At 51.0% G+C, this 283156-nt stretch overlaps 3 protein-coding genes across 5 annotated transcripts; 1 reads left to right on the top strand and 2 right to left on the bottom strand.

Moving 5' to 3' along the window:
- Positions 1–45167: 45167 nt before the first annotated feature.
- ETS1 (ETS proto-oncogene 1, transcription factor) lies at positions 45168–190196 on the bottom strand. Its single transcript, XM_079326699.1, has 9 exons — positions 190191–190196; positions 86105–86323; positions 64162–64281; positions 63452–63652; positions 60230–60307; positions 58972–59217; positions 55059–55319; positions 46461–46579; positions 45168–45388 (listed from the first exon to the last, which is right to left on the bottom strand). Exons 2-9 carry the CDS (start codon positions 86172–86174, stop codon positions 45173–45175), a joined length of 1311 nt encoding a protein of 436 aa, XP_079182825.1. The 5' UTR covers positions 86175–86323; positions 190191–190196; the 3' UTR covers positions 45168–45172.
- On the top strand, positions 157401–242973 carry FLI1 (Fli-1 proto-oncogene, ETS transcription factor). 3 transcript variants are annotated; one of them, XM_079326688.1, is made up of 10 exons: positions 157401–157721; positions 159547–159628; positions 204201–204409; positions 215700–215854; positions 219186–219389; positions 224729–224794; positions 237148–237213; positions 238334–238396; positions 239555–239602; positions 240545–242973. In XM_079326688.1, exons 2-10 carry the CDS (start codon positions 159590–159592, stop codon positions 241072–241074), a joined length of 1380 nt encoding a protein of 459 aa, XP_079182814.1. In that variant the 5' UTR covers positions 157401–157721; positions 159547–159589; the 3' UTR covers positions 241075–242973. The 3 variants fall into 3 exon arrangements, with proteins under 3 accessions (XP_079182814.1, XP_079182816.1, XP_079182815.1); XM_079326690.1 differs by lacking the exon at positions 237148–237213 and having other exon boundaries at positions 157411–157721; XM_079326689.1 differs by lacking the exons at positions 157401–157721; positions 159547–159628 and adding an exon at positions 170463–171063.
- A 9365-nt stretch (positions 242974–252338) lies between these two features.
- On the bottom strand, positions 252339–255338 carry KCNJ1 (potassium inwardly rectifying channel subfamily J member 1). The gene has a single exon (XM_079326840.1). It carries the CDS (start codon positions 255321–255323, stop codon positions 254208–254210), a length of 1116 nt encoding a protein of 371 aa, XP_079182966.1. The 5' UTR covers positions 255324–255338; the 3' UTR covers positions 252339–254207.
- Positions 255339–283156: the final 27818 nt, after the last annotated feature.

A 283156-nucleotide genomic window follows, 5' to 3' on the forward strand; every position in this document is an offset into this window, starting at 1 on the left:
GACTTTGCCAGGAATGCCAGGTCTCCATCTCTCTGATTCCTACAGAACCCACCTCCCATCCCATAAAGCAAGGCAAAATTCCCTCTTTTTCCATCTGAGCTCAGAAAAAGCAAAGCAAATAGGGTGGATGTGGCATTGCAATGGGTGATCCCTGCCCACAGCACTGATTTTGTGGGCATTCGTTGAAAAAGCTGGTATTTTTGGGTTATTTTTGGGGGGTGAGGGAGTGGCAGCACAAGGCCAAATCTGACTTGCAGTGAAAATGCAGGGAGAAAATACTTTATCCAGAGGGTTTTTTTTGCCAATATTCTCCCTGCAGAGTGTCCTGGGCAGAAAAAAAATCCAACCCCAAAGCCCTTTTCTTTTGCCTTTGTGAGACTGGGACTCTGCACTCCCAAATTCCTGCTGTTCCCTTTCCAGCCCCAGCCTTGGAGAAGAATAACCCCATTGAATGGGCCAAGTTAATCAGGTGAGCTCCTGACACACCTCATTTATCTTCCCTGAGCCCAGGAGACCCAAAAAATGGGATTAAGAGCAGCGATAAACAAAAGATCCCAGACGGCCAAGAGATTTGTGGATTTTCCCCTGATCTGAACTCTGGGCCCAACATTTGGTTTTTATTTGGGAATAATAGGAAGTGACAGAATTGGGCTTTTTCTGCCTCACTTTGTGAGGGATAAAAATATCCTGGAGGAGGTGGGAGGAAGGTCAGGGATGGGCAGTGGGATCCACTAATCTATTCTTGGGAATTAATTTAGAGTTTTCTCCACCTTGTTATTGCAGAGGGATGGCAGATACCCCCTCCCCTCCCCTGCTGCTTCCCTGGGTCTCCCTGTCCAGAGGGGAGCAGGAGCTCATTCCTGGGTTATGGAGAGTGCAGGGCTTGGGATGAAAACACTCCCAAAACATTCCCAGCCTCCAGGGCCACCTCCATCCATCACCCTGCATCCAGCCCCAAACATCCATCACCCCCAGGAGCCCTCTCTGCATCCCTCTGATGCCTTGCAGACCCACAGCAAATCCCCTTCTTCCCTGCAATCCCTCAGCCAGCCCTGCTCTCTCTCAGATCCAACAGAAATCCCATTTTCTGGGTAAAAATCTTTCCTTACATTCCCCTATCCCAGCTCTGTGTTCACCAGGGAATTTTGGAGCTGCTGCTTCCACTGGTCTCCATGTCTGTAGGATGTGCCAGCACATGGAAATGCATCCCTAGACATTTTTGGGGACAAATGGAAGTCCTTTCCTAGGATTTATAGGACACAGAGACATGAGGGAGTCCAAAGGCCTGGAAATTAAAATTTTCCAGCAGTTTTCTCCTTTCACAGTTGTCCTTTCTGCCCTGCATGAATTATGTTCCTTCATTTGGAATTTCCTGAGAAGAGCACAGGAATCCATCACCAGGGTCTGAAAAATCATCAGTGATCTCTTCAGTTCTGAATTTTTAGGGCAAACTGTGGTTTTTCTGAAAGATTTCAAAAGTTTCATTAATAATAGAAATGCAAAAAGAGTCTTTTACCTTCTTCTAAGAGCTTTGTCCCTTATTCCTGGGGCTCCTACATCAGGATCATTGGCAAACTCTGGTTCTAAGGGATGCATATTTACAGGAAGATGGTTGGGTTATTTTAATTTAATAGAAAACAATCCTGGAATGAAAAAATCCAGTACAGAATGGTGGAAATAGTCCTTTTTTTTCTCTTTAAAATGCCCTAAAAGCAAAGAGGGTTGGGCTGTGCAGGTGTTTAAGAGGGAATGCTCTGATCTGGACATAAAATTCTGGGGAAAACTCAGCCACTCCATGATTTTAAGGAGTTTTCCAAGTGGGAATTAAATTTTTTACAGAATTTGTCTGCAGGTTGGTGGAGGTGGACAAGAACAAAAGAGGCACTTCCCAAAAATCAGTGTTCCACACTGCATTGGAATTTAACTTCTTGGGTCAGCTGGAAACATCTTCCTGGCATCCTGTGAGCCAGGAGAGCCAGAGTTTCCCTCTCTTCATCTTTTGGGGTTTGAGTTTCCCACTTTCAGCATCCCAAAGGAGGAACAGGAGGGGCCCTGAGCCCAATCCCAAAGGAGGAACATGAGGAGGGGCCCTGATCCCAATCCCAAAGGAGGAACAGGAGGAGGGGCCCTGATCCCAATCCCAAAGGAGGAACAGGAGGGGCCCTGAGCCCAATCCCAAAGGAGGAACAGGAGGGGCCCTGAGCCCAATCCCAAAGGAGGAACAGGAGGGGCCCTGAGCCCAATCCCAAAGGAGGAACAGGGGGGGCCCTGAGCCCAGTCCCAAAGGAGGAACAGGAGGAGGGGCCCTGATCCCAATCCCAAAGGAGGAACAGGAGGGGCCCTGAGCCCAATCCCAAAGGAGGAACAGGAGGGGCCCTGATCCCAATCCCAAAGGAGGAACAGGAGGAGGGGCCCTGATCCCAATCCCAAAGGAGGAACAGGAGGGGCCCTGAGCCCAATCCCAAAGGAGGAAGCAGCTCTGTCCCTATTGCCACTGATGGTGCCAGGAGAGGGAGTGAGGGAGGAGCAGGGTGGGATCCTGGGGGTACCCAAACCCCTGGGGATGGGGCATCACTGCAGGTGTTTCAGCCCCCCTGCACATTTGGGGTGTGGAAGGGCTGGATTTGGGAAGCATCTCTTAGCTGGGATTCAAATCTAAGCAAATCCCTTCTGGCTTCATTCCAGTGAATGCTGGAAGTTGGGATGAGCTATAAAACCAAGGGAATTTTCTCCATGTTCCCACCCATGGCAGGTCCCCTGAGCTGTTCCTGTATCTCCCACTCCTCACATTTCTCCCAAAAGCCCCAAATCCCATTACTACAAATCAACTTATTTTGTTTTAATTGAAGAGGTTTCCAGACCTCATTCCATCCCAAAAACTTCACCTTGGGCACCTCAGGGGCTCAGAAAATCCCTGCCTATCCCCAGAGGATGCATGAAGAGAGTCAGGAACTTGGAGGTCCTCTCCAAACTGGAGCAGGGAAAGGTGGGGTAGGATGAGCTGTGCCCATGGAAAGGCTTCAGTTTTAAACTGGAGCAGGAAAAGTAGAAAAAGTGCAGAAAAACCATCCAGGGCATTGTGCTTTCCATGGCTCAGCACCTCCTGTGCAATATTTAAGAGGAGGGAATGATGTCAGGGAGATGATGGGATCCACACATGGAGTTTCCTGGGAAAACTGAGGCCTGGCAGGGTTTGGCTGGACTGGGAATCTGCAATGGGTGTAAATGGGATGGGATCCTTTGCTCCAGCTTTCCACCCTGGCAGGTGAGGGAATGCTTCCTGAGCTATGGCATGTCCCAGGATTTGCTGCAGCCATAACCAGCTGGATCTGTGGCATGGGGACATATTCCAGCCCTTTCCATCCCTCTCCTCTGGCATCCCCAGGATTTGCTTTCTCCACCTGGAGTGCTCAGGCCTGCAGCAGGGATGCAAACCCAGCACTGGGCTGGGCTCTCCATGTGCAGCACTCCCACAGTTTGGTAGTTTCTTCTCATTTTATCCCTCCTTTATACTGCAATCCATAGGGAGGGAAGAGCAAGGCATTTAGAGATTAAAACTCACCCAAACCAAGCCAAGGAAACCCTCTGGGAATCTCCTTTTTCTCACTGATGTTTGATGTGGCTCAGCACAGAGCAGCCAGCCCCTCATTACCCTCCCATCCCTGGTGTCCAGGAGCTCCATCTCTTTTCAAATCCAATAAAAAGGAGGTTGGAAGGAAAACTGTGGAAGAATCTCTCTTTTCCTCAGTGTCCACCCTGGGAAGCAGCTGTGCTGTGTGGGAGCCCTGTCCTGCTGTCCTGCTGTGTTATTGTGAGTGTCACGTTACAAATCCCCTTCCCATGCCCAGATCCCTAAGGGGAAATAAACGGGGCAAGGTCAGGACCCTGCCAATAAACAGGAGCCCAGCCCCAGCAGGGCCCCCAGCAGTGGCTGCAGAGGGGCTGGAGGGATGTGCCTGGCTGGTCCTGCAGATCCCAGCTCTGAGAGACTCCTTCTCCATCTGTGTTGGGCTGATGTGGCCAGAAATGTGGATTCTGTCCCCATCTGTTAAACTAGGTGGGGCAGTGATTCCTTATCTCCTGGCACACATTATCTGCTCACGGGCATCTTTAAACCAGCTGGGGCAATCATCTTTATCTTTCCCATGACCCACCCTTCATCCAGGAGGTATCACCAGTTAATGGGCCATTGTTAAAAACTGGGTGTGGCAGCAATTCTTATCTCTGTGGGAGATATCTCCTGTTAATGGTCCATTGTTAAAAAGCAGCTGGGGCAATCATCTTTATCTTTCCCACAGCCCATCCTCCCTCCAGGAGATGTCTCCTGTTCATGGCCATTGAGTCCCAGTGCATGACTGATAAAATTCCATCATCCCACTGGGAGATGCTCCAGCCAGGGCAGGAGCCAAGCCTTTCCTACCCAAATAAAAACTGACATTTTGCACACCAAGGTACCTTCTTTCCACTGGATTCCAGAGGAAAGCCAGACCTTTCCACATCATCCCTGGACCTGCAGAGGAAACTGCACCTTCTCCAGGAGCACTGCTCCAGCTGAACCACATCTGCCACTGCAGGAGGATGCAGCACCATGGAATGGGACTGCTGCCACCACCCTGAGTGACTGACGGGTCTCAGCTTGGATTCTGACTCTGGCAGGGTTTGGGATTGTTCTTTGTAATACTGCATTTCTATTTTAATTTTCCTAGTAAAGAACTGTTATTCCTAATTCCCTTATCTTTGCCTGAGAGCCTCATAATTTCAAAATTATAATAATTTGGAGGGAGGGGGTTTCCGTTCTCCATTTCAAAGAGAAGCTCCTGCCTTTATTGGCAGATATCTGTCCTCCAAACCAGGACACAGAGACAAAGGGGAATTGCTGGATTTCCCCCAGAAATTATGGCAAACATCCTTCATTTTCCAGTGAATATTCCTTGGTGAGTGTTTGTAGGTACAGACCATGCTCAGGGGGAGAAAATTTCTTCGATCAGAATGAAACATGGATGCAAACTCAAGGCTGGAGCTGTGGATCCATTGCTGGCAGGGTGGATTTGAAAGGGTTTTTGGCATCTGCTGAGGCAAAGGGAATTTTGAGAACATCCCAATGGGAGCCAGGGATCTTGAGCAACAGCAGGAAAAGAGTTAACATGGTTATTCCCACAGGAGAAGATCCCATCACTTCCCTTTGGAGTAACTGGAGGGAATTATCAGGAGCAGCGTTGCCTTCAGGCTCCTCTTCTCCCCACCTTCCCCTTGATGCCCTCCAGAGGATTTTCTCCCTAATTGAGGATGTTCCCTATGGATTTGTGAATTTGTTTTGCTGTGCAGGGTGGGAAAAGGCCAGATAAGCAAAAATCCCCCCCAGAGGGCACCAAAACTCAAGCTCTCCTATTTCCATGTCTCTTTGCCACATTCCCTCCAGCATCTTCTGCTCTTCCATGGTTTGGAACGAGGGCCCTGGATAAATATTTGTAGAAAAGCGGAGAATAAAAAAAAGGAATTTGTTCACCATAAGAACAGAAATAAAATAACAAAACACAGATATTAGAAAGACAACAGGGTTCAAAGCATTGGGATTTCCATGGGATGAGGGGGATGAGGCTGGAGGATCCCTGTAAGTGTCCCAGGCCAGGCTGGGTGGGGCTCAGAGCAACCTGGGACTGGGAGATTTTGCCCTGCCATTGGCAGGAGCAGGATGAGCTTTGAGGTCCCTTTCCAGCCCTGAGCAGCCTGGGATGCCAGAATTCCAGGATTCCAGGTGATCTCAGAGCTTCACCCTCACTCAGCTGCAGCTCCCATCACAGATCCCACCAGGGGAGGGGGCAGGGATAGAGGGGAGGGGTCAGTGCCCAGGCCCAGCAGATTTTGGGTGGTGCCCCTGAAACCCCCAGGAGCTGCTGGCACTGAAACAGGGACCTGCCACTCCTGGGCCCTGCCACCCCAAAGCACCTGGAGGGGGTTGGAACAGGGGAAAATGAGAGAAAAAATGAGAAAGAGAGGAAAAAGAGGGAAAGGAAGGGCTCAGCAGCACAAAGCAGGTCAAGGAACATCTGGAGCTGGTTGTAGGTCCAGATTGGTGCAAACTTCTAACAGACAAAGTCTGGCTAAACCCAGACTTGCATCACTGCAAACTGAACCTTTGCTGCATCTCCAGGAGTCAATAATGACCCACATTTTGTGTTATATTCATATCATATCTCATATCTTCAGGAGCCAATAAAGGACACAAGTTTCAAATCATATTTATATCACATTTTGCATCTTCAGGAGTCAATAAAAGACCCAAATTTTATGTCATATTTTCTATCTTCAAGAGTCAATAAAGGACCCATATATATCTATCATATTCATATAATATTTTATGTCTTCAGGAGTCAATAAAGGGCCCACATTTCATATTTGTATCATATTTAGCATCTTCAGGAGTCAGTAAGGCCCCCCACTTTGAATCATGTTTTGTATCTTCAGGAGCCAAAAAACGACCAAGATTTTGTTTCACATTTATATCATATTTCACATCTTCAGGAGCCAACAAAGGCCCCACATTTTGGGCCATATTTGGCTTTATTTTCAGAGAAAGGAGGCTCTGGTTAGATGCACCCAGACACGTGAGCAGTCCCAAACCTGCCTGCCTGTTGCACCTCTCCAAAGCAAACTCTGCAGATGCAGAGAGAGATTTCTGTGCTGAGCTCTGAGTGTTGCCAGGGGCTCCCAAACCCCGAGCAAACAGCCCAATTTGGGGTGCATGTCACAAGAGCTCCCCTCTCACCTTTGCCAGCTCAGCAACAGCTCCTGCTTTATGGGGGTTTTCTGAGTTTTTTGGGGTTTGGTTTGCAGCTGCTTTGCCCAGGAGCTGAGTGAAACTCTAGAGATCAAGATAAAGGTTGCATGGCAACTGAGCACCCTGTGATGGGTGAAATATGACACAAATATGGTCTGAAATGTGGGGCCTTCATTGGCTCCTGAGGATACAAAATACCATCTGAAATATGGGTCATTATTGACTCCTGATGATATGAGATTATGGTATGACTATAACACAAAATATGAGTCCTTTATTGACTACTGAAGATGCAAAATATGATATAAATATGATTTGAAACTTGTGTCCTTTATTGGCTCCTGAAGATATGAGATATGATATGAATATAACACAAAATGTGGGTCATTATCGACTCCTGGAGATGCAGCAAAGGTTCAGTTTGCAGTGATGCAAGTCTGGATTTAGCCAGACTTTGTCTGTTAGAAGTTTGCTCCAATCTGGACCTACAACCAGCTCCAGATGTTCCTTGACCTGCTTTGTGCTGCTGAGCCCTGCCTTTCTCTCTTTTTCCTCTCTTTCTCATTTTTTCTCTCATTTTCCCCTGTTCCAATCCCCTCCAGGTGCTTTGGGGTGGCAGGGCCCAGGAGTGGCAGGTCCCTGTTTCAGTGCCAGCAGCTCCTGGTGGTTTCAGGGGCACCACCCAAAATCTGCTGGGCCTGGGCACTGACCCCTCCCCTGGTGGGATCTGTGATGGGAGCTGCAGCTGAGTGAGGGTGAAGCTCTGAGATCACCTGGAATCCTGGAATTCTGGCATCCCAGGCTGCTCAGGGCTGGAAAGGGACCTCAAAGCTCATCCTGCTCCTGCCAATGGCAGGGCAAAATCTCCCAGTCCCAGGTTGCTCTGAGCCCCACCCAGCCTGGCCTGGGACACTTGCAGGGATCCCCCAGCCTCACCCCCCTCATCCCATGGAAATCCCAATGCTTTGAACCCTGTTGTCTTTCTAATATCTGTGTTTTGTTATTTTATTTCGGTCCTTATGGTGAACAAATGCTGAGCCCTTCCTTTCCCTTCTCCTCTCTTTTCTCTCATTCCAGGAGCTGGGACACAGGAGTTGGAACCAGCAGAGCACAGGGGGAGGGTTGGACTGGGCTCCTGCTCCTCTTGGAAGGGGAGAATCCTGGGCTGATGCTTCAGCTCCAGCTCCTGAGGGTGGAGAAACCCCCTGGCATGATGCATCTGATTTATGAGTGAGTTAGGATTTATTTAAACTGATTCATGAGCTCACATCCTTCCTCCAGATTTGCTCCTTGATGAATCCTCATGGTTGGACTTGAAGGTCTTTGAGGCATTTTCCAACCTGAAGGATTCTGTGATTCCATGATCTGCCCATAAAATCTCTCAGATTGCTGCAAATCCACTGGAAGGGGCTGAGGTTGGAGATGAAAACTCCAAAACTTCTGGCTCAGAGGCTCAAAAAATTTTTATTTTGGAGGATTTTAATATCATTGTGGATCAAAGCATGAAGTGCATAATTTCTTCAGAGAAGGGTGGCAAAGAAAATCTCTGCTTGAAAAAATAGTAAAACTGCAGCACAGCACAAGACTTGAAAAATCTTGGCCAGCTGAAATATTCCACATTTATTGGAGGATTTTTGGAGCACATTTCTTGGTGGAATAAACCAGAGACTGGTGATAAAGCAGTAAGAAAATAATCCTGTGTCCAGGAGAACTTGGACTGCTGGAGTCAGGGGAGAGAATTGTGCTGGAAAGGGCAAGTTCAGCTCCAAAAATCAAACCCTTGTTTGGACAGATTCCCCTTTTTGGAGGCAATGGAGATTTTCCCATGGAAAGCTGTGCTTTGCTCATTAAGAGGAGAAGCTGCTCTGCCTGTTCAAATATCCTGATAAATGCTGGATAAATAAATCCTAAAGGATCTGTTTAATAAATGATATTTTTAGGCATGCTCAGCAGGTCCCTCAGTGAAATTCAGAGGCTGCCTGGGAGCAGCAGGAATTTCAGAGGAAAATAAATTCTCCCCTTTCCCTCCCAATCCAGGTGCTTCTTTAGGATCCTCCAGGATCAGAAAAACTGAAATTTTCCAACTTTCTTTTAATGGAAAAGCTGGGAAGGAAGCATCATTCCCAGTGACAATTTGCATTTTGTAAAATCCCAATTTTCCACAGATCCATTAATTTTTATGGTGATCAGCCAAGTCCTTTCCCTCCATGAGGAAATGTTTTAATGCTCTTGGAAGGAGATTTTTGGGCCCAATTCCACTGAAATACCAACAAAGAAGCAAAGAGCCCCCACCTTTCTCCCCTGATTTCCAAGCTGAATGCAATGGGTGGGTTTGATCCCCATTTTCTCTCTCACTCCAAATTTCCTCCTCCCCACTTCATAAAAGGATTTTCTCCCCAAGAAATGCTGTTCCTGCTTTGCTGATGGGGTCAAGACCTTTCTCTTTTTTTCTTTCTTTTTTTTTTTTTTTTTCTTTTTCATCCATTTTATTGCTCCTGAGGAGGGAGGTTTTCCATCTGGGAGCTGTGTAATGCAATCCAAAAATAACAGCACTGCTGCTCCCTCCCTGTGCCCCCAGAGCCCTGGGAAGGGACCACCAGCATCCCTCTGCACTGATGGAGAGATGGGAAAACCTTCCCAAATCCCAATTTATAGAAATATAATCTGCATATTATCTATAGTATTCATTATATGGCTTGTGTATATTAAATACTTGTAACTATTTGATATATTAATATATGAAATGGAGAAAATACATCACCATTATATATATTGTGTATATGAAATTATTATAAATATGTATTATATTATTATGTATTGATGAATATTAATATAATATATAATATATAACATAGAATATGCATTATATATAATATATTAGATATAATATATAAAATAATATATATCATATATATCATATATAATATATTGCATATATTATATAAGATAATAGTATTATATATTATATATTATAATATACAATATAATAATGTAATATATAATATATAATACATAATATATAAATATATATCAATATATATAATGTATACAATACGCATCCATCATATGTATTATATATATTAAATACTTGTCAATAATACATAACATAATTTATAAATATTATCAAATAATATTAAATAATTGTCAATTTTCCTTAATGGGGAGATCTTTATATATGTAAATATCTACTAATATATAAAATTGATACAATACATATCCATTACATATAGTATATATGAAATACTTGTAAATATTTAATATATTAATATACATTAATAAATATTAATATAATCTATAATCTATAATCTAATCTATAATATATAATAATATATAATAATATATAATATATATGATATATTTTATAAATATATATAATGTATACAGTACACATCCATGATATGTATTATATATATGAAATACTCGTAAATAATACATAATACATAATATAATTCATACATATTATCAAATAATATTAAATAATTGTTCAATTTCTTCAACTGGGAGATCTTTATATATGCAAATATCTACTGAATAAATAAATATTTTAAATAAATAAACAATAAATAATAAACAAGTAATCTTATCACTCCATTTCTGAGGGTCATATCCTTAAAGAAAATCCTGGATAATTTAAAAAATGGAGCAGGTGAGACTGGGAGCATCTTTCCCCCCTCCCCCCCAGAGATCCTGACAAACTCTGGATTTGGTTTCTTTTCCCAAGAAATTTCTTCTCCAGAGGAGATGCTGGGCCAGAGGCACAACTGAGCTGGGCAGCATTTCCTTGGGAAAATGGGGGAAAAAGGAAAAAAAAAAAATCTTTATTTTCTGTCAGCCTTTGCTCCACTGCCCAGCTGTGTCCAGGTCAGGACAGATGGGGAGAATTCACCTGGAAAATGGAAAAATCCATAATTTTTCTCAATTTTTACTGTACTTCTGAGTTTCTTGTGGTGCCTCATACCCCAGCAGGAATCCCAGGCTCCCTGCAGGAGCAGGATCCCACCTGGGACCCTCTCAAATTCCCAGGTTGGGGGAGGAGACCCAGGACAGCAGCTCCACCCTCACGCTCAGCCCTGAATTCTGACTCAGCCATCCCAAAAAGTTTTATCCCTCCTGCAGTTCCTGCTTCCCCAGATCCACCTACCCCACCTGCACCTTCTCCTCCAGAAAAGGGAAAAACCATAAAAATCCAGATGTGCTTTGCTGCACCCCCAGCTCTGCCATCCTGGGAACTGCCCTGGGGATGGAGACCCATCACCCCACCTCCTGCAGGGCCACAGGGTCCTGCAAAAACAGGATTCCAACATGAAATCTGTAAAGGTGGTACCTGCAACACTTAATTAGTGGCTTGTCTTCATTTTCCTCTGCCTTCACTCAGAGCCAGGATTAAAAACACCAAGGAGATGAATTTTCTCATGTTGGGGTTTGGTTGTTTATTAAATTTTATCTAAAGTACAGAGAGTTCTGCAACACTTCTTGCTACCAGCTAAAAGTGAGCAAAATGGAGGTGAATTCAGCTAGTTACAAGGTCTCTTAAAGCTAAACATTCCAATAAGAAATTGACACCTGTATTATTCATACTTTTGATCCAATAACCAAACTCCTGCGACCCTCAGAGCAGCACTGACTGTCCAGCCAGAAACTGCTGCCTGAAATCATGAAGAAAGAAGAAAACAGAAAAGAGACAACACCCAAAATCCTCCATCTTGTCCTATACCTATTGCTGTATTCCAAAAATCCCAAATTCCAAACCCTTCACCATGTGAAATTATACACTCCTATTTAACTCCACACTTGTGATTTTAACTCCATCACTCAAATTTGGAATCCTTCTCCAAGGCCTCAGCTCCAAAGCAGTGCTCTCCAGGGGGTCAGTGCCAGAAAGCACAGAAAGATCAGAAATCCCAGGGATCCAACAGAAATCCTGAGCTGGGACATCTTCAGTTGTATCAGGTTGTTCAGAACCCACTCTGGATGATTCCAGGGAAGGATGCTCAGCACAGCCCAGGACATTCCAAAGGGCAGGCTGGGGCTCAGCAGGGGGATGCTGAGCTGAGCATTCCCTGTGCACAGCCCTTTGGATCACAGCACTGGTGTGCACCCCTTGGAAAAACACATTCTGAACCCAAACCTTCCCACACCCTCAACCCTGCAGCTTGAAAACCTCCCAGAGCAACCCAAGGGAAACTTCTCCAGCCTGGGATCAGCCCCAGAGCCCTGCCCCAGGATTAGGGGGTGCCTTGAGTCCTTCCCAGTGCACACAGAGAGGGGAAACAGGGAAGCTTGGAATCAGGATAACAGAATCCCAGAATTCCAGGATGGTTTGGCTTGGAAGGGACCTCAAAGCTCATCCCACCCCACCCCTCCCCTGGGCAGGGACACCTCCCACTGTCCCAGGGTGATCCAAACCCCAACCAGCCTGGCCTTGGGCACTGCCAGGGATCCAGGGGCAGCCACAGCTGTGCCAGGGCTGCCCACCCTCCCAGGGAACAATTCCTGCCCAATATCCATCCATCCATCCATCCATCCATCCATCCATCCATCCATCCATCCATCCATCCATCCATCCATCCATCCATCCCTGTCCTCTGGCAGTGGGAGCCATTCCCTGTGTCCTGTCCCTCTAGACCCAGGGAAGCTGCTGAGCACACTGACCCTGCTCGTGCCATGTGCTCATCCCCAGCCCCTCCACACCACAGAGGGTGGGAAAAGGATGGGAGAGGGGTTTGGGGCTGGGAATTCTGTATTATTGGATCCTAAAGACCTGGGATTTCTGAGCTTTCTGTGCTTTCTGGCACTGACCCCCCCGGAGAACACTGCTTGTGACCTGAGGCCTTGGAGAAGGATTCCAAATTTGAGTGATGGAGTTAAAACCACAGGTGTGGAGTTAAATAGAAGCGTGTGATTTCACATGGTGAAGGGTTTGGAATTGGAAGTTTTCAGAATATAGCAATAGCTATGGGACAAGGTGGAGGATTTGGGGTGTTGTCTCTTTTCTGTTTTCTTCTTTCTTCATGATTTCAGGCAGCAGTTTCTGGCTGGACAGTCAGTGCTGCTCTGAGGGTCACAGGAGTTTGGTTATTGGATCAAAAGTATAAATAGTATAGGTGTTAATTCTCTGTTGGACTGTTTAGCTTTAAGAGACCTTGTAACTAGCTGAATTCACCTCCATTTTGCTCACTTTTAGCTGGTAGCAAGAAGTGTTACAGAACTCTCTGTACTTTAGATACGATTTAATAAACAACCAAGCCCAAACATGAGAAAATTCATCTCCTTTGTGTTTTTAATCCTGATTCTGAGTGAAGACAGAAGAAACTTCAAAGAAACCGATGATTAAGTGGTGCAAACACCACCCTGGTACACCCTATGGCACAAAGGACTTTTTGAGAAGCCACTCTGAGGATGGACTCTAGATCTCCATCAGAATTTTTCCCCTGGATATCCAAAAAAATGTCCCTGCATCCCCTTCTCCCACCCCTGCCCAAGGCTGTGGAGATGGCAGAAGGGAACAGGCACCTCAAATCCTTACTCAGCCCACACTGAAAATGCGGTTTCTGTTCTGCAACCCCTAGAAATAGCTATTTTTGGGGAAATAAATGTCATCCTTAACAAAACTGGGTGTTTCCCATGAAAAACTGGGATAGGATATGATGGCCAGAATGGCAGAAGGAGAATGATTTATTATCTATTTATATCTCAATTTTATATGGATATTTAATCTCTAACTTATATATTATATATTTAATTTTTAATATCTATATCTTTAACTCCCAAATCCCCAAGGAAGGTGGTTTCCAAGTCACCTTTCCCCATTCTCCCCTTTGTTAAACCAGTTGCAACTTCCAGGCAGGAAATAAAACTCAAATATTTTGTCCCTTGCAGTCAAACTCAACCTTTATTTATTTTAGAAACATGGCTTGGAAAGAAACTTATAAACCCTTCATCCCTCTGAGCTTCTAAAGCTCCTGGGAACATCATTTTCCTTTGAAGTGGAAAGTGGGAAAAGTAAAGGTTGGGAAAAGAGGCTGGTGCTGCATAGCTCAGTTTCCCCTCCTGCTCTTCCTTCAGAGTTTCCAGAGGGTTTCTTTTCAATTTTAAAATGAGTTTCACTCCCTGGTTTTGGTTCAAAAAGTGCAGGAGAAAGATCCCAACCCGTTGGATTCATGGGTCCTGCCATAGGTGTGCTTTAGGAAAATAAAAGAAAAAGAGATATTTGTCCTTTTTCTCCTTATCTGAGGGAAGAGAGCAGGCAAAGTGTTAAAACCGGGATTTTTGGTGTTATTTCAGGAAGCAGAGCTGATCCTTAGCACCACTAGAGGGCCCAGGAAGTGCTTGAAGTGATGCTGGGGCTTTCCTTGTGCTCATCTCAATATCCAGTGCCCTAAAAATTGCTTGTGAATCACTTAATCTCTTCCAAAAATTTATAATTAAAAAAAAAAAAAAAAAAAAAGTAAAAATGAAGTCCCTGCAGTTATTTTGGAGGATTTTGATATAGAGGCTCCTCCAAGACTCCTGCAATAGCAAATCTCACACACTTTTTGCAGCTGCCAATACAATTCTTTTATTTACAATCCATTTTTTTGGTCACATTTGTACCTGATTGAAGTTATTTGGGATCAATACAACTTGCATGGATGTCATTCTGGAATTCAGCTCACAGTGACCCTCCTGCCATGGGTAATTCCTGGGGGCTGCAGGACCCTCCTGGCAGCTGGGGCTGAACAGTGATAAGCAGCTCTCCTGGGATTTTTGGAACCATGAAATGAGGAAGGGAACAGCTTTTCCTGCTGTTTATTCTCTTGGATATTTGGGTTTCAGCTTAGCTAAGAGGGAGAGGAAGCCCCCAGGAGCGGTCTGGGGGTGCTCCAGGCTCGGGAACAGGGATATTTCCGAGCAGGGATGTCAGGAGATGCTATCCCAGCCATTCTCTGCCATTCCCGAGGGATGGCCGTGCCTCCGCAGCCTCTGCCCCTCCCGACCATCCCTGAGCGCTCCCGGGGACGCACCGAGAGCCCCGGCGGCTCCTGGGGCACCACTAAGGATTCCAGATGGAAAACGGGGTATTTATGGGAGCAGCGATGGGCAGGGCAAATCCAGAGAGCAGAGCAAAAACCAAGCCTGCTTCTGACCCGAATCTGGGGACTCCCAGGGCCGAATTCATGGAGATCTCGGTGATGGTCCCAGCAATGCTCCAACCTCGTCACAGCCGGTGTTAAAGAGCCCTTCCAGCAGGAGTGAGGCCCAGGGGACGCTGGAGTGACTCTCTGGGGTGGGAAATCCACGCACCCGCAGGAATTCCTATTCCCAGAGTGTTAAATCTCTGCACACGCAGGAATTCCCGTTCCCAGAGTGGCTCTCCGGTCTGGGAAATTCGTGTACACACAGGAATTCCCATTCCCAGAGTGCCTCTCTGGGATGAAAAATCCACATACACATGGAAATTCCCATTCCCAGAGTGTTAAATCTGTGCACCCGCAGCAATTCCCTTTCCCAGAGTGGGAAATCTGTGCACACACAGGAATTCCCGTTCCCAGAGCTCCTCTCGGGGATGGAAAATCCACATACAACCAGGAATTCCCATTCCCAGAGCTCCTCTCCAGAGTGGGAATTCCATGCACCCGCAGGAATTCCCATTCCCAGAGTGGGAAATCTGTGCACGCACAGGAATTCCTGTTCCCAGAGTAGGGAATCTGTGCACCCGCAGGAATTCCCATTCCCAGAGTGGGAAATCCACATATACACGGGAATTCCCGGTCCCAGAGTGTTAAATCTGTGCACCCGCAGCAGTTCCCATTCCCAGAGTGGGGAATCTGTGCACCCGCAGCAATTCCCATTCCCAGAGTGGGGAATCTGTGCACACACAGCAATTCCCGTCTCTGAGTGTTAAATCTGTACACACACAGGAATTCCCGTTCCCAGAGTGTTAAATCGGTACACACACAGGAATTCCCATTCCCAGAGTGTTAAATCTGTGCACCCGCAGCAATTCCCATTCCCAGAGTGTTAAATCTGTGCACACACAGGAATTCCCATTCCCAGAGTGTTAAATCGGTACACACACAGGAATTCCCATTCCCAGAGTGTTAAATCTGTGCACCCGCAGCAATTCCCATTCCCAGAGTGTTAAATCTGTGCACACACAGGAATTCCCATTCCCAGAGTGTTAAATCTGCGCACCCGCAGCAATTCCCGTCCCAGAGCTCCTCTCCGGGTGGGAGTCCCGCACACCCGCAGCAATTCCAGCGCCGTCGGAGGCAGATCCCGCGGAGCAGCTTCCCGAGCATCCCGGGCCGCAGGAAGGGCCGGGTCCCCCCAGAGCCGTCCCGGCTCTCCCGGGCAGTCAGGATGTTTCCTGGAATTCTTGCCGGCCCTGACCCGGCTTTGGTTATCGCGGTGCTGCTGCTGGGCTATCGCTGACCTTCCCCCAGCCCGGGCCGCAGCATCCCCCGTTCTGGGGTTTATCTCTCCGTGATTTCGCTTCCTTTGGCGTCTCTGGATCAGTGCACGTGGCTCTGTGGGCTGGAGGAGGCAGCAGGGGAGCATCACAGCCTCCCACGGGTCGGGAAGGACGGGCACAGATAATCCCTTGGGATGCTGGAGCAGGGTGGGAATCCTGCTGCCTCCACTCAGCTGGGGAAGAGCAAATTCCATTGTCCACATCATCCATGAGCAGCTCCCAAACTCCTCTATTTAAACTTGCATTGATGTAAGGTCCTAGAGAACTCTGGGATGGTTTGGGTTGGAAGGGATCTCAAAGTTCATCCTGTTCCAACCCCTGCCATGGCAGGGACACCTTCCCCTCTCCCAGGTTGCTCCATGCCCTGTCCAGCCTTGCCTTGGACACTCCTGGGATGGGGATCCTGGATAAATTTCGGGTGTCCTTGTGAAGTGCTGGGAGGCTCAGGGTGGAGCAGAGGTGTGACCCTTCCTCCCCAGCCTGTCGGGATATTCAGAGTTAAACCTCAGAGGGAATTTAAACTCAGCCAGGCACTGGGTCCCTCGAGGCCCTTCCACAACAAGCAGCATCCATGGATGGATTCACCTCTTTTTGGGGAAATCTGGCAATGGGGAACTGCAATTGCCAAACCCATACCCCAGCTCCCACTCAATTACTCAACCCTGCAGAAAGCCCAACATGTAAAGGGCCCTTCCAACCCAAACCATTGCAGGATTCCACGACTTTCTGGGGGTTCACCGTGTGGTCTGGCCACACCATCATTCCCCTGCAGGGATCCAGAGCTGAGCTGCGTCACACCCTGCGGGGTGGCCTTGGCCCTGCGCTCGTCCTCTGCAGCCTTTTCCATCCCATTGTTCGTGCAGCCCGGCCCTGACCCCGGGTATTTGTGGTATTTATAATCCCCTTTCCGGGCCGGCATTGTGTGCCGGGCTCTGGATGAGCCGCCCCGCTGCCGCTTCCTCGCTTTCCTGTTTACAGCGCTCGGGCGGAGCCAGCGCGGCCCCTCCCCGGGACCCCGCGGCTCTGCCGCTCCTTGGGCAGCGCCCGGGGTGGATCCAGCGCTGCCAGAACGTCCGGGAATAGTTGGGTTAACCCAGCATGAGCTCTAGGACACCCCATTGCCATTGCCACCGAGGCACGCACCAGCTTCACACCCTGCAGGGTTTCTCCTGGGTCTGCTCAGGCAATAAAATCGGGGCTATCTCAAGTTCTTCTACCTCACTGAAACACTTTGTGACCCCAAAACAATGTCCAGGCTCAGATTTGGGCCCCAGTTTGGTGTTTTTTTGACTCCTAGAACAGGCAGCACTCTAGCTCAGCAGGCCATGGCCATGCCTGGACACAGGTAGGTCCTGGATGTTTTATATTTGAAAAAGTGGGAAAATTCTTCATTCTGGGCTGATCCCTGTTCATTCCAGCAGCAGAGACCTTTTTCCCAGATAGATTGTATTGTTGGGGGAGGTAAGTCAGCGCTGGCAAGGGGCAGAGCTGAGGCTGCCAAGAGCTCCTGGTGACCTCTGTGACAGAGCTGGGCCACAACAGGATGAGCCTTGGGCTCCTGTCTGCTGCAGGGCTTCAGTTCAGGCTGACAAAAAAAATCTCAGTGTTTAATGGGAAAAGTGTGACAAGAAAATCAGACCTGATCCCGGTTCCAGTCACTCTTGCTCAAATGGGTGGGCAAGTGTGAGGGATCCCCAGTTCTCACTGTGGTGCTGTCCTGGCACAGGGACAGCCAAGGAAGAGGGAAAAGTGTTTTTCTTGTGCCAGAAAAAGGAGAAATTGTGAAAAGCAGGCAAACCAATACTTGGCTTTGCTCTGATCAGGGTGGGCAGAAGGGTGGCCAGTCCCCACCCTTGTCCACTCTGCAGTGCACAGGGGGTGATTTATCCCCATTTCCCCATTTTTTGGCTGACCAGAGCCATCACTGACCCCACAGTTCGCCGAGGTCAGGCCGTAGCCCCACCCTGGGCAGCCCCTGAGCCCGGAGCAGTCCCTGCCCCGATGGAACAAAGCAGACACAGCCCTGCCAGCGTTAATCTCCGCTCGCCCCAGGCGGGTGGGGCCAGGAAACCCCCACTCGGGCCATTCATTAATGCAAAGTGCAGAATTCATTATCCCTGGGCTGCCCCAGCCCCCAGCCCCGCTCCAGGTGGGGATCCATCCCTGGAGGAACTCAGGCGTGTTTTCCCCTCGGACCGAACAATGGCCGTGACTCACCGAGCTGCGGGTTCGTGTGGGCTTTTCCTGCTCCCAGCCCATCCAGGGAGAATTCCCCCCAAAATCCCACCTGCAGCCCTGGCAGATGTGCAGAGCCCATGGCTGTCACTCCACATTTATCCTTTATCTGCCCCTGACAGGCCAGGCAAACAGAATTCCAGATGTTTCCTACCCTGGAGCCCAGCCCAAGGTTTGGGGGTTTTCAGTGTTGTTTTGGGTTGTTCAGTGTTTGCTTGGCTTGCCTGGCACTGGGACATCTGGAGAAAGCAGCTGCCTGCAAACACTGATTTTTTTCCCCCAAAAAATAGGAAAAAAAAATTAAAATTTCCATGCAGGTTCTGTTAGCCAATATTTAATACAAAAATAAAATCCCTTGTGCTGTCTAATTTGTTAGGTCATTTATGATTTATGGGGAGGGAGATGGATAATAGGAATAATCCCACGTAAAGGAGGCAGTGGGATCACACCAGCCTCATGTAGGGAACTGAATTCCCTTTGCTGGGAATGGCACCAGGATGGAAACCCAGCTGAAGGCTGGTGCATGCACTCCACAGGTTTCCCTGATCCCAGGGAGGGACAGGATCAAACAGCTCCTGGGATGGTTTTGGATGTGTTGGCTTTGGCAGAATGAGAACTCCTAAGAAAAACAAATATATTTAAAAAAACAGATTTTAGTTTTCACTTTTTAGTTGTATTTTAACTCTGAAGCAAAATATTTTCCATGGAAAGCCCCTGTCTGGCTGTCCCTGTCTGTGAAATGGAGCTGATGAAGCTGATCCAAACATCCCACCCACAGCCTGTGCCAGTGTGGGCTGGAATTCTTCCCTCCTCTGCCAGACCTGCTGCAGGCACTGCAAACTGAGCTTTGCCAGCACAAAGCCCACCCTGCCTCAGCCCCAGCCCCCTCAACACTTCTGCAAAGCAGCAGCTGGGCAAGGGACTCATGGAAGTGTTTTTGGGGGGAACTGGTGCATCAGGGAACGTGGGGTGGTGGGATGGGGGAGATTCCAGCAGGAAAATGGGGATTTTCTCAGGGCAAAAAGCAGGATGGTGCTGGTAACCTGCCTCAGGTGGAGGTGAAGCTGGAGACCCTTGCACATGGCAGGAAGTGCTGGAAGAGCTGAGGTTCCACCATGGGGTTATGGCAAGTATTTTCTCTGCATTAATTCCCACTTTGGACTCCCCTGGGTGAGCCCCTGCAAAAGTCCCCAGCACTGCTGATAGTCCTGGTGCTATGGATGAGCTCTCTGGAGACAGAGATTCCTTCCTTCATTTGGAGAAAAATAAAATTTCAGTTTTTCAACCTTGACATGAAGTCTGCAGTCACAGATCCATGGAATTGTGGCTGGTCTGGGTTGGAAGGGATCTCAAAGACCACCCAGTTCCACCCCCTGCAGTGGGCAGGGAACCTGCCACTGCCCCAGGCTGCTCCAAACCCTGTCCAGCCTGGCCTGGGACACTGCCAGGGATGGGGCCTGGCTCCATCCCTAATCAATGAAGGGAAGAAGAGGCAGAACAGTGTCTCACACTGATGGTGTAATTAAAAAACCCCACAGTTACTCCATGTCCAGAGGAAACGTCCCACAGCATCACTGCTCTGTGGCCATCAAGCCCTGTTTGATGGAACATCTTGGAAAACAATACTTGAAGGGATTAGAAAGGGAAAGTTCTTTATTTCACTGCCTGCTGAGGGGGTAGCTACAGGCACTGGAATTTCCCTTTCACTATATGCAGGTCCTTAGAAAGAAACACATGAGCTGAGGGTCCCTGTCCCTTGTGGCCATGGGCAATGGTCAGTTCCTGTATCTTGTGGCCATCACTGAGGGTGGGATCCACCTGACCTGGTGCAGGTCACTGTGGTACCATTGAGTGACACAGGGACATGGCTCCAAGATCATGGAATTGCTGGAGGAGCTCCAAAGTGCTCTGCAGCCTCTCTTGGATTGTGGGGGAGCTGGTCCTGTGTCCACATCCTCCCTGCACTGAGCAGGGATCGGGCTGCAAACTGGGACACAGGTCTGTGCAGTGTCCAGGGCTGTGCAGTGTCCAGGGCTGTGCAGTGTCCCAGCTCCATCCCTGCAGTGTCCCAGGTCTGTGCAGTGTCCCATGTCCATCCCTTCAGTGTCCCATGTCCATCCCTGCAGTGTCCCAGGGCTGTGCAGTGTCCAGGTCTGTGCAGTGTCCCAGGTCTGTGCAGTGTCCCAGCTCGATCCCTGCAGTGTCCCAGGTCTGTGCAGTGTCCCAGCTCGATCCCTGCAGTGTCCCAGCTCGATCCCTGCAGTGTCCCAGGTCCATCCCTGCAGTGTCCCAGCTCTATCCCTGCAGTGTCCCAGCTCTATCCCTGCAATGTCCCAGGGCTGTGCAGTGTCCCATGTCCATCCCTGCAGTGTCCCAGCTCCATCCCTGCAGTGTCCCAGCTCTGTCCCTGCAGTGTCCCCACCACACAGAGCCTCCCCTGCCCTGCCCTGGCCCTGCTGCCAGCCAGGAAACCTGAGCTGCCTTTGGAAGCTCAGCAGCTTTTCCCTGCCCTGGTTGGGCAGGACATGAAACAAGACAGGCCTGAGCCCCAAATCATCCCAAAAGGCAGGCTGGGTTATTTTCCAGTGTTTCCTCATGTTTTCTTTAGTGGATATAAAATTCCCCAGGATTTTTCCCTGGTGTTGTTAACTTCTTTCCATCCATGCACTAAACAGAAAAAGGTGAAGGACCAAAATCAACCAGGAGTCATCAGCAGGGAGGGGATGGGAGCTGCCAGTGTTGATACACCATAAATAATAACCAGAAGGGCTTTGGAAAAGGAAAAAAAATAATATCCAGAGAAATTCCAGAGTAAATCAGGAGAGAGCTGGGATAAAGCCTGGTGGGTTCCCCATCCTCTGGGCAGCTCTCTGTGCTCAGCCCAGACATAAAGAACAGGATAATTTGGGAAGTGCAGGATTAATTTCCTCCCCAGGACCCTTTGGATTGTCTCACCAGTGCATTACATCCTCTAAAGCTTCTAAATCAATTAACTCAGGCCTGCTTAGCTAATTAGAGCTGCTTACACTTCCAGCTAATAAAATACTTGTCATTTCTAAGGCACGTGGGAGTTTTTCTTCAGCTTAACCCAATCACCCTGACAATTCCTGCAACTGAAGACATTCCCAGAAGCATTTTTTTGCCAGAGGTAGGAAAAATCTGATTAAGTAAGATGACAAAAACTTGCATTCCTGTAGTTTTCCCTGATGGAGTGTGGATGGATGGAAATGATGATCCAGCTTTACTCCCATTGGTAATCCAGCAGTGGGGATGGAATTTGGAAGAAATTTTGGGATTAAGGGTGCAGAAATCTGTGGGACACTTGGGTTAAAAGGGTTTCATCATTTTGGCTTCATCCTTAAGCCAAAGCTTGCTGATCTGGGGAGGATTCAAGCTCACCTGCCTGGTTTTTGGTGTTTATTCATCTCCACATGTTTAATTGAACAAAGGAAAAAGAAACTCTTTGAATGTGCTGCTGCATCCAAACATTTTTTCCCCTTTCTCTCTTCCCTTATTTTTTAATGGACTTAATAAAGATGGAAATGTATCAGCCAAGTCCAGCCCATGTGGCTTTAATAACTCAATTTAATTAACATCTCCCAAACTGTCTTATTAAAACTAAATTAAATCCTGATTTGAGAGGTTTAATAGATCACCCAGACCTTGTGCAGAGACAACTGCAGCTGTGGGAGTGCCAGCAAAAGGAGCTGAGCTTTTCCCTGCTCACCTTTGTGAGGCCAGAGCTGCTCCATCCCCCATCCCCAGGCTGCAGTCCAGGTCTCCTGCCAGGATAAATCAGTGTTCATTCACTGGGGCTGGAGCAGCCAGGGCCTGGAAACAGGCAGGAGCTCCCTGAGTGCTGGGTTTATCCTGGAAGACAAGAAAAACTGCCAGCACAGAAAATTATAGAGAATACACAACCTTTTTTTATCTATTTACTCAAACCACATTTTTGTAAGATTCTTTTTTGACTTATTAAAAAAAAAAGAAGATGCTCAGGTAAAATAAGAATTATCCTAAAAATTCCCTGTTTGCCATATGTGCTTTGAGGGGAAGGAGTTTGCCTTTGGGGTTAGGTGGAAATTTATCATTTTTGGAAGGGACACAGGGAAGAGCAAGAAAACACCAATTTATTTTGGAAATTTTTGCTCCCACCAAGGAAAGTACTGCTCCATCACCACCTTTTGTGGAGCAGCTGGTGCCTTCTCCTGGTGCCTTGTCCCCATCCTTCTGTGCCCTTTTCTCTCTATTTCCCTTTCCCCCTTTGCTTCATCCTCTCCTCTCCTCTCCTCTCCTCTCCTCTCCTCTCCTCTCCTCTCCTCTCCTCTCCTCTCCTCTCCTCTCCTCTCCTCTCCTCGCCTCTCCTCTCCTCTCCTCACTCCTCTCCTCTCCTCCTCCTCTCCTCTCCTCAGCCTCTCCTCTCCTTCCTCCTCTCCTCTCCTCCCTCTCCTCTCCTCTCCCTTCCTCTCCTCTCCTCTCCTCCCTCTCCTCTCCTCTCCGCTCGCTCTCCTCTCCTCTCCTCTCCTCTCCTCCTCCTCTCCTCTCCTCTCCCACCACAAAACCTCCAGGAGCTGTTTCTGCTCCTGCTTTTCCCAGAACCAGAGGGCTGATGAGGGCAGCATCTGCTTTCCATCACCCAGCCAGGCCAGGCTTAGCTGTGCTCCAGCCTAATCCCTGTCGGGGCATTAAACCCAGCCCAGGTTAAGCCCTGTCCCACATCTCACATCTCTGCAGTTGCAGGAGCTCCTCGGGGTGAGGCTGAGCAGCCCAGGGAGAGAGAGAGAGCTGCCAGCATGCCTCAGACCAGGCAAAAAAAAAAAAAAAAGCATTTAGACCCGGATTTAAACCACACTGATTAGTTAAAAAGCCGTTGTTTCATCTTTTGTAGTAAAACGGCGACTTTAAACCAGCAGCTGGTCATTTTGCAATTCTGTTGACGAGGATTTTCCATCCCTGCTGACGCTGGTGGAGTTCTATCACCTGGAAATCTTCTCCCAGCGTGAGTGGAGCCGCGTTGTTTACTGAAGAGTTTTAATCCTCCATTTACAGCCCCTCTGCTGAGGATCTGCGCTGAAATCAGGAAAGGAATCTGCAAAAAAAAAAAAAAACAAAAAAAACAAAAAAACCCCCAAAAAACCAAACAAAACCCCCCCCTTGCTAGCGGGAGGGAAGGAGATTTGAATCATCGAGTGCTGGAAAACTTCTCTCATCTATTTATTCCTGGGCCTGACATCTCCGAGGAAAAAAAAAAAAAAAAAAAAAAAAAAATTCCCCAACCACTTTCCAAACTCCAAGAGGGGTCTGGAAAGGTTAATCCTGGCACGATTTTGCCATCAGCCGCCCTGGGAGCTGTTTCCCCATGGAAAATGTGATTTGGGCTGGGCTGGGGTGTCCCGGGTGCTGCAGGGCAGGAGGAGGATTAGCCCGAGCTGTGTTTGCTCCTCACTCCCCTTAATGGTGGGAGATAAGGATGGTGTGATAATTGCTGGAAAGAGAAATATTCCTGGGTACAGACCAGCCTTGGGGACAACTCCCTTTTCCCTAAAAACCATTGGGGGAAAATGCTCCGTTCCCTAAAAAATATTGGGAGAAATCCCACTTTCCCAAAAAGCATCAAATTCTTGCCCTAAAAAGCACTGGGGGAAATGGGATGGGAAGGTGGGGGGAGGAGGGAAATTTCCCCTTTCCTTAAAAAGCACTGGGGGAAAATTCCTCTTTCCCTAAAAAGCATCGAGGAAAAATTCTTGCCCTAAAAAGCAATGTGGGCAAAATTCCCCTTGCCCTAAAGAGCACTGGGGGAAAATGCCCCGTTCCCTATAAAATACTGGGGGGAAATTTCCCTTGCCCTAAAAATCATTGGGGGAAGGGGGGCGAGGGGTGGGGGGAAAATTCCTCTTGCCCTAAAAAGCACTGGGGGAAAATGCCCCATTCCCTAAAAAGAACTGGGGGAAAACTTTCCCTTGCCTTAAAATTATTGGGAGGAAATTCCCTTCTCCCTAAAAAGTACTGAGGGAAAATTTCCTTTTCCCTAAAAAGCATCGGGAAAAAATTCTTGCCCTAAAAAGTATTGGGGGCAAAATTCCCCTTGCTCTAAAAAGTACTGGGGGGGAATTTCCCTTTCCCTAAAAAACATTAAACAGTTGTCAGAAAACCATCAGTGAGTTTTTTCTGTCACAACACCTTCCAGGGGCTGCCAGGATGTTCCCCACAGAGGATTTTTGGGAGTTTTGTCCCCACCCAAGGGTTGTGGTTTGTGTGGTGGTGATTTCACCAAAAGGTGGAATTTCTGCTGGATTTGTCCTGATGACCCTGAGTGTTTTGGGGAGAATCAGGTGGTGTTTCAAACCCAAAGCTCGAGTTAGAAATGTCACTGAAAACCTGAGCTCTGTGGGATTTTAAGTTTTTATTTTCTTTCTATAAAGGGTCCTTAGAGGCTTTTACTTCTTTGTGTGAATAATCTGCTTTTCCCTCTCCTGGGAATTCACATCAACAGCTCCTTGGAAAAGCCACGTGTTGCCTTCCAGCCTCCCAAGGAATCTGGATGCTGTAATTAAGGACACAGAAATTCAGGTAAAAGAGGAATGGACAAAACCATAGAAATTATTTTCCTCAGTTTTTCAAAACCCTTTCCCCCTCTCTGCTACCTCTGCCTTCTCCACCTCTTCCCTTTCCTCTCCTGGAGCAGCTGGTTGTGAGTGGGGTTCAACTTCCTATTGTCAAATTAAACTTTTCTTTTACAACTAAAAAACTTTCAGTTAAAAAAAAAAAAAAAAAAGAAAACACCGGGAAAACGTCTCAGTAAAAATGATAACTTTTGTTTCAAGTGAGAATTAATGCTAAACCCCAAAGTTATGGATGGACTTTTGACCCACTTCTGTGCAATGATGATGTGGAATCAACTTCCTCAGGTTTTTGTTTTTTTTTTTTTTTACATATTTTCCTTCATTTTTAATTGCCAGAGATGCTTTCCTCCAAGCCAGAGACCCTTTTAGCAGTGTGAGCAGCACAGAGCTGGGGTTCCCTCCTGGGGGCTCCTGGAGCTTCTCCCTCTCCCCACAGCAGTTTTCCCAGGGCAAACATCAAAGCCAGGGTACTCCTGGTGCTCCAAAGGGGGCTCAGTTTGAGATTTCAGGCAGCAAAATCATCCCAGTGAATGCCCAGTGTGAAGCAGAGAGGTTTCTGTGTCCCTTTGGAGATGGGAGCAGGGATGGGACACGTGGAGAGGGGAGAGGAGGAGGGACCCAGAGCTGCTTTTGATCACTCCCCCATGTGCCCAGCACCTGAGAAAGGCTATTTATAAACCTGCAGGAAGAGCAGGGAGCCCATAAATCTTCTGGGCTTCCTTTTCTCTGCAGAGCAGGAGGAAAATTAAAAGCATGTGTTGGATTTCCCAAGGATGCTCCATCCTCTTGCAGGGACCTGTGTGTGCTGACCTGGGATACTCAATAATGCAGGAGTGAAATCCACACACTGGACAAGAGGGAAGGGATATTTTCAATATTTTGGGTTGGTTTCATGTAACAACCCCACAGCTCCCAGGTCATGAACTTGCTGATGCTCAATCTCCATCCCCACAGCTCCTTTGAGGACCAGATCCTCTCATCTCTGCCAAAGCCATTTTCTCGGGAAGAGGAAAGCTGATCCCTTTTAATAGGAAGCCAAACCCTCCATTTTCCCAGAGAAGAGTCACAGAATTCCCTACAGGCTCCTGGAAGCTGCGCTGGAGATTCTCTGCTGGTTTCTAAGGGGCTGAGCTGGTGCTGCAGCCCAGCATCTCCACACCCGGCAGAAATTTGGCTGCTGGACTCCAAATTCCTGGAGGAAAGGTGGATGCCATCAGCCTCAGGAAGGCACTGATGGGCAAAGCTGGTTTTTTTTGGGTCACAGGTCAGGAGCTCATCCCGACACCAAAGTCCCCGAGGGGATTGGGGCAGCAAGAGGGGACGGGAGGGTCCCTGCCCCTGATCTGGGGTGAAAGGGGAGCAGCGCTGACCCAGCTGGGAAACAGCAGCTGCCGGTGTGGCTGCGGCCAGGAAATGACCCGGGCACGGCGCATTGTCACCGAGAGTGACTGCGAGAGCAAAAACACCGGCAGCGACCCAAAGCGGCTCCTCCCTGCCCGCCAGAAACGGGAATTGCTCTGCTGTTCGCATGGCCGTGGAAAAAACTCACTTTGGGGCATTTTGGGGTTCATTTGGGGGATTTTTTTGGGAAATATTTGGGGTTTTTAGGGGCATTTTGGGTTATTTTGGGGTTGTGGTCACTCAGGTCACTCAAGGTCACTCAGGGCTGTCCCCACTTTTGTTGGTGTTTTTTCCCATCCTTCCATCCTTTCCACTGATGCTGCTTCAGCTCTGAGCCCTGGATCTAAAATGAAGAATATGGGAATCCCTTTTGCCAAAAAAAAAACCAAACCAAAATAAAAAAAACAAAACAACAACAACAACAAAACAAAAAACAAACAAAAAAAAAACCACCCCCCCCCCCCAAAAAAAAAAAAAGAAAGAAAGAAAAAAAAGCCAAAAAAATCCGAGACATTATTCTTGATATAATTTTTAAGGTGGGGAAACTGAGGCACAGAGCAGGGGTGGATTTTGCCTTCCCCTTCATATCCTGGGAATGAGACAAGGAATTTCAGGTTTTCACACAGCTCTGAGCAAAATCAAAGCTGCTGCCCATGGGATGCTCTCCACATGGAGCAAAACTGCCCCACTCACTTTGCATCCACTGAAGGAAAAATAAATCAAACAAGCCAAGTCAAAAACTCCCTCCTAAAAGCTCCAGTTCTCACATTCAGCAGTGACCCTGTGGTGCCATCCTTGGAAAAACTTGGGATTTTTTTACCCATATAGGATAATTGGGGCAAAAAAAAAGGCAAAAGCTGTGAGGAGAGAAAGGTGCCAGAGAAAGAATTCAAGGTAGTGAGAGGGAGGTGCTTGGTGCATATCTGGGATCAAACCTTTTTTTTGTCATGTTCTTGGGAAAGAGAGGGTGATGAGGAAGGTAAAAAGGAGGGGCAATGCTCTTGCCTTTATTCCCAGGAGCATCACTGGAACACAGGCACTGTGTGCCTCAGTTTCCCTGTTTATCTTTGTGATGTGCTAAAACTCACTGCCCAGATGAGCTTAACAAAAATTCCAATGTTTAAAGTGACATTTCCATGTGCCACTCCCATGTGTGATGTCCCAGCAGCAGGAATGTTTAATAAAAAATTAAAATTCTCCCACTGCACATAGAAAACTGCTCCAGGAGGAGGGAACAGAGTTTTGGAGCTGGTTGGAGTTCAGCATCCCCCAGGGATCAGCCCCAGGCTGCAGCAGGGGCTGGGATTGTCATCACATTATTAAACAGTTTTATAAAACATCCAAGTTTTCTTCTGGTGGGAAAAGGCTGCAGGAGGGAGGATGGGGGAGTTGGGGTCGATTTTTTTTCCCTGATTGCAGTTTTCTTTGTCTGGATGTCAAGCCCTGATGCTCCTAAACATTCCAGTGACTACAAATTATTCTGGACACTGATTTGAAAAAAATCCTTTCACTCTTTGGCATCATCCAATGAAATTCTGGAGGGATTTCTTTCCCCATCATCTTCCGACCAATTCCTAGAGAGTGGGGAGAGGAGATAATGAAGTTAATCATCATTAAGTGTTTTGAGAATCCTCCTCTCCTAAGTTTTCCTATGATCCCTGCACTTGCAGCAATCTTTACCTGAGCTCATCCCACCTGACACAGCTGGAGGAGTGGGAAAAATCCAAATGTGAGCTGCCCAGGGATGGAGAAGGGTCAGAAACAAGGATTTAAACCCAATCCTGTCATTCTGGTGACACTTCTGACCAAAGGGTTGGGATGAGATGTTTATTGTCAATCAGCTTAAAAAAATCACAGAATCATGGAATTATTTTGGTTGGAAAAGAACCTGTAAGTCATGAAATCCAACCATGAATCCCAGTGGGAGTCACTGAGGTCTTGTAGGATGGTGTGGCTCTGATCCACCCTCCTTTGATCCAGGGCATGAAACTGCTCAGCTGGATCAGAAGAGGCTTTTCATGGAATTCCAGAATGGTTTGGGTTGGAAGGGACCTTAAAGCTTCTCCAGTCCCACCCCCTGCCATGGGCAGGGACACCTTCCCCTGTCCCAGGTTGCTCCAAGCCCTGTCCCACCTGCCCCTTTCTCTTCCCCCTGCTCCCACCATCCCAGCTGAATTTCAGTGGGAAATGGAATCCAGGGATGTGGGAAAGGTGGAAAAGGGAGAGGAGGAAGAGGAGGGACTTTCAAACCCAGCAGCTCACTGAGGGTTTTGCTGTTGCTGGTTTTATGTTTACCTAATTTTGAAATTCCATTTAATTTAAGAAATAAAAAAGTCAAAGCCCTGTCTGGAATTCCTTTTGCTGCCCACTCCCAGCCTGTGAATTTCCCAACACCTCTGCAGGGGCTGCCTGGACTCAGTGGGCCCAGAGTCAGCTCTGGTTTCCATTACAGTGATTAATGCCAGGGACTCAGATCCCAGGCCTTCCATGTGCTCAGGGATTTGGGGAATTTTGGTACCAGCTCTGGTGAACCCCTTCATCCCTGCAGGGCAGCTAGGGTCACCTTTCCACAGGAGTTTGGAAGTTGCTCTCCAGGAGGATGGGAGCAGGGCAGGGCACCCCCAGAGCTGCTGGGGTCCCCTTGCTTTCCCTGATCCCTGCTGGGGATTTCTCCATGCTCAAATCCCTGTTTTCCCTTTTCTCTGTTGGGAATTTCTCCATGCTCAAATCCCTGCTTTCCCTGCTCTCTGCTGGGGATTTCTCCATGATCGGATCCTGGGATCTTCTGTGGCAAAGCCACTGCTGGGATATGGGGAGGGCTGAGGCGAGAGGTTTGTGATGAGAGAGGCAAAGCAAAGCAGATCAGAGCATTTCCCTCCTTCCCTGTGTGCCTGTGAAACATCCAGGAAGGCTCCACCAGGAGCAGCCTCTTCCTCATCCCCAGCAATTCCCAGTTTACTCCAACCTCTTCCTGGGAAAAGCCTCACTAAATACAACTCTACTCTATTCCTTATCATTTTATTTGCTTTCCTTCCTTCCCAAAGACCACAGCTGGCTAAACTCTCCACCAGCCTTGCTAAAGGCACCTCAGAGCCACCCCCACAGTTATCCTGCTTGTATTCAGTTTTCCCAATGCTGGATTTGTTGGACCAACCCTAGGAGGAAATGCCCAGGCTCCCCAAACTCCTCCAACAGATGTTCCAATAACAGCACATTAAAAGGAAGTTTCCTCTTCTAGGTAACTCCAGCTGTCAGAGATCCAGGGATGGAATTTATCCTTTGCTCTTGTCCCTGGAAATCCTTTCCCAGGCTGCAGGCCAAGGCAGCTGCTGCAGAGGGGCTGAGGGATGCTCAGGGGGTTCATTCCTGCTGCCCTCACCCCAGCCAGCCCAGACCTGTGGGGAAAAGCCCCAAATGCCTGAAAATCCCATGGGACTGCCCTGTTTGCAGCTCCTGGAAACTCCAGGGAAACAAGAGGGCCATGGAAGAGCATGGATTATTTGGGATGTGTGGATGGCCTTGCCCTGCTCCAGAAGATCTGGTGAGTTTGTTGGGTCTCCCCTCTCTACCCAGAGACATGGATCCATCCATCTCATCTCTCTCCAAAGCCTTGCATGGACAACAAATTACTTGGGATACATTGGTAGCAATGCCCTGCACCACAAAACCTTGTCAGGATGGTGGGGTCACGTGTCTCTTGCCAGAGAGATCCATCCATCCATCCATCCATCCATCCATCCATCCATCCATCCATCCATCCATCCATCATCCATCCATCATCCATCATCCATCCATTCATCCATCCATCCATCCATCATCCATCATCCATCCATCATCATCCATCCATCCATCCATCCATCCATCCATCCATCCATCCATCCATCCATCATCCATCCATCATCCATCATCCATCATCCATCCATACATCCATCATCCATCCATCCATCCATCCATCCAACATCCATCCATCATCCATCCATCATCCATCCATCATCCATCCATACATCCAACATCCATCCATCCATCCATCATTCATCCATCCATCCATCCATCCATCCATCATCTATCCATCATCCATCCATCCATCATCCATCCATCCATCATCCATCATCCATCCATCCATCATCCATCCATCATCCATCCATCATCCATCCATCCATCATCCATCATCCATCATCCATCCATACATCCAACATCCATCATCCATCCATCCATTCATCCATCCATCCATCATCCATCCATCATCCATCCATCCATCATCCATCCATCCATCATCCATCCATCATCCATCCATGCATCCAACATCCATCATCCATCATCCATCCATCCATCCGTCATCCATCCATCATCCATCCATCCATCCGTCATCCATCCATCATTCATCCATCCATCCATCCATCCATCCATCCATCCATCCATCCATCATCCATCATCCATCCATACATCCAACATCCATCATCCATCATCCATCCATCCATCATCCATCCATACATCATCCATCCATCCGTCATCCATCCATCATCCATCCATCCATCATCCATCCACCCATCATCCATCCATCCATCAATCCATCATCCATCCATCCATCCATCCATCCATCCATCCATCCATCCATCATCCATCATCCATCCATCATTCATCCATCCATCATCCATCCATCTATCCATCCATCCATCCATCCATCCATCCATTCATCCATCCATCCATCCATCCATCCATCCATCCATCCATCATCCATCCATCATCCATCCATCCATCCATCCATCCATCCATCCATCCATCCATCCATCATTCATCCATCCATCCATCCATCCGTCATCCATCCATCCATCATCCATCCATACATCCAACATCCATCATCCATCCATCATCCATCCATCATCCATCCATCATCCATCCATCCATCCATCCATCATCCATCCATCATCCATCCATCCATCATCCATCCATCCATCCATCCATCCATCCATCCATCCATCCATCCATCCATCATCCATCCATCATCCATCCATCCATCCATCATCCATCCATCATCCATCCATCCATCCATCCATCCATCCATCCATCCATCCATCCATCCATCCATCATCCATCCATCCATCATCCATCGTGTGCTCTCAAAGGGCGGGATGTGGATCCTCCCAACTTTCAATCATCTGCTCTGTGCTGGTGTCCCTCTTGTGTCACCTCATTTTGGACATGAACAAGTCAAGATTTGGAGTAAAATCCTTCAGATTCTTCTTGTGCCCAGATCCCTGAGCTAATCCAGCCCTTATCTCCAAGGGATCATCTCCATCTCCAACAGGGAAATGATGCCCCATGATCTGTGCAAACCCTGAGCGAGCACAAACCAGCCCCCAAGTGATTCCTCTCAGCTTTTCTTGTGTGGTTAAACAAGTTTGAATCACCATCCAAACTGTTTATTAAAGCAATTCCACTAAAATGTGCCACTTCTGGAAGCAGCCTGTGCTCCAACTCCCCCTTTCCCACAATCCCAAAGCTCTCAGAGGGGAATTTCTAAATCTACACACAGACCTGGATTTGTTCTGTTTCTGTTTATCATTTCCATAAGTCATCCCAGTGGGAATTGCACATTCCTTGTTGCTAATTTTATCAGAAAGGATTGCCCAGATCCCTGGGCTGATAGCAGGAATGCTCCTATGGAATGAACATTGTGTTTTCCTGCCAGGGTAGTGCGTACACAGAGTGGCTCTTCCTGAGAGGAACTGTAAAGGGTTTTTTGGTTGAGTTGTTTCATTTGTTTGGAGTTTTTCCCTCCTTGCTGGTGGCTGAGCAAGCAGCTGGCACAGCCCCACTGCTGATGATTCACCCTGAGCAGGCAGAGGTGGATCCAGCTCTTCCCGGCCTGTCTGGCTGCGAGGGGAATTTTGGGTTCAGGCTGGGAGGTTTTGGGGATGGCACCAGCTTTGGGTTGGACTGGGCTGGTGCAGCACAAGGTGGTTGGGAAGGGGAAGATGCAAAACCCCATTTTGCTGCTGTTACAAGGTGGCAATCCTGGGTTTAGGGAGGGATCATGGAATTGGAATGGTTTGGGTTGGAACAGACCTTAAAGCTCAGCTGATTCCAGTGGGGCACATTCCACTGACCCAGATGCTCCAAACCCTGTCCAGCCTGGCCTTGGGCACTGCCAGGGATCCAGGGGCAGCCACCCTGCCCCAGATATCCAATCCAATCCAATCCAATCCAATCCAATCCAATCCAATCCAATCCAATCCAGCCCTGCCCTTTGGCAGTGGGAGCCATTCCCAGTGTCCTGTCCCTCCATCCCTTATCCCCAGTCCCTCTCCAGCTCTCCTGGAGCCCCTTCATGCCCTGCAAGGGGCTCTGAGCTCTCTCTGGATCCCTCCCTTCTCCATGTGAGCACCCCCAGCTCTCCAGCCTGGCTCCAGAGCAGAGGGGCTCCAGCCCTGCAGCATCTCCATGGTTTGTCTGAACTCACTGCAGCAGCTCCACTTTGGAGCTGTTGGATTTCTGAGCTGGACACAGCACTCAGGATGGATTTGCCATTGGCACTGAGGTACATTTCCAGCTGAAAATGAGGTTCAGCTGCAGAAACTCTCCCAAAACTTGTGTGACAATCCCAGGTTTGTTGTCAGCACCTCAGCCTTGGCATCCAGACTGGACCCCTGAAGCAGCTGCTGTGTCCTGCTGCAAGGAAGGATTTCCTTGAGCTATTTGGTGGGTGAGGAGTGAAAATGAGCCCCAGGCTCCATATAAGCCACAGCATTCCTGAGCTTAACAAACCTCAATTAACACCTTCCTCATTGCCCCTTTCTATTTGTTCACTGATCAGTTTTTGCCTCCCAACTCTTCATGGCCAAATTTCCCCTTCCCCATGGAGGAAGGAGCCTGTGAGTTGTTGAAATCCTTTCTGACACACAGGGAGAGAAATGGAACTCCCAGAGCCTCATTCCAATAATTTTCCTCGCTCTCTCCTGAACTGCTGCCAATTTTGCAGCTCCTCCACTCAGGCTGTAAATATTGGTGCTGTTGGAGCCCAAAAGTTGTCACAGCTCCAGGATGCTCCTGCTGCTCCAGGTTCACACTCCCTGCTTTTTCACCCCTAAATCTGACTGATATTGGCAGAGCCATGACACCAGGAACTCTTTTTTGGTTATCATCCCTGTTCTGCTGGGGGGATAAGGATGCATAGACATTAAACCCCTGGGAGCGTCCAAGGCCAGGTTGGAGGGGTTGGAGCACCCTGGGATAGTGGAAGGTGTCCCTGCCCATGGCAGGGGGTGGAATGGGATGAGCTTTAAGGTCCCTTCCAACCTAAACTCTCAAGGATTCCATGACAGATCTTCCCAAAACCTGGCAAATCCCAGGGCATCACCAAACAGAACCTCACAGATCTCATCCAACCCTTTGGAAGGGCACCCATGGGTGCTGGGGGTCCCAGGGGGCTTTGGGAATGTTCTGGCATCCCACAGAAACCCACAGATCCCACATGGACACCATGGGATCCAAACCCTCTGGCACATCCCAGACCAAAATTTGGCACAGCCTTTAAATAGGTCAGCAGTGACAGAGATTTCCAAATCCAGCTGGGAAGGAGCTGCAGGCTTTGGATTCACATGAATCAATTGCTTCACACCAGCAAAGGGGTTTTCCCCTGCACCACCCAAGGGTGGTGGCAAAATCCCTCCATCTGATCCCTTTTCCTGAGCTGATCCCACCCAGCCAGAAATTCCTTGGGTCCTCAAATCCTCCTGCAGCTCTGTGAGTGCCACTGACTCATTTTATTCATTTATTTGGCATTTCATTCCCCTTTCCCCTCTTTCCCTCCCTGGCAGCAAGCCCCTGCCTTCTATTTTTATCATCAGGAATTGGCTCTGCCATGAAAGTGGGACCTCACAGGAGCAACCCCAGGATCCCAAAAAGGGGAGAGGGAAAAATAAACAGTGATCTCACCCTATGCCAGCAGCTGAGCTGGGGCTGGATTTCATGGAGGAGGGAAAAGTCAAAGCAGGGCTGTGCCAGCTTCGTGCTGAGAGTGAGATTTCCCCCACTTGCTATTTTTGGGGGGAATTTTGTGAAGAAAACCCAGCATGGTGATGCAGATCCTGGTGATTTATGGGGAGTTCTTCTCCAATGAAGACTTTCCACTTGGCCAGACTGGGCAGTGCTGAGGAGAAGGGTTTGGAGGGGTGTGGGGAGAGGAGCTGGCAGGGAATTGGGAGCAGATGCTGCAAAACACCTTCAGTCCAGGCCCACAGGGGTCACCTTGCCCAAAAGAGCAGGACAAACCCAGCTGGATGAGGCTCTCAGAGCTTTTCCACATCACTGAGGTCCAAAATGACCCGGGTGAACTTTTAATCCTCTGTGTTCCCAGGAAAGCATTTGGGATGTGTTTGGAACACAGAACTTGCAAGGGCTCACAGGAGGGAAATGCCCTGAGCTGTTTGGGCAGGGCATCCCACAGGATCCTGGTCCCCACAGGGATGGGCTCAGCTCCCTGGTTTTGGGAGTGCTGTCACCAGGGAAACCCCAAATAACATCCCCCAGTGTGCTCCATCCCATTCCCTAGGAAATATCTGGGATAGAGGTGGAGTAAGGTGGCAGCAATGTGGGAATGGGTTTGTTCTGCCATGCTGGGTTGATCCTGGCTGAAGAGTCAGGGGACTGGAAAAATGAAACAATCACAGTGGTAGTGGGCTGGAAGGAGCAGCCATCCCATCCCATCCCATCCCATCCCATCCCATCCCATCCCATCCCATCCCATCCCATCCCATCCCATCCCATCACCAAACAAGGACCCCAATGTTTGTGTGTTTAAGGAGGAAGGTTTGGGATCTGGGAAACTGAAGCAAAGATGGTGAAAGAGGCCAAACTTCCCAAGAGCTCCCCAGGTCACAGATCCCAAAGCTCCACTGGGGGATCCCTGCCAGCCCCTCCTGCTGCCAGATCCCCCTGCTTGGCTTTTTGGCTCATTCAGCAAAGGATTCTCCCCCAGGAGCACAGCCCCCAGCACAAGCACAGCAATGCCAGCACCAGCTGGGAATTTTGCAGGAGCAACTGGGACAGGGAGGGAAGAAACACAAAACCCCAAAGGAAAAATCTCAGTGTGGGGAATTTTAGTTTTATTTTTTTCTTGGAGAGGATGATTCCCTGATCCAAAAGAAACCCCTTGTCAGGAGGGCTGGAGCTCAGCAGGCTCTGCTCTCCCCTCCAGCCTCCCCAGGCTGCTCCTGCTCCCCCCAGACCTGGCTTTGGGCTCAGAGCTGGGGGCTCCAGCTGGGAAATGTCATTAATGGGAACTGAAAATCCACAGCACTGCTCCTGCCATGCCTTTCCCACTGAGCTGGAGCAGGAGATTTTGGGATGGAGGGTGCCAAGGATGAGCCTGGGAGGATGATGGAGAGTTTGGGATGGAGGGTGGAGGAGAAGGGAATGTGGGACGGTAGTTATGGAATGAGCTTGAAGGAGGAGGGAGAGGCTCTGCTGGGTCCATGAAGGGCAAGCCAAGCTCAGGGAATAGGAAATTAGGACATTTACCCCATGGAAAGAGAGCCTTGTCTTAAGGAAAAAATAAGCTCAGTTCAGCATGACCAAGCTGGGAGTGACTCCTTCCCAAAATGATGCTGAAGGCAGGATGCAGCATCTGGGGAGCATCCCCAGCTCAGGGATAATACAGAATTTTGGGGAGTATTCTCACCCAGGGATGCAGCATCTCAGCAAGAAACCCTTCCCCAGGGATATAGAATTGTGGGGAGCATCCTCTCCCAAGGATGCAGCATCTCAGGGAATAAGTATCCTTACTCCAGAGATGAAGATTTTGGGGAGCATCCTTCTTTGACAGATCCCTACCCCAGAGATGCAGAATTCTGGGGAGTATCCTCACCCAGGGATGCATCAATTGTGGGAGTATCCTGACACCAGGGATGAAGACCATTGGGGAGCATCCCCACCCCAGGGATGCAGAATTTTAGGAAACATCCTTCTTTGATGGATGAGGAATTCTGGAGAACAATCCCAGCCAGGGATTCTTGGGGAGCATCCTCTTGCCAGAGGTGCTGCACTTTGGGCACCATCCTTACAGCAGGGATGCAGCATTTCAGGAAGCAGAATTTTGGGGAACATCCCAGGGGCTCTTGGGAACTATTCTGTTGCCAAGGATGCCACACTTTGGGGAGCATCCCTACCCAAGGATGCAGAATTTTGGGGACCATCCCTACCCAGGGATGTCACATCCACCCCAGGGATGCAGAATTTTGGGAAGCATCCCAAGGACTCTTGGGAACCATCCTCTTGCCAAGGATGCCACACTTTGGGGAGCATTCCTATCTAGGGATGCAGAATTTTGGGGAGCATCCCAAGGACTCTTGGGAACCATCCTCTTGCCAGGGATGCAGGATTTTGGGGAGCATCCCTACCCAGAGATGCAGAATTTTGGGGATTATCCCTACCCAGAGATGCAGGATTTTGGGGAGCATCCCTACCCAAGGATGCAGAATTTTGGGGATTATCCCTACCCAGAGATGCAGGATTTTGGGGAGCATCCCTACCCAGAGATGCAGGATTTTGGGGATTATCCCTACCCAGAGATGCAGGATTTTGGGGAGCATCCCTACCCAGAGATGCAGAATTTTGGGGATTATCCCTACCCAGAGATGCAGGATTTTGGGGAGCATCCCTACCCAGGCATGCAGAATTTGGAGCAGCACCCGGCCTCAGACTCTTGCTCCCCACGAGGCCCTGAGCCCTGCCCGGGGCGGTTTGGCCCCGTGTCGCGACAATCCCGAATTCCTGCCCTCCGGAGCAGCCTGGCACAAAGGCTCATTGTGGGAGCGCCTTTCAAGCGCGGCCAGGGAACGGCAGCAAGCGGGGAAAGGCCGCTGGAAGGGACGGAAAGTTGCTGTTGGCCGAGCTTCAGAGGCCGGGGCTCGGCGGGAGGGAGCCGGGGGAGGAAAGCAAACAGCGGAAAGTGCTGACTCCGACAGGCAACCCCGGCATCCCACGGCAGCGACCGCCAGGGGCAACGCCACCAAAAATGTCCCCGTGCCTGCCAGCAGCCCCGAATGTCCCCTCGCTCCGTGTGACGGGCTTGCTGTGCCCGCGAGGTGCTGAAGGCTGTGAAGCAAAAACCTCTTTGAATTCTTCCAAGTGCAAGAATTGAATCAAAACATTTAAATGAATTAAAGTATATTAAGCCAAGGATGCATAAAATAAAAGGGTGAGTTTAAATGTTAGATAAGTGGGGAAATAAATAAGTTTAAATAAATAAGAATGTATTTTAAGTGCATTTCTTAAGTATTAATATAGAAAACAAGTCTTAAAAAATAAATTCTAGTAAGAGCTGAAAAACTCCAGTCCTAGATACCAATATAAAAAAAAAAAACAAGTCTCCATGAAAGCTCCAAAAGCATAGTTTAAAATAAAATAAAAATGTAGTAAAAATATTCAGGTAGAACAAGATATGCATAAATTATACGTAAACTTTCCTACTGGAAAACTAAAATTCTAATAAGTTAAGAAGAAATGCTTCGGACTCGTGGTTTTAACTTATTAAGTAATTTGTGTATAAGAATCTATGCACTGGGAAGAGACACTCTCTCTCCTTTTTCTCTCCCCTCACCATCAGCATCACCCAGAAGACAACAGGAGGAGCAGCTCCTACTTCTAATTGGGATTTCACTTCCATTTAAAACTCTACACCAAAAACTTTTAGCATGGACTTTCACACTTAAGACTCTTTGCCTTTCATGACTAATGTACCTTTATAATAAACAACTTTAGAGCAACTAGTAACTGCTCAACTCTTAAAAAAACAACCTAACGACCCAACAGAGAACCATCAGTGGGATGTCTGGAAGGGTGTGCACATCCCACATGGAATCACAGAATTGTTTGGCTTGGATGGGATCTTCAAGATCATCCAGAAAACATCACCCAGGAAGGAGCCAGGCTGATCCCCTGCTGCTCAGCACCCATTCTCCTCCTCCCACCTCTGCCTCTCATCCCTCTGCTGCCCCACTTTAAATTCATCCTTCTCTTCCACCACCTCCTTCCACCTCCCTGGGATATCCAGAGAGTCCTTCCCTCACTTCAGCCTTCAGTAATTCCTGTTCCTGTTTCAATCCCAATGTCCCTCAAACACCAGTTTCAATGTCTCATTTCAAGACACCGACTGAAAATGTCCCTTTTCCTCGCTGGTCTCTACTTGGAGCAGCAGCTCACAGAGTTTCCAGCTGTTTTTGAGCACAGAAATCCCCTCCAGGATCCTCTGCTGTGCTGCTGGGTCTGTGCATCCCTGGATAATCACAAGCTGGAGTCCAGGAAACATTTCTACCCACTGTGGCTCTGTTCAATCCCACACCCGAGCAGCACACCGGGAAAATCCTCCTCCAGGTGCCGTTCCACACACAGGAAGGGTTTTCTTGCTGGGGAGGACATCACCCCCAGCAAACCCCTTTCTCTCAGCCCAATTCTATCACAAAACTAATTTATTCCATGATTTTACAAAACGGTTGGACTCCATGGTTTTGGAGAAGCCTGAATTCTAACCTGAATAATTACATTCTATGATTCCGAATTCCCCTGGGTGTTTTTATTAACAGCTTGGTTGCAAGATGCTGCAAAGGGCGTGGATTTTGGGGGAGCCGAGCTGTGCCTGGGATGATTTTTTCCATGGGAGAAACTCCCCAAATTCCACTTCCCCGTCCCCAAATCTCCCAGCAGCCGGTGAGTGGCACGGAGACTCTCGGGAAAATGAGGAGTGGGGACAGGGCAGGGACATCAAGGGGGGCACAAGGAGCAAATGAGCCTCCCTCCCCTCGTGCTTCCTCATTGGGTTCATGGGGTTAATAATTAACGCGGGGCCATTAATGGGCGTCACTCTCCGGGGCTGCCCCGGCCCGTGGGTGTTTTTAGTGGCTGCAGTTCCTGGGGAATGCGGGATTCGGGGATCTGCGGAGTTCTACGAGGAGGGAAAATCCCCCAGAGCCGGAGCACCTTCCCCCCTTTGGGGTTCGGCAGAGTCTCCGCAGCCGCTGCCCTTGGAAGCGGCACTGGGAAAGGAGCAGAAAGGAGCCGAAAGGAGCCGCTTTTTATGTTTATTTTCCCGGCACAGCCGAGCACGAGCCCCGGCGGCTCCCGCTGCGATGGAAAGGGATCAAGGGAAAGGCGAGCCCCGCTGCCGCCCGCAGCTCCGCGGCTCCGGGCAGGATGGAGCGCCCCGGGAGGGTCCAGCGCTGTCCCCTCCGACATCAGCGACCTCCCGAGCCTCGGGAATGCAGCCCCGAGCCGGGAGCACGCCCCGGCTGCCGTGAGGACCACCAGGATTCTCCACCCTCATCCCTCAGCATCCCGGGATGCTGTTCCCTGCTACAAGTTGTTACAAAAAGAGAGAATTCCTGCTCCTGGATCCGCCTGTCGCATTCCCCGTGACTCGTCCACTCTTCCTGCTATCCGACAAACCCGAGATCCACATTCCTGAGCGATGGGTCTGATCCCGTAGTTTCGTGCTGACTCAGTCAGTCCAGCGTCACTGGGGTCCCTCGGGAATTTCCCATCACGCACACTCCTATGGATCAGCATCAGCTCCTGTCCGTGAACGTCTCCCAGATGCTGGATTCATTAATCACCACTTCCAGAGGCTGAGCCTCCAGTCGAGCCCCACGAAATTTGGGCACAGCACCGTTTTCTTCACCAGAGCCAGCATAAAATTCCCTGGAGAAAACATCCACACTCCTTGCAGGCTTGGGAGTTGGAATCATTACAAGTCCCTCCAACCCAGGATATTCCATAATGGATTCAAATTTTGGTTTTTGGTTTTGATTTTTTTTGTTTGTTTGTTTTTGGTTTTTTTTTTTGGTTTTTTTTTTCCCAGGATTTGAAGCAAAATGGTGAAGGATTTGGAGAGTGTGGAGGTGGATTTCTCCTCCACATGGGTCACAGCCTGAGGTCTCCAGGAGGAAAGCGAATTCCCAGCACATCTTCCTGCTGGCCACACCCATTCCTTGAGATCCCGCTGAGGAAAATGCCACTCTGAGTTCATTTGGGTGCTGAACCACACATATCCTACACTCCCAGTGAGGACTTGGGATGAAAGAGGGTTTGGAAAGGCTGGAATGTGGATCCACGATCCCAAAGTGAGAGGGAGCTGGGGGAGCATCACCCCACCATGAGCATCACCCCACCCCTTCCTTCCCATACAACCCCAATTTCAACAGTGGGGAAAATAGAGAAATTACTGGGATCTCTATGGTTTTGCATTGTTTTCCCCCTTTCTGTCCCAAATCTAAGGAGGAAAGGCAAGGAATAATCACACAGACACCAAGGCTTAGGAATTATTCTTCTTTTAATTTCACATGGTTTAAAATACGATATGAAATAAGGCTACAGTATATAAAAAACTCTCCAGCAAAATGATGTGCCAGCATCAGCAATTAAAACAAAACCAATCCCCTCCTTGTCTAGGAATTCAGTGGAGGAGGGATTTTATTTTTTTTTTTGAATCCTTTAAAAAAAACCAAACAGAACCAGACACAACACACGGACACACACACACATCGCTACATCTCTAAGCTACCTCAGCTCAGGTTTTTTTTAAAAAAAGCACCTGCTTTTTCCTTGTTGTTTTTTTTTTTATTATTTTTTTTTAAATCTCACTTTTAAACTTTTTTTCTCACTTTTAAAAAATATAAATTATATGAAAATACACGTTGGAAAATAGTCGAACAGCACAATATAACAATCTCTCTTTATTTTTACTTCTAAGTTTGTCAGCTTAAAAAAAAGTGTAAAACCAAAATAAAACAAAAAAAGGTTTCCTTTTTTTTTGTTTTTTTTTTTTTGTTTGTTTGTTTGTTTGTTTGTTTTTTTTACTGAGGCAGTTAATTCCTGGAGATATTCCATTATAACATATATGTATACATAGATTTATCCTTTATTTAAACCTCTTTGGAATGTAGACAACAGCTCCTGGGTGTTACATAGACCCTACCAGGGAGCAGAGCAGACCAAGGCATCCCAGTTTTCCAAAGCTCACAAGAAACCAGCAACTGAATCCTAAAACCTCAGAGAAAACCCCTCCAAAAAATCAGAATTCACAAGGTGGAGATGCTTTCTGCAGAACCTGGATTTACTGGTGCTTTCTGGAACTGTTTTTTGGAGGAGGTGTTGGTTTGAGAAGACAGGAGAAAGTGAAATTTTACATTATTCTGTATTTTTTTCCCCCCTGTTTGGTTTTTTCTCCCCCTGATCCCAGGATGGTGGGAGTGTGGGAATAACCTGGATTTCCACTTGGACACACCCCAGTGTCCAAGGATTATGGTGATCCCACACATGGAGATGGAGAGGGACTGGCAGCAGGAAAGTTCTTGTGGTTTTTGTCATTATTGGTGTGGGTTCTATCATTATTGGGGTGGTTTTTACTCATTATTGGTTTTTTTCCCTTTATTTTTGAGCTCCCAGATATCACCTGTCAAGGCCTCCAAAGCTGATTGCAAGCAGGCTCTGCCAGAGAGGCCAAGGGCACACCAACCCACATAGAAACAGCAGAAAATGAGCAGGACACAGAAAATATCCCAAAAACTCAGCCAAAGCACCTGAGACATTCCAAACCAAGACAAAATGACCCCGTTCCCAACAGGATCTGTGAGGGGAAATTCACTCCTGTGCAGGAAGCAGCACAGGAGGGACTCCCAGCCCTGGCAGAGCTCCATCATCCCCCTCAAATCCATCCTTCTGGGCCAGCAGGTGGGGATTAAATACATTTTTGTGGACTTGAAGGAGCTCAGAGGGTTTGGGTTGAGCTCATCTGGCTCAGCACAGCCCTCATCAAAGGCCAGCAGTGAAAAGCAGAAGGAAAAAGGAACCAAAGCAAAAGAAACGAAGAGAAATCTGCACATTTCCAGTGTATAAACAGCACCCACCTCTGGGATGGCCTCTGGAATGGGAATAAAAGCAAAGGAAAATAGGAAATGATGGAGCTGATTGTCTGGGACTGTTCACAGGCTGGGAGCTGGGAGGGCTAAGGGCTGGGAGAAATGATGGAGAAACTCCAGCCAGAGGCTTCTTCCAAAAATCCAGAGCTGCTTCCCATGGCTCACCCTTCCTAACCTTGAACCACCACCCCAAAAATCACTGGGAACACCCAGGCTGGGCTGGGAAACCTGGGATAAGTACAGTGCATGAGGGATTTAGCCTGGCAGGGAAATGGGGTTGCAGCCAAACCTGCAATTGCTCCTATTGCAGGGAAATTTCATCCCATTCTTTTTCTTTTTCAGCTGGAGCATCTGAGCAAAGCAGGGGGATGTCCTGGGACACAGCCCTTTGCCAGGGATGTCTGTGAGTCCCTTCCTAAGGGTGGAAGGGGATTTAAGACACCCATGATGGGCAAGCTCAGGGCACTTTGCAGCAACCCTGAACATCCAAAAAATCCCCTCTGACTGCTGGGAATCCAACCCTTCCTGTTGGGGTGCTCTTAGCAGCTCCTCCCTGTGCACTCTGTGCCCTCACACTGCTCCTGGCTCCAGCTGCCCAGCCTTGGCTCAGGCTGCACCTGTCCCACAGCCTCACCTGTGGGGGTCTCATCCATCACATCCCAAATTTCCTTTCCTCCCTCCAGCTTGGCCAGGTTTCCTCCATCCCCCTGCTGCCTGCCTGAGGAGATGAGCTCAAGTTCCACTCCTCAGTGGGCAGTGTCCCTCTCCTCCTTTGGGGTTCCCTTCACCTTCCCTCCCCTCCTCCCTCCTTTCCATCCATCCCATCCTTTCCTTCGGACAACCCACAGCATCTGAGTGTAACCACCTCCCTTCCTGACCCCTCTGCTTCCACCCCTTGGCAGGAGCTCCCCCCTGGCCTTCCCATTTCCTCTCCAACCACCTTTTACAGGGACACAGCAGTTCTGGGGATGACTTTCCCTAAAATTACCAGTTTTAGGATACAGAGGTGCTGGGTGCCCTCAGCTCCAGAGGGAAAGGAGAGCCCAGCACCTCTGGGCATCACCTTCCAGCTCTGCCTGAATATTCTGGTTATCTGACACAGATTCCTGTCCTGTCCATTGGGATCAGGCAGGAATCACTCTGCAGCACCTCTGGAAATGCTCTGACCCCCAGACTCCCAGAGCTGTCCCACAGTGCCTCTGGAATGAACTCTGTGCCCCAAAGACACACAGACAAAGCACTTACAGAGAAGGGATTTTGGTAAAGTACAAAATGCTGCCTTTAAATGCAAACACCCAGGGAGGTGAAAGATTCCCTTTCAGCAGGGATGTGGCTTTGGGATGGTATCAGGATCTGGGAACAACCTCTGAGCCTCCAGCTGCCACCAGCACACCCGAGGGTGGTAGGACCTTGTCTCAGCCTGCCCAGAGCACCTGGGCAGCAGCAGGAGTGACCCCTCCAGAAAACCAGCTGCAGGAAAGGTGTGGAGGCCAGAGGGAGCAGCTCCCTGGGACTGATGCCACAGCCAGTCCTGGTGACAGCAGAGTGCCACTCACACCCTGACAGCATCGCTGGGAGCAGCCCAGGAGCCATAAGGAGCCATTTGCAGGGACAATTTCCTGTCTGCTGTGCCCACGTACTGCCATAAAGACAGAGCTGCTTGAATCTGGAAGGAAAAAAAGTTTCCCTTTGAGTTTTGAACTTTTCCCTGATTTTCCCCCTCAATTAACTTGCGTATTTTCCATTTACCACATTGAAAATGGGGGAATTTCTCTCCTTTCCCCCTCCCAAAAAAAAAAAAATTCTGTAAGCACCGAAGTATTCCTTGAACAAAATAAGTGATTTAGGAAATTAAAAAAGACATTTTCCATGGAAATTTTGAGAGGCAGTCAGATATTTAAAAAAAAACACAACCAGAGATTTCAACCAGCATTATCAGCACAGCATGTGGGGCTGGAAACATGAGTGGCACCCCCAGGCAGCATCAACAGGAGCCACTTTGGGGTTCATTTTCTTTCCCAACCCAGTCCCAGAACTCCAATTCTCCAGTGGGGTCTACATAAATTTAGTCCTGTTTTTCTGTTTTTCCTCCCTGGGATAAAAGTCTCTGCTGGCAGAACAGAAACAAACACACAACAATATTGCAATACTGAGACCATCTTAGAGCTTAAGACTATTTAGAAAAAAAAAAAAAAAAAAAAAAAAAGACAAATACTGGCACAAAATTTAATAAAATAAAACTTAAAAAAAAAAAAAAAAAAGTCTTGATCCCTCCTAGGAAAAATTCTATCTCTTGTGAAAAAGAAGACAATGGACAGAAAGGTGATGGAATAAGAACAACAGTTCTTGATTTTTTCCTATATTGCCCCTCCCCAAAGCAAGAATATTCACCCATTTTGGTTTTCCAAAAGAAGAAAGCTTAAATTCCTCAAATCATCTGGAATGTTATCATTCCTGACCTGTCAGTTTATGTGTGAGCAACCAAAGGGATCCATTCACTTGCATATTTTTCCTAAACAGCCAAACGCGAGGAGGGAGTTGTTGATTTTTCTGAAGCGAGCTACATTTTCCTACCTTTAAAACTCAGAATTTTCCCCCCCTTATCTTGGAGCTTTCAAAAAAATCAACAAAAAGCCCCATCCTCCCCCGACAACCTCAACACCTTGAGCGACCGTTAAAAACAAAAAAAACCAAAAAACGAGCAGAACAGCGAAAATGGCGAAAACCAGAAACGACCAAACAAGTCCACGGCGAGGAGGGCGTGCCCCTGTCACTCGTCGGCGTCGGGTTTGACGTCGAGCATGGCGTGCAGCTCCTCGGGGCTGTAGCCCAGCAGGCTCTGCAGGTCGCACACGAAGCGATAGACGTAGCGCTTCCCCGCCGTCTTGTGGATGATGTTCTTGTCGTAGTAATAGCGCAGCCCGCGGCTCAGCTTCTCGTAGTTCATCTTGGGTTTGTTTTTTCTCTTGCCCCAGCGCCGGGCTACCTGCAGGGAGAGGGGGGAAAGTCAGCCTGGATGGGTTGGGGTATCGGTGTGGATGAGGATTTTCCTTGTTGTTAGGAATTGATGGTTGGGAAAACCTCGGTGAAACAGCAGAATGTTCCATGAGGATTTATCTGGCTAATTTCACCTAACTCAGACACATTCTCATATCCCAAGGTTCCTCCTCCACCTCCTACCAGTTCTAAACCAGATGGTACCAACAGGCAATGGCCCAGTGCCAGTCACTCGTGGAATTATTTATGTTGGAAAAGCCCTCTAAGATCATGGAGTCCAACTGTCCCCCAGCACTGACTCATGTTCCCAAGTGCCACATCCACCATGGCAGAAGGTTCCACAAGGATTTATCTGGATAATTTCATGTAACTCAGACACATTCTCATATCCCAAGGTTCCTCCTCTACCTTCTGCCAGTTCTAAACCAGATGATCCCTACATGCAATGGTCCAGTGCCAGTCACTTCTGCACTTCAGCAGGCTCCAGTCACTCGTGGAATTATTTAGGTTGGAAAAGCCCTCTAAGATCATGGAGTCCAACTGTCCCCCAGCACTGACCCATGTCCCCAGGTGCCACATCCACAAAACTTTTAAATCCCTCCAGGGTGGGGACTCCATGGCAGCTGTGCCAGAGCTGGGCAGCCCTTTCCAAGAAGAAATGTACCCTAATATCCAACCTGAACCCTCCTAGTGCAACTTGAGGACACTTCCTCTTGTCCTGTCACTGGTCCTTAGCAGAAGAGACCAATCCCCACCTTCCAGTCAGAGAAGGGGACAAAGATCCCATCTGCTCCCCAAACTAGGGCACAGATGCCTCTCACATGCACCCAGCCTATCCCAAGAGTTTTGCCACTGCTCCTCTCCCTAAGGTGTTTCAGCTACTTCCCACCAACTTTGGGCCCAAACCCTTGCTTCCAAAGGGTGACTGCATCCCAATTTTCAACAAACTTTCAGTTGGACTATGATCCCTAGGCTCCCCACAACATATCCAAGACCAGAAAAAGTGGCTGCCTAAAGGGAGGAGGAATTTGGGTTGTGCACTTAATTCCAGGGCACTTTACCTCATCTGGGTCTGAAAGTTTGAATTCCCAGCCATCACCCGTCCAGCTGATGAAGGGTTGACAGGACTTGTCAGTGAGCAGTTCCAGCAGGAATTGCCACAGTTGGATGGGTCCACTGCCTAGGAAGACAAGGAAACACAGGATATTAATGCCAGGAGAAGCACAGCTCATTCTATCACAGAGGAGGGAAAATTCCCATGTAAAAGGTGCTCACTGTATACAATAAAACCTTTTGCTGTCAAAAAGAGCCACCAACAGCCACAGGGCAGGAACTGAGCTGGGAGTTAAACCCTCCAGGTAACTGAGCTTCCTATTTGCAGGAAGAGCTGAATATTCATGCCCTGGAATGCTTCATGTGGAGTTACATAAATAGGATTATTTTTCTGGCACACAAACAGGAGGAGTCAATGCCTTGGCACAGGAGCAGCACCAATCCCTCGGTGCCAAAGAGCCGCCGGCCACGGCTGAACTCCGGCAGACTGCGCTCCCGACCTTGACTCTTTGCTCCTGCTGCTGATCCAGATAAAGGGACCCAGTAGGAGAATTCCTTGGCCTCCTTCCAGGGCGTGTTGCTGCAGGAATGGGCTCTGCTGGCTCGTGGGGAGGGCGGGGGCACTCAGAGCTCCCCAGCCCAGGATCTCCTCATCGCCACCTTGGCACAGCTGCAGTAAATCCATCAGGAACCTCCCTGTGGCTGCTGCTCCCCTGACTCAGATGGGGGGATGTGGAGCATCCCCTGCCATGGTTCCACCTGTCCTCTACACCCGGTCTCCATCTCCCCTCCAATCTCTCACTTTGGCCATCACCAATTTGTCTCAGTGCACCCAATGGAGTTTTGCTGGAGTCATGGAGAAGTTTTGAAATATTTCTCTCTTCCTTGGGTTTATGTCCCAATCCAAGGTAGAAGAGAAGCCCTGGAGCTAAAGCCTCTTTGATGAGCAACTTCCAAATATTGCACTTAGCTGTGGGCAAGGTGTTTTGGGAGAGACTCTGCCATGATTTAAACCCAGCTTGAAACAGATCACCAATAATGACAATAATTATAACGAGACAGCCAGAGGAGAGAGGAAATTATTTATCCCACAGGGAATTGCACAGGCTGGATTAGCTGGGGTAATCCCAGTGCTGACAGCACTGAGCAAAGCTCCAAGAATGGAAAAAATGAGTTATGGGCTCAGAAAAAGGGATGGAGCCCAGCCTGTTTCCAGGAATGACAATGGATGCAGTCCGAGCTGTGGCTTTGGGATAATCCATGGAGGGAAGGGAGTGCTGCTCCCCTTCTCCACAAAGTTTAAAATTACTCAAAAGCTGCTGGGGAGGAGGAAATGAGAGAGCTGGCTCCAGGAATGGCTGTGTCCCATCCAGCCCTTCCCAAATGGTTTCCCTCCCGTTATCCCTGTGGAATTGCTCCAGGGTTTGTCGGCGCCAAGCCCGAGGGTTATCACAGCCACAGGCAGGGCAAGGCAGGTAGCTCCCAGCTCCTTCTGCTGGAAATGGGAAAGAACTCAGCAGGGAAAGGCTCCAGCCTGTCACTGCTCTGCAGCTTGCCAAGATGTTGACTCCACAACTGCTCTCCAGTAGGGATGGAGCTGGGTTATCCACGCCAAACTGAGGGAGGAAATTCACATGACGCCTTCGCCTCTTGTTGAAAAGGAAGAGTGAAAAGCCTGGCCTGAAGTGCCACCACATCTCCAGGTTCAGGCCTATTTATAGCAATGAGCTCTAAATGCAGAGAAAACACTGGGGGAAAGGTTTAGTGGCTGCCTGAGGTCTTCCACAGGTTATGAATGCATCCCAGGAGGATGCATTCTCTTGGCCCATCGGCTCCCCACACACAGCCAGGGAGCACCCAACACCCAAACCAAGTTAACCCAGACACAGCCCAAGGAGTCCAAGGCCAGGTCCATCCCCTCCCATTGATTTCTCTCCTGCCTAACTGAAGAATAAGGATTTTTAGTTGATTCCTTCCCCAAAATAAGAGGGATGGAAATTCATCACCTGCGTGCTGGGTTCTTGAGCAAGGAACCCTCAAAATACCCCTGGGCCATCCTGGCCCTGCAGGATCTTGGAGATTCCAGCCCCACTAACCCTGAGCCAATGGCCAGTGCCAGTCCTGTTTGGTTGCCAGCTGGCAGGGACAGGTGTTGGGAAACCCAGCAACTCTTGTCCTCTCTCCAGCAAGCAAGGTAGGGCTCCTGCCAGTGCCCCCAGTGCTGCTCTGCTGGGCATTTTGGGATTTCCAAGGAACTGGTGTCATCTTTGGAACAGGGATTCCCAAGGTCTATTCCAGGCTGCCTGCAGGACACGCGTAAAACCCCAAATTCCTCTCTCTGGACAGGCAATTATGTGAGGAATGTGTTTATGCAGGGCTGCAGGCATGTCCCAGCTCTGTAAACACCCCCTCCCTGCCCCAGGGGGAGGCAGCCGAGCCTGGCAGATGTGGCACTGCTCTGAGATGGCAGAGAGGTGGCAGAGCCAAAGCCCAGCACATGCCCAGGCCTGTGCCCAAACCAGGCTGGCAGGGAGGAGAACAGAGCAGGGAGCAGTGCTGGAGGTCAGGGCATCATCTGCTGCAGCTGTAACGAGTGCTGGGAGGGGGATCTTCACAAAGGAGCCACTCTGCAGCCAGCAAGGAGCAGGGAATAGCTTCCCATAGGATTCCAAGGTGGCTCGTGCAGCAGTGCCACTCCCCTCAGTGTCACAGGGCGAGCAGGAAGCTCCCAGGCTTGTCCCTGCACCCCAAACCTCCCCATCCACTGGGAGCAGTGCCCATTTTCCATCCCTTCTGCTCCAACCCTTCCGCTCATCCCAGCCAGGGCTGGAAATCCCCATCAGGATGCCAGGCTGGGATCACTGCATGGCACAAGCACAGCCAGGCTGTCCCAGTGCCAGCGGGTGCACCCCACCACGGGATCTGCTGCCTTGGTTATCCCAAAATAGCCAGCTGTTCCCACAGCCTGGGCTGGGATGCAGCTCCAAGCGTGAGGTGGAGGGGCACAAGGCAGCTTTTATGGCACTGCTCCCTCCACACACATCCAGGGGTTTCCCAGAGCAGCCCCAGGCCTGGCTGGGGACTGGGGGCAGCTCCACAAAAGACAAGGGGAGAACTCAGAGGGGTGGGGGGGTCCTCCCGCCCTGCCACGACCTCCTGCACCCACGGGGCTGCTAAAAATAGGGCCCACAATAGGGGCCCTGTCTGGCCTTGGTGTCACTGAACAGGGTCCTTCAGCAGGGACTGTCACACCACAGGAATGCTGCGGCGTCAGGGGGAAAATATTCCTCTGCAGTGGGGATTGTGGGAACTGGGAACTGCTGCCCGAGCAGCACCAAGCCCTGATGGTGTCCCCAGAGTCAAGGCTTTGGTGCCACCTCCCTGGGTCAGGACAGGTCCCCCAGCTCCTTCCCAACCCCTGGATGGGGCCATGCCAGCAGCCTGGTGAGAGTGGCACTGCACAGGGAGGCACAGTCCCGGCCCCATCACCTCTCTGGGGATGGTTTTGCACACCCACCCCTCCCAACGGCCTCTGTTTTGTTTCACTTGCTTCAAACAAGTCAAGAAGACAGAAAAACCCCACCTACCCAGCCCCAGCGGGGCACCTTCGCCTGGCACTCTGCGGTTTGTGGTTCCAACCCCACAAAACATTCAGCCCTGGCAACGTCTCCAAAACAGCTCCTGCCTCACTCCCCTGCCACCCTGCCCACCCTGCCCACCCCTTCCATGGCACCATGGTCCCCAAAGCCCCCAGAGGGCTGGCAGTGCTGGTCCCCATCCCTCCCTGTCAGAGCAGTTCCCACAGCTCCTCCCCAGCTCCTGCCCAGGCTGGTGCAGGTATCAGACACTGCTGAGAGGAGGAGCTTGGATGGAGGCATCTCCAAAAAAAAGCAGGAAAGGAGCCAGGGAGCCCCTTCTAAGAGAACAGCATGGCCATGAGTACAGAGCCAGGGGCCCTCCAGGCCAGAGCTGCTCCATGCTGCTGCTCTCAGGAAGGGGGTGTTGGGAGGACTGATAGAATCAGACTCAGAATCTCTTGAGTGGGAAGAGACCCACAGAGATCATCAGCTCCTGGCCGTGCACGGGACAGCCCCAGGAACCCACCCTGTGCCTGAGCTCAGGGTTGGCTCCAGAGGCACCTGCCAAAGCTCCAGGGCTCTTGTGAGCTCCACATCCCCCCAAAGGTGGTCCTGCAAGCCACGAGCTGCTGAGCCACCCCAGCTGGGTGTCTGGAGGAGACACAGGCAGAGCTGCTCCCCCACATCCCCTCCCCAGGCTGGAGGAGCCCTGGGGAGAGCTGAGCTCTGCCACGCTTGGGCAGCGGTGCGTGGGGCTGGGTTTGCTCTCGTTTGCACGTCTGGCAGGTGGGGCAGGGCCACTGAACCAGCCCAGTGCCACCCTGGGGACACCAGAAGGGCACTGAGCCCTTTGGGCCTGCCTGAGGCAAAGGGGGGCATGAGCCCAGGGGGTCACCCTGAAGCCACCTGCAAGGGCAGGTGAAGGGCACGAGGCAGAGGAGCAGGATGACAGCATCCCTGCATCCCAGCAGGGCCAGAGGAGCTGCTGTGCACAGGAAGGGCGCCTGCAACCCAAACTGCTGTGCCCTGGCTGCAGATTCCCACACAGACACTGCTCCAGCAGGGCAGGGAGGATGCTGGGGAAGGCAAGAACAGCCAGACCGCTGGAGTGTGGCAGGAAAGGGGACAGGAAGGCAGCTGCTGGCAGATTTTTGGGTGCTGATTACCACAGCACAGGGGGGATCTTGCCTGTGGAGGCTTCAGAGCAGCAGCACAGTGCCAGAGGGAGGGGCAGCAGCACCTGAGCTGTCTGAAAGAGACCCACTTTCCTCAGCACTGCCTTGACTTCTTGCAAAACAGCAGCTGTGCTTTCACTGCTGGGTCACAGATAAGCATCGCTCACAAACAGGGGCTGGGGAGGCTCCAGGCTCTGCAGCACAGCCAGCTGCACCCTGCTCAGGGCTGGGGGCACATCTGGGCCCCGTGGGGGCTGGTAGCCAGGGGCAGGGCAGGGTCTGGCTGGGCAGCTGCAGCTGGGGGAGACAGGCTCTGTGAAGGAGGCTGTTCCTGCCCTGCCTCCCAATGCCTAGCAGGATAACCAGGGTGCCATCCCAGCAGGACAACCAGGGTAACATCCCAGGAGGATAATAAGGGTGCTATCCCAGCAGGATAACCAGGGTGCCATCCCAGCAGGATAACCAGGGTGCCATCCCAGCAGCATAACCAGGGTGCCATCCCAGCAGGACAACCAGGGTGCCATCCCAGCAGGATAACCAGGGTAACATCCCAGCAGGATAATAAGGGTGCTATCCCAGCAGGATAACCAGGGTGCCATCCCAGCAGCATAACCAGGGTGCCATCCCAGCAGGATAACCAGGGTGCCATCACTCTGAGAGGGACACTCAGCTCATGGGTGATATCAGTAGGAAGGGGCATTAACGCTTTAAGTGCTGGGAGTGGCTTTAAAGGGTTCAGCAGCCATACAACCCCAGGCTTGCATCTGCAGGATCAGGCTTGGTGTGCACTCACCTCACCTCTCCCATCCCTCTCTCCTCCCCTCCCCTCTGGAACATGAGGGGTTGGCCCTGCTGTGTGCTCAGTGATGTGGAGCAGCAGCTCTGGGCCATGGCAGCACTAACACCAGGCATGGAAAGCCCCAGGGTGTCAGTCCTGCCCACCACAGAGCAAACAAAACCCAGAACTTGGCTGCCAAACCACACTGCTGCTCAAGGGAACCCAAAACCAGCTCAGTGCTGAACAGGCATGGTGAGCCAGCAAGGTCTGAGCCTCCTGTGCACAGGCTGCAAACACCCACACAGGACACAAAGATCCAGCTGAGTTTATCCAGGGCTCCTGCAGAGTGCTGGTGGCAATTGTCAGAGACTGCAGGATACAGGTGCAGCACAGCCCCAGGGGATGTGAAGGCAGAGCTGAGCTCAGGCACTGGAGGGATCTCTGCCCACTCACACCAAACACAGCTCTGCTGCTGAGCCAGGGAGCTTAAACTGGGCTCAGCTGAGCCAGCATGAGGTTAAGCAGTGAACACACATCCTGAGCCATCCCTTGCCTGGATTTCATGGATGCACTCCGTGTCATGGCTTAGTGTGGAATCTCAGAATCAGAGAATCTCCTGAGCTGGAGATCCACCAGGATCATCCAGTCCAAACCCTGTCCCTGCTGAGATACCCCAAAATCTCACCCTGAGCTTTCCTGGTGTCCAAACTCTCCTGCAGCTCTGGCAGCCTTGGGGCTGTGCCCATTCCCTGGGGAGCCTGGGCAGTGCCAGCCCCTCTGGGGGAAGAACCTTTCCCTGAAATCCAACCTAAACCTCCCCTGACAGCTGCAGCCATTCCCTCAGGTCAAATTCAAGCTGGCCAAGCTCTGAGCTCCAAACCCAGGGGTGCAGGGCAGGCTGGATAGAAACTGAAGTTCACCAACTCCTGAGCAATTACATTTCTCCTTCAAAAAAAAAAAAAAAAAAAAAGATAAGAAAATTGCATCAACCTCTCTGTGAGCAACCATGGCAACTTGTCAAAATAGGTCAAGATGTGGGAGCAGATAAGGCAGCTCTGAAAGGCTGCTCAGAGCTGGGTGAAGAGCACATCAAACGCAAAGGGAGCTTCCGCCAAAATGCACCTCCTCACCCCAAAGGCGCCTCGGGGGCAGATACCATCAGAGATGTGCTGGGGCCACCTCCCTGGGCACCCAGGGCCTGCTAACAGAGCCCCAGCAAGGCTGTCAGGTCCTTAAAGTCAGCACAGAAAGCTCTGGGGATGAGGGATGCCAGGTCCATCCTCACGAGGTGGGTGCTGGGTGCTGGTGCTGGGTGTGTCCTCAGGTTGGAAACTGAACCCCAAAGTCTTGGTGTTTTGGGCTCCTCTGCTCCTTGGGAGGTTCCACCTCCTCAGCAGAGCCACAGGCAAACAGAGCTCCATCTAAAGCATTTCCCAGTGATTCCAGATTTTCCTCTCCACATTTAAAGCTTCTCAAGTAAAGCAGTGAAAAAATAAATAAAAAGTCAGGCCTTGCCACTTATTGATCCCACCAAAGTACCTGGGCCAAGGGATTCTTTTCCCAGCTCCAAGAGGGGTTGGAAATGAGGCAAGGGAAAATGTTACACAGAGCAAAGCAATTGGAATTGTGCTCTGGCATTGCATGAACCCAAGTCTCCCCTTCCCAAAGGCACTGCTCCAAGGACAGCCTTTAGGGTGCTAATATTCCTTGGAAAAACAGGAATATTAAATATAAAACCAGGGCCCAGCTGCTGACTTCAGCTCCTTGCCTCTCTCCAGGGGTCGTTCTTTTGCACTTTTCCATGAGCTACAGCAAACGTGGAGGGAAATATCCAGCTTGGAAAAGAATGCTCCTGATTTTGCCAGCACCTCAGTGCCTCAGTTTCCCAGCTGTTCAAATACATCCCAGTTCCTGCATACCCAAAGCACTTCCAGGTGCTGTAGGGAAAGGCATTGTCAGGAGAAAATAGGAATAAAAATAGGAATAAAAAGAGCAACTAATGCCCAGTGGTCTCTTTTCTCAGGAACATGGATTTCCATGGCACAGCAGAGAATGAGCCCCAGGCCACAGTCCCTCCTCTCCCTCCCCACCACATCCCCAAGCTCCAATCCATTCAGGAATGCAGAACACACTCATATTTTTATGAACTTGGTAGAGTCTCATTCAGCAGGCAGGGTTGAGCTCTCTTTCTAACTAAAGCTGTAGCAACAAGCCACTTCCTTTTTTACACTCCTAAAATTATCTGCCCACCTTTCCTCCCTGCTGCACCTCTCCCCAGCCTCACAAGGGCTCAGTGTGAGCTGAGCCCTGCGTGGGAGGACGCTCAGGGACAGCCACACCTCAGGATCTGCACTCAGCCTGGTGATGATCCTTATCAGCACAAACTCTTTCCACCAGCTGGGGCAGGACAGATCTGAATGTGCAGAGCCAGGGCAGCTGGCAGGAGGCTGCCCCAGAGTTTTTCTCAGAGCACAGGGAAAAGCCATGGCACAGAAGGGCTGGAAAGGATTAGCTCAGCTTTAGTTGGAAGTCCCGTCCCACCAAGTTTGTCTCCTTGGAGATGCCAGATTGCTGAAGGGCTGTCATAAAGAGCCAGAGTTTCCGTGGCCTATCACCTTCTCATCTCTCCCAGGGAATGGAAAATGTTTGGGATGGCTCTGGCAGCTCTCCATCCCTGCCTCACACCAAGGTGTGGAGCACAGCGGGGTTTCCTCTGTGCCAGAGGGGAGAGGATCCATCCCCACCACACACAGCATGCTGGAGATGAGGCTGCTCCTGCCCCGGGGGAAAACCACAACCAAGAGGCCACCAGTCACCAGCACAGGGGGCTGGGGGCTCTGCAGCACCTGGAGCCAAACCAGACCAGCTCCTGCCACAGCCAAGAGAGAGAAAGGGGCAAATGGAGAACAAGGCACTGAGTGCCCTGTGCCCAGCCAGCTGCCACATCCCCACGAGGTGTGGCACGTGTGGGAAGGAGATACAGCCCTGGGCTGCCCCAAACCCCTCCCTCACACCCTGGGGAGGTGCTGCCCGAGGTGCTGGGGGCACAGAGGCTTTCCCAGGGTCCTGCCCTACCTGTGTAGCCAGCCAGGGCAGCAGCAGGGATGACAGGCTTGTCCTTGTTCATGTCGGCCCGTTCCCTCACATAGTCCTTGAAGGTGCCCTTGGGCTTGTGGCTGGGCAGGGTGGCAGGGTAGTCCTCAGAGTCGAAGCTGTCGTAGGAGGGGACGCGCTGCAGGCTCTGGAAGGAGGACTGGCTGCTCCAGGACTGCGTCAGCCGGTCGCAGCTGTCGTAGCTCTCTATGCTCTCGAAGGAGTCCTGGCCTCCCAGCTTACCTGGGGAGGCACAGCAGGTGAGATGGGCCTGGCCAGCTCAGAGTGTTTCACCTGGCCAGCTCAGGGTGTTTCACCTGGCCAGCTCAGGGTGCTCCACCTGGCCAGCACAGGGTGCTCCACCTGGCCATCACAGGGTGTTTCACCTGGCCAGCACAGGGTGCTCCACCTGGCCAGCTCAGGGTGCTTTACCTGGCCAGCTCAGGGTGTTGTACCTGGCCAGCTCAGGGTGTTTCACCTGGCCAGCTCAGGGTGTTGTACCTGGCCAGCTCAGGGTGCTGTACTTGGCCAGCTCAGGGTGCTTTACCTGGCCAGCTCAGGGTGTTGTACCTGGCCAGCTCAGGGTGCTGTACTTGGCCAGCTCAGGGTGTTTCACCTGGCCAGCTCAGGGTGTTGTACTTGGCCAGCTCAGGGTGTTTCACCTGTGCACTGTGCATGCACAGGGCAGCTGATGCTGTTCCTTTACATCCCAGCTCCAAAGTAAGCACAGCCCAGATCTCCAATACTTTTACCTTTGCCATTCAGAGCAGGGCTGAGCCTGGAAAACTTCAGGCAGAAGAGCAAGGCTGAGAGACAGGGGAAAAACCCAGATCTGGCCTCTCTACCCAAGACTGGTGCCTAGGGCTGACTGGAAATGGTCCCTCATTTCCGAAAGGCAATCTCAGAGACATAATTCACTTCAGATACTCAAGGCTGAGCTCAGGAGCCTAAACATGAGCACTCCAGGACTCTTTATTCAGAGGATGGTGAGGCTCTGGCACAGAGTGCCCAGAGAAGTGGGTGACCCAGCCCTGGGATTGTCCAAGGGCAGGTTGGATGGGGCCTGGATTAACCTGGGCCAGTGGGAGGTGTCCCTGGCCATGTCAGGGGGTGGAACCAACTTTAAGGTCCCTCCCAAGTCAGCCCTTTCTATGATTCATTGATTTCTGTGATTCTCTTGCTGCTGAAGGATATTGGAGGTCTCCAATTACATCTGCCAGCCCTACTCAAACACTGCTCAGGCACACCCAGCTCCTTTAATTCTGATGTTTCTTCCCAAACTACACAGCAGCCTTTTGCTGCAATCTGTTCCAGCCAGCCCCAAATCCCTAACCAGCTGCAGGTTTGCGGGAGGAGCAGGGCCAATGGCTGAGAGCTCCAACAGCTTTTTCCAGCTCTGGTAAGGTGAGCACAGCTGGTTTGTGTCAAAGTCACTCTCTGGAGTATTTTTAGTCGAGGCCAGAACATGAGAGGCCAGATCCTCAGCACTGCTGATTTACACCCCCCAGAGCCAGCCCGTGCAGCCTCTGTACTCAAACAGAGCTAAAAAAGGACCCAAAGAACAAACTGAAATTGCTGCCTCTGATCTCCCTACTCTGCAGATTGCTCAACATCTTTCCTGACAAGCTACAAGCGTAACAGGATCATTCAAGTTCACTAATTTCCCAAACCCAGCTAAAAACAGCTGCTGGGATTGTGCAAGAGCTCCTGGAGAAATTTCCATTGGCAGAGCTACCCACAGCCTGGGCCCAGAGAGCAAATCCCAGGGGATGTGGAACGTGGAAGGGCGCTGGCACACACCCCCAAATATTTGTTGTGTTGTAGTTTGAAAAGCACTTGCAGTGAAAAGACTCAACTACTGCAGGGCCTGCCCTGATTGCTGGCCTGGAATCGTTGGGAGCTGGGATCCATTGGCTTCATTCTGCTGGGACAGCCCTGTTTCAAACTCTTTTCTATTTTCTTTTAGTTTTTGGAGGATTTCACGTTCCAATCCTTCCCTGAGTCCTGCTAAGGGGAGCACAAGGCTGCTCTGTGTGTGTACATTAATTGGCATAACCAATGCTCTGAGCAGTCCTGAAGCACAGGCTCACTTAGAAAAGGAATTAAAATCTGACAGAGACATGATTTGTGTCAATCCATTGAAAATTCACCTAAATTCCACCTAACTGGAACAATCACGCCCTGCATTTACTCAGGAGGAGCTTAAATGGGTTTGGCAGCTCAAATTCTCAACCACCTGCCATGGCTGACAGGGCAGAGAGAAATAACTCCCATGGGACCCCAAAATTTCCTCCTAAAGGCCCCACAGAAGGTGACTGTCTGGAAAACCTTCACCCTGAGGTGATGCTGAAGGGCTTGACTTTGTGTCAGGCTAACCTTGTAAGACAGTGCAAGGTAAAGAGGGACATAAATATAAATTAACTGGGCTCTGCTTTATATTAAGACTTCCCCCCACCCCTGGGAGGGTTTGTGTCCCCCAGAGGCCCTTCCATGGCTGAAATGCAGCACTGATGTGAGCACAGTCTCTTGCAATCAGTGTTCAAGTCTTTGCTAACAGCAGCATTCAGGGCTCTCTCTTCCCTCCCCTGAAACCATTTTTAGGTTTGCCACTGAGAACAAGCTTGAGGTACAGTTGCAAAAGCCTTCCTGAACCATTGCACTGTGAGAATGATGAAATCACCTGTGTTGAAGAAAAGGTCAAGAAAAGGGAAAGGCACTGCTGAAATTTAGGCAGAAAAACAACCCCAAAAAGAGAAGTTCACTCAAAATTAAAACCCTGCTGCCCTTCTGGCTCAGGTCACCTCTCTCAGAAGGAGAGGCAATAACACCAATATCAACTTCCCTTGGCTACAGCAGAATATTTCAAACAAGCAGCCATCAAATCACTGGACATAATGGATAAAGACTTTGGATCACAGAGTGCAAGCTCTTCAGAGCCTTGAATAGCAATTTCTGATGAGAACTTGTGAAGAATTTGTGGGGCTTTGCTTGGGCCCATGAAAAAATGGGATTTCTACAAGCACCCAGCAGTTTGTCCTCCCTGATAACATGAAAGCTCAGTTCAGTTTCACTGAGGTTCGACATCAAAGCACAGCACCAGAACCATGCTGTGCCTGCAGGTGATGTGCAAACAGGCAGCAGAGGAGAGGAAAGAAAGACTGGCCTTGAGTTTTCCCTGGAGACAAGAGCAGGGAGGGCTCAAAGCTACCAGGGAACCCAACAGCTGTTGAGAGAGGGCTGTGTTAGGACTTGTCCTAGGTTAATGTAAAGATGTGTCCAAAAGTATGGAGTCTATCACCATCTGGTATACCAGGTGGGGCAGAGATCTTTAGGTCTGGAGGGGGATATCCTCTGCTAATGGGACATCTGTTAAACCAGGTGGGGCAGTGTTATTTACCTTTTCCATCCTTCCTCCAGGAGATATCTCCTGTTAATGGGCCATGGAGTCCCAGTGCATGACTGATAAAATTACATCATCCCATTGGGAGATGCTCCACTTAGGGGAAGGAGCCAAACATTTCCTACCCAGATAAAAACTGAGATTTGGAAGATCAGAGCAGCCTTTTCCCATTGGTTTGCAGATGACAAGAGCTACCAGGATCACTGCTTCAACAAGACCCCTTCATCCAGACTGCTCCCACCACCCTAACTAGCAGGGTGTCAGGCTGCATTCTGACTCTGTCAGTGCTTTTCTTTTGTACCATTGCATGTATTTTAATTTTTTCCCCTATTAAATTGCATTTCTGACTCGGAGTCTCTCACTGCTTTTGCTTTCAAACCAATACAGCACTGCCCAGCTCCCTGCTGTCCTCAGAGTCCCCAGAGCCTCTCCCATGGCAGGGGAGGTGAGAACAGCAGGAACCCAAGCCCGGCCCAGGTTTAAGCCCAGCTTTACCTCGGCTGGCACGGCCCATGCACATGTTGTCGGGCGTCACCACCTCCTGCTTGATGGAGAAGTAGTCGGCGTGCAGCGCGTCCTGCGGCGGCTCCCGCAGCAGCACCGAGGGGTAGTCGCTCTCGTACTTGAGGGACAGCAGCTCCTCCGAGCTGATGGGGTGCAGGGTCTGGTAGGACTCGGTGATGAAGCTGGGCTCGGAGAACTCGGAGGGGGGCACGCACTGGGCGTGCTCGATGCCGTAACCTGGGGGCACAACACGGCTCAAACCCTGCCCAAAGGCAGCCCCAGGAAACAGAGCAGCCCCAGCCCCACCCACAGGCACTGCTTTGGGGCAGGGGTATCCAGAAGATGCAGAGGTGGGCTCTAAAAAATGCAGCAATTTAGCAAATTAACACACCACCCAAGCATCCTTGGTGTGTACTGCACCAAACTCCTCCCAGGGGAACTGCCAGAGGGAAAAAGCTGGAAAATCCTGGGGAATGGAGTTTCGGCAAAGGGGCAACAGGGCAAAAATGTTTCATTGCTGATTGGGAAAGGTGAGTCCTTTCCACAGCCACCCCTCCCCAGTGCCAGAGCCTGGAATCCCAATCCACAGAATCATGGTTTTGGATTGGAAGGGAATTTAAAGCTTATCCAACCCCACCCCTGCCATGGGCAGGGACACCTTCCACTATCCCAGGTTGCTCCAAGCCCTGTCCAGCCTGTCCTGGGACAATTCCAGAGATGGAGAGTCCTGTGCAGAGCCTCTCCACCCTCATACCCTCACACCTCATCTAAATCTCTCCTCTTCAGATCAGTTTGGCTTTTTGCTGCTTCCTGAAATATCTCCCATATTTCCAAGGCCCTTAAAGAAAATCTCCAAAGCAATGGCAATGGGAAGTGCATGAGTGCAGGTGGAGACTCATCCCTTTCCTTGCTAGGCTCTTCCCTGGCAATCCAGAATTAAGGCTTCTCCCCCTATTCCCTACTTTTTTAACAGTTGTTTTACAATTCCCAATACTTGAGTGTGCTGAGGCTGCTTTCAAAGTCTGCTGAGCTACAGCTTCAAACAAACAGTGCTTGAAAAAATCAGATTTTTGGCACACAAGGCAGCCACCAAAAAGTACAGAAGGCTTCCAAATCAACCCTGAACCCTTGGAAAAACAACATCACCCTTTGCATGGTGCAGTGCTATTTGTGGTGTGGACAAATCTCTGCTCAAAGGTGCTTCCAGGCATGCTAATGGTGATAATTGACACTGCTAATTGAGACTTACTAATGAAGTAGTCTGAGGTGTAGCGGGACTCGGGGTAGGTGGTGTTCGCTCCGTTTGCTGGGTACGGCTTCACCTCTTCTGCAAAGACCAAAGGAAGGAAATGTCACCAGCCTGAAGGCACACAGAGCTGTGCAAGGCTTGCTGTGACACAATGGAGAGCCCTGAACTTCCCAAAATCTCCTCCCTGGGTTAAACTGGGATGTTCTGAGCAACAGAAATGAATTCAGAGCTGAAATCCCACAGAAACCTGGGTCAAGTGGGCTCTGTGGGGAATTTCTGCTGCAGGTATGGCCAAGCTTAAAACCCAACCCAAACTGTCTCAGTCAGGGCTCCAGGAGGCTCTGAGCTCCCAGCTGCATCATTTCCTTGCTTGCCTCAGGCTTTGTCACCTTTCCTTCTCCTGGGGGTTGCTGAGCACACTTTCCATGTGTGAGCTCTGGGAAAACTCCCAACACAAAGTTGTTTTCCTGGAAAAGCCCTATTTTTAGAGCAGCAGTAGGTGTGTACAAGGGAGCAGGTAACCCATCCCAAACCCAGCTCCTCTAACCCCAAATCCAGGTGAATCCCCAGCCTGTGCAGCACCTGATGCAGGCAGAACATTCCATGTTCAAAACTGCTTTGTCTCATTGTCCCCACTCCTGACACAGACTCCTCCACGTATGTACAACCAAAATGCCAAATTTCAGCTCTCCACAGGCATCACTCACTGGGCAGGAGCGTGGAGCACATCAGAGCGTGGATTCCCTGCTTCCCTTGGCTTTTTCCAAGAGCTTTGCTCCTCCTGGGCTGTGCTGAATTTGTTTCCCAAGTAAAAGCCACCTTGCCCTGACCCTCAGCAGTTTTTCCATGAACACCTGGCTCATTCCAGTGTGGCATTCTGGGCAGGGATACTGGGATGGGAGATTTTCTTTCCTTTAACCACAGCAGTGCCCCTGGACAGCTCTGGGCTGGGTTTGTTTCTGCTGAGCCCCCAGAGAAACCGAGCACAGAGCGCACGTTCGCCTGCCAGGAGCCTAAATTTGGCCCTCTCCCCTGGGGACTGCAGGCTGGAAAATAATCCCTAACAAAAGGAGGGGTTGTGCAAACACAGAGGACTAATGAGAAATGCTCTGTTCCTCTCTCCACAGTGCCTGCCAAGGGGCAGGGGGTGACCACAGAGCAGGGGAGAACCTTTGGCTGTGCTTAGAGTCAAGTGCAGGGCACTGCTGACTGCTGGTAACTGAGGAGGTTATTTTAGGGAGAATTATGGAAAAATAAGCCTGAAAATACCCAAATCCATGCAGGGAAAAGGTGGCCATAAGCTGTTTTTAAACCCTGAGCAGCCTGTGGTCCGTGAGTCACGCAGTGCTCAGGGGACAGTGTCAGCTCAGGGGACAGCAGGGTCACAGCCTGGCCCAGCACCACCCCGGGCAGCAGCACAGGTAGAGCCAGGCTTTGGGGCTAGGAGCCACTCCCAGCACCAACACCCCAGTGATGATGGTGGGGAAGATGGAGAGGCAAGCTGGAGCCCTGCTGAGCCTGGAGACACCTGGGTCTCTTCCCATGTCACATCCAGGTGTAGAGGGAGACCCCAACTGCTCCTGTGAGGGCAGAGACATGTCAGGGACAACTCTGTTCTGTCTGTACAACACCAGCACAGCCCAGCTCTGCTCAGGGAGGGAGATGAGCTCCAGGACTTAGAGGGAACCTGAAGTTCCTGGCTGGTTATTTATTGGGAGGTCTTTGCTACTCTTCCAGTACCTCACTGGAAATGTGTTCAGAGCCCAGCAGAGGAGCAGGGACCCTGCCTGTGCAAGAGTGACAAAGTCACCAGTGAAACCAAACAGGGAATGGAGATTTCTTGGCTCCCAGGGGAACACCAACAGTGTGAAGTTGCAGCAGGCACAAAGACTTTCAGCTTCTTTGAAAAACCCTTCCCTATCCCAGGCCTTTGTACCATCGATACTTCAGTGTCTGGATACCCACATGTGTCAGGGAAATTATGATTCCTGCTCTGTCATAAATTTACAGCATCAAGTCCATCTCCACGTGTGGGGAATCTGCAGGAAGAAGGTGCAAACCCAGCCCTGGCCCCTCAGGCAGTACCTGCAGCACTTCCCACTCTCTCCACTGGGCACAGCTCAAAAAATACAGAATTACAGAATCCTAGGATGGGCTGGAAAACACCTTGAAGACCATCTATTCCCAACCATGGGAAGGGACAGCAAGGAAGAAGGGCTGTGGGAAGGTGCAAGCAATGGCTCATTGCAAGGAGAAATTGGGCTGACCACAAGGTTTGGCTTTGTTTGGTTGAACTGCTCGGTGTTGATCCAAGCAATCCTTGAAAAATATGCAAAACAAAAGGGACAGAGCAGATTTAGAGCAGGAAAACAGCCTGGCCTGCCCAGAGCCTGGGAAGGGCCATGTTTACCTTCTGCAAACCACAGGTAGCAGTAAAATTAGTAATGGGCAATTAACATCCATTTGTCAATGGTTTCCTGGAAGGAATAACTGGGCTCCCCCTCCCCTTCCTGCCACCAGGGTCAGTAGGACAGCACAGGGGACATTCCAGGAAAGCAAACAGCTCTGCAGAGAAAGGAGCTGGAAAAAGAATCCAGGTGTGCTGCAACTCCTGCTTGTGGCTCAGGTAGAGGAGCTCAGCTCTTCACCTGCTTCTTAAAAACCATCCCAGTGCTCCTGTGCATCCAGACACAGAAAATCAACAGCCTAAATCAAAGTCTGTGCCCCCAGTCACTGAAATTAATGCCCTTGGATGCTGTCACACAGGGATGGCTTCTCCTCCCAGAAATGCTGGTTTGGGGACATGAAACACCCTTTTTTGGGACATGGAACAAAGCAAAGCAGCTTCCAGTCACTACTGGGAAACTCGGGTAGGATTTTGGCTGTGTTCCTGTACCCAGTTCCAGTGGAGGAAATAGTAAAATTCACAACAGGAGCTGAATAGGCTGAAGAAAAATGCTTTGGAAAATCCCACTATGGATTCCAGGCAGGCAGGGTGTCCCTGCCCACTGGGGATCCCTGCCAAGCAGCCAGCACGAACACTCTGCCTCTCTGAGGCACTGCCAGGATTTGCCTGCCCGCTGCTGTTGGGATGCCCATTTGGAATCCTGCTGAAAAGCTTTGGGAGATGTTTTCCCTGGGATTAAAGCTCAAGGTGAACAGCTCCTGGCTGATGGAAAACCCCAAAACCAGAATGCTGTGAATTGTTTACCCAGGACTCACCTTTCTGCAGGATCTCCAGATGTTCCCAAAGGATATCTCCCACAAAGTCAGGTGCCAGCTCCAGGAAGCACTCCTTGCCCAGGGCACAGAGAGCAGCTCCATTCATGCAGAACTTCTGGAAATCCACTTCCTTCAGGCTGAACTCGTTCACTGCCCACATCACCCAGTCCCGCACGTGCGTCTCCGTCCACTGCTGGGGGTCTGCAGAGGGACCCAGCACTGAGCACCACAGGCAGTTTGCCCAGGAAAGCAGCACCCCAGGGTGCTCCACTGCCCTGCACCAGCACAGCCTCATCTGAGAGACTGGCAGCCCACTGGGTGTGAGGAACACCCTGCCAGCCTGGCTCAGCCTTAATGCAGACACGTTTCACCCAAGGAACAAGCTTCGGATCTGTTTGGGATTTATAAAAATCCCTTCATTTCTCTGACCCCCTTCTCCCACCCATTTCTCCAATTTTCCTCCCTGCCACCAGCCTCCGGTAAAGGGTCCCTGCTGCTTCTCTGCTTAGTGGAGATGACTTGCCCACATTTTTTCAGCTGAAGCATCCAAGAAGCTTCAGGTGGTATTCAAAAGGCAATATCACCTGAGGAGAGCCAACAGGGGACATGGCATCCAGGGAGAATTCTGGGCAGCCAGGGAGAATTCTGGGCAGCCTGGAAGGACACAGCCTCTGTGGGTGCTGTGGTTATTCACAGAAGCCATGGCTTACCTTTGGGAATTCCCAGCCGCTGCTGCTCCTTGGCAAAGCCACTGAACGTGGCTTTCAGTGCCTGGGACATCATTTCTTTGCTGCTGGGTGTTAATAAAGGCACATCTGCACATTCCATGTCTGAAAGAAGCGTGGAGAAACACGGCCATGAGGACACAGGACTGGGAAAGATGTCAGGGAATGCTAGCCAGGTGCACAGTGTGTCCCTGTGCTTCTGGAATGTGCTGCTGGATGATGATATCATGGACTTCCCAGACATCAGCCTGCTGGGCTTCAGCATTCCAGGTGTGTCTGGAGCCTGGGAAATGGCTCAGCAGCTCCAGGCAACGAGGAAGGCAAAGAGTCCCACACCAGGGTGAGCAAGAGAGAGGGAGAAAAGCACCCCTGAATTACCACCCTGTCATCCCAGTCCAAAGAAAATCAAGGAGAAAATTAAACAATCCTCGAAAATCCTTTATCCTAGGAATTTCTTCCCTCTGGAGGTGGGGAGGTCCTGGCACAGGGTGCCCAGAGAAGCTGTTGGAATAACCTGGGATAGTGGAAGGTGCCTCTGCCCAAGGCAGGATGGGCTTTGAGGTTCCTTCCATCCCAAACCAATCCATGATTCTATGACTCCATGAAAAACCAAGCTGACATCAGGCTGAGACAGGATGGAGAAGCAGCAGAATCCCCACTTGAGGGGGGGAAGGGAAACAAAGAACTGGAAAATCCCACATTAGCCTGGAGTTACATCATGCACATCCTCAGCACAGAGCGAGGGTGAGTCATGGACAGCACCAGCATCCCATGGGACAGCAGGGCCAAGCCAGGAGCCAGGCCTGGAATAAATCCTGACAAGCACCAAACCTCTTCCTTTCTTTTTTTTTTTTTTTATCCTTTTTTCTATTTTATTTGGAAGGAACAGAATCTTTGTAGCCAAAGAGTCTCACAAATAAAAGCAACCATTTGAGGTGAAATATCTGAATACAGGTTTGGTGGCTCTTTTTCCTGTGCTTTCAGTATTCCTGAAAAACATCTTTGATGGAGAAGGAAAGTCTTGAACAGCCACCATCCCAAAAACTGCACTTGGTCAGCAGAGATGGAAATCTTCCACCTGAGGTTGGTTTAGCTCTGCAGCCTAGTGGAAATTTTCCATGAAACCTCAGTGGAAAAATGACACCATGGGCAAAGTCTTTGGTGTTCTCATGAATATCTGGATGCAGACATTGAAAATCAAAGAATTCTGTGTCTTGGGGAAACTTAACCACTGAGGTTTTCCATCACTCCAAATTCATTAAGCTCCTGATTTAATAAACCTTTACACCTGTAAAATGCTGCTGAGGGCCTGTTGCAGGCAGTGTTGGTGTATTCCTGATAAAACACAGAGTCAGGGGTGGAAGCAACACTGCAGACAGCCCAGCTGCTTCCCAGTCTGCCCCAGTCTGGAATTCCTGCCCCACTCAACTCCTCCTCAGCCAGCTCATGGGCATCATTTAAAGGCCAAACACCCCAACACTGTTTTTTTTTTTTCCAGGTGGGAATCTGGGGGTTGGGGCAGTACAGTTCTAGGGCAGTGGTGGAGTCCTGTTTTAAAAACATGTGGATGTGGCTCTTGGGGACATGGGGTGGTGGTGGCCTGGCAGTGCTGGGGAATGGTTGGACCCCACGATCTTGGAAAGCTTTCCCAACCTAAAGAATCCTGTGATTCCATGGATGAACCCCCACATGCAGCTCTGCAGCACAGAGTGAGGGTGACAGTGCTGCAAAGCATCCCCAAATCATCTGCTGGGTGCTGCCAATGCAATTCCACTGCAAAGCCAAGCAGAGCAACTTCTGTGCCCCCACTTCTGCCCTTTCTCACCCCAATTCAAAAATTCCCCCTTCCCTTTGCACATCCTCCAGCCAAGTCCCCAAGGCTCTCAAGAAATGATTTGCAGACTCTTGGCTCAGGTAGAAGAGTGGAATTCCCAACACAGAATCTCTCAGGACACAACTGCTGCCCTCAGCCCACCACACAAATCCAGGATTGCCCCCACAGTGGCAGGATCAGGACCTCCAAAAGCAAATCCCACATCCAAAGGCTACTTGACAAATTGCACTTCATTATTTCCTGGATTTGGCTGGAGAGGGCACAGAAAATGAGCAGCCACCATCACTATCTCTGTTCCCCATCTGCTGCTTGAGATAACACTGGGAGAAAGTGGCTCAGTGCCCCTTTCCCTTCATCCTCAAGTTACATCTGAATGCTCTGCACTCCCTGCTCTGTGGTCACAGGGACCACCCAGGAATCTGCTCCCTCCCCTGCCTCAGCAGCAGCTCCTGCCTTCGCTGGGGAGATGAGTCAGAGTGAGACAGAAAACGGCTCTAACCCCAATTTCAACACTGAATCACCCATGAAAACCTGTGTGGAGGTGAGCTCCTCAGCCCAGGCACCAAAAGCAGGGTGAAAAATTGTATTTTTATCACTTAAGAGCAAGGGCCCATCCCTGATCCTGCTGTTTGGTCATGCAGGATCCGTGGGGTTGGCTTTGCACAAATCAATTTTTCAGTAGCACGAGGATAAGATTTCGGTTTAGGAAGGTGAATGCTGAGCTCTGCACAAACAACCTGTCAAAACAGGGGAGACTTAAAAGTGATTCCCAGGGAGAGGTCACAGGGAAGCAAACAGTCTGTTCCCAAATAAAAAATTTTAAAAAAAACCGTGCTAGAGGACAGTTTCTATTTAAATACCCAAATCAACCCGAATGTGCATTTCAAGGCTTCTGCAAAATGTGTTGTGCTCGGCAGATTTAGGACTGAAACATCATCTGCTTTTTTCCTGTGAGGTCACAGGCACTTGTTCAAATTTCTGCTGAGGACAAAGCAGCCCCAAAGCCCTGAGCCTGCAGAAGCCTTGCTTGGGTCAGAAGTGTCCCAGAGCTGGGGAAAGCTCACCCAGGGAAAACCAAATGTGTGTGAAGCTCTGCAGACACATCTGGGGACAAGACTTGAGAAAGATGGGGTGGATGGACAGGTTTTACCCTAAATTCTGCCTCTGCTGATTTGCAGGTAATGAATTTATTTAAATAATTCAGTATTTATTTTAAAAACTGGGTGGTTTATGTGCAGGGAGCATGGTGACTTAGTGATCCCTGTGAATCCCTTCCAACCTGGAATATTTTATAGCTCCAGGAACTTTGCTGGGTGCAGGGAAATTCCTTCCTTTGGAAACAAACCCAGCCCTGGCAATGTCCTGCAGCCCTTTGCCTCCAGTCTGGGATGCCTAAAGGTCAGAGTTGAGCAGAATTTGAGAAACAAAAGCAACAAGCCCAGCTTAGCTGCCCCAGTATCAGCTTTCAGTGCCATCTGAAACCTGTTTGCAAGATTTTAATCAAACCTTGCACCAATAAAACCTCTCCTTTAGTGCTGCCCACAGAGCGCAGGGCTGCGTGCAGGGCTGGGGAAGGAGCCAGCACCAGGCCCAGCTGTTCCACCTAAACCCAGCTTGGGAGTGCAGGGCTTTAATCCCAAAAGCAAGCTCAGCAGCAGGGGCCAGACTGGGATTTCTGGCTGGTTTTTACGAGCCCATCAAAGCCCCCTGACACGGCTGCCACGTGCACTGTGCATGGATGCCATGTCCTTGTCCTGCACCAACAGAGCTGCCTTTGATTTCCCTCCTGGGAGAGCAGGCAGGCAGCTATGGTTTGATTTTTAAACAGTGCCAGGAGTTGCAGTCACCCTGGAGAATTATGGCAGCAGCATCTGCAGCATCTGTAGAGCAGAGATGCAGAATTTGCCTCGTGTGAGGACAGCTTTTATCTGGCTGCAGCTTTCCTAAGCAAAGAGGGATCTGGGGGCTCCATGGCTTCTCCAAACCAGCCCCCTTTAGCTCCCTGGCATCCCTGGGGATGGGACTTCAGAGAGACAAGAGGATAAAACACCCTGAGAGTGCCCTGGATGGGTTCTGTGCTGAGGGGGACCCCCCAGCCAGTGGAGCCTGAGAGAAAACCAGGAGCAAAGAGGACAAGATCACCAAGTTCATCTCCCAGCTGAATTCCCACTCTGCTCCCACCAGGCCCTGCATGTGTAAACTATTTCCACACATCTGATCTTTTTAAAGGACTCAGATTTACAAACTTTAGGGATTTTGACCTTCAAATGCACAGAACTCCTCTGCACGCCAAAGCCACTTGCAGCTGGTTGCAGAAGGAAAATAAATGGCAGAGAGGGAAGAAAAAAAAGGATGCTCTGAGTAGAAGGATGGGAGCAAAGTCATTTTTCAGCCCAGTTTCCACTCGGGGTCAGTGACTCCTCCAAGCTCCCCTCGGCCACTCACTTGTTTTTCCAGCAGAGCCCCAGTGTGTCCCTGTGTGGGGTCTCACCCAGTAGCTGCTGGAAATGGATGTGGGGAGGGTCAGAGTGGAGCCACCTGACCCCACAGCACCTCCTGTGCCTGCATGGATGGATGGATGGATGGATGGATGGACACCAAGGGCAGGAGCCTGAAGTCTCCTCAGCCTCCTCTTCCCAGGCCTGGAGCACACAGATGTCCTGGAGATTCCAGGCCTTTGTGTGGCTTGGCAGAGCCACAGGGACAAGAGAGAAGGGCTTTAAAATGAAACAGAGTAGGTTCAGATTTAGATTAGATTAGATTAGATTAGATTAGATTAGATTAGATGAGGAAATTCTTCCCTGAGAGGGTGGGCAGCCCTGGCACAGGTGCCCAGAGCAGCTGTGGCTGCCCCTGGATCCCTGGTAGTGCCCAAGGCCAGGCTGGATGGGGTTTGGAGCAGCTGGGACAGGGGAAGGGGTCCCTGCCCATGGCAGGGAGGGAATGGATGAGCTTTAAGGTCTCTTCCAACCCAAACCATTCCAGGATTCCATGATTAAATTAGAGGGGAAGATACATATTGGTTTCAATCAAGATCATTTGCAGGGACTATGCATCCAAGGGCTCCATTAATTTGTGCCTCAGAAACCTCCATCCTTGAGCCCTGAGGCAGCTGAGATCCCCCTGGAGCTCCTATCTCATCCCATCCCATCCCATCCCATCCCATCCCATCCCATCCCATCCCATCCCATCCCATCCCATCCCATCCCATCCCATCCCATCCCATCCCATCCCATCCCATCCCATCCCATCCCATCCCCTTGAGCTGCCCATGCTCCAGGATGTCCCCCAGTGCTGGATAGTGATGGAGATGGTGCAGGAGTTTCCAGGGGCTCTCAGGGGGGACAGGGGTTCTCTCTCCCCCCCTCTCCCCATGCTCACAGTGACTCTGTGCCCCCACACCCACCCAGCCCACCCGAGCTCACCTCCCTGAGCCCCCTCCATCCCAGATCCCAGAGCTGCAGCTGAGGGAAGCTGGAGCACACATTTCCCCACGTCCCCCAGCTGGGAGGGTTCAGCAGCAGAGAACCTTTCTCAGGATCAGAGGAGGCTGAGGAGAGGGGGGCTGGGAGCTGAGACCCTTCCCACGCTCCCGGGCACCACCAGCTCTGTGTCCCCAGCGTGTCCCCAGCGTGTCCCCAGCGTGTCCCCAGCTCGGGTTTCCAGCACCCCCAGGCACCTCCAGCCCCCAGGCAGCTCTGCCTTTCCCAGGTGCCCCCCGGGCTAACAACCCTGGCTGAGCCCCCTGTTATTTAGGCAGGATTAGGCAAAAATTTGTGTGCACTTTTGAACTGTTTTCACAAGCGTTGCCTCTCACTCCCACGCAGGAAGCAGCAGAGCAGCCGGCCTGTTCCAATTAGGGCTCCTTGGACCCAAAGGGCAGAGAGATTCCAGGGAAAGGGAAAGTGGGACAGAAAGCTGGAAACAAGGGACCAGAAGGAAATCTGCATGGGAGCAGGGATAAGCACAGCAAGAGGTGTTTGGGGATGGGATGGGAGCAGATAAAGGGAGATTTGGGTTCCCTTCCTGCAGCAGCTTGCCAGAGAACAGCTCTGCTTCCCTCTGCAAGGATGGCACAAAAGGCACAGACATTTGCTATTTGAATTCAAAATAAATATATTTAAAAAAAAGACAAAAAAAGAGAAGAAAAATAAGTCTTTTTTTCCTCCTTCAAGCAGTGAAAAATAAATACTCTGAGATGAAAGCTGGGCTTCAAGAGAAAAACAAGAGAGGAAACCGAAAGCCCACAGTGCTTAGCGCTGCAGAAAGCCCAACAAAGCTGGCTTTTTTCAGGCCCTCAGCAGTTTTCTTAGGGAGATGTGGTGTGCCATGGGGGCCAGCTCTTCCCCAAAAAACAGGCCTGAACATTGTCCTGCCTAAAGGCAGATAAAAGCATTTTGTCCCTGCTTGGGCTCTGAGCACTTGGAGCACCAGAGGGGAAGGTTCAGCTGTGGGTGAGGGTTGGGATGCTCTGCTCTCCTCTCCTGTGTCCTGTGGATACCGTGACTCAGCCTGGGAGAGATGTGTCCATGAGGAAAACTGGGCACAGAGCAGCCCCCAGGTGAGGGAGGGCTGGGTTTGGCTCTGGGAATCTGGCAGCTGTGAGGAAGCAGGCCCAGGGAAAGGATTCAGCAGTGACAGCCCACCCTGCTCAGGCTCCAGCTCCCTCTGCTCCCTCCCTCTCCCTGCTCTGTAATGTGGGTGTTGGATGGCAATCCTGGGAAAGCAGCATCCTTGTGAGTCCCAGGAGCTTGCAGGGGAGCAGCCTGGTGGGCAGCTCACTCTGTCCTTGGTTTTGTGGGAGAGAAGAGGGAATGAAGTGCTAGAGAGAGGCCAGGGCTGAAGCTGAGCTAAACCACAGCCCCTGAGTCAACGCTCACTGTGATTATGGCAAAGTTCCCCCAGCTCAGCAAGGCCAGGGCCCACAGCTCCTCTTCCTTAGGCAGCTCAGGAGCTTCCCTCAGCTGGGGATTCACCCCATCCTCCCCATTTCAGCTGCTGGAAGGAGCACAGATGGATAAAGCAAACCCTGGGGAGATTCAGCCACCTCTGAGGTTGGGGAATGTGACCATGGCTTAACAGCACTCACTGGAACCACCAAAGAAGTCAGAAATAAGATCAGTCATTAATAAAGTTCCATCACTGTGCCCAGAGAAGCTGTGGCTGCCCCAGCCCTGGAGGTGTCCAAGGCCAGGCTGGACAGGGCTTGGAGCAGCCTGGGGCAGGGTAGGTGCTTGTGGATGAGCTTTAAGGTCCCTCCCAGCCCAGCCATGCCAGGGCTCTGGGAGATGCTGCAAGGCTGGAGTGGTCCAGCTGCAGCAGCACCATCAGCTCAGCAGAGACCCTCCTACTCTGAACCAGCTCTAAATGGCCTTGCAGTCCCTTTAAATTTAACACAACCTAAAACTTCCACCAGCCTTTCCCAATGGCCTGAGGGCAGGGTCCAGGTTAATTCAAGCCCTGTGGGAGCCCCAGGCTGGAAACAGCCAGGCCAGGAGGTGCAGCCAGTGGGGAGCAGCCTCCCCCTGCCCAAATCCCTCCTGCTCAGGAGGCAAAGCTTCTCTCGCAGGGCCCTGAGCCCTTCCCTGTGTCCCAATGGAACGCCCAGGAGCGCGTCCCCTCTGCAGCGGGGATTAGCGCCTCGCTGGCGGGCGGGGATCGTTCCTCAGCAGGGCTGGGAGCACCCTCCCAGGCTGGCTCAGCCCTGTGAGCCTCCTCGCCCGGGATAATCGCGCTAATCCCTGCTAACCGAGCGCTAAGGAGCTCTAATCCCGGGCACGGGCACACGCTGTCGAGCCTGGAAAAGCCTGTACGGACTCCCGGCTGGAGGCAGGGCAGGTGAAACCAGCCCAGGCGCTGCCCCACCTCGGGAGATGCTCCTTTCGACAAACCCCGCAGAGCTCGGATTGCTCAACAGCAGTGGGGAAAGAAGGGAAAAGCCCCTGCCGAGCCCCGGCAGCGAGCAAACACGCACAGGTATTCCCGTGCTCACAGAAACCTGCAGTTCCGCACTCCCCCCGGCAATTCCGCACTCCCCCCGGCAATTCCGCACTCCCCCTGGCAGCCCCCGGCCCCAGCCGTGCTCCCGGAGGCTTCCAGGGCTGCAGGAGCCCGGCCTGAGCCCTTCCAGAGCAATCCCACTCTGGGCTCTGAGCTCGGTGCTCCGGGTCATCCCCACCCACCGTCCCGAGAGTGCACATTCCCTTCCAGCCAGCTTAAACCCAGGAATTCTGCTCTTTGCTCCTCAGGTCCCTGGCTGATGTTGCCATTTCTGGCATCTTTGATGAAGAAGGGATGGGACTGGAGGAATTGTCCCACCCCAGAACCCTGACATGGATTTTTCCTGGGTTGCAGAAACACCCGTGGGATTCTCCCAAGGTCCCAGTTCAGATGGGACATTTCTCCATCCATCCAAACAAACCCCCAGCTCTTCTGCAGATATTCATCTCCCTCTCCTTCATCATCATTCGGGAACAGAGACAGACACAAAGGGGATTCAGCTCCAACACCTCCAGCTGCTGCTGCAGCCTGGGGCTGCCAAGCCACGCACCAGAGTCTCCCAGCAAGGGAGAGCAGGGATGTAGCAAGGCCAGGTTGAGGATAATTGGCAGAACATCGTGTGGGGAAGATGCTGTCAGGATGGGAAGTGTGAAAAGGGAAGGCTGAGATCTCTTGGCAGGGCTGTCCTCTCGCAGCAGGAGAAGAGCCAAGGAACCTTCACTCAAGCTAAGCTCTTTCATCACTCACAAAGGATCCCAACCCTCCCAGCCAGCTCAAACACACCTGAAGAACAAACTGTGCCAGCACACTTTGTGAGCAGCCACACATGACCTCACAGCTTGGGATGTTTTCATGCCACAATCCATGTGCAATGACTCCATGCCCTGGATAAAACCCCATCATTTGTGCTGCCCATCAGCAGGCACGAGCCATTTCTGGGGCCATTTCTGGGGCAGATGGACTCCAGAGCTGCTGGAAATCACTGCTCCTGACAGGCGCCTCAATTATCCTTGCCTTGGGAAGGGATTAGATACGGAGATGCTCAGCCAAACACCTCCAATCTGTCTGTCCCGAGGAATTCCCCAGCCTTCCCTTGACTTCCCTGCACAGACTGATCCCTCTGTGTCCCGGCCCGGCCCCTGCCCCCGGGGCCGAGTCACGCCAGGCACGAGGGCAGCACATGGCAGGACAGGGGCAGTGCCCAGGGCTGGGATGATGTTCAACCCCCCGGATATGTCCGGCCACATCAAAGCCTGGGCTCGGCTCAGCAGCTCCCATTCATCCCGCAGGAGTGTGTGTCAGAGCCGGACCTGCTGCGGAGGCGTGTCCGTGTGTCTCCCCGAGTGGATCGTCCCCAGGATGTTCCCGAAGCCCAGAACATCCCCGTGGGATGCTGCCAGCACTAAGGCGGCGGTGCGGAAGGATCAGAGGATGACGAGGGAGGAGGGAGGGAGGCTCGGCAGCTCCGGGTCACCTCCGCTCGCTGCCCCGGGCGACGGGCGCTGGGCGAGCCCTGCGCCGCTCGGCAGCTGCAGATTCCTGCCTGTCCCACCCCTCCTCCGCAGCCTTCCCGGGCAGCCCTTCCCCGCAGGGCGATGCCAGCCAGACAGCCCGCATTGCTCAATGGCAGCTGCAAGTCGCGGCGCGTCCATCGCGGCTGGCACAGGGAGGGATGGATGGATGGATGGATGGATGGATGGATGGATGGATGGATGGATGGATGGATGCTGCCGCGTCCACAGCCAGCCCTCGTTCCCCCAGGCTCCGACAGCTTCCCTCCCTTCCACACATCTGAAGAGCTCCGGGAGCGCGGGCAGCGCTCCACGAGAGTGTGCAGAGGAGGAGGAGGAGCCCAAGAGCTTCTCGCTGGCCTCACCTGTGACCAGCTCCCCGTGTCTGTCACCACACGAGCACTCCAGGGCTGCCCTCCCTTACCAGCCCGAGCTGTCCCGGTGCCAGCTGCAGTTTCCAAAGGCAGAGAGGGAAGATTAGGATATTTAGCTTTGAAATCAAACAAATAATTGCACAGGCTTTCTGCAAACAGATCAGGGTTGGGAGGTCAGAGAGCAGCTGGTAAATCTCAGCACTGTTTGCTCTGCCTAAATAATATTAGACTGAGGATAATCAATCATTTTAATCAACAAAATTATTTACAGCTCTTTAGAGCAAACAGTCAACTCTGCTGGCAGCTGCCAAGAGATGGCAGGTAACGATCCACATGCCTCCAGTTTTCCTGTGTGGTTATGGATTGACTCCTTTGCATCCCTGGATTTGTTGCCCTGAAGATTTGCCTTTGCAAGTGCCTTGACCCTCTCTGAGTGTGCCCCTGGCCAGGGCTCACCAGCACACACTGAAACACACACAGATACAGCCAGCAGCCCCTCTGCAGCTGAAACCCACCCCAGGGCAGCTCACAGCAGTCACTGCACGCTCCAAGCACCTTCCCAAGCTGCCTCTCCCAGCACAGCAGCATCTCTCAGGCAGGGAGAGGAGGGAGAACCAGCTGGACAGGAGAGAGAAAAGGTGCTCTGCTCCTTCAGCTCTGCCACCTGAGCCAGCCCCACCTCTTCAGCTCTCCTCAGGGCTGTGGCTCTGCTGATGCCACCCACACACTGCACATCCCCCCCAGCCCAGGACAGGCTCTGCACAGCAGCAGATGATCCCAGCAGCCACAACAGGACAGGAGCCTTTTCCTGGCTGGGCTGGAAGCTGTGAAAGCCAAGGGATTGCTGAGAGGAGAACAAGGGTCAGCTGCTCACCTGGGAGCAGCAGGGAAACAGGGACAAGGCCATCCCTGGAGTCTCCTGCCAGCCCTACACCATTTCACCCCTGTCCCCTGTCCAAGCTCAGCTCCCCCAGTGATGGAGGCCAGGAAGGGGCCTGGGAAAAACCTGGGAACCAAAGCTCTGCAGCCCACGCCAGCCTCAGGAGCAACAGTGCCAAAGTAATTTCATTTCACAACTTCCCAGGAACAATTCTCCTAGTTTTATTCATTTTTAAGCAAGCAAGAAAACCAACAAAGGGGGTTTTCCAGGAGAGCCCCAAGATTAATCCTCTCCATCCCAGGCTGAGCACAGGGCTCCTGGGCTTTGCCCAGATGTCTGACACCACACAACATCCAGGTTTCCAGTATCCTCAGGCACAGGAGTGAGGGTTTTCTCAATCAACCCTAGGAATTTCTTCTCTTCCAGCTCTTACTTCTAGGAAACTTCCCACCAGGGAAGGGACCAGTGCAGGGATTGGGCCAGACCAAGCCCTGGGAAGATGAAGGTGGGAGTGAGCTGGGGAAGGCAGCCAAAGACGAGCTGGGCTGCCCCATCAGCCTCAGCCATCCCCATCCCAGAGCCAAGACTTGTCCAGGACGGGATTATGTCACCTCCTGGCCTCAGCTGGGAAGAGCTAAGGGCAGGCAGGGATAAATCTGAGAGGCTGGAGGTGCTCAGATCTGCCCAGAGGAAGCCTGGGCTTGGAAAACTCGGTGAGGGCTGGGGGAGAGAGGCTGAGACACTCCCAGGCCTCGCATCCACCCCGCGAAGCATCCGGAAGCTATTAAGGAATTACAGCCGCCCTGGCCCCGAGCCCTCCCCAGCAGAAGTGCCTGGGAGCAGATGGTGAAAGGGCTGATTGAACTCGGCTGCTCGAGCCAAGAGGTTCTTTAGCAGAGACTCAATGGAGGAGGGGGTGGAGGGGCAGCATTTGGGACTCGGGAGCCGGGAGCCCTTGCCAGGAACTCCAGGAATCCTCCATCAGCCCTAACGAGGCTGGAGGAGTTTTGGCAGTGACTTGGATGTGTGGTTTGAGGGGTGTGATATTCCCTTGGGAGCTTGGCCCTCAGTTCCTGGTGATCCAGGAGTGATTCCTCAGTTATCCAAGGCTGGTTCTTCTCCCTTTGTCTCCAAGGGCACCCTGCATTCGAGCAGCTCCCTTCCAGGGAGGTGGGATGGTCCCAGGAGCTGTGTGCTCCCAAACCTTGGTCCCAGTTGAGGAGAAGGGACAGGAGCTGTCAGCCCAACAGCCCTGCCCAGCCCCGGGACTTTCCTCTCAGAAAAATGAAGGTTTGGAAAAATCCTTAATTGCCAACTTGGAGTAATCCCACCCCTTTTCAGCGCCCTTGGGAAGGCACTGGGTATGGGACCAGACCTCCCAAAGAGCCCTCAGAGAGGGAAGGAACTCCAGTTACTCTGGATGGGAAGGACATGGGGAAAAAAGATCAGGATGAGAGAAATGTAGGATGAAAAAGAGCCAAAAGGAGGGGGGAAAAAACCCCGAAGGATAAATGTGCTTCAAAAGTCATCCTTGGTGCCAGCTCTCCCGGAGCTGATGCCAGTGCCTGGGCAAAAACACAGATGGAGGAACCAAAATTGCCTGGGGATGAAGGAAGGGCTTAAATCCTCCCTGGAAAGCAGAGGGGAAGAAAAGGAGGAATGCCCCAAAAGCCAGCACAGCCCCAAGCTCTGGGTTCCCGTTCCCTATGTCCCGGAGGGGACAGGCATCGGCTCCGAGGCCCCCGTGCCATCCCCTATCTCCGAATCCATCCCTGTTTTTCCAAGGGAGAAAGCTCCATCGAGTCCCCCGGGACCCTTGGCCGGCTGCCCGAGGTTGGGAAATCGGGAGCCTGGTCAGGCTCTGCCAGAGGGGCCGGCACGGAGCGCTCCGTGACCGTCAGGGGATCTTTGCGGAGCAATCTTTTCCGAGACAAGTCATGAGATTATTTCTTGCCTGGAATTTGCTCCCGCAGCTCCCATCGGCCCCGGACTGCTGAGTCAAGAGACCGCCGGGGCTGTGCCCTCCAGATGAGTAAATAAATTGCCATGGGGAGCGCGGGGGGCCGGGGGGGTTGGCGCCCGGCGGGGCGCGGGATGGGGCAGGGAGGGGACCCGATGACTCCCGAGCCTTGGGCTGGGGATGGATCCCGGCTTGGCAGCCGCGCACGGAGTTAGTCACCAGATTAGCAAGCAGCTAGTTACACACGCGGCTTAAAGGCACATCAGCCTCCCCTGCCCTCCCCCTCCTCCTTCTCCTCCGGGCTTTCAGCCCCCTTTTTCCTTTTTTTTATTTTTTACATTTCTTTCAGCCGAACTTTGGCTCTCAGGGAGTGCCTGGCAGCCAGACGGCCACGGAAGGCAGAAGATGCCAAAGGGGAGGAAAGGGTCCAGCCCGGGGGTGCCACAGCTCGGGGCAGCCCCTGCTGGTCCCTTCTGTCCCCATCCCTGCTGGTCCCTTCTGTCCCATCCCGCCGATCCCTCCCGTGCCATCCCCCGCGCCGCCCCGCCGGGCACTCGGGTCCCTCCATGTGGCCCCGGCCGCCCCGGGCTCGGCTGCTCGGAAGCAGGAACGGTGCGAGTCATCCCGCTCGAAGGCAAACAGGCGCAGGGCCGGGGCCTTTCATGTTCCGGCCTTTGGAGCCAAATTCAAATCTGGAGCCGCTTAAAGGGATGGAAAGAGCCGCAGCGAGGAGCGGCCGCGGCTACCGGGACAGCTCCGAATCCCAAATCCCGCTGCTGCCGCTGGAAAAGGAAACTTTGCCAGCCTCCCCAGAACCCGGCACAGCCTCCCCAGAACCCGGCACAGCCTCCCCAGGACCCGGCACAGCCTCGGACACTGAGCCCGAACTTCTGGCAGCCCTTCACACGGATTGGGAAATGCCCATGGCTGGGGGCACGGCGCTGCCGCTCCCGACCTACTGGGCTGCTCTGCTGCCTGGGGCTGATGCCAGCGATGGAGCAGAGGAGTTTTTCCTCGTTTCCAGCTGCACACCAGCAGGAATTGCGTTTACTGACCTCATGGAGCAGTCTGAGGGATGGAGCACTCGGGTAACGTGCCTCGAGCGCTTGAAAAGAGAAAGCTCTTGGCATTGCCTTTTCAAACCGCTTCTAACAATAATGGGGGAAAAAAAGGGACAAAAAGGACCCAAATTTCACGTTTCCCACTCCATCTTTTTTTAATTTTCCAGTGGAAAAAGCCAGGACTGCTCAACTTTTGCAAGTTGTTTCTTCAGAGGGTTCAGGTTTCGATAAACAATTGCTCAAAACTAAAAGGTAAGAAAACAAAAATCCCCTTTGCTGCTTCCAGAGCAGTGACCAAAATTCAGTGGCTTTGCACAAACACATGCAGGCACCTCTGAAAAAAAACTTTCATGTGGGTCAAAAAGCCACAGTTTGATTATTGTGATAAAAAGTGCTGACAACAGGGGGGAAACAACAGAAAACAACCCCCAAAGCACTGCCCAGTGTCCAGCTCCAGCTTTTGGGGTCACTGTCCCCATCCTGCTGTGCCAGACACTCAGTTCCTGAGGGGTGCTGAGGCTGCCTCTGTCACCCAGCACCCCCAGAGTGGGAATTGCAGGGGCTGGATGGCTCCAGGCCTGCCTGCTGCAGGGAGGAGCTGAGCAGTGGGACACAAATCATGGAGAATGGGAGCCCTGCAAGCAGAGGGAGACCTGGAGCACCCAGCTGAGGATGCTCCCACCTCCCTGACACGGTGGAATAGGAGGGATGTGCCTCAGCTTCCCTAAAAACAAGATCTCAGTAAGCCCATTCTCAACATCTTTTGGGGTGAAAGGCCCCAAAGCTTTAGAAAAAAGCTTTTTAAGAAAAGCTCAGTGCCTGGGCTGGCTTCTGCTGCACTCCCCACCAGCCATGTGAAGAATGCCTTGGAATCACATCAAGTATTTGAGATGAGATGGGGGGAGAGGGGGCACGGCGAGGGGAGAGGGGGAGCTTTTGCCTCAGTGTCTGGCTTCTTTCATCAATCCCACATTCCTGCTCATGCCATCACCCTCCGGGAAAGTGCCACAACCTACAGGATCCATGTGGAGCCAATTTAGAATCCCCTCCGTGTAAGAAAATGCATTTTGTTCATTAACAATCTCTGGATGCTCAGCTGGGGTGAGGAGGCAGCCTGCAGCCCCACAGCCAGCCCAGAAACACGGGATTCAGTGGGAAGAGATCCTACACACAGCTGCAGCCCAGAGGAGAGCAGTGCTCCCTGCACACCCTCCCAGGACATTTGTTCCAGTCCAAATAACCTCGGGGCTCCTGCAGCCACCACCTGAGCTGGAGGTCTCTGCCTCCTCTGGCTCTATAAGAAAGGTTTAAACATGAGGGGGAAAGCTGGGAAGCAGGGAATTGCTGGAGAAGGTATTGTTGTGTCCAAGCAACAACTGGGAGATGAATAAATGGGAATTACAGCCCCAGAGCCCAGTTCAGACCCAGACAGAGCCCTGAGACTTTGCACATCCCAATACACATCACAATGACTCCAATCCTCATTCCCAAAGCAGAGGGGATTTTCCTCTCTGGGAAAGCAAGCTGCTGTTTCTCAGTGCATTTGTGCTATTTTTCTGTCAGGTTATATTTATCCACAGGCTCCAGGAACCAGATGTGGGACTGAGGGGCTGTGCTGCACCAGTTTCCTGCTTTTCTGTGAATTCTGGGTCCACCTGCCCTGCACAGAGCTGAGCACAGCCTGGAGAGCCAGGAAACTCTGCAAGGTCAGCACAGCCAGGGGAGGGAAGAGGGGAAAATGTGTCACCTGCCTGGTCCTGCACAGAGGGCTCCCAGGAGTTGGTGCTGTTCATGGGACAGAGTTTGGCAGTTGAGTGGGGAAAAAAAAAAAAAAATCTCAACATAAAAATGCCAAGTTTCAGTTCAGAAAGAGACAGTAATGGGAGAGCAGGATTTGACACATCCAGGGCTACTCTGAGCCAGCCACCCCTCTGGAGAAGGATGCAACACCTTGGAGCAGATCTGAGTGCTGCCCTGAGCGCTCTGCCTGCACCTCAGCACCAGGCTCAGGCTCTGCAAGGCTGAGCCTTTGCACCAAATTCCAAACTGAACCCCCCTGGCAGTGCCCAAGGCCAGGCTGGATGAGGCCTGAGCCACCTGGTCCAGTGGGAGGTGTCCCTGCTGAATAATAAATTCAAGGATTTATTTCTTTTTCTCCCATCTCTGTTCACTTGGCCTCCAACCCCATGTCCATCCCTGTTCCAGGAGATACTCAGGCACATCAAGTGATGGCAGATTTCCACACTTTCCCATCATTGCTACAGAAGTAGGCACAAATGCCCAAACCTGGGCAAACTGGGCTGGAGAGGTGAGAGCAGCTCTGCAGGGCTGTGCAGGAGCCAGCCCAGCTTCCCAAGGGTCACCTTTGCAGGAGCAGATCCTGCACTCCAGGCCCATTATCTCTGGAGCCATCTCCCAGCTCTGCCATGGGCAGCACTCAAGTGCTTCCCCCCTCAAATTCCACTGCACCTGGGAAAAATGTAGGAGCTCGTAGGAGAATCAATAAATATTTATTGTTTAACCAGCAGTATTTTGACTGGAGATGTAAGCATGGCCCTGTGCCAGGGAAACAAGAGCCTTCTTGGCCAGCACTGCAAACAAATTTTTGTCTGTATCTCGTTGGAAGATTATAAACTACACAATGAAAGGAAAAAAAAAAAAAAAAGAAACACAGGCAGCGAGCAGCTTAGTCACGGAAGAGGAACAAAAGAGCTGAGATGGATAACTGTGGCATGGGGTTACAGAAAAGGGCTGCAGGCCTGATTTTTGGCTGTGAGACAGCTGTGCTGCTCACATCAGCTGCAGATTGTGCCACTGGCTCCCGCTGGGATGGGGCTGGGAGCTGCACCAGGAGGCACTGGAGCAACACTGGAATCCAACAGGAACTCCCAGGCAAAAAGCAAACTGTGCCTACAGAGGCACAGTCCTGCACCTATGGAATATCCCAACTGCCACAGGGATCCCCAGTCACAGTGGGATGAACAGGCAGGCCCTGGCCCCAGGGAATTTTAGTGCTTGAATGAAGCAGATCATCCCCTGCTCAGAGTCCTGGCACACTCCTACCCAGCACAGCTGCTCCACCAAGCAAGATTTGTCAGCCTGGAGTGTGCCAGAGCTCCATCCTTTGGATCAGGGACAGCAGTGACACTTGCTGTCCTAAACCATGTGATTTACTCACTTTGTGCCATGCAAGGACCAGCTGACATTGCAAAAAGGAGAAGACTGTCCTGCCTTATCTGGGACAGATTTGCTTGGATTTGTTCCCTTCTTCTCCAAAATCCCAGAGGATTTTGCCACGAGTGACAAGAGCCATTAGGGTGACAGCTCTGACAGTTCACATCCTTGATGTGCATTCAGTCTGGCCTTACCCACACCCACCTGAGGGTTTAACCTGTGGGACAGCTCTGCACCCTAAGCCTGACCCAACTGCCCCAGCTCCTCACAGAGCAGGGTCCATTCCAGAGGGTGCAGCAAAGCTGCAAATTCAGAGCTGACTCCCAGAGCAGCTGTGGCTGAATGTGTCCAAGGCCAGGTTGGACAGGGCTGGGAGCACCCTGGGCTGGTGGGAGGTGTCCCAGGAGGAATGATGAGATCTCATTCCAACCCAAACCATTCTGGGATTCTGTGATAATCCCGGGGCAAAACTCAGCATGCCACAGTCCTGCTGGAGTCCCAGCCACTCGCTGCCTGCCTGCCAGCAATCTGCTCTGGATTTGGGAATGCAGGAAGTCTTAGGATGTCTCAGCAGCTCGCTTTGGAGAGCTGGAGTGCAGCATTCCAGCGTGAGCCTGTGTTATCCCTGCCTTCTGCAAGGCCCATCAAAGCATGGCACGCTGTAATTACATGGCAAATTAGGGGCCACTTCATGTAACGCCACTGTAATTACACACTTGGTGCCTGCTTTGGGAAGCTCGGGATGGAAACGTGAACGGAACGGGGTTTGCTCCTATTCCCTGGAAATCTCCCTCCCTTAGCCGGGGGCTGCGCTGCGGTGGATGTGTCCCTGAAGGACAGCTCTGTCCTCTTTCACCCCCTTTCCAGAGCTCTGGTGTGAAGCTGACACTAAAAAAGCTGAAGCTGGTGGCAGCCAAGTGCAGCCAGTCCCCCCTCCTGGGAACCTCTCATTCCCGCATCCCGGCTGGATACCACAGTAATGGGCATTTTGTCAGCGCATAGAGAGGTAATTGCTCTTCTTCAGCTGAGTTCTCACCTCCTCCGCGGGCAATCAGCACCAAAAATGCGAGAGCAGCCCCAAGCCCTCCATTTCTGAGCCTCGGCCTCGCTGCTGATCATTCCAGCCCACACGGAGCATCCCCAGCTCTCACCTTGGCTGCACTTCAGAGCAAAGCATTCCAAAAGATGCGGGTGCGATTCCCTGCATCCCTGCAAACACCAACCAGTGCTTTCCTTTCCCCAGGCTCTGGCACGCCGTGTGTCCCGGGAGGGCAGGTGAGCGCTCTCCCAGCGCCGCCGAGGCACAGGGAGGGACAGAGAGCGTGCCGGAGCAGGAGGGAAATGCTGCAGATCTCTGCTGGGGTTTATCCCGCATGGAAATAAAACGTGGCCATGCAGCAGCCAGCAGCAGGGAAACTGAGTCACACGGCAGCTGACACAGCTGGAGGGCGAGGATAACGCAGATCAAACCTTTCTTTGTGGAGGAGAATAATGTCCCAAGTCCCGGGACACTTTTACCCCGATCAGCTCAGGCTGATCCAGCTGTGACCCCGTTGCACACACAGAGAGCCAGGGATAGCTGCAAACTTGTCCTCCCTAGACAAGGTAGAGGACACAATGAAGGATCCTCTCCTAAAACCCAAAGAAGAGAGGGATTTTCTCTGCCACTTGCCCGAGGCAAGGCTCTGTGGAGGAGCTCTGCGTTTGCCAGGCTCGCTTCAATGCGAACTCCCTTATTTGTCTGCGCTAAAAGTGAAAGCAAAGCCTGACCTGGCTGTGGGAAGGGGGAGAAGCACGGTTCAGGCAGGTCCTACATCCAAGAGCAGCATGGAAGCTGTGTGGGATCTTCCCTGTACCCTGCACCACCGCAGCAGGACAACCACAACCTTACAGAGGTTTGGGTTGGAAGGGAAAATCTTGGTTCAGCCCTAACTGATGTTGTCCCAAATCCTAAACAGAGGGAAAGGCGCTTGCCAGATAAAAACACACCCCTGGGATGCCACCCACGCACAGGCCAATGGAAACAACGTGTCCATGTCCCAGCTGCCCTCAGGGTAGGCATGGGAAGAGCTGAAAAGCCAAAAAGTCCGGAATTCCGGGCTGCGTGTGCACGGTGCAAATTCTTTTTCCAGGAACAAATCAACCTCTTCTCCCATAACACACCTCCAGGGAAAGGAGGCAAAATGAGGGCTGGATGCAGGATGGGGAGCTTGGCATCCCTGCTCCACCTGGGATGCCCAGGAACCACATCTGGGATTACATCCCTGCTCTGGTACCTGGGGGGCAGCAAATCCGCAGCTTCCTTGGCAAGAAACGAGCACTTGGGAGCCCCAGTTATACCCCACAGCTCCCAGCAAGGGCTGGGGAGCTGCTTCCCTCTCTACCCACAGCCAGCAAATGCAGTTTGGCAAAGCTGCAAGAAACAAAGTGATTTGTGGAGGGCAGTGTTCACCAGGCCCCAGGTGAAGTTCCCCTGGGGTTGAATTTTGCATGGTTTGGGGAAACATCCTACCAAGCCATTGGTGGATCAGCCATGTATGTACAACCACAAGTGGTGTTACCACCCTCTCCATCACATCCTCATAAAAATATCCACACACACAGAATTGTATCTTGAAGGAGAACTCATCCCCACGGGGTTCTGGTTCTGACCTGCTCATCTCACTCACACATTCCTGCTGGTAACACTGGGGGTGGAGGGGGGATTTGGCTTTGGAAGCTTTCTACAATTCCACATCCCTTCCAGGTTATTTTTAAACCCTTGGGACACACTACAAATGTCCCCGGAGTTTTGCAGGCAGAGGTGTGGGGTGGAGCAGGGTTTGGTTTGGGGGGGTGAGAGGGGATATCAGGCACCTGGCACATCAAACATCCTGCACAACTGAAATCCTCTGGCTGCAGGGACCCTCACTGCCCATGGTTAACCCCGTGGATCACATCAGGCACTTTGTAAAGGGACAAGGGGCTGGAGTCCTTCTCAGCCCATTTTGGAATTAAGGACAATAGGAACACTTGGTGGCAGATTCAGGGCTGAAGGAGCCATCAGGGAGCAGAGAGAAGTGAAGTTCCCTCCCCACAGCATGGCTGGATCCCAGGAACACAACCCAGCAGCATCCACACTCCTTCCCTCACCATCAATCCCACCAAACCAGCAAGCTGCAGCGTTCTCCCCGAGCTGGAGGGGAAATGAGGTTAAGCCATCTAATTGACAGCACTGACCTTTGTGGCTCCCAGCGAGCGCAGCCACCAGCACAGGAGCGGCTGCAGCTGAGGCCGATGGGGGGGCAGCTCCTTTCTGCCTCTTGGGTTTGTGTTTTTCAGCCTCCTTCCTGCCCAAGCTTAAACTTTGGGTCAGCACTAAGAACTGTTTGCTGACATCAGCTGCAGAAGAGCTTTCAGGGACAGAGGAAAATGAACTTAAGGCAGAGTGAAACGGAGTCCTCCCTTCAGGCACCAGGGAATTCCACTGCTCCAGGGCTCAGACACCAGGGCACAGAGAGCCTCTCACCCACACCAGGAGAGTGCAAATTCGAACAGATACTTTACTCTGGAGTGAAAAGCAAACCCCATCCCAGCCTGATGGTCCTGGTGTTTATTCCTATCCCATTTTCCTCCCATCCAAGCAAACAGGCTGCCCTCAGAGGCTGAAGGGCTGGAATGAGTCTTTACCAAAGTTTTAGGAAATAGGCACAAACAAGTCCTAAGCTCCACTGCAGCCTCTGATTTCAGCTCTGCTGATGATTTCAGCATCCCTCGAGCATTTCGAAGCCTGGTGCTCCCCAGCCCACAGCTGGGAGCCAGGCACAGCCCTGCTGCTGGGGCAGGGAGCACTGGCACCCTCTGAGCAGCACAGGGAGGGCAGCAGGAGAGATCCCGAGGGAGACACTCAGCACGGGACACTCCATAGCCCGTGGATGGCTGATGCCCAGGCGGGTGCTGCCTTTGGAGCTCTCTGCAGCCCAGCTGATGCTGCACCTATTGAAGTCTGAGCACCAACCCCTACATGGCTCCAGCACTCAGCTGTCATTTTATTTCCACATGCAGCCCCAAATCCCAATGCTTGCAGGAGCTGTGCCTCCCTTCTGGCTTTCCTAGAAACTTCCTAACCGGCAGAGAAACGTACAACTCAATCTTTGACTCGATTTTCTTCGCCACACTGGTGCTGCACAAAATCCAGCAAACTTCCAGTTTGGCGCAATGGGAATTGCAGCAGGGACAGATGAAGCAACAAAACTCGTTTTATGTAGAAAAACGGGGTGGGTTTTTGTTGTTGTTGTTTTTGGTTTGGTGGGGGTTTTTTGGTTTTTTTTTTGTTTTTTGGTTTTTTTCCTGCGGGTCCTCCAAGCTCCATCCTCCTGCTCGCCTGGGCAGGGCAGAGAGGAGTTGAGCGCCCGGGTCAGCGCGCAGCCAGAAGCCACCAGCGTGTGAAGAGCAGCCCTTATTCTGGTGAGGGCTCGGCTCGGAGCAGTAACCACAGCCAGCAGCAGCTGAACTCGCCGCTACAACACAAAAAACCCTTCTCGCCTCTCTTCAGTACCGTGTTGCTCTCTACACCCTCCCTCCACCCATTTCTCCAGCTCCAGAAGGGCGGAAAAAAAAAATCAAAGCGACGGGTTTTCCTGGATTAAACGTGCTAAATCCAGAGCAGTTACCGCTGGAATTGTGTTTCCCAACTACAACGAGTGCCTGGACCACACAAGACCTTTCCAGCGAAGGATGGGGAGAACGCACATCCCAGCTAACCATGGGAACAGGCGGAGAGTCCCGGGGAGCGCATCTCTCCTGCCTCCCCGCCGGACGGACTTCCCTACATCCCGGCAAGGATGCCAGGAGCATGAGAGAAGGCGGCTGGAAGGGCGGCGGGATGGATTTTAGGAGAAGGAGGGGGATGGAAAGTCATAAAAGCGCTCGGAAAGTCAATTCGCCTTCGGCAGCACGCAGAGCCCGGGCGGCGCCGCTGCGCTGCGACTTGGGGTGCGCTCCGTGCTCCCTTCCAACAGACACCCCCAAAAAACCCCACCCAGAGCTCTCCGAGCACCCTCCGCAGCGGTCAAGCCTCTCCCCCCGCCAACCCTGCGCAGGGAGAAGGGGACGGGATGAGCGGAGCGGGGCGCGGAGGGGACACGGCGCTCACCGGGGGACGGGAAGAGCTCGATGTCCACCTTCTCCGTCTTGATGATGGTCAGATCCACCGCCGCCTTCATGGCTGGGGCAGCGCCGCGGGGGCGTCGCGCCGGGAGCGGGGGGCGGCGGCTGAGCCCCGCCGAGCGCGGAGCGGTGCGCCCGGGGCAGCGCGGCCGGCGCTGCCTTCCTCCTCCCGCTGCTCTTCCTCCTCCTCCCGCTGCTCTTCCTCCTCCTCCTGCTTCACCACCTCCTCCTCCTCCTCCTTCCTTCCTTCCTTCCTTCCGCGCTCCGCGCTCCGCTCCCGGCTGCGCTGCGCTCCCCCGCTCCGCTCCGCTTCGCCCGCCGCCGCCCCGGCCGGGCTGAGCCGAGGGGAGGGCGCTGGGCGGCCCCGAGCGGTGACAGCGGCGGGACCCGCCCCGCCCCGCCCCGGAGGCGGCCCCGGCCCGGCGCGGCGGGGAGCGGAGCCGGCGCTGCCGGGGGAGCGGGGCTCCGGGCACGGAGCGGGGCAGCGCATCCAGGGCGCCTCCGCCGCGACCTGCTCCATCCCGCTCCGCAAACACCACGGGATAAGGGTTTGAGCGCGCTGGCTGCGGGCAGCCCTGGCTGGAGCCGCTGGTGAAACCCACGGTTCTCGAAACCAAACCAGTTGTCTTCACCCTGCCCGTCTCGACATGAACCGCCGCCTTTCACACTCCCCCACCTCAGCTCCCATCACCTCCTGACATTTCCATCACCCCTTCGCCTCCCCATCATCCCGCCTGAAGCAGCCTGATCCTCTCCCACCCACAAGCACATCCAAACTCAGGGGCACAGCCGGGCCAGAGCAGTGCACGGGGTGCCGTGGTGGGTGACAGCCAGGGGTGGTTGTTCCCAGGCCTGCTTGGTACAGGTGGGAGGTCAAAGAAAGTTGGGAACTGACTGGATAAACGCATCTTGAAGATACAAGATGAGTGTCATACTAGCATGGCATGGAGTTAACAGAAGAATATCGTTTTTCACATGAAATCTGTTTGATTGTATTTAGGTAACACAAACTTCAGACCACAAACGGCACAGGAGAAGGAGAGTATGACTCACAGATGTCAGCTTACCGGTACGGAGAAAAAAAGTCATTAGCAACCAGTTCTTGTGGTTCTGTCACTCTGAAAGTCTTTAACAGCTTCCGACCCTGGCACAGATCAGGCTGCTCTCATCAAAGATGGGCTCAAGCAAGCGCAGGAGCAGGAGCAGCTGCCCGGGGTCACAGTCACTGCCCAGCTCTTAGGATGGACCCGGGTCCCGCTTGCAAACACCCCTGAAACCTCCCAAGGCCCCAAAAGACGAACTGCAGATGCAAAGGCCACAGCTCAGATTATTTCGCTTCTGCAGCAGGGCCTTTCTCAGCCACCATGGGCGTATTTATAGCAGGAGAGTTTGTGCAACTGAAAGAAGCTGCGAGGTGCAGGGCCCAGAGGAGGAGAGCCGGCTCTGGCTGCACACACAGCTTTGCCAAGGCAGGCAGACCGAGCAGAAGGAGGTCTGAGAGCTGGCAAAGCTGGGCAGAGAGCTCCAGCCCAAAGTACATCTTCCTCACCCAGTGACAACCTGTCACATTATCAATTTTACATGCAATCTTGTTTTCAATTTACTTGCAAGCTCAGTTCTGCAGCAGTGGAGTGGGACCAGAGATTTGCTGTGATGGAAAACATCCCTCCACTGATTGTTGAGGGCTCGGGAGAACCTGAGCCGTGCTCAGGCAGAGCACAGGTCTGGAAACCTCGGCTGGTGGTTTCAAACCTACCACAGGAATGAACCTGGAAATCCGAAGGTGGAAAGGGGATGGCTGCAAGGATAAAATGTGGTCCCTCCCCGGGACAGGATCATGTGCTTGCACCTGCCCTCGGTTTGGGTTTCTTTCTTCCCCGTACGTCAGCGATTGAAGGAGGAAAGTACAGAGAGATTTAACAGAACATTTCCAGTTGAAAATCAAAAGGGGATTCAGGAGAAACAGCTGCCTTTCCGTCTGATCTCTGATCCCTCCAGAGCAGGCTTGGGAAGAGAAACCTGATGCAGCTATCAGAGCCCGCAGTGGTTCCCTGGCCGCGCTCTGGGCCGGGGTCCCGCGGCAGGCAGGCAGGGAGGGGAGGGGGCTGGCCGGGGCCGGTTTGTGCAGCTGCCTGGCGGGGCAGCAGAAAGCACCTGCGGTCCCAACCGTATGGAAATGACCCCCCCGCGCGGAGCGCTCGCCCCGCTCGCAACGCGGCTGCAGAAACCACAAGCCCCAGAGCGAAACAGCGCAGGAGGCCCGGCGGGGCACCGGGACTCGCCCGAGCAGGGCTGCGACGGGCTGCTCGGGCACGCACAAGGCTCTCCTGGGCACAGAGGCCCGGCATGGAGCTGCCATGAGATGCAGCAACACAGAGGCAGAGGGTGCCCTGAGGTGTCTCTGCTCTAGCCTTGCTCTCCTGGGCCGATGCTTTGGCTCAGCCTCTCCTGAAGTGTAACCATCTCGAGGACTGGCTGAACTCCAGGGCACCTCTACTGGAGATCCTTCTCTTCTGGACCAGGACAGAGGCTCTAATAAAGACCTTTCTCACAGCTTGTGGGGTTATATTAGGAGAGATCGACACACTCCTGGCATCCCAGCTGAGCCCTGATCCCACAAAGCCTAGGACACTGAGCCCACTGGTGCAGGATGGCTGCAGAGGAGCTCTGAGCTTTGCCTCACCATCTCGTGCATCCCCAAACCTGTGTTCTATTTTGCTGGTGCAATGCATGGCAACCCCTACACGCAGGGAAACTGGAAATGCTTCCAAAAGTAACGCTAGGGCAAAAATCCCCAAAGGGGAGGAAGAGAACAGAGTGGCTGCGGACAGAGGTTTCCTCCCAGGGCAGCTGAATCTCTCCTTCGAACTCCATCCCAGCAGCCGCCTTAATTTGTGTTCACTTCAGAGCTGCAACATGAAAGCCCTGGCTCTGAGCTCCAGCTGAGCCGCTCAATGGCTCAGTGTTCGCAGAAGGCATGGAAGGAATCCATTGATTAGTTTCTTCAGCTGGGATGTGACCATTCCGAGTCCAAGACCTGCCAAACATGACTTCGCCTCAGCAACTGGTTCCTATTTGCTGCTCACAGGCTTTAGGAAAATCTTTCCTCTTCCCCATCCAAGTCTCACCCTCGTTTTCCACTGTGTGGTTACCGAACGTTAAAATCCATTCAGGCTCGGTGCGGGGGGGAGGATGAGGGGCTGGAGAGCGGCCCTGCAGCCCAAGGATGGGCGATAACCATCTGCCCCCTCCGCAGCGCAGCCCCACTGTTTGCAACTGCTGGGAACAAAGAAAGGATGGGCAGTAATGCCCCATTGTTCCCGGGACCGCCGACTAACCTTGGGTTAACAGAACAATAATTACTATTCATTTAGCACTGAGGAAAGGTGTTAGGAGAGACGGGCCTTTGCTGTGATTTCCGAACGCAAGGACGGCTCTTCCATGACCTCTCTCCTGGCTGGGATGGCTCTTTCACTTCTCCAATGCCAAATTCACTCCTGTCCCAGCCCAGGGCAGCTGCTGGCTCTCCTTCAGATGCCGTGGAGCTGGAACAGCTTCTCCTTTCCCTCGCATTTCCCCATTCTCATTCCAGCAGGAATTAGGTGTAACTTCTGGTCTGGAGAGGGAGCTTTTCCGAGCACTGCTGCTACCAAAACATGGGGTGAAATACGAAGGCCACGTAATAACGTGGAGCATCCACCCAGCTGTAATGGCCAGGAAATGAAGAACACCATATCCAATTAAAACTGCAGGGGGATATTTATGGCAGAACGTAATTAGCCAAATTGGAGCCTTCCCCAAAACTGCCATGGGATTTTTAATGACCGCGAGCGGTCAGGGATTGGGTTTGATGTTTTGTCAAGTAAACAATACCCAGAGGGCATGAGACAAAAATCAGGAGCAAAGGGGAAAGGAAAAAGAAAAAAGAAAAAAAAACCCTGTCCTGCAATTCCAGGGAGAAACGGAGACATGAAAGGATTTATCGTAACGGGGACATTGTTGGAAGGAGCAGCAGCCACCACTCCAAGAAAGGAAAGAGCAGGGAGGTGGCCCTGGGTGTGGAGGTGGCCCTGTGCAATGAGAGGAAAGAGCAGGCAGCTGCCACGGCCGTTCCCTTGGGAGATACCTTTCCTGGAATTTAAAACGATAAGAGAAATTCTTTCAAGCGCCGTAATAACTGGGAAGTATCGGAGTATTTTGGTAGGAGGAGGCTGGATTAGCCCTGCTGATTGCAGCCTCCCGTTTTTGGCTGGAAGCAGAGCTCGTGGTGGCAGATGCTGCGTGTGCCCCGGGCGGGGCCGCTCCCAAAGCAGCGCAGGGTCGCGGGGGGATGGCCGTGCCCAGAGCGGGGCTGCTCCGTGCCCCCATGTGGCCCCCGAGGTCCCCTCGCGCCGCAGGGAAAGCAGGGCAGTGTTCCCGCTGGGATGTGCGGCCCCGGGCCGGCCCAGCCCCGAGCCATCGCTGCCACAATGCGCTCCTGTCCCCATGTCCCCGGCTCCGAGCCTCCGCGGCTCCTGCGCTCATTAAGTCCCGCCGGGGAGGGCTCACAAAAGCCGCTTTGTGGCCAGCGGGGGTCAGGGCTCAGCACACGGAGCCCGCAGCCCCGTCACACGCCGAGGGACCCCGAGCGAGCCCCACAGGCTGCTCGAGCATCTCCCAGCGCCTCCTGCTCCTGGCTCCGCAGAGGTGCTGATCCCGCACCTGAAGAGCTGCTCTGGGTTCCCCAGGTGAATTCCTCCCGACGGGAATTCCGTGTCATTCACTCGTGTCCCTGCTGGAAGCGGTGGCTGGATGGAAAATCCTCGGAAGCTGCTCTGCAGCTCCGGACATTGTCTCGCTCCCCTCAAGTCACAGCACCGAGCTCTTGGTAAACACATCCTGAAGCGTTTTGCTGTTGAACTCCCGATATTCTCAATTTCACCGAGCACGTGCAGCCAATACACATCAAACCTCACCTGCAGGACCTCTCTCACCTTTGCTCAGATCTCCTGGCTCGGATCTCTCTGGCCTCAGCTCTCTCTCCCTCAGAGCACTAACAAAGCAGCTCGTTCAGGTCTAAGCAGCACAGCTCTGCTGTGGCTGCACTCTTGGTATTCACCAGTCTCTCTTTACTGAACTGATCCCTGGTAGCCCTTAAAATTCCCTTCCCTGGGACACACGGTGGCATTATGAAGGAGAGGCAAAGGAATCATTGCTCATAAATGGTTCCCTGACAGCCAGACTATGATCACTGACGCTTATCTGCCCTTTCCATCTTTCAAAAACCCACCACCAGCAGAATACCACTCACTGCTTCACCAAACACAGAGGGGACAGGCACATTTCACTTTTTCAAGGTCCGAGAGACACAGAAGCACCTCCCAAGGGAGGTCACCAGCTCCAAGCTACGGTGTAGAACCCACAGCCTGAGAAGTGGCAGCCACCAGGAAAATCTCATGCTCACGGCCACTTGGAAGTGATCAGCCCAGGAAAATAAACCGCAGGACTGCAGTGACCCCCAGGCTAAGGCCAGGGCCAGGACAGAGGAGTTCAAGTGATGAAAGTTTAATTCCTTGTCAATATTTCCACCTTTGTGTCTCCATCCCTTTATTTTAATTACATTTTCTCCTGTCCCAAGGAGCTGAGAGTTCAGCAGTCCCAAAAGAAAAGCTCAGGGCTGGGTACTGGGACTGGGACTCTCCAGAGGGACATTTGAGGGGAGAACTCAGGGGAGAGAACTGGGATTTCCATGCCTTGTTCCTCAGGACCCTGGGAGGCACAAGCAACCCAGACCAAACAGCCAAAATCCCTCCATCCCAAACCACTGTCCTGCCAAGGTGACAGGTGCACACAGCCAGTCTAGAGAGAGAATTCGGGACTGGGCACGGCTGCCCCATGCACGGGAACTCCAGGATAAACCCACAGCCCTGGAAATGCCCTCCCAAGAGAGGCTCTGCCAGCATCACCCCCAGCATCGCTGGGATGAGCGATCCGCCTGCCAATGCGTCTCAAAGAGGGAAAACCCTCGCCCGGCGCTGGAAACCTCCTCTCCCGCAATTGTCCGCGCTTGGCAACCTGGCAGTGAATAAACGCCGGGGAAATATTCCTCCCTACACGTGTTTGGGTTTTTCGGGGTGGTTTTCTTGGCCGCCGCTCTTGGCTCCGCAACAATGCCCGGCTTGTTCGGCCCCGCGCTGCAGGGCAGGCTTGAATAGATCTGTCTAAAATTATAAGCGGGCAGCCCCTGGGCTCTGCGAGATCACAGAGCCCACGCTGGGGCTGAACAAAGCCCTCGCTATTTCCCAACAATTAGCCCGGCTAAAAGGACATCTATCTCCTGCCATCAGAGCCACCACGTGCCTCCCAGCCAGCCCATTGTGCAGCTAATTAAATAACACGCCTCTCTCCCCGGGAGCGACTCCTGATTAGCTCGCCGAGGTCCTAAATCCTCGGGGGTGTGAATGGGAACAGACAGCTGCATCCCGAGGGGCCGTGGTCACCCGGGTGCTTAAGGGACCTTAGAGCTCATCCAGAGCCACCCCTGCCATGGGTGGGATACCTCCCACCAGCCCAGGGGGCTTCAAGTCCCATCCAGCCTTGGGCGCTGCCAGGAATCACAACCACAGCTTCTTCGGGCTGGGAAGGGATTTACTCCTTCCCAGCATCCCATTAAACCCACCCACCTCCACTCTGAAGCCATTCCCTCATCCCATCCTCAGGAAGCTGCTGGACAGAGATCCTGGGGCCTGAGAGGGTTCAGCACACTCTGCTTCCCTATCCACTTCCCAACTGCCTGCAGCAAAAGCCATGAAAACATGATTTATTTACTATTTTCCATGCTTTGCTGGTGGCTGGAGCAAAAAATCAGATGCAAATATTTTTTTCTAAATATGTTCCTGGCTGATACAGACCAGTTTGTTGTAGAGGGGTTTTTTACTTTTTTTTTCTTTTTCCCACACTTCTCATTGGGTTAAAGCAGTGGAAAGAAAATAAACAAGGAAAATGTTGTGTCATTTAGCCAGAGCTAAAACTTTCTATTTTTGCACTTTTAATATGGGAAGGAATTGCAAAATGGAAAAAAAGAAAGGCCTATTAAAAGTAATTTGTTAACAAGCTCTTTTCACCCAGTTAGTTCACCTCTTCGAGGAGGTTTCTGTGGGAGGGGAAGGTCTTGGAAGAGGATGAGGCCAAAGGGAAGCTGGGAAGCCAATTTATGTTCTGTGAGATGAAATAAAATAACCTCTGAGGCTTAGAGTTAACTTCCAGTCTGAAAAAGAGTTCTGGGAAGTGAAGAGAATCCACTCAGATGATGCATCAAACACCCCGGGGCTGCCTGAAATGTCCTGAGCCACCACAGCCACCCCTGGGGCAGGTGGCCATGGACCTTCTCAACATCCAACCTGCACCAGCTCCAGCCAAAAGCCATCCAAGGGGGGTTGTGTCCCCAGCCCAGCCCAGATCCTCGGGCTGAGCTCCAGCACAACAGCCCAGAACTCCTAAATCACTCCAGATGTTCAACACCTTCCCTCACACGCTCCCAAGACCCGGAAGAAATTCAGTTTCCTTCTGTCAAGGCCCCAGTCAGCAATAGTTGCAAATATGCCTTTTTACCCCCTTTAAATCATCATTTCACACCCCTGGCTATTTCAATCATCATTTTCACACTGGGAGAGCCTGGCTGGAGGACTGGGAAGGTGGAACAGCAGATTAATGAGCTGATTTCCTGTGGACCTGCAGCTCCAGCCTGGAAGCAGCTGGACCTGCTGCTGCAGACAGAGCTCCATGCACCCAAGGAAAAGAGAAAATCCCCATTCCTCATCCCTTGTGAGGAGGAGGCAGCAGGAGGAAGGACACAGAGGAGGAGGCAGAGCTTGGTTTCATTCTAGTGGGAACTCCTGTTTTCCAAACCCACCCTGGGGAGCAGCTGCTGGTGGAGCTGGGGTAGGAAAAAGCTGGGAAGCTTTAGGAATGCATCAGGGAATTATTAATCAATGTATGTGCACACCCATAGGGTTTCATTGGAAAAGCATAGGCATCAACTTGATGCACACTGTTGTCAAAATCACATTTGATTTGCCCTGCACTCAGGAAATGCAAAGGTTTTACACCAAATAACCAAATTTTACAGGGATGTATCCACAGGGCCAGGAAAAGCAACATCAAGCCAGAAGGGTCTCCACAAGAGTGCAGCCCCAAACACAGTTTAACATAACCCAGGAGCAGCCTCCTCAGCCCTCCTGCAGCCTTCAAACCCCACAGCTCTGAGAGCTCCATTCATCCCACAGTCCCAAATAAAGGGCAGGAGCCAAGAAAAAGCTGCCTCCCCTCACCCAGCCAGTGCCCTCGATCCCAAAGCTCTGGGAATGGCTCCACAGCCTCTTGATTAATAAGGGCCCAGGGGGGAAAAACCGTTTATATAACCTCTTCTTCTCTAAACTTCCTAAGTGCTTCAGAAAGTGGCTGCCCTGGAAACCCAAACTGGAAATGAAAAATATTATCCTGCCATTTATAAACATCCCTGGTGCTAATGAAGTGAGGAGCAGCAGCAACAGCCAGTGAGGACAAGGTGCTCTTGGCAGGCATGGGAGAGCCCCAAAAACCCTGAGTGCTTTTTTTTCCAGGTGGTTGTGGAGGGGAAAGTCCTCCCACCATGATCCAGTGCCACTGGAGCAGAGGGGCCCTGGGGCAGGGATTTGGGAAGAGGGATGTTGTGGAAGTGTGGCTGTGCTAAACACAGGGGCTGGGAGCAAATGTGGAGGGAGAAGGGCGGAGTGATCACAGCCAGGCAGGAGCAGGTGGGATTTTAGAAACCTCAAAAATCATTCCCTGAGCTCAGAGTGGGGCTGGGGTGGAGCAGGAAAGCAGGGAGGGGATTCAGTGCTTGCTGTGCTCCAGACTCTGTGGGATGAGCTGCCCAGGCCAGGCTGCTCGTGCAGGTCAGCAGAGCACAGCTGTTTACACCACAGGGCTCTGAATAAACACAGAGCAGCCCAAATTTAGCTCCTGGGTTCAACCACCCCGTGCCTCACAGCCCCTCAGCCACACATCCCCACCAGAGAGCCAGGACAGCAGAACACTGCAGCCCATGGCTCCATCTGCTTTCCCTGCTGGCATTTCCCACGGAGATTTGTTTTTGCATCAGCACCAGAAAACGCTGAGGTTTGGCTGGAAATATTTGGATTTGGTTTTGACAAAATATTGATGATTTCCGCCCAACAATCTGTCACTTTTGGCAGCAACAAGGAGAAAAGTGAAAAAATAAAAAGAGAGTGGTTTTTCCTCAAGATATGGGGCCTGAGCTGACACCCAGGCTGGGAGTCAGCACAGGGGGAAGGCAAAGCAAAGCTACTGGGCTGCCTCATTATCCTGTCAGTGTGATTACTGCAGAGCAAGGAAAACTGCTCCCACTTCCATGGAGTGGCTGTTTGCCTGGATGGAAACACAGCCAGAGCTGCCAGACACAGGGGCCTTGCTCTCCTGGGGTCAGGCAGCAGCTGGATGCAAAGCAGGGCTGGACATCTCTGGAGATGTCTCAGATACTCCAGGGTTGCTCGTGGTGAGGAGCTGGTGCAGGGCAGGAGAAGATGCCAGCTTTATTTCCATCACTGCCTTTCAGAATTAGTCCTGTCTCTGGAGTCTGGAAAACTGGGTTGAAATCTCCCAAGTGCAGATTCTTCTGCAAGATGCCTGGAACTGACCAAATTAGAATTTTTCCACGAACAGGCTCCCTTGGGGCATCTCTTCCTTTTTTCCTTTTCTACCTCAATGCTGACATCAGTTTGACCAAGCAAGAGCCCCCTGGCCCCACTTGAACCTCAAATGTGGAGAATGAATCACACAGACCTAGGAGAAAGGCATTCCTGACTCTTGAAAAGAACTGCTGCTGAGTTAAGGAGAAGGAGTTTGGGCTGGATCTCCTTAGAAACCAAATCTCCCCTTTGGCAGAGCAGTTTATTGTCTCCTTTTTTCCTAAATACTAAACTTGAGGCTGTTTTTCCTTGTCCAGTCCCTTGTTACTCCTGAAAAAAGACCAACCTCCCTTGGGCTCCACCCTTCAGAGGGAATTTGTGAAGATCCTGGCTTTGCATCCCAACCTGTCCTTGCAGCATCACAAGGGAAGGAAAAAGAGAAGCCCTGTCTTTAAGAGGGGATCAGAGCTCTCCAAAGGCAGCTCCAAGAGCATGGAGAAGCTCCTTCTGTGTGCTTAAAGCTGGAAATAATCCCTTGTGTAAAGTCTATCCTCCATCCCAAGCTGTCCCCACACCTCTAAATCCATTCTGGAGACAGGCAAGTGTCCCATGGCTGCCCCCAGAGAAACCATCACCCCAACACTTGCAGGGCCTCGTTCTCCCTCCTGCTTCCACACAGGCCAGTCCCTCCCCAGGTCCAGCTGCACAGAGAGGAGACACGTCCCAGCTCTGGTCAAACAGCCAACAACTGGCCCAGAGCAGCTTTTCCAAAGCCTATTGATCCCAGAGCCCAGGGGGGAAGGTCCATCAAGGTTTCCCATGCTGGGAAACTCCAGCACGTGCTGGGGACACTGCAGGCAGCTCCAGGGCCAAGGATCACTTCAGACATCTCTTTCTGTGTGTAATCTGAAGCACTTGCACAGCCCTGCTCTCCAGGGACCTGAGCCACTCTCCTGACCTCACTGAATTAAGTATGGCAATAAAATGTGCACTGAATTAATCATCTGCATCTCCAACGTGAGAAACTGCTGTGCAGGGGCTCACAGGAAGGGCTGCAGGGATTTAGGGATCTCACTCCAAGGGAAGGCAGTGGGGTTTAGATGCCTAAAGACTTTCTGGTGATGGAGCCAAGGTCTTCCAAACCCAGCTGTAAGACTCAGTCTGGACTCCTAGATCTTATCCCTGGGATCCCTTCTCCCATAAAAACCCAGGCTGGATAGGACTTAGAGCAGTCTGGCCCAGTGGAAGGTGTCCCTGAGCAGGGAACTAGATGAGCTTTAAGGTCCCCCAGCCCAGACCATTCTGGGATTCTCTGCTCCTGGGAAGAGTCACCAGGACTGGGAGCTTGGGTGAATGAACATCCCACCCTCTGGGAACAGGAGTTTCACTGCAGGGTCCTTGCAGTCCAACAGCTGATTGCTGCAAAGCTGGGATGAAGAGGGAGAGCTGGGAATCTGGGAGAGCAGCACGAAATCAGGGAGCCCATATTTCCCCCAGAGGCTCCAGGTAAGGTGAGAAATATCACAGGCACAAAACAGGCTCTGGAAAACGAGGTGCAGAGAACTCCTTCAGAAAGCTCAGCCCTGCTCAGGAAAGGAGGAATAATTTCCATTCCCAATTGGCAGCAGGGGCTGCTCGGGCTGATTTCTATCTCATTTAGGAGGAGAGCAGAGAGATGCAGTCCCTTCCAGGGCTTCCTAAGGCTGTCCTTACTTCTCTGAGCCTGGCACTTGGTCCTGCTCCTCCCTCTCCAGAGCTGCGCTGGGGCACAGGACAGTCCCACCCTCCTGGAAGGGTCTCTGCGCTGCAAATAACAATTAAAAGAACCGAAAGATGATCCTAATTGCCCCTCCCCCACAAACGTCTGACAGCAGTTTCTCAGGCTGAAGTGATGCAAATAGCTCAGATAAGGCTTAGATAAAGTATCTGTGCTCTCAAGGGCTTATCTGAGCTGAACACCAACTCCAAAAATCCTGAAATTTGCCCCGTGGGACTGTCTCTGGAGCTTGATTTCCATCTGAAGCCCCGACCTCCAGAGGCTGCAGAAACAGCTCCTGTTCAAATGCATTCTTGAGATAGCAGGGTGGGACCCGGCAGGTCTGCAGCTCCCCTGTTGCTGCTATCTGGGATTTGCCTCCTGGTGGGAATGTCGCAAGAGCGGGGCTGATGGCTCAAGGAACCGGTGACGGCGCCTTTCACCACCCCGGCTCGCTCACCGAGAGAAAACCTTCCTGCTCTGATGGAAAGATCACTTTCCCTTGGCTAGAGATTGTTCCGTCTTTTCCTTTCAGGCCCTGCTCGGTGATTGCAGGCAGGGGAAGGTTTGTGGGGCAGCTCAGGGTGCCGGGAATTCCCTCAGGGACCGTGGCAGTGTGGGCATCGGGGTGAGATTTGGGGTTCCCGGGGGCAACAGGTCTGGGTGCAAAGTCTGCCCGGGTTCTCTGACAATCCCGGCCTGGCAGGATGCAAAGGGAGTCAGCAATCCCTGGGACAAGGTCTGATGGGACACACCCGGCTCCCACCAATGGCCCGTCTCTGATACTCACTTATAAATGTTCCTGCTTAACGATCCAGCCTTTCCAATAACACACAGAGCTGCAAAAGGTGTGAGACCTATCCCCAGCACACAGGAATGGGATGGGAAAGGAGCTGGGAAGTCCAAGGCCAGGCTTTGAGAAGGATCATTGCTCACACCTGGGGACACCAAGGGTCTCCCATCTCCTGGCCAGATCCCTTATTCGATGTGCTCTACAGACACTGGAGTAAAAAAGAGGGTTTGTGACCAAAGAATCCACAATCTAATCATTTCTACACCTCATGCAAATCTGGCAAGGATGGGAAAATGGAGCTTTCTGAAAACCTTTCAAAGCTCTGCAGAAATTGCCCAAATGCCGCTGATCCAAGCAGAGATTTCCTCTCTGCAGAGGTTTGCAGCCGGCAGGCAGAGTTCTCAGGCAAGAATAATGATGAAATTCTATAGGATGGCTCATAAACCAGAGAAAAAAATTCATTTCCTACTAAAAATTCCCAACGGCTCATTCCCAAAGGGCCACAGGACTGCTGCAGAGTGCTGGCTCCCCTTCCACCCCACGCCTCACCCTGGCCAGAAAACTGGGACTGAGGGAAAATGTGTGGGCAGGTCTGGGCTCCCAGGGCTCTGCAGCACCAGGGTGAGCCATGAGGTACCAAAACCCAGGGACTGAGGGAAAACCTTTGGGCAACACCCAGCTCACAGGGCTCCATGGAACTGGCAGACCCAGGGTTAACCATGAGCCCTAAAATCCCAGGATTGAGGGAATACCTGTGGGCAATGCCCAGCTCAAAGGGCTCCAAGGAACTGGCAGCCCCAGGGTTAACCATGACTCCCAAAATCCAAGGGATTGAGGGAAAACCAGTGGGCAGAGTCCAGCTCGGGTACTGCTAGTGCCAGAGTGAACCACAAGGCATCAAATCCCAGGGATTGAGGGAAACTCTCCCTTGGAACCAGCAGTCCCAGGGTTAACCATGAGCCCCAAAATCCCAGGATTGAGGGAAAACAATTAAGGGATTGAGGGCAGAGTCCAGTTCAAGAACTGCTAGAGCCAGAGTGAGCCACAAGGCACCAAATCCCAAGGATTGAGGGAAACTCTTCATTGGAACTGGCAGCCCCAGGGTTAAGCATGAGGAGCCAGATCAGAAAAGGAGTGGGCAGAGCTGTGCTGCCAGCCCTGGGAGCAGCAGAGGGAACCACAAATGGCAGGGATTGAGGGAAAAGGCTGCACGGCCCTGGCAGCCCCAGGGTTAACCACAGCGGCGCCCTGTGAGGCAGCGATTTCTGCTTTATTTCAGCAGGGGAAGTGTGTCCCGGCCTGATTAGCCCAATGGTTTCCTCTTTTCCCATAACCTCCAGACCCCCATGGCCTAAGTGTTTACTTTCTGAAATAAAAAATCTGCCAGTGTTTTTCTTTTTGCGGGGCATGTGTATTTTGGGAGGATTCGGGGGGAGGGAAGCGGGGGGGGTTGAATGGGACGGGAGGCTGGGGCACACCTCCTCCCCTCTCCCACCCCTCACCCCAGCTCCTTCCCAGCTGCAGCCTCAGAGCTGAGACTTCTGGCTTCGATGTGAGGGGAGAGAGAGAGAAATGCATTAATGAGAGAGCTGAGGCTCTTGCTCCAGCAGCCATAAACACAAGGAACATCTGGAGAGAGAGAGGTGCTCTGAGCTGCCAGAGGCTGAAAGGATCAGGCTGTTGGCAGGGTCCTGGATTCCCTGCTCCCCCCAGCCCCTCTGCCTGCCCTCTGTGCCCTCCTGGCATCCCATTGTCCACCCAGGAGAAAATCAGAGAATCCTGAAAGTTGGAGAAATGCTCTAAGATCATCTAGTCCAACCATTTTCCCAGCACTGCCAGGTCCACCACTCAGCTGTGTTCCCCCAGTACAGCATTTACACATTTTCTGAACACTTCAAGGGACAGGGATTCCAGCACTTCTCTGGGGAGCCAGCTCTAAATATCTCTCCTCACTTCTGCTGCCCTCCCTGCTCCTCACCAGCCCAGTAAAGCTCCCCCAAATGCTGCTGCAAGGGCTGGCCATGGGCAACCAAACCCTCTGGAGACGCTGCTGTACTGCCCAGCGTCTCCACAGGGCACAGATCCAAGGAATTTTCTTGGGAAAGCTCAAACACCAGCCCCCCTCTCCTCCCCAGTTTTGTTTTGTGTGGCCTGCCTGAAGTGTTTGGTGGCTCAGGATGGTTTTCTGCTCTGGAAAACCAAACAGGTACATGCAGCTCACTCCATCCCTGTCGAAGGGTCAGCCCTGCTCCAGGGGTACCCCAAAATGAGATTGTTCTGCAGGCAGCCTCAAGGCATCACATGAGCCCTGGACAGGCTGGGGATCAGTTCCCTTCCTCCTGGGCTCTACATCCCATTATCCCTTCCCCAAGGCACACTGCAGCTCTTGGTGCTGCTGCTCATTTCTGCAGCTCTCAAACTTGAGTTTTGCTTCTTGCTGAGCTCCCACCCCACTGTTACACCTGAGAACCCCAAACACATCTCCAGGTTCTCCCAAAACCCCTCACCAACACTCCAGCTTTCCCCCAGCCTCATCCCAGGGAGCAATGCCCTGTTCTGAGCACAATCCCTCATCCCCAGCTGCCTCCAGTCTGCAGCTCAAGTGGGAAAAGAGCTCTGAGCTCATTCTCTGCTGATGACCAAGGCACAGTGAGCTCCCTGGGGGTTTGTCTGGGAGAGGCGACACAGGGAATTTTCCAGAGTCAGGCAGGAAACAAATGGAAAAGTGAAAGCCTGGATTTTTATCATTCTATCACCTCAGTGCAAATAATCCTCTCCAAGTGCTGAGCTGCAGCAGGTCCCAGCATCACTGAGTGTCACACCTGGGTGTGTTTTCCTCACCTGGGAAACAACAGGACCCACAGGAACAAGGCACTGCAGCTCCCCTGAGAGCAAAGCAGGGGCTGCTCCTCCCTCCCAGCAGACTGGAACACACCACAGGCATCCCACAGCCCTGCAATTCATTCCCAAGGCATAGAGGGATCCCCTCTCTCCACCAACAGACTGGGAAGTGCCCTTAACTGAGAAAATTATGTGTGTTCTTCAACAGCCCAGAGTGTCCCAGCACAGCAGCTGGGACTGGCCTTTAACTGGAGCCAATGGAATGGATGGAGCCAAAAGAAAAGCAACCCCATTCCAGCCAAAAAAACAGCTCCAGAGCCAGAGAGGCTGTGTCACCTCAGTGGCCAGAGGGTGACAACAAGCCCTCAGTCAGCCCCTGGGAGCTGTGGATCAGGGAGTGCTGCAGCAGGTTGGCAAGGGGCAGGATTTTGTGATCTCATCCCATCCTGCTTCCCTTCACCTTCCTTCACATCTCCTTTGCCTGCTCCTGGTTTGTTACAGAGGGTGAGGAGAGCCTGCCTGGTTCAGGGAAGGCCTGGTGGCCCAGGGATGATCTGGAGTGGCCCAGGGTGATCCTGGCTGGCCCAGGGATGATCCTGGCTGGCCCAGGGGTGATCCTGGTCAGTCCAGGGTAGTCCTGGCCAGCCCAGGGATGATCCTGGCCAGCCCAGGTATGATCCTGGCCGGCCCAGGGGTGATCCTGGCTGGCCCAGGGATGATCCTGGCTGGCCCAGGGGTGATCCTGGCCAGCCCAGATTGATCCTGGCCAGCCCAGGGATGATCCTGGCTGGCCCAGGGAAGGGCTGGCTGGCCCAGGGGTGATGCTAGCCAGCCCAGGGATGATCCTGGCCAGCCCAGGGATGATCCTGGCCAGCCCAGGGTGATCCTGGCTGGCTCAGGGAAGGGCTGGCTGGCCCAGGGGTGATGCTAGCCAGCCCAAGGATGATCCTGGCCAGCCCAGGGATGATCCTGGTCAGCCCAGGGATGATCCTGGCTGGCCCAGGGAAGGGCTGGCTGGCCCAGGGATGATCCTGGCCAGCCCAGGGTGATCCTGGCTGGCCCAGGGAAGGGCTGGCTGTCCTGCAGCAGGGAGCAGCAGCTGTGTGTGCCCTGTGAGAAGGCGCCCATTCATCTCTGTGAGAGCGTGCGGGGGAGGCAGCACAGCACAGGGGAGGGGGAAGTGTTGGAGGAGGCTGAGAAAAGGAAGGAGGCTGCAGTTAAAAATAGGATAAAAGGCCATGAAAAAAAAAAAAAAAAAAAAAAAAGCTTCGCTCAGAAAATGCTCTGCAGCTGGAGAAGCCATCGGGCTGAGCCTGGTCAGCTTTACCTTCCCCCCCTCCTCCTCCTCCTCCTCCTCCTCCCCAAGCCCCCTTGCTCCGAGCGTGGGCCTGGAAGGAGGCCCAGAAAGTGCTCCCAGAATGTTTTCCTGGGGTTCTACACCGGGAGAAGAGGCAAAGGAGCAGGAGAGAGGGAAAAGCAGGGAGGTTTGGCCAGGGATGCGGGCGGCCCCCGGGGAGCCTGTGGCCCAGGCTGGGCTGGGAGCTGGGCTGGAAGCAGGATCACAGGGTTGGCAGGCTGGGGGCACAGGGGGAGAGATCTGTGCACCCACCCACCCATCCAGCTCTGCTTGCTGTGGGGGCAGAGCACACCAAGGTGTTTCTCCAGCTGCAAGGGCTTGGCTCTCCTGGCCAAACCAGCTCAACACCAGGCTGCAAGGACTTGATGCCCATGAAGCACCAGCTCTGCTTTCTGCTCTCCAAAAGATCCCTGGAACTGTTTAAGGCCAGCCTGGACACAGCTCAAAGCAATCTGCTCTGGTGGAAGGTGTCCCTGCCTGTGGCAGGGCATTGGAATGAGATGAACCTTAAGGTTCCTTCCAACCCAAACCATTCTGGGATTCTGAGATTCATTTCCCAGTGAAGCCAGGAGCACTCCCCCAGATGCTTCAGAAGTATCCAAAAGGCTGGGAATGCCTTCAGTCCAAGGATGCTAATTCAGCACAACAGTTGTAGAAACTTCTTCCGCTGGAGTCGGAGTCGTTCCATCCCTCACTTGCCATTAACAACAGTTTTATCTCCCCTATCAGCAAGGAAAACAAACCCACTCTGAGTGGAAGGGGCTGTTGAAGTTGCCTTGGCTCCTAAAGGCAGCACAGCCAGCACTGTGTCCATGCTGAAATTGGAATGGAATCACAGAATCCTGGAGTGGTTTGGGCTGGAAGGGACCTTTAAGATCATCTCATTCCAATCCTTGCACCACTGGCAGGATGCCACCCCTGGATCAGCTTGCTCAGAGCCTCTCAATAATTTAATAATTCCACTAGCAAATCTTTTCTCCCACTCCAGTTTTACACCTAATCTTGTATAATCCAAAAAATACTCCCAGGGAGGAATACTGGGATCCTATTTCCTTATGAATTGACCATAAGGTGCTAAGTGTGTCTTTCAGCATCCCTTCAGCAATGATTTGGGCAGGCATGGGCTGGGTGGCAGATGGAGCAGCCCAGGAGCCTTTACAGTCCTGATGCCACCTGTGCAAGGAGCAGAGCTCCTGTCCATGAGCAGCCAGCAGCTCCCCTCTGGATGGCCTTGTTCTGTCACCTCTGGGCTGGGTCTTTTCCTCCCTGTGGTGATTCCTGGGCAGTGACATTCCCAACATGTGCACCACACATTGTGGTACAAGCTGACAAATAAAACTGACTCCGGTCCATTTTCAAATGTTGGCATTTCAAGCCAGAAAAACTCCACCCCTTCTTGCTTTATCTATGAGCTAAATCCACACCAGGCTTTCCTTTATCCATATCACAGAATAATCTTATCAGCTTCAAGCACAGTGTAAATAAACTTGCCCAAGCTTCAAAGGCAAAGCATCTTCCCTAAACACAGGCAGCCCTCAAACTCTTAGAAATGCTGTGGGTTTCTATTGCAGGAGGATATATTCACACTTGCATTTTCCTTGTTGACTTGTTTCTTTCACCAACATCAAGACCATGAAAACCAAAATAGCCTCTGGTGCAGCAGAAGAATAGATGACAAATGGTTTTCATGTGCAGCCGAGACACAAAGGAGAAATGAAAGGCTGTTCCTGGCCCCGTATACAAATAAGAGTTTCCTCTTATTTAAAATTAGAAACTGCTCTAGACTGAAGAACCAGCAACATTAAAAACCAGATCAGAGAAAGAGCACCTTTCATTGCAACAGGAAGAACTGAAAAGTAATGTTTAGATATTGCAGGGCCTGTCCTGCTCATCCCAACTCACTAAAAGCTGCATCAGAACCTGTGGGAGACAGCAACAGCTTGGATTTCTTTCCCTGGCTTTACTAATACTTGAGCCTCTGCAACAAGAAAGTTCACAGAGCCACCGTGGAGTAAGGAAGATCTGAGCTGCAGATATGTTGGTCCCTGGAGAGAGCACTTTCACAGAAAACAGGAGAGGGTTGGGAAAAAAAGCCCTAAAAAATCTTTCCAGGCACAGACTTGCAAAATGTTTGAGCAAATCCAAATGCTGCCAGGGCAGATTTCATCAGAGCAGAGTTGACATCATGCTGAGAGAGGTCACTCCCAGGAGTTGAGCAAATAGCTGGGATAAGGATCCCTGGGAATGGCAGAGGGGCTTTGCTGCAGCCACAGCTCTCTGTGTCCATCTCCTGCTCACACTCAAGTGCTCACCAAAGGAGAAGGGAAAAAAAAGCCAAATGCCTGAACCTTTGCCAAGCAGAGATTTCAAAGTGTACACTTGACCAGAGCAATCACTGCTTCTGCAGAAAGTCTCTGAACATCAGGGCTGTCCCTCCCCAGGGGCCAATGAGCACCCCTGAGGAGCTCATGCCAAGGGGAAGGTTACACGGGGTTTAAGAGCTTCAGGACAGGCTTATGTGGGACTAAAGTGAAACATAAACTTCATCCTGGCCCTTGGCAAAGGTCACTGTTGTGCAACTTGAGCTCTCTCTTGGTTCTGTGCCGGGGGTACCTGAGTCTGGGCTGCCCCCCCTCACCCAGCCAGGCCAGAGAACACCTGCCCTGCCAGCTGCTCCTGCAGGAGCCCTGGAGCCCAGCAGGGGCTTGGATGCCACCTTAAAGATCATCCCGTTCCAGCCCACCTTCCACAGCACAAGGAATGGCCCTAAGTGGAAGCTCAGCACCAAAATTCATGTGCTGCTGCAAGAATCACACACTGATCTTCTAACAACTTCCAAACTACAAAGGTGTAGGAGGAGATATCAGCTAGGCCAGGTAGGGAACACATTCCCTAGGTCCTGGCAGGGAAGACATTCCCTAGGTCCTGGAAGGGAACACATTCCCTGGGTCCTGGCAGGGGATTGCTTCAGCTGATGGTCCAGATTGGCCTCTCCTCTCCAGCTCTGGTGACCACCAACCTTCCAAGGAATCATAAAATCCCTGAACTGGGTTGGAAGAAACCTTAAAGCCCATCCAGAGCCATGGACAGTGGCATCTTCCACCATCCCAGGTTGCTCCAAGTGTCCCAACCCTGGACACTTCCAGGGTGGGGCAGCCACAGCTGCTCTGGGCACTCTGTGTAAAGCACTGAGTTACAGGAGACCCACAATTACCAGCAGTGGAATGGAAATTTGGGAATCCCTGTTTCCTTGCAAGCCTCCATGGATGCCACTTTCCATGGAGCCAGGACATGGGTCCTGCAGATGCCAGGAGAAATGCAGAGGATGCATTTCCAGCAGTTTGGCAGGTCCACTCTGCCCCTGGGACCTTCCCAGAGACCCCAGGGAGCAGCAAGCTGGGCTGCTGCCCCAACATGCCAGGCAGGGGCACACAGAACTCCAAAATTCCAAAAACCAGGAAAATCACCAGCTGAAAGGGCAGAGGAGTTCTCCCACACCATGGCAGGGAAGAAGGAAGCTCACACCCCTCAGCACAACTTCATCAGGAGGAAAATAGATATGAAAACCCCCCACATTTAAGGGGTTTTTTTATTTTCTGAGCCAATCTTCACTAAGGGAAACCCCTGACAGCATGAGGGCAGGTACCAGCCTGGTGATGCTATGCCTGAGGGGGGCACTAAGGGCAAAAACAAAATAAAATTTGGAAGGCAGAACTGGGGCAGAAAGCAAATCTGGAAGGAGACCCTTGTGGGGACACAACAAACAGAACCTGGTTGGGATTTAAGGGTGTTTTTCCAGCTGAGGCTGCTCTGAGCCCTCACACAGGGAAGGTGCCACCTCTGTGTCCTACTGTGTCACCTCTGTGTCCTACTGTTCCATCCCCCTGTCCCACCCGTGCCATTCCAGTGCCATCCCCATGTCCCACCTGTGCCATCCCTGTGTCCCACCAGTGTCACCTCTGTGTCCTACTGTGCCACCTCCATGTCCCACCAGTGTCATCCCTGTGTCCTACTGTGCCATCCCTATGTCCCACCAGTGCCACCTCTGTGTCCTACTGTCCCATCTGTGTCCTACTGTGCCATCCCTGTGTCCCACCAGTGCCATCCTTGTGTCCCACCAGTGCCACCTCTGTGTCCTACTGTGCCATCTCCACGTCCCCCCCGTGCCACCCCAGTGCCATCCCTGTGTTCCCCCCATGCCATCCCCGTGTCCCCCCTGTCCCCCGTGTCCTGCCCGTACTGCAGTGCTCCAGCCCGGTGGGCACCTCCTGTCCCCCCCCATCCCCCCGTGTCCCCCCGTGTCCCCCCGTGTCCTACCGGTGCTGCAGTGCTCCAGCCCGGTGGGCACCTCCTGTCCCCCCTCATCCCCCCATGTCCCCCCCGTGTCCTACCGGTGCTGCAGTGCTCCAGCCCGGTGGGCACCTCCTGTTTCCCCCAACCCCGTCCCCCCCGTGTCCCCCCCGTGTCCCCCCGTGTCCTACCGGTGCTGCAGTGCTCCAGCCCGGTGGTCACCTCCTGTCCCCCCCCGTCCCCCCCCGTCCCCCCGTGTCCCCCCGTGTCCTACCGGTGCTGCAGTGCTCCAGCCCGGTGGTCACCTCCTGTCCCCCCCCGTCCCCCCGTGTCCCCCCTGTCCCCCTGTCCCCCGTGTCCTACCGGTGCTGCAGTGCTCCAGCCCGGTGGGCACCTCCTGGGTGGCGGGCTCGTCCCAGAGCGGGCAGCAGGGCCGGGGCTGGCAGCAGGAGGCCTGGAAGCCACAGGTCACCCAGGGCTCCTGGCAGGGACCAGGGACTCCTTGCTTCTGGAAGGAACAGGGGCAGCTGTCAGGGAGCAGGACCCCCACATCTGCAGGGGGGGCTTCCCCAGAAACAGGCCAGTGCTCAGCTGGCAGATGCCAGCTCTCACCTGCCTGAAGGGTGCTGGGACAGGGACAAAAATGGCCTTTTTCAAACTAAAATGAGGAGAAAAGTGAGGGCCAGAGTGAGGCAGAGCTTGCAGGGTTCAGCTTGAGGGTCTCCCACCAGCACACCCTCTGTGTTTGTTCACTCCCCATAAGTGGGAATGTCATTTTTAGGCTGCACAAAGCCCCAAAACCCCAAAAATGTGGGGGTGCAAAACCACAGCCCAGGCACTGTGGGGGAACTGGCATATTTATGTTCCTCCTCCTATGTGTAGGGATAATATTTGGGATTATTTTCTTTATCTTTGGATTTTTTATATTTATGTTGGTCTTATTGTTGTGTCCACAGACACATTTATACATGTGGTATGCATGCATGGGTATATGAGTTATATTTATTTATATATATAAAACACATGCAATTTATATTATATTACATTATATTATATTATAGCTAATTTTGCTATTTATAGGGATAATATTTGAGATTATTTTCTTTATATTTGGGTTATTTATATTTATATTTGTCTTATTGTTGTGTCCACAGACATATTTATACTTATATTTATATATATTTATATATATACTTATAAATTTATATTTATATGTGGTATGCATACATGGGTATATGAATTATATTTATTTATATATATAAAACACATGCAATTTATATTATATTACATTACATTATATTATATTATAGCTAATTTTGCTATTTATAGGGATAATATTTGTGATTATTTTCTCTGGGTGATTTATATTTATATTTGTCTTATTGCTGTCTCCACAGAGATATTTATACATGTGGTATGCACATATGGGTATATGAGTTATACACCTCATACCAAATGTAAAAATGCATATATAATTTATATAATATAATGTATCATCACTCAAAAATTACATAATATATTTTATGTACTGATTATTTGTGTGATATCAACATTTACACACTCACACCTATGCAATCCTAGCTTATAACTCAATATAAATTACACATTTATTTTGATTGTATGTGAAGCTAAATTTATACTTTATAAAGAAAATATATTTATTAGCCGTAGATATAGAGATATTTAGAAACAGATTGGTTTAGACTGGGGACAAAGCTTTAATAAGTGATCCCAGAATATAATTTTAATTTTATTTTATACACATGTATTTTATTCATGTTTTTTTATAGATATAGTGTGTGTATATAAATGTACACACCATATTTATTATGTGCATCTCTGTGTATATGTTATATATATATATTTATATTTATATATTTTTATATATTTATATATTATATACTTTTTTTTTATGGACACATATACATATATACCATACAATAAAGATGTTGCATTTCAGTGTTTGTCTCCCTAGAAGAAGACAATACCATGCACATACCTATAAATAAATGCAGGATGTTTGAATTTTTTATCATTGTTACCATTTCCCTGTGGGGGAATAGATTTCCTTGATGGCAAATCAATATTTAAAAGCCAAATGCTTGCTCGGAACCATTTAAAGGAAAACTATGGAGCTGCCTTGGGAATATTTCCCAGCTCAGGGTGGATTTTCTTCCCAGTTTGGGGAAAATGTTGGGTTTTAGCACAAGCACTTTGCAGCCTGAGGTGTCAGCCCAGAGCTTATCTGACCTCTAATGCTCAGCAGTTCTTTGGACAAATGGTTGGAAATGTCATTTCTCTCAATAGAGGTCTGATTTATTTAAATATGGATGTGATTTCCCTAAAAAAGGCTCAAATCCCTGCCCAGCCCACCCCAGACCACACTCCAACCTTTATTATATAAAGGCACCCATCAGCTGCAAACAGAGCAGAGCTGGCTCGGGGCAGGGAGCACCAGAGAGGTCCCAAAACTCCAGGAAAGCAGGGGAGCTGTTCCCAAATCCTGCCCAGGGATCCCAGTGATCCCAGTGATCCCAGTGATCCCAGGTGAAGGTCAGCAGGGGGAGCAGGCAGCGGGCAGTGCTTCCCCTGACACTCCTCCCGACAGGAAATCCGACCCAGGATCCCATTCCCAGGGGGTTTGCAGGCTCAGAGGAGCTCTGGGTAAACACTTGGAACTCAGGACTGCTCTGAACTGCCTAAAAGTTTGGATACTCAGGAGACAGCACTGAGCTGGGTCAGGGCTGGAGAAATTACAGCAGCCTGAGAGAAAACTGCTGGGGCAGGAAACTGGCTCCAGTTCCTAATTTTTATAGAGAGATTTGGATTGGAAGGGACCTTAAAAACTGTCTCACTACAGCCAGGGACACCTTCCACTATCCCAGGTGGGTCCAAGCCCTGTCCAACCCAGCCTTGGACACTTCCAGGGACACAGAGGCAGCCACACCTCCTTTGGGCCAGGGTCCCCCACCCTCATGGGATGAATTTCCTACTAAAATCTAATCTATGCCCACCCTCAGTCAGTGCAAGGCCACTTCCCCTTGTCCTGCCCATTCCTTACCATCATTCCAGGCCGAGCCAAAGGATAAGGAGCTGTGTTGCCCATGGTTGTGTCCATATAATAACTCATCATCTTGAAGCTGCCTGCAGGAATGGAGATGGGCATTAGATTCCATGCCATGAAAACTGACAGCACCACCTAAATCCATGCTTTCCACAGCTGTACAAAGCTTGGAGCACACTGTCACCTTAATGAGTTTGGGCTGGAAAAGTTAAGAGGAAAAATACTTGGGTTAATAGGAAATATTGTGATTACAATGCAGCACCCAGATGCTGGAGTGTAACCAAGGGAGAGCCTGACAATGGGGAATGATCACCTGCAAACTGAGGGAGCTGTTCTGAGGGAAGATGAGATCATATTTCCTTTGCTGGAGAATTGGTAGGAAATTGTTGCCAATTTTTTTTCTTTTGAGAGAGAAAAAAAAAAAAAAAAAAAAAAAGGCAGTTTGTTGAGATCAACACCTTTCCTGTGAAAGCTTTGTCAAGCCCCTGTGTCTCACAAAGAACTTTGCTGTTTTCAGGACACATGCTCTGGTTTTGCACATGAGCTCAGGTTTTCCCTCCCTGCATCGCTGCCTTGCAGTGCCATTCCTCACATGAATTCACTCTCCTGAGCATGTCCTGTCAGAGCTGCTCATTAGCTGGGATTTTTAATCACCAGCGAGCCCCTTTGTGTTATCCCATATCTGTTAGCAGAGCGTGGATGTTTCTCCCTGTCCTTGCAATGCCAATGGAAATGCAGAGCCAAGGCAGGCACTGCCTGTTTGGGGGTGGGACTCCAAGGTGCTGCGAGGAAAGGGGGAACAGTCTGGGCTGGCTCAGCAGGATGGGACCTGGAGCCAAGGGCACGGCTGCTCCCAGCCTGGTGATGCAGAGGAGCTGCTTTGACCTCCCTGAGCACATAGCTGGGGCACCTGAGCATTCCTGCAGAGCCCTGGGATGTGGCCACTGCAGCTGCAAACACCTGGCTGAGTTATCTCACAACAAAATCCCAGAAGCATCCAGTCCAACCCCTACCCTGGCACTGCACTGCCAGGCTGTCCCAAGTGCCACTTCACATATTTTGAACACTTCCAAGGAAGGTGACTGCACCAAGCCTCCAGCAGCTGTGCCTGTGCTTGGCAAACCTTTCAGTGAAGAAATTTTCCTGATATCCAGGTTGCTCCCCTGGTGCAACCTGAGGCTGTTTGCTTTACTCATATCACTTATTCCCTGGGAGCACAGACTGAGCTCCCCCTGGATGTCCCCTCCTGTCAGGGGGTTGTACAGAGCCAGAAGGGTCCCCCAAGCCTCCTTTCCTTCAGGCTGAGCTCCCTCATCAGACTCGTGCTCCACATGTTTTGTGCTGAGCTCTTCTCAGCAGAACCAGCACAACCACATCACCTGCAGCCTCCACTCCTACATCTTGAACATGGCCTGGAGGGGCTGGGGTCCTCTCCCACCCTTCCCTCTGCTCCCCCCCCCGGGGGCTTTGCTGCTGCCGAGCTCTCTGCAGCTCTTCGGGGAAGGGCAGAGCTGCTTTGGCTGTCTCACTCAGCACCTCAGCAAACAGGGACCCCCAGAGCATCTCCCCCACGCCCTGTGAGTAATGGCCCAACACAAAACACCTGCATGTGCACGGTATTAAATTATCATCATCATTTCCTGCTGGTTATTACTAACTCTGCCTCGAACACCAGCAGATCTTTTTTTTTTTTTTTTTTTTTTTTTTTTTTTTTTTTTTTTCAAACTTCTCTTTTTTTAATTCACAAGGCTGAAAACTACCCCTACGCGGTGGAAGAACAACCAGTCTGTTTCTCTTTGTGCTATATCCAAAACCACACCAAGTACAAGTGAGTGAAGCTGAGAAGCCTTAACTAATCTCAGCATCTGTGCACGCCCTGCCAGCCCGCCCTAACGAGGCGTTAAAACGCCTTGCCTTAAATCTCTCTGCAGCTGGGGCAGCTGCAGCTGGGCGAGACAAAGACGGTGTGGAGCCCATTGCTGCAGCCTGAGTGAGCACACAGCATCTGGGCTCGAAGGGAGCTTAAAGCTCATCCCGTTCCACCCTGTGCTATGGGCAGGGACACCTCCCACGAGATCAGGGTGCTTCGAGCCCTGTACAACCTGGCCTTGGACGATTCCAGGGTGGAGCATCCCTGGCGTGAAGGGCATCCCCTAATGCAGGGCAAGGTACTCAATCCCAGCCCACCACACACCTGACCCCAACCTCCAGCCCATGGAAACCAGCTCAGGTAAACACGGGCTGACCTTGCTCTAAGGCAAAGGTTGATGCTACCAAACAAAGACAGGGTGAGAGGGAGCCAGAGCGAGCTGGGGGCTGTTCCCCTGCACAGTGACAGCCACATGTCCCAGAGTACGGGGTGACAGCCCCAAAGAGCAGTCGAATAGCAGGCCCCGGGAGCAGCTCTGCTCTCTGCCTTGCGGCCCGTGCAGTGGCAGCTGGGGTTTGGGTTGGGGTTTTTCCCCTTTGATCGAGGCACCTCGCTCGCAGCAGCTCTCGAGAGCCGTTCATGCCTCGCTGGGTGTCGTTTGCATCTTTCTCAGGCTGAACCTTCCAGCAAGGCACCGCACGCTGCTGCTCGAGGCCGCGGCTGTGCACTGACAGCAGCAGCACCAAACCCGTCCTGACACCCGGGACAGGCTTGGTGCAACGGGGAATAGCGATAGGATTTAACCAGAGCTGCAAAGCTGCCCCAGCAGCTCCCTCACAGCCTGCGAGAGGTGAATTAGCATCTCTAGACAGCAGCTCCAAGACATTTAGAGCCAGTTTGCTTTCTGGTTTCTCTTCCCCTCCAAGCTGAGCTGTTTAAAAGCACAAGAGAGAGGCAGGAACACAACACAAAACTCAGCGACAATTTGCATCCCCATCTCTGTGGGTTCAAGTGAAGACCTGGTTAAACGCAAATTAAACCAGTTCCCCGACCTGATGCAGGTTTTGTGGGTGACAATGGCTGAAGTACACAGGCTGGAGGCTGTGAAAAGGACCCGGCATCATGGAACCCCCGAAGGGGCCATTCCAACCCCCAATGGGGACAGGGATGGCACCCAGAAGGTGACACGCCCTGCTGGAAAAGGCGGGTGAGCAGATCCTGTGCATGGAATAATTGTGCTCTGGAAAAGCAAGCGTGGAAGAAGAGACAGAGACAGCACAGAGGGAGCTCTGCTGTGCTTTGTCCAGGCTAATTTTAACAGAACTTCCACCACTTCCCAGAGGAAACTACTTCACAGCCCAAAGCATCTCTCACTGTCAGCAAGTTTCCCTGATGGCTGAGCGATATTTTGCTTCTCTTCAGCTTCCTCTAATAAGAGCCTAAGGAGTTCCTCTCCTGCCCTGGATGCTGACAGGGAGCTCAGCTCAGCTCGGTTCCATTCCGGGCTGGAGCTCTTCGAGCAGGTAACTTGGCTGATACTGAGGAAATCACTGCAGATTGACATCAAGATAATCCAGAGCCACAGCTTGCTGAGAGCTCCTAGTAAATAGAGGGGAATCAGAACCATTTGGTAAAATCCTTAATGACTTAACAGCTTGACTTCAGCCTTATTGTTTGCTCTTATTATTCCTGTCTTATTGTGAAAACATGTGTGGGAGAACTAGCATTTATTTTGAGACTTGATCAAGCACCAGCCAAAGCTATTACACTCTTGGGTCATTTCTAAACTAAATTAAAATTTTAATTTCATTTCAACATCCATCCCTCCTCTTTTACAAGGTTGGATTTTTTTTAATTTTAAGTCAATTACCAAGCTTGGTTTAAAAAGGGCAAAGCTGTTTGTGCTCATGATTAACACACACACAAATGCCTGCAGAAGTTGGGAAGGAGTTAAAAACAGATATTAGATTAAAGCAAACTTTGTTGGATATATGAAGACACTTTACAGTATTTTCATACAGTGTTTTAGTTTTATGGGTCTTTTAACGATAGAAAGAGGGAAGTGGAGTGATGCCACTGTGACTTCCCAGTGGCAGAGTCAAGTCCCATCTCTGTTTCCCAGTTTAATGCTCCATCCATGTCTCTGCTGCAAAGTCCTGAGGCTCAGACTGTTCCCCAATTTCTGAGCTGCAGCACCACACTCAGCTCCATCCCACACACGTCAGCCCCAGCTGGGCACCCAGGGAAGGTGGCACTGCAGGGTGGCACACCTGGGACAGCCACCAAACACTCTTCGGGTGCTTTCCTCCATCCCAACAAACTGGGAAAATTACTTTTCCATGGGGTCTGACAGGAAGCTAGGGGCAGCATCAGCAACCCCACCAAAATATTTCTGGCTTCAAGAAGGTGAATCAAGGCTTAAAAATCCTGCAGCAGCCCCTGCCACACCCCCACCCTCCCCGGGCTGCCGAGCTGCTCAGTGATAACCACTTCATTTTTGCATCGAGCAATAATTTATCATCTTTGAGGGGGTGGGGCAAAGAGCCGGTGGAAATGACATCCTTCCGCCAGGCTTTAACCCTTGGGATCCGGGCACTTTCCAGCTCCATTCCCGCGGGAAGCAGGGGTTGTTGATCTGTTGATCTTAGAAACCTCCTCCCATTCATCTCGGACAAAAGGAGCATCCCTAAGGCAGAAGCCGAGCAGTGGACAGGAGCGTGCTTTACACACTTACAAACGCGGTTTTTAATAGATTTGCCCCATTAAATCCCTCTTTTCTTATGGTTTTGTAACTTCAGAGTGTTCGCAGGCGGTTTCCTGCAGGGCGAGCGGGCGGGGCAGTCGGTGCTGTCAATGGAGTAAATAGAGCGGCGATGGCCCTTCTGCAGCCGCTGCCCGTACTGCAGGGGGTTAAAGGGCCGGGATAAGGTCACCCAAGGAAAGTGAGGGACCGAGGCCGAGGATCTGAGCCCCCGGGCCGCTGTCCTGGCGCTGATCGCCGGGGATTAGCGGCGTGAGGAGCTGGCTGGGAAGGATGGAGCCGGGGCCGCCTGTCAGCGCATCCCTGGCTGCTCCAGCGCGGGGCTCTTCCCTCCCCCGGTGCCTGCCAGATCCGAGGGAGATGCCATCGCATCTCAAAAGCCTTCCCGTCTGGCTGGACAAAGCCTGGCTGGGATGGGTGACAGGGCCGTGGGAGAGTGCCAGGGTGTTTAAAGTTGTGCCGTGTCTCACAAAGCCCCCAGTCTCTGTGCTTGGAGTAAAGTGCTTTTTCTCTCCGTTTCTCCTGCTCTCTGCTCATTCATCGATTACTCAGCTGCTAATGAAGCTGAGATAATGCCCCCATCAGCAGCACAGCCAGCTGAAAGCACGGCTCAGGCAGGAGAGAGTCCAGGTGGGATGCCAGAGCTGCTGCCATGAAATTCCCCTGCTCTGCCCCGACTCAGCCACTGGCAACTGCAGGAGGATGTGAAGGGAGGGTTAATTAGGTCAGCTGTTATTTCACGCACGAATTTTCCTCCATGAAGCAGGAGACTCACAGCACAATGCCATGGGCCAGGCCCTCAGCTGGGGCAGAGCAAAAGGGGAAAGAACAGGATCAGTGGCCCAATGCTCAGAGAGGGATCCCTGCCCCAGGGATCCTCACACCTTCCCCATCCCACAGAGCCCAGCTTTCCCCTGCACAGGGCTTGGGCAGGGCTGGGAGTGCCCCAGGATCCCTGTGGGACCTTCAGCAGGACACCTGGACCAGGCTGCCCAAACCTGCTCTGAAAATCCCACCAAACCCTGCTCTTCACGGGGCTCCAAACCAGTGGGCAAGGTGAGGTTACCTTGTGTGTCTTTGTCCCTCAGCTGTTCCCTCAGAAAGAGTTTTGTGATCTAGAGGGACCCACGGTCCCCCCTCAAAGCTCTGAGGACAAGGGACACACACATCCCAGTGCTGGGGTACAAAAAGCAACTCAGGCTGCCACACACCCCCAGCCCCTGGGCAAGGAGAAAATGCCAAAAAATCAGGCTTGCCCGAGCATTAATTACATGGCAGGCAGGGGAAAGCTGCAAACCCAGGGGAATGGGCTGCAGCAGGAAACCAGCCCGACCCCAGAGGTGTCAGCTGGCAGGGCAGGGTGGGAATCTGATGGTGACTCTGACACCGAGTGAGTGGCCACATGCAAAGCAGTGATTTACAGACCAATGGGAAGGGGGAAGGCCTTGGCTGGGATCGTCAGGGACTCACAATTCCCCCTGCCTGGGCTGGGGGGACAGGATTCTGTTCTTCCCAAGGAATGGCAGCACATCCCTGCAGCTGTCACACTACAGCTTCCCCCAAAGGCAAATGCTGGCACCTGTGGCACTCTCAGCCCTTCAGGGGATGGCATCACCATGGAAAACACCTGGGGGGGGGTGGTCACAGCAGATCTTTACAATCATCTCTGCAAAGCAGGAATCAGCCCCGGGTCTGTCTGTCCAACTCCAGGCACTCCCTCACAGCAAAACTCAACCAAATTACACCAAAACCAAATTACAATTCAAAACAGCAAATTTAATTCACTGTACTAATGTCAGTGCACAGCCTTCCATCTCTATGAGGAAAATAATAATGTTCTCCTAAATCTCCATATAGAATTTATGTACCATATATATAAATGTAAATATTTTTAAAGGGAAGCATCATCTGAGACATTTACAGTAGGGATACACAAATCAGTTACTGGGTGAAACTGGAAATGGAGAGAGGAAAAGTAAATCACCACAAACCGAATCTGATGTGTCCTGAAAACGTCCACAGGTACCTCCAACCCCCGAAAGAGTTCAAAGAGCCTCTGTCCCCTCCACTTACGGCTCGGCTGAAGGACCCGGGGAAAAGCTTTATATCCTCCACGGCTTCGCACACTCGTGTCCGCTCTCCTCCCAACTACCTGGTGCTTTCGGCGCTGGAGCCGGGGAGGATGGAAATACCATAGTGTTTGAGGCAGGGCTGCTATTCAAAGGGAGGGGGAGTGGTCAGCCCCGCACCCAGGGCGCTGCGAACGCCGCCAGCCAGGAAAGAGCCACCTCTGGCCGATGTCACGGCGCTGGGGAAACAAACAGCCGCAGCTTGGAGCTGGGGATGGGGCACAGCGCCCGCAACCCCCTGTGCCGTGGGTGTGCTTTGGGTCCCGTGCCCTGGGAATCCATCCGAGGCTGCAGCCTGCCCGCCAAGCGCTGCTGCAGCCCCCAAAGCCCTGCGAGCGGAGTTTATCCTGCCCAGGGACCGAGCGAAGGCTCGCAGAGCACGGCCGGGTGAGCTGCTGCACCCTGATCCCCGAATCCCAGCCCAGCCCCATGGAAGGAATCCCTTGTTCCTGAACGGCCCCCGGCTGTCCCTGGTCCCCTTCGTGTGCCAGGGGTCTCTGCTCTGCTCCCTGCCTTACCCCAGCCTGCAAACTCTTGGAACCAAAAATGCGCCCTGGTAGGCGCTGCTTGCTTTTGAAGCCACACAGGCTGAGGAAAACCTTCTTCCGTGAGGAGCTGGAGAGGGAATTTGCTCTGGCAGCGCTGGGAGCCGCTGGATGAGCTCAGACAGGGGTGGATGGTCCCAACCCGCAGCTCTCCAAAGCCCAGTCCCAAGGCAGGTGCTAGAAGTGTCCGGGGCCTCTCCAGCCGGGAGAAGGGCAGGAGAGCACATTCCGACTGGCCAGGACACGGCTGGCAGCGACCTCACTCCTTGAACGCCCCTGTGAATTACCTAGAGCCTCTGGAACAGCAGGGTCGGGGTTGCCTTTGCCGAACACCCCTGTTTTCCCCTTCACAGCCTGGCCAGCGAGCTCCAAAGGCCAGTGCAGCCCCAATCCCGGGCGCAGCAGTGCCCACCCCGCTGTGCCTCGCTCGCCCTCCCGGCAGCAGAGCTGCCTTTTCCTCCAGGAGAGGGCTCCAGCCTGGAAATGCTGCTCCCATCCCGCTGTCTGGGCAAAGCCCAGGCACCCAGGGCTCCGTGTGTGCTGCTCCGGGACAGTATGGGAGGCTGGGAGCAGCTGCTGGGATTTTAGGAGATCCTCAGAGCAAACTGCAGCAGAACAGCAGCAGAGAGCCCCCAGCCCCGGGGCTCAGCCCTCACTGCCTCGCTGCACTGACACCATGAAGTTCTGCTTGCACAGTATCTGCAAGAGGGGCCGATTTCCAGGGAATTGAGCAGCAGCCTGAAGAAAAAAACAAAGCAGCCTGTATATCTGAGTGCTGTCACTGCTGAAGGATCAGTGTGGGGAGAGGAATATTCCCTGGAAACTCCTTCCCCAGCACAACCCTGGGTGTTTTGGGTACTCTCAGCACAGTGGACATTTGCAAAGTACAAATCAAAATTGTGTTTGCTCCCACTTGGATAATTTCTGCCTGCACAGGGCTCCTGTGGCATCTCCTGCTCCCCAGAGAAATCAGATGTGCTGAGCAAGTGTTCACAGGATAAAGGTCCCTCCTGTCCCCCTCTTCCACTCCAGGAGGTTGCTAAAATGCACAAAGTGTCAAATAGCAAAAAAATCCTGTTATTTATGCATATAAAACCATTCCCAGGTCCTTCAGGAGCTCCCAAGTGATGAATGAATCTCTCCTTCAGCCCTGAATTCAGAAACACACAGCTCCAGGTGGCCCAAATCCGTTACCTGCTGCACTCGCCGGGCACGGCTCCCTCTTGTAGCTGCTTTAACACAGGAAATTATTTACAGGGCTCCATCTCCCCAGGAAGGTTTCCAGCCTCCTGGGCTTTGCTACAAAGGCTCTGTCACATCTGAGCTCCAAAGGAGCAGAATGTGTTCAGCAATCAATTTTTGTCTGGGCAACTCTTGCTGGGATAGCCCCGCTGGCAGCTGTGAGCAAGATGTCCTTGCTTGGATGCTCTGCTCAGGAGGGTGCTGGGATGCAGCAATCCAGACATCCACAGCTCTGTGGAGTGGCTGTGCAGCTCCACTCCCAAAGGAGGTTGGGACATGGAATCAGCGAGCCATGGGATGCTTTGGGTGGGAAGGGACTGTGAAGATCACCAGGTTCCACGTGGTTGCCTGGTTTCAGGTCACTGCTGTCACATCAGTCACCCAAATCACTTGCTTCAGCTCACAACCAGAAGTTGGGTTCAATTTTGGGCAGCTCGTGGAATTGATCATAAAGTCATTGCACTTTCCATGGCAGCTGCTTTGGGTTTGCTCCATGCTCATAAAAAACAAAGTGATCCCTTAATGTTTCCCTGCAGTGGTTATTGATGGTTTCACCAAATTGGAGATGTCTTGGGGATGTTTCACAGGTTCGGCTCTCATAGGCTGCCTAAATCTGGGGGCACTCAGGCTCCTGTTGAAAGGTGCAGCACATCAGCATTGGCAGAAACAGCCCCTTCCCCAGTAACCTGTGAAATGCTCGTCCCCATTTGGGATGGAAGCTCAGAGCAGCATCTCTGTGAGGTGGCTGCAGCTGCAGCTGGTCCCAGTTTGTCTACTGAGCTGGGCAGTGGGCGTGGATCAGCTGGGCACAATTCAGCCTAGTCCTGAGTGTCACCCACTGGCACCTACCCCAATTCCCCTCCCTTGCAAGGCCCAGGTTCCTCTCCAGGGAGAGATCCTTGTGGATCATAAACCACTCCAGGGGAGAAGCTGCATATAATGAGTTTCCAGAGCCTTTCATGGATCATTCCCATCTTACTCTGGGAAAACAGACCAACAAAATGATCCTGAGCACTAAAATCTCTGCTTTTGGTGTTACCCCAGGGTGAGGGAGTAAAATGGGGATTGCAGAGTTGGAGGAAGATTGCCAGTGTTTGCCCTGGGAGAAGGTGGCACAGTCAGATCAGGAGCTGCCTGGAAATCCATGGCAGGTTTGCCCAGGGAAACGTTCCCTCTGTGCCTCCTCAGAGCCCAGGCATGAGTCACAGCCTGTGCCCAGATGTTGAGTGGTCCCAGAGCTGGGCACATCTGGGATCCAGCTGCTGACACCCTCTGGAGCTGCCTGGCCTCAAAAGCCAATGGGGACAGCACCAGAGCTCACCCCTCTGGATTCCCCTGATGATTTCCCCCTGTATGGAGCCCAAGGATGCTGAATATCCAAGCTAAGGGAGATTTCTGCCCTCCAAAGCAGGAGGAGCTTCTTCTACCCTTGGAGCTCAGATCCCTGATGTCCATTACCTCTGAAGGTGCAGGATTTGCACTAAAACAGAAAAATTGGGGGTGCACAGGAATATCCTGAATGCTTAAACTGCCCCAAAAAGTGACTTGTATGATGCTCTTTAAAGTTGGGAGCTGCTGGACGTGGATCTCCTCCATTGACCAAGATAATTGTGATGAACTGGCTCATCTGTGGTTTATCCCACTTTTCTAAGGGAGAGGAGACCCATGTTAAACAGACTTGAAACAAAGAACATCTGAATGTGTCAGGGCTGGCTGAGAAACATTGTGGGGAAAAAATCCATTTTTATTTCTATCCACAGGGATAAAAATACATGGATGTGTATAGAGGTGAAAAATCCCAAAAGCACACCAATAACAACATTTTCTTCCCTGTGAGGGTGGGGCCCTGACAGCTGTGGCTGTTCCTGGATCCCTGGAAATGTCCAAGGTGGTGGGAGGTATCCCTGCCCATGGAGGTGGAACTGGATGGGTTTAAGGTCCATTCCTACCGAGTCCATTCTGGCATTCTGGGATTCACTCACATTTTCACTCTGCAAGAGGAAGTGAGAAGTTTCCACTCAGCTCTGCTGTTAAGCAACATCTCTGGGGAAGTTCCAACCAGAACATCTCCAGCCTGAGCCCTTGAGATGCAAACTCATGGATTTTGCATAGTTGGCACAAAACCTGATCCCTTTTCTAGAGGCCAATGGGAACATTTTCAGTGCAAATTCTTCTGTGCAAGTGCCTGCCCCACTCTCACCATTAACAAAGTCCTGAAAGCTGCAAGAACAAGGTAAATTAATTATCATTTTAGTAATATTAACTGAGAAATCAGTCCTTACTCACAAGTTCTCCCATTGCAGGAAGAATTTGGCCTCTTGATTGGAAGAAGGATCTTTGATTAGTCTGGTACACTAAGACAAAAAAACAGCGAGGATTTCATTACACATACTCTCTTCAAACTGAAAATTAAAATTTTCATCCAGAATCATTTTATTGAGGACTATAAAGCCAGATTTCAGAAGTGCTCTTTTCCCAGGCAGGCACATAAATAGAGATCAGATTTATAAAAATGCTATCAGCTATCCTGCTCAAACACATCTGGCCAGATTTCAAAACCAATTCAGCAGCCACTTAATCACTTGCTCTTTATTACTTAACTTACTATTAGCATTGGGAAAAAAAAAAAAAAAGCAAAAGATATTTTTATTTTCTTTTATCTGTTAAAATATTCCCTGCATCTTTCTGGGGTGGAATTCAAAGCCTTGATAAAAATCACATTTTATAAAAGTCAACTGCTTCTCAAGCCTATGTAAAGATGCAGGGAGTGAATTGAGATCACTTCACTGCTTCCCTTCTCAGCTTCTTGTTCAAAAAATGAGATTAGCACTGAGAATGTCACATAAAACCCATTCAGAAAATAATCAGCAGCTTATGAGGGTTGAGCTGGGATAGGAATGAATGGGAAGCTGGAATTCTTGTTACTGCTGGTGGTTCTCTGAGGACACCAGTGCACATCTCAAAGCTCTGTGTCCCCAGGGGGGTCTGTGTGGTGGCTTTGGTGTCCTGGGTTTGGAATTCCTCCTTCCTGGCAAGCTGTGACTCCAAAAATATTGGGAAGGGTTGAGTGGTGAAAAAGCTCCTGAGGATGGAGCCCCATCACTGGAGGGACTGAAGAGAGTGGATGTGGCACTTGGGGACAAGAGGTGGATCCCTGGCAGTGCTGGGGGAGCCCTTGGATGCTCACAGAGAATTTCCAACCCAAATGGTTCCATATTCCATGAGCCAGGGGGCTGGAGCAGCATCTGGAGGAGGCACTGCAAAGGCAGAGCCCAGCTCTTCACGTGGCTCACTCAGGGTGGTCCTGGAGGTTCTCCCAGGACAGGGACACCACAGGAGCAGGGGCCAGCACAGGCCTCAGCTGGACCCAGGAACCATTTCCAGAGCTCATGGTACAACCCCAGCCCAGCTCAGCTCATCCTTTGGATCCCTGGCTTGTCCTTCCACAGGTCACATCTCATCAGAAATGTGCTGGGTGGGGAGGAGGAGAAAGGACATGGATGATGTAGGAATGAAGAGATTTCTCTGCCTTGGGTTCTGTGGGGAGCTGACAAACCTGGGAAACTCTCCTTTTCCTGAGGCCTTTTCCCAGCCTCAAAGTATCCTTTGTGTTCTCCATCAGCTGACAGACACAAGCACAGCCAGGGTTCTGTGGCTGAGGGAGCTGAGCCCTCCTGGGCCCACATCCACTCAGGAATGCCAGGACACACTCAGCTAAGAAAATGCTATCCTGGCTCTCCCACAGGGCAGGGAAGGTGTGAGATGTTCCCAGTGGGATAGAAACTGGACATTTTTCAATGCTTTATTTGCATATCTAAAACAATGCAAAATGATCCATACCTTAATAAACACTTTTTGTTACAAGAACGAGCGGCAGAGAGAAAAAATTCCAGTAGCAGAAAAGTGAGGCTGAGTTTTGTGGAAATGAGTTATTAACATGTCCTTTACCTCTCTGTTTATTTTCCACACGGTTCCAGGTCAAGGAAAGTTTGTCTGTGACAAGGATTAGGCTTTGGGAACAGCTGTGTCTTTTCATATTTAATTCCTGACCTGCACCGAGAGTGTTTGGACAGATTCTCCTTTGTCTCCTCTGTCCATTGTCAGGGGAGCTCAGGCAGGATGACAGGACACAGGTGACATCCCCAGTGTGTGACATCCCCTGCATGAAGGACACCCAGAGCTCCGGAGGGAGAAAGGGGATAAATAAGGCACGTTCTGGCTGAATCCCCGCTGTCCCCGTGGCTGCTGGTGCTGCAGGGGTTATTTATGGCCGGGCTGGGAATTGCAGGGCTGGGTCCCACATGTGAAGTGAAAGTGGAAGTGTGTGGGTGGGAGGGGAAGCAGCAGCATCCCATTTATCAGCGTCCCGAGGCCCAGCAGCTTTCCCGGATCCAGGCTGCTCTTCACACCTCCCAGGCAGCGCTGCAGAAGCCCGAGGGCATGATGCTATCCCAGGATCCAGGGCACACCCACCCTGCAGAGGGAAAACCCTTCCCACTGTCCTACAGCCGGTTCTGGGTGCTTCTCCAACCTGCCCACCCTCAGGGCAGCTCCCAAAAAGCCCCAGTCTGTCCTTGCCAGAGGCAGTGTGGATCCGCGGGGTTTCAGCAGGGGAGGGGGCTGGGGATGCAGGGCTGGAGGGGGGGTCATGGCAGGGTGAGTTGGTGAACAGCAAACAATCCTAATTTATGCAAAAAGCAGTCTGGAAAAAATGACATTCCTGCTTGTCTGCATGTGTAACTTACAGAGATGCTAAAGAAAGGAGCCAAAGATGTGTCCATGAATCAGAGCTTTATCCTGCCCGTGGGTCTGGGGCAGTTTGCCTTGGTAATTGCACCAGCAGTGCCCCATTGGAATCAGACAGCTCCTTTGGGCCTGGGTTTGCTCTGCTTTTCCACCCTCTTAGACAACAAACAAGCCATTAATGTCTGGGAGCACAGCCTGGATTGCCAGTGGCAGTGCTCAGATCCCTGATGGGGGTGCCCAGTGCCCTGCTCAGTCCCAGCCCTGGTGAATCCCTCCCTGCCCACCTCCAGCTCCCATCCAGGGGACACACTCGGGGTTCACAGCTCTGCAAATGACTGTGCCTTTCCCTGATGGAAAACTTCCAACAGAGAGTGAGCACAGACTTGACTTTTGACCCCTTCTGGCTCTTCACTGGGATTAGGAAGTTTGCAGAGGATCTCTGGGCTAATTGCTGGATCTGTATCTTCATTAACAGGAATCTTCTTTGCCTTGAATAACCTCTGTTTTTTTCTGCTGGTGAGTCATAGACTCATGGGATGGTTTGGGATGGAAAGGACATTAAATCCCATCCAGTGCCACCCCCTGCTGTGGGCAGGGACACTTTCCACTACCCCAGGTGGCTCCAAGCCCCATCCAGCCTGTCCTGGGCACTTCCAGAAATGGCACATTCACAGATTCTCCAGGCTGCTTGATCCAGAGCTCCAAAGCTTTACCCATCTTTCCCTATCTGCAGGGTCCCTGCCCAAGCCCAAACCCCTGGGCACACACCCAGAGTGCCAACCTGTGGAAAGCTGCAGGTTTTCCCTGGATATTCCCAGGCACAACTGGCAGCTCCAGCTGGATGCCCTGCAGCAGGATATGGAAATTTTGGCTCAGGCTGAGAGTGGGCAAGGAGGAAAGGTGATGGAAGGACCATGGAGGCTTTTCTCAGATGGGAACTGCCCCAGCCCCCACCAGGCAGTGATAGCACAGCATGAGCTCCCTTTCAGTCCCTTGGGAGACATCCAGAGTGGTTTTCCTCCCTTTTCCCACCTGGATCTGCTGTGCCAAGTGGTGCTGTGAGCCCTGGGGGTGGTGGTGCCCATGGCAGGCAGTGGTTTCCCAGGGGGAAATGCCATCCTTGGCCTTTCCCAGCCCTGCAGGGATTTCCCACCCAGGGCCCCAGCTCGGGGTGTGGCTCCTGGGGCAGGAGGAGCATTCCCTGCTGGGGACATTGTCCCTGTCCTGGCATGCAGAGCTCAGCTGGCACCATCCTGGCCCTTGTGCAGTCAGCAGGAGCCTGCCTGGGGAAGGTTTATGGGATGAGTTCTGCTCATTGAAGCTGTTTCCAGAAATCAGCAGTGCCATTTCCAGCACACTGAGAGCAGCTCTGGCTCCTTCTGTGCCTGCAAATCTCTGTCTGAGAATTCACCAGCCCCAGCTGGGAGCTTTATCTCCTTTGGCCCCCCTGGCACTGCCATGGGCATGGATAAACCTTGCAAAAGGGATGAGGAATTACTGTTTCAATCCCATCCTCACTGAGACCCAGCTGAGGCAGGATTCACCTCCTCCCTCAACGAGCTTCATTAGCTCCAGCTTTTCATGGATGCAGCAAATGAGAGAAATAAAATAAATACTACAATCAAAGTGCTCAAACCTACGCCTTGCCTATGCCAACACAAACCCCAAATGGGAGGAAGTATTAGGCTAAATTTAGCTCCTCAAGCAAAATCCAAGAGCTTTTATTTTTTCTTTAACTTTTTTTTCTCTAGGTTCATACTGTAAAACATCTGCTGAACAGTTTCCTATAACTGTTTTTGGCTTTTAAATCAAAGAAAGAAGAAACAATGTCCCTTTTTTTTTTTTTTTTTTTTTTTTTTTTGTAGAGAGAAAAGGAGGAGGGGAATAATAGACCTTCCTCTCAAAGGAGGATGACAATGAGGATAGAAATAGAAAGGGGGGAGCTTTGAAACATCTTGAGTCCAGACAAGGAGTGGGTGGATGGCAGGTTCAGGTATCTCTGCTTGCTTTGGCCCTTTCCCATTCTGAGAGGGAGCTGGCAGAGCTGCTGACAGCCAGAGGGAAAAGCCACGGCAGGGCTGGATCTGCCTGGGTGAAAGGGGTGCAGCAGGGCTGGGGGTGCAAGGGGAGGCTGTGGAGGAGGAAAACCAAAGTTATGGAGCAGGAAAAAGAAAGTGGAGTTGTGCTTGGTTGTGTTGGCTTTCTCCCCAGTCCAGGAGAAAATTCCCTGCTCATTCCAGCATCCCATGGTCCAGCTGAGCTCCTTGGGGTGTCCCACAGCTGCAGCCACCTCCCCCCACCTGCAGCATCCCCGACACCGGTGTGGGTGGCCCTGAGCTGCCACATCTGTGCTTGGTCCCCTGCTAGTCTCAGGCCATCTCCTGCCTGGAGAAACCCCCTCTTCTCTGCTTTTCCTGCTTTTCTCTGCTTTTCTCTGCTTTTCCCTGGTTTTCTCTGCTTTTCCTTGCTCCAACAAGATCACAGAGCCCCTCTCCCAGGGGAATATGCACTCCCTGGAGGGATGTACAGCCCCTGGAGGATGTGCAGCCCCCAATGGAGATGTGCAGCCCCAGGAGAATGTGCAGGCTCCAGGGAGGGATTTGCAGTCCCAGGGAGGGATGTGCAGCCCCCAATGGAGATGTGCAGCCCCGGGAGGGATGTGCAGCCCCTGGAGGTATGTGCAGCCCCGGGAGGGATGTGCAGCCCTGGAGGATGTGCAGCCCCAGGGAGGGATGTGCAGCTCCCAGAGGGATGTACAGCCCCCAATGGAGATGTGCAGCCCCTGGAGGGATGTGCAGCCCCAGGGAGGGATGTGCAGCTCCCAGAGGGATGTACAGCCCCCAATGGAGATGTGCAGCCCCTGGAGGGATGTGCAGCCCCAGGGAGGGATGTGCAGCTCCCGGAGGGATGTGCAGCCCCCAATGGAGATGTGCAGCCCCCAGAGGGATGCGCAGCCCTGGAGGATGTGCAGCCCCAGGGGGGATGTGCAGCCCTGGAGAAATGTGCAGCCCCCAATGGAGATGTGCAGCCCCCAATGGAGATGTGCAGCCCCCAGAGGGATGTGCAGCCCCCAATGGAGATTTGCAGCCCCCAATGGAGATGTGCAGTCCCAGGAGGGATGTGCAGCCCCCAATGGAGATGTGCAGCCCCCAATGGAGATGTGCAGCCCCCAGAGGGATGCGCAGCCCTGGAGGATGTGCAGCCCCTGGAGGGATGTGCAGCCCCAGGAGGGATGTGCAGCCCCTGGAGGGATGTGCAGCCCCAGGGAGGGATGTGCAGCCCCAATGGAGATGTGCAGCCCCAGGAGGGATGTGCAGCCCCGGGAGGGATGTGCAGCCCTGGAGGATGTGCAGCCCCCAGAGGGATGTGCAGCCCCTGGAGGATGTGCAGCCCCAGGGAGGGATGTGCAGCCCCAATGGAGATGTGCAGCCCCTGGAGGGATGTGCAGCCCCAGGAGGGATGTGCAGCCCCTGGAGGGATGTGCAGCCCCTGGAGGGATGTGCAGCCCTGGAGGGATGTGCAGCCCCAGGAGGGATGTGCAGCCCCAGGGAGGGATGTGCAGCCCCAGGGAGGGATGTGCAGCCCCTGGAGGGATGTGCAGCCCCAGGGAGGGATGTGCAGCCCCAGGAGGGATGTGCAGCCCCGGGAGGATGTGCAGCCCTGGAGGGATGTGCAGCCCCAGGGAGGGATGTGCAGCCCCAGGAGGGATGTGCAGCCCCAGGGAGGAATGTGCAGCCCCCAGAGGGATGTGCAGCCCTGGAGGGATGTGCAGCCCTGGAGGGATGTGCAGTCCTGGAGGGATGAGCAGCCCCAGGAGGGATGTGCAGCCCCTGGAGGATGTGCAGCCCCAGGAGGGATGTGCAGCCCTGGAGGGATGTGCAGCCCCAGGGAGGGATGTGCAGCCCACGCTGTCACACCTCGCGGGCTCCTTGGCAGCGGGATCTGTGCTCAGAGCCCTTTCCTGCCAAGTCACAGGATGCGATGACGGCGCGGCTGGGAAAAGCTTCAAACCAGCCCAAACAATCGGAGATTGTCTGCGGAGAGCGGGCTCTAAAATTGGCTCCTTGGATCAGCACCAGGCTCAGCCCGGGGCCTTTGTGAGGAGCGCGGGGCCGGCAGCGATGACGGAGAAGGAGCTAATCTCGCTTCCCATCGGGACGGGCTCGGATTAACCCGGCCCTGCTCGTCCCCGGTGACCCCCGGGCATCCCGCGCCCCGCAGCAGGAGCCCTGCCGGCGATCCCATTTCATTTAGTGCCCTAAAAACGTTCCTTAGGAGTGTGCATCCCTATTCCTGTGGGCGCTGGGGGATGGGGGTGGGAGAATTGTGCTTTTAAAATGGATTTAGCACAGGTTGGGCTGGATCTGCTCCTTTTAAGTACAACCCAATTAGGTGGTGGCAGAGCCCCTCCTGTCCCTTGGGTTTCTCATCACATTTGTCACGAGGGGCTCTGCCACAAAGAGCAGCGCCAGGGACTGGGGCCAGGATGGCAACTCATTCCCCTCACCATTAACCTTTTTTCCCATCTTTTAACCTTGGCCCAGCATCCTCCTGATCCCAGCACCGCCACAGAGCTGCTCCCGAGGATGTGTCCAGCACGGGCAGTGTGTGCTCAATGGCTCTGGCAGAGCCCTGGGCTGCCCCAGGCTGGGCACACTCACTGCTCCCAGCCCCATTCAGCAGCATCCTTCCATCATCCCTCCATCATCCTCCACCATCCCTCCATCATCCTCCATCATCCCTCCATCATCCCTCCATCATCCCCCATTGTCCCTCCATCATCCCTCCATCATCTCTCCATCCTCCCTCAGCATCATCCCAAAAATTGAATTTTGGTGGCAATGCCTCTCTGTGACTGAACTCTTCAGTCTCCATGGAGGGGGCTTTGGTTTCCCCAGGAGATTCCTTTCAGTCCAAGCAAGCTGGAGGGAAAATAGCACTTCAGGCACTTTCCAAGCACCCAGAGCCACTTCTCACCCTCCTGCTCTGGAATCCACCTTCTCCTCCAGCCAAACCCTAAAGACTGTTCCAAGGCCCCTTTGTCAATCCTGGCTCTGCAGCAGGGGAGCTGTAGGGGACGGGGGAGAGTGCCCAGTGCCAGGGGGGCTGTGGTGGAACCCCAGCACTGGGATGGATCTGTAAAACACATTTCATCTCAGAGGGATGTCCCCGCGGTCGGAGCGGGTGTCCCGTGTCGCAGGTGACAGGCAGGTGATGCCGGGAGTGCTGCAAAGCCGGATTGCCGGGCTGGGTTTGCATTCCTGCGGGCTTCCTTTGCCAGAGCGCTGATTGCAGGCAAAGCTCTGCAGCTTGGAAACTTGGACGGCTCCGGCTGTTTTCACTCCCTCCCTCTCTCTCTCCCAGGCTCTTTCATTCATGCTTCCTCTCTCTTTTCCCCAGTGCATTTCTCACTCACGCTCTCATTCATGCTCGCTCGCTCATTCTCATTTTCCTGGCTGTATTTTTAGCTCCCTCGCCGTTCGGAGGATGTGAACATTATCCCTGAGTCATGACTTTGTGAGGAAGCAGCCAGCCAAGGCTCCCATTACAGCCCGTCAGGGCTCTTATCAGCTGCAGCACAGCCCTACTGGGGAGGGGGCTTTATCTCTGCCTCCTCTCCCCTTCCTTTCCCTCCAGCTGCTGCAGCTCCGGCCCCTCTCCGAGCCCACGACCCTCATCCCCCCCGGGCTGTGTCGTGATGCAGAGCCCGAGGAGTTAAATCAAGATTGGCAGCCAGGAGATGGGAGTGAAGCGTGGGGGGCAAAGAGCGTCATCCATCCTCCATTCTCCATCCTCCCTCCTCCATTCTCCATCCTCTGTCCTCTGTCCTTCATCCTCCATCCTCCCCTCTCCCTCCCCCATCCCTGCTCTGGGGTGCTGCCGCCGGGATCCCAGCCAGGGAAAAGGTGTCTGGCAGGGCTCTGACTCCAAGAGCTGCCGGGTTATTCCCAGCCCGAGCAAACAGCCATGAGCTAATGGCACCTGGGGCTGAGCCTGAGCCTGCTCCGCGTGTGCAAACGCAAACCCCCGAGGGTTTCACTGGCTCGCGATCGGGTGGAAGCAGCGGCTCTGTTCCCACACCGGGACGAGTGGAAATAAGAAACATCCCGCGTAGAAAGGATGGGAGCAATCATTAATTTGGGGCTGGTTCCCGAATGCCACGCTGCGTGTCCTTTGGCGGGGATAACAGGCACTCACTCGTTCCCTCGGGACAGGAGCACAGGCGGTGCCCCTGTCGCGTCCTGTCCCGCAGCCCGGGGACAGCCGATGGTTTCCAGGTGCCCCGGGGCGCTGCCGGGGCAGGGCCAGGGCACAGGGCAGATTTCGCTGTGTCTGACGCAGCCCCGAGCATCACGACAGGGCTGGGCTGCTCACGGCTGGGCGGGAGGCGCAGCTTCACCTTTCCATGACATCCAGGCTGTTTTCAGCTCACTTCCTCTGCCTTTCCTCTCTAACCTTTCTGTTATCTCCCTGATACTCTCTCCTCCCGTTTCCACCCCTCCGCTTATTTTAGCTGCCTCTTCCTGCCGGCTCGTGTGGCGCTGCCCTGCCCTGCTCCCCTCCCGTGCCCTCTCACTGTCCTGCCCTCAGCTCCAGGGCACAGTTTGACCCCATTTTCATCCCCATTCTGCCTCCCATTCTCTCCAAATGTTGCTTCACCCCTAATTCCCTGGGAGCAGAACTTTTTGCTCCCTTTTCTCTGCAGACTGCCAGGCACAGGGAGACGCTGCAGCCTTTTCTTCTGGCGTAGCTTGGCTTGTGGTTATCCCTCACCATTTCCCAAAAAAAACCCATTTCCACATCCCAGATACCTCTTCCTGCTCATGTCAGCCTCACGTCAGAGCCTCGGGCTGCCCTTTCCAAGTTTAAACAGATCCTTGTGGTCCTCTGTCCCCAGGAGATGCTCCCAGTCCTTCATCCCTGACCTGCAGTGATGCTGAGCCAGCAGCCAGGAGCCAAATCTTGCTGTGTGCTGCCCTCGAGGCCGTTTGTCCATCCCAGGAGGACAACAAATCAGATGCCACTGGAAACTGCCAGGAGAGATGAAAGGCTGGCATGGGATCAGGAACTAGCTCAAGAAATTCAAGGAAGAAAAATCCACCCAGGGCTACTAAAGAAATGAGCTTTGGGTCAGGAAATCCCAGTGCTTTGGCTCTTGGAGCTTGGAGAGGATCACAGGGATGGATCAGCCCCTTCTCTCCTGCTTTTATCTCTGGTTCCCAGTAGGACCCAAGAGTGGAACTGCTGGTTTGGCTCAGCAGAACCATTTTTCCACATCTCCTCCATGGGACAGACACAGAACTCCAGGGAAAAGGGATCTGGGCAGGGAATTTTTCCATCCTGGCTCATGGCAAGACACAAGGCAGTGGAGGGGGTGCAGGATATGTCCCTGTGAGACTCTGGGGGTACACAGGGGGCAGGAGAGGATCTGCAGGAGTTTGCTGGTCGTGTTTGTGCAAGAAACGAGCCTTTGCAGTTCTGAGTCAAAACACTCCAACAGTGGAAGCCGGGGCTTCCTGGGCTGAGCCCCGTTGCTAAATAAAAGACAAAAGAAAGAGTAATTAGGTGCCATTAATTGTTGTTAAGAGGAGTTTTGCTGGCAGCCAGCAGCCCTCTCCAGGGACACAGGCCCAGCCTCACCCAGCACGGCTGCAATAACACTCACTGTGCACTGGGGTCATTTCCAGTGCCCTGATTGACCCTTTTCTCTCAGTCCCAGTGGCCACCAACCCTCCCATCCTCCCCAGTCCCAGTGGCCACCAACCCTCCCATCCTCCCCATCTCCTCTGGCTGTGCTCACACAGAGGCCAGGGGTGCTCTGGAATGGGGCTGGCAGGAAAGGAGAGGAGAACCCAGCACCACAGCAGGGTCTGGCCCATTCCAGGCTAACCTGGAACAGAAAATCCAAGGATGGTCCCAGTTCCCAGCCCTGGGAATCTCTGCTGTTCTGTTTGTATGAGGATGCAGTGCAAGGGAACGTGGAAATGATTTTCCTGCAAGGAGAGGCTGAGAGAATGAGGGTTGTTCAGCCTGGAGAAGAAAAGGCTCCAGGGAGACCTTTCAGTCCCTTCCAGGGCCTAAAGGGGCTCCAGGAGAGCTGGAGAGGGGATTTGGACAAGAGCCTGGAGGGACAGGACACAGGAACGGCTCCCACTGCCAGAGGGCAGGGATGGGTGAGTATTGGGCAGGAATTGTTCCCTGGGAGGGGGGTGAGGACCTGGCACAGAGAAGCTGTGGCTGCCCCTGGGTCCCAAGGCCAGGCTGGACAGGGCTTGGAGCAGCCTGGGATAGTGGAAGTTGTCCCTGCACATGGCAGGGGTGGAATGAGATGGGATTTAAGGTCCCTGCCCACCCAAACCATTCCTGGATTTAATGAAAATACCTGTGGTGCATTTGGCTTTGAGGGCCATGAAGGGTCAGTCTGGAGATGTTAAAAGGCTCCTGTGCCCCTGTCATTCACCTGTGCTCTGGCTTCTGTGCATTCCCATTAGAGTTTATTAATTATGATGGCTGTTATCTCACTGTGTGATGGACACAGCCCTTGGCAGGCCTTGGGACACTGCCGAGCATCAGAGGAAATTTAATAACCAGGAGCCAACACCCAGGCCCTGCTTTCTCTCTGCCTCACTGTTGAGAACCCCACTGGTTCTCATCAGGGCTGGAGCTCAACCAGAGCTGTGTCCCCCCAGCTCCATCTGGTCCTCAAACTGAGAGAGAGGAGGTTCAGATTGGAAATCAGAAGGAAATTCTTCCCTGTGAGGGTGGGCAGGCCCTGGCACAGGGTGCCCAGAGCAGCTGTGGATGCCCCATCCCTGGGAGGGTCCAAGGCCAGGCTGGAGGGTTTGGAGCAGCCTGGGATGTTGGAAAGTAGCAACCCCAGGGCAGGGGTGGGACTGGATGAGCTTCAAGTCCCTTCCGACCTAAACCATTCCGGAATTCTGTGATCCTGCTCAGAAACATCACAAATTTGTAAGGCTCAAGCAAGGATCCAAGCACTGCCAGAGCTGCTTCCCAGGCTGGGGAAGGGGATGACAAAAGGGAATGCAGCCCTGGGGAGAGAAATAAGGGGGTTTGGGGCTGAGACTTAAACTTTCTCAAATTATTTTTATTTTTCCTTCAGTCCTTCTCGGGCACTCCCACTTGCCCCTCCCTCCACTGCCAAAGCTGCAGTGCAGGTGAGGAGAGGGCAGCCACTGCTGGGACACCCAGAGTGACCCAGAGTCCTGAAAACCACCCCGTGGGGACCCAGCCTCCATCCCAAGGAGGAAGCATCACCCTTGTAGGGACCCCAGTCCTGCTGGGGTAACCCCACATCCCCTAGGCAGCGAGCTCTGACCCTCTGTGCTGTTACTGGCAGCACTGCAGTCCGGAGTTTGCTCCCATTTTGGCATCCTTAAAGTTGGGTTTGCATCTCCCAAGCCCCAAACCTTTGTAGTTTCCCATTGAAAGCTCTTTAGTTGAGCTGAGGGCGGCAGCGCCTCCTTGAAAGCCGCAGCTCCGCGTTCGAGCGAGGCTTTGCCGCAGCAGGGAAGCACAAGGACGCCGCCCGAAGGCGATGCCCGCCCTCGCCCCCGCTCCGTGAGCTCCCGGCGCTGATCAAACAGCCCCCGCACTCCGACAAAATAAATTTATAGTGCCCAAGTCGGTCCCAGCTTTGGCAAAAGCTCCCCGCGCTGCGCTGAGGTTCGGTTCGTGCTGCGGGGATCGGGTCGGGAGCGCACGGGTGGGGTTCTGTCCTGCTCTGCTGGGTTGTTTTTATCCCCTCGCAGCATCTGGAGAAGCTCAGAGCCTTCGGGCTGTTTATCTCGCAGCACATCTGTAGGCAGGGAAGTGCGCTCACCCTCCGTCGGGAAGGAGGGGATTGACTGTGGAGCGTCGGGAGAGGTGAAGGGTCTGGCTGGGAGCACGGCAGGGCCAGGGCAGGCAGCTCCGGGAGCAGCCCAGCACACCGAGGGACCACGGAGCCCCTGAGGGGTTTCGCAGAATCACAGAATCACCTGGGTGGAAGAGACCTTCGAGATCATCGAGCCCAAACAATGCCCCAACATCTCAATTAAAACATAGCACCGAATGCCACATCCAACCTTTTTTTAAGCACATCCAAGGATGGTGACTCCACCACCTTTCCAGACAGACCATTCCAGAACTTTATCAAGTACCGGGTTGGGAGAGACCTTCAAGCCCATCTCATCGCACCCCTGCCATGGCAGGGACACCTTCCCCTGTCCCAGGCTGCTCCAAGCCCCATCCAGCCTGGCCTGGGACACTGCCAGGGATCCACTGACCTGGCCAGGTGCTTGCAGGGCATCCACACACAGCAGAATCCGTGGGGACAGTGCAGGACAAAGCCCCAGTTCTACTGCAATTCTCATCCCCAGCACAAGCCAGTGGCTCCTTTACGGGTTTGTTTGGTTTTTTTATCCTGGTTATTCAGCTGGAAGCTGGAGCACAAGCAAAGGGAGGATTTGCCCGCTGTCACCCATTGCTTGGCAGAGTCGCTGCTGAGTCCCCCGAGCTCCACAACCCCCCCGGGCTCGATGCAGGACGTGCCAGTGCTCCCCCTCAGCAAACACACACACATGGCTGACACGGACTTGAATTGCCTCAAAAGCCCATTTTCCAACTCAAAGCAAGAGCAAATAATGTCATCACCGGTGCTACAGCAAAACCCCTCCATTCCTCATCAAAATATCAGAATCTATCTTTTATTTATTTATTGATTTATTCCTTTCTTCTTTTCTTTCCTTCTCTCTTTATTTCCTTCTCTCTCTCTCTCACTTTCTTTCTTTCCTTTTTTCTCTCTTTCTTTCCTTCTCTTTCCTTCTCTCTCTCTTTCATTCTTTCCTTCTCTCTCTCTTTCTTTCCTTCTTTCTCCCTCGTTCTCTTTCCTTCTCTCTCTTTTTTTCTTTCCTTCTCTCTCTCTCTTTATTTCTTTCCTTCTCTTTCCCTCTCTCTCTCTCTGCCTCTCTCCCTCAGCCCGGGTAATGAAATAACCCATTTTACCCCCTCTCCCTTCCCCTGGCTCTCAGCATTCCGTCAGTGCCACTTCCAAGCTCCCATCCATCAGCACGAGCGCTTGGCTTACAACGTTACGGTTTTGTTTAAATTAAATGCAAACGAGGGGGAAATGTAGAGGCATTTCTCCGCTGATGGAGCTGCTTATTTGCAAGGTTCAGGTGGATCTGAACTCTTTAAGGCAGTTTTGAACTGTCGACTTCACTTTAAAGACTTCATCCTGCATGAAAAGCCTCGAGCTGCAGCAAAGCCGGGAGCGCTCCAGGTCCATCTCCTCACTTGCAGCATTTCCCAGCAGCCCCCGTTATTTTTTGCTGTGTTTTCCTTTTTTTTTTTTTTTTTTTTTTTTTTTTTTTTTTTTTTTTTTCCAGGGTTAAATGTATGCACAGACTTCACATTTTGCTTTTCTCTGAAGTGACACTCCGCTCCCCTGCGTTCGGGTTGTTTTTAAAGCCTGCAGGCAGCAGCATTCCTGGGAGCCGCCTGCCGCCGTCCGGCCGCACTGCACGGCAGGGCTGGAGCCCCCCGGCTTCCCAGGGAGAGGGATGGGGATGGGCTGGAGACCCCCAAATTCCCGGGGAGGGATGGGGCTGGAGCCCCTCGGCTTCCCGGGGAGAGGGATGGGGATGGGAATGGAGATCCCCAAATTCCCGGGGAGAGGGATGGGGATGTGCTGGAGCCCCCCAGATTCCCGGGGAGAGGGATGGGGATGGGCTGGAGGCCCCCAAATTCCCGGGGAGAGGGATGGGGATGTGCTGGAGCCCCCCAGATTCCCGGGGAGAGGGATGGGGATGGGCTGGAGCCCCCCAAATTCCCGGGGAGAGGGATGGGGATGGGGCTGGAGCACCCCCGGCTTCCCGGGGAGAGGGATGGGGATGGAGACCCCCAAATTCCCGGGGAGGGATGAGGATGGGAATGGAGCCCGCCGGCTTCCCGGGGAGAGGGATGGGGATGGGGCTGGAGATCCCCAAATTCCCGGGGAGGGATGAGGATGATGCTGGAGACCCCCAAATTCCCGGGGAGGAAGAGATGGGGATGGGGCTGGAGCCCCCCGATTTCCCGAGAAGAGGGATGGGATGGGATGGGATGGGATGGGATGGGATGGGATGGGATGGGATGGGATGGGATGGGATGGGATGGGATGGGATGGGATGGGATGGGATGGGATGGGATGGGATGGGATGGGATGGGATGGGATGGGATGGGATGGGATGGGATGGGATGGGATGGGATGGGATGGGATGGAGGGATGGGATGGGATGGGATGGGATGGGATGGGATGGGATGGGATGGGATGGGATGGGATGGGATGGGATGGGATGGATGGGATGGGGAGGGGATGGGATGGGATGGGATGGGATGGGATGGGATGGGATGGGATGGGATGGGATGGGATGGGATGGGATGGGATGGGATGGGCTGGGATGGGTGGGATGGGATGGGATGGAGCCCCCCCGATTTCCCGGGGAGAGGGATGGGGCTGGAGACCCCCGATTTCCCGAGGAGAGGGATGGGGCTGGGGCTGGAGACCCCCGGCTTACCGGGGAGGGAAGGATGCAGCCCCCCAAATTCCGGGGGAGGGATGAGGATGGGAATGGAGCCCCCCGATTTCCCGGGGAGAGGGATGGGGATGGAGCCCGCCGGCTTCCCGGGGAGAGGGATGGGGATGGGGCTGGAGATCCCCAAATTCCCGGGGAGAGAGGGATGGGAATGGGGCTGGAGACCTCCGGCTTCCCGCAGTGCGAGGGATGGGGATGGGGCTGCAGCCCCCCAAATTCCCGGGGGGGAAGAGATGGGGATGGGGCTGGAGACCCCCAAATTCCCGGGGAGGGAGGGATGGGGATGGACCCCCCGATTTCCTGGGGAGGAAGGGATGGAGATGGGGCTGGAGTCCCTCAAATTCCCGGGGAGGGGGATGGGGCTGGAGCCCCCGATTTCCCAGGAAGGGAGAGGATGAGGCTGGAGCCTCCGGAAAGAGAGGGATGGGGCAGGAGCCCCTCGGCTTCCCCGGGAAGTGAGGGATGGAGATGGAGCACCCCGACTTCCCGGGAAGGGAGGGATGAGCTGGCCCAGCCAAGGGCAGCACAAACCACTCTCCATCAGGAGATCTGGCAGGTGCAGATAGTCTCAGGGCTGAATAAATGTTCCTTTTCCCTCCAGGGAGGCAGAAGTCACAAGTGAGATGCTCTTTTCCTATTAAATCATGGCAAACATGTCTGAGGATTAAATCTCTCAAAGCCCCAAACTTTGGTCTCTGTGCTTTTCTCTTCACCTGGGCAAGATCTAGAGCACAAAGTCACTGTTAACAGATCTTGGTTGAACTTTTCATCTTCATTTTGAGCTCGGTGGATTCCCTCCCTCCTGGCTTGTTTTCCACATCCATCTCAAGTGCTGGAAAGAGCCAGAAATAAATTCTCCAAGCTCTTCTCCTTTTGGCTACTCTATTGCAGGGCTGGAGAATTTGCACCAGCTTCCTCTGCTTCTGTAATTAGCTCGAGTTTAATTATTGTGAGTTTGCTTGACATGAGAGGGTGGAGGAGAGCCACCTCCAAGTGCTGAAAAGCTGGGAAGGGCACAGATGGTGGAGAAACTTTGGGCACCACGGAGTGCCCAGCCTGGGAGCAGGAAGCTGGAACATTCCAAGGGTTTTGGGGTAGAGTGAACCAAGTGCAGAGCAGAGATCCTTTCCTGGGCAGTGACACCTCCTCAGGTAGCACAGAGGATCAGTCTGCAGGCACTGGGAGCTCTCCAGGCAGTTCAGAGAATTTCTGCACCCCAGGGCGCTGCTCTGCCAGAGGCACATGAGGAGCCTCCCACTTTGGCTGCAGATCTGAACCTGCACAGCCCTCTGAGCAGAGAACCATAGATTATCCAGGCTGCCTTCCCTCCTAACACAGGCCAGATGAGTCCATCCCCTCATTCCTGCTCTCAGCCTTCCTGCCTGGCTCCACTTCTCTTCCAAAGTGGCATCCGGTCTTGATTTAAGGACTTCAAGAGATGGAGAATCCATCACTTCCCGTGGCAGCTTGTGCCAATGGTTATTTCTAATAAAGGAGGAAGTGATTTAGAGCTGGGTTTATATGTCAGAAGCCTCTCTGGGTAAAGAATGGCTCCCAGGCTGCCTCCCCAATCAAATAAAGCACAGAGCACTCCCAGAAGAAGGATTTGCCCCCCATAGTGTGTCTGTTCTCTCCAATGTTGCAGCTGATGCCCCTTAAGTTGCTCTTTTCTCTATGAGCATCATCCTCCAAAGCCCATTGTGGCTGTGAAAACATTCCCTCAGCACATTCCTTAGAAGATGGTTATTTTTTCCCAGAAAAAAATCCCAGCACGTTTTGCCAATGCACACAAGAAATCATTCCTGGGAGCCTCCAGCCACCCTGGTCCTTCCAGCCCCCACGGGCTGCCAGACCAGCAGAAGTTCTGCAGAAAACAGTCCCAGAACTCCCCAAAACTCTATTAATCCATGGTCTCTTCCCCATCCTCCTGGGGGAGCAGGGAGGAGCCCAGTGCTCCCAGCCCTGCTGGGTTATCAGACAGACAGACACACCTGGGGCTGCCTCATCCTCTCCAGGTTTTCTGAGTTCACATCCCTCAGCTTAGAGTGGGGCAGCCAGGGCTCAGCTCACCTGGACAGGACACTCAGCAGGGTTTGGGAACACCTGCTGACCAGGGAAAGGGTTTGGGAGAGCTGCTGGCAGGTGGGACTTGGTTGGAGGTGGGACATGAGTCCCCTCCCTGGGCTCCTGCCTTGGACTCATCCCAGATTCCTGCTGGAGCTGACAGGGAGCTGGAGCCTGCACAGGCTCAGAGGACCCAGTGACACCCTGCAGTGTCCTGCCATGGACAGGAGCTGGGATCTCTCCCAGTTCCTGCCCTGGTGCCATCAGACCATACAGGAGCCTGCACAACCAGATGTTCTCATAGCCTGCTTCTCCCAGGTGATTTATATCCCTGGAATATTTGATGTTTCCTGTTAAATTAAAGGGCTCCAGGTCCCCAAGTCATTTTTCAGAGCAGTGAGGGCCACAGGAGCTCCTGGAGTGTCCTTGCCAGGAGGTGGGGGGAGAGAGGGTGATTTAATGCTCCGAGATAAGAATTTGTGCGTCCAGAAGGGCTCTGAGGAGGGGATTTGGCACCCACTAAGCCAAAATTCACCCTGAGTGAATCCACCTGAAACTGCAGCTGTGGTAACTCCCATGCTCCAATGGATTAAAGAACTCTTCCCCAGCACTGCAGCTGGGCTTGGCTGAGCCCATCTGGTAAAAGGAGCTGGAGAAGACCTGAGCCAAACCCACAGAGATTTTTCACCCCTATCTGGCACTGGCTAGAGGGGACGGAGCTGCCATCAAATCTCAGCTCCCTCAGATCTTCCGAAATCAGATGAGAGAAATCCTCAGGATGAGGGAAATGTCTCATGTGGTCTCAGCTTCTCGGCTGATTGACACAACCTCCCAGCCCAGAGACCACAGGCAGGGCAAAATGTGGCATGGAGGAAGAATGGGGATGCAAACCCATCTGGGAAGTTCGTTGTTTGATAACCACATCCTCTGAAAGGGACAGGGCTGCTGCAGAATAGGGGTTGGGAGGAGCAGGACTTCCACATCCCCTCTTCTCCCCGAACAAACGCACCCAATTCCCCTCTTTGCTTCCCGGCATTCCATCCCTGTCCATCGGGACCCGAAACAACCAGGGATTTCTCACAGCAGCAGCCTTTCAGCAGAAATGTTGTTTTCCCGAGCTGCCACAAGATGCCAGCATTCCAGAGCTCTGAGCCGGAGCCGGCGGAGGCAGCGCAGCTCCGGGAGCAGCCGGGTGGGCTGAGCCCCCTGCGCCCCCCCAGCTCCCCCGCAGTGTCACGGAACCCCTCCGCCTCCTCCTGCCAGGGGACGAGGTGGGCAAGGTGCAGGAAAGCGAGTCTTTGGGAGGCGGAGGGAGGAATCTGCATTGGAGGTGGAGGAAAAGCATTTTTTGGGAAGTGAGGAAAGCATCTCCGTGGGAGGTGAGGGAAGTGTCTATGGGAGATTCAGGAAGACATCTGCATGGGAGGGGAGGGAAAACATCTTCCCAGGAAGATGGAGGAAAATATCTTCTTGGGGGATGGAGGAAAACATCTTGGGGAGATGGAGGGAAACATCTTCCCGGGGATGGAGGAAAACATCTTCTCAGGGGATGGAGGAAAAAATACTCTTGGGGGATGGAGGAAAGCATCTTCCCGGGGATGGAGGAAAACATCTTCCCGGGGGATGGAGGAAAGCCCCTCCCAGGAGTGGCAATCTCCACTCTGTGGGCTGCAGGCTCAGCAGCTCCCTGGTGCTGCCCAGCCCGGCTCCCCCGTTAGGGGCACACCCGGGTTTATGGGTGCAGGGAAAGGCACCCTGAGCCTGGGCTGAGCTGCCTCTTCCCATGCCTAAAGAAAACCTCCTCCTCCTCCTCCTGGGCTGTGCACGTGCTTCTGGATCCTTCCTCAGCATCCACAGGCACTTGCAGGGGGAGTTGTCCCTCTCACTTCCCCAAACACAGAGAGCCGAATGAAGCAGTTCCCCATTTCCTCCCATCAGTTGTCCCTGGCAGCCCTGGGCAGCTCCCAGCTCTCTCTCAGTTCTCTTCCTGCCCCACCTGCTCCACCCTCAGCCCTGCAGCAGCTCCCAGAAGGACTTTGTGGCCCCAGTTCTCCTTCAGGAGTCATTGCCTGGGACACAAAGCTCCTGGATGTCCCTAAACCTGAAAGTGCCAATGAGAAAGGGCAGCTGAAGGGGCTTTTGCAACTTGGATGAGCTTTTTTCCTCCTGTGGAAAGACAGGGAAGAAATACAGCTCCTCCCTCACCCTGATAACCTGCTGACCCCCCTGTGTACCAGCTGCCCCCTGCAAGCCTTGGGTAATTCCCCTAATCCTCCAAACATCCCAAACCCCAGGTGGGCCCTCCCAGCCCATCCCTTCTGCAGGGGTGAGCCTGTGGGAGAGGACATCCCCCAAAACCTCTCCAATAAGATCCAGCAGTCTCAATCCCCATTCCCCCAGAGATGGGGAGATGGGAGAATCAACACCTTTGCTTCTATAAATGTATTCCTTTCCCTTTTTTTCCTCACTTCATGGATCTCCCTTCCCACCTAGAGGGATAAGGCAGATAATTGGAAAAGATGGATAATGTATTAAAACCCCAAATCCCCATTTGCTTTGAGGGCAGCCAGCTGATTTGAAGCTTTATTACCCAGACCACAGCACAGGAGGACAATTTTGCTTGGGAATTTGCCTTTGTAATCATGGAATTCCTCACCTCATTACAGCAAATCGGGATTGATGTCAGCAAAGAACTCAATTTCCACAGCCCAGAGCCCAGGCCACTTCCCAGTCTTCCAGCACTCTGCTTTCCACGCCTCCACAGAGGTGTTGGATAAATTTCCTGTTTCACTTCTGCAGCAGCAAGCCACAGTTTTATCAGGGAATATTTAGGGAGGCAGACACTGCTTCCAGACAATGCTGTCTCCATAAAAGAGAGCTGGGAAACGGGGCTGTGCAATAATTCCTTTCCTGCTCACCACAGGCTGGCACTTCAAACCCTCAGCTGGAGCTGACAGCGTGGGCTGGCCTGTGAAATACAAGGATGCTCAGAAACTGATCTCTTTTTTTCCACACACACTCACATAAAATGGGCTTCTCTCCACCAGAGTGGAAAATCAAATGTTTTACTGTATGCTCCTAATTTATTTTTGTTAGAGAGCAACTTCTCTCTTTCTTTAAGCAACCAAAAACTATTGATTTGTAGTTTCCTGATAATATTTCCATTGTGCAGCTCAGAAAATAAAGGAGAATTTCATCATCACCTTTCCTCAGGGAAAACCTCCTACTAGAGCTTTGGTAGGTTGGAAAGACAGGTCATGGTGCAGAGCAAACCTCAGCCCTAACCCCAGTGACTCTTCTGCACCACAGCCCAAAGCCAGGCTGCCTGGCACTGGGAACACTGGAGGCTGCCCAGTTTAACTGGGAGCTGCTGCAGGGTGCCCCTGAGCAGCAGCAAAGCATCAAAGCCTCTGGGTTGTGCAGCAGAAGGTGTGACAGGGACATCCCAGCTCCTTTCTGTGTCACCAGCACAGCACAGACCAGCCTGCAGAGCAAACAGGCTGTGGCCAGATGTGCACAACATCTGCTCAGACCAACAGAGCAAAAACAACAACAGAAAAGAACTGAAACAAAAGGGAAAGGAGGAGCATCCATGGATCCTGCAGGGTGCAGGGTCTGCCTGACCCAGGGGGGGTCCCAGGGAAGACTCCTGGCACAGGAACAGCTCCCAGGGAAAGCACTCACAGCCCTGTGAGCAGCTCTGAGTCAGGGGCACACTCCAGAGGGTGACTCCATGGGATCTGCATCCCTCCTGCTGCCCCAGGTCTTGGGTGGGCACTTCCATCTGCACATGACATAATGGGCTCTGGACTCAGAGCATCCCTGGGCACTGAGGAAGTGTCCCCATCCCCTCCTGCTCTGATCCCAAAGTGCAGACAGGCCCCGTGCTGCTCCAGGGAAATGTAATTTGTGAGTCAACAGGGAGCAGGGCACAGCAGGGCCCTGCTGGCTCCTGGCCCAAACCTTGCCCAGGGCCACCCTGCTTGAGTGGAAAAGCAGGAGTGTCTAGCCAAGCCCTTCTGGGATGATCCAGGATGCTCTGAGCACAGCACAGCACATGGGGTGTCCCTGAGCCTGCCTGGAAATGCTGCCTTGGCAGCCCCAAAACCAACAAATCATTCCAGAGGCATGGGGACACAGAAAGGGAAACATGCTGGGTCACACCAGGGCTGGGTGTGTCCCTGTGGGACACCCTGAGCTGGTATCCTCCCCTGTAGGGACATCCTGGGCTGGTGTCCTCCCCTGTAGGGACATCCTGGGCTGGTGTCCTCCCATGTGGGGACACCCTGAGCTGGTATCCTCCCATGTGGGGACACCCTGAGCTGGTGTCCTCCCCTGTGGGGACACCCTGAGCTGGTATCCTCCCCTGTAGGGACATCCTGGGCTGGTGTCCTCCCCTGTAGGGACATCCTGAGCTGGTATCCTCCCCTGTAGGGACATCCTGGGCTGGTGTCCTCCCCTGTAGGGACATCCTGAGCTGGTATCCTCCCCTGTAGGGACATCCTGGGCTGGTGTCCTCCCATGTGGGGACACCCTGAGCTGGTATCCTCCCCTGTAGGGACACCCTGGGCTGGTGTCCTCCCATGTGGGGACACCCTGAGCTGGTGTCCTCCCCTGTGGGGACATCCTGAGCTGGTCTCCTCTCCCAGGTGACCTCAGTCCCACTGAAATGGGGCCTGTTCTTAGCCTCACCCCCAGCCCACCTCCTGCTCTGGTTCAAAGTAATTGCTTTGAGCTCAGCCCCTGAGCTCTCCAGGTGTAAATCAATGGGAAAACTCACATCTTTTTGCCCGGCCTGACATCAGCAATCAGTGACAGGCCCCAGGATATCAAACCCCAACCCTGCCCACAGCACCCCTGGCCACCTCAGGGGCCTGATTCTGCTCCCAGTTTTCACATCAGGGCACATGGCTGGTTAAGGAAAGCCCAGCACCCACAACTGGCAGCTGGGATTGGGTCACAGACTCATGGAATCATGGAATCACCCATGCTGGAAAAGTCTTTGGGGGGTCTGGACCCTCTTGCACGATGCCCACACCCAGTGGATGTGAGCTCTGCCCCCCTGAGCCCCATGAGTGGGGCTGGGGCAGGGAAGGGATGTTTTGTCCTGCTTGGGCTGAGCTCTGCTGCAGCTGGGATTTGAAGCCAAGCCTGTGACCCTGCTCAGATCAGCAGCCCCAGGAATGGGACCCCCAGCCCAGCCCTGGCTGCAGGGAGCAGAGCCAGGGGACAGCAGGAGCCCTGCACCTCCCAGGGTTTGAGATGAAAGGGAAATACATTTGTGAATGTCTGTCTGTAAATACATTGAATGTCTGGAGCCAGGAGAAATGAATGGCCTGGCAGAGGTGGAGCTCTGCTCTGGTGACAGGCTCTGGCTCTCCAGCAGCTCTTCTGGAGACACCAGGGCCTGGTGATACGAAGGAAAACCCCTCATATGGGCAGAGTGCCCCAGGGAGCCTCCCCCAGCCCCTCTGCAGCCTGTCCTGCTCATTCCCCCACAGCAATGTGAAAAAGCCCAGCAGAAATGCAGGGGCATTCTTCAGCAAACCTGATTTCCTTGCCACCCTGCCCAGGTCAGAACTCCTCTGTGCATCACTGAATCCCTCTGGCATGAGTGGTTAGGTAAATAAATAAGGAAAACTAGAGTTAGGATGCTCAGGGAGCAGAAATTGGCTCCTTTGCACAAAGAACAGATCTTTCTGTGGGTGCTGCTGCCCTGTCTCTGCCCAGTGTGGGAAGTTCACATCCCTCTCCTTGTCTGCCAGGACTGCTCACCTCCAGCTGAGTGGGAGCTGTCATGATGTTCACCTTTCCTTGGCAGTCTGGGGATGCAGTGAATAATCTCCAACAGCTGGAAACGTTCCTGTGGAACTGCTGTGAGTGAGAGCAGGAGTCTGACTAAAGCAGGGATCAATTCCCAGCCTCATTTCCCAGTATTTTCACACATCACCAAGTGCAGAATCCTGCTCAGAGTGACTGGGAATTGCTGTCAATATGAAGAAAAATGTGATTATAGAGGAACTGACTGTGCCCCTGTGCAGGGACAGGAACTTCTCTGGAGCTGGGACCATCCTCATCCCCTCAGCAACAGATCTGAATTTAGAGTGCATAAATGGCTGGGGAAACTTGAGAAAAGCTGTGATCCCAGTTGTGCTGGGAAATTTGGATTTTTATATATTTGAGGTACATACTTTCTTTTTCCTGCAGTGCTGCTGTTTCAGTGCCCTCATTGAGGGGGCTCAGCTGGAAGCTGTGCCTGTTTTCCTGGTGCAGATGTGGAGGGAGGACATCCAGGCTCCAGAATGATCCCTTTCCAAAGGGCCAGCAGCCACAGCACGTGGCACAGGGGACACAGGCACACAGACACAGCCAGGGCAGGCAGGGGTGGCACCTGCTCCTGCCTCAGCCCCTGAGGAGGAAAAATCTGGCTGTGACCTCCACAGCAGGAAAAGCAGCAACAATTCACCCTCCTCCAGGGCTTGGGAGGTGCTGCTTGCCCAGAGAAGGGGATGGAAGCTTCCCAGGGAAGGCTCCTTTCTCAGGGGCTCAGGAGACACCCAGAGTGTGCTGGGTGTCCATAAACACCTCAGCAAACCCTCAGGGGATCTGGGCTCATCCCAGGACCAAACCTGGAATGGCTTTGGAGGGGAATGGGAAGACAGAGGTGTGGGGTGGGAGATGATGGGGGAGGAGCAATGCCTATGGTGCTGCCCTGGAGAAATCTGCTGCTGCTGGGCACAGATCTCCACCTGGGTGACATCAGGGCTGTATTCCAGAATTCCCTCCAGAATTGAGGATGCTCACCCTGCTCAGCTCCAGGCAATCCTCATCCCTCACCCCAACCCTTGCCAAGCCCTCTGACACTGAGGATTCCTAAGGAACAAAGAGCTTTGGTAAATCTTTGCATTTCTGGCAGCAGTGTCATCATCCTGATGCTTACAGCAGAAATGTCACCACTCCTGAGCTGCCAGACCCAAACCTGGATGTGTCCTGGTCCTGGGGAGTCATCCCAGTGGGAGCAGGCAAGGGAACTGCCATGGGCCAAATCCCCCAGGACAGGCAACTCCTGAGTGAGAAACAAACTTTCTGATTCATCACTGATTTTGAAGCTTTCACTCTTCCAGTTTTAAAAGCATAAAAAAAGAAAAAGTAAAAAGATGAAAACAAAAATATTTCTTTCTTACAGAATCAAGCCACCTAAATCCTGAGCTGCTGTGCTGTTTGACATAGAATTTAAGGGTTTTTTTAAATCAAATGGTTCTTAGGTTGGAAATAAAAAAGCATTTGTCAACTACCAAACCAGGACACCTCAAGTTCAAAAGCACTGGGAAGAAAATCTGAAAGTGAGAGATGTTTGTGAGGCATTTCAGAACTGAGCTGGGCTCCTGACAGTGGAACCTGGAGCAATCTCCCTGCTCATCCATCTGCTTTAACTCCCCTCCTCTCCACCTCCTAGACCCACTCCAACCACACTCCAAAGTCTGGATGTCCCAGTCATGATTAAATATCTACAGATTTTATAAAAATCAGCAGCTGGGTGGAGGGGAGAGCCAGGCAGGGCTCTGATGTGGCACCTTGTGCTTGGCTCAAGTCAAGCCCAGCCCTGGGTGGTGAGAGAGGACACAATGGAAGGGAGGGGATGAGCAGGGGAGCAGGAATATGATCCCGCAGGAAAATTTGCTGTATTCCTGTTACAGAACATCTGTAACTGAGACAGAATTCCAAAAGCCATGGCCATGCAATGCTGTTCATCCTTCTCCAGGACACTCCTGGTACCTTTCCTGCAGCATCTTCTGCTGGGAGCTGGGCTGGGCAAGGACCAGGCGAGGCTGCAGCCTCCCCCTCTTGGATCCTGAGTCCAGGCTCCCCTCCTGCTCCTGCTCCCCTCTCCAGGGCTCTGCTCTCACTGTTCTGCTCCTCTGTTCCTGTTTATTTGTCCTCGACTGTGTCTTTGTCTTAGCCAGGAACTTGGAAAGTTCTTGGAAAGCTCCTTGGAAAACTGGCTCGGGCTGCCTTTGCCATCTGGCTGCTGCTCATGGCTGAGGATTCCAGTAGCAAACCAAACCCAAACACTGGGAATGGGGCTGAGGAGAGCTGGTTTTTATGAGGATAATGGGATGGGAGGTGGGAGAGCCTGTCTGCTCCAGCTGCAGAGGAGCTCTGCCCTCATTCACCTCCAACTCCCAATGGCTTTGTACCCCCAAGGTCCCGAGGGACAGGGAAACTGAGGCACAAGCCCACTCCCTGTGGCAGAGCTGAGTGTCCCGATGCCAGGAGGTGGCTGTGGGGTGACCCGGTGCGGGCGCTGCTGTGCGGGGACAGCGCGGAGCATCGGGAGCAGCGCTGACAAACGCTGAAATGAAGCGATGTTATCGGGGCCTCTGTTCCTGCCCCCGGGGGGCACGGGGGGCTCGCTGCCTGGCCAGCTCCCATTTCCCGGGGTGGTCACGGATGGACGGGCGCCGTGAATCAAAGGGAGCAGGAAATGGGCGGGGGGGACGGGATGGGAACGGGAGCTGAGCGCACCCTGCCAGGATTGAACACCTCATCTGCCTTCCCCCTGACACTCAGGGGGCATTTCAGCCGCTCCTCAGCCCTTCAGAACCCCACCTTGGTATTTTCCAGGCCATTTTTTGATGGCTCAGCCATAAAAGGTGGAGTTTGCAGCTGCCATCGGTTCTCACTGCCCTCCTCCTTTCACTGTGAAAACATGAGCAGGTGAAGGATTTTCCTGGGGAAGGTCAGAGATGGTGTGGGGAGGTGATGGAGCAGAGAATCCCCACGGATTGAGCTGCTCTTCCTTCCTAAAATAAAATAACCCCATGTGGTGTTGCAGGCACTCCCTGCTGAGTCTCTGGGAGAGCAGGGATGCTCTGCTGCACTTTCCCAGCTCAGCACTGCCACATCCAGCAGCACCAGCCGTGGCTGCCATGGCACTGGGCACAGTTACCCCTCAGGGATTCAGGAATGGAGCCCTGCTCTCATCTCCAGGCTGCAGGACAGGCCTGTGGAGCAGCCTGAAAACTGCCTGGGACAAAGCACATCAGTGCTTCACTCCCACAGTTTGTTCCCTGGCTCCAGAGAGTCCTGTCAGTCCCACCAGGACCCCTTTGCTTGCAGAGGTTCAGCCTTTTCTTTGCACACAACTTGCTGCAGGTCGAGGGGCTGCTGCTCGTGTTCCTGTCCCAGCTCCTGGAGCTTCATCAGAGCCTCTCTGATCCCAGGAAATGAGTTTTCCAAATGAGGCAGGCCCAGCCCATCCATAAAGAAGGCATCAGTGGCCATCCCAATTCCTTCTTTGCTTTCTTAGGCCCCATAATGGATGAGGTGTGGAAGGTGTCCCTGCCCACGACAGGGGCTGGAACAACATGGGCTTTACAGTCTCTTTCAACCCAAAACCTTTTGGGATTCTGGGATTCCATTATAATATCCCCCTGCTCCTTGTTGTTCCCAAGATGTTTGTTCCCAAAGCTGTGTAAAAATGTGGCTGCTCCCTTCACCTTAGGGCTGCTGGGTCTCAAGTGTATCCTGGGAGGGGAGCAGCCCCTCAGGTTTGCCTGTGCTGGCTGCATCCCTGCTGTACCCCAGCTTCCCAGGGAACACATACATCCATCTCCACATGGATCCCCAGGAAAGCTCTAAATGCACCCAGTGGAGAGGACAGTGGGGTTTGTTCACTTCAGCACCACCAGAAAATCAATCCCTAAATTAACACAGCATTTCCCATGCAGGGCTCACCGAGTCCCTTTATCATTCCCTCAGAGCTGAGCTGCCTCGGGGCCTGAGCCATTATCTGATCCATGGAACTGAGGTATCTGGGACCTCAGAGATCAAAAGGAACCTTTGCACGGGTCAGAGAGAAGCACTCTGGGCTGTGGATGTGCTCCCTCTGACTTTCTCTCACAGGGCTTTGCCACAGTGACCAGTGCTGGAAACCTCTGCTCATGGGCTGCAGTGACAGAGCTGAGGGGACATCCCTGCCATGCCCAGGACACTGGATGAAAGGGTTCAGAGCCATGGGGCTCCCCAGTTCCCCTCCACCCTGAGCATCCTGCCAGCACAGGAGTGTTCCCACACCCATAGCCCCAGATCTCCTCCTGTGCTTCCCAAATCCTGCAATGATTCCTGAGCTCCTCCTGTGCTTCCCAAATCCTGCAATGATTCCTGAGCTCCTCCTGTGCTTCCCAAATCCTGCAGTGAGTCCTGAGCTCCTCCTGTGCTTCCCAAATCCTGCAGTGATCCCTGAGCTCCTCCTGTGCTTCCCAAATCCTGCAGAGATTCATGAGCTCCTCCTGTGCTTCCCAAATCCTGCAGTGATCCCTGAGCTCCTCCTGTGCTTCCCAAATCCTGCAGAGATTCATGAGCTCCTCCTGTGCTTCCCAAATCCTGCAGTGATCCCTGAGCTCCTCCTGTGCTTCCCAAATCCTGCAGAGATTCATGAGCTCCTCCTGTGCTTCCCAAATCCTGCAGTGAGTCCTGGGCTGCTCTGGACCCGGGAAATGGAATAAGTTTGTTCTGCTGATGAGGACAAGTGACAAGGTGCCACCTAGCACTGCAGGGACATGGAATATAGAGCACTTTCCACCCAGACAGGATGATTGCATGGATAGAGGTTTCCTACCCACCCCAGTATGAGCACTGTGTTTACCCTGGGGTTTTTGACTGGTTTAGGGATCAAGTCCCACCATGGGGCTTGGCAGAACTCCTCTTATGGGGTGTCCTTGCCAAGGTGTGAGGAGCTCCATGTCACTGCAGCCAAACTTGGACTTGGAGAGCCTGGAGGGAGATGCTCACCTCAGGCTGTGCTGCAGAGACATCCCAAACTCTTCTGGAGGGAGATGCTCATCCAGGGCTGTGCTGCAGAGACATCCCAAACTCTCCTGGAGGGAGATGCTCATCCAGGGCTGTGCTGCAGAGACATCCCAAACTCTCCTGGAGGGAGATGCTCACCTAAGGCTGTGCTGCAGAGACATCCCAAACTCTCCTGGAGGGAGATGCTCATCCAGGGCTGTGCTGCAGAGACATCCCAAACTCTCCTGGAGGGAGATGCTCACCTAAGGCTGTGCTGCAGAAACATCCCAAACTCTCCTGGAGGGAGATGCTCACCTCAGGCTGTGCTGCAGAAACACCCCCATCCTTTGGGAAGGGCCCAGAATGATGTTCGGGAGCAGGGCAGGAGCTCAGGGGCTCCAAGGGGTGCTGCACTGGGACCTTGGCTGAACTCCCCCATCAATCTCTATCAATCCTCCGTCTCGTGTGCCCCAATTTTGTCTCTGAACCAGCTCCCTTCCTCTTCCCCCTCCCCTCCCACTGCCCCCCAGCACACACAGGCACATTTCCTTTTCCTTAAGCAAACAATTTTCAGATTTAACAGTGAACTCCGGGTGCAGGCTGGAAAAAGACAATGTGGGCTGGCCCCTTATCAGCTGCTATCTGCTCCCGACAAGCTGCGAGCCCCGATTGGGGCTGCAGGAGATTTCAGTGTTTATGGGCCGCGGAGGGAGGGACAGGGGGAAATCTGCTGGGGGAGATAAGTCCAGGAAATAGGGCTGGTGATTGGAACAGAGTCAACAAAGCTGAGCGAGCAACCGGACACCTCCGGAGCGGCGAGGATGTGACTCAGCGTCACGACTCTGTCCCGACTCTGTCACGACTCTGTCACGACTGCAGCTCCCCATCCAGAGCGGATTCGCCACTAAAGAAGGGAAACACCCTGATCTCCTCACACACTGGGAGTGTTTGCCAGTGAAGAGCACAATTTTAAGCTCCTCAACCCATAGGCAGGTTCCTTGTTGGATCCCGGGGATTTTGGGGGTTTCTGTGCTTTCTGGCACTGACCCCCTGGAGAGCACTGCTTGTGACATGAGGCCTTGGGGAAGGCTTCCAAAATTGAGTGATGGAGTTAAAATCACTGAGGTGTAGTTAAATAGAAGTGTGTAATTTCACATGGTGAAGGGATTGGAATTTGAAGTTTTTAGAATATAGCAATAGCTATGGGACAAGATGGAGGATTTTGGGTGGTGTCTCTTGTCTGTCTTCTTCCTTCTTTCTTCATGATTTCAGGCAGCAGTTTCTGGCTGGACAGTCAGTGCTGCTCTGAGGGTCACAGGAGTTTGATTATTGGGTTAAAAGTATAAATAATATTGGTGTCAATTTCTTATTGGACTGTTTAGCTTTAAGAGACCTTGTAACTACCTAAACTCACCTCCATTTTGCTCACTTTTAGCTGGTAGCAAAAAGTGTTATAGAACTCTCCGTACTTTAGATAAGATTTAATAAACAACAAAGCCCAAACAGGAGAAAATTGATCTCCTTTGTGTTTTTAATCCTGACTCTGAGTGAAGGCAGAAGAAAACTAAGACAAGCCACTAATTAAGTGGTGCAATTACCACCTTTACAGCCCCTGAAATAAACCTCTTGGTTTTGCAGGGCTGGGAGGATGAGATGGCCCAGCAGCCACACCCAGCTCAGTGGGTCACACCCAAGTTTATAAAGTGCTGTGTAAATCTAGAAGCTCCTGGGCCCCAAAGGATCACCTGCTCTTTGTCCATGTGCCACCTGTGTGGCTCAGAAGCCACAGCACGAGGCAGGAGCTGCTCACATGGATATTTTTATACCCACCACGTTATTTTCATAATCACCTGTTATCCCCATGTGCACAAGGGTTTTGGTGGCAACTAGAAAAGCACGTGAGCTTTGTCTGTAAAAATATCTGGGCTAATTATACCCAAGAACAGCAGCTCACATTGTTGTGGCACCCCAAAAAGTGTGGTAAGCATGGCTGTGGAATGGAAAATGAGGTTGTGTGCTCTCCTCTGGAAAGCCAACTGGAGGAAGCTTGCATGCTCATGGTTGTTTCTAAGCAGGAAAACTTCTGCAAACTCTGTTCTTTGGGGCAGCTGCTCTGGCTTTCCCTTAAACTCTGTAATTTCTGGCAGAGCTGCTGAGAGGAAAGGCAGCCTTCTGGAGAGCAGAGTGCCACTGATGTCTCCAGCTGTAGGTCCTGGCCACCCCAGCTCTGCCTGGCTCAGGTTGTGACTGAGCCCAGTTCACAGCGTGGGGATGGGTTTCCCTGCTGTGTCACTGTTTGCACTGCAGCCCCTGGTTTGAGGCTGCTGTTCTGCAGCCCTGGCACACAGCCAGCCCCAGCTGCCAGGGCTGCTGTGCCCAGGCCATGGCAGTGCCCCTGGCCCAGGCACCTCTGAGGGCATTCACAGACTCCCAGAATGGTTTGGGCTGGAGGGGCCTGGAGCTCATCCAGTTCCACCCCCATGGATCCCAGGGCATTCCTCAGGTGCTTTCCATCTCTGGCACAGAGGAAACCAAGCCTTCCCTCCCCCTTCCTGCAGATTCCTCCTCCACCCCCACACCTTTCCCTGGGAATATTTTGAATCCAGGTTTCATCCCCTCCATACTTTTGCTGTCTGAGGCTGGTGGGAGATTCCCTGCCCATGGCACAGGTGATCTGAAGTTCCCTTCCCACCCAAACCATCCTGTGAGAGCTGCACTTCTCCCATCTCCTGTCCTGGCAGGAGGAGCAGGGAGCAGCACTCCCCTCTTGTCCCAGACAGTTTCTTTGGCCCATAAGCTGCACTCAGCCTTTCCTGCTGCCCCTGCTCTGCTGGGATGCCCTGGCAAAGCCCTGACATGGAGCCTCCTGGTGATGCTGCAAACTCTCACTCACAGCACTGGCCAGATTTCCCAAATGTGGCCGCTCTGCAGCTGGAGCAGTGATTGCCCCACAGCAGTGGGTACAGGAACCCTCCAGTGTGCTGGAGTCCCCTGGGCTGCTGGGGACCCTGTGGAGACAAGGGCTGAGGCACCAGAGCTCCCCAAGGGAAAGCCCTGTGTGGGAAGGGCTGTAAAATGCCATTTTTCTGGGTTGTTCTAAATTTCCTCTTTATTTTATGGTTCATCTGATTCAAAGAACCTTCTTAGCAGAGGAGTGGAATGGGAAACACACTTCATGTCAAACCCTTGGAATGGCATCAAGCTCCTGCTTTATTCATTTATTTTCCTTTAATTCACCTTGGAGTTGGGGCTTTTTTAATCCTTTCATTCCTCCTGCTGTTCATGTTTTTGGTGGAGCTGCCTTTCTTCTCCCTCCCTTCCCTCCTGCTCTCCTCCTGTACCATCCACAGTGGATCTCACAAGGTGAGATATTTTCAAGGAATTAATCTCTGGGAAGAAATAATGTGTGTATTTGCTTGGTTGGTTGTTTTTTCTGTGGAGATCAGAGCAGGTGGAGCCTCTTTAGAACTCCAGAAAGGTCTTCAGAGGCTGTCTGGTCTCTCCTGAGCTGGAGAGCTGAAGTCCAGGTTGACCAGGGAGGATCCAAGGGAGAAGCAGGACAAAAATTTAAAGTTTTGCTAAAAAAAAAAAAAAAAAAAAAAAAAAAAGGCGAAAGAAGTGATCCCTTAGTGAGTAAAGGCCTCAAGCTGTGGAGCTGGGCTATACAAGGAGGGGAAGCAACCTCAAGTTTTATATCCCAAAAACCATTTTTATCTCTTCTAGAAGAGGTGCTTCATGTAAAATTTACTAAAAAGGAAAACAACTGCAAACCTTGCTGGGAACTTGGGGTCGTGGCCACTTTTCTTTTCTGAAGGGGCAAAGCTCTGCTGGAGGAAGAATTTTGGGTTTTTTTATTTCTTTTCTTCTGTTTTTCTAGTCAGCATCAGCTGGCCAGGGATGTCTGTGGTGAAGGGACCTCGGGGGTGGCAGTGCTGTCACCAGGGGCTGTGGCCACCCAGGTGAGCCTGTGTAGGTGCCATGTGAGCTGTGACATCCTGGCCCTGCCTCTTCTGAAGGGGTTGAACACAAAAATCCTGGGGTAAAGAGGAGTCTCCAGGGCACATGTCCAGAGAGGGGTCCCAGGGGATGGAGGCTCCTGCTGGGGACTGCTCAGGAGGGGCAGAGCTGGTGTGGGTGAGGGTTTGTGGCATCCCTGTCCTGCCTCTGCCACAGGAATTCCTATCCCACCTCTGCCATTCAGGGATTAAATCCCTGTGCCACAGAAATTCCTGTTCCACCTCTGCCACTCAGGGATTAAATCCCTGTGCCACAGGAATTCCTATCCCACCTCTGCCACTCAGGGATTAAATCCCCGTGCCACAGAAATTCCTGTTCCACCTCTGCCACTCAGGGATTAAATCATTTTTCTGAAGGAATTCCTGTTCTACCTCTGCCACTCAGGGATTGAATCCTTTTTCTGAAGGAATTCCTGTTCCACCTCTGCCACTCAGGGATTAAATCATTTTTCTGAAGGAATTCCTGTTCTACCTCTGCCACTCAGGGATTGAATCCTTTTTCTGAAGGAATTCCTGTTCCACCTCTGCCACTCAGGGATTAAATTCCTCTACCTCAGGGATGAAATTCCCATTCCATCTTTGCCCCTATGGGATTAGATCCCTCTGCTGCAGGAATTCCTGTCCCCCTCTGCCCTGGGATTCCTGTCCCACCTCTGCCCACCCCACTGCCATGGGGTCTGAGGTTTTATCACCCCATCCCTAAATTTTCCTCCCTGCCTTTTGACCATGAAACATTCATTGTCCAGGAAATGTCACTGTCACCCTCCTATCCCACCCCACACAGCCTCAGGAGGATCTCTAGGGGCTGGTAAAAACCCAGATGAACTGAGGCTCACACCAGTTCCCAACCCAAACTGGTTTAATGGGAGTTCCACAACATCCCACAGACACTAAATCATTTCCTTGGATGTTTGTAAACAACAGGAGTGAGAACTCTGATGTTTTGTAAATGATCAGGACCAAACTTCCACTTTTGTAACTTCACAATAAACACTCCTCAAAAGAAATACTGCAAACATGTCCTGAAATCCAGACAGAGAAAAGAGAAAGGTTCTCATTCCCATTAAACTGACGGAACAAGGAAATTAAAATTCCTGGGGCATTCATGAACCTTCACCTAACATTCCTTTTCCAGGAATAATATAGCATCTAACAATGACAGCAATCTTTTTTTTTTTCCTATGCCTTCATTTTATCTCTGGAACTAAAGCTTTCCCTTGTGTTGTGATAATGATTTTATCAATAATTTATGATTATTTATTTGAATACACTGATCACATCCATCACTAATATTAGGGTGAAGTGTATTCTATTTCAAAGGTGTTTGTCCTGCTAGAGAGTGATTTAGCAAAGCTGAAATATTTGTCCCAAAATATTTATAGTGGGTTTGCTGGTTTTCAGTGGACTTCATCAAAGTGTCTTTCATGATTAAATTAATTAGTGGAAATGAAGAAGCAGATCCTTGCTGAAATGGGGCTGTCTGAGCTCTCTGAATGAAAACTTTTTGCATTGCTAATTTATAACAGAAAATACTTTTCATGTTAAAATTCTAAATTTGCCCTTCTTATCTATGGAAAATAAAAATAAATTTTAACAGGGAGGAATTTTCTCTCAGACTAATAATTTAATTTCAGGAATATGGCTAATTTTCATTCAATTTAACTGCTCCTTGCAGCTCCACCTATGCAAAAGCACATTTGTGTCAGATGCTGCTTAAAGATAGTGCAGGGCAAAGGCAGAAGTTGCAGCCACAAAGGGTTTTTATCTCATCCCCAAACTCCCCAGCAGATGCAAACCCATCTCTCCATGGCTTGTTTCACCATTTCTTCCTAAATCCAGGAATTCGGGAGAATTCAGGAGCCTGGTTCTATTCCTTGGCTCACCTTTGGGATGAGTTTGTTCCCCTTCACGCACGGAGTCCCTGCAGTGGGGGCAGGGTGTGGAAGGTGTTTGGAATCCTTCATTCCTCGGAGGTTCTGCCCTTGGGCACCGATGGATCTTCCCGGTGTTCCCTCCCAAGCACCCCAATCTGGTGTTGTGGCCAATTTCACTGAGACAGGGTGGCCACATCTCCTGGGGCTGCTCTCCTTGGCCACTGGCCCAGGTTTGGAGGTGCCATTTAGTTGTGGGCCAAGCCTGGCAGAGGAGCAGGGCCAACAAATTGTTCTTATTTCCCCATAGCTTGTGGAAACAGTGGTGGCTGGTTCAAAACCCCACATTTCCCTGCCAGGAAAGAGAAACTGAAGCACAGCAGTGTGTGTGTGTGTGTGGTTCCATGTCAAGCACTGGAGCTCCATCTGCCTTCCCAGACTTTCCCCTTATTCCTAATTAACATGTTGAGGAATTTTAAAATGTAATAAACATTATTTCTAAACAACTCGAAAGGAAAGCTTGCTTCTCTCTGGTTTGATGTAAACATTTATAGCACAGCTCCATCCTTAAACAGTTAATCTTATAGCGACCTATTAAAATAAAATGAATTGTGTTATAATTCATCCTAAAGCAACCTCGGGGTGAGTGTATCAGGTAACTCCTGCTTTTGCAGCCCTCATGACGTTTTTAATCAAATTCAGCTGTAATTGCTGGAGCATTCACATGCCTCTTTTAATACCCTGCCTCCATTTGGGACTCATATGAGTCTGTTTTCTCTTAACGTAGCTAATAAATAGAAAACATGAAAAGAGCACATTTTGCAGGGCTCGGAGCTTCTCCACCGTTCCGTTTGTTCCAGCAATTGTCTGCCCGGCTGGTGGGAAGGCGGCACTTGTCAGGTCCGGATAAAACCTTTGTGGGGTTGGAGTCGCTGGTTTTGTGTCGCTCGCACCCCGTAAAGGGGACAGGGACACGGGCGGCAGCGGAGGGAAAGATTTCATTGGCATCTTTAAAAAATCACCGCCGCTGATGGACACTGAAATGTTGCTTACGAACAACTCAGATTTGGGCAGGAAAACTTGAAATGCGGGCTTTGCCTCCGAGATGTTCGTGTAAACAAAACTCCTGCAACTTTCCCTGCCCAGCAGAGCAGGGGGTGGTGGCGTTGGGTTTTTTTTTTTCAGTCTCCGACGCTACAGCTGTTTCCAATTTGCCAGCAATTTTCTTTTGGGCTAGTAAAGCTCCCAGGATGGCTGGAAGCGGCCACATGGGTTTCTCCCCTCGGCTGTGGGGTTTGGTTACAAGGGGCAGCAAACGCAGCTCAGGATTCGGGGCAGGCGAGTGCTTTACATCCCCAATTCCTGTTAACGCCAAGTTTAAAGTTATTTCATTGCAGGTTGTGCGTGTGCTCAGGGGTTCTGGGCGGAGATCGATTTAAAAGTGCAGGAAAATAAGAGGAAAATAAGAGGACGGGGCAGAGATGCCCTCGCAGTTCCCTGCCCCGCAGGAAAATGGGAAGAGGCGTCAGTGACAGGAGAGCGGAGCCCTCGGGGTTCCTCCTGCGCGCCGTGTTCTGTGTAATTCTCACGTGGAAACGTGAGAAAAGAATGAGCGATGGCTTTGAAACGTGAGCCCGTTCGGTCCCCGGCTGGCTCGGCTGTGCAGAGAGCCGTTCCCATCCTCGCAGAATAATGAGATTAAGGCTTGGAAAGCGCCTTTTTAACCCCGCGCACGCGATTTTTAAAATGCTTTTAATGATGACAACGTCGCTTTTGATTTTAGAGGGGTTTTTTCCCTATTCCCTTTCTCTTCTGATTGTTCCCCCGATCCCTTCGCGAGTCCCTCCTGTCACTTTGCTTTTCCTTCCTCCCAAGGAAGCTTCTCCCAAAAACCCCCCGTCCCCTCACCTCGCTTAGGAAAGGGTTTCTCTCGCCACAAACAACAACAATTATAATAACAACAAAGAATCCAAAGAATTTCTATATTAAAAAGTGGCGAGGTCCCTGGTCGCTGGGTCCAGGTCTGAGTCTGTTTTCCTTGGAAATTGGGAGGAATGCTAATCGCCTCGTCTACCAGGGAGTAAATTGTGTGCGGAGCTCAAGGCACGGCTCCCAGGTTGCCCTTTCACCCCTTCACTTTATATGTTCCTCTTATTAAGGAGAAAAATGTTTCAATATGTCGGAATTTGGGGCAAAGCCGGGAAGGAGAGAAAGAGAATAGAGAATGGAAGAACATTTTCCAAATAGTTTTGGTAACCCTTCTGAGGGTTGCGTTTAAAATTGATGTTGTACTAAAATCCCTGGAAGCTTTTGCCCAGGTTAGCGCAAAATATTATCTGTGGAGGCTTCTGAGATGACAAAATGCACCAGGAACGTGACTCCGATGGGGAAAAATCCATCCCTGGATTGAAGATGTGTTTCTTTTCCCTCCTGAACGCGTTACTGTTTGATAGGCTCTCATGAAATAGCTAAAAAGGGCTGGAAGTTTCGGCTTGCAGAGAGAAATAAGGAATTTTTTATCCAAAAGAATCGTTTGGAGCCGATTCCATCCCATTTCCCAGCCGTGTGCTCCGTCATGCTTTCGGTCCTGCTGCAGGGGGAAATGGGTTAACTCTTTTCTAGGTAAGAGTCAGGAAAGAAAGTCTCAAAATAAGGAACGATGATTTTAAAACGGATATTTGAAACTTCCTTATTTAAAAACGAGGATTTAAAGTAGCACTTGAGCTCCACTCAGCGTCTCTTTTTGGCTTGACTCCTCAGCAAATTTTTTTTTAAGTTGTGAATTTTTTCCTTTTTTTTCTCTTTTTCTTTTTTTGGTGTGTTGCTTAAAGTCGCTCATAGCGCCAGGAGGGCTCATGGGGCGAGGATGTCCCATGGCCACGAATAATCTGAGGGAACAGCTGGAATATTGATAAGGGGGGAAAACGGAAATCAAATGAAAAGTAGAGGGCAGAGAAGCAAGGGAAAGGAAAGCAAAGCACGTCCTGGAGCTGCGAGCAGCACAGAAGCCCCCTGAGGAAATGCCTGCTTGATGCAGCCTGTCTGGATGGGCTGGGAATTTTAACTTCAGCGCTGCTTTGGATCCAACAAGTTGAAATCTCTTCTCCCCGCAAAACTGCAGCGGCAAGGGCAGTGCTCCACAGCTGGTGGGGAGTTTGGGTTTGGTCTCAACCTGGATCTTTACAAACTGCTCTGCCACTGGCTGAGGGGAAAGGGTCTAAAAGGTGAGTCCTTTCAATCATAGCAATAAGAATAAGAGATTCTAAAAGTAGTTTAAGAGGCCTTTTGATATCGCGGCTGACGCTGGCAGGGCGAGACGATTGATAAATAATCCACTGCAGACTCTCGAGAACTGGCTCCAAAATATGCAGATGTATTTATTTACATGCACGGGCGTAATTACAACAGGGAGGTAAAGGAGGGGAGAGGGGGGAACGCTAATCAGGGGTAAAGAGCAGAGCGGGGGAAACCAATATGAGAATCCTTGACCCCAGAAAATTTACTGGCGAGGCAAAATTACCTTGTCCCTCCACTCTGCCTGCCCCCACCCCCCGTCGCAAGTTCAGAAGCAAAAGAAACTGGAATGTGTTAGGAGGGAGGACGACAGGAAAAAAAAAAAAAAAAGAATTGTACTTATCAGAAACACATTGTCCGCTTTAGAGCCGCTTGCCCTCCCGTGCCAGCTGGACGGGCAATAAATACTTTAAAAATCAATTAAAGGGGGGTTACGTGCAGATAGCAAACTTTTATTTTCCAGTTGTTGGACTGTGTGGTTTTTTATTGTTTTGTTGGTTTTTTGGGTTTTTTTTCTTTCTGTTTTCCTTTCCCTTAACTCCACGGGTGGTTCGGTGGCTCCAGGGACGCGGGGGTGTCCCCGGACTTTGCGGGGTCTCAGCTCCAGCGGCCGGGCAGCTTCATTAACGCTGTTCTGTAATTAACCCTGGGATTAGACCCGCGCTAAAAGCGCGCTCTGGACCTCACAGTTTTTCCTCAATAGCCTGAAAAAACCCAACCCCGGCGCCCCGGAGTGCGCGGCTCCCGCCGGCTCCTTTTCCTGCGGCAATTCCCGGGGCAGGTCTGACCTTCCTTCATCCGCGAAAAGAGTGGCAGGCTGAGGATGCCCGTGATTCTTAATGATGCACCATAGCTAATTACACCTAGCTAATTGTTTTCTGGCGCGCTCCAGAAGGAGAAGAACCCGAGAGGATCGGGGAGGACAGATAAAATCGGTTTGTCGGATGTTTTGGTCTGTTTGCCCACACACCGCCACATTTTTCACCATCGTTGTTAATCTCTGCGTTTCTGTAGTGACGATTTTGGGGGTTGGAGGCAAAAAAAAAAAAAAAAAAAAAAAGCAACCCTGTTCATCAGGAGCTCGTCAAGTCTTAGGAGTACAGAAAAACAGATGGGGTGGCTTGAGTGGGAGATAAAGTCTGAGCAGGACACGAAATAGAAATGGGATTGACAACCTTGAGAGTTTTTTTTAATATTTGCAGCGATGCTTCCTTTCGGAATATTTTAAAATTTATGGTTTAATTATTGTTGGTGGGGAAGGTCCCTTCAATCAGTCGGGGCCGGCGGGTTAATGGCTCGGGATGGTTTCAATGAGCCAGGAGAGGCAAGTGCCCCTCGCTCAGCCGAGGGAAACCTTGGGGTACGAGTCAATGGGGTTAACTAGGCTCGACATGAAAACACGAGTATTTCAGCTGGCTTTTAATTGTTGGCTAAGAAATTCAGTTAATCAAATGTCAAACATTCCCCTCTGCTCTGGTCAAAAGTGTAGAATGCCCTTTTGCTGAGGAGGAGGGAGAATCCAAAGGAAAAACCAAATTGGTATTTTAAAAGGGAAATAAACCTTTGTCTGGGAGTCTCTTACTTGATTTTAGTTACTGTGCTGATGTGGTTCTCTGTCCTTTAAAAGTTACACTTTATTGCTTGGTCATCCCCCTCTAAATTTTATTACCAGTCTTACTATTTAAACTAAGCTTTATTCTTTGATTTTTCTATATGCATATATGTGACTGGGAGTATTTTTATTATTTATTTCAGGTCAAATTTAGGACCTTTAAATATATTTAATAAGCAAGTAAGGATGTTTCAGACTGTACCAGACACGTCGTCTTACGTCAAGGTAAGACATGACAGCATCTTTAAACAGGTAATGTCAAAAATTACAATCCTCACAATTTCACAGTCATTTGTATTGGTTGAAAAATCTCATTCCCTTTCTTACTGAATTTAGCAGGAAAAAAAATCCCTCGATCTTCAGTGGGAGAGGGGTCAGAGACTGAAATATCAAATTTATAATTTTGGAAATGTGAGTCAGAAGTTGCATCATCAGGGGCCAGCAATGAGGTTTAGTGGGCTTGTCTTTTATCCTTCATTGATGCTGGGTTATCCTATGGCCAGGCTGTCTTAAATTCCAACCTAAAATTCCAGTTTATTGCTCTGGAACCAACACAACCATGGGCTGACCTACCTCTCATAGTGATTCCTTGCATTTCCTTCCAATTTTCTGCTTTCCCAGCCCCCCTAATCCTGAACCAGACCTAAATTTCATTTCTCTTCTCTGCCGTGCCAGCTCCTGAATTCCATGTGCAAGATGATCTGTGGAGTTGTGTGGTTTCTGAAAGGTCCATTTCAGAGTGGATTTGGAGGGGGAAATACTGGATGAGTTAAAGGCAAACATCTCTCTCAGCTGCTGAAGCAATGGATTGTCACACCAGTGTAACACTGGGATTTCTTTCTGTGCTCCTGAAGTTTCCTTATGTGCTTGAACGTTTCCATGCAATTTAGTGGGAAAATTGACTTCAGTTGTTTTGGTTTTTAACTGATATTACCAGATCTTACACTCTGAGTATTTATTTGCACACACAAACACATAGATATAGATATATATCTCAATTTATTTATTTAAGTACAAGAATGGATCTTAAAATGTATTTTGATGGGCCACTTTTCCCTCTTCCCTTTTAAAAAGATTAAAACAAAAAACTAAAGTAGGGTTGGCACAGCCTTGTCCCTTTATACCTCAGCTGAGCTCTATATTATATTTGACATCATATGGGGTTTTTTTTCACAACAGCTCCCAAGAATGTAAATAAACCAAGCTGGGACATCTGGGTTACACGTTTGAGGCAAACCCTGCATGCTACAGCACTTAGGGAAAATCTAAACCACAAGCCTCTCCTGTTCATGAAGAAACACAGGAGGGTGTTAACTAGAGCTGGGTGGATAATTTGTAATGAATAATTTATTACAGGAATTTGGTCTCTTTTTTTTTTCTTTTTTTTTTTTTTCCCTCTCTCAATGATCTGTGCCCCTATTTGGGATTTTCGTGTACACCCACGTTATTTGGGATGATCCAGTGAATGATTCCTGTGAATGATCCCAAGGTTATAGTTCAGTTTGGGCAGCTTATTGGAACAATTAGTGGAAATGAAGGTTTGGGATGATCCCAGGCCATGTGCCATTGGGTGAGCTGCTTCAGCTGCTCCACATTTCTACAAAAAATCCAACCAGGAAGGGGCAGGATTCCCCATTGGTCTGATATTCCCCAAAATCCTGTTCCCATCTTGGTGTTTCAGGGAATATTGGTGAGTTAATTTTGCTCATTAAGATTGCATTGCTCTGGACCAGGTTCTGGAACAACAGAAATTGTGGGGAACAGCTGAAATTCAAGTTTGGGGAAGGCAAACCCTCTGAGCTCAAGCAAAGGAAGATGTTCCCCAGTGTGTGCCTGGCTGTGGCCAGGTGGAGCTGGGCTGTGGAAATGGCCTGGGATGCTCTGTCTGGGATCTCCTCTGGTGTCCTGTTCCTGCTTGGGCTGGGAGGCAGAGCCAGGGCTGCTCCTGCTGGGAGCAAGATTCATTTGGAATCCAGTGGAACAGAGACCCAGGCCTGAATCACTGAACATTCAGCAGCACTGGGGGATCCTGTCCTTGTCTGTGCTGGGGCAGCCTCCTCAGGAAGTGCAGTCCTGCAGGCAAGAGGCTGGGACAGAGCTCTGCTCCCAGGTTTTTGTGCTGTATCCAGCAGGAAGAGCTCCCCAGGTGGGACTCACAGTGTGCAGGGAGGGATGAGCAGTGGGATGCTGGACTCTCCTCTAGCACAACCCTTCCTCCTCAGCTGAGGGTATTTTGGGCAAGGATCCTGTCTCAGCTGTTTTGTCTGCAGAGCTTCTCTCACACTGGTGGTACTGGGGAAATGATTTGTTCCTGTGCTTAGAAAAACCACCAGGATTTCGATGGAGTCTGATCCAAATTCTCCTGGAGACAAAGGAAGTGTCTGCCACTGACTCTGAGTGGTTTGAGTTGGGCACTGCTATCCCAGTGGGACTGAGTGGTACCTGGTTCACTCAGAGCAGCTCCTCAAGGTGGGAATCCGGTGAAATTCAGGGAAGTTTGAGCCTTAAACACATGGGTGGGCTGTCTCTGCCCCTCTGAGTTCGCTGGCAGCTACTCAAGCATATCCAGAGGCAGCAGGGAGGTTCTGACAGTGCCTGGCTGCTCGCAGGAGAGCTGGGGTTGATGAGATTGCAGGCAGTGGGGGATGTGGGTATGGATCCACTCGCTGGTGGAGTGAGCTCAGTGCTCCTGAGCAGGACACTTCCACCCTCCACTGCTGCATTTCCCCATCTTTGGAGTGTGGGTGCAGCTGAACAAGGTCCCACTGAGACTTCCCTGCCTTCCTTCCCTTCCTGCTGCCCACACCGACCTGGGAAGGATTCCCAAGCTCGGGGGAGCACAAAGATTGAAAAGCAGAAGATTAAGATCCAAGTCCTCTCTCCTGTGTCTATTCTGCTTTTTTACTGTTGTTGTTGTTTTGTTTTGTTTTGTTTTTTTCATGTCATTCCTTCTCCAAAAAGCCTTATTTACTGTCTTATGGAAGAGAGAAGTAATTTCTTCATTATTTTTGTGGGATGTGTACACCCACCAGAAAAAGAGAGATTAGGACTGATCATTTCTCCAGATCCTCCTCAGGAGATGGACAGTGTGCATGGAGTTCAGGTTTCCTCTGTGCCTTGGACAGAAAAGGTCTCAAGTCTCTGGGCTGGAGCCCAGAGGGGGTGGCTGCAGGAATTCCCAGGGGGAACAAATTCGCCAAATATCCTGTGAACACCTTCAGGCCACGGGGTTCTTGTCATGGATTTTCAAATGCAGGCTGAGGGTGAGGTGAGGGAGCTGCAGGAGGCAGAGGTGGATTTCATTCTAAAATGCTTTGTTTTAACAAGGATTTTTCTGTGGAGTCACTCAGATTGGAGCTCAGCTTCTCGGTGCTGTAACCTCAATTTGCATCTCAGTGTAGAGGGGTTATTGAAAGCACTGACAACAGATCCCTCAGAACTCCTGCCAGAGGGAACCCAAGCTGCTCTCTCATACCCACTTCTTATCGGGACCTTAATTCAATGGAGGGCTGGGAATTCATAGAAATAAAAAATAATTTTGATCCTTCATGGCTTATTCTGCATAAATGTTGAAGGATTTCTGTTCCTCTGACTGATCTGCAGGTATTTAATGATTCACAGTATCAGAGGGGGCAAATCTCATCTGAACACATTCATCAGAGAATGAAACACAGAATATAAATGGAAAGTTAAATTTTTAAAAAAGACAGCACTGGAGTCCTGATTGGAGAGATATAGAAATAATTAAGGCCATAAGCAAAGCAACGTGATATCTGAACTCTGATTTTTAATTATTACCATTGTAATGAGCTCCTCCAGGTCCCAGCAGCCCTCACTCCCCTCCTGTCCTGCCAGTCTGTGGGTTCAGGTGTGTGTAAAGGTGGCACAAGGATGGTTTTGGTGGTTCATTATTCAATATTCATTATTCACCCGCGCTTTTCTTCTGCCTTCGGGCAACATCCAAACGCTTCATGTCCCCGTTTATCGCCTCTTCCTCGCACACTCCGAGCTCCTGCTTTCCATTCCCGTGCCCTGCCCTCCCCGAGGCAGCCCGGGTGAGCCTCTCTCCTTTTTCCTGCTCCTGGAACCCCTTTTCCTCCTCCTGGAACTTCTTTCTTGCTCCTGGAGCTCCTTTCCCGCACCCAGAGTCTCTCTTCTTCTCCTGGAGCCCCTTTTCCTTCTCCTGGACCTCCTTTTCTACTTCCTGGGGATCTTTTCCTGCTCCTGGAGCTCTTTTCCTTCTCCTGTAGCCCCTTTCCTGCTCCTGGAGCACTTCTTTTCTCCTAGAGTCCATTTTTCTGCTCCTGGAGCCCCTTTTCCCCCTTCTGGAACTCTTTTCTTGCTCCTGGAGCTCCTTTCCTGCATCCAGAGTCCTTTTTCTTCTCCTGGAGCCCCTTTTCCCACTCCTGGAGCACTTCTTTTCTTCTAGAGCCCCTTTTTTCCTTCTCCGGGAGCCACTTTTCTACTTCCTGGGAATCTTTTCCTGCTCCTGCAGCTCTTTTCCTTCTCCTGGAGCCCCTTTTCTGCTCCTGAAGCTCCTTTTCTACCTCCTGGAGCCCCTTTTCTACCTCCTGGAGCCCCTTTTTTTCCTTCTCTTGGAGCTCCTTTTCTACTTCCTGGAATCCCTTTTCCTTCTCCTGAAGCAAATTTTCTACCTGCTGGAGCCCCTTTTCCTTCTTCTGGACCTCTTTTTCTACCTCCTGGGGATCTTTTCCTTCTCCTCACCTCCCTTTTCCAGCTCCTGGAGCTCCTTTCCTGCTCCTGGAGTTTCTGCCCTGTGCAGTTTCCACTCCAGCCCCACCGGCTCCAGGGAAGCCCCTCCCGGGGAAGCCCCTTGAAAGGAGGCGAGGAGAGGGCGGTGAGGAGCGGCTGTGCTGTCCCGGCATCACCCCCTTTTCCTCTTCCCCTCTGCCGTGCCTGGAATGACCCGAGCGGTGCTGCAGAAAGCAGCCCCAGCCTCGGGAAGGGCACGGAGAGGGATTTCGCTCCGGGAGGGAACCTCTGTGCAAGCGCGGGGTTCTCGCCTTAAGCCCGGGTTTAACGCAGTCCTAAGGTTTGTGGGGCAGCACAAAGAAGGATATTCATGGAGGGAAAAGGGGCTGCGTGGCTGGGAACAATATTGAGTTTGTTCTTGCTCTCCCTCCGCCTGGAAAGTTTACAGAAGCCCTATAGAGAGAGGGGCTAAATTCTTTTTTTAAGGACAAAACAGTGAAGTTTTCTTTGGAGCGGGCACTGCCAAAGCCTGGCACGGACACGTCCCTTTCCCGCTGAACAGGAGCACAGGGCAGGTTCCCAGGAGAGAACAGCCCGGGATGTTCTCGGTGGGTCTGCAGGACATTGGGGGGTGCCTGGTGCCCCGAACACCTCGGGATGCTCTCGGTGGTTCTGCAGGGGACTGGGGGTGCCTGGCGCCCCGAACAGCCCGGGATGTTCTCGGTGGTTCCGCAGGGGACTGAGGGGTGCCTGGCGCTGCAGCGGGACCCGGGAGGGCTCAGCCCCAGGTGCTCGGGGATGCGCGAGTGGAGCGGGCAGAACCCTGCCCGTGTTCCCAGGAACAGCTGCAGAACCTGAGCCCGGCAGGAAGGGGAAAACCAAAACCTCCTTGGGATGGCTTTTCCCGACCCGGGTGCTGATGCTCCTGCTGAGTGCATCCTCCAGAGCTTTATCCGTTTCTGCTCATTCTTTTTTTCTTTTTCGCCATCCCTGGCGTGCGGAGGTTCCAGTCCCCTCTCCAGGGCTCTCCTGGGACAGGCACCTCCAGAGAGGGGGACACTGCGGTGGCTTCGGGGGCACAAGCTGCTGTAAACTCCCACGTCACTCCCCCCCCCGCGATCACTAATTAGGTTTATACCAAATCGTTTCTTTTTCTTTTCCTTTTTGACACCCATTTCTCGGGGCACAAACGCTGGATAATTGCCGGACTTCAGCAAGTCGTTGATTAACGCCTTAGGACAACTTGGTGCTTAAGGATTTAGGTCTTGTTTGCACCGACCTCTACTTGAAAGTGAAAAATCCCTCTCCGTGTCCCCGTGTCCTGCCTTTTTCCGGTGCTCAGCCCCCGGGGAAGGGCTGGCATTGTCCTTCCCCTCTTTACCTTCAAGACACGGCTTGAATTTAAGTCGAGGTGGGAGAAAAGTTGTTTTACTCCTGGAATTGCGGCACTTCGGAACTTTCTAAAATAAACCGGGTACAAGAGGCGAGCTTTTCCAGCAACCTCCGTCTTTAGGCAGCAGCAGGCAATCCCCCTCCCCAGCGCTGCGACTTTTTAATGGCTCAATTCTTTCCCAACTTACAGAAAAATGCTCCTCTCCCAGTATGCTGGATCCAGCGGATTTTATACTCCAACCCTCCCTATGCTCTCCCAGCCCCGTGTTTAGAAGGAGAGGAGGTATGGAGGGAAAGCAGAGCAAAAGGAGAAGAGAAGAAAATAAAAGAGAGAGTGAATGCTAAAGGGGAAAAAATGCTTTAAATATTTCCTGTAAATCTCCAAATATATGAAGTCTGAGGAACAAATTCAAAGCAGGCACGGCCGCCTGAAGAGAAGTTAGAGAGAAATATTCTGTTCCATTCAAGCGCATCAAGGGTCTCGCTGAAGTCTTGTTTGGCTAAGGTCAGACGAGACTGGGTTCTCCAATAAAAATAAATCTCAAATTAATTATGGCCTCAAGCGAGGGGCCAGACGTTCGGAGCTAGTGCACTGCAGTCTGTTTTTTTGGCCTTCAGTATTTTTGTTTTTTGTGCCTCAGCTTTTCAATAATTGCGGGATGGGGGAGGGAGGGAGGGCGGGGGCTGTTTTATTGGGACATGGAACTCAAATAAAAGCAGCCAGGACACCCCTGGCTCGCCCCGCTCGCCTCTCATTGCGATGCAGCTTCAAAGCTACTGCATCATCTCCACCCCACTTTTAAGACATTATGTTTTACTTAGTACCGATTAGCAGGGAATAACTTCCCGGCTTCAGGTTCCCAGATCTCCTGGACTCTTCCTGGAGGGAGGAGGGACCCGATCCTTCAGTTCTGCGCCTGCAACACTCTCCTGATTCCCTTTTATTACTGCAGCTGAAAAGCGGAGGTTTGCCCAATTAGTTGGGTCTAAAATTGGGATTCGTTTTCTGGGGGTCAAATCCCAGGGCTGCAGTTTGGGTTTTTTGCTCGTAAGAACGTGGGCTTAGAAAATAAACAAACACGTCGCGTTTTTCTTTCTGCGATGGGGTCGGTGCCAGAGAAAAGTCAGAGCCGGGCATTTTAAACCTTCATGGGAGCTGGGGGAGAGTTTCCGTCCAGTGAAGGCTGGAGCGGGATAAACTCTGGCCCTCTGCAAGTGAGGAATGGTGGGAATTGTACATAGTTTTAGAGAGAACAGAATGTATTGCAAGTTATCTAGAAAGTAATATTATCAGGTATAGAATACACACAATGCACCCAGCGCGGGTTATGTAAATACACGTGTATTGAAAGCTCGCTTTAAAAAGGGAAAGCTTTGACACATTTAGTGGGAAATGAGACACTTTCTAGCGACAAAGCCAGAGCTTGGATGTTGGGGGTTTTTTGAGCTCCCCTCCCCTATCACCGCGTTAGTTCACAGCGACATTTCCAGGCTGGGCTCAACGACAGCTCAGCTGATGCTGTTGGGATCAGGGAGGGTGAGAAAAGCCAATCCCCTCTCCCATCCTCGAAAAATCAGATTCCCAACCTGCAATGGGGCTCGGGAAGGTTTTCATGGTATTTATTCCTAGGGAATAACCGGACGGTTTTAATTATGGAGTGATGCCCGCTAATCTCTTGTGGGTAACAGAGAGAAAATCCAAAATTTTGGCGTTCTGCGAGAGACTGGCACCGAACTGAACCGAGGGTTAACTCCTTTGGGTCTGGACACAAACAGCTGCAGGCCACATCCTCCAGTGGCTCCTCATTCCTTTCGCTCGGATCGCGCCGAGCGCGGCGTTTTCACCTTCTCCGTGTGGGACCCAGCCCTAAGAACGGGGACAGGAGGTGAGGACGTGTCAAGCGCCTGAGATCAATATTGAACTAATTAAAAACTCCGCTCGACAATTCAATTCCATTCATTAGCGGCGTGAAAGAGAAAAACAATAACAATAATAATAACTGAGGATTAACTGATTTCTACCAGCCTGTCCCGATGTAAGCATTTGAAATCTTCCGTGGCTGCCAAGATCAAATGATTTTCCAGATGTCTGGTGGTGACCACATTAAACAGATCCTAATTTCTTTGCTGTACGTACATGTGCATCCAAAGGGCGAGCAACAGACCCAGAGCGGCGCTCACTGCTCAGCCCCGTGCCCGTCTTCCCCTGCCTGTCTGGGCTCCCTTCTTCTTGCTTAAATGCAGTTCAATAACAGCTGAAATTCAGATAACAGTTAAATACGCAGTTAAATAACAGTTAAAACCTCAAATAACCAAATACCCAGTCAAATACTCAAATAGGAGTTAAATGCCCAGAGTCACGGCACAACCACCTAGGATGATTCAGAGCTTGGCGCATGGAGCTTATGAATATTCCATCCTTTTCCAAAAAGTATGGTATAACATCAAAGGTGGCTTTGGGTTTGGTTTTGAGGTTTTTTGGTGGTTGTTTGTTTGTTTGTTTGTTTGGGGGTGGGGGATTAAAACAAAAAAAAACCAGAAAAAATAAAGCAAAGTTTCTATTTTTTTATTTGGGAGGAAAATAGCCGATTGTTTGGCTTGGCTTTAGAGTGCGTAACACCTTCGCTTATTCCCTTATCTTTGGATTCTCCCAAATGTTGCTTTAGACCAAACACAGGATGAAAAGCACGGAGCATCCCTACTAGACCTGGTATCACGAGTGACCCGAGCGGGCTCCGTTCGAGTCATGCTCAGACATGCAAAATAAGCCCCTGCGGGTCACGGTGCCCATCTGGCCATAAAATGCAGAGTTGGGTTCCTAAAATATCTCCCGGTGGGATAGCGGGGGGTCTGTTTGGCAACTTCCCGTCTTTGGGAGCTCCGGGGATGCGCGGCGGGAGCCGGATCTGTTTGTGCCTTCAGCCCGGAGCCGGGCAAAGGGGGTTTGAAGGTGTTGGGTTCAGGGGGTTTGAAGGTGTTGGGTTCAGTTTGAAGGTGTTGGGCTCAGGGGGTTTGAAGGTGTTGGGCTCAGTTTGAAGGTGTTGGGCTCAGGGGTTTATGAGGATGCTGGGCTCCTCTCCCATGAGCTGGGCACGTTTTCAGGTGGTTTGCCCCCGCCTGTCCCGGCTCCCCCACTGTCGGTCCCGCAGCCCCGACTCCAAGTGCCCTGTGACGTCGGTGGGTGTCAGGCTCCTTCCAGGGGATTTTTTCCCCTTCTTTCGCGGTTGAGATCCTCAACCTGTCCTCTCCCTCACCCCCACCTGCCTTGTTTGTCGGGGCTGGTGGGGAGCGTTGTCTAGAGAGGAAACCATTTGGGTTTTGAAAGGATGCGTTTCACTCTTCCCTTCAACCTCCGCCTTTGCTGGTCGCTGCAGCCTCCTGCCATGTGGGAACGCCGAGGGGGAGCCGGGACCGGAGCAATGCCGAGGGTGGGGGCAGTACAGAGGGCAGGGAAAACCAAGAGGTATGAGGAAAGCAAAGGGTTAAGCGTGATTTCTTTTAATTGAACTCCAGTTTTGTGGCCCTAGGCAAGGGGGGACCTGACCCCGCTAGCAGCATCCAGATGTGCTGCTCTCGGGGGACCCCGGCGCAGACCCCGGGAGCGCGGAGCAGACAGGAGAGGCCGGGGGTGCGGGGCTGTCCCTACGCTCCCCCCTCACCTCCCGGCTGCAGGCGGCCTCAGGAGCTGGCAAACAGCGAGCCAAAAACCTCCAGGTCTGGTCACGTTCAGCCCCGTGTCTGCATCCGAACTGAAAACTTGTAGCTGAATTGATGAGGCTAATTTCAGAGGAGGGGGAGGGAGGGGAGGGAGGGGCAAGGGGGATCTGCGGTTCTCTCCTGCCAGCCTCGGGCTTGGAGAAATAAAGTATTAATAAAGCATCTCTGCCGCAGCCGGGGAGAAACACTGGTGCCATTATTGCATTTCCCTTTTGGAAGGGGCAGGATAACTTTGGATATCATTTTGCTTCCCCTCATCCCCTTCCCCGTGGCTGAACTAAAGACGGGGGAAACAAAAAGCCTGGACACGACTGGCACTGGACAAGGTAACGCTCTCCACCGACGCGCAGGGTGTCGTCCTGCCTTGACACTTTTCTTTCTTGGCTTCCCCCTCCTCTCCCCGCTCTGCTGCGTGCCCCGGTTTGTGGAAGTGGGGCTGTTGCATGCTGTGCTCCGAGGTGGTTCTTTTGGCCAGGGCGGGGGAGGGGGCGGCAGGACAGGCGGGTATTGTCTCCTTTGCCCGGTTCCTTTGGAAGGGTTCGGCTTTTCCCGAAAAAAGGAAAACGCGCGTTTCTCCTCTGCTGCTCGCTGCGCTTTGAATGAGAGGGAGAATTGCAGTCAGGGGCTCCCAGATCTGAAGCGAGGTTTAAATGCTGCTGGCTGAGGGGTTTTGTTTGCTGTGCCCGTCAGGACACGGCACCGGAGCGGTAAATTGGGCTGTTCTGATAATTATTGTGAGGTTTTGACATTTTTATCAAGTGGGGGATGTCCCCCGCCGCTCTGAGGGGGTTTAACATCTCAGCGAGGAGCTCGCACTGTGAGAGGAGGCAGGGAAAGGACTCCCGGCACCTGAAAGAAATGACGGAAAACTATCCGTGCCAGAGCCTTCCCTTCCGAGCCTCACATCCCACCCCGAGAGACGAGCGGGAGTGAGGGGAAGGGGCGAGAGTGGCCGAGAGTCTGGGGATTAAACCCGGGTTTAATCGCTAGGCCGGCTGTCTGTCTGTCTGTCTGTCCTGCATTATTGCACTCACCGCTCGCTCCTGTCCCCCTCGGCTCACGCTCCGTGCTGGGAGGCGTGAAGGAGAGGGCTCGAAATATACTTTAAATACGTTTTAATCGCCAGCCTTTTTCTTTTCTCCCTCCGCCTGCCGTCACTGAATTGCATTTACGGTTTTCTCCCCTTAATTTTTCCCGTTGACTGGAAAACGCATTAATAAAGAAATCTGTGGGAAGAGACGGAAATTCAGTGAGTCAGGCTAAAGCTGCTCCAGCCAAAAGAAAAAAAAAAAAAAATGGCAAAACCCCACGTTAAACTAAACGTGGGATGACACAGGCTGCCTAACAGGGGCTGGGGTGCGAGGCAAGGTCTGCGCTGGCCGGGCTGTCCCAGCGACAAACAAGAGCTGTGACAGAGGTGGCTATTGTTCTGCCCCTTCTTATCTAAATGGAGCAAATATCCTGTATGTAAAATATATATATTTTCATCAAGAAGGCAGGACCAGCGTAGAGACGAAGGTTTCCTCCTCGAGTGACTTCACTTCCCAAAATTAGCAGAAAAAAAACGTTTCATCCGGTTAACTGTCTCTTTTTCGCGCTGCTGCAACAACCAAAGTTAAAAAAAGAGAGAGACCGAGAGAGAGGGAGGGAGGGAGAGAGAGAGGGGGAGAGAGGCTACGGAGGGAGCAACAAAACCGCTGGAAGGGCAGCGAGAAGAGAGAAAAGAGAGAGAAGGATAAAAAACTTCACGAGGCGTCAGTCGCAGGCTAAACCGGGTCAATGTGTGGAATATTGCTGGTCCCGGCTGGAAGTTTTTCCCGATGGACGGCACTATTAAGGTAAGGGGGCAGCAGCGAATGGGGGTCCCCTCTGGCCGGGGGGGCTCTGGGAGGGGGCGCGGGGCTGGGGGCCGGCTCCGGCCGGGCTCTCTCCTCCTCCTCCTCCTCCTCTTTCTCCTTCTCCTCCTCTTTCGCCGCCGCTGCGTCTCGGGGCTCTCCCGTCGCCTCCCCGGGGCTCGGGGGTTCGCAGTCGGCTCGTAGCCCTGGGCCAGGGCCCGAGCAGGGAGCAGTGCCAGTGCCAGGGACAGTACCAGGGCCAGTGCCAGGGCCAGTCCCGGTGCCAGTGCCAGGGCCAGGGCCAGGGCCAGGGCAAGTACCAGTCCTGCTGCCGGTGCCAGGGCCAGTGCCAGGGCCAGGACCAGGGCCAGGGCCAGTGCCAGTGCCAGTGCCAGTGCCAGTGCCAGGGCCAGTGCCAGTCCCGGTGCCAGTCCCTGTGCCAGGGCCAGGACCAGGGCCAGGGCCAGTGCCAGTGCCAGGGCCAGTGCCAGTCCCGGTGCCAGTCCCTGTGCCAGGGCCAGGGCCAGTGCCAGTGCCAGTGCCAGTGCCAGTGCCCGAGCCAGTGCCAGTGCCAGTGCCAGTGCCAGTGCCAGTGCCACGGCCAGTGCCACGGCCAGTCCCGGTGCCAGTCCCAGTGCCAGTGCCAGTCGCTGTCCCCGGCTGCCTCGGAGCTGCCCCAGCCGTGCGGGAGCCCCTGGCCCCGGTCCCTCCCCTGGTCACGGTCCCTCTCCTGGCCCCGGTTCTCTCTCCGGCTCTGCGGGCCCCCGCGCGTTCCCTCCGGCAGCTTTTTTGGGGTTTTTGGCGGGGAAAAAGCCTCGGGTTGGAGGAGAAACATCACCCTGGCTTGGGGGAAAGGGAAGCAGAGTGAGGCAAATCAACCACCAACATAACCAACCTCTGGTGGCCTTGAGCAACCAGGGACGCTGCTGGGGCTGCGAGAGCAGTTCCCCTCCCGCGCTCGGGCCGAGCGGCCGCTCCCCGAGTCCCTGCACAGACAATCCGAGCCCTGCCAGGCTCCCTGAGCTCCTCTCCAAGCGCAGGCGGCACAGGGCTGCCTTTGGGGGACCCCTGTGGGATTCCCACGGGCTCTTCTTGGGGGAGCGCTGCGGAACAGAAGCCGCTGGAACAAGAAGCCTTGAAGCGAGAGACGCTGTGGGTGTGTTTGGGTCGGAGGATTTCGAAAGATGCCTATCGCCTGGCTGGGTGGGGTGTCGAGCTCGTCTTGAAAGTGCTTCTTTTTTTCTCTCTCTCTCTTTTTAATTTTTTTTTTTTTTTTTTTTTTTTTTTTTTTTTTTTTTTTTTTTTTTTTTTTTTTGCTGACCTGAGTAGAACGAAGCTGCAAACGGGCGGGAACTGAAACTGTGTCCCTTAGATTGCAGCTTGTGGCAAGTGCACGGTTTGGAAGGGTCTCAAGAGAAGGGGGAGGGAAGGAGATGGTATAGAATAGGAATAGAAAATGGAAAGAGGAAAGAAAGAGGGAATGAAAGGGTGAATGTCAGAAAGGAAGGGAGAAAGCAGGAGTGTTGAAAGCACAATATTTGGGAGGTATGGCTGGAATAAGACAGGTTTTCCCCTCCACCTCCTTAGATCTGTAGCAAAAGTAACTTGGGCCTCATTCAGGATACATTTAATGCACCACAACCTCCTTTGATTTGTGGAGCCCTAAATATTGTACAGTGAAAGTGAAGAAATTCCCCATCTGTGCCTTTGCTGCAGTGCACACGTGGAGCTGCTGTTCTGCACAGCCAGGAGCCCCATTCCCTGAGCAGGGCTGGGCCATTCCCTGAGCAGGGCTGGGCCATTCCCGTCGCCCTGCAGCCCCGCGGAGCTGCTGCTCTCCCCTGCACGGAGCTGCTCCCCCCGGCTGCGGTTTGGGGATGAGGAACTGCGACACCCTGGGCTGTCACGTTGGAAGCTGTGGCCAAAGGAGGAACTCGGCCACATGCCAGGTCACTGCCCTGGGCCTGGGGCTGCCCTGGGGCTGCTCTGCCACTGCCCTGCTGCCCTGCTAGTGCAGCAATCCTGAGACTTGGGGCTGGGAGAAATAGCACCCAGACACAGCATCTCCCCCTGAGCCCTTCCAGGATCAGCAGGTCCCCTCTGAAAATGTCCCCTCTTTCTCTGCCATGCACTGAGATCAGTCCTGTCCTGTCCGAAGGATTGGTTGACACTTCTTGGAAATTTTCGTACAGGTAGAAAAGAGAGGGTTCCAGGGAGTGCCAGCTCCCCACACGGAGAGATTTGCTGCAGGGAAAGGTGAGACCCCCTGGCCTGGCAGGTGTGGGGTGTGGGGCAGCACAAGAGGATGTGGCTTGAGATGCTGCAGTGTTTTTGATGTGCTGAGCTCTGTATTTAACCTGTGCTGCAGGGTGGGTGTGACTCTGAGGGCACAGCAAAGCAAACCCAGGCACATCCAGAGCAAAGCAATTTAAAAGCAATTGTGCCCTCAGCTCTGCTCTCCCATGTAGGCATTGATTTATCCCAGGACTCTGCATTTGTGTTGGGAAAAATACGGTACAAAGATGCACATCAGTGATTGGAGAGCAAGAAAAGCACTGAGAAAGGTTCTTTCATCATCTACAGCAAGAACACGGGGTGGGCCCATATGAAATCTGAGTTCCGGCGTGGGGAAAGGCACTTCCCCCCAAACTCAGAAATATTCCTGTCCTTGGAGAGGACAAGATTTGGGACAGGGCTGTGCCCTCCAGATGATTTTCTTCTTGAGCAATTTAAATTTGACAGGTAATTTTTTTAAAGCCTATGCAATACCATTTTACAAACTAATTGTTTTAACTGAGCCTTTAACTGCTGACTGGCAGATGCAGGGATGTGGGTCCAGCCTACTTGCAAATCTCTCCCTTTGCCTGCAATCTCCAATATTTGCCTTGTACTCACCTCTTCATCTTTTTATCAGAAGGGGTCTTGATGACTCTCTGACTGCTGTTTTTACCTCCCTGTAGTTGTTTAACTTCACACCTGCCCAGCTGCAGGTGAAGGGATAAATCCACTGGAGCCCTGAGCTGTCCCAAGGGCTCAGAGTCAGGCTGGGGAAACAGGGCATGGTCAGAGAATAGATGTGGTTGGGATGATCCTTGTGGACATGGCTCCCTTGTGGACACTGTGTGCAAGTTTGTGTGAACTGAGCTGTCCTCAGGCTTTCAACCCAAACAGGGTTCCATGGATATGAACATAAAGCACAGGATCAGCTTGGGATTTTAAGTCATCATTCCCCACCATGCACTGACTGACATCACACGTGACAGTGCTGAGCCAATGCACATAAAAATGAACATATTTTTATTTATTCACAAAGGATCATTTATGTTAGAGAGAATCAGATCACCTGCTGAGGGAGTTGGTGGTGATTTTTGCTGCATTCCCTAAACAATCTGTGAAATACCTGCCATGAGAGGAACTGGCTGGCTTGGGAATGTTCAAAAAGCTCTGTGGAGAAAGAAGTGCAGGAAATCTTTCTGACTTATTTCCACCTTCTGTTCATATTCTGTGGACAGATGATGATGGGAGCCAGTGAAACTCCTGACTCTTGTGTTTGCACTAATTTTTAATTGTCACCAACATTTTTATTGCGCCTCCAGTCTTCCAAATCCCATCTCCTTTGGGTTAACACCCACCCCACTTTGCACTTGCATTGTGTTTGGGGGAACTTGGGCTTTATTGTCACACAATACATCAGGAAAGGGCACATCTCACCAACAGCAAGATGCTCATGCATGGCCTTCCTCACAATAACAAATGGTGTGGTTTCGAGCTGGTTTAATTGTTTCAGTTCCACTTTATGTGCGAATAATTAAAGCAAATACACTTGCCAGAGCCTGCCTGGTGGTGAAAAAGCAGATTTTGTGTGGCTGTTGCCTTCATTGCATGAAAACGAGTTTGTGCTGCTGTCGTGGCCATCAGAGAGCCCCTCTGAGGGACGTTGGGTGAGGATTGTGCATTATTCAAGCGGAGGGTGAGCGTGTCCTTGAATGAGCACTGGTGTGTTGGCGTTGCCATAGCGAAGGGTGGGGCCGGGTTTTGGAGCAATCGCTGCCGCTTGTGAGCTGGAGGCGTTTGCTCTGCTCTCAAACTTGGCCATCGGGCTCTCAGACTAAGAAAATGTTTCCTTTTTGAACAATTTTAGTGTGTGTTTGGCTCTTTTTAATCACCCAGCTTTGGCCCCTGGGGGATGGCCTTTCCTGGCTAAAGGGTGTTGACTCGTGGAGCAAGGCTTCTAATCTCCACATTGGAAAAATAATAAATAAATCACAAAGATTTGAGGGACAACAACTTTCCATGTTGCTGTCCCTCAAAAGCAATTTGGAACAAAACCATCTGGAATTTCCAGGGCATGAACAGCAATACTCCCTCCTACCCTAATCCCCATTCAAAGATATTTATATCACATAATAACTTTGTAACATCAGAAACCATTTGGAAAGGTTTTGTGATGGGGATATTTTGATGCTGCTGATATTTTGATTTTTCCCTTCAAGATCTGTGTGCAAAGGGATGTCTCTGCCTTGGCATGAACTTCCAGCCTTGGTGTCCTGCTGGGTGCTGCCAGCTCAGTGCTCAGTGCTGACTCCACTTGCAGCAAACACTGGGAAAACCTTTTCTGAGCCTGCAGTGGTTTTTTTTCCTGCTCAGAAAAGGATGATTGCTCTGAAGAAAACCTTTACCCAACAAAACAATGCAGCTGCTTGGATTTGAAGCCTTTGAGGAGGTGCTGAGACCCCGGTGTAGTTTCTCTTCACCTCCACAGGATGTGGTCACTTGAAGGAGTAGCAATGCATGTCTTGAGATTTCATGCTTTTATTTTTTTTTTTAGTTATTGACTTTAATTCTGGGCTATTCCTTCTGTGAGATGGGGGAAGGAACAGCTGCCCCTGCTCACAGCTCTTCTGCCACTGGGAGCTGTGTGGGGTGCAGAGGCTGCTCCTTGCAGGGACACCCTCAGAGCAGCACAGGGCAGGCTGCACCCGGGGTGAGCTCTCAGATGACACCCTGAGAGGTGAGATATGCCAGGGGAAGGGCACTTGGAGCAAGGTTTGCACAGTTTATTTCCCCTGGGTCTCCCCTTCCTGGACTTACAGGAGTTTTTTCCTCTTGAGTTCAGCTCCCATCTGCTCCAAAGGGTCGGGTCTGAGCACATGAATGTACAGCCTCAGCACAGAGCATCTCCCAAGCCTTTATTTCCCCACAACCCATCGGTGTTTGAGGCTCCTTTGCAGCTCCTCATCAGCTGCCCTTGGAAAACAAAAGGTTCTCCTTGTGCCTGAGTTCACCTGAGCACTTAGAGACCCCAGGTCTCCCCTCAGTGCAAACCAGCAGGAGAATTAAAAGAGCCGAGGGAGCCTTAACTTCAGGGTTTGGGGTATTTGTGGGTTTGCTGAACACCTAAAGCTGCAGAAGCCTGGCGTGTATGGATGTGCCCCTAGAAAAAACAGGTCTAACACATCGAGTTTAGTTTCTACAACTTGGTTTGAGGCCAATTTGCACCAGAAATGTGAAATTCTCTTCAGATCTCTCACCTGAATTGGACAGCAGCTCAGGTCTGTTTCCCTGCCTGTGCCTCTCCTGTGCTCTGGTGCTCACTTGAGCACAGGTGCCCCGTGCACATAAAGCTCTGGCAGCTGGAAGGAGCTGCCTGAGGGCACCTCAGTGCCACAGGGGCTGTCACACAACCCTGGGCAAGCACCAAGGACATTCTCTGAGCCAGCAAATGTTTGCAGACAAGATTGTGGCTGCACATTTATAGCTGGCTTTGAAATACAGACTAAAATATCCCCCCCAAACGTGATTTCTGCCTCCTTTGGGGATCATTTGCCTGAGATGCTGTGTCACCCCAGACACCTGGGCACTCAGGTGCCCTTATCACCCTTCAGGCTGGGTGAGCAGCAGCCTGTGTGCCAGAACAGTGCCTGATCTGCTCTGCTGAGCTCCAGGTATCAAAACCTTCAAGATGTTGATGCATTTTCTGCTTGTTTTCTTCCTTCCTCTCATTACCAGGCCGTGTAATTACTGATGTGTATCTCCCCCAGCACCACCCACCTGGAAACCTGTCTCTGGTACTGAAGTTACCACAAACGGTGCCTCCCTCCTGCCCCTCCTCCACACCTGAAGCTTTTCCTTCAGCCCAGGGCACAGCCCCAACCCAAGGGGATGTGCACCAGTGTGTGCAGGAGGTTCAGGCTCTCCTCACAAACCTCTTGCTTCTCCAAACAGCACCAAAGGCAAAATTTGGGAATGACACCCTGACAAGGGCCAGGGGAAATAGAGGAAGAATGTTCAATCACACAGGGCTTGTGCAAAATCCCACCCTTTGCTCCTCTTCAGGATATAGAAAATCACCCTTCATGTGTGTCCAGCACTTTCTCTTTTCCTGATTTTCACTAAAATCCAGTAAGAAGCACAGCACAGGGGAGGAAGTGCCATGGATAAGCTTGCTGCTTTCTTTGCATTTATCTCCTTCTTGTTCTTACAGCATAGACCAAACCAGGACTCCACCAGGGCTGTGGAGGAGTCAGAAACAATTAAAATCAATTAGAAAACTTTAAGTCCAGGCTGCCAAAGCTGCACACCCAGGAACTGAACGTTGCCATCCCTGTCAGTCATCCAGGGGCATGAAAAATAACCCAGTGGGCAGCAGATCCTCTTATTACTCATCTGCTGATTCCTCATTCAGCAAAAAAAAAAAAAAAAAAAATGCCCTCCTTAATACTGCTGGTTTTGATCTGAGGGGAAGCGATAAATCAGCAAGAATACAGTTTTTTAAGTTGGTTGATGAGTGAAAGAAAGAAACTGGAGTAAGGTATGGTGGGGTCAGGGGAAGGTGTGGTGAGTTCAGGAAACCGACTTCTGTATGATGAGAAAATACTTATTTGAATGACTTTTTATAGCAGCTCTCCTTAAAGAAAAAAAAAAAAAAAAAAAAAAAAAAAGAAAAAAAAAAAAGAAAAAAAAGATAAGGAAAAGATTAGGAGAGGTTAAAATATTCCTTTTCCAGCTAAATGCAGAATTTGGCTCTCTGGTTTCTTCTGAATATCTCTTCTTGTTGTTCCAAGTTTGATTGACTTATAACTGCATCTGAACCAACCTCACATCAGTTCCTTTTTATCAGCCAGAGTGAGACTTCCTGTGCTCCACAGTCTGGTTTCCTGATGTGTTTCCTTTTTCCTTTTAACAGAACAAAGGAAACTGTAACTCCTCTGCTGCTCCTGTTCCCGATCTCCTTGGGGCTCCACACACTCTTACCATCCAACCCTTGCCTTGTATTTTCTCTGCCTGGAGTTCCAGAGCCCTCTTCATCTCTGCCAGCTGCAGAGAGGCAAGAATGTGGTGGTATTGAAAGGAAACCACTGCCAGAGCCACCACAACCAGCAGCTTTTAGTAGCTAAAGTATATTAAAGCAGAAAGGGAAACTTCACCCAAAGGCTCAGTGTGTCACTGGAGATTTGGGATTTTTAATGTCCTGCTGAAGTAAATATCAGGTATTGAGGTCTCAGTGATTTACTCAGGCTGTTGTTGTGAACTTTGATACTTGAACCTGGGAATTTGTGTTCTAAAATGTGTGGAAATGCTCCCCAGAAAGGTCACCCCTGTCAGACACTGCCCTGGCACACACTGGAACTGGCAGCCCTGTATATTATATTTTAATCTGGATTCTTTTCACACCACCACACTGAAAGGCAATTGCCCTCTTCTTGCACTGGTTTTCCCTCAGCTGTGAGGGGCTGAGTTTCCTTCAGTCCTGCCATTCACAAAAGGAGCAGCCTATGGCTGCAAAATCCAAATTCTGCCCTGCAGTGAGGATCCTTTTCCTTGGGAAAGCCCTTTTTTCCCCCACCTTGCTGAGATGCTCCATCCCTTTATAATGCCCATATCTCAGAGCTGAGGCTTTTTCTACAGAAAAATCCCAAATTCTTGTTCACTTGACAGACAAGAACCCCTTGTTTTCCTGTTCAGACAGAGGAACACAAGCTCAGAGCAGGATTGAGTAGATGCTTATAAAAATCCTTCAAACACAACCAGAATCCCCTGGAAAAGTGTGGAGTTGATGTTAGTGCAGAGATCAGAGCAAAGCAAAGGGCCTGATTCTGGGGAATAGACATGGATTCCCACTGAAATCAGTGTAAAGAGCTCATGCTTAGATTTTATCCACTCATCCAAAGCCAGAGCTCAGCAGGATTAGAAAGGAGAAGGGAAATTTGGCTGTGCAGCTCCTTGGCCACCTGGGTGCAGAGGCAAAGGGAATTTGCCAACTCAGCCTGGCCAGGGCAGGCAGCTGCAATCCAAGGCTCATTTATTCAAACCATCAGCACTCAGGAATGACAGAATATGGAACAGGATTGGAGATTGTCAGCTTGCCTGTTCCCTGAATATGCCTGAAGGTGTGTCTGGGTGTGGAAGGGAGGCCAGAGCAAGGCACTGGTTACACCAGGCTGAGGCAGCAGAGGGTCCCTGCACCACCTCCAGGGACAGGCAGAGTTTCCAGGGAATCCTGTGCAGCCAGGACTAAGGAAGCAGTAAGAGCTGCATTATTTCATCCAGGCAAAGGATTAACATCACTGCCCCTCTACAGAACTGCCTTTCTGCAGGTTTTTGTGCACTGCTTTGAGGTGTTCTCATGCATCTTTATAGTCAAAAATATAATTTTTAATCAAATCACTGGACTACCCAGCAGAAGGCATCAGAAAATTATATCCCTGCTGTAAAATCCTGGGGAAAATCAAGGAAGTTTTACCTTTTCTTCTGTGTTCTGTTTATGGAGCAATTTCTGTAGAGTATAATTCAATTTCTATAAAAGCCCCCTTGATTTAATCCCTATTAAATTCTGAGGATTTGTCTGTGAGAGCTGTGGTGCAGCTCAGCCTTTAGGACTGACTCCTGATTAGAACCAGAAGTGGTGGCTCTATGATTAATTCCCTGTATTATGGGACTTGTCCCCAGAGGCTCCCATCAAGGAGAACCCTGGCACGTAGATGGAATAAGAGCCCAAAATCCAAGCAGGCAAAGGGAAAAAGGAAAAACAAGCAGGAGATGAAATGCAGGAAGCATCTGGTCACTCAGCAAGGCACCGGCAGAGATGCAAAGATTCTGTTCACAAGTTCCTGGCGTCACAAGTGCCCAGGGACTGGTGGGGCTTAAACACCTTCCAGGGCTTTACCACTGAAAATAGCCTGGGGCAGAAATGATTGATGCAGTACGAGCTGAAAGGGGGACAGACCCCTTCAGCATCCATCCCAGCAGCCTGAAAGCTGCTCTGAGCAGCTGCTGGGGGGGTCTCTGAGGCCACTGGGGACCCAGACCAGGCCCCTTCAGAGCAGGGACAAGTTTTCTGCCCATGACACTCCCAACCCGAAGCAGAATTCACATGACACGAGCTGTAACAGCCTTCCTTAATTAGATCTAATATGCCTATGTATATATTTCCACAGCACAAATATTTATATTTTGCTGATATTTCTAAACTGATACATCTGACTTTGTTAGAACCAACCAGGCTTTAAAATAAGCACTTGCTGGAGTGATTTGTTAGGCCAGAACTCTCAGTATCATCCTGCAAATATTACCAAAATTGTCTTTAACAGTGAAAGGAGAAGGAATGAGCCCAGGTGAGGGACAAAGAGAGTCTGATCAGGGTTTGGGGTGCTTTGAACTGCACACATTTCTCCTGAATCAGTTTTTCTACCAGACAAGAGTGAGTGCAAGTTTCATGAGTGTCACATTTTACCCCCATGATGTGAATTCCCCCAGGACACTTGGGTTGTGCTGGAAATCTGAGATGTCTCCAGAAGGAAAGGAGAGATGTGATGGCTCATGCCCAGCTCCAGCTCCTGCCCTGCCCACCCTTGTCCAGGCTCTGTCACAACCTCCCTGTGCAGGACACAGCTTTGTCCTGCAGTCTGGGCTGCAGAAAGGGGAGCAGCAGCATGGGCAGGGCCAGGATGAAAAGTGTTCTTACCCACCCAGCAAGTGGACAGAGAGGATGCAGGACAGGGCTTTGCCCTGGCACCCCTCTGTGCTGCCCTTGGCAGTGAGATTGGATCCTCTGGAGTGTGAGCTGAGTGTGCAAGGCTGTGCAAGGCATATGCAGCCCCATATGATCCTTTCTGTGGCAGGAAAAGTGTGAATCCAATTTTAACTCCACACCCAAACTCATTCCTGCCAGGGACAACATTTTCTGTCTGTCAGTGTTAAAGTTCCATCTCCCCCTTTGCTGGTTTGCACAGAGCATCCCAAAAACAGCTCCACAGCTACAGGGATGCTTCCCCTGCACAGCAGAGAGAAGGTTTGAACAAAGGGGCAGAGTTCATCCCCTTCAGAAAGGGAAAGCAATGCCCTGAAGTTCAAGCTTGCTCTGGATAAATCCTCTGGATTTGCACCACGGATCCGAGAGCAGACGTGTTCTCATCCTCACAGGACACAGGCTGCTCAGGAATGGATGGAATAAACTTGCAGTTTGCTCCCTGCTCCTCAGTTTTGGTATTCTCCTATGTCATCTCTGCTGCAGGAAGGATGTAATTATGGTTGGTTGTTAGTGTGAGGAATTATTCGTGCTGCAGCAATGCCTGGAGACCAGCGTGGTCTCTGCTGTGTGTAACAGGAGAGTCTTCCTCAAAATTCCTGAACAGTGAAGAAAAGTTAAGGCACTTAATTTGAACTCCAGAGTGGGAGCAGTTCTAGGGCTCTGTTCTGCTGTCAGACAGGACCACGTGCTGTCATTCCTTTCCCAAAATCTCCAAGGTTTCTGTAAAGGATTTTCTTTCCACCCCCACTGCTCTCAATTGAACAGGACTTCTGTAACTTCTTCCTTCTGAGGTTTGGACATTTTCTTCTCACTTGGAGCTGGCATTTGCTCATGACTGATTCATGCCTTTCTCATGCCAGCACCACTGCAGCACTTTTCCTGCCCAGGAAATGTCCCCAGTGCATTTACAGACCACTGCCATACCTCCCTCTTGCCTTGCTGGGACAAACAAAACCCTTCTGACCCTTCACACCTTTCTTCTCCTGCTTATTCCTCAGCTGCACCTGATCCCATCTGAATCTGCCTTTTCTCAGCATCACTGGAGTGGCACAAGATGTTCCCAAGGCTTGGCTGGAAGTGCCCTCCTGATGCAATCCCAGGATTGGGATGCTTTGGTTTTTATAAGTTCTGGTGAATCAGAAAAATCTGTGCTGCTAATTGGCTCCAGTCTCTGTGTGAGCAGTGCCCAGCCTGGCTCAGTCAGTTGTTGTGCCACTGGAGGATCTCAGCACTTGACTTCTCTGTCCCTCAGCTTCTCATCGTGGGACTCAGCAAATCCTCTGTTCCCTCCCTGCCTGCTCTGGTCCAGCTGCAGCAATGCTCTCCCAAGCTGGGGATGACTCTGGCTCTGCTCAGGAGCACAGAGATCTCAGGCCTGTCCTGCAGTGCCATGGCACAGGCAGAAATCAGCTCTCATCATTGTCCCTCATTAACACCCCACAACTTTCTGCCTATCCTGAGGGATGGGCAAAGCTCCCAACCTTTGGGGTCCTGCACATATTTGCAGTGTGGCTTTGGAGAATGGCAGGAATGTTTTCCCACAGACTAAAAGCCATTCCAGAGCAGGAGGCAGGGTGTGAAGCCTGCAGGTTTTCCAGGGGTTTGCAGCAGGTGCCCTGCAGGAGGAGGCAGCACAGTCCATGTGTGTGCCTGTGGAGCTGTCCCATGGATCCACATGCACAAATACCAGGTGGCTTCTTGCATAAGCCAAACTTGAAGTGTTTAAACCCAGCAGCCAGCACAGGCTCAGGACCCTGCTCTAATTCTCTCTTTCATCCATTTCTTACCCTGTTGCAGTGTGAGATTCTGTAGTTTCAAAACTAACAGCTGCAGGCTTCCAAAAATAAAAAAAGAATTCATTAATTAAGACAACCCTAAGCCACAGAAACTCTACTCTGTGAGCAGCCCTTTGCTCACCACATGCAGTTCTGTGCCAGGCTGGGGGAGCTCAGGTGGCTGGGCAAACCTTTGGAAATGTGGGATGTGGAAGGTGTGTGCAGCCCAGCAGAGAGGGGAAATGCGAATGGGACAGGTGGGGAAGCAGAGGGGGAGGTGGCTGTGCAGAGAAACCCCTCCAGGTCCTGACAGGCCATTCTAACAAGTGCCACCAAGGTCTCTCCTTAGCCAGGCCATGACCTCAGCTGCTCTCAGGTCCCAAGGGCTTCATCCTGGGTGAGCTGAGCCTCCACAAGGTGTGTGCTGCTCCCCAGCCTGTCCTACCACACAGGAACCACTCTGTGGTCTCCTCACCTCTCCATCAGTGCCCCATGTCCTCCCCAGGCTCCTCTCACCCTGCCTGGGGGTTTGGGGTACCTGCAAGAGCAGCAGTGTCTGGTTCAGGTGGGCACTGCAGGGTTTGTGCACACAGGGCTCAATGGATGGGCAATGCCCTGATAAACAAAGGGCTCTGGAGTGCCACCAGCTCAGGGATTAAAGCAGGGAGGTTGTGCTCTCACCCTGTGCAAATAGCAGGGTAAAGTGGTGGAGTTTAACAGTTCTAAAATAACTCAATCTCAGGTGATGCTAATTTCATATATCACAGAATCTCTGCATGGGGTGGCTTGGGAGGGACCTAAAGGATCTCCTTGTTCCACCCCATAGGCAGGGACACCTTCACTGTCCCAGGCTGCTCCAAGCCTGGCCTTGGACACTTCCAGGGATGGGGCAGCCACAGCTTCCCAGGGCAATCTCTGCAAAAATAGGAATTTATGATCCAGGACACTTGGCCTGGTTCATTCCTGGCTCTTCAGTGACTTTTTGTGCAGCTTCCAGAAGCCACTGAAGCCTCAGACAAGCCTGGTCATTCCCTGTTCATCCTCTGCCTGCCCATTCCTTGATCTGCTTGGAGTAGGAGCCATCCCTCAGGGTGTATTTGCCCAGCACAAGCACAGGGCAACTTGAAAGTTGCTAATCCTGGGAATTTCTCCAGGAATTGTGTCCAAGACCTGCCCTTGGATATTCACCTTCTGTTATGGCTCAGTTAAAGGGTTATGGAGATAAGGATACTTCTAGAAAATAAGCATGTTCAGAAATCTGCCATTATTTGTGACAAAGTTTTCTTAGCATATGAGATCCTAATCAGACATCTATTATTTAGTGAGAAGATAATGATGAGAGATCTCTCAGCTGGTATCTGCTCTGCTCAGCAGATAACAATCAGCTCACATGGCCCTCTTTAAAAACTCAGAACTGTGGGTAGAATCAAACCCTGCAAGTGGAGTCTCCTTGGCTTTATTCCTCCTCCTTACCCAGAAACCCAGAGCAAATCATCAGAGGTTTCTATGCCTTGATTTTCCTAATTGTAAAATAATACTGGGAAATGCTCTTCTGGAGTGACAAATCTCCACAAAGAGTTGTGTAAGCCCTGGATAAAGAGCATGCAGGTGCCTGAAATGTCAGCAGAAAATCTCTCTGAAATCCAGTTCAAAGCAGCTGGATGCAAGAGTTGCAGCTTTTGAAACTAGGAAAGAACTATTTATAGGACATAAAGTGTTCTGGTACTTGTGAAACACAGAGAAAAACAGTCTGTGCTCTGCAGCCCTCAGCCCAAAGCAGTGCCTCACAGGAGCCCTGTGGGACACATTGTGTGGGTTTGTGTGGTTCCCTTGGCCCGGGGAGGGGGAGTGCATCCCACTCTGGGGTGCCCAGGGATGGAGCTGGCTTTGCCTGCTGTCCTCTCAGGGACACCTCTGCTCCTGCCAGCCCTGCCAGCCATGGGCTGCATTAGCCATGGGCTGCATTAGCCATGGGCTGCATTAGCCATGGGCTGCTTTTCAGGGCAGAAAGGTGTGTGAGGATTCAGGGAGCCCAGAAAGCCGGGCTCTGCTGTGACCAGAACCCTGAGGAGCAGCAGAGCAGCACAGCTCCCTTTGCTGTGCCCGTGGCTCTCTCAGCACTGCCATTGTTTGGTTTGGGCTGCTGGGACAGGTGCAAATCTGCTTCCACATCACACCCAGCTCCATAGCAGGCAAATCTTCCTGAGAGGCTGCAAGAACAAGACACAGCTCTTGTCTCTCAATGCTCCATAGAACCAGGGCTCTTCTGCAGCACCTGACAGGGTCTTTCCCCCTCTACTGCACCTTTGTGTCTGCCTGGACAGTCATTTAGCAAGTGCCATTTGTGGCAAGCTGATTCTTAAAAGACAAAGGGGTGAAAAAAAAAAAAAAAACGCAGCTGAAGTGAGTTTTGGTTTTAGAGTAAGATCAGAGCCTTGGTTGGGTGCGGGGGTGGTGCAAGAGTGGAGTGCAGGTGTGAGAGGCTGTTGCTTCATCACCCAGAGAGAAAGCATGCACTGGCCAAACAAAAAGATGCAGAAGGCAAATGAAAAGGTGCTGAAGTTATATAAAAAGATGCATAAGCTAAACAGAAAGATGCAGATCCTAAATAAAAAGATGCACAAGGTAAACAGAAAGATGCAGATCCTAAATAAAAAGATGCACAAGGCAAACAGAAAGATGCAGATCCTAAATAAAAAGATGCACAAGGTAAATTAAAAGATGCCCAAGCTGTATAAAAAGATGCTCAGGGTAGTAAAAAGATGAGCCAGGCAGGCAGCCTGAAGCCTAAAGGACCTGGTGCCCTGATAAAGTCATTCACCTGCTGTTCTGGGCGTGAATTAGGGTGTTTTAGAAAAGTGTTCTAGTGACCAAAATCGTACATCATCCCTGACATGAATAAGTGTAAAAACCAACAGCAGGATGGCTTTAAGAGTCTAATTTTAGTCTGTGATCGGTGAACTGGCAAGGGAGGGTCAGGTAGAACCTGAGGAGCTCTGAGCAGGACCCAGACACACAGGGGGTACCTCCAGCCCCACTAATTTGTAGGATGGAGGCAGAAGCCCTGGGCAGAGCTTGGGCCAGCACTAGCCCTGCCTCATCCGCCCGCTCCAGGGGCTCTCTGACAGGTACGAGCTCATCCCAAAAATTCAAAATTCTTCGAAATGAAACCTGGCAAAGCCTCATAAAAGCCTTTTTGGGAGGGGAGCTCGGTGGGTTTGCCCCCCGGCAGCCGGCCGGTCTCTATTCTCCCTGTTCCCGCAGCCGATAAAGGAGCGGGGCCGGGCCGCGTTCATTAATTCGGGTGACAATAGGACACCTGGAGCAGCACCTGGCAGAGCAGGATGCAAATGAGCCCGCTCGGGCTCTAATGAAGCGCTAATAGCCGCGCTAATGCCCCGCACGGCACTGGCGGGCATTGGCTCCATTGCGGTAATTAACGCGCCCGGCCCGAGCCCCAGATCCCATTCACAACCGCTTCCTGACGCTTTGCTCTCGCTGTTTGTTTAAAAAACACACAAACCCGGGACTTATTATATTTGCAAACAATGGCCTCGTGGAGATGCTCTGATTTACTGCAGAGATAGAGGGGGGTGATGTTTGAAAGCCTAAATTAAAGCAGGATTTCCTTGTGTTTTCTCAAAGGAAAGGTTAACATTTGCTAATAACTGTCACAGGCTGCAAACGGTCTCAGTGTCATATGATGGATTTTTCTGATTGCTTTTAATCAAGGTTTTCAGATATCATGGGGTGTAAACAGAGAAATGAGCTGAGCGTTCATGAGTTGAACAAACCTCAGGAGATGTGACTCAGATAAGGAAAAACTGTTCTGACAATGAAGTAATAGCAGGGTCTCTGCTGCTCGAGTTCCACTTTTTATCATGATTGCCTTAGCGTTCCCCATTCCATATCTGTGGCTGAGATAAACTGCTCGGCAGGGATGTGCTTGCAAAGGCTGGGTGGGAGGGTGGAGGGCTCTTTACCCCACAGAGATATTCAGCTGCTGCACTATCTACTTTACCTCCCACATTTGGGGGGTTTTGCCTCTTCAGGGAAATTTAGATGATGGGAATGAATTAGAGAATGTCTTTTTACATGTTCAAAGCACAGAGAGATGGCAAAGGTGAGGCTGGGGATATGGAGATGATCTGCCTGTGAAAATTATTAGTTCTTGCTGGATGCCTCCCTCGAAAAAGGCATAAATGGGGAGGTGTTTCAATACCCTTTTTGAAAATAAAGGACACAGAAATGATTCCCCAAAGAGAATCGCAGGAAAGGAGGAGCCTGTGCTGGAGAGCTGAGCTCTGATAAAAGGCATTTTGTGCCATCAGTTTCTTTGTTCATAGGACCCCAAACGTGAGAAGAACTTCAGTGCAGTTGCAGCAGGCTCTGCATTTCTCAGTGACTCAGGACACTGACGGGTCAGAGGTTGTTTTTCTCTCTAGCCATCTCAGGGAGCATTTCCAGACCTGCAGAAACCAAGTTTTGGGCCAACCCTGGTGGCTGCCAGGGCTCCTTGTTGGCGCTGGGGAAGGGGGTGCTGGGACTCCTGGTGCTCAGCAAAGCTGGAAAAGGCAAAGGAAAGCCGAGGGGGATGAGGGAGTCTGGCAGGAGCACATGGGGTGAAGTGCATGCAAACCTCCAGCTGACACAAGCTGTGTCCTCTCCCACGAAAAGCTTCATCATAATCTGTGCAGAACATCACTTCAGGATAAACACAATCCTGCTATAAATACCCCCGGCCATTTCCTGTTGTTCTTTCTGCAGCTTGCACAGGGTTTGGGTCTGGCTGAGGGTGTGACTGGATCCACACAGTCACACACACGTCCCCTGCTCTGGGCTCCACTGAAATGGCTTTTTCTGCCTAAAATCAGGCACTCTGAGCTGAACACTCATCCCTGATGAACCAGGAATATTCTTTATGGAAGGAATTCAGGGCAAGAAAATGGTAAATTCTCCTGGTATTGAGATGAGTTGACTTAAATGTCTATATACACTTAATTACAGTCAAATTAATTACATTTCATTACTTAATTACACTTTAATATACAGTTCCCATCCCTGCAAGCGTCCCAAGCCAGGCTGGAAGGGGATTGGAGTAACCTGGGATAGTGGAAGGTGTTGCTTCCCAGGTGGTGGAACAGGATGATTTTACTATTCAGGGATCCTATGTTTATCACATCCATCCACATTTCCCTCCCAGGCTATTTCAATTTATACCCATTCTTAATTTTGTCTGTCAAAGGAAATCGAGCAGATTAAAACCTTGAACTGAGAGAACCTGAAATGCAAACTCCTCCTGGCTTGTTTTATGCCTGATATTTACTACATTTTATGTTTTAGGTGGATTTGTTATTTCAGTGAAAATGGAAGCAAAAGTAATTCTCCCATCTGTGTGTTAATCACAGAAATACCTCAAGGAGAAAGGAAATAAACTGAGGGGAGGGCCCTGGATCCTCATGTGTGAATTAAATATTTAGAGAACTGGACTGAAAGTTCCTGCAACTACAGAATTTTTAACTCAGCAATTTCATTCAAACCACTGATTTTTTTTTTTTTTTTTTTTTTTTTAAGTAGCATTGGCAATGTCCTTTTTGCTAAACAGAATGAACTGAAAGCCTGAGTTATAAATACTTGGCTTAGGTTTTCTACTCTAATAGAGCTAAAAACTTAGGGTCATACATTAAAGATAACTTGGGGGCACCCAAAGAAGATACTGTGCTGTTTGAGTCTTTAGAAATTCCTTCCCAAAGTGAAAAACAAACCCAGATTTACATTGCCCAGACTTACTAAGCTTGGATCTGTCTTAGTGGCTGGTTCTAATCAGAGTCAATCCCATCTTTATGAAACGACAGAAATTATAAATTGTTCCTTCAATTTATATGAGAAAATGGGAAGCAAAATTTTCAGGAGATCATGGACAGACTGAAACCTCCCCACTGGGGAAGGAACCAACTGATCCCTTTGCTTGTGTCCACAAAAGCAGAGAGAAATTCTCAGAAGCAGAATATTCTTCTAAAAGATCATTGTAAAGCAATTTCCCTGTGGCTGCAAAGCAGTGAGGCAGAGTGGGTGTGTGCAGTGGAGCTGTTTGGTGTGAGAGGCAAGGAAGGAAATGGGAATTGCAGGCAAGGCTGGGCAGAAAAGGGCTAATGAATGAAACAGAGACAGAATGTTCTGCCCCTGCTCTGGCTGACTGAGACTTTACCTCCATGCTGTTTTATGTGAGCTGAGCAAAGGCAGAGAGAAGGATTTGAGAAGATTTAAATGAAGGATGTGTTTGCTTGTCTGATTCAGATTTTCCCCTAGAAGATGCCCCTGAAGAAAAGCCCTTGTTCCACACCCCACTGTGGCTCAGCACCTGAGGCAGTGCCTCTTGTGCTCTCAGCTCGAATTTGCTGCAGTTTGTGCTGTGTGACCCTCAGTGAGTGGTGTCTCTGGGCATCCTGTAACTGTGTGTTTCAGAAAAGTGGCTCAGAAATGAGAAAAACTGTGAAATCTGCCCCTAAAGGTGACCTTCAGTGTGTGAGAGAGAGGCAGGCAATATTTTGACATGTTTAACTATTCCCACCAACATTTTTCCTTGATGACAGTGAAAAAATTGTTTCCCTGGTTAACCCTGAGGTCCCCTGGCATTCCCAGTTCTGTCTGGGGTGACATGGAGAAGGAGGAGGGGACAGTAAAACATCTGCAATTACATCAGTGTAAGAGATGTAAAATGATCTGGCCATGATTTCCACAGCCTCTGCTCCCCCAAACCTACATTTATCTGTGTAATTAAAAAGTGACCAATAGAGGCTTTTGCCCCACCAGCTTCTCCTGGGAGCTGACTTCTATTTCCAACCTTTTCCTCCCCACATCCCTGGGAGTGTCCAAGGCCAGGCTGGACAGGGCTTGGAGCAGCCTGGGACAGTGGGAGGTGACCCTGCCCATGGCAGAGGGTGGCCCTGGATGGGTTTTAAGGACCTCTCCCCTCAAACCCCTCTGTGACTCTAATTTTGAAGTGCTTTACCCATTTTCCCTCTTCCCCCTATTTTGTAGTAGCTCTATCAGGTGTTTTGACAGCAAGTCCCCAAACAGGCCCCAGGTCCTTTCAAAGCTTTGTTCTGTGTGAGAGACTGATTTTTTCTTACTGACAACCCTATAAACATTATCTGAAGTAAAGTTTGGATCTCTTGTTTGTCCCCATGGAAGAGAAATTCCATCCTCACCATCACCTCAGGAGGAGGCAGGGCAGCTTCCAGGGAGGCACTGCTGAATTGCTGAAATGTCCTTCCTAGAGGATGCTGATGAGGAAGGTGACTGCCAGACCTGCCATGAGGCACTGCTGCTCTTCCCTGAGATGTTCCTGTGGGACTTTCCTAACCAGGGAGAGCCTGTGCCTTCAAAAGGCTCCCACTGAGCTCCCTGAGTGTCTGGGGCTGGAAAATCAGCCCACAGAAAACTCAGGTTTATTAGAGCTGCTCAGACCAGTCTGTGTCAGGTATCTCAGGAAGATCCACTTTTCCTTTGGTCTCTCTGAGACCTTCATTGGTCTGCCAGGATAAGAATCCAATGTAGTTTGTGTCACCATGATATCAAAATCCCAAATGTTACTGATGTTGAGGTACCCATGCAGTCAAATGGTATCAGCCAGAGCCAAAAACAAAATAGATTTTCTGAAATTATTTTTAAGCATCAAATTGCTTCTTTAGGTGTTTTTATAGAGTATTACAAATATAATTAAAAATCTGCAGATTGCAACTGCTTGGATATTGGAACTTTTCCAAGATAGATCCTGTGTGAGCTGGACTCATTCTTGCATTCCCACAAAACCACAAATACATAAAGGGTTGCAGGGGAGGTTGGATCACACATCACCCCAAAGGCAAAGCTCCCACTGGCTGTGCTGGCATGGGGAGCCTTAATTTGGCCCTGCCCCCAAAGGCTGTGACAGAGCTCACTGCATTTGCACCAGGGACATGTAGAGGAGATTCCTGTGAGATACAGCCTGACCTTTTCCTACATGGTGTCTTTTCCTCAGAAAGATGCAAATGGATCCTCCTGTTCCCTGGAAAGGCTGAGCTCTGACAGGCTACCCTACTTGGTGCTTTCTCAGGTTTTCCAGGTTTTCCTTTGAGACTCCACTTTAATTGGAAACCGATTGCAATATTGTAAGGAAACTGAAAAGGTTAAAACTGCAATGGAAAGCTCAGAATATCCAAAGATACTTTGGTTTATTTAAGGTGGAGTTCTCTGGATAATTTTTAACCTTCAGTCCAACATTAGGATGGAAATTTTTCCCCCAACCTCCAGAATTTTCTCAGGATATGACAAGAATCTCCCATCACATCCTAGGCTTTTCCATCTCTTACCCCATGGCCTTGACACCCTTTTTACCCCTCACTTTACACAGAAAACTTTGGCTAGAGCTAAACAAACTACTTTGCTGCTGAGATGGTAAATGAACCCACATCTTCCAAATGTCACTGTAGTACTGAAACCACAGGACCATCTTGTGGGTGCTTCCTGGCCATTTCCTGCTTGCTTGAAAGCTGAGGAAATGAGGTATGCTGAGGTGTGAACTCTACTTGTTTGTATGGGGGAGCACTAGGAGACAGAGATACAGCCCATGACCAAGGTGCTGGGCTCAGAAAAGAGAAAAAAAACCCCATGAGCCCATTGCCAAGACATTTCTAAATTAATGTTAAACAATGCACCTGGATAAACCTGCAGGGACTGCCTAACACTCTCAGTCAGGACTAACCCTGGCCTTGGCTTGGGACTATGCCAAAGTGTGCCTCAATTGATTTTCTTTGGTTTTGAACTCCTGGATTCACTTAAATCAGGAATGGATCTTTGAGAGGTGGTTGGTTCTTGCTTTGGTTTGGTTCGGTTTGGTTTGGTTTGGTTTGGTTCAGTTCGGTTTGGTTCGGTTCAGCTCAGTTCAGTTCAGTTCAGCTCAGCTCAGCTCAGCTCAGTTCAGTTCAGTTCAGCTCAGCTCAGCTCAGTTCAGCTCAGCTCAGCTCAGTTCAGTTCAGCTCAGCTCAGCTCAGTTCAGCTCAGTTCAGTTCAGCTCAGCTCAGTTCAGCTCAGCTCAGTTCCGTTCAGCTCAGTTCAGCTCAGCTCAGTTCAGTTCAGCTCAGCTCAGCTCAGCTCAGCTCAGTTCAGTCTGGTTCAGTTCAGTTCAGTTCAGTCCGGTTCAGTTCAGTTCAGTCCGGTTCGGTTCGCCCTGCAGTGCTCCCGTTCTCCAGCAGGACAAGACCAGGACCATCCCTGGCTGTGACCCAGGTCCAGGCACAGTGACATGCCAGCCCAGGCACAGTGACATGCCAGCCCAGGGACAGTAACATGCCAGCTCAGGGACACTGACATGCCAGCCCAGGGACAGTGACGTGCCAGCCCAGGCACAGTGACATGCCAGCCCAGGGACAGTAACATGCCAGCCCAGGCACAGTGACATGCCAGCCCAGGGACAGTAACATGCCAGCCCAGGGACAGTGATGTGCCAGCCCGGAGACAGTGACATTCCAGCCCAGGGACAGTGACGTGCCAGCCCAGGCACAGTGACATGCCAGCCCAGGGACAGTGACATGCCAGCCCAGACACAGTGATGTGCCAGTGACATGCCATCCCAGGCCCTGGCCCCTCTCATGCCCGGAGCTGTGTCCCGTTCCCTGGGCTGGCACAGCCCCTTCTCCCCTCTGCCACGGGAAGCCCGAGCTGTGCCGCGGTTGGATCCTCCCAGTTTGCCCAGGCAGCAGCTCCCCCCGAGCCCTGCAGGCAGCGCTGGGTCTCTGCAGGGCGCTGCAGGCAGCAGGAGGCAGGCTGGCCTATTAGCAGGGAAAGCTGATTGATTTATGAGAGCAGAAGTCTCTTGCTCACTCCAGCACAGGTTATTCTCCAAATGCAAACTTTCTTTCACTTCTCACACACAAAGTGGCCGAGTGCTGTGTTATGAATGGGCCCCTTTGTTACCCTGGCCCGACACGACAGACTGTTTAGTTCATGTCTGTGCTTTAGCAGAGGAGGACAGGGTCTGCAAGACAGATGTGCCCTTTAATTGCAGGGAAATATTAGAAGATCGTTAAGCCATTTCTGACAGGGCTTTCCTCTGGCTCAGGGAGTGCAGAGTTGTTTCGGGAAGGCCAAGGAGCAGTCCTGTCTTGCCAGCCCCACAAACAGAACCTTGTCCTGCTCCCTCACCCCAACACTAAACAAAACCAGAGGAGGTTCAGTCAGAAGCCCCACTTTGCTGCCAAAGCTGCAGAGCTACATCTCAGAGAGAACTCTCCTTATACTACATCTGATAAAAGGCTTTTCAACACAGCTCAGGGGACATGCCCTGCTGGAGATAAGAGCAGAGCTATCAGTTCTGCTGAGAACATGGAGATGTGCCGAGGGTTCTGCTTCTTATTTGTGTTACTGAGCACGGTCTGAGTGTAAGAAAGTCTCCAGCAAAGGAAAACGTGCTGCAATCAGCTCAGAAAACACCCCAAAGTGCAGGGGGGGGAAGGCAAATCCTCTGCTCTATAGGAGAGAGAGCTTTGGGGGTGGCCTAGGGTCTTGTCTTGCTTTAGTTACACTGACAAAATGACTTGGAGCAGTGTTTGGGTGCTTTGTGTTGGTTCCATGAATCAAAATTACTGGAACAGCCTCCTCTGTGTCTGCAGGGCACCCCTGAGATGATGGCTTTGTCTTTTGGGATGATTGCTGTGACAGAATTTGACAGCTCCCTACATCAGTTATCAACTCAGTGCTCATGATTTTCATTTAAAATACAGCCAAATTAAACCAGAACAAACAAACATATTGTTTGTACACATGGGGCTCTGCTGAGGGATAACATGAATCCCTTAGGGATCTGAGCAAAGGTGCTGGGGATGGCAGAAACCTGCAGAATCACCCCAAACTGGACATTTTTAACCTCATGTCCAGTCCAGGAGAAGGATGCAGAGCTGAGTGACCTGGCCAAAGCCACAGCACTGGGTGGGCTCCAGGCTGGGATTTGCCTCCTGGCAGTGCTGGCTCCCAGCCCCTCCCAAACTCACCAGGAGCCTCTGCCTGCCCTCCCTGCAGCAGAACATCCAAAATCCCTGCCAGGAGCTCATCCATGGACCCTGCTGCACCAGACATGGGATCTCCCACTCATGGACAACTATCCCTGGGTGCAGACTTGGGCCATTCTATGATTCTGGGACTTCTTGAGGTGGCAAGGGACCTCATTTATCTGAGCCAGGCTCAAAGCCCTTCTCAGTACCACACTGATAAAGCCAACAGCCTGTCTGTTAATGATCACTGATAAGAGATTTTGGTGAGGGTTTTTTGCTCAGTCTCAGAGGAAAGTCAGTTTTGCTTTGTCTATCAATCATACCCCTGGGATAACACTTGGATGTTCTGTGGCCTCCTTCTCCAAGGACAGGGGATGACTTTAGAAAATCTGAGCTCTTTGGGAGGCAGCATCACACAGACAGGGAAACTGGGACATGGGGGCATTAATACAGCTGTGAAAGAGCCCCTTTTTAATTTTTACTCTCATATCTGCTGTGGGGTGAGCCAGGAGCCAGTATTCACTGCCTGGTTCTTGTAGATTCTTGCTCATCCAAGCCTGGTTCTTGTAGGTGTAACACCAGAGAAGGCCTTGGATGTGTTTATTTAGGGGGAATGTTTGTCCTCAGTGAGAGTTTCACTACATTTATGCAGCTCCCTGGAGCTGTTGGTGGGGTGGTCTTTGCTCTGCAATGTTTGATATCAGGAGGACAAACAGCATCTTGTCAGCTCCTTTTTGTATGGCAATGTTAACTTTGGGTTCCAGCCCAGGTGCCAGGATGGGATTCAGGCTTTTTGTCCAAGAGGTAGGAATGATGGCAATCCCTGAATCCTTCCAGGACCTTCCTCTTGCACCAAATTTAAAACATTAGTGTTCCTTTGTAAAGAAATCAAAAGCCCCTGGGAACTTCCACTGGTGTAAACTGAGTTTTCCTGTTCAAATATCTCGATCAAGATTGACAAAGAAAATATCTCAGTGTAATCCTGCTGAGCTGTTTTCATTGGAATGCCACAGGCAGCCTTGTTCACAAAATCTCTGCTTTTGCTATAGGCGTAGGCAGCAACAGTCCTGTCACTGGAGCCACAGGGGCTGGGCTCAGTGCACTAGGAAAACACAGATCCGTGCCATCCCAGCAGGGTGGCAGCCCTCAGCTCCACTGCCAGGCTCAGGAGAGCAGCTGGGCTGTGCCTCAGGAGCCAGCAGAGGCTGCAGAGCTGCACAAGGGCACCTGAGTGTGCCCAGGGGCAGGAAAAGGCAAATCTGGGCCAATCTCGATATTTAAACCTGATATTTGAGAGGGGTTTAAGGCACTGTGGCTCCCAGCACCTGTAAATGGGAGTGTGGTTTGTGTGACTTCAGGCTCTTTGGGAATCTCTCCCTCAGGACCCATCCATCCAGTCAGAGCCATTTGTCTGGCAAAGAGGCAGAGATCAGACTGCCAGTGCTGGGCCAGGAGCATCCATGTGCTCCTTGGGGAGCAAAGAGGCTCCAGTGAGTCCTGGACCATCTCCCCCCTCTCCCCTTCTCTCTGGGCTCCGTGTGATGCAGTCCCTGACCCAGCCCAAGTAACCTGGCTGGCCTCAAACCCTGAGTTTGTGCTCTGGGGTGTCTTGGGCACCCAGACCCCGAGCTCAGATTTAACCCAAACCCAGTTCTGGCCTCAAACCCTGAGTTTGTGCTCTGGGGTGTCTTGGGCACCCAGACCCCGAGCTCAGATTTAACCCAAACCCAGCTCTGGCCTCAAACCCTGAGTTTGTGCTCTGGGGTGTTTTGGGCACCCAGACCCTGAACTCAGATTTAACCCAAACCCAGCTCTGGGTGTCTTGGGCACCCAGATCCTGAGCTCAGATTTAACCCAAACCCAGCTCTGGGTATCTTGGGCACCCAGTCTCTGAGCTCAGATTTAACCCAAACCTGGCTCAGGGCTCAGGCACAAATAGACTCAAGCCTTCACTCTGGAAAATCCAAGGCACATCTGCTTTAGGATTCAGCTGCAGGACTGTGTTGGACTTGTGTTTCAGCCCCCACAGGGTGTCCAGACCTTCACTGTGCACTGTAGATGTCAGTGATGGATTATTCTCCCATTTCCTTCGAGCTGAGCCTTCCTGTGGCTGAGCATTCCCCAAGGGGTGCTGGGGTGCTCCAGGCTGCTGTCCCAGGCAGCAGGGCAGGCTGTGCTCTCTCCTGGAGATGCTGCTGGGATCCTTTCATGCTGTTGTTTTTCCTCAGTCTGGGATAAGTCATCTGGGGCTGAAGGAGTTGTTTTGTTCTCTGCGGATGGAAACAAAACAGCCCCGATGGTCGCTTCCTGATGGGCTTCCTGCGATTGTGAGGGAGTGGTGTCAGGGAACAAAACAGGATACCAGCGGGCTGTGAATGCAGCAGGGACAATGGTATCAAAGTGGAATCAAAATAATGAATGGGCACTGCTGGAGCCTTGAGTCACAACCTGAAATATTTGTGTCTCCCCAAGCTGCCACCTCCCACCTCTTGAATTCCTGGGAGAATGCTCTTTATGCAATTTCCAGTGCTTTGGCAGCAGGAACCCCAAGAGAAAAGATAAGGTTTTGTGGTTTGCACCTATTGCTTCATGTTTTTAAGGCTGTACTTTCTGTCCTTTTCCAAGGCAGCCTAAGAGTGGGCCCAGTGATGGGACAAACCTCTCATGGCAAACGCCCAGTATTTTTTGGTTTCTCCATTTGTTATTTTCCTTTTTAGGGCAAATCATTTATATTGAAAAGCTTCAATTTATCTCTGCACGTTGGAACCAAAACCAGCAGGATTGTCAGAGTCTCAGTTTCTGACATGAGTAAAAATACCTCCAGGAGCTCTGCTCGAGGGACAAGGTGAAACCACTGCAATGGCAGATGCAGCTGGGAGTGAGCTCAGCTCTCCTGACAAAGTGCTGGGTCAGCCAGCAAAGTCCTGATGGAATATCTGCCATGGGAAGAGCCCCTGGCAGCACATCAAGGCGAGGGGCCGGGCACTGGGTGCTCCAGGACACAGCTGAGGTCAGCACAGCATTTCTGCATTTCTGCTCCGGGATTCTTGGGGTTTGTCAGCAAGCCAGACTCTGAAACCATCTTGCAGTTTCCCTCCGTTTCTTCAGCAGAGAAGACCATAAAATGCTACAATAATATTTACTGAAGGGTGCATGTTCACAGTTAGGCCCATGTGTCTTTGTTTACAAACACATCTGCTCAGAGCAAGGCAATTATTTTAAAAGCATGAGGGGAAAAAGAAATGAAATGAGAAGGAAGGTGAGCTAGAGCTGGGTGGATTTGAGTGCTCAGCTCTGGGAAGCAATCACCCAACAGTGAGGAAGGGGATACAGCTTTGGATGAGAAAAGCTGTGGGCACAGAGCAGTGAAGATAGAGCATAGAAAGGTGACTGAGGGGAGTGTTAATACCTGGCAAAGGCTGATTGATTTTCTGGGAACACAACACGGTTTGGAAAAGATCTGCTGAGATCATACAGTCCTCAGCCTGAGCAGGGTCAGGCTGGTTAATCCATAGAGGTAAATCCTTTTGTGTTCTGTGTGACTGATTTCAGGCTCCTGGGAAAATCTCCAGTCAGGACTGTCCATCCCATTTTCTGGCTTTTATCAGACACCAGTTTCCCAGTTACTCAGTGAAATTACCTGCCAAGATAAAAAACCTGGCCCAAGCCATGACAAAGGTAAAGCTCCCAGCTCCTCAGCTTTAGCTCAGGACAGGTTTCACACTCTGCCCTCTTGCTGGGATGGACAAACTGTCACCTGGTTATTCCCAGTTGGCTGGAAACAAACCAAAATAGGCCCTGAAACCATTAATGTGAAGTCTAGACTGAGGGGAAAAAAAGTCATTGGTTCAGATCCTATAAAAGTGTGCCTGAAGTAAAGTGCTTTTCTGAGAAGTGGAGTACAGAAGAATGATTTATATTTTTATCCTTTTTGAGTCTGCTTTTGGGGATCTTGAGAAGAAAATAATAGAGCATTGATTTTAGCAGCCTTCCTTTAACCACTTGATACAAAATTTAATGGGAATAGTAAATATAAAAATAACTCCCAAAAGATAAAGATTTTTTTTTTCCTTGCCAGCAGTTTTGCCAAATAATTTTGTCCCAGTTTTGAGCTGTCTAATTTCAGTGTGCTTTTGGTGTTTTTCAGTGTTTTTGCTGTTTCTGCTGCTCTTACTCCTGCTTTGTTCCCCCTTAACACGAGTTACCATGTTGTGGTTTCCCCTTTATTTGAATTATGAAGGAATTATGTTGTGTTCCAAGGCTGCCAAGCTGCCCTTGCATGGAGTAGCCTGGGAGGAAAGGGAAAGGGAAAGGGTAGTCTGGGCCCTTTCTCCAGGTCACTGTCCTGCTCTGTGGCTCTGAGCAAGTCTCCAGTGCAGATTGGGGCAAAAACCTGCAGTGTGAGTTGCCCTAAAATAATGAAATGAAACCCCTCTTTTTTAGCCACAGAAATCCTCAGATCTGCAGAGACTTGGACACAGCATTAGAGGTTTCCTGCCTTCTTAACCCTGAGTGCTGCTGCAGCAGGGAAAGGGGCTTGGAGCAGCCTGGCATAGGGGAAGGTGTCCCTGCCATGGCAGGAGGTGGAATGGGATGAGCTTTGGGGTCCCTTCCAACCCAAACCATTCCATGATTCTGTGACAGCAGCCTCCATCTCATCCCATCCCTCCTGGGGCAGGGACAGCTCTGGGCAGGGATTCCAGCCTTGGGGTGTCCCAGCCCCAGCAGCAGCAGCTCAGTGGGGAGATGCTGTGAGCAGCACAATGAGGGACACTAGGCAGTGCTGCAGGTGGGTACAAGGGGCAAGAACACCTTGGAACTGACAGCTCTCATCCTGCTGAGCTCACCAGGGGGAATGGTGATCTCCAGCTGCAGCCAGGAAAAGCTTCTGAGCAGGACTTCAGTGGATTGTGAAGGGCATGGGATTGGATTGTGGCTGTTGGCAATCAAATGTTTATGAGTACAGTTTTCTATGGGGAGTTCTGGGGAGTTTCTGCCCCAATCACATCCTGTAAGGCATGTGGAATAGCAGGAGAAAACCTCTGGAAAAGTGGTCTGGAAAAGCTACAGAAGGAAATTTTGGTTTGATTAGGAGCAAGGGAAGAGTGGCTATGTGAGAGTGTGTCCCAAGGATTCCTGTCTGTGTCCCAGAGGCAGCACTGGCCAGGACTCCGTGCCCCACAGTGTGCCCAGGACAATAGAGGAGAAAGGGGCAGGGAGAGGGGAATGCTCCCTAAAGGGTGCCAGACATCGAGGGCAGGGATGAGAACACTCTCTCTTCCAATCCAGTGCCTGATCCATCCTAATGTCTGCCCCAAGATCAGCACAGACCCTGCTACTCTTTGAGTTTCTTATTTGACTCATTTTCTTGTAAGCCTGATGTTATCTCTGTGCTCTTATGAGGTGCTGGCAGCAGAAGTGCTGACTTGTAACATTGCAGGGCCAAAGCCATCTCTGCTCCAGGGTCGCTCCCCAGTGCAAACCTGGGCTTTGTGTGAGGCTGCTGGACCTTGGATTCTGGTGATTTACATCATTAGGTCTGTGTTGGCAAAATTCTCTTTACAAAAATATTTCAGGAGTGACTTTCCCACAGGAGCAGGAGTGGTGAAATTTTGGGGAGGGGGAAAAAGGAAAGCAAATAGCCACCCCTTTAGTGGTGGAATCATCTCTGCATGACTGAACAGTGGTTCAGGTACTCAGCACTGCCTTCTCTTCTAAGTCAGCCTTTGCAGAGGAGGATCAAGCTTTGATCTTTAGCAATGCCTTTTAAATAGTGTTATGGACAGAAAAGTGAATGTAGAGGGCTAAAAGATGATGTTCAGTGAAATCTCATTGCACTCACATGGAATAATCTCAGTTACTGGGGACACCTGGGGTGACTGCTCACCTCCCCAGCCCTTGTTCCTCTGGCCTTTCTCCTTTCTCAAATCTCCTGTTCAATTCATTAACTAAGTGAAACCTTTGCTGGAGTGTATGTGTCATCTCCCTTGCAAGGAGATCAGAACAACTTGGTTGAAGCACTGGTGGTTTGTCAGCCCTTCCAGAATCTCAGACTGGCTGTTCCTGCCCTCAGGGCAAAGCCAAACTGTGCCTCCCACTATGTCCCACTCACACCTTGGGACCTGGGTCAAGATGGCTCACCCAAATAAAGGCAAAGCTGATAATTGACTCTCTCACAACTGGAAACTGCTGTGTAAATAAGAGCCACACCACAGATCCCTGCCTGAGGGTGCAGGAGTGTGTGCTCCTCATTTGTGGCAGTCACTGGTGGCTGCCCTGGAGAGCCTGGGGCTGGGCTGCCCAGGAGCTGGACCTGCTGTGAGCTGCCACGGCCACATTTATGCCAGGAATGTGATTAAAACCTGGAAAAACTGAGGCCAGCCTATTCCCAGAGGCACTATAAGGTAACATATATGCCAGAGCAGCACACACAGCCCCTGTCTCAGGCTGGCCAGCCCAGGCCACAGGCTGAGCAGCAGCGAGGGGGGAGCTGCAGGCTGTGCCCTGTCTGGGCAGGCTGTGTTGGCAGCTGGGACACTTTGGAGTGTTTTCCCAAACACTGAGCAGCTCTCCATTCCAGGCAGAGAGGCTGGGTATTTTGTGGAGCTGCTGCTCTCCCCTCCTGAGCAGGCTGGCCCTTGGAAGGTGTGTTTTGTCCCTGTGTTGTGTCCTGGGCACAGGGCTGAGCTGGTGGCAGCAGGGCTGGCTCACTGCCACCCCACTTGCCTTGCATGTCACCAGCATTGCTCGTGCTGGGCTCCTGCAGCTGAGCAGATGTCACCAGCCCTATCTGTCCCCATCTGCCAGGGTGGCTCAGCTCAGGGTTGAGCCTTTGAGCTGCCACCCACTCGGGTTTAGCTCAAACCACTCCTGGCCCAGGAGCTGCCAAGAGCAGCTTTGGATTTCTTCTCCTGTTTTCAGGACTGGAACTGTTTGTGCAGCACAAGGCAGAGCTCAGTCCCAGTGCCCCAGTGAGGTTGTTGCTGTCCCAGTTAACACCAGTTGCATGCAGGCAGGTCTGAGCAGCCACTTTATCTTTCAAGGAAGATCCTTATCTGGGGAGGTTCTCTGGTTCTGTGTCACAGAGCAGTGTGTACTTACTGCTGTGCGTAAAATTATAGTGAGTGCAGCCCCAGCCATTGATCTTGGTCCAGGGTTATTCTGTGGAGTGTTGTTTGGTTGGGGGGTTTTTGGGACAGCTAGAGAGACCCCTGCTTTCAAATTTCCTTATTCCCAGAACCTTTATTCAGAAGAAAAATGGCTTTAGCAGAAAAAGCAGCCTGGAATTAAGAGTGCCTGCCTAAGTTTGAATTCAGAAGAACCCTCCAACCCCTGCATAAGTTGTGCTGAATTATCAGTAAAAATCTGAGCAACATCTCACACTGATTTTGTGAGGTAACTGTCATTATAGTAATTTTCCCAGATATTGTTTCCCTAAAAACATCCCAATTCTGTGTATGTTTTTAGAGTGTGTTTTCAGACTGGAAATCTCCAAACCCAAACGTGCAGAATCTTTATCTGATGAATTTGCAGTGGTGCTCCCTTGTCTCTGCCCAGCTGAGACTAAGCCAGTCCAGCACCCAGTGTGGGGCTCACCCAGCACCTCTGGTGGGGACCTGGCACTTTTTGTACTGGCAGGAAGCAGAAGCCTGCAGAAAATGTGTCATTTGTGTCAAATGTGTCATGTGTCATTGTGCCTGAGGTGAATCCTGACCTCAGGGAATCAGAGGAGCAGCAAATCCTGATCTCTGATAAGAAGTCTTGCTCCTTTTAGGACTGAACCATCTCTTGTTCTTGTACCTTCCTGCACAGCTGAAGTTTGCAGGCTGGAGATAATTCCAGCCCTTTGAGGGGTTTCTGACACAATTCACACCAGGGACACCTTTCACTCCCTTCCTTACCCTAAAGCTGAAAAAGGAGAGATATTTTTGAAAGGTTGTGAATCCACCAAGGAAAAGCTGCAGGAAAGGTTGAACTCCTTTCTCCACTGGGCAGTGTGGGGTAAAATCCTCCTCTTTGCCCTTTAGTGGCTGCAACCAGTGTGAGAAGTTGACCACAAATTGCAGCAGATGCTGAAACTTCAGCAACATTTAGGCAGCAGTTTGAGGGTTCCTCTGAATGCAAGCTTAAGCTCACTCCAATTCTAGGCCACTTGGGCTTGTTGGGGTTTGTTATATGATCTGAGATCAGAGATAGAAAAGTGCTGATTTTTGTAGGCCTGACTCTCTCTAAATGGGTTAACTTCAGGCTGAGGGGGATTTTCATGTTTACCCAGCAGACTCTGAATTATTGACGTTTTTTTGTGACACTGTCATGAGCCTGGTGGTATCTGATTTGTGCTTAGACTCTCGTGTCATTCCAGAAGCTGCACTTCTCTAAGCTTTCAGAATTTCTGTTTCCCTCCCTGCTTATGGAAGAATTTACAAAACAAACCTCTGAAACAACTACTGGGGGAGGGAGAGGAGTTGGGGGGATGGAGAGAGAGCAATGATCTGTTATTTTTAGGAGCTCCCTGTTCAGGCTGAGCACACCAGCTCTCAGCTCTGTGTGCTCTGCAGCCCACACACCAGTGCTGGGTGGCTTTTAAGCACTAAGTGCCCAGAGTAGGTGACTCTGTAGCTTTGTTTTGGAGCCTGCTCCATCAGCTCACATTAAAGTGGGGGCTGCTTTCAGTGCAGGAGGTTCCTCCTTCGGTTTCTGCCCTGCCACTCATAAAGGCAGCTGTGTTGTGTGTGGTTAGCTGAGCTCCCTCCAGAGCAGGCAGCCCTTGCCAGATGCACTTTGAGTCAGGCAGGGCTGTGCCAAAGCCATCAGGAGCCCAGCACTATTTGCTTGGAAAACCCGAGCACATCCACACAAGGAAATGTATAGTCAGAACTTCTTGTCAATATTTGGAGTTTCAGCAAGGGGGGAGAATTAAAAAAAAAAAAAAAAAAAAAAAAAAAGAAAAGAAAAAAAAGAAGGGATAACAATTTCCTGTTTTTAAGCATTTCTAGAAATGCACAGTTTGGTAACACACCAGCCCTTGACTTCCCACAAAATAAACAAAAAGTGTAAAGTAATGCATTTTTTCCCCCACCACGAACACCCATAACTGTGACCTGCTCTGGCTGCTTCTCCTTCAGCACCAACCTCAAAACACAAACAGGGCACAAACTCTCTGAAAGGAGACATAGAGACCTTCAGGTGCCACTCCAGAGGTGTTCCCACACACAGCAGTGGGGCTTGGAGCAGCAGTCACTCACTGGGCAGGTCACTCACTAGGATGGGCTGCTCACAGTGAGCATTTTGGGGTGACACAGCCCGTGGGGTGACACAGCCCGTGGGGTGACAGCCCCAGCAGCTCCTCCACTGCTTGCAGACCTCCAGTGAACCTGAAAGCTGCTCCCACCCAAAGCCAGCAGCCAGCCAAGCAGAACAGGGCAGGGAAGGGCAGAGCAGAGCAGGGCAGAGCAGGGCAGGCCAGGGCAGAGCAGGGCAGGGCAGGGCAGGGCAGAGCAGGGCAGGGCAGAGCAGGGCAGGGCAGGGCAGGGCAGGGCAGGGCAGGGCAGGGCAGAGCAGGGCAGGGCAGGGCAGAGCAGGGCAGGGCAGAGCAGGGCAGGGCAGGGCAGGGCAGAGCAGGGCAGGGCAGAGCAGGGCAGGGCAGGGCAGAGCAGGGCAGGGCAGGGCAGAGCAGGGCAGGGCAGAGCAGGGCAGAGAAGGGCAGAGCAGGGCAGGGCAGGGCAGGGCAGGGCAGGGCAGGGCAGGGCAGGGCAGGGCAGGGCAGGGCAGGGAAGGGAAGGGAAGGGAAGGGAAGGGAAGGGAAGGGAAGGGAAGGGAAGGGAAGGGAAGGGAAGGGAAGGGAAGGGAAGGGAAGGGAAGGGAAGGGAAGGGAAGGGAAGGGAAGGGAAGGGAAGGGAAGGGAAGGGAAGGGAAGGGAAGGGAAGGGAAGGGAAGGGAAGGGAAGGGAAGGGAAGGGCAGAGAGGTGCAGGGCAGAGGATGGCACAGCAGGGCAGGGCAGGGTAGAGCAGGGCAGAACAGTGCAGAGCAGGGGAGGGCAGGGCAGAGCAGAGGATGGCAGGGCAGGGCAGGACAGAGCAGGGCAGAACAGTGCAGGGCAGAGGATGGCAGGGCAGGGCAGAGCAGAGAAGGGAAGAGCATAGCAGAGCAGGGCAGCCCTGGTTTGCACAGGGGCTCTGCAGCCCGGGCTCTGGCTCCCCTGCCCGGTGGCCGTGGGGCAGCTGTGGGGCTCTGCAGCTGCTCCCAGCTCATGGGAAGCAGAGGGCAGCTGCTGCACAGGGCTCTGAGCTGCTGTCTCTCCCCAGGAGGCTCTGTCGGTGGTGAGCGACGACCAGTCCCTGTTCGAGCCCTCGTTCGGCGCGGCCGCGCAGCTGCCCAAGGACATGACGGCCTCCGGCAGCCCCGACTTCGGGCAGCCCCACAAGATCAACGCCCTGCCCCCCCAGCAGGAGTGGATCAACCAGCCCGTCAGGGTCAGCGTCAAGCGGGAGTATGACCACATGAACGGATCCAGGTAAGGAAGGAGCCTTTGCACACTTACAGAGTCGCAGTCGTGGAATCGCAGAGTTCCCAGGCTGGGAGGGACCCACAGGGATTGTTGAACACGACTCCTGAATCCAAGTCCCCAAACAAAGGCAAAGCACACACTTTTGTGCTCTTGTCCTGCACATCACAAACCCTCTCTGTGCAGGGCCATGTCCCACTCTCCTGCAATTCCTTCTTTTGTGACTCATTTTTAACAGCCTGAGCATCCCTCTGGTGCAGTTCTGCAGCATGTGTCCCTCCCAATCTCCATGAACACTCCATAAACTGGGCATGAGGTTTGCCAGGGCAGAGCTCATACTCTAGATGCTGCTGGAAATCCCGCATTTCACCTCTGGATGCTCTGTGGTTCCAGGTGCTCACAGAGGAGAACATGCAGCAAAAATCAGAGTTTCTGTCAGTGAGGCTCTGACAGCTGCACTGCTGGGCTGCAAGGGATTCACTGAAGGACACTTGTTATTTGTGCTCTACCAGGGTACAAGCAAACCTCTGGAAATGGAAAGCTTTTCCATGAAGAAGGGAGAAGGAGGAGACTGAGGTCCTTTATGGGAGTCTGTGAGGTGGAACAAAACCAAAGCCTCTGCCCACCACCCCTTGTGACAGAAGTGACACAGAGAATTCAGGAGTAACTGGAGGTGTGACTGGGGGAGGTGTAAGCTGCCCAGCTCACACCAAAGGGCAGCCCAGCCCCTGCCATTTGTACTTAGAGGTGAATCTTTTCACCTTGGTCAATGGGAAATTGAATGGCTTGAAAATATTTTGTTATAGCACTCAGGTAGCCCCTTTTAGAAACATTACTACAAGTTCACAGACTGGAAACAAATTTCACCTTTTTAAACATAATTTTTAAGTGTAAAAATATCATTTTTTTTTCAGTTTTAAATATAGATATGTTGTAGATACACTTTTGGTTCTTAGCAAAAGTTTTTAGAGTTCACATTATTTTTAAATGTGATTTGAATTTCAAAGTCACAACCATCTCTAGCATTTGTAGTGCTTCACACTGAAACTCTCAAGGGCTTTTCTACTTTAGGGTGAGTTTAGCAGCACATTTTCCTGGTCTCTGAGAACACAGCAGAGCACAGAGTTGGAAACAGAAAGCAGCCTTGCACTTTCAGGCCTCTACAGGGAGATGATGCTGTTAAAGACATCAAACAGCAGCATGCTGTTTTTTCCTCGTGAGTGTACAGTAGATGCTGATTTTACTGTCCGATAAAGGCCTTTGTGGCAGTTGCTTTCTTGGGGATCATTTGTAGGCTGAACTCCATCTCACCCTAATTGTACATCAGTAGCATTGCTTGACTTCATGAAAACCATGTGGGTATTTGCACTGTGTTCCCAATCTCAGAATTGGGGTGAAACATGGGAAAATGAGTTATTTCCTAAAAAAGTATAACACAGAGAGATGGATCTTGCAAGTAACCTGGGGGTTACCTTTGGCTACTGAGGATGGTTTTCTTAGGAAAAGGAGAATGGAGCCTTTGCCCAAATCAAGGATGACATTTGGACCAGCCTGGAGTAGTGGAGGTGTCCCTGCCCATGGCAGGGGATGGGATGGAATGGGATGGGATGGGATGGGATGGGATGGGATGAGCTTTAAGGTCCCTCCCAACCCAAACCATCCTGGGATTCTGTGATTGCTCACACACAGCCAGACCCACAAATACAAAGGGGTTCCTTCCTTTCCACTCCTCTGTCCCAGGGAAATCTGGCAATCTTCCCAAGTGGAGCCCTCCACATCCTCTGAGCTGCCATGAACCACACCTGCCTGTGCAGATCCTGTAAGCACAGGCTCTGTATCATTCTGAGTGTATCCATGCTTGTACACCCAAATTGTCCAAGTTGTTCCATGTGCTCTGGAATGAAACATCCTGGGCTGTCTTTCTGTGGTGATTCCGGTGTGCACATTTCCTCCTCTGCTCAGAAAAAAAGGGAAATAAATTTGCCCGGACAAGCTGATTCATGAAAAGCTGTAGGAGCCCTGGGAGCCATGGAAAAGGGCCCTGGAGTGTGCTGGTTCTGGGCACACAGGAAATCCTTCTTTACAGACTTGCTCAAAACTCTGAGGTTCTTGGACACAAAATGTGTCCCTAAAGAGAGGTGACCCCTGTCAGGAGAGAAGAAAAGGCTGCTGTGAGTGTCAGGGCCATGCACTGCCAGGGCTCCCACCCTGCCTCTGGGTAACTCCTTGGCATGGGAGCTCCAGGGCAGCTAGGACAGGAGAACATTCCCCTGACTCCTCCATCTGCTCTTCCCTTCCCTGGGCCACTGCAGCCACTCCCTGCCTGCCCATCAGCTGCCTGGCCAACCCCACACACGTGTGGGTGCCCAAACCCTGCCCTAATCCCAACCCCAATGCCTGTGCCAATCCCAATGCTAAACCAAATCCCAGCCCTAATCCCAGTTTAAATGTCAGTGCCAATCCCAATGTCAATCCCAAACCCTGCCCCCAATCTCAACCCCAATGCCAGTGCCAATCCCAATGCCAAACCCAATCCCAGCCCTAATCCCAACACCAATGCCTATGCCAATCCCTGTGCCAATTGCAATGCCAATACCAGCCCCATGCCAATTCAAATCCCAGATCCAATGCCAGTGCCAGTGCCAATACCAATTCCAACCCTAACACTAATGCCAAACCCAATGCCAATCTTAACCCCAAGGCCAATCCAAGTGCCAATGCCAATGCCAATCCTAGCCCCAATTCCAATCCCAGCCCCAATCCCATTTATCTCCAGCTGCAGGCTGAACAGCCCCCAGTGTGCCCCTGCCTCTGTTCCTGCCTCTTGTTCCTCAAGTGCCCTCTCCCCGTGTTGCAGCTGCCTCCTCTGCACGATCAGCCTTTGTTGTGCTGTCACCTGGGCTGGCACTGCTGCTGGGGGCTGGGGGGGAGGGGGGGGCCTGTGTGCTCTGCCAGGGACACAGCTCCAGCAGGGACACAGCTCCAGCAGGGACACAGCTCCAGAGGGGACACAGCTCCAGCAGGGACAGAGCTCCAGTGGGGACACAGCTCCAGAGGGGACACAGCTCCAGTGGGGACACAGCTCCAGCAGGGACACAGCCCCAGCAGGGTCACAGCTCCAGCAGGGACAGAGCTCCAGTGGGGACACAGCTCCAGCAGGGACACAGCTCCAGCAGGGTCACAGCCCCAGCAGGGACACAGCTCCAGCCGGGACACAGCTCCAGCAGGGACAGAGCTCTAGTGGGAACACAGCTCCAGCGGGGACAGAGCTCCAGCAGGGACTCAGCTCCAGCAGGGACACAGCCCCAGCAGGGTCACAGCTGAAGCAGGGGCACAGCTCCAGCAGGGACACAGCTCCAGAGAGGACACAGCTCCAGACAGGACACAGCTCCAGAGGGGACACAGCTCCAGAGGGGTCACAGCTCCAGCAGGGTGACAGCTCCAGTGGGGACACAGCTCCAGTGGGGACACAGCTTCAGCGGGGACACAGCTCCAGAGAGAACACAGCTCCAGCAGGGTCACAGCTCCAGCAGGGTGACAGCTCCAGAGGTGACACAGCTCCAGTGGGGACACAGCTCCAGCAAGGACACAGCTCCAGAGGGGACACAGCTCCAGCAGGGACAGAGCTCCAGTGACACAGCTCCAGAGGGGTCACAGCTGAAGCAGGGACACAGCTCCAGTGGGAACACAGCTCCAGCAGGGACACAGCTCCAGCAGGGACAGAGCTCCAGGAGGGGACACAGCTCCAGCAGAGTCACAGCTCTGGGGACCCAGCAGTGCTGGAGCTGGGGACAGCAGGGACAGCTCCCAGCTTTGCCCTGTCTCTCAGGGACCAGAAGCAGGGCCGAGGGTGTGCTGAGCTGCTTTGGTGCTCAGCAGGGTGGCAGAAGGGTCTTTGTAGGACCTCCCTGAAGGCTAAACAGCATGGAAAACCCACCCAGCTTTCTACTCTGTGTCAGGATCCCCTGGTTTACCCTCAAACTGGAAAGAATTTTCCAGGTACATCCTTACTGTCTGTAGGGGTTGTTCAGGCAGGGATCAAAGTTTTAGGAGAAAAGGTGGGAATTCTGCACTATTGCAAGATTCAGATGTGGAAATTTCATTAACTCCTGTACTGTTATCAGACCCTGAAGCAGGTTATGCCCTTGCCCTCAGACAGCACCTTGCTCTGAGCAAAATCCATTTAAAATTATATACCAAAAACCAAACAAAAAAAAAAAAAAAAAAAACAAAAAAAAAACCAAAACCAACAGAAAAAAAACCAGAAAAAAACCCCAACAACAAATAAACAAAAAAATCAACAAAAAATCTTTCACATTTGAAATTTTACTGAATAAAGGAGGAAGATTACTTAGAGAAATGCTGGGTAAAGTTTAAGCCAATTTTCAGCCAATGTTAGTAAAATAGTTTTCTTTATATTTTACATAAATTTCAAATGAACAAAGCAACAGGAATTCCAGATCTTGACTGTATTTACTGAGCTTCCCCAGATCTGCACTTGCAGCTAAACTCAGTGAACGATTTTTAAAAAATATTACAAAATGTGTCAGATCTTCAAATATCAAAGAAAGTTCTGTGCTGATGAGTGTGGGCAGATTCCCTGGGCAACCCCAGCTGTGGCACGGATTTGATCCAGCTGAAATAATGACGTTGGTGCTTTGGAAATGCCTTGGAGCTATTCAGCAGAGACATCCCAGAGCAGCTGTGGCTGCTCCATCCCTGCAGGTGTCTGAGCCAGGTTGGACAGGGCTTGGAGCAGCCTGGGACAGTGGCAGGTGCTGGAGGGTGGGACTGGATGGGCTTGGACACCCAAACCCTGTCCCAGTGTGAGGTTTCTCCTTTTTCCCAGATCACCTCAGAAGGACATGCAGTGGTTTAAATTCTGGTTTTTCCCAAAACAGCTGATGAGAGATTGCTGGAGATGGTTTTCAGAGGCTTCAAGGATTGTTTATTGTTTCTTATCTCAGGAACTTTTTGCCCGGCTAACAGTGGTCTGCCCATCTGGGCATCCATGGTGGAATCTGCCTGGTGAAGGCAGGGCTTATCTTATATAGCCTAAATTGCCTGCTACATGTTTATAACAATTTTCCAATACAATACAATTTTATTAAATGATCCGGCCCTGACCCCATCCAATCCAAGAGTGCCAACGTGTCACCCAACATGGATGACATGGAGAAGGAGGAAGAGGTGTCTACCCCCCAAATTCTCCATCTTGGCCACGTGTCCCTTAACAGAAACATTCCAAAAAGTCTATTTATCTACGTTCTAAAAGTCTAATTTACACTTTACTTATTTTAGTGGCTTGTTTCCATTCCCTCTGGGTTTGTAATTTCCCCAGGGGTTAGAATTCAACACCTGTGACTCAGGGGTCCGTGAGACCCTCACCAGGGGGGTTTTGATACCCCCACAAATGGATTCTGTGAGGTTTAAGGTTCTTCTCGCTCCAGAACATGAATACAGCGCTGAGATTTGTCCCGGGTGTGGCGGGGCTGTGTCGCACCGAGCCCGGGCTGCGCTGCCGTGCGAGCCCTGACGGGCGAGCACCGCCCGTGCCTGTCCGAAACACGCCAGCCCCGCACCCTCGGGCAGCTCTGACAGCCAGCGGGGATGGGGCTCCAGCGGCTCTTTGAAATGCTGTTTATTGCATCCAACGGCACGGCAAGTTAGTTATTGTGTTAAATGTTGTTTGTTGTGTGCAGAGGATGTAGCAATCCACAGGTTGGGGGTGATAAGAGCCCAGCCCACAGCTTTTCCAGCATCAGCTCTGGGTTCATCTGAAGTCAGCTCTAGTTCTGGTTACAGTGCATTATACACTTTTCATTGCAGAGCATCTTAAAACATGACAACCAATCAATACCTTTACTATTACAACTACTAACATTACCATATTCATGTTACTATTTCCCAATCACAAAAGTTAGTGTGTTACAGTTTAAGCTAGAAGCTGTTTTTCACGGTTTTTTCAGTGGAAATTTTTGAGATTTTTTTTTTTTTTTCTGCTTGCAACATTGGCATTTTTGTTTGCCTGTGAAAATCTTTTTGCTTGGTAAAAACATATTTTGTTTGAGGTGGATTTATGACTTTTCTCTGAGTCATAAAAACCCCTTCCAACTCACCTCTTAGTTATCCAGTAAGACTGGCTCAGCAAATCTTTTCTTCTATATCAAAACTTGTTTCAATTTCTATTCCTTCTTCAGATTCTACATTCAAAGATCTTTCTGCTATACATGCATATCTGTGAGCCCTTTCTTTACAATCCTTATTTTTCCCAACATACAGCATCTTTCAGGGGAGTTTCCCTCTTCCTGAGGCATTCCTGAAGTGCAGGCAGGTGTAAGTTTGGGTAGCTGACTGCTCATTCTGTAAGAGCGGACCACGAGCAGAATATCGGTGTCTGCTCTAAATTCCTCCACTCAACAACAACAAATTAAAATGGGACTCCACACCAAAAAGTAGCATCCTGTAAAAGAAAAGAGGGGTGGAAGAAAGGTAGAATGAAAGGATAGGAAATAGGGATAGAAAGGAGGAGTGATTCCCCTGAGTCAGGTTCAGAAATTCCTGAAATCCATTATTTTGCTCTTTCAAGCAGAAGCCAAAGGTGATTCCTAGACAGAGCCCAGGGACAGTGATTGTTTTATTTCCACACCTCTGGAGCCCAGGCTGGAGCTGGACAGAGGATTTACTGGCCAGTGCCAGGCGAGCTGCTTGTCCATTTTGGCCAGTGTAGGAAAAACTTTCCTTGGCATCCCCAGAGAAGAGAGCTGCTGGAACAAGGAGCCTCTGGGCAGTGGGAATGAGCTCTGCTCATGTTCCTTGGACTCTACCCCTGCCACAGGGACTGTGCTTGTGAAATCATCCTGTAGCCATTTACCTGTGTGCAGCCACAGTGCTTCCTGCCAGAGCCTGGGCAAATCCAGAATGGAGAGCCTCTGGAACATCTGGAGTCTGAGAAAAGTCAGGGATTGATCTGGCATCTGACATGCCCTCCCACAAACCTTTCAAATGGTGAGGGAGTGTTTCTCTGAATCCCAGCCATGGGTATTCCATGAATACACCATGCACAGCTCCCAGCTCCCTGCTGTCCTCTGGCACTGTTGCTGTTCCCCAGGCTGAATCCTTCCCTGTATGGCCACAGCTCCACCTCCATCCTGCTGGAATAAATCCCTCACCTGGGGCTGGGCAGGGCAGGGGCTGCAGGGCTGACTCAGACTGGCAGAACTGTCTCAGTTCCCTAGAAGAGGCTGTGTTTGGTAGGAAATGCTGGGTTCCAGAGGGCACAAAGTGAAGGATCCTCTCACTTGCTGTCACTGAAGATTCCATGGTGTTTTCTCAGGGACAGCTCAGCCTCCTGCTCAGTTCAGTTTGGGTGATGCTATTCCCAGTTATGTGTGTCCAACAGGGTTAACTCTGGATGCATCCATCCCAAAAACTTCCCCAGAGGGAAGCCAGGCAGCTCTGCAGCCACATGGGCATGACCCTGCAGGTACCTGGAGCCCATTCAGTGTCCTGCAGGATTAGTGCAGTGGCTTCTCTGCCCACAGTGCCTGGTAGAAGCACCTCAGTCCCTTAAAGTTCTCTTCAGACCTTTCTGCCAGATGTCTCTGGTACTTGGCTCTCTGGGTTTGGCTGCTGAGACACAGAGTAAGGGATGGGCAGGCTTGGAATGCCAGAGCAGAGTCTGTGTTGTGAAAGATCATCACAAAACCACGGAGGGGATCTCACAGCCCTGGGGTTATTTTGGTTACTTCAGAGTGAGGGTCATGTGGGTGTGCAGGGAGCACAGCCAGCCAAGGGCTCTACTCTGTCCCTGTGCTCATTCCAGGCCAGCAGAAACATGGAGAGGCTCTTCAGAAGGTGTTGTTACCCAAGAGTCTGCATATCACAGTCACAGAATCCCTGAGAGGTTTGGGCTGGAAGGAACCTTAGACATCATCCAAATGCAAGCCCCTGCCATGGGCAGGGACACCTTCCCCTGTCCCAGGCTGCTCCAAGCCCTGTCCTGCCTGGCCTTGGGCACTGCCAGGGATCCAGGGGCAGCCACAGCTGCTCTGGGCACCCTGTGCCAGCCCTGCCCACCCTGACAGGGAACAATTCCTGCCCAATATCCACCCAGCCTTGCACTCTGGCAGTGGGAGCCATTCCCTGTGTCCTGTCCCTCCATCCCTTGTTCCCAGTCCCTCTCCAGCCCTTTATGCCCTGGCAGGGGCTCTGAGCTCTCCCTGGAGCCTTTTCCAGGTGAACACCCACAGCTTCCCAGCCTGGCTCCAGAGCAGAGGGAGTCCAGCCCTCTGAACATCTCCATGTTCTCCTCTGGATTTGCTCCAGCAGCTCCACATCCTTCTTGTGCTGGGAGCCCCAGAGCTGGACCCAGCACTGCAGGTGGGCTCTGTGCTGGAACAGTTCCCCATGGAGCTGTATGAGAGGAATACACAGAATTATTTGATCATAAATAGTGCCTGCCCATCTGTAGGAGCATTTTCCAGGGAAATTTAACTCCAGAGCAGGATGGGAGAGACAACCCAAGTGCCCAGGCAGGCAGGAGAGGAGGTTGGAGGCTGGTCACTGGCCAGGATCAGTGACCAGTCTGAGCCCCTGGAGAACATTCTGAGCCCCTGGAGAGCAATGTGAGACCTTGGAGCACAATGTCACACCCTGGGACACTGTGTGACACCTGGAGCAGAGTGTGACAGCCTGGAGCACAGTGTGACACCCTGGAGCACAATGTGACACCTAGAGCAGAGTGTGACAGCCTGGAGCACAATGTGAGACCCTGGAGCACAATGTGAGACCCTGCAGCACAATGTCACACCCTGGGACACTGTGTGACACCTGGAGGAGAGTGTGACAGCCTGGAGCACAGTGTGACACCCTGGAGCACAATGTCACACCCTGGGACACTGTGTGACACCTGGAGGAGAGTGTGACAGCCTGGAGCACAGTGTGACACCCTGGAGCACAATGTCACACCCTGGGACACTGTGTGACACCTGGAGGAGAGTGTGACAGCCTGGAGCACAGTGTGACACCCTGGAGCACAGTGTCACACCCTGGAGCACAGTGTCATACCCTACAGCAGTGTCACACCCTGCAGTACAGTGACACCTGGATCACTGTCACACCCGGATCACTGTCACACCTGGATCATTGTCACACCCAGATCACTGTCACATCTGCATCACACTGTCACACCTGGATGATTGTCACACCTGGATGATTGTCACACCTGGATCACTGTCACATTTGGATCACTCTGCCACACCCAGATCACACAGTCACTCCCAGATCTCAGATGTCCCCTGGCTCTCCCCAGCCCGGCCGTGCCCAGCAGGACTCACTCAGCTCCTCGGTGCTGCCCAGGGCCATTTCCTGCCAGCACAGACACCTTTATCCCCTGGCAGGAGCATTCCCCATGGCAGGAGCATTCCTCATGGCAGAAGCATTCCCCATGGCAGGAGCATTCCCACCTGACAGGAGAATTCCCCATGACAGGAGCATTGCCCCATGACAGGAGCATTCCCCCATGGCAGGAGCATTCCCCATGGCAGGAGCATTCCTCATGGCAGAAGCATTCCCACCAGGAACCAGCTCTGCTCCTTCCTTGTGACATCCCTGCAGCTCCTCAGCCTCTCCCCAGCTGCCTCAGGACACTGAGCCTCCAGCAGTTGCCTCTGTGGAGGAGGATTTTGGTTCCCTGCCTGGAAAAACAGTAGGCGAAATAGTAAACCCTTAAATTCAAACATGTGTAAGTTATACATCTTATTTCCATTTTGGAGCAACATTCCCTTCGTCAGACATGAGGAAAAAATTACCATCTGCCTTGGAATATCTCAGTGGAGCATTTATCTCCCAGCCATGATAACTGAATTTCAGGCACTTCTCCCTTCCCCCCAGTTCAGGTTAAGAGACAAATTTGTTTAGTGTCCTGCTTGGAATTCCTGCCTGCTGAACTCAAGAGTGGGATTTGTGCAGTGTCACTGTTCTTACCCTGCAGGGAATGATTCCCTCCCAAACCTCTTGGCTTCTTGCAGAGGAGGAGGATGGCTCTGGGGTTAAAGCATGGCCTAAAGTGCCCTGGAAATGGCTTTGGGATTAAAGCCTGGCCTTGCCTGTGCATTAATTCCCCCCTTGGAAAGGTGAGGGCAGTGATGTGTCCTGCCCTGGAAGTCCCCTGGGATGGGATGTGCTGTGTGTGCCTGGCAGGCTCAGCCCTGGGCTCTGAAGGGACTAAAGGCAGGAGCTGCTCCTGCAGCTGCAGAACACAGTCCCTGCTCCCTCTCTGGCCTTTGGAGGCTCACAGTTCTCCCAGAGTCTTCCCATGGCCTTAGCACTGTGTCACCTGAGCTGCTGGGTGTCCCCTCTTCATCATTCCAGCACCTCAGGAGTTAAACCAGAGTCAGAGCCCTTTTCACACCCTTTGAAGTTCCTGACTCATACCTGAGGCATGCAAGATTCCCAGATTTCCTCACCAGCACTATTTAGCAGAGATTAATAATAGAATAGAACAATTAATAGAATAATTAGTAAAATAATGAATAGAATAATAGAATAATAGAATAATAGAATAATAGAATAATAGAATAATAGAATAATAGAATAATAGAATAATAGAATAATAGAATAATTGAACAATAGAATAATAGAACAGGCTATGTTGGAAGGGACCCACAAGGATCCCTGAGTCCAGCCCCTGTCCCTCAACAGGACACCCCACAATCCCACCTGAGTGTCACCCACATGCTCCTGGAGCTGTGGCAGGCTCCAAGGACAGACAAGCTTGGTCTGTTCAGCCCTGTATGAACCAGACTGTGCTGCCTTTGGCTGCTCTCTGGGACAGTCCTGTCACTTTGGGTGGCTGTTTGGTGACCCAGGGGCACTGGTGGTGACCCAGGGGCAATGATGGTGTCCCAGGACACTGATGGTGACCCAGGGCACTGATGGTGACCCAGGGGCAGTAATGGTGACCCAGGACACTGATGGTGACCCAGGGACACTCGTGGTGACCCAGAACACTGGTGGTGACCCAGGGGCAGTGCTGGTGACCCAGGGCACTGATGGTGACCCAGGACACTGATGGTGACCCAGGGACACTCGTGGTGACCCAGAACACTGGTGGTGACCCAGGGGCAGTGTTGGTGACCCAGGGCACTGATGGTGACCCAGGACACTGATGGTGACCCAGGGACACTCGTGGTGACCCAGAACACTGGTGGTGACCCAGGGGCAGTGTTGGTGACCCAGGGCACTGATGGTGACCCAGGGGCACTGGTGGTGACCCAGCTCTCCCTTTCCCTTCCAGGGAGTCCCCCGTGGACTGCAGTGTGAGCAAGTGTGGGAAGCTGGTGGGAGCAGGCACGGAGTCCACGCCCATGAGCTACAGCACGTACATGGATGAGAAGAACGGGCCTCCCCCCAACATGACCACCAACGAGAGGAGGGTCATCGTCCCTGCAGGTACCCACACCCTGGGCAGCTCTCCTTGCTCTGCCTGCAAGAGAATCTGCTTCACTTTGGTTATCTGCTCTCAGAGGAATTTTCTCTCTTACAAACCCAGAGTTTCTGGGCAGTGGGAATTCCCATGTCCCAGTGCATGATCTGAATCAGGATAGGCAGCAGATAATTGGTGCTTTTTCTTTTTCTTTCTTTTTTTAAAATTCTTTTAAACTTTCTTCTATTTTTTTTTTTCCCTGGAATGAAGTGTTGTTTTGGTGTGCTGAATCAAATCCCTCTTCTGTCATGTGTTAGAGCAGAATCTGCTTCCTGGGACATGCAGGGGATGATCAAAGAGGAAAGAAGTGGGCCCAAGTTATAACTCCCCTGGTGCTCTCAGGATCCAGCTGCACTTTCAAGTCACACTGATTGATTCAAAATGAGCTATTTAGTTTCCTTTAACTTTTTTTTTTTTTTTTTTTGGTTGTTGTTAGAAGTAGAAACCCAGAAAAATTCTATTTTGCAGGAACTGCCTTATCCTTCCAAAAACTGTCACACAGAAACATTCCTGTCCAGTTTTGTTTGTGTTTGGTATCCACATCTGCTGCCTGGAGCTGGCAGGATGCTCTGGATGCATTTGGACACTCAGGGGTGAGAGCTGCTCTGGGGGAACTCAGGGGTGAAGCCTGAACCAGGAGTGAGGAGCTGCTTCCCTGTGAAGTTTCTAAACAATATCCATGTAAACAGGGCCAGGAAGTTTCCAGCACAGGAGCCAAGGCTGGCCCAGTGCACAGCCCAGAACTCACCCAAGGGTTTCACAGGGCAGGGAGGGCTGCAGCCAGTGCTGCCAGAAGGAAATGCACTCGTGGAATTCAGCTCCTTGCTCTGAGCATGAGCAGATGACAATTCCCAAGCATTTGCCATTTAGGATGAAAAGGAAAAGCTCAGAATGAATGAGGTGAGGAGAAGCCAATAAAAGATTGATGGCAAATCTTTAAGTCCCGTTGGAGCTGATGTTTGGGAGACTGGCTGGGCTGGAGACAGCAGCACAATCCAATGACAATCCAATGTCACCCTGCCTGCAAAGGTGGAGCTGGCACCAACCCTCTGCTATTCAAGATGTTCCAGGGAGAGCATTTATCCTCTGTTAAAAAAAAACAAGGGTGAGCTAAAGTTTAGCATTGTTGAAAGAGGGGGAATTACTTCCAGTGCCCCCAGTGGAAGAGAAGGTTTGGAATCTCCTCTTTGAAGAAAGGGAAGGAAAGGAACTTTCCCCCCCTTATGACCATCCACAAATCAAACCCTTGAGATACTTGTGAAAGAGCAGATGTACCAGACTTTGGAAGACAATAATGAACATCATCACAGATCTCTGGCTGCAGAGACACAGCTCAAGTCATCCAAGAAAGGCATTTGGATATTTTAATTTAATCCAGAATGGAGATTTATAGTACATTAGGGCGAAGATAAGCAAGAATAATGTCACATTAGGCTTACAATGGTAGTAATAATGAGCTCTAAGCCATGTTTCAAGAAGGCAGATTTTCAGACACCATTCAATGTCTTTTACAGTGTTTAAAGGAAATTCACTCTGCCCTCTAGAAAACTCAAGACAAATAAGTCTTTCAATTAAAAAAAAAAAAAATTAGAATCTTTCATTGAATACTTGCATTGTAAATTTTGCAGCCTTCTGCCAGTGCTTAGAAAGCAGAATTTCAATTAACTATTGCCAACTCTTGAAGGAAATCCATCTGTCGTTCCTAGAGCAGACTTGCAAAGGTGTGGGGTTGTAAATTCCATGTTCTGAATTCAGCTTTCAGTAGCCCAGGTTTTCTGGAGATTCAGTGGGGAAATGTCTCAGTTACAATTTCAGTTCCCTCGGTGTCATTCCCTGTTTGGGGCTGTTATTCCAGGCTCAGGTGCCCAGGGGTGCCAGTGTGGGCACTGCCTGAGCTTGTGTGCCCAGGGGTGCCCTCAGCCTGGGCACACAGTGTCCAGCCTGGGCTGAGGCATTGCTTTATAGCCCCTAAAATCCTGGCAGAGGCATTTCTTGCTCTGCCCAGAGTACCCCCAGAGCCCTGGGCATGTTCCTGATCCATGTTCTCAGCTTCCCAGGATCTCAGGTGGCTGAGCTTTGTCTCAGAGCTGACCCAGCTGTTAATGACACAAAGTTTGAACTTCTTTGCAATCCTCTGCAGCTGCAGCAGGACATGAATGTGCAGCTCAGGCTTGGGAAGGGGAAAGGTGGGGAGCACAGGAAACACCTGAAAAGGCTGATATGCTCTGGAAGGACTCTGCCAAGTGGGATCAGGGCACCAGCCCTTGCTGGGGCTCTCTGATCTAATGCCCTTTCCAGAATTCCAAGGCTGATTGCTTTTTTTAACCACTGCTGCAGCCACTCATCTCCACGGGCCCTGAGCTCCAGCTGGGCTCAGAGCAGCTCCTACGTCAGCAGAGCAATAAAGATCCACAGCTGGAGTCTGCTGGCAGCCAGGGATGCCCAGACAGCACAACCCACCCTGCCCCCACAGCTGGGGGGGTTAGGGGACAGGGGAGGTACAACTGTGCTCCTGCCCTGGCTGAATAACTGACTCACACAGGCAAGCTGCTCTGTTTTAGCAATACCATTTTATTTATTTTATTTTATTTATTTTATTTTATTTATTTTATTTTATTTTATTTTATTTTATTTTATTTTATTTTATTTTATTTTGTTTTGTTTTATTTTGTTTTTGGATCCCCTTTGCTGATCATGAGTCCCCCATGCTCAGGGTTTCTTGTGCCAGTGGTGGGGTTGCCTGCACAGAGCTTGTTCCCTATGCCACAGCAGGAGCAGTAAATTCGGTGTGTCTGCCTGGGGAAACAGTGGCTCTGCATGGAGTCTGGAGGGGTGTGTGTGCCCATCCTGTGTGTGTGTGCCCATGCTGTGTGTGTGTGCCCATCCTGTGAGTGTGTGTGTGTGTGTGTGTGTGCCCATCCTGTGTGTGTGTGTGTGCCCATCCTGTGTGTCTGTGCCCATCCTGTGTGTGTGTGTGTGTGCCCATCCCTGTGTGTGTGTGTGTGCCCATCTTGTGTGTGTGTGTGTGCCCATCCTGTGTGTCTGTGTGCCCATCTTGTGTGTGTGTGTGTGTGTCCATGCTGTGTGTGTGTGCCCATCCTGTGTGTGTGCCCATCCTGTATGTGTATGTGCCCATCCTGTGTGTGTGTGTGTGTGTCCATGCTGTGTGTATGTGCCCATCCTGTGTGTGTGCCCATCCTGTGTGTCTGTGCCCATCCCGTGTGTGTCTGTGCCCATCCCTGTGTGCCCCTCCCGTGTCCCCCTCCCGTGTGCCCACGTTGTGCCCTGTCCTGCCAGATCCCACCCTCTGGACACAGGAGCACGTGCGCCAGTGGCTGGAATGGGCTATCAAGGAGTACGGCTTGATGGAGATCGACACCACCATCTTCCAGAACATGGATGGCAAGGAGCTCTGCAAGATGAACAAGGACGACTTCCTGCGCACCACCTCCCCCTACAACACGGAAATTCTGCTCTCTCACCTCAGTTACCTCAGGGAAAGTGAGTATTGCCCTCCCTGCCCCACCCAAAACTGCCTGGGATGTGCAGCTCCCAGGGCAAACCAGCAGAGAAAGGCAAGCAGGGAGAGCAAAGGGGAAACAAGGAGTAAAATGGGCTTGGAAAGTTTAGATGAACACAGATGGAGCTACTGGTGCTATCAGGGAGGTGAAGAAGTGAGCAGGGCTCTGGAGGAGATTAGATAAGTCTTGCAGATAACAACATCTGTGCCTATGTGATAAAAATATACATGTTTGCCATGGAGATTAAACCTGACTTTAACTGATTTGTCTCAGGCAGATGATTCCATAGCTGTGCCCTCCCCAAAAACAGGACCCACAGTTGGCCAGGGCTGGAGTTTCCTGTGCTCCTGCAGGCCCAGGTTTGTTAGAGAGAGTTGAAAATCCAGGAGTCATTCCCCATAGATAAATATACTGGAGCAGATGTTGTGCAAATGACCCAGGACTATGAGAAAAAGGTTCTGGAAGCTCTTTATTGCTCCTTTCTGCCCCACACTTGAATATGGGATGGATCCAGTTCCCCTCTTTGCCCAAGAGCTGTGAGCAGTCTGGAAAAGCATTATCCCAGCACCAAATTATCACCTTAGGGATGGCACACCACCTGAAGGGTGATGGGAGTCTTAGATTTCAGCTTTTCCCAGACTTCTGTGCAATCATGATCACATCCACAGCTTCCAAATGTCTCTTCTTCACCTATAAATGCAGCTAAAAGCATTTCCTTTTCCCCATAAAGGTGTGCTAAGGGTAATGGTGCTGTAATGAGCCAGAAGACTGGAGCTGGGCCCCACATGCTCTGCTGTTTTTCCAAGTGAAACAGCTTTCATAGGAGTATCATTATTTAAGCACTCAAAAATCAGGAGAAAGTGCCATAAATCAAGGTGGAAGTGCAAGGAGAGGAAGGAAAAAGTGTATTTTCTCCACTAGAAAATCCAATTGTGTTGAAAAGGCAGCTGGAGATGTCTCCCCTGGCCAGTGAGGCAAAGATACAGAATTCAGGGTTCTTCAACTTTTCTGGAAAGTTGACCTCCCTCTACCTAAAATCAGTGGGAGTTTCACAGATTCCAGTGGCACAGGAGTTAGATCACAGATGGGTGCCTCTGGAAGCCCCACCTTTATTTTTCTTGAGAAGCTGAGCCAAGGAAATGATTCACAACAAAAAAACCAAACTATTGGATTTGAACAGTTTCTGTCCCTCGTGACTGGCCAATAAAATAATTTCCCATCCACAATCATTGGCATACTTAATTCTGTTTCATCATAATTCTGTTTCATCAGCAAAGAGTTGCTGGCCCACAGGAAGGTTTGCACACTTTCCTGGGAAATGGGAAGGCAGTTCTGTGCAGCCAGCAGTGTTTTGGCCAAACCTGCTGACTGGTGCTGGGGAAATACGGCACTTTGTAACCAGAAACGTTTCTAAATTCCCACAAGATAAACGTGCAAGTGAGACACTTGGATTGTCTTATTGATAAGGCTTGAGAACTGACAGAGAGATGGGGGTGGATGGGTTCAAAGCACAGGAGCAGGCTGAATTTGGGAAGCTTGGCAGAGGAGTGGAATTCTCTAGGTGGCATCTCCAGGTTCATCCCCAGTTTGTGACCCATTGTTTGGGCTGTCCAAAGGCACTATCAGGGGAATTGCAGTGCTCATCTCATGGCAGGAGCCCAAAATCTTGGGTTCAGTGGCCACCTTTCCCATCTGCTGCTGCCCATGTGCTCAGGAACAGCTTCCTGCTTGATCCCACCAGCCTTGGATAGGGCAGTCTGCTCACACTGGTCTCCATGTCCAGCAGGCAGCACCAGGGCATGCTGCCATCCAGGACAGCACTCCCTGGGTCACACCTTGCCTTTAAATACCTGGAATTGGGAGGTTTTGCTCTCTGTAAGGTGGCACCATCCTGCTTTCTCACTGGGCCCCTTGTTTGGGATGGTGGATCTCTGGAGCAGGGGCTCACACCCCCACAGCCCAGCACTGGAGTCCTGGTGCAGCTCCAATATTTAAGTGCTGCTGCAGTCATGGTTATTAAAATATCCTGTCCTGCCAGGGCAGCACCTGCAGTCATTTCTGTGCTATTAAGCCAGTGCAAAACCTGAGAAACTTTGCTGGATTCAGGCAGATTATCACTCCTTTTCCACAGGGAATTCAGTCCCAGTGCATCCCCAGCTTCAGGAGGATGAACCTGTGTGTGCTGAGCCCCAGAGGTGTCTGCTGGAGCTGGGAAGAGCTTTCCTCCTTGCCTGCAGCCCTTCCCAGCCCCAGGACAGGCTGCTCTGGGAGTGCTGGGTGTGTCCCTGCTGGAGTGACACCTTCCAGAGGAGCTGATGGCTTTTCCACACCAGCTTCCAGAGGATGTTCACTGCTGAGCCCACAGTTCAGTGCCATGGAGACATGGGCTGTTATTTTCATGAGTTTTCCCTTTTGGAAAGGTGTTTGTCCCACAGACATTCAGCTCTACTCCTGCTTGGGGTAGGGAATAGGTGATGGCCACAAGCACAGGAAGATTTGGGGGAATTGCAGGCCTGCAGGCTGGATTGCCTCTGCCCAGGCTCTCTAAAGGTGTTTGTGCTCTTGGGATGTTAAGCTGGATATGTGATGATTCATGAATCCTCAACTTCAGAGTCTTTTTTCCAAGAAACAAAGCTGATCTGAACTTTCTGAGCTGTTTGCTCACCCAACAAGGAGACCCCCTGAAAATGAGCTTTCCCAGAAGGTTTTCAGCATTTTACACTCCTGATCAGGGTGAAAACTTGCTTAAAGCTGCTGATGAAATACATTATTTTGGCACATATGAGTCCAGACTGAAAAAATAAACCAGCAACATCTGCATGACCTCAACAAAAGCTCAGTCTCAGTTTTAGCAATGGAAGGTTCAAGGTGAGCTGTGTAATGCAGTTGAGAGTAACCCAAACTCATCCCACAGCACTTTTAATCTTTGGTTTAGGCCTGGATCAGAAGGGTGCAGTTGTTTCCTGTTGCCACAAGCCATTGAAGCTGGCAGGAATTCTGGTGTCTCTGGTCCTCAGGAGATTTCAGAGTGCAGGACTCTCTACCCTTTGGAGCCTCCCAAAACATCCCAGTGGCTTTTTTGGGGAGCTCCCTATCCACCCCCTTAAGCAATCATCTTTTTTTGCATGTTTCTTTTGGCTCCCTCTCCAAAATTGTGAAGCCATGCCTTGATTTGCTTTCTTTTTGTTCATCCCCATACACTTTGGAGCTCCAGACTGATCTTTCTACAGCACATTCTGCCTGGTGAATCCTTGGGTGGGGGAAAGGGAGTTCTAGAAGCATCCATACTGTGTTTGGGATGAAGATCAAAAGGAGCTGAGCTGCCACCTCCATCCTTTCCCTCCATGGGGACCAGGGTGTGCACAAAAGAGAAGAACCTGAAGGGTAAAGAATGAGGCTGTGGTGAGAAGGAAAAAACTGCTCAGTGTTTTTGAGCCATGTGTTAATGCCAAACAAAACCATCCTGGCAAGTGCAGCACAACCTGGGTTCCAGCAGGAGCTGTGCAGGTGGGGCCCAGGACTGGGGAAGGTGAGGGTCAAAAAGATTTTCAAATTAAACAGACCCTGAGGCTGCAGGACCAAGTTGTTCCTGCCCTTCTGAAGGATGAGCTGCCTTGTGAGAGGGAAGGGGTTATGGGGAAAAAAACTTTGCTGGTTTTCAGTCCTTCTCCATCTTTTTGCAGTGAACACAAGGGAAATGAAAGAGAGGGAAGGGTGGGGGTGCCACGGGATAACGTGTTCAAACATTAATTGTGGGAGAACAGCCCTCACTGCATTAACCCTACAGGGGAGAGCTGGTCCATCCATGGTGCCACTGACCCAGGGAGGGGGAACAGGAACAAAAATGAAAATTCATCACAGCCCGAGCTCTGCCTCCGAAGGAGAGAGGGAGGAGCAGCCTGGCTTGTGTCTGTCTGTCTGTCTGCTTCCCTCTGTCCTGATCTGGGTCTGCCTCTCTCCCTTTCCCTCCTCCATTGAAACCCTTAATAGGAAACACATTTCCCTCTCTGTGGTGTTCCCACCAGAAACCTCAGACTGCCGGGCAAAGGTGAGAACTCGGAGCAATTAAACCGGGGGAGGCGCCGGTCCTTTCCAGTGGCTGGGGCTGCATTTTTTCGCCTAAAGTAGCTATAGGTTGATCCTGCTCGCTCAGTGCTATTCATCACCCCACCCCCACCGCCCCAGCCACTCATTTGCAGCCCATTTAGTCATAGAAAACCACGTTTCAGAGTTCCCCAGCACTTCCCTGTCTGGCAGGGGGAAGCTGGGCTGGGCGTTGCGCTCAGGATGGCTTTAAATAACCTGAAAAGGAGAGAGTGGTGGACAGGAGTTTCCCCACAGATATTCGAGAAAGAAATGCCAAAGCCAGAAACCATCCGATGAAAACACGAGTTACGTGGACAGAGCTGCTTCAATTCCTCCAGCAGCCAATCTCTCCAAATATTTCAGCCAATCCCTTTGGCTGTTGGCAGCTTTCAGAGCCAGGGTGCCCTTGGGATCCCTCTGAACTCTTCACCTCCCCGTTCACCATCCATCCTTTGGAAACATCCCCTGACTTGCAGCATCTGGTACCATCCATTCTCCCCTCCCTGCGAGCAGCTTTGTTTGCCAGCACCTCCTGCCCCGTGTGCTCCCTGCCCTGTGCAGGCTCTGTCTGCCTTGGGGAAGGACAGAAACCCACTGCAGCACCCAGCACCTGCAGTGACCCAAACCCAGCAGGACTGCCTGAACTCTGCTCCCAGAGCAAAGAGATGCTCTGTGAGCTTGATGGAAAAGGGCTCTCTGAACCCAGAGCTGCTCCCAAATTCCCCAGAGCACGGGGGATGCTGGAATCCCATCAGAGCTGTGCAGCTGCTGGCCCCAAACCAAGCATGTGACACTCTAAAAATGGCCAGGTCCTGACAGTGCAATTTGTGTCTTTGCTCCTGCCTGTTCCTCAAACAGGAAATTTCTCTATCACAGCCAAAGAGAGAAAGCTTCTTCCTTATCCTGTCACGTAATCTGTGCCACAGGCATTTTTGGAGGCTGTGCTGGGATAGATTCTGTACCTGTACAACCTTTAAGATCAGTTTTCAATGGGGGACATCAAGGCACTTGGTAAAGGAGACAAATATCTTTATTTTTTGCAAGTAAGGAAACTGCAGCATGTGTGACCTGCAGCTACCAAGCTTCTAGATGAATTTCATAGAAACTGTGTGCCCAATTAGGATCAAAATTAGTTTTTTTTTCATGCCATTAACAACATTTCCTGCCTGCCCTCATGGTTCCCCATGGCAGAGTGTGCCCAGAGTGCTCTAAGTGCTTTTCTTTGCCTTGCAGGTAGCTCACTGCTGGTCTACAACACTCCATCCCACACAGATTCCTCACGTCTTGCCACCAAAGAAGGTCAGTGTTTTGCACATAAATGTCCTGGTTTTGGTTGGGTTAAAACTAGACCTTGTTAATAGTGTCTTTGGCATGAAAATATTCTGCACTCACAGCACGGTTCAAAAGGAATAATTCTCACTGTGCAGCCCCACCCAGGCTGGAAATGCCATCTCTGCTTGTCCAGCCAGCACCGTGGCACCAAATGTGTCACTGTCACACTTGTGTTCTGCTGAGCTGGTGAACTGCTGGCACATTTTCTGTTCCTGATGTGGACAGTTTGGAATCTCACAGACAGCAAGGCCTGAGACACTGTTTCTCTCTGAGTTCACAGTTGAAAGGATAAAACCTTCTCACAATAAATTTCTCTACTGTAAAGACCACTCAGGTATTCTAAACCCATCCATGGATCTGTGGCTCCTTTCAACCAGCAAGGAAAACCAAATGTATATTTTTGACACTTTCATTGTGGAATAGTTTGATTTTCTTTTTGGTTTCAAATAACCCTTTTAATTTTTTTATCTACTAGAAATTCTGACCATGTAGCTCTAGCTTTGAAACCTTGAAGTTTAAAAGTTAATAACCCCATTGAGGCTCCTTCCAGCTTTGGAGTTGTTTTTTGTGTGTTTCAGTCAGGTGTTTCAGGTTTTCCTCTGCAGCTGCAGCCCTGCTCCTTGTTCTTATTTTTATTGACAAACTGCACTCTCAGTCAGGATAAAGTTGTGAGCATTGGTGCCATGGGTGTGATCACAGAATCCCAGAATGGTTTGGGCTGGAAGGGACCTTAAGGATCATCTGGTTCCAGTCCATGGCCATGGGCAGGCATGGGATGAGGCACATCCCTTACTTACACAGGAAAGTTGAATTGATAAAGGCCAAGTAGGGTGATAAAGAGTAAAAATCTGTTCTGTGCTCTGTAACTCGGTGTGTAGGGACAGGAGCCTTTAATGGGGTTTTCCTTTCCCTTTGTGCTACTGCAGGGACATTGGGTCTGTTCCCTGTGCTCTGTTCAGCTCCTCCTTCTCCTTTGAGAAGTTTCTGGGAAGGGCTGAAACCTCCTGCCCACCCCACAAATGAACTGAGGTACAAACACCTCTCTGCTCTCCAGGAGAAGGTGGCTCCATGGACAAACCACAGGTTTGGATTAAAAAGAGCAGTGAGGAAAGGCAGAAGGTCTTTTATTGAAGCAGCTAGAGAGACAAAACCTCAGATTCCTCTGAGGGGCTGCTGATGGAGGGTCTGGCTGCCTCCTCTCTGTGCTGCCCCCAGAGCCCTCCTTCCTTCATGTGCTCCTTCACAATTTCCCCCTGCACCCAAACCTCTGCTCATTCCACCTCAGGCCAGGTAGTTGCTAAAAATAAAGTCAAGAAAAGGTTTTTTTAAAAAATTATTAGGTTTTTTTAAAATTATTATTTATTTTTAATTTTTTTTTTCCTTAAAGAGAAAATCTCTGTGTAGAACTGGACTCCTCTGAGTTTGTAAACATTTTGTGACTCAGGCTGAAAGAAATTTGAGGGGAACATGTCCCTCCCCCTGCATTTTTAGTGGCCTCAAGAGTGTCTCTGTAGTGTAGCTGACAGAGCTCTGGGTTCACTGCTGTCAGCGTGGAGCCCTCAGCTTCACATGGAACTTTCATCATGTGTCAATAAAGAACAAAGCACACCCAGGGGAGAGGCAAATAAAAATTAAGAACTACGTAGAAATGTTGAAATCCCATCTATTCCTCCCCCATTTCTTCCTATAAGGCAGAAATTCCATCATTCCTTCCACACTGGATGTTGGTGCAGCATAAACTGCCCCAGGAAAGATGGCAGGAAAAGAGACAGGAGAACACAACAGGCTGGCAGAAAAGGACCTGGGGGAGCAGAATGAAGTGGCTCATCCAATAGCACAGCACAGACTCATGATGCTCATAAAACTGGGCTTGGAATTCCTCAGTCCGGGTTTTTTTTTTTTTTTTTTTTTTTCTTTTTTTTAGGAAACAGGATTTTCCTTGTTTTTTTTTTTTTTTTTTAATGGGCTCACTTCAAGATGATATTCTCACTCTAAAAGATGATCTTCTTTTTGAAAAGGGAATTTCAGGTTAAAAATTATGATTGTTTTTTACAGTTTTTTTTTAACATCTCAAAAGATTAAACCTTTTTCTTCATGTCAATGCATCTGGAATCTACCAGTCCTGTAAATATTTCTCCTCTCTACGCCTGTGAATAAAAACAGACGAGCTTTTCTAGCCACCTTCCCTTGAGGATGCAAAAGCAGGTGATGAAATAGTACCAAACATGCCAAATACAGGAAAAAATACCAATTTCTTCATTCCTCCTGTAATTTTTCTACATAACTAGTGCAAACAACCTGCTCATGCAGAGACAGGGAGAGACAGGAGCCCATTGCATACATTTACACTCTGCTTTACAACAGGAATGGTTCTGTGATTCTCTGATTCTTCTACATTGCTGTTAACCTGTTGATCCCACAGTTCCATCCATGGCTGGAAAAAAATAACTCAGTCAAAAAAAAAAAAAAAAAAAAAAAAAAAAAAGGGTGCAGCTGCAGCACAGACAGCTGCAGATGTTCCAGATGCAGCACATGGCTCTGCTCCCTGCCCAGGATGTCCCCAGGAGCACAGGGAGCCTGGCCTGTGTCCCAGTGCTGGGTTTGGTGCCCTGGCTGCAGCTGCAGACTTGACTCCCTTTTCCCTTCTGCCCTCTCAGTCCCTGCAGTGCCAGCCCTGCACACAGGGGCAATGCAGCTCTGCTGGAGGGCAGCTCCAGTGCAGATCTCTGCAGCACAGCACATCCTGCAGGCTCCCAGCTGGGGCACAGGGCAGCTGAGTGTTGTCTATTGACAGGTAGAACCCTTGTCCTGCCCCAAGGGCTCCTCAGCTTCTCCCCTCCCAGCCTCAGCAGCACTCAGAGGATGGGGCTGAGCATCACTGGGACAAATTGTCTTCAGTTGCCTCTGAGGAGTAAATTGCTCTAATGAAAATCACCAGTATTTTTTGGCTGCAGAGCAATTTTCTGGGAAATGGAAGGAGGCTGCTGTGGTAAATGGAAAGAGCTGTGTCCCCATCCCACTGCAGAGATGATCTGGGGCATTTGCTGGGACTGTTTGGAGCAATGAGTGATCTGCTGTGGGTACTGGAGACAGGGACAGGAATCTGAGCCCACAGATCTGCCCCAGTCCAGGGGAACCTTAAACTGCCCTCCTGCAGAATGGAGTCATTTGAGCATAGGGAAATGGAAAGAATATTCACATACAAAAACATTGGGAGGCCAAAGGGCCATGTCCCAAAGGGCTCTGAGCTCTCTGGCCTCGCTCCAGCACAGTTTTAAAGTTCTAATGTGTCAGGGTCTGTGTAATTTGTGTGTTTAATGCACGAGCAAAATGCTGGGCAGGAGCTGAAGCCAGGGCAGAGCTGGGGGCTCCAATGAGGCAGAATCCTGGTGTGTGGATGTGTGAAGTTTCCTGTGTCCATGAACCTGTGGGAATGCCTGGGCTGGGATTTGTGGTGCTTTCCAATAGGTGATGATCCCAGGGAAACTCAGCATCACAGCTGAGACTTAACCAGAGGGGTTCCTGGGGCTCTTTGTCTCCAGGTCATTCAGGATTTTGGTTCAAAAGCTGCATTCCACACAAATTTGTCATCTGCATGCACCAGGCCCAGCCCAAGGCAATAGAACCCTAAAATCCCAGAATCAGTAAATTGGAAAAGCCCTCCCTGACCATGGAGTCCAACCTGTGACCAAACCCCTCCTTGTCACCCAGCCCAGAGCACTGAGTGCCACCTCCAGGGATGAGGACTCCAAACCTCCCTGGGCAGCCCCTTCCAGTGTTAAACCCTTCCCGTGAGGAAATTCCAACCTGAGCCTCCCCTGGCACAGCCCGAGGCAGTTTCCTCTTGTCCTGTAGTTGCTCCTGGGAGAAATTCCATCCCCCACCTGGCTCCTGTCAGGGAGTTGCAGAGAGGGATGACATCCTTCCAGATTTGGTTGAGAACAGTGACAAACCAACCCAAAGTCTCAGAAATCCAACCCAAAATCAAGCAGAGCACAGGAAAAAGGGTGGTGCCTTTCAAAGAGGGAAGAAATCTCTATGTGAATGCATGAACAGAGATGGAGGGGGAATTTTAAGGGTTTATTCTGTGTCTTTCCCATGTTCATGTTTGCATTGTAGAAGTCGTGTGTACAATGAGGTTGGTTGGGTACAAGGGGTGTGTTTGGTGGGGCTGTTGGCAAATTTAAGAAGACATATTAATCAGTGAACTCTGAAATCCAGTGTGATTTCCTGGGGCTTTGTACCAGTATTCATTGCAAGGCCCTAAGAGAGAGTACCCTGGTGTTGGAGCATCAATTAAAATCTTTCTCACTCCAATTCCCTGGTACTTCACAAAATGAGTTTGTGCAAGCTGCTTTTCTCACCATTAGGGCTGCAACCTCTGTTCCCTTTGCACTGGTAGGAACTCCTCAAAACTCTTCCTCCCACTTGTCAAATTGAGTGACAATTTGGGGTAACAGGTTCAGATTTTGAGGGACTGGGGAGAGAGGGGCAGAGACTGTAGGGAATGTGGTTGCATAAGCACAGTTCCCTCAGGAAAACACTCTCAAATTCCTGCATAAAACCCTTCTCCTGGAAAGGCCATTTTTCACATCTAAAAACTTGCAGTGAAAAACATTGACCACATTCAATAAACTCTCCTCTGAATGTGTCAGTGCCCCTTTTCCAGCAAAGCTTTTAAACTCTCCATCTTCACTTGTGGCAGAGGAAAAGCAGCTGCAGCTTTGTGCCCTCATCATTGTCTGTACTTGCTAAAACATTTCTCGATGATATTTGTGTGCCTGGTGATGAAATATCCCATTTTTAGCTCGGCAGCAGAAAAAGGGGAGGCTTTTTTAGGTCTCCTTTCATTTTGGCTGTGTGGCCAAGCAGGGATTTATGAGTTCAGGGGAGACAGTAGCCAGCGCGCTCAGATTTTGCTTTTTATACTTTCTTTCTTTTTTTTTTTTTTTTAATTGTTTTCCTTTGAAATTCCAGAGTTAGTGTTTTGTCTGCTTTCTCCCTGACCCTCTTCGGAGGCAGGCGTGTGTTTTTTCACCAGAAAAACTGGAAACAAAGAATCGTTGTCTTTAAGCTGTAGCAGGCAGGAAACCCAACTCACAGGGGATCACCCCGAGCCAGCGCTGTCCCAGAGTAGACTCCAGTTCTCTGAATTCAACCTGACAGCTTGTCTGGAGCACTTTCTAAGTAACCATTATCCTTCCTTTTCCCCCAGCAAAAGAGCCATTATTATTGCCTGGGGTGCAGTGCAAGGAGTGTTTTTGCACTGGGGGGAGGTCTCGTGTTTGCTGGGGTGCCAGCCCCTCCCTCCCAAAGCCTTGGAAGTGCTTGGGCTGTTTCCTAAAACAAGAGTTAATTTGTTTCCTGATGACTTAAAAGCTGTAAAGCTGCCATGGCTGTGCATGTGTGTCTTCCCTTTTCTCTCATGTGTGCGTGGCTTTTTCTCCATGAATATGAAGTTTGGGGTTTTTTTTCACTTCTGCATTTGAGTGTTTTTCAAAGAGGAGCAACCTCCAGGCCTGTCAATGGTTTAATGCCCAGAGATGGGGGCAGCACCAGGCAGTGCTGTGTGCACGTTCCTGCCGTGTTTTGGGGGGTTCTGCAGGTGTGCAGAGGATGTGCAGCTGTGCCTTGGTTGTGCCTGCAGCCCTGTGTAGCTCAGGAACATCTCTGCTGCCTGCATAGCATCTGCTTTTCCAAGCTGGCTCTGGGAGGGATTCTCAGGACACATTCCTCAGCCTCTGTGCACTGTGCATTGGGATTTCTGCTGCTGATATTAAAAAAAGCAACAACAAGGGAGAAAAAAAAAAAGTCTTCCCATTGCTTGCTCCTTTTCTTCATGAAGTTCTTTGTGAGGCTGCAGGGCGAGGCAGAGGTGGCACAGGAAGATGTGTTTGTAGCCACAGGCAGCACTGGGGCTGCTCCTGGGGCTGGGGAGCAGAGCTGGGCTCTGGGCTGCTGTTCCAGCTCCCCCCCTGCACCTGCTCTGAGCAGGGACAGGCACAGGGCAGCCCTGTCCTGAGCTCAGCCTGCCTGGGCCAGCTCAGGAAATCCCCTTGGGAAACCACAGAGTCCCAGGATGGCTTGGGTTGGGTTGGGTTGGTTGGATTGGGTTGGGTTGGTTGGGTTGGTTGGGTTGGGTTGGGTGGGTGGGTTGGTTGGGTTGGTTGGGTTGGGTTGGGTTGGGTTGGGTTGGGTTGGTTGGATTGGGTTGGGTTGGTTGGGTTGGTTGGGTTGAGTTAGGTTGGGTGGGTTGGTTGGGTTGGGTTGGGTTGGGTTGGGTTGGGTTGGTTGGATTGGGTTGGTTGGGTTGGTTGGGTTGAGTTAGGTTGGGTGGGTTGGTTGGGTTGGGTTGGCTTGGCTTGGCTTGGCTTGGCTTTGGTTGGCTTGGCTTGGCTTGGCTTGGCTTGGCTTGGCTTGGCTTGGTTGGGTTGGTTGGATTGGGTTGGTTGGGTTGGTTGGGTTGAGTTAGGTTGGGTGGGTTGGTTGGGTTGGGTTGGGTTGGCTTGGCTTGGCTTGGCTTGGCTTGGCTTGGCTTGGCTTGGCTTGGCTTGGTTGGGTGGGTTGGGTTGGGTTGGTTGGGTTGGCTTAGAAGGACCATAAAGCTCATCCAGCCTCACCCTGCCATGGGCACAGACACCTTCCAGCACCCCAGGGTGCTCCAAGCCCTGTCCAACCTTGGACACTTCCAGGGACAGGAATACCAGTTCTATTCCCACACCATCCAGATCCTGTCTGAAATGAGTGGGCTTCAGCCACAGGGCTTTAATCCATCACTGATTTAGGAATTCAATCAGAAATGTTTGGTCCCTCTGGTCTGTATTTCTATAAAGGCAGCAGTTCATAACCAGGCTCTCAGCTGCTTTCAGAAGCTCCCCAAGCTAAATCTGTTCTTCACATCCATCTCTGCTGCAGATTTCTCACTTAAATCCAACAGTCAGTCCCTTCTCACTTCGTTTGAGTTGACTTCAGGTCAAAACCTGGTGTTGTTCCAGGCCTGGATTTGGGATCTGTGAAACAGGTTAACAGCAATGTAGAAGAATCAGAGAATCACAGAAGCTCAGGTTGGAAAGGCCTCTGAGATCGAGTCCAACACTGCAGCAAGGCAGATGCAAAAGATGACTTGATAACATTTTTCAATTGTGAAACAATCAAATAGCCTGATAATGTAAAATAGAAGTAACTTTTCAATAATTCTGCAGTGAGTTGCTTCCTCTTAGTGAAGAGACTTAGAATTACTGATTTCCACCTCTGCCGCTGGGAGTGGTGGTTCCTTAGCTCAAGGAACAGCACATTGTGTCTTGAAGGGGAAGAGAAAGAGTTTGATGCTGAAGGATTGGGAAGTCTCATGTAACCATGGGAACAGTCACAGAAACACTGGCCAGGAAGGACAAAGAGCATGACATGTGGCACGTATGTTAATTAATTGTTTTAATTAGCAGAGATAGTAAGTTGAAAAAATTCCTTGCAGAAAGAGTGGTGCTGTGGGGTTCTGAAGGCTCAGTGTGCTCAGCTGGGACACACAGTTGTTCCCTGGACCTGGGTAAATGTGATGGGAAGTTGGCAGAGACATTGGGAAAGGCCACAGGAGTCCTCAGCCCCTGCTCTAGTCCCTGTCCCACCATCCCTGCCCACACCTACAGACAGGAGAGAGACCAGTGCCTTCACAGCTGACCCTGGGAGGTTTGCACTGTGTGTGACAGTCAGAAATGTCCTCTGTGTGTGTGTGTATGTGTGTGTGTGACAGTCAGAAATGTCCTCTGTGTGTGTGTGTGTGACAGTCAGAAATGTCCTCTGTGTGTGTGTGTGTGACAGTCAGAAATGTCCTCTGTGTATGGGGCAGCAGAAATGTCCTCTGTGTGTGTGTGTGTGTCAGTCAGAAATGTCCTCTGTGTGTGTGTGTGTGTGTGTGTGTGTGTGTGTGTGTGTGTGTGTGTGTGTGTCAGTCAGAAATGTCCTCTGTGTGTGGAGCACTCAGAACGTGTCCATGGAGCCAGGAAAGGACCTTATAGGCTCCACAGCTTTAATGTTTTCTGCCACCATTTAAAGCAGCCCAGGGGATGTTCTAGGAGGAGCTGGAGGAGGTTTTGGCTCCCTGGGCCCTGCAGAAAGCTGCAGTCTGGGTTTTGCTCTCCAGCTGGCTTTGAGCAGCACCCTAGGTCCTGGATGGGATCTCCAGGAGAGAAGAGAGGCAGTTTCAGGGTGGACACACAGAGCTGGGCAGGCCTGGCTGATGTGCTGGGCTTGCAGCAGCAGAGGGGTTTGGGGCTGGTTCCCATGCTGGGGCTTTTCCAAGGCACCAGGGGAGTGCCACCACTCCAGCCTCACCTGGACAGGAGAGGCCCTGGGCTCTGTGCCCTCCCCTCCCTCTCTCCCCATCAAGTGGCTGCCACAAAATAGACCCCAAGGGACCACTTGGATTAATCACAGGTCTGCAGCCCCCAGGACACCTGTGTCTGCTTTCCCCATTTAGGGAAGCTAATTTAAATTCCAGCCACCAGTCCAGGGTCCTTTATTCCTCCTGAAGCAGGAGGAGTCCTTGCAAAACCTAGCCTGTGCTTTGCATGGAGAATCCATGGGCCAAGGCTGGAGTGCAGGAGGAGCTGTGCTGGAAGGACCTGTCTCACCTGGGTTGGGAGCACAGGAGGGACTTGGCCTTAGAGATTTCAGTGAAGCAAATCAAGAGGGAGGGAAGGAAAAGGCTGCACACTTGAAGAGGGCTATGAGAGCCATGGAGTTCTCCAGGTGCCTGACCCTCCTTTCCCTCTCTCCCTATAAAGTGGTTGCTATAAAATAGATGCCAAGTGATCATATAGCCACAGCACAAGTCTGGATCCCCCAGGACACCTGGGCCTGCCTTTCCCCTGTCTCCCTTCCTGGCTCTGTCTCCATGGCTTAGGACAAGCCCCTTCCCACCCTCTAGCTGCTGAATTACTTTGGAGGTACCAGCTCCAGACATTCCTGGGCTCTCCATTCCTTCCCAGTCTTGCCTGTAGTGCCAGCATGTGTGGCATTCCAAATAAGATTCCCCTATACTGCCCATAAGGCATTTAGTCCATAAATGACCCAGCCCCACTGTATCCATCCTAGAAAAATAAAGGCCTTAAAGATGTGGATATTCCAGGCCCAAATCTCATTGTTCTCCTGGAAAGCCTCATCAGGGTTGGTAGCACAAAGTGATGCCTGACTCAGGCCTGAGTGAGAAAGCCCCTGTGGAGGGAGGAGGATGAAGGGGCTGTCAGCACCTCCCAGCAGCTCAGGAAGCACAGGCACTGTGAGCCCATTGTTCAGTGAAACCCCTCCTTGCCTCCCCTCCATCCCAAACTCTCAGATTTATAAAACACCAGGGGTTTTTTGGGTTTGTTTTTTGGGTTTTTTTGAAGCTTATCAGAGGGGGTTTTCTCCCTAATACATCATATCTCAAACACAGCCATGCTCACTGGGCTGCACTCAGGCTGAAAGGACCAACAAGGATTTGGGATGGTGGTGTGGGAATCCACCTGGGCTGCTTTCCTGGGAAGGGAGTCTGTGTGTCTGTCCATCTGCCCCCAGCAATATCTATCAGTCTGTTTAGACTAAATATGCCCCAGAGCTCCAGGGGCTGTCTGGAGAGCTGGGCACAGAGAGTGGTGAGGGAGATCTGGGCTGAGAACGTGGAGATCAGGCACAGAGAGCTGCAGCCTGCCCACACAGCCTGGTTCTGGGAAAGGCAGTGCATCTGGAAAAGGCAGCTGAAGCCTGCAGAAAGTGCATTTATGCCTGTGAATAAATACAATTCTATTTAAGCTTCTTGCCAGGCGCACTGTGAGTGTGAATGTTTGCAAAGCTGTGAGATCCTTGCTTGAAAGGTGCTGTGAAAGTGCAAAGCATTATTAATATCCTTTACCTTCCTCCTAATAGACTGAGCATTCATGCTGGGGAATTTCTGGACATAAACCAGACAGCTGCAGAATGACAGTTCTTGAAAGCATCTATGATTTATTTTCTGCTCTTTAATTCCATTTTGTATTGAACACACATTTGTCATAGGGCTCTTGTTCCACAGGGCCTTTTAAGTCTAAACCAGACATGGGGACCTGATTCTTTCTGGGATAAATTTGCCCCCATTTCACTGTAGCCATTTGCTGATTTACACCAGGCAGGAGAGAACCCCAGTCCAAGTCTTTTAATTGACTTTCCATCCCATGACAAGTTTTGGTGTAAAATCCAAATGGTTTCAATGACAGATAAGACTCTCCCTGTCTGGCTGGAGTTCTGTAGGATCTCTTCGAGCCACTGGGCGTCAGGTCCTGGGAATGATCCTGTTTTTGCAGGAACCTGAGTCTCTGGATGGCTTCCCTGGCTCTGCCTTTTCCATTTTGCTTTAAACACATTCAGCTTTTGAGTCTGGGCCTGGAAGCCAGGAGGGCTGATGTGGTTCTTTCACGTTGCAGGGATTTTTGTGAAATAAAAATAGTTTCCTGCATTTGGATTTTTTTTTTTTTTTTTTTTTTTTTTTAAGGGGAGAGAAAGAGTCAGAAATTTGCAGTAGCTGAGTGCACATGGTGCTTCTACAGCAGGGCTTGTATAGCTGGTTATCATATTTAACCCTTCTTATTATGGGAAAGTCACACTCAGGGTTGAATCTCATCCTACAACACAAGGCTGCCCCTATACATTTCTAAACTTTGCTCCATAAACCACATTTATAGAGGAAAAACTAAGGCAGAGGGACTCAGTCAGCCTGGGTCAAACCTGAAGAGGAAGAGGAGCAGGAGGAGGAAGATCATCTCTCCAAGTCATGGCCTATTTATTGACTCAAAACACACTGATGACTCTGGATCCAGCAACCCTTTGTAGCAGATAATTTCCTTGAGTAATTGATCTGGCCTCAAAAAGAATCAGAGAAAACTGAAAATTATCAGTGAGTTCTGCTACTTTCTGGGAAGAAAATTTTTCCCTGTTTTGAAAAGGATTTTTCTGTTGGAAAAAGAATTGGTACCTTTCTTTTAACAGAGTCATCATATGGCATTTCCATTAATGTTGCATTAAAGAGCTGTTTATTGATTGAACAAACCAAAATGTACATCTCGGTGGACATTGCTGAAGGTTTTGCAGAATTTGGGATTTTCAAAGCCTTTCCCCAAACATGGCTCTGATAGTTCTGGTTGTAATAATTCAGAGGGATATCCCAGGGGAGGAATGGAAGTCAGAGCCTGGCTGCAGGCAGGACATGGGAAAAGGCAGGGACTGCCCCAGTCCCTGCTCTCCTGATTTTGGTCACTGGCAGAGCTCTGTCTCAGTGGGATAAATTTGGATTACATGGTGATTTCTCAGCCAGGAAAATGCCCCCCTGTGAACAGCAATTTGCTGAGAGCAGGGAGAGCTGCTGGACCCGGGCTGGGGGACAGGTCCCAGCAGCACCAAGGCAGAGCCAGTGCTGCTCCTTGTCCCCGGGGGCAGGGACCAGGAATGGGGCAGGTGGGGATGGGGCTGTCACCTCCCTCTTCCCAAACTGTCCCATCCCACTCTTTGTCCCAGCTGAAACCACAGTGGTTTGTTTTCCAGTCTGATCTATTTGCAGTGAGGTTTGTGGTTTCTGCAAAAAGGGAGAAAAGCAAACAAGTAAAATAAAAATAAAAACAGGCAGATTACATGATCTCTGTTTTCCCCCACTCCCCTCTGCTCCCTCCTCCTCTGGCTCCCCCACCCTACCCTCTCCCTTCCCTCTGTGTTTTCCTTTCCATGCCAGTAACTGCAGGGCTGTAATTTCAAAGCCTCAGCGGCTTTCCCAGCACTGGAGGAATGTGCCAGTGCCTGGGATGGATCCTCAGGGAGCTGCACAGCCCCACAGGCAGGAGGTGCTGGCCAGAGGAGCACTTGGGATGTCCCTGGAAGATGTTTTTCCCCCTTTTCCTCTCCATGAAGCCCCCTGCTTATTGTGACCTCAAACCCTCAGCCTCCCCAAGTTTAAAATCCTCATTTAATTCCTGTGAAATAATGACAGGGTTCATCTCCTCCTCCTCCTCTGCCTGTGGTTCTCTGAATCTTGGGCTAAGAGAAAGAGGTCTCCTTTTGGCTGGGATGGGTCACACTGAATTCCACTGAGTGCAATGATAGCTCTTCATGGTCAGAATGTGTCAGGCTTGAGAATTGCCCAGAGAGCCCTACTGCTGCATTTACACCCCTATTTACAGTTCTGTGAGGGTCTAGGGGAGCACTGGAGATGTGGGACAGGAAAAAAAATGGAGCCATGTCCCAGAAAGCCAGATTCTTACAAGTTTTTTTTTTTTTTAGAAGTTCATTTCAACCCCTGTGTGCCTGTTGTCTTTTGTCATTAGATCCCTCCTATGATGCAGTCAGGAGAGCAGGATGGGGCAGTAATGGGAATTCTGGCCTCTCCAAAAGTAAGTTGTCCCAATGGGATTCACAAACTGTGCAATGGAAGATTAAAATGAGACTTGGGCACAGCTAGTTTGTGTTAGGAGTGTCAGGAGGGCAGAAGATTTGGGGACAGATAAGAGGTAGAATCAGGGACAAATGAGAAGTAGAATGATGCTATGGACAGAGTAATACTTGTAGGGTTTGGTGAAGGGGCCAGGAGCAAATCCTCTGCACAGACACTCTGTAATCACATGCTGTGATGGCTTTGGGGCAGATCTGAGAGTTCCTGTCAGCTTCCCAGAAAGGCAAAGTCCAGCAGATGGGGCCCCTCTCCAGCTCTGCTTGTGCTCAGCTCTTGTTCTGGGTTTAGAGTGCCTTGGATTCCCAGCAAGGGGGTGACATCCCAGAGCAATTCTGTCCCTAAATCCCTGCTGGAGCTGGCACAGAACTGGCTCTGAGGCCCTGTGCCCTCCCCTCTGCAGGGGGGAACATCTGACCCTCAACAAGGCACTCCTGCTGGAAATCAATGTGGCAGCACCTGGCACAGTCCCTCCCTTTGCTCTGCAGCTTCCTGAGCTCTGCTCACCCCAAATGGGAGAATTTTTCTTTGAGTCACAGTTTTCTGTTGTGAGAAATGGTACAAAGAGGAGGAGTAGATATTCCTGCTCCTGGGATTTATACAAATCACCATGACATTTTCAACAAAATGTTTGATAAACCCCTAACTTTTTTGCATAAAAAAGAATTTACATTTGCAAAAAATGTGGGGAAAGCTCCAACATGGAAGGAGGTTGGAATTTGTACATTTAATAATCCAATTTTTTGTTCACAACATGGATACAAACTAGAGTGGAAGTTCAGGTGCAATAGAAGACAGAAAATTACTGAAGTATCTACATCATATTTTCCTTGTCTTGCTGCCTATTTGGTAAATTGCAAATATCTACACAATGCTTTCCTTACTGGTGTATTTTCATTTTATGCTGAAAATTTACATTTCTAGGGACATCTCTTAATTTGATAATGAAATCCCCAAAATACCAGCTCTTAGTCTGAGCAAACCTTTCCCTTGCAGTTGCTGTGGAATGTATTTTGTACTTTGTACTTGTTCTCTGTTCCTATAAACCCCTTCTCTCTTCCCAGGCCCTCCTGTTGCAGGGACACAAACCGTGAATAAGACAACGGAGCAGCAGCGGCCCCAGCCAGGTGAGAGTGGATTTTGGGAGCCCTGGACTGGGGAAATTCAGTGTGGAGCAGCCCCAGGCAGGGACAGGCAGGGGAAGGCTCAGGGCAGGGACTGAGCTGTGCCAGCAGCATTTCCCAACAGGCTGAGTGTGGCTGCTCTGCCCTGCCCAGCCAAGGGAGCATCCCTGTGCCAGGATCTGCAGTGTCCCTACAGCTCATCCCTTTGGAGCATCCCAGCACAGCTCAGTGTGGCTGCTCTGCCCTCCCAGCTACAGGAATATCCCTGTGCCCTTGGAGCATCCCAGTTTGGCCCTTCCCATTGGAAGTGTCTCCAGCCACTCCAGCAGGGCCTCCCCAGCCCAGAGTAGAGCAGAAGAGGAAAGCAGACCCCAGGGCAGGGCAGGGCAGGGGGTGCTCCTGCTGCCTCCCACTTCCCTGCCCAGCACAGCTGCTTTTCTTCCTCTGGTTCTCTTGGCACCGAGTCAATCCACGAGCAAAGGGCTGCAGATCCAAGTCACCACAACCAGAGAGAGGCAGAGGAGAAGTGTGGAGATTAGGGCTGAGGAGGCCCCACAGAAAGGGAAGGAATTCATTCCGAATAAATGCTTTGTGGGGTTTTCAAGAACCACTCAGCCTTGGTGGAGCCAGTGACAAACTCCTGTTACTCTCATCTCTCTAATGCTGTGTTTCCTTCACAAAGAGAGACTTGGGTGAATATTTCCTGCCCTCAGCTCAGCTGCTAACAAGTGAATCTGAAAATCTCATCTGTTCTCCTTTTATTTAGCTCTTTCTTGTTAGGAGAAATACTTTGGCTCCTGCTTTGTGGCTGTTCTCTATCCCACAGGGGTTTTTTCCACATTTGGTGTTTTCTGGTTGCCACACAGTGCAGGGTATGTCCAAGGACATCCCAGACTGCAACAGCAGCCAGGTCTGAGAGCAGGGCCAGAAATTGTGGCTGTGCCATTTTGGATTCCAGAAATACTTGGTGGTTGTTTGCTAAGAAAGAAAGAAGGAGCATTGCCAGGCCCTGGGAAAATGGGCATAAAGTGTAAAGAAAGAAAATGAAAATTTGGTTTCTTGATAAAACATAATGACCCAGAGTTTCTTTTTGATTAAAGATACTTTAAATTTTGTTGGGTGATTTTTTTTTTTTTTTTTGTACTTTATTTTATTTTTTAGATCCCTACCAAATCCTGGGGCCCACCAGCAGCCGTCTTGCCAATCCAGGTGAGTTCATTTTACTTTTCAGACCCCCCTTATCAGAGAGGTAAATTATTTTCCTTTGGAGTTGCTGCACTGCTGTCCCTGCACCCTTGGGGGGACCTGTGAGAGCCACTGAACTCAGTAGCTGTGACCTCACAAGGGTTTTGGCCCAACTGCTTACAGAAAAGTGAGGAACATGGTGCAACATCACCTCTGTTGGGGGAAAATCACCATCCTGGATGTTCTGATCCAAACCCAGCATTCCCTAAGAAGAGTTTTATAGGAGACTTAAGTGCAGGTCTCTCAGATTTGCAGTGCAGATTAATTTTTCACTGCCTGCTGTGGGTTACAGGAAGAAAGGCACTAAATATCTCTGAAAGTCTCAGTGTAACTGTCCCTAGCACATCATCTGCAGTAACTAATCCCTGATTTTAGGGAGTAAGGCCTGGAGCAAATCCTCCTTGAACTAACCAACCTTTACACATGGGGTGCCTGTAAGGAAACATCCTCCTAAGGCTCTTAACTTGCCCTTAACTACTTGCACAACTACACTCAGTAAAACCAGGAGTTATCTGGGGAACAAATTATCCTGTGTAACTCAGATCACCCCCTGGAAAGAGAGCTGGAGGTATCCAAAACAATCTCCATGGCCAACAGCGAGCAGTGGAGGGGTGAAGCAGACTGTGCTGACCAGTCAGTGAAAACTCTGCAAAGCAGTGTCCTGTTTATGAATAGCCTGAGGATTTTAAGGCCAAAGGCAAGCATTATGAAACGTAATGTGACCTCAGGCCCAGGCCCAGAACAAAGGGCTGAGTAACTTGTTTGCTGGGAACAGTTTATCCACTCCTGTGCTGCCTTTCCAAGGCCTGAAGGAGCAGTTCCAGCCGAGATAGCCCTTCTGTTTCCTGCCTTTGTGTGCGCTGAGCGGGAGCCCCGAGTCATTTCCTGTCCCCGCTGTGTCCGCAGGCAGCGGGCAGATCCAGCTGTGGCAGTTCCTGCTGGAGCTGCTGTCGGACAGCTCCAACGCCAGCTGCATCACCTGGGAGGGCACCAACGGCGAGTTCAAGATGACGGACCCCGACGAGGTGGCGCGGCGCTGGGGCGAGAGGAAGAGCAAGCCCAACATGAATTACGACAAGCTGAGCCGGGCGCTGCGATATTACTACGACAAGAACATTATGACCAAGGTGCATGGTAAGAGGTATGCCTACAAATTTGACTTTCACGGCATCGCCCAGGCCCTGCAGCCCCACCCCACCGAGTCCTCCATGTACAAGTACCCGTCGGATCTGTCCTATATGCCGTCCTACCATGCCCACCAGCAGAAGGTGAACTTTGTGCCCCCACACCCCTCCTCCATGCCTGTCACATCATCCAGTTTCTTTGGAGCTGCCTCCCCCTATTGGACCTCCCCTGCTGGAAACATTTACCCCAACCCCAACGTGCCTCGCCACCCCAACGCCCACGTCACGCCACACTTGGGCAGCTATTACTAAAATGCTTTGATCTGCCAGTGGCCTTGAGCAGTCTGGTTGGACTTTTTCTTTACTCCTGGGATTTTTATGTTTTTTGGGGGGACCCTTAATGGATAATTGTGGCCTTTCTGGGGAAGAATTAAAACTGGATATTTGTTATTCCTGGACCAAACCTTTTACTTTTGTAACTTTGACACTTGTGTCTTGAACTGAGAGATGGAAGCTCCTGTGGGCCAGTACTCTGCATTTTCTTTGGGGTTTAAGGCTTGCATCCTCTGTAAGAAGTGATGATGAAGATGGTTCACCATTCCCTGGAATGATTATTAGCTTTTGGATGAGAGGAATTTTTAAGGATTCAAAGGCTTAAAAAAGGCTTATGACAAGGCATAGATGAAGCAGTGGGTCATAGGAGAAGATGACCACGATGGGTTTTCTCTCGCTGGCCATTTGACCATTCAGTGGAGGATATTGGACTGCAGGGGACCATAACTGGAATCTTAGCTCTAAGGCAGAGGAGGATTTTCACCCAACTGGAAATTAAATATATATATATATATATTCATATATATATATGTACATGTATATTTTAAGAAGTAAAGGGCATTGAAGGAACTTTTCTAGAGCACAACTTCATTCGACTGTGTGTGAACTCAAAGAGCAGCAGAAACCTGCACCAAGAGTGAGGCAAAGTCAAGCACAGACATTCCTTGAGAGCAGAAGAGAAGAGAATAAACGACAGCAGGTCCCTGGCTCTGCAAGCACCGATTCGCGAACGCTGTGCGTTTGTCAGACCGTCAAACCAAGGGTCAACAAACCAGAAGGCAAATTACTGTATAAATTATGCAGAGTTATTTTTCCCTATATCTCACAGTTTTAAAAGAAAGAGTAAATAAAAAACGAGTTGACCTCGGTCACAAATGCAGGTTTGTTTTTTACTATCAGCACGGTTGTTTTTGTTTATTTTTTTAATGTAATTTGTACATCTTTTCAATCTGTACATTTGGGCAGTAGCTTTGTACTTTTTGCTTAAAAAAAAAATAAAAAAATAAGACGTGAGTAATGTATCTGTTGGAGATAGGCTTGGTCCTGCAATTGGATCCATGACTGACCCCCCAAAGTGGCCAGAAACCTTCCAGATTGCCCTGGGTTTGTCTAGAGGAGGATTTTCTGTATTAGTCTGTTGTAGCTGTCTGCAAATTAACTCCACTTACTCCCAGGTTTGCATTGAGACTGATTGAAAACAGGCCCGACATCTCCAGGCAGCCATTGCAATATTCTGCAATCGCTTTTCAACCAAATCCTGAACTTTGGGAAGATGTTAACCACTTCATAGATAAAACAACGAAATACTCCTCTTTTTGATGGCTTCTGCTGGGGGGGTTCTGTGGAAATCTGACCCCTTCCAGAGCTCTCAGCCATCCCCAGCTCTGCACATGTGAATGTGACGCTGCACAAGCGGCGGTTTGGTGCCATAAACAGAGGGTAAACCACAAGTGTTTGGGGTTTGGAACAGATGTCTGGGGGGCGAGATTTCCATGTACAACCCATTAGCTAGCTTGTATTAAGTGGCAGCCAATTAACAGGATCACAACTATCTAGTCTAGACCAACCCCTGGGATTCTGTGGGGGCGGGATTTGGTCCATGTGCATCTGATTGCAGGAGGGGAGTCTGAAACCAGAGTATTGGAGTCTGCTCAGAACGTTGAACACAAGCACTGATGCCATTATTTAACAAAGTGGGAAGAGAAGATCAAGCTTACACAGTTAGGCCTTAGTGCTTTCGGGGTGTTTTTAAGTAACATTTCTGCAATAATCGCAAAATTTAAGTATGAAGGAACTACCCATGGAAACGGGGCTTTTGCTACTATATATATGCAATGTACGTTTTGGATATTAAAATATATATAATTTTGCAAGCTATCTTGGTGTTTTTTGTTTTGTTTTGTTTTTTTTAATGTATTAATGTTACAATGAAACAGTTGTATGAGGAAGATGTTGTAAAAAAAAAAGTGAAAAAATAAATGGTGGTTTTCTTCACTAAGGCATCACATTGTCCCACTCTCTCCCTCCCCTCTCATACTTGCATGCACTTGAAATTAAATTTAGCTAAAAAGGGAAAGAAAACAACTTCACAGAAGTGGCAACCCATCCCTATAGTATTGACCACTCATTCCAGAAAACTGTTGCCAGAGTTGATCAGACTGGATTTGGTTGTTGAAGGGATTAAAACCCAGGCTCTGGTTTTTGTCCAGGGACAGACAGAGAAAGTAGGAGGGCAGCCAGAGCTCAGAAGCTGAAGTCGAGGTGGCTCTTGGGGTGCCCCAGGGCCCCCCAGGAATGTCAGTGTGTGCCCAGCCTGCTCCTGTTTCCCACCTATCCCCAACCCCAGGGAGAGCCAGCGCTGCACAGCATTCCTGAGGTGGAGGCTGCAAAAACAAGCTCTGCCAAGGAATCTTCTGATTGTGGATAAAGGTCAGGCCGAGCACTTCCTGCAGCTTTGCACGGTGGTCCTGAGAGATATCTGGAGCTCCTGCAGACCTGATAAAGCCTTGGGAAGCCAGGGCTGCACAAGCACAGCACTTCCTTCCTGCACACAACCTTTTGTTGCTGAGCGCCAGGACTGGCTCAGGAAAAAGGCCACTTCCAACCCCCCAGAGCTGCTCCTCTCTGGATTCCACCAGAGTTGCTCAATTTAGTCACAAGAGCGAGGGGTTTGCTGCTTATCTCTGTTGTTTTCCACTGCAGCACCAGCGAGATTAATTCTGGCTGTGCAGCATCAGTGGAAATATCAAGTATTTTATTTGAATACCGTATCCTGCTCGCCTGCCAGTAATAGGAAAATCAGAAGATGAGATTGCACAAAAGCATCTAAAGACAGAATCTTAATGTTACCAGAGTGCAAAGATGCCCCTGATAGCAAAATTTGGCCAGCAGGAATTTTGGGGTGGAAAAAAAAAGACATTTGAAAATAACCAACAATTTAAGAAGCATCTGGTTCTGGCTGCCCAGTGTGTTGAAGGAGCCCTCCTGAGATGGGAGCAGCATCCCAGCTCAGGTCTTCTCTGCCTCCTTCATCCTTCCCTTCACAGTACTTGCTGGTATTACTCCTTTCTTACTAATATTTAGCTTTAGGTACTAATTTTTTTAGTATTTGCTAATATTTAGCTTTAGACAGATTTTGCCTTCCACTCCAGGCATTCCCATGGAATCCAGAGATCTTAGAGCAAGGAGCTGTCACCCCAGAGTGCCAGACAGCCTCACACTCCTGGGGCATTTCCCAGGCACTTTCAGAGCTTTTTCACAGGATCTTAATAATTGGCATTCCTACATAGAGAAAGAGGAACAAGACAGAGATTGGAGTAGATCCTTTGTACCCCTCAAGATCAGCCTGGCTTTGCCACGTTGGAAGTGCCAGGGGTGGGAACAGGGGGATCTCCCCTCCCAGCCCAAGTTCCTGGGGCACACGGGGACAAAACAAACAAGGAATTTGACAGCCCTAATGCTACTTTCTGCTTTTCCCAGGAGGACAAGGCAGATGGAATTCAAGTATTTCAGGCTTCAATCAGAAAGTTTAGCAGACAGATGGTTGGGATCACATGGCTGTGAGCTGGGAGTCAACAGGGGCAGCACCAGTGTTCTCTGCATTGATGTTCAGGACTCAGTGTTCCCCAGGAAACCTAGCTCCCACTGCAATCAGGGTGAATTCAGCTGCTGATTTCCAGGGATCTGGATTCCCCAGAATTTCTGATCCACCAGCCTCAAACCCTGAATGGGATCGAGCTCAAATATGCCAAACTGGAATTAACTCAAGATTCCTCTGTCTATAAATAGAGATGCAGCCTGTACATTGAGTAGAATCAGCAATGGCTTTACAGGCTCAGAGCTCTGGCTCTCTTGGCTGGACCTCTGTGCTCCTTTTCTCTCTTTGAGCTGCTCCTGTCTCTGTGTATGTGAATTCCTCCTGCTTAATTCCAGCCAGTTTAGAACCTGCTTTGAACTGGATTTTGAAGCAGGCTTTTTATCCTCACTGGAAGATGGAGCTCCCAGCTTAAGCACTTGTTAGATGCTCTGAAGTGGGGATAGCAAATGCCTCCAGAGCCAAGCACCTGAGATCACTCCTGTCCAGAATCCCTGATTGTCAGAACCCACCCACTGTGCACACTGGTGCCGTCCTGCTTTATGGACCTAAAAACTGTATTTTAGCCCTGAGGATAAGCTGCCAAACAGCTGCAGATTTCTAAGAGTACTGTGGCAAAGGAGAGGTATTTCCCTGTGCCAAGACCTTCCCTTACTGAGACAAAGACATTTCTCCTACTCATGCCCAACAAGTGCACTCCAGCCCAAATGAGACATTAATTATGGGGGAAATCTGCCATGACTTCTGCTGATGTAAATATTTAATGTGAGGCTGGACTTGCCCAGCAATGTTTCATCCACATCCATGGCAGTAAATGCCCTGGCTTGAAGCTTTGAGCTCAAAGGAGGGATGAACCCAGCTGCTGTTTTTCACCTCTGTCACAAGGAAAGAGCCATCAGTCTGTAAATGCTGGATGAAAGCAGCCAGCTTCACTTCATTATCCTATTACAATAATAGAGTTTTTACAGGCTGCTTTGCTGTGCTGATCCAGTATTTTTAATAACTTCTGTGAAATTAGTTGGTGAGACTTTAGCCTGCTGCCTACCAAAATGTGTTCTCCCACATCAAACTGAGCGTAGCTGCATTTGGTGTTAATCAGAGCTGCAGTCCAGGGGCACATCAGGGGATGGAGTTCATAAATTCACTTCAAAGACCTTATTTGTATATTTTTGCACAATACCCAGCATAACATACACATGAAAATTTTCATCTGTGAAATCAGAACTCGCTGCAAATAAATCTCAGACTTTTGTGATGTATCAGAAAGGACTTGAGAGACCTTTGATTAAGGTCATGTGGAGAATGACAACATGTAATTTAGCTTGTGTGCTATGATTTTTTTCCACTACAGAGGTAGAAATCCCTGTATATGAAGGTCAGATTATTCTATGGTATCAGAATAAAATTAGAGATCCTTGACAAAAATCAGGCTCCAAGAGCAGCAAACAGAGTCTGATACCAAACCCAGGGAATGTGAAGACTAAAGGCAGAGCAGTTTTGAGGCCATGACAGCAATAAACCCATCAGCCCTGCACCCCACAGTGGGGCAGCTGCCCCAAGGAGCCCCAAGGATCTGCTCTGTGCAGGCAGGGGATGGGCACAGCTGGTTCTGGCTGAGCAGCCACCCTAACCTGCACCAGTAACTGCACTGGGAAGGGATTTGGGCAGAGAAGGTTTCCCAGGGAAAAGGACCTTGCTGTTCCTAACTAGGCACTACAGGATTCAGATTGCAGTTCCTATTTGAAGCTGCAATGGTATGGGAAGATGAGGAGCCTGAGGCTCTGGCAGTTTGGTGTGATTTCACCAGCAGAGCTGGCTCCTTCCTTTCCAGGAACTGCTGCAAACTTGTTATTTGCTTTGGCTTTCCCTTAGTTTCTGTCTCCCAGAGCTGTAAAATCCAGTGCTGGATGCACCTCCCCTCCCTGCTGCTGCTCTGCCAGCAGATTCTCCTCCCTGCAGCCCATTTTGGCAGGCCAAGGGCAGGGACACCTCCAGCCCTTGGGAGCCCAGGGTCCATGTCCCAAGTGTCTCTGTGCAGTGGCTGAAGAAGGCTGTGCTGGGAGTGTTGGCACACAGCACCTGTAGAAACCTCAACACCTTCCCTGGGCTTTCTGTCTCCCTCAGGAGCCATGTACAACACATGCATTATCTATCTATCTATCTATCTATCTATCTATCTATCTATCTATCTATCTATCTATCTATCTATCTATCCATCTATTTATCTATCAATCTATTACATATATACACTTGTCACACCCCTGGAAGTGTCCAAGGCCAGGCTGGATGGGACTTGGAACAATGTGGAATAGTAGAAGGTGTCCCTGCCCACAAGGGATAGAGGGCAGCAGGGGGGCCTGGTATGGGGGTGGAAGGAGATGAGCTTTAAGGTCCTTTCCAGCCCAAACCATCCTGGGATTCTGGGGTGATTCCATAGTCCCATAGTCCTACAGTCCCATAACTCTATAATCCCATAGTCCCATAGCCCCATAGTCCCATATTTCCATAGTCCTATAGTTCCATAATCCCATAGTCCCAGAGTCCCATAGTGCCACAGTTCCATAGTCCCATAGTCCCATAGCCCCACAGTCTCATAGTTCCATAGTCCTGTAGTTCCATAATCCCATAGTTCCACAGTCCCATAGTTCCACAGTCCCATATTCCCATAGTCCCATAGTTCTATAATTCCATAGTCCCATAGTCTCCTAATCCCCACAGTCCCACAGTCCCATAGTCCTGTAGTTCCATATTTCCATAATTGCATAGTCCCAGAGTCCCACAGTCCCACAGTCCCATAGCCCCACAGTCCCAGAGCCCCTCAGCCCCACAATCCCATACTCCCATACTCCCATACTCCCACAGCCCCACAGTCCCACAGTCCCATATCCCCACAGTCCCATAGCCCCATAGCCCCACAGCCCCACAGTCCCATATCCCCACAGCCCCATAGCCCCATAGCCCCACAGTCCCACAGTCCCATATCCCCACAGCCCCACAGCCCCACAGCCCCACAGTCCCACAGTCCCATAGCTCCACAGTCCCATATCCCCACAGTCCCACAGCCCCACAGCCCCATAGCCCCACAGTCCCACAGTCCCATAGCTCCATAATCCCACAGCCCCACAGCCCCACAGCCCCACAGTCCCATAGCCCCATACTGCCATACTCCCATACTCCCATATCCCCATAGCCCCACAGTCCCATATCCCCACAGTCCCATATCCCCACAGTCCCACAGCCCCATAGCCCCATAGCCCCACAGTCCCACAGTCCCATATCCCCACAGCCCCACAGCCCCACAGCCCCACAGCCCCACAGTCCCACAGTCCCATAGCTCCACAGTCCCATATCCCCACAGTCCCACAGCCCCACAGCCCCATAGCCCCACAGTCCCACAGTCCCATAGCTCCATAATCCCACAGTCCCATAGCCCCATACTGCCATACTCCCATACTCCCATATCCCCATATCCCCACAGTCCCATAGCCCCATAGCCCCACAGTCCCACAGTCCCATATCCCCACAGTCCCACAGCCCCATAGCCCCATAGCCCCACAGTCCCACAGTCCCATATCCCCACAGCCCCACAGCCCCACAGCCCCACAGCCCCACAGCCCCACAGTCCCATAGCTCCATATCCCCACAGCCCCACAGTCCCACAGTCCCACAGTCCCATATCCCCACAGCCCCACAGCCCCACAGTCTCACAGTCCCATATCCCCACAGTCCCACAGCCCCACAGCCCCACAGCCCCACAGTCCCATAGCTCCATAATCCCACAGCCCCACAGCCCCACAGTCCCATAGCCCCATACTGCCATACTCCCTTATCCCCACAGCCCCATATCCCCATATCCCCACAGCCCCACAGTTCCTGTCGCGGTGCGCGCAGCCCCAGGCTCAGCGGCGCCCAGCGCTGTGATCTGCCTGCAGAGCCGTCCCAAGGGACGCGCTGGCTCTGCGGGCTGTGGCACGGTGACAGTGACTCCTGGGGGTGGCTCCTCGCTTCCAGAGCCCGGGAGCTCCATCTGAGCAGGAACCCGGGCACTGCTGCACAACCAGCACAGCGAGGACCGGGGCCGTGCCAGCTGCTCCGGGATCAAGGGCTCAGTGCGATTGAAAAGCCCTCCGAGTCTCGAAATGGCAGCACTGACCAGCAGCGCTGTGCTGTGCGCTTCCAACAGCCGGGGAAACTGAGGCACAAAGCAGGAGCACCTGACGTTCCAGGGCAGAGCTCCCCATGGAACACGGCTCTCTCCAGAGCCAACCTCGCAGTTCCGGACCCCCCCGCTCCGCTCTGGGAGCAGCAGCAGCCGGTGTGTGCAGCCCCCGGCCCTCCACTCACACACCACATCCCAATTCACCGCCCAGAATTCCCAACTCTTCTGTGGAGGGGCTAAATATATCCTGCCAGCACAGCCCGTGCCAAAACCGAGCCACGAAATGCATTGAACTTTGTGTAATAAAACGCGGAACAGTCCCAATAAATTCCTGCTTTGCTTTTCAAGGTTGCCGCGGTGGCCCTGCGGAGTTTGGGGCTGCGGAGCGGCGGATCCGCAGGTGAGCGGTGCCATCCTGTGGCAGCGGCGCAGAAAACACCCGGGGATCGCCTCATTCCTCGCCTTCCCCATGGTCCCCAAAATCCGCGATGGTCCCCAGCATCCCTGTGCTACCCAGCATCCCTGTGCTCCCCAAAATCCCTGTGCTCCCCAGAATCCCCGATGGTCCCCAAAATCCCTGATGGTCCCCAGCATCCCTGTGCTCCCCAAATCCACAATGGTCCCCAAAATCCTCGATGATCCCCAATATCCCCGATGGTCCCCACCATCCCTGTGCTCCCCAAAATCCCTGTGCTCCCCCAAATCCCTATATTCCCCAGCATCCCTGTGCTCCCCCAAATTCCCGATGGTCCCCAGCATCCCTGTCCTCCCCAAAATCTGCAATGGCCCCCAATATCCCCGATGGTCCCCAACATCCCTGTGCTCCCCGATATCCATGTGACTCCACCTGTCTCCACACTGGGCTGTCACAGCAGAATAACATGGTGATTTTGCACAGCTGGTTGGATGTGGTTGCCCAGGAGAGTGAGGGCTTAATGCTTGCTGTGTTTAAATTTGGGCAGCATCACAAAAAAAGGAGACCCCAAGTGAGTCTGTCTCATCTCCATCCTGCCCTTGCTCATCCACCCTCCCTGAGCAGGCAGAATTTATGTGCAGCAGTGAGTTTGTTCAAGTGTCCCCAAGCAGATGCTTCCACCACAGGAATGTCAGCTTGACCTCAGGAATTATCTTTTGTGTGTATTTGAGAGAGATTCAGCTTTCCCCACTCTTGTCCCAGTGATGCTGTCATGGGGTTAAATGTGATTTAGAGCCAGTGCTGATGGTGTCAATGGTGTCAGAAGTTTCCTGAGCTGGAGCAGGGGAATTCACCTGAAGGTTTAGGAACTTGCACAGTTTCTCTCTCTGCTTCCCTTTCTCTGCTCACATTCCTGGTCTGGTGTTGTGTTTTCTCCCTGCTCCTGTGGGGAATAGGAGCTGGGCCAGCACTATAACCATGGATCAAGACAAGGATGATTTTGTGATTTTGGGGGGGGGGAGGGGGGGGATGAGGCTGTTCCCAGCAGATTTCCCAAGGGTATGACCACCTCAGTTAGCCTGGGGAGAGGGAGGGGTATGGGACACCTTGGCTGCTCCTCTGCTGTCTTTGCTCACTGCTGACTGGTTTGTGGGTGAGCAGCAGAATTTCCAGGGAATTGTGCTCAGGCAGGAGCTACCCAGGCATTCACTGGCAGCCTGTGAGCAGCCTGCCCCAATCCAGCAGTGCAAGTCAGTGGGAGCATCTGAACAGTGAGCCAGGAGTTTTTGTTATTATATTGTTATTATTATTATTTAGGGGTGTCTTTTCACCAGTTCCTCCCAGAGAATGTGTGCAGACAGACAGCAAACCAGCACATGTCATTTTACCAGAAGCAGTTATTTTAATTCATGGCCCTTTCTCCAGCAGTCAGCAGGATGCCTTATTCATTTGCCAGCAGGAGGGTAAATCTATTTCAAAATGATTGAAATATTATGCACAGCTTGAATGAATGTTTAAAATAAATACAGTAGAAGAAACATGTTGTTTGTGAAATGAGAAGATAAATTAAGTTTAGTGCAGACACATTATTCCCAAGCCTGGCTGCTTGGCTTTGCCAGGGAAATCCTTTAGGCCTTAATCCAGCAGGAATGGTCTGTCTGCTCTCCTGAAGGGGCAGGACTTTCTCCTTAGAGCTTTGCAGCATATGGAGCAGGCTGTTGGCTCCATGGGGTGCTCAGCCTGTGGGACAGAGGCAGGAGGGACACCCCGAGGGAGCAGGGACCTGCAAGGCTTGAGCAGAGCTGGAGAAACAAACCCTGCCAGGGGGAAGAACCCAGCCTTTGTCTTCCAGTACCAGCTCTGTGGTTCCCTCCAGCCACTTCTGCTCAACAAGATTAAATTTATTTTCATCCTCTTAACTGAACTTTCTTTTAATGGCAGCAGGCGTGACAGCCCCAATATAGCTTTCCTCTGGCCTGTCCCTGATAACCTCCTTCCTGGCCGGGCCTTTATCTGCTCAGTGACAAACAGCTCTCCCTGGACAGCCAGAGGAAATTCCACTCATTGCTGTGCTGCTGCTGGGCTCTGCCTCAGCTCTCTGTGCTGCTGTGGGGCTGGCAGGGCTCCCTGGGGTGGCAGCCAGGGGGAGGCTCACCCTGGGATTCCCAGTCAGCTCCCAGCATTATCCCGTTCTAAGGGAGCCTGAGAGCTTAGCCCTGTCAGATTTGGATCCATCCCCCTGGATTTCCTCTGCTCCTGGGTCCCTTCCAGTGACACCAAAATGCACAAAAGAGCACAGCCACCCCCTGTGCAGCTTCCTTGCTTTGCAGGTCCCAAGGCAGGTGTGACTGTCAGGAAGGGGAGCATCAGGCAGACACCCCTGCAGGGGTTCAGGTGTCTTCTCTTTGAGCTGTGCCAGCACTTCTTACTCCTAGAAATGGAGCACACACTCATGCTCACATACAGAGACAGGGAAAAGGTTCCATCACTGCATCAGGAAGACGGTTGAGGTTCAGGATTTTGAGGAAGGCAATACCTGGAAGTGCATTTGGAGGGTGTGCACCACCTCTTGGACAGGCACTGCAGAGTGTTTGATTTATTTCCCCACTGCACTAACATCCCAAACCAGTCCTTAAAGCAGGAATCTTCCCTGACTCCTCATTGCACTGTGTAGTTTCACCTTACAAATGGATTTCCCAAGGACTTGGTACTTTTGTCCAGTGGGGACAATTTTTCTGCTTCTATTAAAGGCATCTTGCTTCTTCCAGGGGTAAGGGGTGTGGCTGGCAAGCCTTGAGCACTGACAGTGCCACTTTCTGGGGGCATTACACCCAGGGAACTGTTCAGGAAGCCTTGGAGGAAATGCAGCAGCAGCTCTGGAAGGATGGAGCAGGCTTTTGCTCCAGACCACTCTGGGGCTCTGGACACAACATTTCACTTCCCTGCTCCCTCCCAGCTTTCTGTGCATGGCCACTGATTTCTTGATTTTTTTTTTTTTTTTTTTTTTTTTTTTTGAGGGGTGTGGGAGGGGGGGGTGTCAAAACTGTCCTTCCAAGCTGATTATGTGAGGGACATTAAGGTGCTGTGGTGACTGGAACTGTATTTTTTACACTTGGTTTGCAAGGCTGAAATCCAGCACAATTAAAATATCAAGCAGTGTCTGTGGGTTACCTCAAGGGTCTCACTGCTGCTTCTCTATTCACAGTTCTGGCCTGGTGCAGCCACTTTTGGTAGCTCTGATGTGTGATGAGAGCAGAACTTTGTGTGCTGACCTTTCCATCCAGAGGTGGAGAAGGGTGTGACAATGGTGCACTGAGGAAAGATTGAGAATTGACTTTTAAAGTGCTTTAGTGACATAATTGTTCATAACATCACTCTCTGTACAATGTCAGTGTTTATGTTCTGTGTTACAGTTGGCAAATCAGAGATACAGAGTAAAGTGACTTGTTCAGACCCAAGAGAGGAGTTCACACTACACTGGGGCTGGAACCTGAGCACTCCTGGTTCCCAGAGTTTGATTTCCATACTCACACTGTGCTCATTTGCAGCACAACTTTCTCTTGGCATCATCTGACCTGCTGAATTCTCCCCTTCTTTTAAAACTACTTAGTCCACCAGCTTTTAACACCATTTCCATTTTACCACAGCATTGAAAATTGATGAGCTGAGTTACATCACTGGGAAGAGTTCCCAAAAACTCTTTGGTCTGCCACTAGAACTCTCAGTAACAGAATGAATTGGGGAAAAAAAGAACCTGACTATGAGGAAATAGAAATTCACTAAAAAAGTACTGAAGCTTCTTGTTTCATTTATGTCAAAAATCATTCCCAGAAAATGTTCAGCACTACTCAGCTCCCACTGAGCAGACCTTGTTTCCTGTAGGGATGCACGTTTGGCTGTGTGGAGATGAACAGTTTGGAGCCAAATCTGAAGCCAAATGTTGGTAGGAGGCTCCTGGGCTGTGTTTTTGTTTGAACAAGACCTTTGTGCTTCAAAGGGGAAGATAATCTCAGTTTGCATTGGGGATTTTTTGGAAGGATACATCCAGAGCTGGGAATTTCCTCTCTTCTCCCAGTAGAGTGCTTTCTGCCAGGTGTGAAGGAATCAATGCGCTTTCCATCTCCCCACCTTTCTGGAGATTTGTCTTCAAATGTTTCCCTGTTCCCCATCCAGGCAGCTCGTGGGGCAGTGAAGAGCAGCTGAAGGCTGGGGCAGTTGGGAATAAGCTGCAACATTTCTTTTGTCCCAGAGTGAGTCTCTGCTTCTTGGTTTTTAAGTTTTCATTTCCATTTGGCTCTTTTCCCCTGAAAAGAGTCTAAGACTTTCAGAGGGGAGAAGTCACATTTTGGAGTTGGAGATGCAGCAGCTTGGCCCAAACTCTGTCTTCTCTATTTCCTAAGCTTGGCCCACCCCTTACTGCTCTGTCCTGCAGCTGTAGCAGTCCCAAAGAAAGAGGGAAGGAATTGTTTCAGAACATTCAAAGGTGCTCAAATTGCAGGGCCAGACAGTCTGTTTTCATAGAGGACTTTGGCAACCAGAATTTTTTTTGAGGTTTTGGCTCCTAAGTCTCTTAGGTTTCCTTAGCTTTGCCTTCTTCTCACCTTTTCACGTTCTCCTTCCAGCAGCTGTGTATCTTTAATGTCCTGAAATTTCTTCCAATCTTTTCAGGCTTACCTGAAAATTTTGGTGAGTTGGAAATTCCAACATAGCAGCTTCATTAAATGTCCCATAGATATAAAAATATAAATTCTGTGAAATATATATAGTGTAGTTAAATAGTGATCACTGGTATGCTGCTCCTCTTTGATTGGAGGCTTTTGAGAAAACAAATCCTGGGTTAGAGCAAACCCAAACCTGTGTTTCTGTTTTGTTTTACTGAGTTATTTATTAACTGTCTCAAGAGTTAATTTTCTCTGAAAACTTAGTCCCGTGAATACCTGGCACTACATTTTTGTGTCGCTGGTTTCATTGACTTCAGACAAGACAAAGCCAGGATTGTCATAACCTTTCTTCTCTTTGGCTTTGGCTTCCTTCTCGTTGTAGAGACAGAAGGCACAGTGTGGGGTGTCCACGGCCACCGTCTTGCTGAAGTTCTGGAAGTCCACTCTGTACTTCCCTTCTTTGGTCTTGGACACGATGGGAGCGAAGCGGTACCCCCAGAGCACCTCCTCGGGGATGTAGGATGTCCTCACCTGGCAGGTGGCACTGGTGGCCTCCACAGTGCCATCCAAAAACACCACCAGCTCAAAGTCCTGCTGCAGGAGCGTTTCTGCTGCCATGTGGAAGAAAGGGCTGTTCTTGTCTATGATGTGGTAAATGGTGAGGGGCGAGATGAAGAAGAGGTTCTCATTGCCAGCATCCACAATGAACTCGATGTTGACCTGGTCCAGGATGATGGTCTCCCCCTCGGGGGTGACGGTGCTCTTCAGCAGCTTGCCGTAGATGTGGCTCCCGATCAGCAGGCTCTTGCGCAGGTTGGCCACGCGGATCAGCAGGCACAGCTTCCCTCCCCGCTTGCTGATGACGGCGTGCTTGCTGAACGTGATGGTCTTGGCCCGGTTTTTGGACCTGGAGATCTTGGCCAGGATGGCCCCGCACATGAAGGAGTTGATGATGACGCCCAGGATGGACTGGAAGATGAGCAGGAAGATGGCGGTGGCGCACTGCTCCGTCACGCACCTGAAGCCGTAGCCGATGGTCACCTGGGTCTCCAGGGAGAAGAGGAAGGCTGAGGTGAGGCCGTTGATGTTCTCCACGCAGGGGGTGTGGTTGATGGAGGGGTTGAACTCGGGCAGGTCCTTGTGGATGTAGGCCACCACGTACCAGAGCAGCCCGAACAGGAACCAGCTGCCCAGGAAGGCCGAGATGAAGATGGTCATCTTGTACCTCCACCTGAGGTCCAGGATGGTTGTCCATATGTCAATCAGGAAGACAAACCTGGACTGTTCCACGTTGCCAAACTCGATGTTGCACCTCCCATCCTTGGAGACGAGCCTGGCGCGGCGCCGGCCGCGCTCCCGCAGGTGGCTGGCGAAGCGTTCCCGCAGGGAGCCGAACATCCCTGCTGCTGGCACGGCTCTGCGGGCACAAACAACCACCAGAGGGCTGAAACCTCTGCCTGCAGCCCGGGAAACTCTGACACAGGCTCAACACACAAAGTTATATCATTTGCATATTTTCCCACCGTTGGTGGGGAAGAGTTCCAGTAAGCTGGTGAGGAGACTCAGGGTTCCTTGCCTAAGGAGCATTCCAGCAAAAACAATCATTTAGGCTTGCTCAATAAACTCTGAGTCAGTCAAGTGTTAATATTGTCCTGTGCTCAGTTGTGTAAGTGAAGCCTGGAGCAGCAATAACTCCATTGGGCATGTGTGGGGAGAATTGCTGGGTTTGGAGAACTTTCTGCCTTTTAGGAGCTGAGTGCTGGCCTGCTGATGCAGTTCTGTGTGTATCTCGAGAGACTCTGGATGGAAATTTAGGGACAAAGGGGAGCAGATGCAGAAGGCATAATTAAACCAGACACGCAGTTATTTTTAGCAGGGTTAGAGATGGGGTTTGGAGGTGTGAAATTCAAACCCTGGAATCACACAAGCATCTCAAGTAGGATTATTAAGTGAGAACAAAAGAAGAGATTAAACTCCAGCAGGAGAATTTGGGTATTTGCTCACCATAAAGGTGATGCTAAGACTGAGAATGGATTTTGAACCTGATCCTATAAAGGAAAGTGTAGCTCTCTGTCCCTCTTGTTTTATGATTGACCAAGCTAACAAGAGGCACAGGAAATGAGAGTCATTGATGGAGAAAATGCTACAGATGTGTTCAGACTGGAATTTGGATCAACCTACATCTGAAAATTTCCCAGTCTGGGAGTTACTCAGACACACAGACGTAGGAGAAGCTGATGCACTGCAGAGTCAGTTCATGGACCATCCTAAGGCCTGACTTTGACACAAAACTCAGGAGTTCTTAGTAATAATTGATTTCTGAGTTTATCACCCTTGAAGCATAAAATGTTTGTTTGCCAGAGAGGATGTTGGATTAGTGCACAGTGAGCCTGCCCTGGATCCATGTGTGCCTTTTTATTTAGCTTTTGTTGAACAAAATCCTTCTCGAGTGGCTGCATGAGCTGTGTGCTGTGATCATATGTCCTGGGGCAAAATGCTGCAGTTCCAAACTAAGTAAGAACTTGAGGGGAAAATATTCCCAGTGCTGACTCACACAGGGGCGTTCTGAGGAGGAGAATCCCCAGCTACACCGAGTGAGGGTTTGGACTTCCTGCAGCTTTCCTGGGAGTGCTTCCTTTGGGAACACCTGTGAGTTCACCTGGAATCTGAAACTGAGGGCTTTGTGTTTCTGTTGCTACTTTACCTCCCAGTAGGAAGGGACAGTAAAACAAGTCTTAGGAATTACTTTTTTAGAGCAAGCTAAAGATGCTGCATCCTTATCTCAAACCCTGCCTCCTATCACCAGCCCTCCCAGGCTTCCTATTAGTCAGCAGCAAAATGCTTGGGCTCAAATAGGTGGCAAGTGGCCACATTTTGCTTGATTTCATGTGCTTAAGTACTTGTGGCAAGAGCTGGTTACCACCCCTAAGGTCTAATTTCATATATCCAAAATGAGGATAATCCCAAGTGAGCAGTCAGACACTGCTGGGAGTTTGCTGTGAAATTTGTCTCATTTAACTGTAGCCATTTAAAGACTGGAGAAGTGTGTGTGCCAGTTGTACAGATGACACAGTCTCCCCTCTGAGGGTCCCCTTGCCACCACAACAGCTTTATGAAGTCAAGAATTGCTGCTTGGCATTGTCCCTTTACCCTGTAATATTAATTAGAGAAGCTGCTTGATGGCTCAGCTGGCTAAAGCAGAAATCCTCCCATCAGACCCAGTCAGAGGCATCAGAAAACACCTTCACATGTGTCAATCAGTAGAAAAGAGAAAATATTAAATTATCAAGGACAGAGTCTAAGTACAAATTAATTGCATTTTGTAAAGCTAGAAGTAATTCTATTATTTAATGTCCTTGTATCAGCAGCAGGAATAAAATTATTTCTGTCTTCTACAGCTGCCTTTTTTCTGCACATGGACTGAATCACCTTCCTCCCCTGCTCAATAAAATAAAGAAATGAAGGTCACTTTGTACTGTACTTTTTCACCCTTTTGCTATTGCATTTACTGCTTGCAAATGGAGCTGACAGAGGTTAAACTTTAAACCTGTATTCAAGGAAAGGGGAATGAGGTCACACTTTCCTAAACAATTCTCAAGTTTTATTTTCCTGATGCACTTTTTATATGTCCATGTTAATGCATAGCTTGAGCAGAAATAAAATATTCCTGTGTAACACATTATTCCAAGAAATTTTCCAGGGTTTAGACTTACTGTGCAAAAAAAAGCACCCAACTTCAGCTGGTCCTTGTGCTCATTTTGTCCTTTTCTGCAGGAATGTGAACATTGGCTTTACCAGAATGGCAGGTGATATTTTGAGATGCTTCACCTTGTACATGGTGAGCTGCACATGCACTCCTTGGGCATAAAGACGCTCCCAGCCTCAGGGAATAGGTGTGAAGGGGAGAAATCTGCAGGAATTCTGGTTTCTAATCTGCCCATGTCCTCACAGAGAGGTTGTAATAAATTCCTAGCACGGTTCTGATCCAGCCTCCACTGGAAACCTGCTGGAATTTGAGTGACGATCTGGACGTGCAATTGGACAGATAACAACCACAGGAGAGCTAGAACAAGATACTTAGCCTGGATCCTTGGAGACAGGTCCCCAGCTCCACCATTCTCCCCCTGCCTCTTTAAATCATCCATGGCCTTTCTGAGGCTCCTTTGCAAGCCCTGCTTAAGCTACCCCAAGCAGATCAAAGAGGCAGAAGAATTACACCTCTCCTCAGGCAGGATGACAAAGGAACTCTCCTTTCAACAAATCCCTTGCCCCCACACACAGCTGAAATGTGTTGATTTGCTTCAGCAGGAGAAAAATTCCCTCCTGGATAAGCATGCTGTGAGTATATCACCAACTGTCTGGAGAAGATTATATAAAGCAAGTTATATAATACAGCAATTAAAGGCCTTTTAATTCAAATCTGCAAAGGTGCCCAACTATGTCCTAGCTAATGTTTACCAGGATGTGTTTCCTGTTGGGCCCAAATAAACAGGGCTCTGCTGTCTGTCTGGAGTGTGAAATTCTGTGTTGTGGGATTGGGGAAAGTGTTGCTGTCCCCAGGCACAGAGTGTTTATAGAGGGTGCACTGCTCCAGTTCCTTCACAGGGGGATATTCACCAATAAAAACTCCATGAATAAACATGTCCTGTCAAGGTTAGCAGTGGAAACAAGGAGGGTGCACTTCCCTGGCCCAGTCTCGTGTTTCCCAGTGCTCACCAGAGGAAACAGAAACTTTCATGTTTCCATTCACAGCTTTCCAAGCATTCCAGCAGTGCCTCCATCCCAAATATCTGAGAGCTGTTACCTGTATTTCTGCCTGTTCTCTGCAGCCCTGCAAGTGAGTGACACCAATCCTTGCAGTTCCTGAGCAGCTGGAGTTCCTCTGCTCCCTCAGCAATGTTACTGAGTGCTTCTCTTTCCTTTCAACTGGTCTGTTCTGACAAATTTTGGATGTGGGAGATAAAGATACTCAATTGCTCCTTGGGTAAATTTCAGTCCAGGGAATTGGCTTTAATCCCAGCCACGTGTAGCCCTTGAAGAGATCAGAGGGGAAGAAGGAAAAGGTGTTGAATGTTTGACAGGGCCTGACAAGAGCAAGGTTCCATCTCCTGCTCTTTCCCTGAAGCTCTGGTGGCTTCACACTCCCTCCCTCCCTGGCAGCAGTGGGGATGGGAGCCAAGCTGGCACAACAGGATCATTAGGGGGAGACAGAACAGCTCCCTGAGCCTCCAGTCTGCTGTAGAAATACATCTTTGTTAGGGATTCAGAGGAAGTTCTAAGCAGCTTAGGTTGAAGAAAGGGGATACAGAGTTAAAGGATTATTTTTTTTCAGTCCTGTTCAGTTCTTTGCAAAATTCAGATCTTCTTTCAGTCCTTTCTGTGTTTTTCTTTTTGTTGAACTTTCTCTGAACAAAGTATGTGAAATACCCAATTCCTAATACCTTATCAAATCCCTTTTTATGAGAATAGCAAACTCTAACACTCTTACTCCCATGGTGTGTTATCTGCTGCTGCATCACTAGTGAGCCCTTTGGGGAGGAGAGGATGGGATGGGATGGGATGGGATGGGATGGGATGGGATGGGATGGGATGGGATGGGATGGGATGGGATGGGATGGGATGGGATGGGATGGGATGGGATGGGATGGGATGGGATGGGATGGGATGGGATGGGATGGGATGGGATGGGATGGGATGGGATGGGATGGGATGGGATGCAGTAGGAATGGCCTGTTGGGAGGGGATAGCAGTTGCATCATTCTCTCTTGTTGCTTATATCAAAATCAGAATCAAGGGCTGTCACAGGAAGCTGAGTCAGTTGGGAATGGAAGGAAATCTAAGGTCCCTAAACCAGCAGCTGGCCTTGGGGTCTGTCTGTACAGAACCTGCCTTGAACCATCCTCTGAGCATCCTCCTGAGGGACACATCTGCCAAGGGACCAGACCTGCTGGCACTGGCAAGGCTCCTTCTTGGCCCTGGCAGTGGCACCATGGAATATTTATCCCTGGCAGCAGCTTGGAGAGCTGAGCACTGTGGCTGTGCCTCCAGAATGCCAGTTCCATGTGGGAAATGTGATCCTTCCATCCGGCTCAGTGCTAAGCTGGAGTCTTGTCACAGCTCCAGCCCAAGCTGCTGCATTTGCCTAAAGCCCAAGTGGAATTTCAAGTGGATACCCCAAAGGATCTTATCCCCTGCTTGCCCTCTCTCCTGCTAAACAGAATTACTGTGAGGTGCCCCAGCTGCCCTTCCCCATGCAGGAGAGGCAGAGGGATGCCTGCCTGCCTGCGTGGGGGCTGGGCATCATAACATCCACTGGGAAAATGAATATCCTTGGAAGAGACATCTCCCACCACAGAGTTCTGGTGGAGCACAGAAAGAAATCCCCAAAGTGCCAAACTGTGCCCCTTAGATGGGAGAAGAGGGGAAGTTTCATCCTCCTGTGTCAGACCTGCATGGAGCAGGACTGGCCAGCCCAGCCCAGCAGGGACATAACCAAGACATGCACTGTCCCCTCCTCATCTCCTGGCCTGTAGGAACAGAACTGTGCCAGCTCTGACATCTGAGGGATGTAGGGACTCTACAGGGCAGCTGGCTGCCCAAGGGACTCAGTCCCCTCAGAAGTGCAGCCCAGCCAGGGGGGTTCTGCCCCTCTCCTTACATGAAATCCTCTCACTGTGCCTTGTGCCTGTTTTTTAGGATTTGGCACCTGATGTGCTGCTGCTGAACAGCCCCAGTGTGACTTGGGTGCCCCTTGGAGCCACCTTTCAATCATATTTCTGTGATAACAAACAGTCACTAATTCCACCCAGGAATGTTGTGCCCTGTACACAGGGTTAGAAAGGAGGGGCTGCAGTTCCCCCCACAAATCTGAGGGGAAGAAATAATTCCCTCATGGGAATGCAGGCCAGTGAATAAATGAAAGAACAGGCACTGCAGCACTGGGGACTCAAGCAAATCTTGTTTTCTGAAAGCTTAGGAGTGTTTGGGGTCCTCAAAGGTTAAAATACTTACTTGAGACATATAAATAAAGGATTTGCAACAATAAAGACATTACTGCCATTGTTAGCAAATAATAATACTGTAATTAATGCTGCACAGAAATTAATCCAGGGCTGCATTTTCTGGGGGAGAGTTAAAGGCTTCAGCTGACTGAGAGGGAAGGACACATCCCATACACAAACACTGGGAAGGGTTTGGTAGAGGAACAGAAGCAGCATTTCCTCCTGTCCTGGCCCACTGTCCCTCCTTGGAAACACCTCTGGCTGCACAAAACCATTCAGCAACAATCACTTCACAGGCACCAGAGAAAACATAATTATTGGATATTTTTGCAGTGCCAGGTTAAATCCACAGCTGGACTGAAGCTCCCACTGCCCCTTCTGCTGGGACAGAGAATTCCCAGGCACCAGCTCAGGGTGCAGCCAGGCTGGGATGTTGCCTCTGGACACAGAGAACTGGCAGCTGAACTCTCTTTCTAGCAGGATTTCTCAACAGAACTCATTTCTATTTTCAGACAAATAGGTTTCCACTGAAAATATGTAAGTGTTAGTAGGAAATTGCTGCCTAGGAAAAATTATTTCTCAAGCAAATGATATCTTTCAGGATTTTTAATTTGGCCAAAAAATCCCCACAAATAATTCTCATTGGAGCAGAGTTGTGTGTGACATCTTGTGGCTGCATGAGAAAAAAAAAAAATAGGGATTTAACTTACCCCCAGTGTTGTATTCGATTTGTGTTCTACTTTAAAAGAATTGATTTTGAAGGGCTGAGAAGCCTCGAACATGAAGCCTTTTGCTTTTAGCTGATTTTTTTAATGGAGAAAGGCAGGTTTTGTGTGGCTACTTCTGCTTTGTGTGCCAGACAAAGGGACTGCCCTGTGAATGTGTGAGAAGTGCAGATGGAAATGGGTTCTCACCTGGACATGTGGGACTGATCTGGATGCAGTGAACCCTCAGCAGCGAGGGCTGGAAGGCAAATACTGCATAAAAACCCCCAGAAAGCCACAGGGAAAATAGGCAGAGTCATGTGAGCCAATTCTGCACATTCCCCATTTTGGTGTTCTTTGCTGAGGCATTTAAGGGGTTGAATCATTAACTCCCATTTTGTTTCTCCAGGCTGGCAATGTCAAGTGTCAGTCACCAGCTGCTGCAGGAGCCCAAAGGCAGCTGGCTCTGGGCTTGGGGACACAGCAGGGGACAGACTTTGCCAAGGCAAAGCCACCTGTGAGCACTGGCAGGTCTGACCCTGCTCTGCTGGCAGCATACCCCAGCACCCTTGGCAGATAAAAGCTCTGCTGCTCTACAGGCTTTTCTTTCCAAAGTGCCAGTGAGTTTAAGCTGATATTGCTGGGTACTACCCCAGCTCTGGGGGGCAGAGAGCTCAGCACTGGAGAACTCAGTGGGCTGGGAAAGAGTTCTCCTCACTCAGGGCACAGGAGGGACACTGCAGCTCCTCTGCCTGGGCTCTGCACAAGGGCAAAAACAAGACAGCAAATACCATTTCACAGTAAGTGTCCCCACAGAAGTGCAGGGAGCAGCCAATTCCAGCTCTGGAGCAGAGACACACTGAAGGGGTGCTCAGAGCACACCCAGAGCCTGGCTGGCCCTGCCATGGCCAAACTGCATCCTCAGGGCAGGCTGTGATGTGCTCCTGGGACACCCCCTGTGTGTGAGCCTGGGGGAGCTCAGGAAAGGCAAATAAACCCTGCCCTGTGTGGGACTGCAGCAGGAAGAGCTGCTCTGTGCTTTCAGAATCCAGGCTGCAGAAGCTGCAGGTAGCCCTGATGTGGATGGCAGATCACTGCTCTGCTGCCATCCCTCCCCTGAACATGGCACCAGGGAATGCCCCAGCCATACTGGGAGTGTCTTGATGGAATGTGAAGAGCACTGTCCTCACCTCAGGCTGTGCTCCCAGCAGCCCAGCCTCACTCATCAAGGTGACTTTGGTTCCTAAAGTGGCCAAAGTGCCCCTGTCTGTGCTGGTTTGGTGCCAGTAGCCCCAGCAGAGCAGAGAGGTCTGTCCACTACTCTGGATAAACCAGACTCAAACCCTGCTTTGCCAGGTTTCCATTGGGAGTGCCAGCCCCTGAGCACTTCCCAGACAGCAGCATTGGAGAGGAAAGACTTGGAGAGGCACAGCAGGATGTGATAGGTGGTAGCTGCCCTCCCCAGCCCCCCTGAGATGGATGGTTCATGTGAGGATTCACTGGCCTGGAAACAGCAGTTGCTGAGCTGGGGCCCTGACTCCGTGCACTCAAATGTTTCCATCTCTCTCTAACTCCTGGTCCCTGTCTGCAAAGGAAATCAGATTCATTTCTCTACTATACATGCAACTGTGAGGCTATTTTAAGGCTGAGGCTGGGGTTTCACCAGGTGTTATTTACTGCCCTGCCCTGTTAGAGTACTACAGTTTCTTCAGTAGTAGCTGCAGTGATCCCTGGGCACAGCTGCCAGGGATTCTGAGACCTTTCAGGAGCACTGGTGGGCTATAAATAGAATTTATTGCTATTTGTTTCCCACAGAAGGTGGTTCTTTCACATTTTATGCTTCTCTTCATGTAAACACAGAGCAAAGTGAGGAAGGCTTTCTCTTAAGATCAAAGTGTGTGTGGAGCTCTTCCCTTGGATCATTTACATCACTGAGCTGTGTGTGAAGCATTTCCAGCTCTGCCTGTCTCACTTGCCAGGGATTAAAGGCTGCACTGCAGCCTGAGTTCTGCTCATTACTTAGCACCTCTCATCCCTTCATTAAATAACAGTACCCTCATAGTAAATCCCACAAATGCATTGTTTACAGAGGGCTTTTCTACTCTTAGTTCTTCTGCTACTGTTCTGTCTGCTCCTGGCTCTGCTGTTGCTTGAATTTGGCTTTGTTTTGCAATCAAGTTGTCTTTGTTTCCTGAATTTCTGTACATAGGGTCAGTTTCTCTTAGACAGGAATATTAACATTAACTTCATGTTCTAGGTTCCCCTGGATGTGTCCTGCCTCTCATTCAGGAATTTCCCAGCAGATGTGTTGAAAGGAGCATCATTCTAGATTTTCTCTCTGTTAATAGACTTTGGACTTCAACTTTTGAACTCACTTTTTACCTCAGAAGCATAAGGACCCTCCCTGATATCTGAACTCAAAGTCAGGGGACCACAGTGGCACCACAGGGAATGGGAGCATCTGGGGGTGAGAACCTCTTAATTCTCACTGTACATGCAGAAAGCAAAGAAACCTCTGGTGACTCCACAGAATTGCTCAAAAGGGAAAGGATTAGTTGCATTCCTGAACACTTTTCCTTAGTATAATATAGATTTTCTGCCCTAGGAATTCCTGTGAGTGTGCCCCTGTGATGAGCTGAGCTGACACTGAAGCACATCAGGCACTACCTGTTGATTTTGCCTGCTCCTTTCTGCTCTCCTGAGGTGCAGCAGCTCCTGGCAGGCTGGTACCTGCTGCTCATGCTCCACCTGGAGCCAGCCCAGGCTGCACAGGCACATCAGACACACACTGGCAGTGGCTGGGGAGATTCCTGAGCATCACAAGTGCTCCAGACTGGGACTGGGGGTTTTGTCCTGCCCCTGGTTGCTGAGGCCTGATTCCCATGATTTTCAACAGCACCTAATGCCATTCCAATCTCATCTCATCTCAGCAATTCCCATCCCTCAGCTCTCCCTGGCTGCTGCCCCAAGGGTGGATAACAGCCCTAATTCCAGGGACCACAGCACAGCCTACAGCCCCTGCCACAGCCTTTAGACTCAGCCCAAGACTTAGGCTGTGAGAAGCCTGACCAGCTGAACTCAGAGCTGGGAAAGGCATTTTGTGCTCTTTCATACAGGGTCTGATGAAGCAGATTTTGTCCCTCTGGATTAGAGTCTGCTTGTGCCCAGAAGATTGGTTGAAATGTTCCTGGGATTTATCACAATTTAATGCCATGGAAGCTGAACAAATTTCAGGAACAATTTTGAGGATCAGATCTCAGCAGGAAGCTATTTGCCTAATGTCCTACTTTTTTATACATCTCCTGCAGAAAGAAAATAACTTTTAGTTACAAGGGAACCTGATTATTCCCTGAAATACTGGCAGTGAATATTGCCCCTTTTCAGGCCATTTCCTGCTGCCAGGTGCTGGGGAGCATGAGCTGCAGATCTGCAGGCAGGAACACTCAGCTTTGCTGGGATATGCAATATTTCACCAGCAAGGCTTTTACCATCCCAATCTCCCAGCTACTTTTGTGCTCCTAATTATTTCTATGAGTGTAATTGACTTCCAAGACATTCTTGCCTTGCAGAGTGCACAGAGTGAATTATTGACCCGTCACATGGGTCATTGGTGTGAGGAGACGTCAGAACAAACTGGGTGCAAAGCAGCTACTTTGCATTCCTAATAGTAAATGGAAGCCATTAATAACTGTGCTGCCTGCTGCACTCAGAGCCTGCCCAATTTGGGTTTGACATGCATATGGCTGAGTTCATCCTCAGTGTAATTTGAAATTCATTGGGCACGGACTTCATCTCCTTCTGCCGCCTGAAAATCTCTCCTGTGCCGAGATGTGCTATGCTAATTCCAGAGTTTATGGCTGACTTGAGATGTTACATTTGAAAAATCAAATCCAATTAAATCAACTTATTACCAAGGTCAGAGACCAGCATTCAGTGCATTCATTCCTTGCTATTTCACAGCAAGGAGTAAACTTAGAGAACAGATTCTGTCTTAACCCAAACCCAAACTAATCTGTCCTAATCATAAGGCTTTTGGCTGCAGGACCTAGGAAGTGCAGTCAAGTGATAAAGCATTCCCCAGAGTCCAAAGAGCTGAGCTGAATTCTCAAATTTACACTTTTTTTGTGTACTGTGGGACAAATATTATCCTCTTTCTGCCCATTTCCCTACCTGCTCATAAGATGGAAGAGGGACGAGTGGGTTGGGTGGATAAATTCAGTGACTGTAAAGTTTTGAGACCCCTGGAGTCTGGAGTTGTGGACTGCTAACAGCATCAGCTTGCTGTAGCCAGAGCTGGAATGGAGCACAGATTTTAAGAGAGTCTCAGTAAGAGAGGCCCCAGTGCTATATTGGCAGGCATCTGTTTATTATCTGTGAAGGGAAAAAAATTCTGCCTGTATAATATCTCAATACTCTCAGCAAGGAGAGAAACAGAGGGAGTATACAATAACTTTGGAGGAGGACAAATATAAAGCTGATTTGCATATCCTTTTGCAAATTAAAGTCTTAAGTTTAGATTTATGATGAGCTCCCACACTGTGCAAGGCTTTGTATTTAAATTACACCATAACCAAGTGCCCAGTGGCTTTTTCAGCCTCTTATTGTTCAGCACCTGATGCAGTTCCTGCAGGAGGTCCTTATGCTCCAGACAGAACCAGACAGAAAAGTGAGAGCAGTGTTGACCTCTTGGACTCCCTTTACATGTATCCCTCTCTTTCATTTCCAGGGGAAAACTGCTTAACCTGCCAGGCATCTCACATCCTTCCCACTCATTTAGGAGCTTAAGTCTTGATGGAATTTTCTGTGGGGGTAATTCATTCCAACAACCTGAGGGAACATACTCAAGTGACTCCAGTGCCTCAGAATTCCTCTCAGTTCTCAGAAATTGCCATTTCAGAGTGAATAGCTTCAAACTTCCCTGGACCATCAGCTACACAAGCAGTTCTAGGTACCAAGATTCATATTTCAAGTTTCTGCTTCTGTTAAGTGCCTAAGTTGAATCTGGGACTAAATTCCTTTCCAAAACGGAAGCTCTGACCTCAGCCATTAATGAGCTTTTAAAAATCTTGTATCAGTTGAGCCACTTCATGTAGGATTCAATTATGCAGCAAACCTGGGGATGTTATTTGAGCTTTCCAGAGCTCTACTGAAGTGGTGTAAAACCCATGAAGGACTTACTCTCACCTCACTTTACCCCTTCCAACATTTGAAGAGCCCAGACAGCTCATTTAAGACAGGCACCAGAGCTGCAGTTTATATTTGAGAGCTGAAGGAGCTGCTCCTCAGGGTGTCTCCTCTCACCCAGCCTGACAAGACTAGATACAGCCCCCAAATTTAGACAAAAAAGGGAAGTGAGATGGACTCCTCTCAGTATTAACAAACATCCACACAGGGGTGGCCATACAGGTGGCAGCAGCTCTGCCCTGTGATGCACATTCACCTGTAAAACTGCCTGGCTTTCCCTTTGGGCTGGGCATTCCAAGGACTGCTGGTTCCCCACTCTGGGCTCCTCTGTGCACAGTTCTGCCTCAGCACAGACAGTGGTTGGGAGAGTTTATTAAAGCCTGAGGCAAGTTAAATTCCCTGCCTTTCCCATGGAATGCTGCAGAGGAAGCAGGTTCCCAAGCCCTGCTTTCCTGCTCACCCAAACCCAGGCTATTTCGAGGCAGCACACTGGTGAAGGCAAGAAGAAACCCTTACCTGAGTGAGGCTCAGCAGGGTGTGCCCTCATCAGCCCTGCTGCTCCCAGCTCCTGCAGGTCTCTGGGGCACCCAGAGCTCTGGACTGAGCTCTAAAGCTCCTTTTCCCTGTGGGCAGGCTGAGTTGCAGCCCAGGCAGGGTGTGTGCTGCTACTGCAGCTTTGGGAGCTCCTGGGGCAGCCTGGCTGGCAAGGGAAACTTCCATTCCCGTGTCAAACTGCCCTTGTTCCTGCTGTAACCCAGAGATTCAGGGATGTGCCTTGGTCACAGGGGGCTGCTGAACCCAGGACAGCCCTCTGGAGCTCTGAACTCTTGGGAAGGGCTTTGCCCACCACCACCCCTGCCAGAGCCCCACAGGTCCCCAGGATGTGCTGCTCACCAGTGCTGGGGTGGGTCCACAGGACTTCTGCCAGAGGTGAATTCCCAGAGCTGCACTCTTACATTTCTCCTGTCAAGGACAAACAAATCTGGATGGAGCTGGAACCCAGCAAGGACCCCATGGCAAGGAAATGAGGCATGAGATCCTCTTTCCCCCACCTGTCCCCACACTGTTTCCTCAACCCAAACACAAATCCATGATTAAGGCTTAGTGCCCTTTGCCCTCATCCTTCCCCACTCCACACACTGCTCCCACTAAGCAGGGCTGTGTTTCCAAGTCTCCACACTCTCTCCCCTCATTGTCTCCTTCCCAACCTTGGTTATGTCTGGAATGAAGGACCTCCTGCAGGAGCTGTAGTAGATGCCAAGCAGTAAAAGGCACAAAGAGCCACTGGGCAATTGATTTAGGTACTCACAGAGCCCATCCCTAGAACTTCATGGTCTCTGCATCCACCTCCAGCTCCTCACTCATGCTCCTGCTGCCTTGTCCAGCTCCCCAGCCTCGGGCAGGCAAAGCCTGGTGGGACCCAGGAGCTCCAGCTGTGACCAGGGATCCAGAGCCCAAGGCCCTGTCTCAGAGCACTGCCCTGTGCTTGAAGGACACCTGTAACTGACAGGCTCCTACTCTGCCCCTCTTTGGGCTTTGGGACAGAGTTTAACTCAAGAGCAGCAGCTCTCAGATAAGCAGCTTTGGGAAAAGGCTGTGGTGTAGGAAATACAGGCCAAGTACAAATGGCCACTTGTTCCTTCATGATCATTCAAACCATTACCTGGTTATTTTTGTAATTCTATAAGGGACATTTTCCCCCTCTTGTGCACTGAAGTTGCATGATGCAGAAAATTGGTTTGTTTAAGCAAGAGCTCTTATGGTGTCTTTCATCAAATGTTCTCTGAGAACATTACTAATAATTCATTAAAACAGCACTGTCAGCTGGAACACTTTTAATTACCATTTTCTGACAAGTCAACCCTTAAGTAGTATGCCCTGATTTTTAAATTTATTACTAACACATATGCAGATTTTTCTCTTTCCCTGCTGATGTTTATAGAGGTTGAGAAAAGCAACTGACTGTGAGATAAAGGAAGTGAACCATGCACTACACATTGTCATGCCCAAAATGGAACAGAATTTTAGGGTGGTTACTTTTTGAACTTTAGAAGTTTTGAGAACCTTGTTCCTGGAGCTCTGAGCATCTCCTGCAGCTGAGCTGGGGAAACTTCTGCTCTGAGCTGTTGCTTCTGGGGAACTGAAACACCTCCCAGTTCAGGTAGGGCTGTGGAAACCCTGAGCTGATGCTCATTAGCTGTTCACTTGCACACACTTCATTAGCCCCTCAGTCACTCTGAAGCCCAGATGGCTGCTGCTAACACAGGGTTAAACAGCAGCACTGGCACTTCTCACAGAAATGGAACATGCTCTGAGCTTGTACCAGCTTATCCCACCCCAGGTTTTCACAGAGCTGAGGTTTGAGGCCCTTCTAGCTCCATGTCACTGTCAGAAATCCACTCAGCATTCCCTGAGAGGAGCAATGCCTGAATTGCCATCATCTGCTCTCGCTGTCTGAGGTGGCTCCAGCAGATGCAGAGTTTTCTTTGGCAGTGTTCTCCTCAGTAGCTGCTTAGTGGGAGCAGAAATGGAGGCAGAGAACTGGTAAAGGGCTGCCCTGGGAGAGGTGAGCCAGTGACAAGGCAGACTAGAATCCACATATGCTAGTCCACAAAAATAGAAGGATCTTTTGGTTCCCTTGCTGTATCCTGACATGACAAATTTGTGGAAGGCAAGAGAAGGGGCAGTCTCTAGGGAAATATGGTGGGAGAACAGTAGAACATAGCCCCTTACCTTGTGCCTTACCCAGTGCAGATGTCTGCAGAAGAGAGAAGAGCTGTCTGTGTCCCCCAGACCAGGGAACTTCCACAGAACTTGGGTCCAGCAGCTCCTGCATCCAAAGAAAGAGAGCCCAAGGCCCTGGTTGGCTTTTATGTGTGGCTGTGGCAGCTGGGACTGGCTGCCAGCTCATCTGTATGCAATGGCTCATTAATGCTGGGCCTCCTCTGGAAGGTGCCTGTGCAAGGCAGAGGAATGGGCAAGGATGGGTGGGCAGTCAGCAGCACAGCTGGGCTGCCAGTCCCAAAGCAATGCAGAGTTACCTGGAGGAGCTGACACTGCTGCTGCTGCCCCCAGCACCGGAGTGCCACGTCCCACCCCCAGCACAGGCACAGCACCAGTGCCTTGGCCACCTGTCAGCTCCAGGGAAGATGTTTGGACAAGAACCAGGTGCCTCTTGATGCCCCCCATATGCTGCAGAACCCTCTGCAGCCTGATTTAATGGGACTGTGCTCTGTCAGTTGGCTGTGTCCTTGCCCAAACTCCTGCTCTAACTTTCCCCCCAGGTCTGAGCTGAACTCCTGAGTCCATCTGAGCCCTTTGCAGAGAGGCAGCTCCAGGAGTGACCCCACTGCTGGGGGGCTGCAGGAGTGACCCCATTGAGGCTGCAGGAGTGACCCCACTGGGGCTGCAGGAGTGACCCTACTGGGGCTGCAGGAGTGACCCCATTGAGACTGCAGGAGTGACCCCACTGGGGCTGCAGTCTCTCTCTCTCTGCAGTGCTGTCACCTTGGAGTTTAAAGAATGCATGTCTTTTGTAGCTGTCCATCCTCTGCACCCTGAGAGACCAAGTGACCATGGCCTGGGATCATCCCACTCACCTGCAGACACACACAAACAGGGTGTCTGATAAAGGCACTTCTGGTTCCCCTCGTGCTCAGGAGGCATCTCCTCTTTTCCCTCAGACAGGTGTCCAAGCCTGCACGGCTTTGTAGAGGTGCCCATCCCTCTCCATCAGCAGGGCATGGCTGGGGCAGGCTGGATCCCTGAGTTTTGGAGGCCCTGCTGTGAATAAATCAGTTCTTCCCTCAACAACCCCCAGCCTGGAAGCTGTTCTTCTCCCAGGGATAAAGCAACAAGCACCCAGTGCCTCTGGCCACCACCAGGGACAGCTGGAGATGGGATCCTCCAAGGTTTGAGGAACTTGGGAACAGGATTTGTATGTTCAATAAAAGTTCTTGTTCACTTGGGCAGAGCCAGGTGTGCTGAGAGTTGGAGCAGAGGAGCTCTGTGGCTCAGGGGGCAGCATTTGCCCTGCAGCACTCTGGGGACAAAAGCACTGGAACAAGGAATTAACTCTGTTATTAGACACCCCTTTGTTTTAATAGCTCCGTCATTAATAACAAATTTGATCACACAGGCAGCCCTTTTCATCTGCACAGCATGTCAATCCATCTGTTCCACCTCCTGACATTCCTGGCAGGCAGGGGTGTTACACCAACACCTTTGGGCTTTTACAGCACCAGGAACTGAGGATGGAACTGCTCCAGAGCTTTACCTGGAGCTGATTGATGAGGTACACCCTGAAAGAACCTGGTTATTTTTGTACTCTGCCTACTACACTCAGAATTCACATCTTTTTCACCTATTGGCAGTTCATGATGGCACAAATTAATTTTCTTGCATCGTTTAACACAGTGCAGATTGTTTAACATAATTTTCCAAAGCATCTGGCTGGTTCTCCTGCACAGAAACTCAATGGGATTTTCCCCTCTAGCTTCAAAGAGCATAGCTGAGCCCTTAAAGGGATTTATTTCTGTTAAATATTATTCTCAAAACTGAGAAATTAAAAGCAAATGGGCTTTCTTCCTTTTTCCTCTAAGACATGTCAAAAGAATATTATAAAAAAGAATAGCCTTCCCCAGCTTTCAGAGACTCCCCAAGTGAATTTCAATTGCAGGTTTTTAGGAAAGAGTGTAATTAACAACTTTATTCAGTCTGAAGCCAGAAAATACATTCTATATTTAGCATGAAAAAAGCAGAGCAGGAGGAGGGGAGTAAATGACCTAGATTTTCACAAGTGACAAATTACTCCGAGGCGCTCGGAGCCCCCTTGGATGGCAGGGATTCCCACAAAGCAGGAGGATTTCTCCTCCTTGTCTCTCATGTCAGGCATTCCAAACCATCCAAGTCACTCTCAGAAATCCAAGGGGTTGTGTTTGTGAAACTGTTTATTTTATCCATCTCGGGGAATATTCCCAAAATTGCATCCATAACCAAGCAATTCAATCCCATTTTCAGCAGCGACCTTGGTGTGCTGGCAGCTCTCCTCATTTCCAACACTGCCCACTTTTCTGAGCTTCCTCCATTATTTTCCTGAAAATGTGTGTGATGAGAGCATTTCCCACCAGGAAGAAATGGGGGAAACAAGGCACGACTGAGTTCCCATTTCCAGAATGTCCCTTGCTACATTTGCATTTTCTTGTCTCTCAGCTTTCTGTTTGCTACCATAAAGGCAACATTTTCTATAAAAAGCAAAAGCCTGCTTGCCTACCAGCAGTTTTTCTGTCTAAGTGCTGATAATCTCTGTTCTGTCAAAGGAAACATCCAATGCTTTTATCTCTTGGAATGGTTATTTATGGAGAGGTTTCTCGAAGATGCAATCAGAGATAAAGATGTTAAAAATAGGAGGCGAGTGAGTCCTGCGGGCGGTTGTTTATTCATTAACCTCGGTGCAGGAATCCTGGCAGCCTCAGAGCCCTTATTTACTGTGTGCTGAGCACGGGAGGGATTTGAGTCCCGGGAGAGATGATTCCATCCTTCCGGGGATGAGCGAGTTCCAGCCCGTGCTGGAGCAGAGAGAGCAGCGGGGACGGGGCTGAGCGCTCACTCTGCCGTCTGAGTCACTCCCCGGGAATAAGCGCCGGCACAGCCCAGGGAAATGTGGCAGCAGCCCAGGGAAATGTGGTAGCAGCGTTTCGGCTCCTCTTGGTTTCCCCAAGAAGCCCCAGCCTTTCCTAAATGAACCGAGCATGCAGGCAGAGTGTAAATCTCGGAGTTCTGCAATGGAAGAACAGCCTTACAGATGAAGAAAATTCTGCCCCCAGCCCTCCCAGCACCTTCAAGCCTTGCTGGTAGTGAAAGTAAAGGGTTTGTAATCACTTCAACCTCACGTGTTCTGAAGCAGCAGGTTGGTGAAGCCTTGTCCTCCTCTGCCGAGTCTAATGACAAAATTTAAATGCATAGGCTGTGGAAATGCTGGTCTGTATTGCTGGCAGTGCATGTGGGAGCCCAGAAAGGCAGATCCCAGTGGGACTTGACTCCTGGAGGTCAGAAACAGCAGCAGGACCCTTGTGTTCTCTGTTCTCTTCTTTACAGAGCAGGGGATGGGCTCAGAGAGGGGAAATCCCTCCTTGGACTTGACAGCATGAGAGGTGTCCTAGTGAGTTATCATGGGATCACAGAACCATGGAATTCCTGAGCTAGGAAGAACCCACAAGGACCAACCAGCCCAGCTCCTGGCCCTGCAAAGGACAACCCAACAATCCCACTCTGTGCCTCAGAATGTTGTCCAAACCTCCACTGCCCCTCGTGACCACCTTGAGCTCTCCCCTCAGCCTCCTCCTCTCCAAGCTGAACAAACCAAGTTGTTTTGTGTCTTTCTGACATGTTCACACACTTCGTTTTTCTATGATTTTTGGAGAACTGATGATGAGAATTTAACACTATCTTTAAGTTGTTACACTGAAGCAGCTCAGCTGTCATAAAAAATTCCTAAAACCGTGGGATCTGGAATGCCCTCGAGTCCCTGGCAAGGCCTGAGAGGACATCTCTGCTGGCAGTGCCACGTGGGGAAAGGGGGGCTTATGCAACTCTGCTGATGGAGGGAATTATCCCGACTTCTGCTGCCAGGAGCAAAGCTCCTTACCTGCATCTACTTGTAACTCAGCTGCTGGGCAGAGCAGGCAGTGCCAGCGAAGTCCTCACTTCCCCTGGAAATGTAGGGCATGGGTGCACAAAGGCTGCTCTCTCCCCGCTGGCTGCACTCAGCTGCAGCTCAGCACGGGGCACAGGGCTGTGCAGAGAGAATCCATCAGCGAGGGATGGATGGGGCACGCAGCAGCGAGAGAGCGGGGCAGGGATCAGAGATGAGATCAGAGCAGGGAGCGGGGCAGGGAGCGGGACAGGGAGCGGGACAGGGAGCGGGGCAGGGATCAGAGATGAGATCAGAGCAGGGAGCGGGACAGGGAGCGGGACAGGGATCAGAGATGAGATCAGAGCAGGGAGCGGGACAGGGAGCGGGACAGGGATCAGAGATGAGATCAGAGCAGGGAGCGGGGCAGGGAGCGGGGCAGGGAGCGGGACAGGGAGCGGGGCAGGGAGCGGGGCAGGAATCAGCAGGGATCAGAGCAGGGATCTGAGCAGGAATCAGAGCAGGGAGCGGGACAGGGATCAGAGCAGGGATCAGAGCAGGGATCAGAGCAGGGAGCGGGACAGGGATCAGAGCAGGGATCAGAGCAGGGATCAGAGCAGGGATCAGAGCAGGGATCAGAGCAGGGAGCGGGACAGGGATCAGAGCAGGGATCAGAGCAGGGATCAGAGCAGGGATCAGAGCAGGGATCAGAGCAGGGATCAGAGCAGGGAGCGGGACAGGGATCAGAGCAGGGATCAGAGCAGGATCAGTGCAGGGATCAGAGCAGGGATCGGGATCAGAGCAGGGATCAGAGCAGGATCAGAGCAGGGATCAGAGCAGGGATCGGGATCAGAGCGGGGATCTGAGCAGGAATCAGAGCAGGGAGCGGGGCAGGGATCAGAGCAGGGATCAGAGCAGGGATCAGAGCAGGGAGCGGGACAGGGATCAGAGCAGGGATCAGAGCAGGGATCAGAGCAGGGAGCGGGACAGGGATCAGAGCAGGGATCAGAGCAGGGATCAGAGCAAGATCAGAGCAGGGATCAGAGCAGGGATCAGAGCAGGGAGCGGGACAGGGATCAGAGCAGGGATCAGAGCAGGGATCAGAGCAGGGATCAGAGCAGGGAGCGGGACAGGGATCAGAGCAGGGATCAGAGCAGGATCAGAGCAGGGATCAGAGCAGGGATCGGGATCAGAGCAGGGATCAGAGCAGGATCAGAGCAGGGATCAGAGCAGGGATCGGGATCAGAGCAGGGATCTGAGCAGGAATCAGAGCAGGGAGCGGGGCAGGGATCAGAGCAGGGATCAGAGCAGGAATCAGAGCAGGGAGCGGGACAGGGATCAGAGCAGGGATCAGAGCAGGATCAGTGCAGGGATCAGAGCAGGGATCGGGATCAGAGCGGGGATCTGAGCAGGAATCAGAGCAGGGAGCGGGGCAGGGAGCGGGGCAGGGAGCGGGACAGGGATCGGGACAGGGAGCGGGACAGGGATCAGAGATGAGATCAGAGCAGGGAGCGGGGCAGGGAGCGGGGCAGGGAGCGGGACAAGGATCAGAGATGAGATCAGAGCAGGGAGCGGAGCAGGGAGCGGGGCAGGAAGCGGGACAAGGATCAGAGATGAGATCAGAGCAGGGAGCGGGACAGGGAGCGGGACAGGGAGCGGGGCAGGAATCAGCAGGGATCAGAGCAGGGATCTGAGCAGGAATCAGAGCAGGGAGCGGGACAGGGATCAGAGCAGGGATCAGAGCAGGGATCAGAGCAGGGAGCGGGACAGGGATCAGAGCAGGGATCAGAGCAGGGATCAGAGCAGGGATCAGAGCAGGGAGCGGGACAGGGATCAGAGCAGGGATCAGAGCAGGGATCAGAGCAGGAATCAGAGCAGGGATCAGAGCAGGGATCAGAGCAGGGATCAGAGCAGGGAGCGGGGCAGGGATCAGAGCAGGGATCAGAGCAGGGATCAGAGCAAGATCAGAGCAGGGATCAGAGCAGGGATCAGAGCAGGGAGCGGGACAGGGATCAGAGCAGGGATCAGAGCAGGGATCAGAGCAGGGATCAGAGCAGGGAGCGGGACAGGGATCAGAGCAGGGATCAGAGCAGGGATCAGAGCAGGGAGCGGGACAGGGATCAGAGCAGGGATCAGAGCAGGATCAGAGCAGGGATCAGAGCAGGGATCGGGATCAGAGCAGGGATCAGAGCAGGATCAGAGCAGGGATCAGAGCAGGGATCGGGATCAGAGCAGGGATCTGAGCAGGAATCAGAGCAGGGAGCGGGGCAGGGATCAGAGCAGGGATCAGAGCAGGAATCAGAGCAGGGATCAGAGCAGGGATCAGAGCAGGGATCAGAGCAGGGAGCGGGACAGGGATCAGAGCAGGGATCAGAGCAGGATCAGTGCAGGGATCAGAGCAGGGATCGGGATCAGAGCAGGGATCAGAGCAGGATCAGAGCAGGGATCAGAGCAGGGATCGGGATCACAGTGGGGATCTGAGCAGGAATCAGAGCAGGGAGCGGGGCAGGGATCAGAGCAGGGATCAGAGCAGGGAGCGGGGCAGGGATCAGAGCAGGGATCAGAGCAGGGATCAGAGCAGGGAGCGGGACAGGGATCAGAGCAGGGATCAGAGCAGGGATCAGAGCAAGATCAGAGCAGGGATCAGAGCAGGGATCAGAGCAAGATCAGAGCAGGGATCAGAGCAGGGATCGGGATCAGAGCAGGGATCAGAGCAGGATCAGTGCAGGGATCAGAGCAGGGATCGGGATCAGAGCAGGGATCAGAGCAGGGATCAGAGCAGGGAGTGGGATGGGAACCAGGAGGTGGATTGGAGCTGGGAGAGGAGTCAGACACAGAGCAGGAACAGGGGCTCATGGCACTTCATGTAGGTGTGCAATCCCCCCTGCACAAACAGCAGGGTCATTTTCTAGTCACTGAATCTTCCTTTCAGAGTTAAGCTGAGCCTACAGAAGAAGGCTTGTACTGATAAAGAGCCATGTTCCTGAATTGGCACCTGTGTCTTTGTCACCATCTCTGCACCCCTAAGCAAAGGAATTTGTGTAAAAGATGAGTGAGAGCTCTGAACAGTGGCAATTGCACCTGACTTAGAGGTATCTGAAATCCCTTCTGCTTGAAGCTTGAAAAACAGAGGTTTGAAAGCCTCTGTTGTAAAAAAGTGAAGCCACTGAAGAACTGCTCAGCAGGTAACACCTGCTGAAGTTTTGTTTCCAGATTTTCAGCTGGGTTTGTCTGGTACCATCAGATTTCTGTGGGACACTGGAGCTCTCACCTTTCTGGTGTAATAAAGCATTATGGTAATAAAAGCGTTAATTAGTAGCTGCAACTCAGTGACAAAGTTAATTAATTGGGTAGAAGAAGGGGCACAGATGTCCCAGGTATACACAACTATGAAGGTTTTTCTGTGCAGCAATTGATCAAATACTCTGAAGCCTTAAAATGAACTCACACTCCATTTCATCCTCTGCATGTTTCCTCTCACACTGGCTTCCAAATAAACACATTTCTGGAAGCTCTAAAAATGGCATTTAGGGAAGTTTCAGTTGTTCCTAAGGGCCTGAGGTGTTTCTAAATTGTCATTTGTGATGTGTTATCCCCACACCAGCCTGGGAGAGCCCCTGGGCTGTCAGATCCAGCTTTGCTGGAGCACAGAGGTGTCTCCACACACGTTTTTCTCTGGAGCATTTGACATCCTGCTTGCCTGACCAGCCTGGGAGCTGGGTAAGGGGCAGGGTGGCACAGCCAGGCATGGGGACTGTCTCCTGTCTGCCAGAGGGAGAATATCCAAAAAGGAAATGAGCAGATTAGGGTGTATTTGGCTTACTTCAGTTGTCTTCTCAGTGCTGTGTTCAATATCACAAGCAAAATGCAGTTGGGAATTGAATATGACCTCCAGTTCTGGAGAACAGATTCTAGAGAAATAAATATGGACTTCTGGTGAATCTGTTGCCTGTGCCTCAGTTTTCCCACTCCTTGTACTTCCCAGATGAAGAAAGGAAGAGTTCTGTGGAGCTACAACCCTGCCTCACTCTGCTCAGCAGCAGCCACTCCTTGTACTGCTGTTCCCAAGTCCCTTGACAGTCCAATGGGTTGATCTTGCTGCTCCTCAGAAATTCCCAGATATTACCAGCTTCTGGTTTCCCCTGCAGCAGCACCTGCTGATGGTGGTTGTGTCCCCTCTGGGATGTGTCTCTAGGGTCACTCTTTGGGTCAATGTCCAATTGGCCATTTTAGCCTTCCTTCTTCCACCTTGGGGAGTTCATCCCATCAGTTCCCTGAACAGGCTGCCTGGCCTCAGCTGCATTTCACAGACTGTGAGACTCAGGTTTTACTTGGGTGTGATTATTGCTGCTTTTACTTTGGACAATGTCAGTAGGTGCTTTGAAAAGAAACAGTGCAGCACAATCCTTCTGTGAAGTAGAACATTCTGTTGTGCTTCATGCTGAGTCTCCTTCTCTGCAGGTCCCCAAGGGCTCCATCAACATTAATCAATGAAACTCACCCTCCCTTGGGAATGCAGGTGAGGGAGGGAAAGGCAGGAAACAGTCACCATTCTATTTTTCACAGAGGATAACTAAGGTAGAAAGCCTGGTTTGATTTCCTGACCCACTGAAATCAGGCACGGATCTCTCCTGGGAGCCATGAAGAAAGTGAGAGCACATTGTGTGAAGGAATTACAGCCCTGCTGAATTCCCTCTGCAGATAATGGTGGGATGGAGCCCACGGTGATAGGCAGAGTGAGGAAGTGAGCAAGTTGTGTGGAATGATTGTTTATTTAGTCATCTCCCAAGTCTGAGGAGTGAGGAACCAGAGGCTGCAAAGACACACAGGGTAGTGAGGAATTCAGCACATCCCCTCACATGTATTATGCCCTTTGTTCTGCTCTTTCCCTGGGAGGAGAGTTATCTCTGGCTGGTGTCTGAGGGCAGCTCATAGGCCTGTGGAGCCTGGAATTGTGAGTCAAAGCCTCTGTAGTAAGAGCTGAATCCAAGAGCCAAACCTGAGCTCCTGAGTTTGTGCTCCAGGAAGGCAGTGCCAAGGGAACTGGAGCCCCTGAGTCCCTGCCTCCCTCAGGAGCTCCCCAGCCCTTTACCCTGGTGGCAGCTTTGTCCTTGCCCCAGAAAAGCTGCCATTCCTTCTGTGTGTGGTTGTTAGCAGAAGAAAAAAGCATGGAGCATCCAGCAGGTTTTTCTCTCAGCTGAGTCCTGCAGATGCCTCCGTGCTCCCTTTGCAGGAGTACATTTCCCAGAGCATCTGCAAAAACCCAGGCCTTGCTTTGGAAGGTCAGCACCTGAGGGACAAAGGATGGCTGATTTCCTGATGAGGGAGGCAGGGAGCTGTTAGCCAGGGTCAGAGAGAGCAGCCTCAGGTCCCAGCTGACCCCCCTGCAGGGCAGGGGCTGGAGGAGGCTGCAGAAAGCACAGGGGCAATGGCAGAGTGGCTCTTCCTGCTCATTTTGGGTCAAGTTGCTGTCAGAACCACACAGTTACCTCAGGAGACAGCTGGCTCTGGAGCCTCTGCCCCCCTGCTGGAAAATTAAGCAGGAATTCAGCCAGCTCTGACTCAGGCTGGCTCCTTATCTCTCTATAAAAACCTACCAGGCTGGCTGGATGAGACACTCCTCTGCCCTTCCTCTTACAATGTGTCCATACCCGGGGGTCTCTTCATGCCAAAGCTCCCCCTTTACAAAGCTTTTATTCCACAGAGATTCTTTCTGAAGAGGAACTTGATCTGTGCCCAGGCAGGCACCTCCAGCTTCTGTGCCAAGGTTTTTAGGAGGTCTCCATCACTGCTGAGGTGAAACCTGACTCTGTACAACCTTTTCTGTAGATGTGTCAGAAGGTGTTTGTCCTGCACAGAGTTCTAGAACTCTGAACTCTTATCTAGGCCTCATATATGGGTAAAGAACTTAAAATCTGGGAGTCTTTGCCATCGAACTATGGACAAAGACCTTATTTCAGTAAAGCTTCTGCTTCATTCTTAGAATCATGGAATTGTTTAGGTTGGAAGGGACCTTAAAGATTATCTCGTTCCAACCCCTGCCAGTGACAGGAGCACCTTCCACTAGAAAACTTAACAAAAAAAAATTAATCTTTGTGAATAGGGTGTGTGGTTAAATAGTGTCCTATAGATGTGTGGCTCTACCCTGAGACTGGTCAGGAGAGGAAAAACCAGTGTGGTGGCCCACTCCCCTCTGCTGGGCTGTGCAGGGACTGCTGGAGGCAGCACTGGCTGGTTGTGGTGGGAAAACCTCTGGAAAACATGAAATAAAGGTGGAGGGGAGCAGGGGGAAGATGAAACTTTGGGCAGGAAATGTTTTAGGATTTTCATACCACACCTGCCTGAGCCCTACAAAAATCCATCTTGCTCCTCAAAATAGGGCCAGTGTCATCACTTAGATAAACAAACCAATCCTTTGTCAAAACCCTTTTGCACAGCAAATGGTGCTATCAGACAGGCTGAACTTTCCATGCAGATGTGGATGTCCTGCTGATGTTCTGGGGATGGAATGGCCACACATGAGCTGAAACAAGGGTGGTGGTAGCACTCCCTGTCTGTTGGCTTCAGCAGTTTTATCTCACATTTAGCACAGCTCAGATGAGAGCAGCATCTGGTCCAGGCACAGCAGGGAATTTTCTTGGCCTTGGCTCAGAGTGCTGCATAAGCCTTGGATAAATCACCCAAAGCAACAATCAGAGCCTTTCTGGCAACTCAGGGACTTCACTGGGTGGCAAGGTGTGTGCAGGGCATCAGCACAAATAAATCAATTCTTCATGAATGGGACAGTGCAGAATCCACAAGTTCCAGTGGTTTTGTCAGTGTGGAAATAGCACAGCCCAAGGCAATTTCTGTGCTGAGCTGACATAACCCAGTGCTCTTGACATGGAAATGCCTGGGGAACTGTGAGAAGCCTCACCAGAACAAAGACCATGTCCATATGGCATCATATTTCCTGGGAAAGCTTATTTTTATGCTTTTTGACATGTCTACAATTCTGGTGTTATGCCTCATTTACACTGGTACGTCCTGGGAAATCCAGTCAATAATTCCTCGTGTCTGTTCCTGCACGGAGCAGAGGGACCCTGGAGCTGGCTGAGTTATGGCTGTGGTTGTGTCACACACTGAGAAGCTTCTATAAAACTGAGATTACACTGATCTCCTTCATCTTGGGCTCAGAGACATCAAACAGAGGATGAAATTCATGACTAACCAGAAAGTTAAGTAAATTTCATCCATCTGGGTGAAGCATCTTTTCTTGTACAATTTTAGCACTGAGCAGCAGTAAAACTTGGAGTTGGTGTGTAGAGTGCCACAGGAAGATCCAGGCAGAAAAGAAAGTTCCACTGGGGGACTTTGGGGTGAATTCAACAGTTTTGCAGCAATTTTAGAGAGGTTTTGCTGCTCAGTGACAGCATGGGAGGGAGCCCCCCAGTGCCACGGAACCCTGCATAACTGCAGGGAGGAGTGGAGGTTGCAGAGGACCCAGCTCTCATTCCCAGGACTCCCTGAAAGGTCCTTGGCCCTGACCTGCATCAGGTTTCACACAGGTCATAGCAAAACTCATCTGTTGACTCCTTGGGAGGATTTGGAACACTTTGAGGAAGGGCTGCAAATTAAAGGTTCCCCAAAAGTGGTGGGGCACTGCCCAGGCTCCCCAGGGAATGGACATGGCCTGAGGCTGCCAGAGCTGCAGGAGGGGTTGGACAGCACTGCCAGGAATGCTCAGGTGGGATTTGGGGGTGTCTGTGCAGGGCCAGCAGCTGCACTGGCTGACCCTGGTGGTCCCTTCCAACTCAGAATATGTATGAAAATCCATTCTGCAGCTGGAACTGCAGAGCAGCCAGCTGTCCCACCTGCAGAGGTCTGAGCAGCAGTGCCTGCATCCCTCCTTTCTGCAGGGAATCCAATCCCACAGTGCAGCACCCTGCTCTTGAGCACAGGAGGCAGCTCAAAGCAGAGCAGGAGCTGTGTGGATTGCTGCCAGACCCTGCTGCCACAGCCCTCAGACCCCTGAGAGCCACAGCCAAGCTCCATCCCCTCTGCCCAGGGACAGCGAGCCCCTGCAGAGCCGCGAATCTGGGGAGGCAGAGCAGGGGCAGCCCAGAGCTTTGGCATGTTTTATCCTCAGTGCTTGAGCCAAGCACTGCTGCAGTTTTATATTTATGAACCCGTGCTGGGGGATGGCTGGGGAGGTCTTTAATTTCCTCTGGTTTCACTCTGAACATGCCTCTCTTGGGACAGAGGGAACATTTTCTGTGGTATTGCATGTCATTTCTGTGCAAACTGAACAGAGGAAAAATATTCTGATAATAACTTGAATATATGAAGGGTGGTAGCTCCTGGCTGCTGATTTTTTCTTTTAATTTTTTATTTTTCTCTCTCTGATGAGAGTTTCAAGGTCAGCTGGCTCCACAGACACAAATATGCCAGGAACAAAATGTGCAGATGCTCAGGAGTGTGGGACAGCCACGCTGGCACTGTAAACAGCCCTGGCTCGTGGCCAGCACTGCCTGCACCCAGCAAGCAGGAGGGTTCAGGAAAAAGCACTTTACTCCAGCCAGATCAAGATTTATCTTTTCTCTCAGCTGCATCATTAAACGTGAGTTATTCGTATTTCTGTGGGAAAACCCAGATTCAGCACAACCTCAACATTTTATTTGGAGGATTGGGAAGGGTTTTATTCAGAACCCAAAAGCAATATCTGAGTGCATAACAGCACTGATTGAGTGGCTGGAACAAAAACACAGGGAAAAGGTTCTTTTCCTCATTCTGCTGCTGATTTATTGTGTAAACACAGACAAATCTCTCACTGTAGTTCTTGCAGTTTCTTACACAGCCTCTCTTTTCCCTCCTAGATAGGTCTCCTTTTGTCAGTTACTTGTGTGAACTAAATATCAGCCAGTCAGGCAAAAGCTGGCAATATCTTCCTCCAGCAGTCTCATGCAAACTTAAAATATTAATGCATTTTATAATGTACTTATTTTTTGTAACTGTCAGTCGTTGCTACCAAGACAGGGAATTCCTTATAAATATTGAATGCCGCTGCAAGGTCTGCAAATAAAATTCTAGAAATGGTTCTCTTGAGCTCACAAATGACTAAAATAATGCTGAAAATCTTGCTAATTTTAGTAAACCAGGTGGAAATCCAAGTTGTGTAACTGTTTCTGGGATTTTCTAATGAACGGTGATGGCGACAGTGGTGGGTTTAAATTCAAGCAGTGCATGTAGATTCCTCTCTGGACACACGGTTTGGGGACAAAGGAATGATTGGTTTCACTCTGTAAGACTCCCTTGAAGGTGTGGATGTATCTCAGAAATTGGCTTGAAGGTCTATTATGTATAAAATAATAAAATTTAATTGCAGAGGAGATCCAGTGCCCAGCCAAGGGCTGGAATTGTGATGAAGCAGAAAATTCCCCTGTAGAGGATTTCCAGCCCATGCAGAGGAGAGAGAGTTCAGGCAGGAACCCTGAGCCAGGTGTGGCCAGCAGCCACTCCGGGCTCCTGTTGTGACAGTAGAAATGCACATTTTGGTTCTTATGTGGACCCTCCCACCACCCTTCTCTCACCTAAAGGATCCCAGGACAAAGCTGAGACCAGCTGCAAGGGCCAATCTGCTTTTAGTCCCTGAGAACAGATCCCAAAGAGTGTCAAAACATGTCATTTCACAGATTGGTGCTGCAGGGCCTCCCATTGCTGCTTTTGCTCCAT

The sequence above is a fragment of the Erithacus rubecula genome, assembly GCF_903797595.1.
Source record: "Erithacus rubecula genome assembly, chromosome: 25".
Taxonomy (NCBI): Eukaryota; Metazoa; Chordata; class Aves; order Passeriformes; family Muscicapidae; genus Erithacus; species Erithacus rubecula.

Excerpts from the sequence above, each read along its gene's own strand:
- ETS1 (XM_079326699.1), bottom strand. The coding sequence starts at position 86,174 with ATGAAGGCGGCGGTGGATCTGACCATCATCAAGACGGAGAAGGTGGAC. Across the intron at positions 64,282-86,104 it reads CGAGCTCTTCCCGTCCCCCG|ACATGGAATGTGCAGATGTG; the intron begins GTGAGCGCCGTG and ends CGCTTCTTTCAG. Across the intron at positions 60,308-63,451 it reads TCTGGAGATCCTGCAGAAAG|AAGAGGTGAAGCCGTACCCA; the intron begins GTGAGTCCTGGG and ends TGGTCTTTGCAG.
- FLI1 (XM_079326688.1), top strand. The coding sequence starts at position 159,590 with ATGTTTCAGACTGTACCAGACACGTCGTCTTACGTCAAG. Across the intron at positions 215,855-219,185 it reads GAGGGTCATCGTCCCTGCAG|ATCCCACCCTCTGGACACAG; the intron begins GTACCCACACCC and ends CTGTCCTGCCAG. Across the intron at positions 237,214-238,333 it reads GAATTCTGGCCTCTCCAAAA|GCCCTCCTGTTGCAGGGACA; the intron begins GTAAGTTGTCCC and ends CTCTCTTCCCAG.
- KCNJ1 (XM_079326840.1), bottom strand. The coding sequence starts at position 255,323 with ATGTTCGGCTCCCTGCGGGAACGCTTCGCCAGCCACCTGCGGGAGCGC.